The sequence below is a fragment of the Pinus tabuliformis genome, chromosome 3_1, assembly GCF_031772625.1.
Source record: "Pinus tabuliformis cultivar Carrire ecotype Pingquan chromosome 3_1, CPIR1, whole genome shotgun sequence".
NCBI classification, from domain to species: Eukaryota; Viridiplantae; Streptophyta; class Pinopsida; order Pinales; family Pinaceae; genus Pinus; species Pinus tabuliformis.
In genome coordinates this window covers 892881360-893169717 of record NC_142301.1, presented here as the reverse complement: position 1 = coordinate 893169717, position 288358 = coordinate 892881360, and the positions used below count along the sequence as shown (strand labels likewise).

Below are 288358 nucleotides of genomic sequence, written 5' to 3'. Positions count from 1 at the left end.
AGAGGAAAATCTGATGTCACTATTTGATGCAAAAATATGTAAAGAAAAATTAATCTACAATAAACTGGTTGAACACACTTACATGAATTAAAATTGCATGAATGGAAAATCTAATCTATCAAACTTGAAATCAATCAAATGAGATAATGAAATTAAAAAAAAATTACAAAATGAAATCTACTCTACCTTACATTCTAATATGCTCCATGACATCTACTTCACATCTCCTTCTATGTTGAGAACATCAAAGCTTTATTCAAAATCTTCAAAATTACAAAGTACAACAAAGCTGTCCAAAGCTTTCAAAGGCCATCAAGGAAAAACTACAAACTCCAAGCTAAGCTAAGACTCACAAGCTAAGCTCTAAACTCTAAGCTAACAAATGAAGGAGAAAGATATCCTATTTATACAAAAAGATGAGAATCCATCTCATTAATGAGAGTTCATGAATCTCTCCCTCTACCTCTAGAGTCCTAATCAAAATAGGAACTGATAAGACACATGTCTTTTTAGAGTTTCAATACAATTAGGAGATGTGACACATATCTTCATGATCCCATGATTCTTTCCACTCAAATTCAAATTTGGCCTTAGAGTGCCATATAAGGGTCTTCTAGAAGTCTGCTTTTGACCTACACATGTCAACAATCTCAACCCACTTGTTAGGTATAAGCATATGCACATTATTTTCTAATTTTTAACCACAAATTCACTTAAAAAGACTAAGAATTATTAAATTTTGGAAAAACATAAATGGGGCCCAATGATAATGAAAGTGGGATGAATGTAGTGACATAGTAGTGAAATGGAGGTGATATAATGGACATAATAGTGAAAGTGTAATGGAAATGAATGACATTTTCAAGACCCAACATCCGTAGCAATTATAATATTCCTGTAGCAATTGTGTTCGATCCTGTAGCACTTGCAAATCAACTTTGTATATCTTTTGTAGCACCCTAGGCAGCCCCTGGTATCATCTAGCTCAACCTTTGATGCCTTAATGCGCCTTTCTATCTGTTTTGGGAATGAACATCAGTACAACTGAAGTTGAGCCTTGTCCTTTTATTTATTTTTGTGGTTGTGAGATCGGTGCACTTGGTGATCTGGCCTCTACACGTATGTCCTTTTTTTCTTAGTTGTTGTCCCCTCTCCTTGTAATTATCACCTTCCCAACTTTGGCTTTTCCATATTGCATGGGTGCACTAGTTCAAAATGGCTAATTAGTTACTAAATAAATGACTTAATTTGCATATAAATGACCATTTTTCAATCGGTGACCAATAGTAGCTAATTTACAGTATCTTATAACGCAACCAAATTTTAGTCATTTTGAGCTTAGTCATTAATTTGTTGTCTCAATTTCATCGTCTAGTAATATATTTAGTCATAAATTTGGTGATTGATTTAGTCATTGATTTAATCATTAATTGCCACAATTAATGATTAAATATACAACAATATATATTACTATATGAACACCCAAGAAAACCAATTAATGACCAAAGAAATATGACCAAAAATGTTGTTCATGTTATAAGATATTGTAAATTAGCTAGTAATAGTCATATATGCAAATTCTAGTCATCGTTTGAAACCAATTAATGACCAAAGAAATATAACTAAATTTTGGTCGTGTTATAAGATACCATAAATTAGCTACTAATAGTCGTATATATGAAAACTTTAGTCATCATTTGTGATCATAAATTTATCATTTGCAGTGGTCATTTATATTTCTTTCATAGTTTCATATTCATTATATAAACGACTAATTTAGTAGTTTATATTCATTTCATTTACTTTCATTAATAATCATTATAAACAAATAATTTAGTCGTATATTCATTTTATTTGTGTTCATCATTAGTCAATATAAACTACTAATTTAGTAGTTTTAGATTGATTTTATGTGTTCATTATTAATCAACATAAATTAATTATTATGATTTTGCGACTAAATTTAAAAAAAAAATCATACAATGTGCATGTTTATGTAATATAAAAATGCAAAGTTATATATGTTAATTACAATACTAAACAATATCAAGTGCAACTATAAATAATTTCAACTACAAATTATATTATATGAAATGTCAAGTATTATAATATGAGTTTCCAACTTAATATTGGTTGGACTAAAATTTACACATGAAATGTTGTTTCATTACTTCAAAACATTATCATTGTGTTTCCAAAGCATTGCGGGTGAATTCACCAACTCTGAAAACTTGACCATCAGTCTCTATGTGTGTCTTATGTGGGATATTGGCTCTAAGGGTATCACTAAACTAATTCTCTTCTCTCTCTCTTTTTTCATTTGTCGCTCCAGTGTTATTGTTCTCCTCTTTCTTCAATTCTTGCTTCTTACCATCAATATTGAGTTCTTTTTCTGAAAACAAAAAAATATACAATGCAGAGTGTAAGCCATGAAATGCGATGAATACTAGAATATAGAATTAATTAGACTATAAAATATTTATACGACATATACCTCAACATCAGCAATGTCAAAGCCATTTTCCCCCATAAAATCAAGAAACTTGAACAAGTTTTCTTCAGTTGGGCAATAGTGGCAACTATGTGTCCAAATGACTTGTAAAAACAAAGCAAATAAAATGTCACGATAGAAAAGAACACCTTAGTAACTTAGTATTCAACCTTCAGGGAAAGCTTAGGCATAATCATGCCAACTAAGTTACATGCTAAAAAACTCAAGTTGTAGATAACTTGTGAAAACAAATAATCTGAGATGTGATATCTAATCCTTGTCATTTTATTCGAAACAAAATTTCATTCTCTAACACATGAACTTGGTCAAGTATATAAACAACATGTGCTCAAATAAAAACATGAAAGTAAACTTTTCTAATAGTTATGAAAATCTTTAACACAAAATAACTAAAAGTATTTCAACCAATATCGTGTAATAATAATTTCATATTCAAGATTTGGTTGTTGTTTAAATGGACATGATACCAAGTATTTTCAATTTCATAGTTAAAAGACAAAAAAACAAAAGAAATGTTCAAAATACAATCAAACAATAAAGAAAAGATATCATGGAATGGACATTGCAATTATAAAAAAAAATTACATGTCCATCGATGTCTTGTATGGCATTTCTATAACATTTGTTTGCCCGAAATAACCAATGAAGTGAAAGAATCACAATATTAAAAACCATAGACATCCCTACTAGAAACATTCCCAGAGTCGATGGCTCAGGTGCCTGAAGGATCTCCAATAACAAATGAATCATATCCAATTCATGTTTTGGACTGTCTCCCCATCCTTTTTCCAATCACATTTCATGTAACCTACCCACACGAGAGTCAAGTAACAATCAAACGAAGGCATTGACATTTATTTTTATCTTTTATATCTATAAACTTTGAATCTAAAAATCTTTTAACACAAAACAACTATAATACTAATATTATCTTCAAGTTTTGGATGTTGTTTAAATGGATATGATATCAAGTATGTTAAATTTTATAGTTAAAAGACAAAACAAAATCAAAGTAAAAGTTGAAAATACAATCAAACAATAAAGAGAAGATTTCATGGAATGGGTGTTGCAATTATAAAAAGTTTTTTTACCTATCCACCAGTGTCTAGCATTCCTAAAATTGCTTGCCCAAAATAACCACGAGGTGAAATAATCACAAAATTAAAAAACATAGGAATCCTTCCTAGAAACATTTCCAAAGTCAATGGATGAGGTGCCTGAAGGATCTCCAACAACAAATGAATCATATCCAAGACATTCTCTGCATTGTCTCCCCATCCTTTTTCCAATCCCATTTCTTGTAATCTTCCCACACCTGAGTCCGGTAACATTCAAACAAAAGATTTTATATTTTTGTAGAAAAAAATGGAGATTTGTCAAGCATGCTAACTACATGGTACAGATACTCATAAATATTTGCAAAAAATAATATTAAAAGATTTTATATTTTTGTAAAAAAAAATTGGAGATTTTTCAAGTAGGCTAATTACATGGTACAAAAATTATTTCTGCAAATGTATCCATAAATACGGTGGATTTTACTCGAATATTTGCAGAAGATTTGTCAAGCAGGAAACATGTACGGCTTTGGAGTCCTAGTTGTGTGAACGTTTAACATATTTGATGCAAATTTGGTTTTGTTCTTATTTATTTGAGCTTTGAAGGCCCTTAATTTGGTGAGCCTATAATAAGAGTACCTCTACCACCATAACCCTTACACGAAGTTGGTGCCTAACTGCTTCCAGTCCTGCAAGTTGCTACGAATGCAAAATAACAGAGGTCATACCCACAGAGTATAAATTTACAGACTTTGATTGTTAACCCAACCATTGTGAGTGTGAAAGGGAATTTTACTTCTTGGAGCATTTGGAGGGCCTAGAAGGTTTCCTAGAAGATCACCTCTCTACTCTCTAGAGTTGGCCTTCAAGGTTTTTAGATTTGATTGTGATTTTACTTCTGGTCTCTTTCTTTTATATAGGAGTCACTTTGGAAGTCCCACTTTGTATGGACATCATTGTACCTAAAACAGTCTCATTGACCTACTTTAGTAGTCATTTGTTGGACATTAATACATTTATCTTATATTTTCTTATTTTATCTTATCTATCAATCTAACATATCCAAAAATTGTTTTACAACCAAACAAAGATGCTCAATAGATACACTAATACAATCATCAATCATCCAAGTGAAGCTTAAGATATCAATTTAGGCATAGGCAGCAAAAGAAAACAATTTTTTATTGAATAATCAGCCTTGAATAATACTTTTGAAATATGATAACATAAACAGTCAGGAAGAAGGTCAACACACCTCTCTTTCAGCCCCTCAACAACTAGCATTAGCCCACTATAACAGTATAATATGATGCCCAACCAAGAAGGAATAAATCTGAAATGAAATGATGATGACCTTGGGTGCAAATCAGCCCTAAATATTTTTCCAGAATCAAGCTTCAAACCTGCAATTTTATCTTCAACCCCAAATACAAGTGTCTACGCAATTTCTCCATAATGAATTATTGCCAATGGATAGGAGGCCTCCTTTTATAGGCTTGCTTTACACTTTATATGGAATAAAATATAAATGAATAATCTAGAATTTCCTAGATGTGGGATGCTCCAGTAAGCAAGCCTTCATTATGACCTTGAGATAATCAAACCATCCAAGTGTCACCCTTCTATACCGAATGCTCCACTAAAATATTGTTTTTCCTTAACATTTGTGCCTTTCTAGAGGCTTCTCCATGCAACAACCCCTTAAAATAGGGTTGATTCATCATAAATAACATTATAATAATGCCAAACATATGCATACAATTTTGTAAGAAACAAAAACAATATTAAACTACAAATGTATGTGAAAAACGGTTCCATTAGTATAACAAAGATTAATTAAATTAGGTATGCACTTTAAGTTTCAACAAGAAAAAAAAAAAAAAAAAAAAAGATATTAAGGGCTCAGATGCATTTAAATAGGTATTAGAAAATGTTATAAAGTGTTACATGTTCTAGCCCTTACCATCCACCATGTTCAATAGCATCCTCTGCAGAAGCATCCAACATGCCAACCATTGAAGAGTGCACGAAGACTGTCTCCAGAAATATACCTTCTGTATATTTGGCCTAAGATACAAAAAAAAGGAGGTGCACTGCTTAGATTACCGTCTGATGGTACTCTAGCTTCCTCACTGATATCTTCAAAGTAGCCAACAATTGCACTAATCAAAGAAAAAATATAATAAAGAATTCTTACATGTCAGTACTATTTAGGCTGGGGAATTGCAAGTTTGTTGAGAACATCATAACCAATGAATGAGTTTTGCATGATAAATATTAGCAAGTATGAAAGCTATATAAATATGGAAGCTAAAACACACCCATGAAAAAATAGGAAAAACATGAAACAACTATGAGAAGTGGCCCTAAATATAAGAGAACCAAAAAGTACCAAAACAAGAATATAGACATAAAAATCAAGATCTTTCAAAGTTATGCATCAGCTATAATTTCATATTTCCCAAGAAGAAACAAAACCCAAATAATAAGATCCATCCAAGTTATAATGGTCACAAGCAGATCCAACTGCAAATTTCTTCCACTCATATAGGTAGGAAAACACTGTAAGACATGGATCATAGTGGGTTACATGGCTTCTCACTAATCAAGAGAGTGCAATAATATATTCCTGATATTTCCATTATGATTAGATAGGAAACTACCTTTATTTGATTCATTTCCTAAATTAGGAAGAAAGGTGTGTTATGAGCATAACCCTATTGCTTTCCATCCAAGCAAGGAGCTTTGACGGACCAAAGTATAGTCTTGTGCACTTTGCTATAAAGTGAAAAGGTGGAATGATATGGGAGCCACCGAGAAAGGCTTTGTCTTATGGTATTGTTGGGGTATGATTGATTATATAGTGCTAACCATTGGAGGAGGGCCCAAATGGGAGGAGGATTTGTTGGTAATACAATATTTCCTAGAAGTAGGACTACCCAATGCAAGCATAATATTGGATTCAATTATCACATAACTTAGGTGCTTGTGTAAGCTTACATCCATGCAAACTTAGGTGATCTCAATTGTACTTGTGTAATAAATGTGGGGAACTTCTCACTAACAAGAATTGTCAACCCAAACATGGTTGAACTAAAGGACTAAAGGCAATGATAAGATAACATAAGATAAGATAATTATGTTAATGTCAAATAAATGACCACACAAGTATGTCAATGGGACTGCTAAGTATAATGAACTCAATACAAAGGAGGAGTACTAAAAAATTCTCCTATATAAAGAACAAGAAGTAATGTAGAAACATGAAATCTATAAGAGAAAACATGAGAACACCCTCAAATTCAAGTGTAGGAAGCCACAACAGGAGGGAGATGTGTAGAGGGAAAGGATCTAGGGAGTAGGTCATGATACACTAGATCTACCTCTCCAAACATTATAGGCTGAATGAAGGAAACTCAAGATAGGATCATGCCCTAAAGAAGGCCTAGGGAAAGATTTTAAGCCTCTTCTATGCAGTTGTGTGGCTTTTATAACTTGTTATTGATGTCTAGGTGATTTGATCTGCCTGTTGGTAAACTCTTTGACATCTCTAGGGAGGGGGAGTCATCCCTATGATCTATGATGATCTGGAGCTAGAAGCAATGTTGTCATCATCCTATCTCTCTATTTATTTTTGTGTAGCTTGGAAGGTACTCCAAACCCTAGCGTTCAAGGGTTGGAGGTCAAAGGGCACAAGTAGACTTGTGGGCTTAGAACCCAAGTCTGTGATTTTTCACCCATCAGGATTTGGGTCAAAACCATGATGAATTTGAGCTTGAGAAAAATTGAGGTGATAGAGCTTGGAGAGCTGATTCTAATGCTCCAAAGATAACTCAAATCGGAGCTCTAGAAACGAAGTTATGAATTTTTGAAGTTGACAATTAATTATGGACATCCAAAGTCATGTAGGCTTGTTGAATTTGTCCAAGGGACATGTCTCTTCAAATGAATTCGTGGAACCCTCTTTATGTGTATATATAGAGCTAGAGAGGAGACATTCTAATCATCCATTTAGGTGCAACTTCCTCTCAATAAAGAGATCTGAGATTTCCCTAGCCACAACAAGAAGGAGAGGCCTAAACAGCGTGGAGGAGCAGGTTTGAAGTCTTCCATGGAGGCCGAGTGAGGAGGCTAGTGTGGAATTTCTTTGGGCTATCTGAGTCTGTTGTTTTGAGGGCCGAGAAGGAAGGGTGTTAGGCCGAGTTCCTTGTGAGCAAGACGTTGTCGGTTGTAGGATGTTTGAAGGCTAAAACTGTAGTGAGGAAGGATTGTCTTGGTGGGTTGTTGGAGGACCACAGCTAGTTGAGGTAGGCAGCAGGCCTAGCCTCCCAAAACAAGGCTACATGCATGAAGAGGAGCCTTCCTTTCCTAGGCCGCAACTAGAAGGAGGTTGTTTGGTGAATGTTGGAGGATTTAGGGCTACATCAAAGCGCCCTAACTAGGTGTCATGAACAACAAAGTACAACCATCATTACAAAAATGTTTTGGAGGGTCATTGGGTCCTTGATTTGTGGGCCAAAGTCTCGATCGGTTGATGGGTTGCTTGTACGAGGCCTTAGGAGTTGTTTGGACGAGCCCACATGGATTTTTGGGAGGCCTACCAAGCAGCCAAGTTGAAAGCAGGCACATCATATTGGAAGGCAAGAGGACAACAATAAGGAGTGTCACAGATGTTCCCTTGGTTGATGAGTTGACGGTGTCCTAGGAGAGGACATATTGATGTGCCCAGATTTGTGCAATAGCTCCTTTATTGCATAGCAAAGGGTGGATTAGTGTATTTTGTGGGTAGCCATGTGTAAGGGTCTCCTAAGTGTGGGGATGCCCTAAATAGGAGCAGATGCTATAGCACGGAATTGGTCTCTCGTGGACTGTTGGAGGGCAGCGTAAGAGAAGACCAAGTGTGGATGTGATTGGGCACTTATGGTCTACTAGAGGATAGCGTGATAGTGTCCAAATTGGAGCCCGGTGAGGAACACCTTGATGGACAAAGGTGGTTATGAGAAAGGCAGTTGATGAGCTCAAGGGTCTGATCAACAAGGAGCAGTTTGTGGAGCTTGAGACTTGTGTGTGGTGAAGGACTTCTACAGCATATGATAGGAAGTCCTAGCCATTGTTCATTGCGGGTAATGGACGTCTTGCAGTGATAGGTAGCAGCCATCCGTGCCCTATGTTGGTCTTCATCGCATCAGAGCAGGAAGACCATAGTGGGTTGAAGTCCCTGAGTAGCTGAGGAGTAGCAGTGGGAAGATTGAGAGTTGTTCACAAGTGGAGTTGTGAACAACTTGACAAGAGTCTCGATGTGTTGATGCATTGATGGATGAACGATCAACTAGTGAGCAGATTGGATAGTCAAGATTCAGTGGCCAGATGGACTTGGAGCATTGATAGAGGCAGGAACTACAGATCGAGGGCCGAAGGATCGGGCAAGTACAAGGTACGACCGAGAGGGACTGAGAGAGTGCACTACATCAGCCAGATGGTCATAGTATCTTGTTGAGGGCAGATTGGTCATCGATGGACTGAAACCAAGCCCCAGTTTTGTATCTTGTACTAGTGGATGTATGAGGGCCATTATCCCTGGTACGAGAGCTCTAGACTGTTGTATTTTATGTTTTTTTATATAACGAAGTTGGGTTGAAAACTGTAAAAAGTTGTATATATTTTGTGCATGTTTGATTTACTATTGTTTATATTCTGCCATGCAAAGTAGTATCGTTGAGACTCTTGGTTTAGTAGCATCAAAGATTTTAAGATTCTATCCTAGACCCAAGGTCATGGAAATTCAACACTCTTAGTGGCACCTCCTCATCTAAACATTCACACAAGGACAAGCAATACAGGGATTGTCCAATTCCTATTTAATTGCAAAGAACATGGGTAAAAAATTGTTTCCTAACAAAAATACGGTGTGGGTTAGTTGTGGTCCACACAGTGATGCTACAGTCCTAGCTTCCCATTTCTATTACATTATATGGTGATGAATCCTTTAGCACGTCCATGCATATATGAATTTGCTTGACTACCCAAAGGCCATACAGAATTAGAGATGTCTCAATGCATTAGATGTCACTGCACCATTGGCACGTACATGCATATATGAATTTTCTTGACTACCCAAAGGACATAGAAAATTAGAGATTCCCCAATGCATTAGATGTCACTACACCATTAGCACGTCCATTATTAATGACATTAACTTGTGATGTTTTCATTATTAGTATTAGATCTCTTAATTATCTTTTCTTATCATCAAGATTAATGCCATGAAACAAATAGAAGAACACATGATATAGGCGCAATGTCAGGGCAAAACCCCCCTTGAGGGGAAAACCCAGTCACAAATTCTTCCTTCATTTGATTCAAGATGAAACGACCAAGACCGTTACAATACAAACTAAATACTCCTTCCATCAAGTCATCCTTGTCACTATAATGCCACCGAGAGATCATCACTATAATAGCAATCAATATCGAGACCTCCTCAGTGTAGTGTCATCAAACCCTTCTCACTGATTTTCACCAAAATCTTCACTATTGTAGCACTGAGCCCTTACCACTGTAGTCATACCTTTAAACTTAGACTAAACCATGATTACTATAGTTATACCTTTCTTCATTGTTGTGGTATTGAAATAGATTTATTGAACCTATGGTAATTCGAGCTTCATGTCAGAGATATCCACACTTCATTTTAGAGAGATCCAAACTTGTCATTCTGTGATTTATGCTAGCTTCTTCTTCTGTGATGAATGAGCTTTTCTTCAAATATAAATGCGAGCTTCTTGTCTGAACTGTGGAGTGGTGCAGCCTCCTATTTATACTTGTTTGTCCATATATGTGCCAACATGATATTTGAGGAGCAGTGTCATTATTTTGACCCGACATGAGTTCTTTTGAGGGTAATGGACTTGATGAGGATTCTTTTGAAGCCAACAACAAGGAGACCTTGATGGAGGAGGAGTCTTCAAAAAAAAATTAACTTTGACAATTAACCTAAGGCCTTTAATGGAGGCTTGACCTAAGCTAAGTCACCAGGTTCGGCGAATTTAATCCAAGGGATTCGAATTTCGCCAAACTTCAACTGAATTTGAATTGTTCAATCAGGTTCACCGAACAAAATGACTCCATAAAATACAAAAGAGAAATCAATACAAGGGATTAGAACAAACCGAAGAAGGGTTAATAACTAAGCAATGTTAAAGAAATGTCATAATACAAATATGCATATGAAACACCTTATTATGATTTCAATTTTTTAAGTCACATATAAATTTAAATAACAAACAATTAAAAGATTAAATATCACTAACTAGTATATGTGACTAAACATAATTGAGATATTATTACTATCATTAAGAACTCATAAAAATGTGGAAACAGTGTCCACTAAAAGGGGGAAAGGGATATATGTTGGTGCACTAAGATGGCTTTATAAATCAATCTTAATCCTACATTAATATGTCAATCTGGGATTCATCTTTCTATTTCAAGGTTGTTAGCATTGTCTGTGCGATAACAATCAGAGATTGGAATGCAGGTAATTAATCCTAAATCCTAACTAATCGTTGCATAAATAAATAATTTCTCAGCATTTCATTAACTCTAGAAATTCAAATGCAAAACAGAAATTGTTCTATGGTTCAAAATTGGAAAGATGAATAAATTCCAAACTATTTTCGGACAAGGATCTCAAACTAACATTATAAATGCCAAAAAAAAAAAACCAAACTGAATAATCAATCCACACGTATTGAAGGAAACTGCTCAAATTATGTTAATCACAAGGAGCATCCAAAGCTAGAAATAATGAATTATGTAATCGCAGAAAGCATATGCGGAGAGAAAACGACAATCAAATACAAGACTTACTTCACTGTGAATTATAAAACGACATTAACTGAGATGTAAAACTTAATCTATCTCAATCTGTAGAAGGAACAACAACGTAAATCTTGACATAAAAGAGTAATTAACATAATACAAATGAGCAATAGATCTTCCAATGACCAGGCCCAAAGCCTCTAGAAGGAACTGCTATAGAAACTCAATGCACAGATTTAATGTGAAAACTCCAAGTTCTTCATTGACTGTAAAAAATAAATTACAAAATCACTACAACCTTTAAGGTTGAATTTGCATTCACCATCTTTTTGGCAATTCAAAATGATTAAAAGTTAAAATCCCTTTTCATCTACTAGCGTTATATATTCTCTATGAAATGCTAGCGAATCGGACCTTATCCTGAGGATCGGAAGATCCTCAAGATTGCTTGGCTGAATAATTGGATTTTACACGTCAATTCCATGTTTTGCCTCCTGTCTTTAGCTTGGCCTGCACAGCTGAAATAACGACATCTTCCTTTCTTGGCGCTATTGTCTTATCCAAAGGAACAACAGTTGTCCAATCCAGTTATCCTGCATAAACAAGTGAAAACTTAAGCTTTTAATGCTAAAAGTATGTAATTTGTAATCTTGTCCTGATGATGAACCACACTGGTTGGTTCGAAACACGTCGACCTAAACTTACAAATGTGACATAAATTAGTTTCAAATATTCCAAGTATGTAATTTGTTCAACTTCATTTTCATAGTATTTTCTTCAAGAATGTGTTCAAGACGAGAGAAAAATCATTAAAACCATATTATTAATCAAGTAAATGAGGAGTAAAAACATACATTTTCCACGACCCAATGATATATATTAATAATATTTAAAATTTGTTGTTTGTATGATTAAGGGAGTTGATTAAGGTAAATTATGACACAAAACATGAAAGTCGAGAAAGAAAAGTAAAATTTAAAACTTTTAATGAAAAAAATTCTCAAGAAAATTAGGATAATCTATGAAAATCATTAATTACTAAACAACATACCCTATATATTTTATTTTCCAAAGATCAACTTTATAACGTTGCATCAAAATTATTTGTGAAAAACCTTCTTTGTCAAAATAATTTTCATGTTGCATTAAAAGGACTAAAGGACAAAACATTTATTGAACCATAGGATCACATCGAAAACTATGCACAAGGCCCCACTCTTTCGTGTGAATGCCATTGGGTCAATGAAGGAGGTTAATTTACTTGTAGCTCACCATCCGATATAAATGGCATCCCTTCATTAAAAATAATATCAATGGATGAGATTTTATTAAGTGAGTAAGCACTCATTAAAGAACTCTCTATTTCTCATTTAATGTAATAAGAGAACCATTGATTTAATTTGACTCTAATCCCTAAGTTTTCTTTACCTTAAATTCAGTTTTGTGAAATTATTCTCGTTAATGTTCTGGTTGAGGGTTTATTGCAAGATTATCTTCACATGCCTGAATTCATATAGGTAAAATATATTTTAGAAACTGGAGTTTTATTTGCAGGTTGAGGAGGATTTACAGTGGTTTACTATGAGAGTCATCAAACAAACTTACATAACAAAAAATTATAGAATTTTGTTATAAAGGGTTTACCCAAATTTACCGCAAGAATTAGGTAAAAAAAAATCTATCTGAGAAAGAGCATAAGATATGAGGTTTCACCCAATTATTATCCTTATATTGTTTTGGGAAGTCATATCGGAAATAAAGGTGTGTGAAAAAGTTTTATAACTGAAAATGTTGGCGAAGTAAAGAAAGAACATTTGTTGCTTTTGTTTTTTTATTTATTTACGAGTTGTTATCTAATTATGTAAAGGATTACCTCTAAATTGTTTTATGTGGGAATTTTAGGATGGAAAATTTAATAATTGATTGATTGAATATTTGAGTTGGAGATTAATGGGAGAGATAAAATATACATTTCATTTACTTACAATAATAATTAGCGATATAATTTTATTTGGAAGTTATGAAAACTAAATGAAATGAACTTTCTGACATTTAAAAAAAGATGTAAAAGATTGTTCCATGGCATTTTGGGTAGGAGCTTTTTGGAAGGTTGGAGGATGGTAGCTCTTAGGAAGAAGACTTTAACTATTACAACCAGCTTGTACATGCTACAAATGGTTTCTTTCATGGTGGTTCTGAGGTTTTATAAATGATATTATAATTATTTTCTTTTATTTTCTTCCATTGTGTTCTATTTAATTTCCATTTTATGCACTAATTCGTTATGGTGGTTTAACTTGATTATGCATTATTCTTGAACACATTAAATGATTTTATATATTTTGGAATACTTGATATATGGGGTTTTAAAATCATATTTTGAGTTTATTGGTTGCACTTTTAATCCCATGAATATACGATATTTAGGGTTATGTGCACCATAAATTCAAAAGCCATAAAAAACATATTTTTAAATTTTATTTCCTTTTTTATTTATACTTGTTTTCACTACTTTCTCTCACTGGAAAATGTGAAATTATTAGCCATTATTTGATTTGTTCATATTTTTTAATGTTTCACACATTACATTTAATTTAATATTCCTCCAATATTTATTATTTGAAATTGTTAAATTAAATTATTCTAATTGTTATGTAGGTTAAATAAAAATAATACTTGATATTTAAGTATTGAGGGTCTTTCGCAGTGCATTATATTAGATATCATTCTTTTGGGATTCAAATGCGTTAATAAAGTCATTCATCTATGACCATTTCCATGAGAGGTAGTCGTAACTAACTAATTTGTCATGATTTTTGAATAGTCCACTTAGCACTTATTGCATCAGGTGATGCTCACTTAGCACTTAGCGCTAGTTTCAATCCCACTTCTTCACCCCTGTGAGCATCACCTGATGCAATCAGTGATAAGTGGACTATTCAAAAATCATGACAAATTAGTCAATTACAGCTATCTCTCATGGAAATGGTCATAGATGAATGACTTTCTTAACACAGTTGAATCCCAAAAAAAGTGATATATAATATAATGCACTGTGAAAGACCCTCAATACTTAAATAATAAGAGTGAAGGGAGCTCTACCTGAATGGTTCATGATGCACAATACTTGCTAAGGTTTTGCAAATGGGGTAGCAAGCTAAGTGGGCGCGATTGTGGGGAAAAATCCACAGTTAAGCGTGCTTGAGCCAGAGGTGATCTGGCCCATCCCAGGAAGTCCTAGTTACCGGGTGCAAGCACTAGAAGTGATGATTGACCTTATGTGATTCATTTCACTAGTTTCAATCCCACTTCTTCACCCCTGTGAGCATCACCTGATGCAATCAGTGCTAAATGGACTATTAAAAAATCATGACAAATTAATCAGTTGCGGCTACCTTACGTGGAAATGGTCATAGATGAATGACTTTCTTAACGCAGTTGAATCCCAAAAAAATGATCTCTAAAATAATACTTGATGTTATGTTATTTAAACCACATAGTTCAATTAGATGTGTTTAACCACTAGTGTGCTTTAATTTCTCTTTTTACTTTAATTTTATTTTTTTAATCTCTCACTAGCCCTTGTGAATCAGGATGTATATTAACTTACCTCATTTTTCATGAATGAAGTTTTGATTTAATAAGTTTTCATGAGTTATGTACCTACCATCTCTTTTTCCCAAAAAACATTATTTTATTTAAAACACTCTTTATTCAATAATCTGGCCTATTTATTTGTTTAATTAGAAAATCTATTTAATTCACACTATTTTACAATGACTATTCAATTTTTATTATCACCGGGAAATATCCCTTGTGGTGAAAGGAAGGTCAACCCTTGTCACCTAGAGTAGGATAATTTAGGATCCTCAGTGATGTGGTCTTAGATTGTCCTCAGTTACCGGCACAATTTGAGCACTAACACCTACCAAGCCCCATACGCCCACCATGTAACACAAACATATAAATTAATTTAATATTGTGGGCCCCTCCCCATGGCCCTTACACATTCATTGTGCCCAACTACAACATTCATAAAAATATTAAAACAAATTCATATATGAGCATGGGCCCTCAACTTACCCATGCGCCTATGCCTTATGTCATGCAACATAAAACATAATCAAATTAATGTGGGCCCCTCCATACACTCACCAATATATAATATGTGTGTGTGTGTGTGTGTGTGTGTGTAATATTCTAGCTCACCCCACGTGGGGTCTACCACATATCATCATATAACATTATAATTGTCTTCACTAAACTTCCAACAATTGACGACAACGATGGGATGAATGGATACAATTTAAATATGGTGGGAGGAGGGGGTGGCTATCATGGTTCTACCTCCCAATTCTAGGACCCAATTTGACAGTCGAGGATCATTTTCCCAAGTCGATGGAAAGCAGGGGGGTACCTTGTTTGGTGCACAGAGGGGGGGTCCGTTATCACGGTTCCACCCTGCCCTGGCATAGTTCTAAGTATTTTTAAAGGAATTTCTTGGGATTTACTAGGGTATAGTGTTTTTGAGGAATAATGTAAAGGTGAGGTTGGATTTAGATAGAACCCCTACATATTTTGTTTTCTTTGGATTTAGAAGACTTGGGAAATGTAGAAAAATTAATTTAGAAGACTTCAACTCATTACATAATGACCATTCTAATTGTCTCTCTGGAGCTATTAAAGTTCTAGAAGCTACCATAATTCAACTTCCAGTCACCATTGGTTTGAAGGTATGCATCTTCTCTTTGTCTAAGTATTTTGTTGGTTATTGTATATGTTGATTGGTAGGTTTTGGACATGTTTTTCTATTGTTCCTAATGAATGATTGATTTGGTTACCAATAGACAAGGAGTTTTACTAATATGCATCATGTATACATGTGAATGGAGCTCTAAATTCAACTAGTGATGTAATGCAATCAACATGATTTGCCATCTGTAGAGGGATAGATCCCCCATGTTACATAAACAACTTGGGTTTAAATGAGTGGTTCCTCCTTTGTAAGGACCCCTTCAGATACTTTATTAAAAGACCCCTATAATATATTAAGTAGTGTGTTTACTAGTATGATGCCATCATCATGTCATCTTATGGATGAAAGAGTTTCAGGGTAAATAAATATTAAGGTGCCACAACTTAGTAAAATAATGTTTTAACGAATGGCATATCTTATGGTTAGCCTATTATAATAATCGTTAATTTACCTCCACATATAAAATATGGTATTGGACTATTATGTCAAATGGGTTATCCCCATGTAGAGTATACCTATAAATTTTTTTACCATGAAAATATAAGTGGCATGGTCATAGTAGACCACATTAGAGCCAAAGTTAGTGAAAATTGACTATGATATAATATGAGTGTTAAGCTAGGTTAATTACCATAATACGAAAAAGCACCTCATATCCATTTACCATAACTTTCTAAATCCCAAATCCTCATCAACCAAGATGCCATTATGAAGAGAAAACCAAGACATGACAATCCACCACATAAGCCACTTCTCACCCACTGCCATAGTTTTCCTCTACAAATGTACCAATCTTTGGAGGGTTAGGATCATGATACCGATATGTAAAAATCTAGAACATGTGACTAAGCATAGATGATATTTCTAAGCATAGAGAGTGTGACTGGATCAATGCCTTGTATAAGGAATTGATGTTCATCATAAACTTCATTTCAGTGTATATTGTTGTCCACTATATTTACCAAATTCACTCTACTTGTAGCTACTTAAACTTGCAAGGACTATATTTGGTCGGTTTTGCTTGCCTTTAGGTGTCTATTGAATGTTGGATGAGCACTGTCTGATATGATAGTGAGTGCTTTATGGGAGAAACTAAGGATACATATTACATCAGATAGGGATGGTTCTTATACAATGCAAGACACTATTATTTATCGTTATTCTTGGGCATAGATTAAGTATATTTTGTTGTTCACCAAGCCAATTTATAATATGATTTTCTTTGCAAATTTAGATCAACCAATGATTGGGTTGGCTTATGAACAGATGGACACCATGCTAGGCCAACTTAAGGACATTATTCAATTTAGAGATCTAAAATTATGTGACTATATTCTACATAAAGGTGGAAGAATAGTTGGTGAAGCAAAATTTCCACTTGATTCCTTAACATATGTCTTTACACCAAAATGTTTTGTTGTGTCATAGTTGTAAACACCGTGTGGTGAAGAGAAAACCACACATGGATCCAAAGGTTGAAAGTGATCACATGTAAGAAGTAAACAAGCTTGTCCCTAATGAAGAGTGTGATATCATGAGCACAAGCATCAATATTGAAAGACTATTGTTTTGTCTATTAAACTAGAGATTTGAAGAAGATGAATTCTCTTTAATGGTGGAACATGTATGGTGGTTTTTCCCTACAATTGTAGTGTTTAGTGAAATTGGTGCTTTCATAGGTTGTGAACACTTGAAACAGTTTACCAGGTATAAAATCCCATTGCAGTAGAAGAGGTTGAGGTGAAGAATTAAGCTAAGAACAAGTAGCATTTGTTTAATGGACAACTTTTAAATCTCTACAGGTTTTATGTTTTGCAAATTTACATTTATATTGGGAAAACATGCAAGAATTTATGGTACAAGGGCTATATAGTTTTTGAGGGAGATTTTAAAGGCGAGGTGGGATTTAGATAGACACCTTGCATATTTTGTTTTCTTTGCATTTTCTAGACCCAGGCTCAAAAATTCATGATTTTATTAACAGCTCATGTCCAGTTTGGCGGCATCTTTCCTTTAATATAATCATTACTCATTTGGATTTAAAAGAAAATATTTATTCTAGTGACCCATTTAACGTTTGTGCATCTTATTTAACCCTAGTATGGGTGGAAAAAAGGCATTTCTACAACCAATGCAAATGAGATGGAGGGAAAACTAGGAAATGAAGTCTTTCAGGTAGTGATCTAAATACATGTGTAAGCAAATCTTTGAAATTCCATCTGATTGGCATGAGATTTCAAGTTTTTTTTTTCATCTTGGAGAGATACATATGCTTTTGGTTGCCTGACCTTCTGATTTCCCATTGGATGTCATAGGTGAGCTGGATGTAAATTAGGATTACTTAGAGAACTAGTTGTGCCACTGAAATATTTTTTTGCATAGTTAATAATACAAGTATTTTGAAAAATTCCAATTTGGGTCATTGTGTAATTGCTTTAATGATTCTATTTAATCATTTCAACATTTTTAATAAATACAAAAATCGCATTTTTCATTCGCACTAGATGAATGATTATGATTTTATAATTTATGTATAAATTTATTTTGTAAATGCACAGATGAAATTTGATGAAGAAGGTAAAGTGAATGGGGTGACATCAGAAGGTGAACCTACCAGATTTGTTTGTGGTTCATCATATCTACCTAATAAGGTAATTTTACTTGAATGATCTGAAATTTAAAATATGTTTTATTATAACATAGTTGTACAATACTCCTACGTTTGTATGTCATTATACCTAACATGTTTTCTTGAGTCAAGTTAAGAAGAAAGGTAAGTTTTCTCGAGCAATTTCTATCATGAGCCACCCCATTTACACTTGATCATTTTTTCATTTATTTTTATTATAGCATACTTGTAGAATATTCCTATGTCATGCTACCTGACATGTTTTTTTTTAGCTAGGTTAAGAATATAAGGGAAGTTTCTCAAGCAATTTTCATCATGAGACACCCCATTCCAAATACAAATGATTCATAATCACTGCAGATTATTTTTCCTCAAAAGAAACTTGGATGCAAATCTGATATGTATATCCTCTAATTTCATATTTTGTCTTTTCAAAAATCATATTTTTTGCCTTGTGTTTTTTTGTATGAATAGGAGGAATTCATATTTTTCCCTCATTACAGAGTATATTTTCTCAATAACAAGGGAAATTTATGCTTGAGATACATGTAAATGCATCAATGTAGATTTATGATTTCATATTATAGGTTTTTATTGTACCCTCTACTTTGTAGTTACATGAGTTTTCTTCACCTTCATTTTGTAGATATGTATTTTGTTGTTCCCATTAACATAATGTTGCTCCCAAAGGAAAATACATTGCATTTGTTTCAATAGAAGCATATATTGACCAACCCAAGAAATAATTACAACCAAGATTAAAAGAAAGAATTACAACTAGGATTAAATTTGCTTGGAGCAGTTGATGAGGATTTTTTTGACACTTAAGATATATATGAACTTGTTAATGAACCATCTCTTGAAAATGGCTTCATATCAAAAGTAAATGGTATTTTCATATTTTCTTTGACTTTTACATTTATGTGTGGATATCTTTTTATTATCAAGTCGAGGAAGGCACCATAATGTAGAGAATTTTTTCCTGCAGAGCTATGATGCAACTACACATTTTGAGACAATGGTTCAAGATGTGATTTCTATGTACACAAAAATCATAGGAAAGGTAGTGTTACTATTTATTTACACTTGAATATTTTTTCTTTTATTTTTCAATAGGTTTATTTCAACTACTACCCTTAACAATATTGATTTTTTTGCCTACCCTTAGTGCCTATTCTTTTATTTTTTCTTCCATCTCTTTTGTTTTTGAAAGCATTGGATATAAGTTTTCATCTCAGTGTTGCAACTATTGCATATGAGTAATTTCTATTGTTCCAGCCTTGATTGTCTTTGATGGTAATGCTAGGCTGCATCAAATGCCTATTCTTTGCTTTTTTCTTCTATCTATTTTTTTATATAGGTATTGGATCTAAGTGTTGATCTCAATGTTGCAAGTGTTACATACGAGTAATTTCTATTGTTCTGGGCTTCAATTTCTTCGACAGTAATGCCAGGCTACATCCATCTTCTAGATATGGTCAAAAGTGACCTCACATGTCACTGTAAGATTTATTTGAATTTGTGAAGCTTATTTATGTATCAAAATATTGACATGCATTCTAAATTAGTTACCTCAATGCCTAGTGAGTGTTACAATGAAGTCGAGTCTTTCTGCTAATATATGTCAATGGTCTCTTTTGAATATTTAATCTACGTGTTTTTCTTGCAATAATTTATAATGTAAAAGTAGTTTCAATTGTATGCAAAGTAAGAATTTTTGTGTACAGGTGCATATTGTATATACCTACAGACAAGTAACTATGCATGTCCAACAATATCAATGATTCGTAGAGCATTATTGTAGTCATTTGTATAAGATAACATGTTCTTATCATGTGCATATTCTGGATGTCACGTTATGATATAATATTACCTTTTTTTTATATAATATCTAATTGCCTAAACCATGTTTACACTTCATGAAATTCGAAACTTTATTGCCTCTTGATTTCTAATGTAATCATTCCCATACTGTCTATTCTTTGTCCGTCTTCCATTTTTTAGGCATGCGCTTTCTTGTTTCTTTCTATTCCATGTTTCAGTAGCTCCTAAAGCTTGAATACTAAGTTCCTAAAGTGCTCTTTTCTATGGTAACATTTTATTTTCTTTTTTTATATAGGTCATTTGGCCACATAGTGGCCACTATTGCCCAACTGAAGAAAACTTGTTTGAGTTTCTTGCTTTTCTGGGGAAAAATGGCATTGACATTACTGATGTTGAGATATATGGATTATAAATCCTTTATTGTCTACTTTAGTTTATATTCTAGTGTTCATTGTATTTCATGTTTTATACTTTGCATTGTATCTTCTTTCATTTTCAAAAGAGGAACTCACTATTGATGGTAAAAAACAGGAATTTAAGAATGAGAAGACAATAACACTAGAGAAATAAATGCAGAATGACAGAGAGGAGTATTGATCTAGTGATACCCTTAAATCCAATATCCCGCATGAGACATACACATATATACTGATGGTCAAGTCTTTAGAGTTGGTCAATTCACTTACAATGCCTTGGAAACACAATGATAATGTTTTGAAGTGATGAAACAATGTTTCATGTGTAAATTGTAGTCCAACCAATATTAAGTTGGAAACTCATATTGTAATACTTGATATTTCATATAATATAACTTATGTGGTTGAAATTATTTATAGTTGCACTTGATATTATTTAGTATTGTAATTAAATTATGTAATTTTTTGTTTTCATATTAGACGAGCATGCAGATTGTATAACATTTTTTTAATATAGTCACAAAATCATATTAATTAATTTATGTTGATTAATAATGAAAACATAAAATCAATCTAAAATTACTAATTTAGTAGTTTATATTAATTAATTATAAACTAGATAAAATGAATATATAACGACTAAATTAGTCATTTATAATGTTTATTAATGAAAGTAAATGAAATGAATGTAAACTACTAAATCAATCATTTGTATAATGAGTATGAAATTACCAGAAAAAAAGATAAATGGCTATTGTAAATGATAAATTTGTGATTGCAAATGACGACTAAATTTTGGGTATATATGACTATTAGTAACTTATTTATAAGTATATTATAACACGACCAAAGTCATATTTCTTTGGTCATTAATTGGTTTCAAACGATGACTAAAATTTGCATGTATATGACTATTAGTAATTAATTTATAGTATTTTATAATGTGACCAATATTTTAGTGATATTTCTTTGGTCATTAATTGGTTTTATTCGGTGATCATGTAGAACTATATTTTGTTGTGTAGTTAGTCATTAATTGTGGTAATTAATGACTAAATTAATGACCAAATGTATGACTAAATATACTACTAGACGATAAAATTGAGATAACTAATTAATGATTATGTTAAATATGACTAAAATTTGGTCGTGTTATAAAATACTATAAATTAGCCACTATTGGTCACCGATTGAAAAATGGTTTATATGCAAATTTTAGTTATTTTTTTAGTAACTAATTAGCCAATTTGTACTAACAAAATGAACTAGTACAAATGAGATATTAGTGACTACACAACTAAAAAATTTAGTCACCACAATTATTTCAAGTTAATTACTACTAAATTTGAGCAAATTTTAAATGCCTAAACCAAAAATAACTAACTTAAATGACTAATTTAGTCTAAGGATAAAATATACGAATAGATAATAAGTGACCCAACTAAAAGCGACTAACCTAAATGACTAAATTAGTCCAAGATTAAAATATATGACTAGATTAGAAGTGACAAAATTTAAAATGATTAATGTAAACGACTAGTATATTATAAGAATAAAAATATGACCAACTAACAAGTACAAAAAGTATATGAATTAGTCATTTATGCTAATTATTTTTAATTGTGTCACTCTCGAAATGGAAAATTGCAATTTTGATACTAAAGTGTTACATTTCACTAAATTTTAGCACTACAAATGGATTCAGAGACCCCCTTTTAACATTGTAGATGGATTCAAAGACACCCTTTAAGGGGGCCTCTGAATCCATCTGCAATGTTAAAATTTAGAGACAAAGAGGTATTTAAATCCATCTACAATGTTAAAATTTATATACAACTTAAGTTAAGGGGGTCTTTCAATCCATATAAAATGTTAAAATTCAGAGGCAAAAAGGTTTTTGAATCAATTTATTAACTTAAGATTGGAGAATTATTTTAATCCTTATAATATAGAGATGATTTAATAATTTGGGCAAATGGTGAGTTTGGGAGAGGGAAAATACTTCACTCATATACATTAAGAAATGAGAGGAATTTTGCATGTTCCAACCCATTTTTTTTAATTTATTCTTTCTTGCAGCAGTATAACAACAAGAAATTCAGTCTGATGCATTTTTCCGCCTAGCAGGATTGGCATTTAGTGTGTTTATTTTGGATCTTTTTGTTGTTTTATGCAAAACACAAACTATCATCATGTACCAGAGAACAATACAATGTATGAATCACGATTTTATATCATGACTATAGGAGAAGGAAGAAGTTACAACCCAAATTATCGTATTGAGAAGGATTGTGGCATTTCCAACGAATAGGTGATGGGTTTACGCTATATTTTAAGTTCCTTTTGAGTTGAATGTTTATGGTATTTCCTTATTTTGGATATTAGGTTTTGGGTAATTGGATTTATTTTTTATTACGATTAATGCAGTAATGTACAAGAACCGACTACAGGAGCTAGATCAGAGGAGTTGTTTTGATCAGCCTTCATATGTTTGCATATGGGAGGGGCCTGATCACGCCCCTCATTTCAAGGAAATAGTCACATTCAATAACAAAACTTTCGAAAGACAAAATTTTTATACCATTTTGCATCACGTGTATGCGGTTATGAAATTTTCTCTCAATACTCTCTCAAGAAGAGGCCCCTCATAGTCTCTTGTTGCAAGAATCCTGGTAAGTAGACCATTGCTTATTTCTTTTTCCTTGTTGGTTTTGATATTAGATTGAAATTAGTACACAAACATAAGTTTTATCCTTTAAATACCCTAGGCACTGTCGCATTAACATTGTCTCTTGTTGTACTTTTTAGTCCCATTGACCTATGAACAATAATGCAATTTCTTTTTGTTGTCATTCCTTTCCTTTGCCTATCCTGAACTAGTTTTATACCTGTTCAAACGTTTAAACCCTCTGGCATGGTACCTAAAGGCATGTGTAAATGAAATTTGTATTTTTAAATCAAGGAAGGTTTTCAAACTTGCCCGACCAAAAATGGGCAACACTGCACTGAAAATAATACATAGGTTTAACTTTTTTTGAAGCGTTGTTGATGCCTATACAACATATTACAAGTTTCACTAGATAGGCTAGGGGTTATAAGATGTAACCCTTGTTGCACCATGAAAACATCCATGTTTTGATCCTTGTAAAAGCATCACAAACTGGACAAACTATAAAAGGAGAAGGGAAGAGAGATGGTTTTTAACCCTCTGTTATAATATCAATCCACCATCCAAACTAGGTTGGCTATCACGAAACAGGTGGGCATAATCAGTGGCAGAGCAGTCAAATAGCTAGAGGCAGAAGTCCTTGATTTGATTCGTAGCTTGTCCATGTTTTAACACCTTCAGCCATTTTTGGCAGTTTTAAAGTGAGATCAAATAAATTGTATTGGAACCTTATCCACTTACCTAGAAGTAGTATGGTTATTTGTAGCATCCATAGAATTTTAAAAATGTTAAACACACATGGACAGCAAACAATATGAAAGATAAATCAGTGAATTCATTTTTTTATTAACATAAGATACACATTTATAGTACAATAGGTGACTCTTGGGATTCAGATCCCAAGGTCTCTTGGACTGCTTAGTCTTTCCGGCTTCCACACTAACCCTTTAGGATTAGGTGTCCAACATTCCCCCCCTTAATCCGAAGGGTTATGTATGAGTCCAAGAAGAGAGCTGTAATACAAAATGTGCAAAAAATACATGGCAGCACTAGGCTAAATGTGCTCTATGAAATGTTGGTAAAAAAGGGCAGTGGTTTAAGGATGACCACCAACACTGGAACGCTTAGTGCAGTTCCCGGAACTCTTCCAAAACTGGCAAGAAACTGGTGTCTTCTGCTAGAGGAAGTGTTCTCAATCTGTGATGGTTTAAGGATGACCAACAACTCTGGAATGCTTAATGCAATTCCTGGAACTCTTCCAAAGCTGGCAAGAAGCTGGAGTCTTCTGCTAGAGGAAGTGTTCTCAATCTGTGTTCACGGGCATCTTTGTCTCTGGCTGCAACTCTGAAACTGGTGTGGCAGGTTGTGGCTCAGGCTCGCTTGATGTGACTTTGAAGCTTGTAGATGACCATCATTTCCCCCCCTGTCAGATACAAGGTGAGAAGATGGAGAAAACTCAACTGCAAGACTATTCAATACTCTGGAACAAGTTCTGATATGTGTTTGGAATATCTTCTTGGTTGTTGATGCCCATTGCCAAGAAGCGATCCATCCTAGATGAATCTTTGTTCTTGCAGGATGTTTGTTTCTAAAGCATCTGTGTGAAGGATGACTGGTTTTATGACAGTGCTCACATGGATGAAGATCAAAACAGTGATCTTTCAGATGGCCAACTCGGTCACAGTGTTGGCATTTTATGGTCTGTTGTTGTTGTTGTTGTTGTTGTTGCTGTGGAAGAGGGGCACAATCTGGAACGGCTGAAGCTGAACTGTCATAAGGAGCAGGTGAACTGTCATTAATGAAACCAGCACTCTGAAATTGAATGGGCTTGGCATAGTCTGGAATATGAAAGGACAAGTCCTTGTCATATCCAAGACCAGTTCTGTGCTTGTTGTGGACAAGTTGTTCCCAAGGTCTGATGATGGGCTTGGGAAGTGCAGACTGAACCTCTGCATCTGCATGTAACTTTGCTGCTTTATCTGAATGAACTGTAACATTATTGACTTGCTGTTTATGGGAGTCTGCTTCATTGTTCTGAACAGAAACAGGTTCAGAATGATGACTCCACTGGTGTAATTCTTCCTGCTGTAGTTTTGTTTCAAGCTGCAAAAACTCAATATTCTCATGTGCAGTTTGCAGAGAGGTTTGGATGTCAAAGAGAGTTTCTTTGTTAACTTTGACCATCTCATCAACAGTGGAATGAATTAGGATATTCAATAACTTTAATGCATCTTCAAGTCTGGCCATTTTTCTTCAATGTCACTTAAAAAACACAACTGAGGCAACAGCAACAGAAAAATAATATTGTACTCTTACTACAAGATATTGTAAGGGCTTATCAAGTGGCAACAATGTCGCGAAAATGGTTGATGGAGCAGGACCTGAGTAAGCTGGATGTTACCAAGTTAAACTACAATAAACATTTCTCGTCAAGCTACAATAAACATTGGTACAATTGGGCACATGGTAAATCAACAGTCCACAGTTCGTTTCAAGAATGAACTGGAGCATAACATCACCAATGCAAAAAAAATATATAAATGTGAAGATGAGCGCTGTCCTCAACTTCAAACTTCAGAGCATCTAGCTGCTATGGAAATCATGCAAAATCTCTACAAGAAACTGCAAAAAAAAAATGACTTCCAAAAATGTCTTCAAAAATGCTTCAAATTCACTTCACAATGCTGATCACTTCTCCACGAATCACTTCACTCAGAGGTTGTTTCAAACAACACCAAATCTGCTTCGAGGTGGCTTCAATACTGCTCTTAAAATCTGCTTGAGCATGTGCCAAGTCATAAAAAATTTCACTTACAAATTATCTATCAGTGTTAACATTTTTGCAGGAGCAACTTCTAGAAAATAACTGAAAATGATCCCAACATAGATTCTCTAGTGAGCATAGAGATTGCCTGTTATGCCCAACACAATCCAAATCTGGAACTCAATAAACTTCTACTGTACCAACTGAGATTCAATAGCTACATCAGAACTGATAGTTTTTGGCTGCAGGAAAACCAGAGACAAAGGAAGCCACATCTGAAGTCGGAATTACAGAAAGCAAGAAATACCAATATATGCCGACGGACTCGTCAGAATTCTTCTTAAAGGCACACATTCCTTTGCTGGCTGGAGACTTGAAATCTCTTCATTAATTTGAAAGTCTTGGAAAATTTCAGTGTTTAGAAAAGACTGGGTTTCGTATAATGTCTCTAATCCACTTTCGTAGGTACCTGGGATTCCTTCTGTACAAGATCCATATAAATTTGATGATATTACTTGGGGAAGGTCAAGAGATCTACAAAACCTGCCGTATGAACTACCATTATGAGTTTTAGCGACGGCTGGATGAAAAGGATCAGAATGCAGAGAAAAAGCTTCTGGATCTAAGCCAGAGAGTGTTGTCGATTGAATACTGATACCTTCCTGTTGAGCAGTGGAAATGTGAACATTCGACAGAGACGAGCATTGGATTTCAGCGGGTGGAGATTGTCGTGACGGTGTCTGCTCAGGAGATTTTCAGATGCAAGAAATTAGAGAATCACCTCCGTCCTACGCTTGTTGGTTCCATAATCACTCTCATAACAATTCGTAAGAACAAGCGTTTCCAACTTCCTTCGGTAATCTATTACGCAGGTTTCACAAGCTATTGATGGTGGATCCGAACAAAACTTGACTTGAAACTCTTGCTTAGTTGGGTGGCTTATTACAATCACCGCTATTGACAGAAATAATAAGAAGAAGACATTTTGGCCCGAATATAATATGCTTTCCTCACCATCAATAGTTCAGCTTGCCGCAACAGTTGAGGATAAAAGTCAATGGCAACAACTTCATATGTGATTCCCAATTTCCTCCGTCAATTTTTGGTTCCAAGATGCCTTATTTTTCCTTTCCTGGCCACAAGTTCATCATTCACCTCAAATCCAAAACGTAAACATTACAAAACACGCTGATCATTCACCGCCTTGGGCAGACGAGAGGACCCCCTCTGTTTCAATAGACTGCTCCCTCGGCGACGATTGGTAAACGACAGTGTGAAAGAAATGCACAGTCGTTACAAAAATTTAAAATACATTTCAGATCGCCACGTTACAGTGATAAACCACGATTTAAAATCGATTCAATATCAATTAAAATTAAGTCGTAACACTTCCATCCTTGGTTCGCCCATGGAAATCTCCGTAGCCACTATATCCCATTACACTCACAACCTATTCCAAATGAACAGTTCAACTACAAGCAAAGCATTAATCCTGAAACGGACATATGCGCAGTGAAACAGATACAGTGATATTTGCTATACAAATGGAGGAATGAAATGCGCGGAAAAGTCTGAGAGCAGATGCGTTTCTCAGAAATTATAATGAGACAATGGCAGTCGAGCAGACCTGAGACAGGCGTTAGGGCGCAGTCTCTGGCAGTCAGAGAGCGCAGCGAATTCAGGTCAGAGGGGCAGCGAATTAAATGCAGGTGGAGCAGCGTTACCGTTTCAGCTCTGACATCATTTGGTATGCAGCTTCAGAAGAGCAGGGCGCAGGTACAGCGCAGGGATGGCAGAATTAATGGAGCGTTACAGAAGACTAGGCCAGCTCTAGTCAGCACTATTCAAGGCAACTCAGACCAGTTGCTCAGGGAAAACAGGCCACTCATCATGGCTCTGATACCATGTTAAACACACATGGACAGCAAACAATATGAAAGATAAATCAGTGAATTCATTTTTTTATTAACATAAGATACACATTTATAGTACAATAGGTGACTCTTGGGATTCAGATCCCAAGGTCTCTTGGACTGCTTAGTCTTTCTGGCTTCCACACTAACCCTTTAGGATTAGGTGTCCAACAAAAAACAATGTGTTCAACTCGGTTCTCTTAGCTAATAGAGTTATATGATATCTATTATTGGCTATATCTACATTTAGAGTTGAGCTTGAGTAATTCCATGGCACTTGAAGAATGCATGAGAGACTAGAGTCAATATTTGGCCATATCGTGTGTCCCAGTCAGTTGACTTGAGGGGATTTGAAATTTGGCCTATGGCACATGCAACTGAACCTAACCCAAGAATTTGGAATTGTGATCAATAGTTAATTAATGTCATTGGTAGCGGCAACCATGGGTGAACCTCATGTTGCTTTAAAACTTAAAAGTAGGCATGCTTCTTTTGGAGAAGGGAGAAAATTAACAAGTAACCTACCTGTGTTGCATGGACATCCTATGGAGGGAAATCGCTTAAGGAAGGTGGGACTTTGATTACTATTGGATTTACACTCAATGTAGGCTGGGAAATCTACTCCATAAAAGAGAATGCCAACAGAAAAGTTCATTATTGTTTTTTTTAAAGAGTGGAGGCCAGCAAAGTTGAAGATGACATTATTCCATGAAACTTTGTGAAAAACTGTGGAAATTTATAATTAAAATGTCAAAAGATGCTAAATGTAACACACTTATAAATGCTAGTCTAAATAAGTAATTTCTAAGATGTGTTTTGACTTATACGATGAAAATGGAGTGTGAAAAAATATATTACAAGAGATGGCCCAAAGGGCTAGGGTGCCATTACCAATATATACAACAACGAGGTCAGGACTGAGACATATGCTAGTGTTTACGTGTCCTATGGAAGTTGCTAGGATGACCTTTCAAGGTGAAGTTGCAAATACAAAGAAGAAGGATGAAAAGAATGCTACAATGGTTGTGTGGTCATCCTTAAAGGAACGTATATTTATGCATATCACGCATATGATTTTCATTGCAATGTCTCTAATTCTTGGGTTGCTAATGTTGTGACCAATTTTTATTCATTGTGTAGATACTAGATATTTATAGCATGCCCACTGCTACAATGAAACTGAATCAAACATTAATACCCATAGCTTTCAACTTAAAATTGAGAACATATGTGAAGCCCCTAGCCCACTTATAGTTTCAAAACAAATTCAGTGGATGAGGTTACTCTAATTTGTGTGTCTAATGGCCTCAAGAAAATACAAGGGAACCTCACCAATGGAGGTTATTAATATTATTTTCTAGTGAGGTGAACGTAAGTTTTGTCTATAAAGGAAATCAAAAAGTGAGTGCTAATTGTGAAATTAACTTTAGTGGCATGGCATCTATACTTGCCAATCAGGATGGGGCAAGGGATTTTGGGAGATAAGATTTATTCAATGTTAAGGATCCTTGAAGAAGAATTGTTGACAAGATAGACTAGAAAGCATTCAAAAGTTACTTTAAGTCTAGACATCATGGGACATGGCAGTGTGTGCAAGGCATAAATTCAAAGAACAAGGAAGCTAGTTGTAGAATTAATGTTTGTTAAGGAGAAATATTATCACAGTAATAGAATCTCATTATCACTTTTTTAACAAGAATAATGTAGTGCTCTAGGTAAATTTTATGTACTAGGGTTTCTAGAGATTAGGGTTTGAGGCTGAGACGTCCTTGTGTCAACTAACAACTAAATCAGATTCAAACAATATATATTCTGATGAACAACTCAATAATTAAAACACAATACTGAATAAAATGAACTTCCTTGAATAAATTGCTTCAGTCAATAGAATCAATGTGATTTTAGTTAAATCATACCATAGGAGTTCATACAGTTTTTCATTCAGATAAAGAACCAAGTTATACACATGAAGGTTTCATACCCTAATCAACATTCAACTAGAACCCTACATATGGACTAATCTGAGCAAATTCAAAAAATAAATCCTTCCTCTGCTACAAATCTCTTTGACTTCAGATCCATGTCCCTATTTTTCCTTCACTGTCTCTACCAACGCAGGATATTGGTTCTGATTCAACTCAACTTTGTTGTATTTGTTTTATCTAGACTCTGAGGTACTGAGTTAACCTTCTATCATAGTTCAAAACCCAGTGTCTTCCTTAGAGTACAATCTTTGTGTGTGTAGAACTTCTTGATGGCCCTCTAAACTTGTTCAGTGATCCATACTCTAAATCGGACTTAGGAGAGTTATATGCTATGAGAATTGGACTATACTATAGGAGGCCACCATGTGTTTTTTTATAGAAATCCATCTCCTTCATAAAGAGGCATCCATCCTGATCAAGAATTTTCACTGTGGTATGGGGAGGGCCCTCTCGGTCTTAGATTTTTGTTACAATTCATACTGCAACTTCAGTCCTCATATTTCCATAATTCTTGGTTTCTTAGAAATTCTACGAGCTTGGATTATCCTCCTAGAATGGACCTTGATGACTCATGATTCAACTCATATTTGCAGTTCAAATAGATGTTTTCCCTTACAATATAGAAACAACTTCAAAATAATTCATTTCCTAAATGAGAAGGTTCCTATAGCCAAATAGAACAAACAAAGAACTTCATTGCCCTCCTATTATTCCCAAAGCCAAGAGCCAAGAGCCAATGAAGTATTCTTGCTATTGGAAATACCGAGAGGGGGGGCAGATTAGTATTTCTTTTACAATTGTTACTTTTATGCCAATTAAGATCATTTAAAAACATAACACAAAATGAATAAAAAGTAAATAATTTTATTAATCAGAATAAAAGGACTCGAATCCTATTTTGCAATAATACAATTTGTAATCAGCACAATCACACCTATGATTCCTTCAGGGCTCTAGCCCTAGATGAAGACTCCAATCTTCAATTCATTAGGCTCCAACCAACACTACACCACCAAGCTCCAACTTGGTTTTGAGGACTCCAATCCTCTCAGGCTTTGTCCTAATCCAAGGATCCAACCTTGTGCTCTACCAAGCTCCAACTTTGTCTTCCTGAGGATTCCAATCCTCACTGCAACACAGGCTACAACTTGATCTTTTTTAAGGCTCCAACCTCTAGGGCTCCAATCCACTACTTCAAGACAACTTAGCAATTTCGCAAAACTTCCAAAACATCTTCAATGAGTTCTGAACATCATCTTCACATATTTCCAAGAATATCTTCAACCAAGAGTCTTCAATGATTCTTTAGCAAATTCTTCAATGACTACTGTAAGGGATCTTCTTTATGTGTGCTACAAAGTTCAACTTCAACATGCATCAAATGTATCTCGAAACCTCTTCATCTGCACAAAGAATCTTCTTTAGGATTACTCAATAAGAACTTCAATAATGTTGCTACAATTTAGGTGTGTTCCATCGATTTTAAAAAGACAAGTCTTTAGTGATGGCTCCAAACTTAGCATCCGCAAGATTCTTCAATAAATATTCAACAATGCTTGTCCTAAGATACTTCTTCCAAGGTAATATAGGTTTTTGGATGACTTTTAAGGACTAGCTTCAAAATGTTACAAGGCTACTCCAAATGAACCCTTTGGTCTATTTCAAAGATGTCAAACTCTTCTTTTTCATTGATATTTCAACAAAGACTAGTTCAACAAGTCTTACAAGGCCAATAATACTACTTTAATGATTTTTGCATTCTCCTACAAACAGAGTTCAATATGCATGTTCTTGTCCTAGGGTGGAGCTATGGTTTAGGTTTGTTTCAAAACAGCGAGAGGTCTATCACTATAGGTCGAAATAGTTCCCTTCAACTAGGCCAAAAGTTTTGTTCCGATGATAAAAAATTATGCCTTATCTCATGGCCAAAAACTTGCACCAAAAAGATCATGCTCACAAGACAAACATTGGTTTGATATTAGCAGATACTACAGGTCTACAATATATTTTATTTCTCTAGATGTAAGTTCTATCCACAAAGTAGATATAGGCTTGCATAGGATGAATATTACAGAAACACTACAGTTCAAAATTTCAACAGATATTCATTGGTCTGAAGATCTCGAAGAATAGTGCTCACGGGTACGAAAACCAAATCCTCCACAGGGTCTGAAACTGAAATTCCTTTCTGAGCAAGGATGATTTATAGAGGATTGTAAAAGCCCGAGGTTCAATTATATAAAAGGTTGAATTTTAGGGCTAATTATAGTTCTATGGTAGGGTTGAAAATGCAGACCACTTAGGCCAAAATTATAGTCGCCATAGGGCTGAAATTTTAGGCCTGAAACAGGCTAAAATTTTAGAGATTATCTTTACTCCAAAAGGCCGAAATCTGATCTCTTTCATAGGGCTGAATTTTACAGTCCAAAGTCTTTGTCCAAAACAAAAATATCACATACAATTGTTCCTTCAAAATTTCACAAAGAACTCAAAAAAGGTTGCTCCAGAATTCGATTAAAATAGGTCTGCTTATGCACTTGTTATCTCAGATCTAAATCGCTTGCCAAAATGAGGTGTATTGACATTTTATTTATACTTGTTTCAACCAATGAATAGACGGAACTATTGGGTGAAGAGGTCGACATGTGTAGGCTCAGATAGGCTTGAAACATTGGATTTTTACTTTAAAAAAATTATTTTTTCCACAATGATAAAGGGTTAGGGAATGAAAAAATATTTGTTGGAGAGAAGATGAAGCCCTTGATAAACTATTGCAACAATTTTCCCAAAATGTTTCTTATGGATATTAATATCAATTTTTATGCTTACAAGGGCTTTAATATCTATATATAGGACTTATTACCATCAACATATGCATTTAAATACATCTAGGACTTTATATATGGTGGCTAGGGTATTTGGGGCTTCATATTTAGCAGTTAGGGTTTATCATATACTTCAATCTCCATGCTTAGGGTATCATGCGAATCTCTGGGGTTTCATCATATGAAAAAACTAGGGTATGCTCCAACAAGGGTTAGCATTTGTTACAGCCTATATGTGATCTTTATTCATTAGGGTGTCTTCCATGTTAGGCCAAGCATACTTAGGGTTTGCCAACAATTCATTCATATATACATGTGCTTAGATCGTCTTAGGGTTTTCACTTAGGGATAGAGTTTTCTGCAAGGTTTTATTTCAATACAAATTAGGGTTTCAGTATGTTAGGGCATTAGGCCATCCTTCAACAATATAGGACAAGGGTATATTTTACATAGATCTAGGGCTTCTTGCATGTTAGGGTTTCATGCACCTAGGATGCACATTAGGGTTTCATTCCTAGGGTTTGCACATAGGATTTTATCTAGGGAAAGCTACCTATGATTCCATCTTATTAGCATCAATGAAAACTTTATCCAACACTTGTTTCCTTCAAAAATAATTTTCTATTTCATCAACCAATACCCCTAGAATTTCGCTACCCAACCAGAAAAACATGTGTGCCCAAACAAGGAGAAAAGAAAAGGAATGCCAACTAGGGTGGAATATTTCACCACAAAAATTGAAAAGAGAGAAGGCCTCTTAAAACACTCAAAGCCTCTGGCTAAAAAAAAAGCAAAGATAAAATCACCCACAATGATGCTCCAAAATCAGGGGTCTCTTCTTTGAAAATGATTGAGTAAACTTTACTCCAAGCCCCAATTTTTCATTTCTTTGCCCATCTGCCCCAAGACTTTCCCAAACAATGGGAATTTTGGTGTTTTCCCCCTCTATGGAGGACTATAGCCTACGGGGATTGATAGGCTATTTCGTCCTTTGGAAAACTGATTTCTCAGGAACATTGTTGTTCCCCCCTTCCTGACATTGCTTGTTCTCAAGCAATGAAAAATATTGTTGTTGCCCACTTTGTTCCCCTTCTTTGATGTACTGGAGGAATTTTCTGATATATTCCATATACTAGTATTTTGACTTCTACAATTTGATGACTTTTTGTTGATTTTTAATTCCTTCTCTAATGGATAAAGAAGGTGATTTTTTTCTTGCCCCTGCTGCCTTAATTTATGCAACTTCAGTTTCATCTTCATTCATGGGAAGAACATGAATCAAGGTTAGCAAAAAGGAATCAATAAGACTCTTTTGCCCCTCTACTAGTGTTTTTATAACATAAACTGCAAAGTTCCATTGAATTAGCTAAGCTAATCTCAAGTGAAATCTGATGAGCAGTAACCACTGCAAGATGTTTCTGAATCAGTTCCTCAACCTTGGGTTGCATTACTCTTATGTCTAGTATTGTATTCATAACATCTAATGGAAATGCATCAAAGACCATTTTTAACAAAGTACATAATTATTTCCCTATATTCAATAGCTTGTTGTTGAAACAAGGTTCTAGTAGTTGAGTTACCTGTTGAACATTGTTTCGAATAAACAGATGTGGCTTATTTTCTAAAAACTTACTCGTGACATCAAGGCCATGTAAAAGAACTATTAAAGGTGTTATCACAATTTTAGTCTATAATTTTTAAAGTGTTGACAACACGAGTGTCAGCGCCAATTTTTAGTAAACAAGATTAAAACACTGACAACGGGGCTATCAACGTTATTGTGTGTTTGAAAAATAAAAGTTGTGTTGACAACCAGAGTAGCAATGCGAATTTCTAGAGATTTTTTATTAAACATTGATAGTTAGAAAATCAGCATCAAATGAAAAATTCAAATTTTTAAATGCGCCGATGTAATAGCATGTTTAATCTCAAGTGTTTCTGAATGGTGTAAGTACTTATATTACCATGAGTTAAACTTTGTGCAGAGTTAATCCTTTGTATTGCTTTATCCACCGAAGTAAAACAATTGCTACACCACATTCTTGCAATCAAATCACACTCCCATCTTCATTGCCTTTGTTTCTGTATGGTGGAAATTATGACACAAACTCAACAATCAAAGGGAAAAGGTGCCAAAGCATGTTTTTTTTTACTTGAAAAAAACTTTGTTTTTTTAAGACTGTTTTTTCCTGTACAACATGATAATTCTGGGATTGGTTTCCAAACAAATGAGAACGATTTTTTCAATATCAAAATATTTTTTTGTTTGGAATGGATCCATTTAAAAAAACCTCTCTCAGTTTTCTACGGTTTTGGAGTTTTGAAGGGGTAATTGGACCCTAATTTTCATGAATTCGTAAGGAAAAAGCTCATGGACAGTTGTTCATCAATTCGACTTGAGTTGTGCAACAAAAGATATTTTTAGAAGGATGATGAGGCAAGAGTTCTAGCAAATCAGCAAGAGGATCAGTCATCATTTATGACCCAGTTTTCCAGCCATGTTTGTAGCACGTTGTTATGGTTTAGGTACAGATAGGCTTGGAAAAATATATTATATGCATGTATTTGAGAGATACGCTTTATCTCTTTTATTTTTAGCAATTTGTAATTAAGTATGAAGGAGAAACTTGTTTTAGTTTGTAATTTTCTTATAAAGATAGGGACTATGTAATGAAGAAGGGTTGAAAACTTCCTACAGAACCTTGGTACAGTGTATACTTTTGACATTTACAAATTACTGTGATCAATTTTTTTTGCTCCAAAAAATAGAGATTCATGTGTTATGGGTTTCTTGTCTGTTTTCTAGTGCATGTTATTTCATCTTGTTTCACAATATGATCCACATGTATTCTACATTTTGGAAATCAAGTTTGTAAAGTTGAACTCTATTTGTCAACTCGGATTTACTATTTCCAAGTTGTTATATGTTTTCCACTTAAATATCTTTAAAATAATTCATAAATTGCTCTATTTTTGGTATTTATCTTTATTTTTTCTACCACAAATAAATGATAAATTGTCTAAGAAAGTTATTGCCACCTTGCCTTTGTATTTTGTTCATACAACCTATTAGCTATAATTTGTTATCAAACGGACTCCATGCCCAATGGATTTTCCTATCCTTTTCCATACCAACATTGCTTAAATCTAATTAGATCTAGTCAATGTGTTGTATACATAACCAGTCATTTTGACTGAGTTACAAAAGGCATCCCCCTTTGGATTGAAAGGGATAGCTTTCAATTCAAGAGATTGGTTAGAGGTTACCATAGAGTTTTTCATGCAGCCAGGGTTTTCTCTAAGTGATAACATTTTGGAGTCATTGTCGGGGAGGTGAAAGCTTTAAGCAAATATACCTTAAGAACAAAAATGATCAGATTTTACTTTTCATGGTGAACAGAGGTCAAATACAAAGTATTTGTGCACCATTCACCTGGAAACTCCATTGTCAAATAGACTAGATTTCAAAACATCCATGGCGACTCCTCTATCCAAAGAATTTAGAGTTTAAAGTATAGATCCATTTTCCTAATCAATCAAGATGACAAGGTATGTGGAAAATCATGTTTCTATTGAAGGTTTTAAGGAATATTTGGACAATTTTGATGATGATCAGATTAATGAAGATTTTTCAAGCTTTTTATCTATTTATTTAAATTCATGCAAATGTTCTTCCATAGATAAAACTCATTTTCTTGGAAAATTTATTATAAAACTTGAGAAAGATGTTGAGGTCTTAGAGGCTCAAATATAGTCCCACAACTTCCAAGATCAGAGTCAATATTTTGAAATATTTTTCCAGCCAAAACAAAAGGAGGTAGTGTTTCCCTCGTTTCTCACGACTGAAGAATGTTTTGTTTTTGAACAAGAATTTGACAATTCACAGTTAGAACGATGGTTTGACATAAAGACGACACATGAACAAACCAACCATAATAGTCAATTTACAAATTACCTTGAATATCATCAAACAAAACATTACTTTATTGATCCCATAGCTGACTATATGGAAGGTGTTTTCAACTTTAATTCCAACCTTGTAACAACTGTGAGAAGCAAATTTATCAACAATTGTCATTGTCCTTATATTGTTCGGTTTTTATTCTGCTGGACCACTATCAAGCAGTCCATTTATTTGAGCATCTACTTGATTGGATTCACTGGAATTTTTATATTATTTGATTGAGCAATTATTTTGGCACTTTAGTGTAGGATGAGTGTGCAATAAGTTTTTTGGTGCAAGAATTTATTTCAACATTTAGTTTTAGTCTAAGTAGCCTATAACATGGTTTAATTTTGTGTTCAGTTGCAAAGGCTTGGTTGGACAGATCGGTTTACAAGTAGCAGTTGTTGATTTGACAAAATAGCCCAGTGGATCAGGCCTTTGGTCTATAGGTGGTCTTGCTACCATTTACAGTCAACAACATCCCCGTGAAGCCAGTTGTTATCACAATTTTAGTCTATAATTTTTAAAGCATTGAAAATGGAAGTGTTAGCACTAATTTGTAATAAACATGGTTAAAGAGCTAACAATGGGAGTGTTAGTATTATCGTGTGTTTGAAAAATAAAAATAAAATAATTGCATTGATAACCAGAGTAGCAACGCGAATTTCCGAAGATAGTTAATTAAACTCCGATAGCTGGGAAATCAGCACCAAATGAAAAATTCAATTTTTTCATGACCAAATAAATGTGTCAATGAAATATCACATTTAATATCAAGTGTTTCCAAATGGTGTAAGTCCTTATATTACCATGAGTTAAAATTTGTGTAGAGTTAATCCTTTGTATTGCTTTATCCGCCAAAGTAAAACCACTCCCATCTGTGTTGCCTATGTTTCTGGATAGTGGAAGTTATGACACAAACTCAATAGTTAAAGGGAAAAGGTGCCAAAGCATGTTGTGTTTTTTACTTGACAAAAACTCTGTTTTTTAATTAACAAAAACTTTGTATTTTTTAGACTGATAATTTATGTACAACACAATAATTTCAGGAAAGGTTTCCAAACAATTGAGAACAAGTTTTTTGTCTAAAATGGACCCATTTAAAACAAACTCTCTTAGTTTTCTAATAGCTAACATGGTTTTGTAGTTTTGAAGGGATCATTGGACCTTAATTTTCAGGAATTCTCCAGAAAAAATATCATGTTTTTCTCATCAATTTGACTTGAGTTGTGCAACAAAAGATATTTTTAGAAGGATGATGAGGTAGGAGTTCTATAAAATTAGCAAGAGTATCAGTCATTGTTTATGACCCAATATTCCATCCATGTTTGTAGCACATTATTATGATTTAGATACAGATAGGCTTGGAAAAATGATATTATATGCATGTATTTGAGAGATACATTTTAGTTTTTAATTTTATGATAAAGAGAGGGGTTGTGTAATGAAGAAGGCTTGGAAACTTCTTGCAAAATCTTGGTACATGTGAGGACCACAACTCTCCAGACTATATACATTTATTTTTTTAAACAGCAAATACAACCAGAAAAGAAACGCATTGAAATTCAAATTTATTTAGCACACACATTCCTGCCACTCATTTCAAGAAACATATCATAACATTTTCATAATTTAACTAAGATCAATAGTAATGAAATACATTTGTACCGTTCACCAGAAGGCGAGACTCCACTTGCCCTGTTGTTGCTGGTATTCCCTTGTAGCTGGTCACATCCGCGAGTGAATGATGACGCACTTGAACCGAATGCGAAGACCCACCGGTTAACCTCCCAGCCTACTCCTTGGGTACTCTTCTTCCCCGCGGACCCCCGAGCTGCAATGGGGTTGTACAATGGAGACAAGCACTAGCTAGTAGAGGAGAGCACACCTTGGCTCAAGAGTCCCCTCTCTAAATCCTCTACCTCACCAAACTCACTATAGCTTCGTAATCACTGCTCTCACAACATCTCATCCATCCAACAATAGGGTTCCCCAAAGTCCCTTCTTCCATGGCTTGCCCCTTCTTTTATAGGAATCCTCATAGGTGACACTTGTCATGTCATGCATAATTAATTATTTTTTTTATAATTCAATAGCTTGATTATTCACCCACCCATGTGTCATTCTCACATCAAGGGTCTCCCAAAATTATTTACTTAAATTTTTATTTAAAACTAATATTTTCCTCACCTCAACAAGATTCCTATTTCTTCTCCTAGTTGTCTCTTTATTCCCCCCTTTTATTCCTTAATTTGTGTTCATTACTTGAAGTCAATTAATGAGTCAAGATTTTATCCCCAATCTACTCCCTAATTTAACTCAGGTTATCTCCTAGATGGATATTCTTATGTTGGTTGTTGACACATGGAGCTTCTCTACATTTCTCTAAATTTAATTTATTATTCTCATTTTAATTCACCTTCCCCTTTTCTTAATTAGGTTTAAATTAGTTTAGGATTAATCTGTATCCTTACCATTAGGTTTGTCTTTCCCCTTTTTCCTAATTAAACCACATAATCTTCCTAGTATTTTCCAAAATGGGAAGGGTAGAGTTTTTAAGGTACTCTATTTTAATTCTTCCTATGATCCTCCTTATTTCAAGTTTTATTTTTGATTTAATTACATTTGTTTCTAATCATCATTTACCCTTGATGTAAATTTACCTAGTTTTCATTCCTTGCTTATATTTATTTATTATTATTTATTTTTAATGATTCCAAGGATGCCAAGTTTGGTTGTGCCCTTCAAGAACTTGCCTAGAAGTTCCAAGGGTGCCACACCTAATAGCTTATTTGTGATGTCAAGGGTGCCAGTTTGGTTGTGCCCTTCAAGAACTTCCCTAGAAGTTCCAAGGGTGCCACACCTAATAGTTTATTTGTGATGCCAAGGGTGCCAAGTTGGTCGTGCCCTTCAAGAAATTCCCCTGAAGTTCCAAGGGTGCCACACCACTTGCCCTTCAAGCATCCAGTGATTACGAGGGGAAAATATAGTGCAACATCATAGACCACTATCATCTTTTATGTTTCCTGCTATAGTGAGACTAATGGTGTCGGGGATCAAGGAATCCGCCTTGATGCGCGCCCCACGGTAAAGTCCTCATGAGCGACCCAACTTTGGAACCTGCCCTCATGGCATCTTGATCTTCAAGGCGAAGGTGCTTCAACCCTTCCAGCCCAAGTCATGGCGGGAGTGCTATTGGGTGAGATCAGGGACTCTGTCCCACCCCTCCCATGTAGTTCCATCCACTTGTACAACCCCATCACCCATATGTGAGTCATTCGGTCAAGCAACTAATCTGTGCCTGCAACCATTAATATATCATCAGAATATAGTTAAACATATATGCAGATTCCAAGATCGACTTAGACTTTCAAAGATAAAGTAATATAAATTTTCATCAAACCAGGTGTCATCGACATGTCATATGCGAGTGCCTCTGATGGTTTCCTGCCATACTCAATAATCATCAGTAACAAGGTTTCTCAATGTTAGTCAATTATCATAATAGCATCATTAACAATTCCTGGTCATTCACATCATTGTCCATTGTAAGTCTGAACTAAAGGAAGTAGGTAACATAGGGGACACATCCCTCATGGCTATCATCAATAATCATCAATGGAAACATACATATTCATTAAGCTATCAACATCGTAACATCGTAGAAATATACCTACCCATAAAATTTATCCTCATTATGCTTTTAGTAGAGCGCATACATATTCTTTACTACCCTCATCATAATTTCAAATAGAGACCAACTTAACTATTTAATATTGCAATCATCAGAATAATGATAGATAAGATACATAACCATTCATGCTACCATAATATCAATGGAAAGCATTCATAAACATCACAACCATGAATATCTCAATCGCTAATAATAGTGTCATGGGTCCAGATCCTCAATCTGAGGTCCTCGAAGAATAGAGTGTCTAAGATAATGTCGTATCAGGGTCAGGAGACTAGAGTGGGCACTACAGTACAGTGTATACTTTTGACATTTATAAATTACTGTGATCAGTGTTATTTGCTCAAATTTACAGAGATTCATGTGTAATGGGTTTCCTGTACGTTTTCTAGTGCATGCCATTTCATATTGTTTCATAATCTGATCCACATGTCTTCTAAATTTTGGAAATCAAGTTTGTAAATTTGAACTTTGTTTTTCAGCCCAGATTTACTATTGCCATGTTGTTATATGTTTCCACTTAAATTTCTTTAACATAATTCATTAATTGCTCTGTTTTTGGTATTTATCTCTATTTGCTTCTACCATAGCTAAATGATAAATTGTTTAAGAAAGTTGTTGCTACCTTGCCTTTGTATTTTGTTCATAACCTATTAGCAGTAATTTGTTGTCAAATAGACTCCATGCCCAATGGTTTTTCCTGTCCTTTTCCATACCAACATTGCTTAAATCCAATTAGATCTAGTCGATGTGTTGAATACATAACCAGTCATTTTTACTAGGATATTTGTTTTTCCCCAAAGGTTGTGAAATCCCAAGTAGTTTTTCCAAAGCCTATGATAGTAGTGTGAACATATCTCTGTATATTGCAGAATTGTATTTATCCTTGGGTTCTATAAGTAAGGAAACCTTTATAAGAAAGTTAATGATCATTTCCTACATTGCAGCATTTGGTTTGTACTCTTCATCATGTTGACCAACTGATACTGGTGTACTAATATTTTGTCTAAGAGTACCACCAGGAGACATCATACCAAAATTAGGAAGGCCCCTTTCTGTTTTAACTCTCTTGGTCAAGGAATCTGGAAAGCCTGAAGCATCAGATGGATGTTTTGCAGGTACTATTACTCTAATCATGTAACCTCCTACAACTAGAGTAAAAATTGGCTTATCCATAGACTGAACATGCCCCTTTGTATCTGATGCTTCCTTTGCTTCTGCTTGATGTTGTTTTTTTAACAAGCTCTATAGCTGGATGTCTATTATCTGTAGGAGTGTTTTGACGCAGTCCAAGGTGACACAAATAATTTAGCATCTGTGGCACAATTTGGGCTTGATAGCTATAAAACAAGTTTGAATGTTGTAAAATAAGTTGGAAAATGTGAACCAAATTAGCAACTAAATGCCACTCTTCAACCAATATTTCCTTCATATAATGGATCCTTAGAGGTATCCTTCTCTCTCCCAAGGGCAATCTTTGTGATAGTTCTAGTATGAGTATATCCAGAGCTCGGTTAACTATTTCCTTGCTCTCTAGCTAGGACATTCTTAAAAGCTCAAGAAATATGTGAAGTATGGTTTTCACAGGAACTTCATGAGCTTGAAGATATTGGAAAACAATAACAAAGACACATGACTTGCTTGCACTTTCCTCTTGAGTGAGATAGTTTACCACTAAATTTTCAAGTTATTTTTTTCGATCCACAAGATCATTGGGGAGATACTTCAACAAAAGTGTTGCTAGCTGGAAAAACTCTGTCCTTAAGTGCTCACTGTACTCTGCACTTACCTTTTTAGGTGGATCAAACATGTTTTTAGCGACATTTTTTTATAATAGAAGGACCAACAACATGCCCATTTTGACCATTTTGAAAGGCATGGACCAACATAGGAAGAATCAAAATTTGCATTGCAATGACTACTTCATCCTGTGTCAGTTCCTTGGACTGAAATAAATTCAAAAAGTGCACCAGAAGTGCCTTCTTCATTTCAGGATTGTATCCTTATGCAACCTTAGTCATGTAAAATTATTTTAAAAAGGTGTAGTTAATGTGAGTTTTGACCAAGGTGCCCCAATTATATCTATAGGTGTTGACTTGCTACCAAGAGACATACATTTGAGAAATCTTGTTATACCTCCTTAAAAGTCTTCCCTTTCCATTTGAGATTACCATTAGCAACAATTTTACTCTCTTTTTTTTACATAGATCAAATTCAAGAAAAAATCTCGGAAACAAGGATACAAAAAGTATTCAACACTTATTTTTGATAGTCACTGATCTTGAGTAAGTGAACACAAGACTTTATATTTCTTCATATGTGCATTTGTGTTCTATTGTAGTTGGATTTTAACTGGGATTTTTAGTACTGGTTTTCAAAATATTCATAACTCAGATGCTATCAAAGTCTAGGATCTATTCCCCATCTTAGATGCACTCAATAGTTGCCCATAGTTTTTCCAGATCTTTTCCGATGTTTCCTATTGATTCTTTCATGAGGATTGCTTGTTCGTATATGGCCCATTATATTTTTTCACTTTTTTCAGTTTCTTTTTAACTTCCATGATTGTTATTTTGCTGCCATGTGTTTCCTCTTTTGGGATGCTATTTGATTCTTCTTGTCACTGATCTTCTGCAAAACCCTCCTACTGGATCAAAATGCTGATCTTCTGCAAAACCCTCCTACTGGATCAAAATGCTTTATAAAAAATGAGGAGAGTTGTGGATACAAGGGAAGGAACGTGGAAGACTAGCATGCTGCATTAATTAAAAGAGAGGGTGTTGGATTAGTGAACCATATTTAGAAGGCCAAAAATTGCATATCTTTTAGTGATATAAGTATCATGTTATTTCAAATAATAATAATAATAATAATAATAATAATAATGAAATTAATGATGAACATGATGCAGATTTCCATATATATGAAGTGTGGCATCCCTTCCATAAGAGATGATTGAATGATCAATATCTAACTACAGTAAAATTAAATCTCATATAAATTATGGTGCAAACATTATACTATCATTAAGACGAGTTTCCAAACTGGATGTGATGCTTTGATTCCAATGAAATTGATAATCCATAAAAGGCTACTTTTTATGTTTGTTTATATGTGAGGATTTCTTTTTATAGTATAATTGAAATATTGGATCTTAAATTTGTGGAAATATGTGAATCCTTGACTATACCCTTGTCTCTTTCATTTATTTGGATTATGTTGGAGTTATAGCATAACCGGTCCTGATTCATTGTAGTTGTATCAGAGAAGATATTCTTACCAAATAGAGATATGCGGTTTTCATATGTTCATGAGTAGATTAAACTAATTGATCTATCAGTGGGAAATGTCATGGAGGCATATTGTGGGTGAGTGTAATTTTTTTGGCAATGAATAGATTTCCATTCAAGAAAATCTTTGTAAAATAAGTAGCTTGATGAACCAACATTGCTTTTCATTATCAAACTTATTTCTTTTTCTACTTAAATAGTTGTATCCATAATTATTTTGGAAAATGATTACATTGCAGACTAGTGTAAGAAATTAGATGAATGTTAATATCTTGTGGCATTCTTTAACTTATATAAACAGGTAACTCAACCATAAACTAGAATATGAACAGAAGAATATAACCAGCATTGGTACAATTGAGGAGTTCATTGTGGAAACCCTCCAAACTTTCCTTCTATATTGGTCAAAGCAGATTAATTGTCCCCCTTGATTTCCTCCACTTGGAGAATGCATCTTATATTTTATTACTGAATGAAAGAAATTGATATAGTACATGAATTAGAGAATGCTTTTTGAAGGGAAAATATTGTATGGTAAGTAGTATGTGGATTATTTTCATCCAGTTCACTAGGTTTTGGAAATCTTACCCATTGATTGACTTATCTTCCCTTATTTTCATTTGTTCTCTGTGTACATAATGCTTTCAGTGGTTCCTTTTTATTGCTTCATTCATGTGCTCACAATCCCACAGGTGTATATCCAATAGTGGAGCAATGGAAGGAAATTTCTTATCAATTTAAGGTATAGATGGGTGCCACTTTATGTGTTTTTCTTAGAACTGACTATATTCCACTTCTCCTTTAGCTTTATTATCAATGTATCTGTGTTACATGTGGACATATGAAAAATTACTATCCCTTCTTTGATATGGCTTATCAATGTTTTTCAAGTGGTGACATAGACAAAGATGTTAAGGCAATCAATATATTCTTGGAAGATGGTCACCATATTGTATGTGCACAATACTTGAAAAAATAATGAGCTTGTATGGACAAAGGGTAGGTTGTCTAAGTTGGGTTACAATAATTTGTTTTCTTTGTGAATGGAAGAAATTGATTTAGTACATGAATTAGGGAATGCTTTTTGAAGGGAAAATATTATATGGTATGTAGTATGTGGATTATTTTCATCTTAAATTTGGATTGTTAATAAGAGGACAAAATGAACATTTCGGATCCATCAATTGTAAATACAGGCATTTGGAGCTAAGTTTCTTTGTTTGATCTTCAATTTTTTTAGAAGGTTGTTTAGAACGAAAGGCTATGGCATCTTTGTATTCTCACAAACAAGCAAGAAGTTGATATTTATATTATTATGATTTATAACCATTACTACTTCACCATTTCGCGTTAGATATTATCACCTTCTGAATACAATTTGGAATCACTTGTATATTTGTATCACTTGTTGTTTGGCCCTTTTTGAGCTAAGACAAAATAGTTTTTTTCTCATACATTTATCTTTCTAATGCTTGGAAAAAAATTTCTCATGTGTTCATATGTTTATATATTAATAGTGGGTGTTATTTTTATACTTCCATTTCCACTTATTTCTACATTGTTAGTTGTTTGACATTGTTTTACTTGTAAGTCTACCACATTCCACCTTTTCAAATTCAAACCAATTATGAATGTTGACTATATTTTTTTCTTCATGTGGCAAAATTTCTAGTTGTCACAAAGTTTGGATAAGAAAATTTTCCACTATTCCCATTGCTTTTCGTCCTCCCTCCTTGTAAATCCCTCTTTAGTCCTTTTTATAGATACTTTATGGCCACAGTAAGTGTAATAATGATACAATAAAGTAAAATTTCTCCTTTCCCAATCAAATAGAACTATATTTTTTTCCAGGGAAACCAAAGGGATACTTCCCTACATTCCTATACAATAGCCCTAGTAAATCTGCTTGCATAGAGTAGTGTCCCTCATGCATGGTGGATTCGAACCATTCACATGTTGGCACAAAACTAGCCAATTCTCAACAACATTGGTGACAATCGGTTTATCTAACCACTTGGGCTCCAATAAAACAACTTATTTGCATTTGGTTTCTAAAACAATGTCTATCCTAAAAGATAAAAGTAAATTAATATCAGTTAATAATTGAAGCATAATACTCTAACACTTTTTGTTAAAATTACATCTTTTACATTCATCATTGAGTTGAGAACTAGAGTAAAATCATTTAAGTTCCTTCAGCACCAATAACCTCTAATCTCCACTCAATTTATTCGTAGATGAGAGTCACATTATTCTCCATGCCTTAAGTCAAATGTACTGAAACTATAATCAAGATGGAATTTACTTATGCATCTAAGTAAAGAATGGAAGCAAAGGTAATCTACCACTTAATTTCATTAAAGCCTAGCATGTTTTTGGAAAAATGCATTAGATACCCTATGTTTCATATAAAGTGATATTTTCACACTCAGGAGTCAGAAACTAATCACACAAGTTCCCCCTTTCACCATAAACAAGAATAGCATGTCTTCTTTCGTTCCAAGTTAAAGAGAATCTATATCATTTCTAAAGATGGAAATCCTAGCTGAAATTTGGATTGTCAGATCTGATGGAAATGTTGAAACTTCTCCCAGGTTGAACTAACAATTGCTTTCATGAAAATTTTCTTGGCAATTTTATCTCTGCAAGAAAGATTGTCTGTCAATCTGATCACCCTCCGCATAGAAAAACCTCTTGTTGGATCATCCATTTAATCCCTGAAAGAACATGTTTTCAGTGAAGGGGAGAAATAAAAGAAACACGAGCCCAAAATGTAAGTCCAAGTTTGCAATACCATGTTACATGCTTAACCAATTTATGTTGACAAGGCACACAACATCAATCAGTTAGTGTAGTAGGATGAAGTTGACCCTTTATCGTTGGGATTTTATGAATGGCCAACCACTTAAGTACTGTCTCCAAAGAAGAGGACTTCCAAAGACCTTGACACCTCCTTATATGTAGTATTTTTCAAAGCGTATGATCCCTTTTTCATTTCTTAAATGTCAGAGTGGAGAATTTTTGTTCAGCAACATTTTTTGAGTTGCAAAATGTGCATTTATAATTCATGCAATTTGGTTACTAGTTCGCGTTTAAGAAGACATGGGTTATTTTTCTTGAAATATTGAAGTGGATTGAAGTCTATGAACTATTTTCATTGGCATCTCTACTCATTGTAACAATCAATACAGTTATGTTGTTAATCTTTGTCTTTGTACAATCATGTGACTCAATCCTTATATGTGACTCAATCATTGGCACCTCTAATCATTGTAACAATCAATATAATTGTGTTGTTAATATTCGTATTTGTACAATCATTGATCACAAGTGTTGGAAGGGTCACGAAGAAGGCACATTATTTCTTGCGCATATGCATATAGTTGTAACATTTCTTCTGGGACTATGTGCTAGTACAAAGACCAAGACTGAGCAGTATTACTGGTGTGTAAAGGTTGAACCCAAGGAGAAAGATAAAGAATTGTTTAGTTGAACATATTACCAGGTTCTACCCACGCTATTTTCCTTGCACATATTTCTGCTATTAAATGCCAAGTAATTGTGTGCTTCCATGATTTATTACACTGTGAATTTGTGGGAGATTGTGGCTAAAATTTATATGTATTATTTGTATGTAATTTTTTTAAGTAATCAATAAATCTAATATGTTTCATTTCTAATATGTGCACAAATATGTTATTCTCATGTTCATTGGACTGCTTATGGTTATACCCAGAATTTTTAACTTTCCAAGGCTTGATGATTTAGGTGAACAAATGAAACTATTCCTCACAAGTTATTTAGAAATTACATGGAAAACTTATGGTATGCCTCTTACAGTATGTATTTGAAAATTGAATTAATAAATGATTCTACATGAAAATGTAATGATTTAGGTGATGTATTTCTTCACTGATTAAAATGCTAGTGTTTTCAAACTCAGCTGAATAATAAACTCTAGGATCTTGTTGGTGGCTCACCCTTTCATTGATTGCCTTACCTTCTATATCTTTCCATTCTTTAAAATTATTCAATGATACATATATTATTTCAAGTATCCCAAACAACTTTATCGTAGAACAAATTGCATAGGATTTTTTTTTATACTTGAAGTTTTCTAGAACCGCAACACAGTCTATGCTATCAAGTTTCATAGCATATAAACTTGTCATTATTAGCCACACTAGGAAGTAGGTTCAACTAGGTTGAGTTTACAGGGGCAGAGCATTTGAAGTTATGTGATGAATCCATATGATAAATCTACTCTTGTGACAAAATTAAAGACGTGTGATTGTTGCTAAATTATCCATGCTGTCAAGTTCTAGTCATTAGGAGTCAGTCTTTGTAGCCATTAGATATCAAAAAGAATGATGTACGTGCAACTTTTTCCAACATTTTTCCATAATATGTTTCTATATAAAGAACTTCCATGAATTATTGTATAATTGATATTATGAATTATGGGAACTGCTACTAAATATTGTGCAACTTTTTTAATTACAAATTTCATTGTAAAAAATGTCTTATTGTCAGTGTGTCTTACCCTAGGTAAGACAAGAGTTTACTGTGGTAGAGTATAGTTTCATGAAAGGGTTACAAAAGTGATGTCATTAACCTTCCTAAAGGTGTGCGTTGCCAATATCTCAATACAGGACATGATGCAATATGACCTAAAAATATGCAACCTTGTTCCCTTACTAGGCAAGATGTAATGATACAATAGAAGGTACTATATGTATTGTGGTTATGAAACTTGTGGTCAATATATATATATGTGTGTGTGTGTGTGTGCGTGTGTGTGTGTGTGTGTGTGTATTCATTATGTGTGCCTTGTAGCATGCACTAATGGTTAGATATCATTCTTAGTCAACAACAAGTCGAATATTTTGTCACCTACTACCCCAGTTACACAAAATAACAAAATTGGATAGTGCATTCGGAAGGTTAATAAATATTCATGAATCTATGCTTTCACATCTATTTTCATGCTAAGAACCTCATGATGGATTGTCATTTTCTTGGCATATTTAGAATTTAATTGAGGGTCATCATGTCAATGAATTTATGTTAGAATGTTAAGTATATTCTACACTCTTTTGATGGCAAGTAGAAGCTCGCAAGGTCCACACCATTCGGACAAGAGTAAGTGTAAGAATTAGTTTTTTCAACTTACTATTCTAACTGCTCTCAACTGATTGGTTATTGTCTTGTTAAATTATGCTAAGTGTCCCTTCTTGTCTAAGCATGAGTTTCCTTGTAATTACATCATGAGAATGAAAAAATTGAAGGGTGTTGTCAATATATGAAATCTGGACTTTGTTTCAATTAAAGAAGAGAAAATTAGTCTAGCATTTTAGTCCAAGCAAGATCCTTGAGGATGTGATGCATACATCATATAAAATTATGGAATAGTCCTACATTGCTCAATGCAAAGGTAAATAACTCTCATTTTTATTTAGGTGATGCTCTTGTCTGAGAGAGTTACCTGTGCATCTTATTTTTTCAGTAATCCGGTGTCACACTTCCCAAGCTACCGAATGATATATATATTTAAAATAATAATAATAACAATAATTTTCAACTTGACTCCTGATAGGTTATTGTTACACCACTCTATGTGATATATATCAGGTGGCCCAAGGATTCTATTTCCATTAATTACAGAGTCAGAGTTAATAGGCTCTCTTGTTAGATAGATGTAACATGCCTTACTTTTGTTCTTCTAAGTGGTTCAAACGATGCACATATATGTTTGTGGTACATTAATGCTCCTGCCTAAAACAAAGTTCTTGAAGCCCAACAAATATTTAAGGTGAGTTATTTTGACAGATGTTTTCAAAGTAACTTTTTGTCCGACTACAAATAAATCCACCCATCATAATGGCTTCTTATTATCATTAGGTTGGCATTTGAAGACAGTTCAGGAGTTGGATGATTTTCCCATATAATAGGATTTGTTCATATTTTGTTGTTTTTCAGTAGCAGCTTAGTAGAGGATTCTAAATGAAATTGAACACACATGTTTTCAGCTTCAAAAGTTCTTTTCTTTAGGTTTGTTAATGTGTCATGTAGTACAGGTTGTGTCAAAAAACATTTTCCTTCTAAATTTTATTGGTTTTACATGATGGTAGCATGGCATAAAAAATAAGGGTAAAGTCACTATTAGAACTGAGCTCTCACCCCCACAAATGTGACCATTAAAAGATGTACGGATTATTCTTAATGTTTACTAGCAGTTTTTTTCTATAGAAATTTAATGGGATATGTTGGTGATTTTCTATTCATTTGTATTGTTAACTTTATGCTGCCAATTTTGTTATCTTTGTTGAAAGTGTTTGATGACCTCATGTCAATGTAGGTCCATGAGGGTGTCATGGAAGATGTTGCAACACATTTAAGGCATGTGTACCTTTTTGGGACTGTTGGAGATTACTGTCATTTGTTAATATGTGACTTTTGTACATTTGAAACTAATAAACCATTGCATTCAGTAGCATCTTATCATGGTGACGTAATTCAATTGAGTAATAGCATATGCCAGTAATTATGAAATTTTGGTACTAGATTTAGATTCAATATTCCATTTCCCATATTTTCTCCTTCCTATGTTACAAATTTATCTTTTCATTTAATAAAAAAACAAATTGTCTAAGACTTACTCCTGCAAGTCCGATTTCCATTACAAATTGGTTGCCTAACTTTTTGTTTGGAAAAATGCCAGTTGCAATGATTCCTTATTTAATTTAATGTGTGTATAGTTTTTCAAAATATAGAATCCATGTTAGTTCTATGATGCATTTCTTAATATATCTAGTTTTGTATTCTTGTTGGTTCCCTTCACTAATCCTTATTTGTCAGCTCCAGTAGGGCTTGACGTCCTTTCTTCTCTTTCTCAGTACTAGATATTTAGAGCTTTAGTTTATAACATCTATGTTTGTAATGATATCTTAGCTTATACTCTCTTTGGCTAGACAATTAGAGTTGAGTATCTTAATGCCTTGTCACTCCCACTTTGTATTGACATTAAATGTGCTATAGTATTTGTTCCTTTGATATAATTTTGTTGTAATTTGGTGGACACAAATAAAATTATCTTATTTTGTACTTGGAACACAACCTGTATGAATATTTCTCCATATTTATTTTTGTTGTCCTATTGTTGGGTTAGCCCTCAAATGTTTTTGTCTCTATAATGTAATCGTCATAGAGTGAATGTCTCTTTCTTTCTTGTCAAGCACGGGGACATCATAGGACCCTTCTTGTGTATTATATGACTGAATATTTAAAATAAATGGGGTAAATGGAAATATTTAATACAACTAATAGTTTATCTATGGATAGTGCCACCAGATCGCATAAGTTTGAGAGGGTTCACCCCCATTTACCATCGCGAGTGGATGCTTGCAGCTCTATATGGGATTCAACTTGGTAACATTATCCCATAGGAAATCAATAGAGTCACATATTCACAAGAAACATTTTTATAAACATCACAAATGACATCTATCCTAACACTACTTGGTTTATGCTTAATATCATTGAGCATGTAAATGACAATATTTAGTGTGCATCCTTTTATTTTCAAACCATTCTAAGGACCATGACATCATGTCCTGATGTACCTTTCTACCTACAGATTTTGACTAGTATTCAAATAATGGATACGCATGGGTGAAAAACCTAGGGTGTAGAGAAAATACTAGATAAAAGGATAATATTGTTCATCAACTCATAAAACTCAACAAATTGTGTCTTTTAACCCTATTGTGCAAAATCACAACAAAAAACACACCATACATCATGGTTTAATGCCTAACAAAGACACAGGGTCTTCACTCAGTGAACCTATGATGTAACACATGTTTTTGGGCATTTAAAAAATATCTCTAATTTCGCTATATTTTTTATAAATACCTTCCAAAAGTCTTCTATTGAACCCCATTCCCAATACATCTTTCCAATTAAAAAACCCTATTTACTAGGTGTCCCCTATTTTTACTAGATACCTTTTTTAGAACCCCCAATACATATAAATTCCTCCCATATAACTGCAATATATTGACTCTATTTTTCAGAATTGTAAAACCCCTTTATGAATGAATGTTCTGAGATAATGGTCAACAAGGTGAAGTACTTGTGCACAAAGATTCAGATATGTTTGTTATAAAATCCAGTTTGTAAACTTCAAGGAATCCACAGAAAACAAGAAAATATATAACTAATAAGGTGTTGAATAAGATCGAACTAATTCATGCCATTTAGTTGATACTCCGATAATGGATGACATCTGGAATAATATTACATATTTTGTGCTTAACATCATGAAGATTGTTAGTAATGGGTAGTTAGTATGCATCAATTTCAATATTCAAGCATCATGAGGATCATGACATCATGTCCTACCATAGATTTTTGCCTACTAATTTCTATAGTTCTAATGTGATGGATATTCTATGTTAGAATGCTTGAACATGATGAATCCTAGTTGTAATGCTTACATTTTTTTTCTTTTATAATTCTTTTTCTGTATAAAACGATTCTTTTAACTATCAATAAAATATATTATATATTAGTAATGTCACACAAAATGGTACGCAATTGGGAAACCTCAACAATTGAAAAAAGTGGTGTGAAAAGCCCTAGTATCTATCAAAAACTGCCCAAAAACATAAAGCCTATCAAAATTGACACATGGACATACATTTTAGAAGAAAAATTTCTTAAAAGCCGCTTGACATAAACAAAACAAAAAAAACCAAAAGTCTTGCCATAAAGGCACAAAAGCAGTGTTCAAACATTTCCAAACAATTCACTAACTATCATGATGAAACCTGCAATTAAAGGGGTATCTTCTTTGTTATTAGGAATGGCCCCCAACCATCATTAGTTGCCTAAAAATTTGTGATAATGTAAATTCAACCATCATTAACTTGATAAACATCTTTGGTTGGATTCTTGTTCTTTGAAATAACAAGGGAAAGTGTTAGTAACTTATCAATCTGGGGCAGTGGTGGAGGGCTACATGGTCTAGCTATGGTGATGCTCACCTTTAGCAATCAACACAACTAGCTTTGTGCCTTGGCCTTCTACTAGAACTTTGTGATTCCCTAGAGCAAGCAGAGGGAGTATGAGAGCCAATAAAATGTTTCCTGCTCATAATGCAAAGAGACCCCCTAAATATTCTTGCAATTGCATAGATGTGGCACATCCCACTAACTTTTGCATTTGAAAAATAATTTGCATATAAATATTAAAGACAAGCATAAGTAAGTTCTTTGTTTGCCCAAGTAAAAATTTGAGCATCTTGGCCCTTGTTAAACTCTAAACAAGAATTATTTCTTTTCTTACACACAGGAAATAGAATTCCAACTCTAATAAGCTATTGAGCTCTAGGGAAGTTGACGGCATAAGATACTTTGTACCCTAAGAGAGAAACCTATTAGGAAATAGGTGTAGTGAGTATCACACACCCAAGTGGATAACCTCTAGGAGAAAAAAAATATCCCATTTTATTCGTTGGCATAACCTAGCGAGCATTATTCACTGGCATGTATTTTGTAAAGGCCTCGACCTTGTTCCAATTCAACTCCATCCACCAAGTTGTAGAGGATTGCAAGCATAATTTCATGAAGAGTAAGTTGGGGATGATCATCTTGACCTACTCGATGACATGTCTATGAAGATTGACTACCTTGAACTTTTTTCTGCTTAGGAAAAGAGACTTATTCCCATGTATGAGAATCAAAAATGTCTTTGATAGTGTTAATGCCTCTTTTGAAAAATGAAAGGACCAAGAACCATGTCATCTTGGCTTTTATTTCATAAATTAGGATGAGTCCACCATAAAGAGTGATCATTCAAAATAAACCAACTTAAAAGCCTTGTCATTTCTAGTTCAATCTTCTAGGAAACCTTTTAGGCCCTCCAAATGCTCCAACCAGTAAAATTCCCTTTGACACTCACAATGGTTGGGTTAACAGTCAAAGTTTGTAAATCTATCCTCTGTGGATGTGAACTCTATTGTTTCTCATCTATAACATCTTGCAGGACTAGAAGTAGTCAGGCACTAGCTTCGTGTAAGCATTATGGCGATAGAGGTACTCTTATTATAGTCTCACTAGATGAAGAATCTTCAAAGCTCAAATAAAGAAGAACAAAACTGAATTTGCAACAAATATGTCAAACGTTCACACAACAAGGACTCCAAAGTCATACCTATTTCCTACTTGAAAAATATTCTACAAATATTTATCAGTAAGATCCACAGTATTTATGGATACATACATACATATATATATATATATATATATATATATATATATATATATATATATATATATATATATATATATAATCTTTGATTTTACAGAAAGACATGGTCAAAAAGCGGCTTATACACCAGTCCAATTGAAGTCGTCTTAAGGCCAAAAGGTACAAATAGTCAACATGTAATGTAATAGTACAACTCAACATGTGGGAGCCTCTAGGGTATAAAGCCAAAAATATAGTGAAGAAGAAGGAGAATGAAGCTTCATCGCAAAAGTCATGGCGGGACTAAAGAGGACTCTCGAGCCTAATCAATATTTGCAGCATGGGAAACATATGCTACTGAGGATCTAACTAATAAGCCCATGTAAAGGATGGCTCTACTATCATGTCATGATTTTATAAGTCAACGAGTGAAAATGGTTTAAGAATCATAACACAATGGGGTCAACCCTATGGCAACATATCGCAGTATGGAGGCTAGAATGCATAATGCAACGGAAAAAGTGATCTTCCCTAACCTATATGCCAGTGACGAAAATGATACCTGCCATGACAGGTCAATGGTCATGGAATCAAAGTGGTAGAAAATGTCTCAAAGTCTCCAATTTAACCTGAAAAACAACCTATCCCAACACTCAAAGCCAAAAGGTCACAAAGTTTATAAAATTAAAAATAAAACATAAACTTTGCAAAAGTGGGTTTTCAAAAGTTTTTGAAATTACAACTTATAAATAGACCTTTTGACTTACCAAGCCTCATTTTTGTTTTGGACAATTGAGTGCAAGAGCTCTGGAGCAAAAACCAACAACCACAATCCACCAAATTTCTCAGCCAGAACAACCATCAAACTTCCAGGTAATCTCCTAATTCAATATTCCAAGTATTTTTTCAAGAATTTTACTGTAAAATATTTGTTTTTAGATTTTCACTCTACGGGTATGTGGGCTGGATACATCAAATTTGCATATTAGTAAGCCCTATACGCGACTGTGTATGAAGCAAACCCGCGTGTGCATAGCGAAAAAAAAAATTAAATCATGGATTTTAATGGATGAAAATGCTTGAAACTACAGGATGACAATCACATGGAAGGAAAGACAGCACAATGCAATAGATAACGAAGTAATGAATGATCCATTAGCACTGGATGAACTGAGAGGATGTGGATTGTTGAAAATTTTCAAAATGCCAAATATGAAAACCAACACAAGGTTGCTAGAAATGCTCGTGAATTACTGGGATCCAGAAGAAGATGCTTTTATGATTGATCAGATGCCCCTGTGAATCGAAGTAGAAGATATCTACTTCATTACTGGACTTTCCTGGAGAGGAGAGTCAGTCAATTTTCAAGGGAAGGCTCGAGGAAGCCTCAGTGTGGATGATTACTTTCACATCTATTTCCCCAAAAATAATGAGAAGGTAGGGACACAGATCCCAATCAAGAATGTGGAAATTCTACCCCTCAGAATTCTCCCTTTTACCATTATGAGGGTAGCAAGATCAACTTCAATGCACCAAGCTTCATGTGTGACAATGAGCTTAACAGTAGACTGCCACACCATAGTTTTTGATTGGTGCACAACACTCCTAACTAATTTGAAAAAACAACTTACTTCTATTAAAAAGAGTAATACCAAACACTTTGGGTATGGTACTATTCTTTGCAATTTATTTTTTGAGAGACTACCAAGACTTCGCCCCAAAGTAATATCCACCATCAGCAACCCAAGAGATCCACATATAGGTAGATGGGTTGATCTAATGAAAAGACTAGGGGGTGGTGAGGTCCCTAGAATGACATTTGATGACGAGATTTTCCTTTGGTGGGAAAAACAAGCCATTTCCATTGAGGACTACCCCTATGTAGGAATGGATTTCAGAGTGGATCTAGATCTAGTGCTTCCACCCGGCGCTGCATGGGGTGCCATTGTTAAAATTGTTTTTTAAGTTCTAAAGTTATTTGATTTTTTTTTTGAATTTCAAAAATTATGAATTGAAATTTTTTTTATGAGACAAAAATTCTTACAAAATTGTTTGATCATGGTACAGATGTGGGGCTAGTAGTACCTGAGGGTCTACCCAGGAATAGGCATCGTGGAAGAGATGCAGAGAGTGTCGCAGCTGAGACTGAGAGACTCCTCCATACCATACAAAGGAACTTGGAGAGATTGACTCACCAGGTACCTATGGCAGCGATAGAGGATCTACCAGAGGCTATGCAGAGACGCGTGGTAGGAGTACCATGAGATTGGGTGCAACTTTTCCGATGGGTGGCTACTGCCATTGTATTCTTCTGAGATGCACATCTAGGGCTGGACCCATAGATATAGATTAGATATGTCCAGATCTTTTTGATAGACATGATTGGGCTTAAGCCCTAATTTTGTAGGACATTTTGTCTCGATTTTGTATAATATTTTGAACATAAAACTTCTATCTATATACAGACAGTTTCATGATGTGACGACCATATATACAGATGAATTTTTATTATTTTTTATTTTTAATGTGATGAATGACTAATATGCCAATATAATGCTTGATTAGTTATGGAATCAACAAATAAGTTTTCTGATCGTGGAATATGAATAAATGTGATAAAATTAAATGATCTTTGTAATAAACGCACTCTCAGAAATTGGTGATATAAATAAGGATCTCTTACATGATATAAGTTGTTTAACTTAGAAACCACCATTGTGAATCCAAGTATACTACTAACGAGTCAATACCAATATATATTGCTTCAGATAGTAAGTTAACAACAATAGTATATTCGGAAACATTGTTTCAAGCAAGGCTAATACATATGTCTCATGAAACCAACAACTAACCAGATAGATAGTGAATCACCCAAACCTCAGAAGCCAAATTTCAGGTATGTTGACTAGCACCATCGGCGAACCCTAGATATACCAGATCATCCATCGATACCTGCCAAAGCAGATAAAAAATATTGATATCACTATGAAACCTATAGATAGATATGCACAAATATATACAATATCTACAACCAATAAAATGCTAGGCAAAATCCTAGGCATAATACTTCTTAAGATAGAGCCCATTTCTAGGCTCCACCAACTCGTTTCCATCAAAATCAACCAATTCGTAAGCTCCTTTTTTCAAGACCTTTTTAATGATAAAAGGATCATACCACATGGGTTTGAACTTGCCTACCCCCAAGGCATCTTTGTCTTGGTCATAGACTAGGACAAGGTCACCTTCAGAGAAAACCCTAGGACGCATAGCCTTATCATATTGGATCTTCACTCTCTTTTTATGAGCTTTGTTAATTGTGGCTGCATCTCGACGTTGCTCATCAAGATGTTCCAAATAAATGAGGTGTTCTTCAAGACTGGAAGTGTCTAGAAGAAGTTCTACAACTAGTTTAAGAGAAGGAATTTCACATTCCACAGGGAAGATCGATTCCAAACCATAAACTAGTTGAAAAGGAGTGAAACTCGTAGCAGTCTTAACTGACATCCGGTATGCCCAAAGCGCAGGATATAACATGATATGCCAATTGGATCAAGCTTTATTAATTGTCCTTTGCAGGATAACTTTCAAGGATTTATTCACAGCTTCCACCTGACCATTGGCCTGAGGATAGTAAGGAGATGAATGCTCCTGCCAGAAACCCAACTTGAGAGCCAATTCAGCCATCATCTTGTTCTGGAAATGACTGCCATGGTCAGTGACAATATCCTTTGGAATACCAAAACGAGAAATGACTTGGTTGAATAGAAACAGGGTTGTTGTTTCACCATCATTCCGAAAAGTGGGCATAGCTTCGGCCCACTTAGTAAAGTAGTCCACTGCTACAATAATATACTTATGACCCTTTTCTGAAGGCGGGTTACAAGTTGTAAAATCAATTCCCCACTTTTTGAATGGACCAACGGTAATAAAAGGAAAGAGCGGAGCTGGATGAGCGCACATTTTCCGAGTATAAACCTGACAAGGATGGCATTTTTTGACTGCTTCAACACAATATTTGAAAACTGAAGGCCAAAAGTACCCTGCATGCAAGATTTTTTGGGTTGTAGAAAGCCCAGATATATGACCACCACAAGCTCCACTATGGAAATCATTCATCATTGACTCAGTTTCTTCTAAGGTTAAGCAACATCTAAGGATTTAATCAACCACCAATGATATAAAGTGTCATAAATAATAACATAACTTTTAGCTAAATGACACAATTTTCTTCACTCATCCTTTGAAAAGGTGAGAGGAAACTTTGAAGTCTGAAGATATATTATAATATCTCCATACAAAGGACCTTGTGAATAAATAAGGAAAATATGTTCATCAGGAAATGATTCCTCATAAACTATTTCTTCTTCACAAGGCAACTCTGAGATTAATTCCGCAAATACTAAAGATTTCTTAGATTTGGCTAACAAGAACTCGAGATCGAATTCTTGTAAAATAACAATCCATTTGTTATATTTTCCCCCAATCACTCGCCTACTGAGAACAAACTAAAATGGGTTAACAACTGCACAGAATGAACAGCTGCCAAAGCTAATTTCTCTACAAGATAGTATCATAATTCAGGACCTACCAAGCCTCGGCTCAGATAATAAATCACGTGCTCACAGAGAGCATCATCTTCCTGAACTAGAACCATATTGATGGTTGATTTTGCCACAGTGAGATATAAGAGGAAATCCTTGCTATAATCGAGTGGACTCAGTAAAGGAGCAGAGGTCAATGCTTTTTTCAAGGCATCAAACTAGTGTTGAGTGAAATCATCCAATAGAATTGGAACTTCTTTTTTCAAAAATCTCATAAATCCCTTTGCGATCTCAGCATAATTGATGATAAATCTCCTCAAGAAATTAGCTTTTCCTTGCAGACTTTGAAGTTGACGGATGGTAGATGGGGGAGGCAATTGAAGTATTGCTTCAACCTTGAAAGGATCTATGTGAATCTCTTCAGTAAATACTATGAATCCCAATAACCGAACGAATGTGATAGAGAAAACACATTTATTCGAATTCAACCGGATTTTATAATGATGACATCGCTCAAAAACTAATCGAATATGATGATTATGATCAATTCTCTTGCAAGAACGAGAAGCTAGGTCATCCAAATAAGCTTTGATGATATGTTTGATATCATGGAAAGTGTAGGACATGGCCTGCTGAAAAGTTGCTCCAATATTTTTAAGGCCAAAAGGCATCTTTTTGTATGCAAAAGTACCCCAGGGGCAGATAAAAGTTATCTTATGTTGATCTTCAGGATAGATAGTAATTTGGTTGTAACCTGGGAAACCGTCCATGAAGGAGAAAATCTCATTTCCCACACATTCATCGATAATCTGATCAATAAAAGGTGCAGGGAAAATATCTTTTGAACAATCCTTATTTAAATCCCTAAAGTCTATGCATACGTAGATCATTCCTTGTTTTTTATCAACCGGGACTGGATTTGAGACCCACTCAATTAACAGAATGGGGTATATGAAACCTACCTTAAGCAGCTTCTGAACCTCGTCTTTGATAGCTGCCGCTTTCCTAGGGTTTACCGATCGAAGATTTTGTCGTATAGGCTTCACATTCATGTAAGTATTAATCTCATGTTGGACTATTGATGGATCAATTCTAGGCATTTCCTCATAAGACCAAGCAAACACATCACAAAACTCTTTGAAAAGATCGGTATAAATTCGAATTTCTTCAGGGAAGAATTCGGCTCTGATGAAAACATTCTCTATTATATTAGGATTCCTGGAGATGTTCACCATAATAGTTTATGAAATGATAGACATGTTACCTTCAGCAAAAAACTGTGTTGGAGCCAAATGGTTTAAAATTGTGTGAACACCACCAGTTGATGAAGGGCTAGACAAACTTGATTCTACTTCATGCAAGTCTGGGAGAAAATATGACTGATGATGAAAATCATTCCATGGTCTTTCTATACCCATCATTGCTTCCTTGGATGGTAAAACAGTATCAAGGCAGTCCATAGAAAAATTAGAGTCAAGAGTCCAAGATGGAGCCACATCTCCATCCAAATCCTTCGGTGAAAGAGGATTAGGATTAGAATTTGAAGTGTTAACTATAAAATGATAAGCAATTTCTACTGCAGACATAGGATATGACATTCCACCCACTTTCCCTTCTTCTAATGTGGTGGTAGAAGAGGGTAAGGGCCAAGGATCCGAAAAATAATGAGTTCTGAAGAACTCTCTTCGAGAAGGGGCCTTGGATGATGAAATGGAATTTATTCGAGCAATAGGAGAAGGAAGATCAAAAGTACCCATCAATGAGGAATACATTCTGACTCCTAAATTCTCAATAGGCTACTTGGGATTATTCACCAAGGGAACGGAAGAATCAGAGGATGCATTGGATTCTTTTGGAGAGTACTCCATCTTATCAACAATAACAATTCTTCCTTCATGGGGAAGCATAGGATGCGCAATAAAGATGATACAGTGGCATCCATTTCATAAATCCAATTTCATCCCAATAGAATATTATAATCCAAATTTGCATTTACTATTTCCACCTCGATATTGACCACCTTGCCCCCAACACATACGGGAAAGGCTGGAATAATTCCATGTGGCCTATGAGAATGACCATCAAATGAAGTCAAGAGAGTAGGTTAAGGAACAACTTGAGGAGATCTGATAGATTTCCAACATGCAATTGACATGACACATATGGAAGCTCCCTCATCAACTACAATTCTAAAGATATCGATCTTTCAATATGTAGATTTAATCTAGAAATCCATGTGATGAGTTAGTCTCTTCTTAATATTTGACATGTCAAATGTAACAATAAGATATTTTCTCGGATCTAAATCCCCGATCACAGTGATAAGTGCACTCCTTTGTGATGGACACAACTGGAGTACCTTTAACGTAGACATCACACAAGGACTTTGAGTCGGATCTTCAACAATGCAGTAGTTCTAGGCAGCCCTGTCATTAGGGTTAATCGTCGAACATTTTGCAGAGCCTTTCGGCATCTGAGGTATAGACTCAACTGTGGACCTCTCAATATGGAGCGGCTCTGGAACATTGGGAGAAGCCTTAGCCTTAAAGGATTATGGTTCACCATAATCATGTTATCTTGTAGCAACATCAACATGAGAACTCGTCATGTATACATTTGATGGATTTTTCCCTTCCTGGTTACCCCCTGTGGGGTTTCCAGTATTAGCATTTACGCCAACAAACATTTCTTTCCATTAGGGAAAATGGTTAGTTAGAACCACCTGGGAGCTAGAAGAACCCTTTTGTACTAACAAGCGTTGAGCATCCTAAATATTTGGGCAAATGTGAGTTAAATGGTCTCCATGCACAAAATTCAAGGAAACTTAACTTTCTTTTTGGACTCCTTTTCACCCTCCCCAATATTATTACCGGGTTTGTTCACACTATCCTTCCCATCCTTATCTTTCTTCTTATCACGTCCCTTTTTCTTCCCATCAAATTTTTGATTTCCTTTGGGGTTAGAAATTTGGACAACGTTAATAGCTGAAGGTTGAGAAGTCATGGGCATTGACGAAGATGCATTAATCAAAGAAGAAGTTTATAAAGACAATTGTTGCAATTGACTTAACAGGCTAGTCGTTTTGTTATCGATTGATCTAACTATCCTGTCGACATGGGGACCTGGCCTCGATTTGGCTAAATAGATCTTGGATTGAGGAGCATCAGACAAAATATTTTCAAGAATCCCAGACTAAGAATATATAAGTTCTAATTATTGGGCTCTAAAGATAACATGTCCTTCAGTGAATGTCGCAGAGAGTGATACATCCTTAGAAATTTCTAGTTTTAGAGATTTTAAAGACCATTCGAGCAGGAATTCATTAGGAATATAGGATTTGATGAGCCTCTTCCTTCTTCACCATTCCTGAATATGGTCGGAAATGTGAGTTGTCTTATCTTGTTGGAAACTAGCCAATATCTCAGTCACAACATCATATCAAACAGGCAACTGAAAATGGTTCAAAAACATAGTAGCCAATTCACCAAATGAAGCAAAGGTACCCCCATTAAGGTCTATATACCACTCGGTATCATTTCCAGTTAAGGTGTGTTGGAACAATCTAAACCTAATTGAATCGTCAATTAGGGAGTTAGATGAACACCATAAATGGAATGTTGTTATATGGTCAGTCGAATCCTCCCCATACTTTCCTTCGAATTTTGGAATATCTAATGGAAGTTTGGTGGGAACTGGAGGCCAAGCCAAATTATATCAGATCAGATGGTTTGTCAATTTTGAGAGATCTCGAAAATTTAAGGTTGTCGAGAATGGTAAGTGTAGAGTACCTTGATAATTCCACCCACTATGAGTAGGATTCCCAACATTTTGAAAATAATATCTTAGATTTGTAGAGGCACCAAGTTGCTAAGAATTGTTCGTATAAGAAACTTAACCGTAAGGAAAACCTTGTGGTCCAGAAAAATTTAGATTTTGACCACCTCTTGCTGAAAGGTTACCATAACCAGGGAAATTTCCCCTAGTCAAAGTATTAAAAGGAGAGGAAAGCCCTTGGTAACCACTAGCCATAGAAGTCATAGTTGTGGAAACAGTGGATTAGATGGTTAGAGGAACCGAGGGAATTGCACTGAAAGGCATCCCAAAGAGGAAGGAACTAGTGTGGGAAGCAAAAGCATGGGTGCCCCCACTCGAAGATGGAATGGAGGTAGAGCCAAATATTGTAATACTAGGAGTGATAGTAGATGTAGCAATAGTACCTCCTCCTTGAACTGAAAGAGGAATATGCTCACTAGTAGCACTCATATCCAGATTCATGCTCCCAGTAGTTGCCATCAATGGAAAAGGACAATAAAAACCAGGGCTTGCCGACCTGTGAGTCGAGGTGCCAACATATAATATAATGTCTGGATAATTGGAAGGAAGGGGTGAAGAAGGAGCCACAGGGGACTCAGGAATATCTTCAACCTCAACTTCGTGTTCCGACTAGAAGAGAACCCTAGAAAGGACGGGAGTATTCCTCTCCAAATCACGAATTACACTAGGTTTACCCTGTGAAATAGTAGCTTGAAGTAGAGGATCAATCTCTGATGTGTTTGTGGCTACTGATTGAAAATCACCAACATAATTACTTCTGCACCTTCTAGAAGAAGGCTCGGCACTCATAGGTGAGAGCCCCGAAGCCTCCTAGACCAATGAACTGGTCGATCAGCCACTTTTAATTATTAAGAGAACTTGTAAAGACTCAAAAAATTATAAATCTATGGCAATCTAGGAGCAAAGAGAACTCATTGAAATGTCCCTAAAGATACAATCAATCAAGAAACTTCTAGGTATTTCTACTCCGGGTGATTAGGACCGGACACCAAAATACAATAAAGCAAAGTAAAGGACCTTCCAAAGATAGTTTGGGATAATAATGGCCCAATCCTAGCAGTGAAGGTAATAGAAACAGTTACGCTGACCTCCAATCAAAAGCCTCTTCCGGTGCAAGTACCCGAGCTTTGCAAGGGCACCCTCCAAAAGTACTAATGAGAGTGATACAACATCTGCCTCAGGTACCACAGGTATTTCCCCCGCAGTCACCTATGTGGTCCATAGAAAAGGCAACTAAGGTCACCAGTTCGTATCGGAAGCCGAGAGGAACAGTCCTTAGTCAGGATCCAACAAGTAGGAGAGGGGGTATCTCTCTTCCCTGCCTTCACTCGGCCTCGTGCTTAACTCCCATAAGAGAAGAGATTTCCCAGTCAACTTCACGACACTAGATTTCACTCTTTTAATCAACTTCTATGTTTAAATTCAGAGTGGCCTTGGATATTTAACTCTCCACTCACCTATTCCAAGGCCCTAAATTACCTAGACTAGTTGATGCTACTATGACAAATCAAAAAATTGTAGTTCATTTTAATTTTAGCGCTTGATTTTAAGGGCTTTTCTTAAGTCAAGGGTAAAATGGAAGTGCAACTTTATGATGTTATGGACGTAAAAATAAATCAATAGAAAACCTGGCTACATGCACATGAAACCCTTTTTCTTTGATGAAATAGATTTCTACAAGGTTCTACGAAAAACTGTGAAAGAAAAAATTATTTTTTTCAAAACATATACTCACACACTCAAAATTTAACAAAAGACTAAAAATGCTTATAGTGCAACTATTCTAATGCAAACCAAAAATTCTTAATGCAAGATTCTAAGGGTTTCTCTTAAATCAAGAAAATGTGTTTCTCAAAGAGATCAATGGGCCAAAACTTTACACAAAGGAGAAACAAATTCAGTCGCAAATTTTTCCCAAAGTCCAGCAAAGTCAACCTAATGAAAATACTTCACACTTGCTCTAAATGATAAGAAAACCAAAAACAAAACCAAAAAGAAAAATAAAGGCAACAAAATATGTTTTTATCTTTTTTCTTTTTAAGGACACAAAGAGTTCTTGAGAAAACAAAGGCTACTAAAGGCTTCAAGATCATATTCAAGCATAAAGAACCTCAAATTTCACAAGCCATAGGAATCATAAACATGATAAGACTTAAACTAAAAAAGGCTAAAAACTAAAACAAAATGATTTGAACAGCAGCAGAAAAACTCCAACAAACAAGAAAGATTTCAGGAAGACCAAGAAAAATTTTCAAGATTGCAAAAAGGAATTTCTCAAAAACCAAGAAAAAACCAAAGATGCCAACTTTCAAAAAATAAAGACAAAACAATGTAAAGGCTGGGTTATAAGTGAATTGAGACCAATTCCCTATTCCAAAAACTCAGAACAGCCAATAATTTCACTCAGGAACCTTGACCCCAAACACAGAAACTAACACTTCACCAAAAAGCAAACCTTAGGTTCACTAGGATTTTCCACAAAGAGAGATAGGAAGCTGAAAATCTACAAGAAGCAAGACTCTCCTAGACAATCAATGACTAAATAGAGGCAAAACCCTTTACTAGACTCAACATTTGAAAAATTGATTCCAAACCAAGCATACATGATTGTGCAATGATAGAGTTATGTGTATACGCGACTGTTCTCAAGGAAACACACGTATACACTCGTTTCTTTGGACAAAAGAGTGTGTATATGTGATTGTGTGAATTAAAAAGCACATATAAAAATTCAGCAAAGAAAAATAAAAATTTAGGCTTGATCCAGAAGATCGGACTTTTTGCCCAAGTTTCAAACAAGTCAAAGATACTAGAAAAACAAGAAACCAAACAAAAAGGCCCAGATCAAGAGAGAAACAACCCAAACCAAGAAATACCAGATGTATTCCCCAATGGAGTCATGAGTTCTGTTATGGGAATAATACACTCTAGGGTCTGGGTTGAGAACCCCAACAGATCGAAGGGCATACACCAACAAGAAGCAAGCAATCCTAATGCTTAAACTACTAAAGTGGGATGAAGAGATAGTACCTAAAGGTCCTACGTTTGAGGTTGTTCCCGTAGGGTGAAAACCCTCGGCTTCCTCCATTGCTTCAAAACCTGCAACTCATTCAAGAAAAATCATATATACCAGCAGTAGTTCAAAGCATGTTCAAGATATAAATGTTAGATCATGTAAGCATGTATATATAAAACATGAAATCATACATCATTAGATCATAACATGAATTAAAGCATTAAGATCATAACATCAGGAACAAGACAAAGATTCTTTATTGATGAGTGCAAAATAATGTGGAAGAATACAACCTGATTCGTCTACAGCTCCAAGTGAAACCTTCCTTCGGATTCGTGCAGCCCAAGCCTTAACAATCCTCTTTCAAATGCATACACATAGGTGCCATATAAAGGAGATGGACACCTCTATGAGGAAACAAGGGTTTCCTATAACTGGGAGTGTAGGAGGCATAGGGATAAATCAGACATGATTAGGGACCAATTGGATATAATAAAAATATCCTATCTTTCTCTCCCCTTAGGCCTTCCCCATGAGGTGTATTTATATCACCTAAAAATAATTTTTTCAGTTGGGATACAGTTAGGCCACGGACTCCTATAGGTAGGCTTCCAGTGTAACCCGTAAACCTCACTAATAAATAGAGCTTTATATTTTTTTCATATTTTAAATCATATACGCAGGTTGGGTATAGTTGGACCCGTGTGTGCATGCGTTTTTTGAAGGGAAAAAGTCGTGTATGGAATTTAAAATAATGTTTTCTAGTAAATGGACCAAGTTTGAAGGGAAAGGGTTGCCCAAGTCCATGGCTCAGAGCATCAAATCTACCAGGGTGATTCTTTTTGTTTTTAATGTTGTGATTCTCTCACCTCATTAGTTATTTTGGGAAAGCAAATTTTTTAGGAATGCCATACAAGACATTGTTGGACAGGTAAACAATTTTTTTATAATTGCAATGTCCATTCCATGGTATCCTCTATTTATTGTTTGATTGTATTTTGAACATTTCTTTTGATTTTGTTTTGTCTTTTAACTATGAAAATGAAAATACTTGGTATCATGTCCATTTAAACAACAACCAAAACATGAAGATGAAATTAGTATTACACGATATTGATTGAAATCCTTTTAGTTTTTTTGTGTTAAAATATTTTCATGATTATTAGAAAAGTTTACTTTCATGTTGTTATTTGAGCACATGATGTTTATATACTTGACTAGGTTCATGTGTTAGAAAATGAAATGTTGTTACGAATAAAACGACAAGAATTAGACATCACACCTCATATTTTTTGTTTTCACAAGTTATCTACAACTTGAGCTTTTTAGCATGTAACTTAGTTGGAATGATTATGCCTTAAGCTTTCCTAAAGGTTGAATACTAAGTTACTAAGATGTTCTTTTCTATGGTGATGTTTTATTTGTTTTGTTTATATAAGTCATATAGCCACATAATGGCCACTATCGCCCTGGAAGTGAAGAAAACTTGTTCGAGTTTCTTTCTTTTATGAGTAAAAATGGCTTTGACATTGCTAATATTAAGGTATATGTCATATAAATCCTTTATAGTCTACTTTAGTTTATATTATAGTGTTCATCATCATTCGTGTCTTACACTTTGCACTGTATCTTCTTTTCTTTTCATAAAATGAACTTAATATTGATGGTAAGAATCAAGAATTGAAGAAAGAGGAGAACAATAACACGAGAGTGACAAATGCAAAAAGAGAGAGAAGAGAACCGATCTAGTGATATCCTTAGAGCAAGTATCCCGCATAAGACACACATAGAGACTAATGGTCAAGTTTTCAGAGTTGTTGAATTCACTTGCAATGCCTTGGAAACACAATGATAATGTTTTGAAGTGATGAAACAACATTTCATGTGTAAATTGTATTCCAACCAATATTAAGTTGGAAACTCATATTGTAATATTTGACATTTTATATAATATAATTTATGTGGTTTAAATTATTTATAGTTGCACTTGATATTGTTTAGTATTGTAATTAATATATGTAACTTTTTGTTTTTGTATTAGATGAACATGCACATTGTATGATTTTTTTTTAATTTAGTCTCAAAATCATACTAATTAATTTATGTTTATTAATAATGAACACATAAAATCAATCTAAAACTATTAAATTAGTAGTTTATATTGATTAATGATGAACACAAATAAAATGAATATACGACTAAACTAGTTGTTTATAGTAATTATTAATGAAAGTAAATAAAATGAATATAAACTACTAAATTAGTCATTTATATAATGAATATGAAACCACCCAAAAAAGATACATCACTACTGCAAATGATAAATTTGTGATTACCAATGACGACTAAATTTTGCATATATATGACAATTAGTAGCTAATTTACAGTATCTTATATCATGACCAAAATGTATTCATATTTCTTTGGTCATAAATTGGTTTCAAACAATAACTAAAATTTGCATATATGTGGCTATTAGTAACTAATTTACGGTGGTAGTTGTGAGCGATGAAGGAGCGCCGAAGTAGAGGTTTTGATCGCAGGCATCCTAGGCCTGATGGCCTGGGTTGAGGCAGCGCTGTTCGAGGTAGATCGGGGGGCAGTTTCTGTCGAGGTGCAGGTCGAGACAGATGGTGGAAGTTTCAAGGCGGATCGGGGCAGGTTTTTAAAATTTTTTACTATTGCATTGGTTTCCCTGTTTAAGCCGGAGATTCCAGGCAGGCAGTAGCAGGTAAAGGGTTGCATGCAGCATCGTTATTCGAATTCTTTATCTGTTTTTTACCATGGTAAAACCAAATGAAGCTGTTGACCTAAACCCGGCGCCTGAGGATATTTTGACGATGTGGGGGAAAGAGGTTACTGCCCAGAACGTAGTCAAGTTCTTCGGGTCAAATGGCTGCCATGCACCCGCTGATCTGGTTACAGAAGGCGTTTGGAGCATCCAAGGCACAAAAGAGCAGTCAGAGACAGAGGTTGGATGGGCAGGACCGAGAATCATAGGAAGGAAGGGTCTCCAGGCACCGGTGATATCAGGAAATGATCTGTCCCAGGATCCAGCGTTTCCTCATGGCTGCAAAAGAAGAACCATCGCTGGCACAGTTCGCATGCAAGGAGAGTTAGAAGATATCATTAACTTCCAACCAAAACAGGGCGTATGGAGGTCGGTTGGAGGGGAAGCAGGTGCCGGAAGGGTTTCGTTGGAAGGAAGGCTCCAGCCACCTGAGAATGGGCGATATCCCTTTAAGGAAACGCAGAAATCTGGTCCATGCAATGAAAAATGCTCCCTCGGATCAAATAAGGGTTTGAAGGCAGGGAAGGATGGCGGAACCCAAAGTGGTGGGAAGGAAGCAGAGGCATCCGGAACAGGAGCAAAGATAAAGAAAAGCTTGATTGAGGGCTGCAGGGGTTCTCTGGAGGACTCAGCACTTAAAGATCAAGTGGCAAGGCAGGGTGGTCAACAGGACCTGCAGAAGGTTGAGAACCAAGTCCTGATAGGAGAGGAGGAAGACCCTGCACAGAATAAGGCAGTTGGTAAAAGTAAGAAGGAAAAACTTCTAAAAAAGAGGAAGGGTGGAGGTAATTTGATCCTAGGTATGGATGTCCAGGTGGAAGATGCTCTAGCTGTGGCGGAATGTACACTGGTGGGTAAAATTAGAGGGATGGAACTGTCAGGTAAATCTCTGAACCAGTGGGCAGAGGCCCAATGGAAGGACTCCCCTGCAACCTCGTTTAGAGTCACGGGACTGGTTAAGGGATGGTTTATGGCCAGATTCAACAAGAAAGAAGACGCGGATTGGATAGCAGAGAGGAACTGGGCGTATGGGAAGCGCCCGATCCTGTTTAAGAGGTGGACGCCGCTTTTTGACGCAAAAAAGGAGAAGATGGACGAAATACCAGTATGGGTTAGAGCTCCTGGTCTTCCGCCATTTCTGTGGTTGGAATCGGTGTTCAAATCCATAGGGGATGTAGTGGGTACTTTCATAGAAGCTGATATGTCTTTTCTGCACACGCATGAAAGAGCGTTGGCCAGAATACTTGTCCGACTAAAACCCAAGGATGGCCTATTAGAATCAATAATCCTACAGTACAAAGATTATGTGTATGAGCAGCCTTTGGACTATGAACACCTTCCTTTCAGGTGTCATAGATGCCATCTTTATGGGCATTTGGCAAGGGACTGCCCCTTGGGAAACCGCAGAAGAAGGCCACAGAAGAAAGGTGAGCGAACATGCAAAAATTCGAGGAAGGAGAAAGAGCCTCTCCCTGAGAACACCCAGGAGGATCCTGATATGAGAGGAAATCAGATCAAAAAGGAACAGGCTATCAGCCAAACCACAAATCTCGAGCCAGTTCTTCATGCGAATCCAAGCCCGCTGGAGACGAAGACAGTGGATTTTTCATCTAATAGACCTAATGTTGAGTTGGAGAACTCAAACCTTTTGCAATGTGAGTCCGGTGAGCGCAAAAATAAAAATATGAAGAAGGAGAAAGCACCGGCTTCTGAGGTCATCCGGGTGGATCCTGATAAGGATTCTCAGAGCGAACAGGTTCTGGCAAACAGTCATGCTTCAAAGGTCGAGGGCGTTATAACTGCGCCACAATGCCACTTGGAGCCGAATGTTCTGAAGATTTCAGTCGAAGGATCTGAAGGTGTTTTGGAGGATCCAATCATGCAGGAGGTTCCTGATAAGGAGGCTGCTCAGAACGAAAAGGTTCAGGCAAGCTGTCAAGTTACAAGGGCCGAGGTCGATACACAGGTGCCTCAATGTCGCATGGAGCCGAAGGCGTTGGAGTTTTCAACCGAAGGATTTGAAGGCGGATTGGAGGAGCCAACCTGTTTGCATTGTGATTTGGGCAATCATCCGATTTCCACAACGCTGATTGATAACGCTTCAAATATTGAAAATCCGGTAAATAACAGCGTTTCAGTTGATCAGCCCTTCCGTATGGAGGCTATTCATCTGAGCAGCGAAAATGGTCCTCATCATGGTATGTCCTCGGCAGTGTCCACCCCGACGTGTCACTATAATCTTAGATCACTGGACAAAATATCGGGTAAAATTCTTGAATCTCCTGGGCCGGTTGGAGGATCAGGCTCTTCCACATATCAGGTTTCCAAAAGAAAAGGCAGGGGTAGAAAATCAAATTTGTCAAAAGCACAGGTTAAAGCAAAATTTGACGTAGCAGATGGGAAACAAATGTCCATTCCTGGGGCGCTTAGAGCAGCTATTTCCCCTGACCAGGTTGTCCAATGATCCTCTTGTCATGGAACTGTAGGGGTTTAGCCAATAAACCCAAAAAACTGGCCCTAAAGGAGTTAATCTCCCGTTATAATCCGGACATTCTCTTTCTTCAAGAAACACTCGGTAAAGGCCTAGAGGTGGAATCAGCTCTCAGAATTTCTTTCCCAGGATGGACTTTCCATGCTTTAGACGCGGAGGGGCACTCTGGGGGTTTGGCTATTGGTTTTCGAGAAGGTAGATTGCAGGCCTATAGCCTTTGGGGAATGGATCATGTTCTTGGGCTGGAGGCTTTTTTCGCAGAGATTGGGTTTCCTATATTGTTTCTAAATGTTTATGGGCCTTGCCAGGGAAGAGAATCTTTCTGGAACAGACTCTTATCCAAGTCCCTGCTGAAGAACAGAAGTCTGATTCTAGGAGGTGATCTAAATTTTTCAATGGGAAATGGGGAAGCATGGGGTCCTTCTGCCAGGGAAGACCCGCTCTCGGAATTTTTTGCAAATTCCATTCAAGCTCATAATCTTATAGATGTGAATCTTATTAAAGTAAAACCTACTTGGAGGAATAGAAGAGCGGGGGAAGGAAGAGTGGCAAAATGCCTGGACCGCTTCCTCATAAGCGAAGATATGACAGCCAACATTCCAATGTTCAGGCAATGGGTAGGAGAAGGAGGGAATTCTGATCATTTTCCTATCCTAATGGAGCTTCACAAGCCTCCCCTCAAGCCTTCTCCTCCTTTCAAATTTAATGCTACCTGGCTACAGGAGGAGTCTTACAACATCCTTTTCAATCAATATTGGAGACACCCGAACAGCTCTGTGATGCAAAACAAGGGAGCTCTATTCATGGATAACTTAAAGAAGCTGAAAAAAGCAACCATCGAATGGGCAAAAGCCAGGAAGAGCAGTCAACTTGAGGAGCTGTCCAAAATTGATGCTGATCTTAGAGCCATGGAGGATCCTGAAGCAGAGGGGTATATAAATCAGGAATCGAAGGACAAGATCTTGTTACTGGAAAAACAAAGGAACAAGATTCTTTTGGAAAAAGAAGAGGAGTTGAGGCTAAAAAGCAGGGCAGTTTGGCTGAAGGCAGGAGATGAGAATACAAAATTTTTCCATAACTACGCCAAGGGTAGGAAAAATGCAAATACTATCTGGAAATTAAAGGATCAGGGTGGAAGAGAAGCTACATCTTTTGAAGAACTCTCAAGCATGGGAAAGAATCATTTCCAGAGTCTGTTCGCTGACCAAGGAGGGATTACTCTGGCAGAGGTGATCAGGGTAGCCCAATGTTTTCCCAGGTTTGTTGAAGAGGAAGAAGCTGAGAATTTAGTGGAAGAGGTGACAAAAGAGGAAGTTGAAGCTGTTGTAAAATCAATGGCAAAAGATAAAAGTCCAGGCCCTGATGGGTGGACTATTGAGCTGTTCAACCATTTCTTTGATGAAATTGGTGATGAACTCACAGGGGTTGTGGAAGAAACAAGAAGGAAAGGGGAAATTTACTCTCCTTTCAATGCAACTTTTATAGCACTCATTCCAAAGAAGGAGGACCCGACTTCTTTTGAAGATTTTAGGCCTATCTCCCTATGTAATTGTGTTTATAAAATTATAGCAAAAGTCATTGCCGTGCGCCTGAAACCGGTTCTCTCAAGAAATATTTCAAGTGAACAATTTGGTTTTCTGGATGGGAGACAAATTCACGAAGCAATAGGGGTTGCACAGGAGACTATTCATAGCCTAAGACAGACTATCAAGAAAGGAGCTGTGATAAAGATAGATTTGTCCAAAGCTTATGATAGGATCAGCTGGATTTACCTCAGGATGCTGCTTACCCATCTGGGGTTCAAACTGGAATTTATAAATTGGGTAATGGGCTGTGTGTCCAGCGTAAGTTTTGCAGTCCTTATAAATGGGGCCTCATCTCAGTTTTTCAAAGGGCAAAGGGGACTGAGACAAGGATGTCCATTATCCCCGTTACTTTTTCTCCTAGTGGCAGAAGGGCTTAGTAGGTTGATCCTGGAGGCAAGGAGAACAGGTTTGATTAAAGGTTTGGAGGTAGCTGTAAATATGTTCATTTCTCACCTTCTTTTTGTAGATGACATCCTTCTTTTCACAAATGGAAATCAGAATGAATTGAGAGAACTAAAAAATATTCTCGACCTATTCATGAAAGCTACAGGAATGCAAATAAATTTCAACAAGTCTCAGCTAATAATGGAAGGTTTCAACAGATTGGAATGCGCTCAAATCTCTGCCATTCTTCCTTATGAGGTTTCAAACATGGAGACCCCTTTCAAGTACCTAGGTTTCTGGCTGAAACCAAATTCTTACAAAAAACAGGATTGGAACTGGTTGGTGGTAAAAATTGAAGCAAAGATCAACCATTGGAGCTTCAGGTGGTTATCTAGGGCAGGTAGATTGACTTTGGTCAACTCAGTGTTGCAAGCCATGCCAGTCTTCTGGGCAGCACTAACTTGGATTCCAAAAGGGACTCTCTATAAGATAAAAAAGCTATGTAACAGGTTTCTTTGGTCGGGCTCTAAGGAGGATTCTGTTCTTCCTTGGGTTGCTTGGGACAAGATAGCCAGACCTAAAGATTGGGGCGGCTGGGGGATAAAGAACCTAAATGATTTCAGCACCTCCCTGGCAGCCAAATCCGGTTGGAGGCTTATAACTTCTGAGAATTTGTGGACAAGGGTTGTGAAGCGCAAATACATAGATTCGGAGCCTATGGAAGAATGGATCCGTAAACATAACAAGAAAGGAAGGAATGTTTCAGTGATATGGAAAGCCACTACTGAAGCTTTTAAAGTCATTGAGCAAGGACTGGCCTGGCAGGTGGGGAATGGTGAAAATGTTAGGATAGGAAGAGACCCATGGGTAGGATGTAATGAACTTTTTGCTTTGTCCCCTGGGCTTCTTCGACATCTGGAATACAAAGGCATTGTGCATCTATCACAGGTGGAGAAAATAGGGCAATCTACAATTTGGGGGCAATCTTGGAAATCAGGTGCAGACCTTGAAATCAGCCCCCTGTGGTGGAACGAATGGCAGACTTACATTCAAGAATTAGAAAGATCCAATGTGAGAATAAGAGACAGACCGGACCAGCTGGTCTGGGCACATGCTGACTCAGGATCTTACGCCCCTAAAGCAGGATACTCTTTCTTAATGTCGAGAAAAGGATGGGAGGATCCAAGCTGGTGGGCAAAATCTCTGTGGAAATTAAAATGTCCTAAGAAAGCCAGGCTTTTTTTCTGGTGTGTGCTAAAACATAAGATACCAACTTGGGACGTTCTCCAAGCAAGATTCAAGCAAGGGCCTGGAAGATGCCCACTGTGCAAAGATGACTCGGAGACCATTCATCATCTCTTTTTGGGATGCCCTTTCACAAAGAGGGTGTGGAAGGAGGTTTCCAACCTATTAAAAAAACAGCTTAGATGGGAAGGGGATTCCATATTGGCTACTTGGGAACAGTGGTGGAACCATTCTTCAGAAGGAAATCTAAGAAATCTGCCTCCTATTGTCTGCTGGGGAGTATGGTTAGCCAGGAACAGAAGTCTGTTCAATGACAATATCCTTTCAGTAGAAGCAACAGCTATTCAAAGCATAGCAGTTTATTCCAGTATCCCTGAGCCGGAGAACACAAGGATCAAACCTCAGAGCAGGGAGGAAACTATCAGAGCAGGTGTCCCGTGGGCCTACTTCGACGGGGCCTCACAAATCAACTCAGCTGGGGCAGGTATAATTATACATTTAAACGATTCTCATTCCTTAATGGCTTCTGTGGGTCTGGGTACTGGATCAAATAACTATGCAGAACTTTCAGCCCTGAAACTTCTCCTCTGTTGGCTGGTCCATAGGCACATATGCGCAATCCAGATTTTTGGAGATTCTTTGAATGTAGTTAAGTGGGTAAACGGAAATAGCAGGTGTCAAAATTATATGTTGAGGCCCCTCCTTGAAGAGATCTTGTCTTTAAAACAGTCATTTAACCATTTCTCAATTGCTCACATCTACAGAGACAGAAATGAAGACGCGGACAGGTTATCAAAAGATGGTTTATTGCAGGCTGTGGGTATCTGGAAAGTGACTGAAAAAGAGCAGGAACAGACACGAGTTTCAGATCTGCCTCCTTATGCATAGCTGTGTTTGTTTCAATTCATGTTCTTTTTCGTTACAGGCTGTTGCGTTTTGGCTGATCTGCCTCCTCGTTCAGGCTGTAGCTATTTGTTTCAGTTCATGTTCATAATCGCAATTGCTGATTGATATGAACTTGATTTAACTTCCCAAAATCCTTGCGCACAATTTTATGTGAGCGCTGTTTTTTGCTGTTGGGCATTTTTATTTTAAGAAGGCACCCGGAGCTGTTTGTGTAGCGTTGATGGTGATTTGGTCTGTCCAAAAAGCCTGAAATTGCTCTTTGATCCCAAAAGGGAAGCAACCTGTAATTGTACAGGGAACTAAAGGCTATATTTATGTATTTGTGGCCGCTCAGAGATCCTCCTCTGGCATGCTGAGGGAGAACAACCTCACGTTTCTGAATGCTGCTTATGCATCTGCTTGTAACCTTTTATATTTTTTTATAAAAAGTTCGCTATTTTTTCTTTGGAAAAAAAAGTAACTAATTTACAGTATCTTATAACACAACCAACATTTTGGTCATATTTCTTTGGTCATTAATTGGTTTTTTTGAGTGACCATATAGTAATATATTTTGTTGTATATTTGGTCATTAACTGTGGTAACTAATGACTAAATTTATGACTAAATATACTACTAGACAATAAAATTGAGACAACAAATTAATGACTAAGCTAAAAATAACTAAAAGTTGGTCACATTATAAGATATTGTAAATTAGCTACTACTGGTCACCCACTGAAAAATGGTCATTTATATGGAAATTTTATCCATTTTGTACTAGTTTTCATGGGACTCGTAAAAACATAAACAACGTAGGACTCATCAAGAATGACGAGACCGAACCACCCGTTCTCAAGGTTTGTTAAAAATACACAGAAGGATTCATCTGAAGGATGAACTGGCATATCAAGCACATATTATCCTCCTCAAGCTTGTAAAAAAATAAAGAGGTACTTGCTAGAAATGGTGGGGAAATTGGGGAAACAATATATGAAACTTGTTTATGGCAGTGAGCTTCTCTTGAACATGACACTCTTTCACCTCCGTGGCTATTTTGGGTTTGGGAATCTTCTTGTCTCTCTATTGATCACACTTTATTGAAAGCCTTCATGATGGGTCTTTGAGCCAATGATGCCAACTCCATAAAAATGTCGTCAATATGTTCAATAGAAGTCCACCCTCAATTGATATTTTTTATAATACCTTAAGCCTTCTTTCATGCCTTTCACCCCTGAACCAAGTCTAAATCATCACATTCTATCTCAAATCTTGATACATGTTTCATGTCATTAATATGGGATACATTAAGTCCCTCCTGTGATGGGTCACTTCCTAATGACATCAACACATTATCTAGGAATTTGATGTATAAACTCTCTCCAATGCCTTGAAACTTGCATACATCAATGAAAATTTTCTTCACTTTCGGTGCTAGGTTCTTATTCTTGGCCTTCGACTAGAAGATTATGTGGGGTGTTCGACTTCAACTCACATTAGGGGAATTTTGAGGTCTAAAATGGGACTCATAAGGAAAATATAAAATAATACGTGGAAATAATAAAATAATATTATATTACATCATCAAATTTTAGAGGGAAAAAAGAAAATCTATTTTTTCAACTTGTATTTTCAACTTATCTCCCTATGGGTTTACTCAAATTTTGGGCAGAAACACTCATTGGATGCCAAATTTGACTCCTCAGCCAATGAGTACCCATGTTGCATACTTTTTATGGACCCTACTACACGAAAAATGAGAAATACATGAAAAATGTGATTACAATCACATTTTTTCTTGTATTTCTCATTTTTCGTGTAGCAGAGTCCATCGAAAATATGCAATGTGGGTACTCCTTGGCTGAGGAATTAATTGTTTCATCTATTGAGTACTTCCGCTCTAAATATGAGTAAAACCATAGGGAGATAAGTTGAAAATAGAAGTTGAAAAAGTAGTTTTATTATTTTATTATTTTTTAATCTTTTTGCTTTTTCTCCAAAAATGGTGAATCATCCCCCATGGTTGACATCATCATGTTGAATCCTATTGGTTATTATAAAGCTTATTTTGGTTGTACATTTTTCTTAGGAGACCCATTTTAGACCTCAAAATTCCCCTAATGTCTATTCACACCTCATATATTATGTCTAGTACCTTGAGGTCCATTGTCATTACTGGTGGCTCCTCTCACATCTGTTAACAACTTTCATCATTGGTTGGTAATCAGATGGTGTCTACCATGTTTGACTCCAGTACATCTATTCACATGGTTAGACTCATATTGTCGAGTGACAAGGTAGAAGACCCCCGATAGATTTTCATCCATTTGGGTTGTGATTTCAAGATTCATATAAGATCTATAAAGTATGATGGCTATGATCATACAGAAATTCATCCAAGCATGGTCCACTATATGTAATCAAAGGGCGTCAATTTGATCATTGTACATGTAAAATGACTTATATGTTTATTATGGGTATGCCTCCATCAGCAGTGATATCGTGTTGATAATGTATTGTAACAGTCAATTTATGATCTCAACTAGTTGATTCTTGATCCAAATTTTCACATGGTAAAGACCTTCAGCCCTCAGCCACAACTTCTGACTTGTTACTTTAGGGGGCATAGGTAATTTTTTCGCATCTAAACAAATGGCCTTGAACCTAGATCTATCATCATCCATTCACACTTTGCAATCATCCCCTACAAAGCCAAAAGCATTCAGTTTCCAAAAGTTACAAGGATCCTAGATTATATTGGCTAAAAACCCTAATTTTGTGTATCATCACACTTACCATTAAGACATACTACGCTGACGCAGGTTGCACACTTAAAAATTTGGAGTGACCAACACAGTTTTATTTCCCAAAAAGTGTGATGAACACCTGAAAAGGAGGGAAAATGAAAAATAATTTCAAAGTTTCTCTCTCTAGAAGATTCGGGAGTGGTTTTAAATATTTACTATTGGATCATATCTCAAACTCCTACTATTGAGGTATTATATCTTATCTCCTAGAAATTAACTCCCTCTAATGTGGATCTAAGCCCTAGAATGGTAAATCCAAAACCACCTCATTTACCCTATAAATCCATTGTCTCCCATAGAGTCTAGGTTGGATTTTGGAGACTTTGAATTATTCCCTTATGTTGCTCATTTGTGTTTAGAGGTCCATAATCCATCCATGTGCTTGAGATGTGATTGAAGGCTTACTATTGTGGCAAAGGAAGGAAAAGATAGCTGGGAGAGATTCACAAAGTTAAGGCCTATAAGGGTTGTAATATTTTCCTACCATTATTAATACAAAAGTGCATTGTTTCTCTTATACATTATGTCTTGTTTATGCATATGTAGAACATGAATCCTTGACTTCTTATTTAGATTTTTTGTATATTTTATTTTTCATATTTTTTTCTCTTGATTGTAATGGATGATTTCTAAGTTCCACTTTCAAAAATTGAAGTTGGAGTGGGAGCTAATAAGCTAGGAGAAGGAGGAAGCTTGCATTGGATTCCAAGTATATTTTCTTCCCATATTTCAAACATATCTAAGGAAAGCATTGTGGTTTTGCCTTGTTTGTTTCTAGAATAATCCACTAGGTCTAGGGAGATTGCTTATGTTTGCAAAAGGAATTTGTCCATAAAACACATACTTTCCACCATTGTTGGAAACCTCAAAAATCACAGAGCAACTAACACCAACAATGATCAACCTAGTTTGCACGGAACAAGACACAATTGATAAGATTGTGGATAAACAAATTAAGAGAAATCACCGATTCACCAGAATAATATCCAACTATATAAGGTTGTGAAAGTAAGCCATCTCCTACACCAAGGAAAGTGGCTCACCACGGGCCAAGTTTAGAAGAAGTTTCCCATCTAATAGAGGCACTCAACATAATGGATATAATTACTTCCTAAGGGGGGATGACTGATCCAAGTGGATAATGGTGTCCACCCACCTATTCCACTAGCTGGCAACACAATTTCCCTATTTTTGGAAGCTTTTAAGTCATAAACATCTGGAGTCATTTTGAGGCCATAAACGACATTTTTTAGGGAAATGGGCCAATGGTAGGCATATATGCCAAAGAAATCATAGATTCCATTGGTAGTTGCAAAATTTACTCCTCAAATAGACCTTTCCAATGGGTTATTTTGTGCATAAATAGATATCATATGCCATGGTTAAAACCTTGAGAAGTTGGCATTCCAACTTACACCATCAAGGCCCAAAATCCTTTGTTGCTTCATCTCCTAGGGTTAGCACTTCGGATTTTTATGGTTTCTCATTACTTATTTATGATAAAAATTATTCCCATCCTCATTGTAACACAGTTCAAGAACGTGTGTTACACAGTAATTTGTCACCATCCCTGTTACTCCTCTTGTCGTACCTTGGAGGACTCATCCCGGGAGTTATAAGAAGTGACAAAGTCTAAAAACACTTGCATTATGTTCCCCTGAGTATGTACTCCATGTTCCCTGAAGACACCTTCTGTAGATCATCCCTGAAAAGTGCTCTTTTTCCATTGGCGCAAGTCCACAGTATCCTACCCGCGCCAATGATGGAGATCCTCAAAAGAGGGCGCGACCTTTGGCGCTCTGTCTTAGAGCAACAGTGGCGCCAACCAAATTTAGTCGTGCTTTTTGCCTTAATGCACGTCCAACTGTTGTTTCCTTCATTACATGGAGCTTTTCTGAGGATAAAAAATCAGTCTTTTGTCGAGCTTTATCCATCTTTATGGCTTTTGAGGCTTTTTGCTAATCCTCGAAAGGTGTCCCGATTCATCGCATCCTCTTCCCTTCTTCATCTATATAAGCTTGTCATTATGCATTAGACAAGCTAGTTCCGAAGTGCTAGTGATTTAGTGATTGAGTGTTGGTAGTGATGATCGTTAGTCATGGAGTGTTAGATGTTGAGCTCTTGGAGGAATGCTAGTGAGTGCTAGAGAGGTTATGCTGCCGGAGAGGAGATGCATCGCAAGACACATATAGTTATTCGCCCAGCCAGGAGAAGGGTCGACGTCAGAACAATGGTTGTAACTTTTCCTGTTTATTATTAATTGATGAGCGACTGCTATTATAGTTCCAATCTCATTATCTATCATGGTGATGTGTTGATTTATTTCCTTTCTGACTGAAATATAGTTGTGCCTTGGTAGTTTTTATGTTGGTATTTCTCTCTTCCTTTTGCATGTGCAGGTGTTCGTTTATGATCTGTTGGAGCGAGGGAGCGGGGATATCAACTCTGCTTCAATCATAGCGTTGGACTCCAGGTTGGTCTTCTTGATTCACCTTTGATGCATAACTAGGAACTTGCGTAGCAGCGTGGTTTTTTTGTGGCTAGTTCTGTTATAGGCTAGTGGGATCGCCTCTGTCCGTAGAGGGGATTTACCTGACCAACAAATTGGCGACTCCGCTGGGGAGCGAACTATTTGATTTTTGTCTTGCATGTTAATTTTCTTCTGCTTGCTTGAGTGAATGAGCTTCCTGAGTCAGTTCTGAGTTTATTCTTTACTGTTTGCCCCATCTGAGCACTGTCAACCCGACCTGAGGTCGTATCATTTATTTTTTTTAGTTGGCAAGCTTAATTGGCGCGGTTATTTCTCTGACAGTCGCGCCAGTTGGCACAAGCTGCGTAAAATCCACTCGTGCCAATCCTGTAGTAGCGCAAGTTGCAGGCTTACAGTCGTGCCAGCTCTGTAAATTTTGCCTGTGTGTGGGTGGAAAGCTCTTTCAGTCTCTTTATATATCTCTCTCAGCCTCTGGAACTGTGTTGAACCTCTGCTTGACTGGTCTTAGGCTGTATCCCTCAGCTGTTTGCTCATTTCGATTGACTTTCGTCTCAGCCCTAGGATATCTAGTGACTTTGCATGTCTAGCCTTCTGTGGGAAGTTTCGATCTCTTGATTATCCAGTCAGCTTGTTGGTTGTGTTCTGCACCTATCCAGTACTTTGTTAAAGCTTGATCTTCTATACTCTGAATACTTCACTTCTAGCCTCTTTAAAGTTCACTAGTCTTCGTGTTTTTCCTTGCTTGCATGGTTCATTTTAGTGTTCTAGAATTGGTTCTATTTCATTAACTGAACTTGGATTGTGCATATCTCTTAGAATTTGTTTACATGCATCATGCCATCTTAAAGGAAAAAGAAAAACAAAAAAATCTCTTGCATCATAGTAGTTAGCATTTATTGTTATTTGTTGCTATTAAAAAGAAAAAGACAAAATTTCGTTTCTTGTTATTAGCTGCATTAGGATCTTTGTTGTTTGTTAAAGTGATCGTTTCGTTTGTGAAAAAGATCTCAACCCTCCTGTAGATAGAATTCATCGAATCAAATGATTTAATTTTGGCATATAGTTTGCATGTAAAAAGTTTTTGAGATATCACATACGGTAGGACCAAAAAACTGAAACATAATCAAAGATAAACTTTAAAATGAACCCAATGAACATAACAACGCATTGGAACATAACGCAAACACTCTAGAGGTCTAGGTTAGAGACGTGTTCCGGCGTCTTTAAACCTGGTAGTTTATCGTCGAGTGGTTGGGTGATTCCTCCACGGTGAAACGATAGGTGCCAATACGGACTGTGCTCCCACGTACCGTCGAGTATATATTGGGAGACCCCTATAGGAATAAAGCCTTTATCCATAGGAAGCCGTGTCAGCCGCCCTACGATTCACAATGCAGTGAACACAGCATTCACGAAGATCGACCACCCGTACCCTAAAAAGTATTCTGTGGTTTTGCGAAAAGTTTGGCACACCTTCTGCCTAGAACTCCAGAGCAGTCACTTTTGATCCTTTTCGGACTCCCTAAACGAAAAGGTGCCTGTGAGCATCTTGTCACTTCGTGCTCATTAAATATTCGAAGGAGACTAGATTCATCTTTTATCCTTTTCTCGACTCTTAAAAAATGAAAAGGTTAAGTTCAGTGTCTTAAAAAATTATTGGCCACGATAACATTACCCAATTAGATCTTGTTTGCGTTAGCTTGAGTAGGGTTATTTCTTGTTCAATGGTGGCCTTTCCGGTGCCCACTGGCCAAGGTGTTCCTCCTTATGGGAACCCTCGCCCATTTCCTTCTCTTGGAAATGTTGGTGTTCAGTATATCGCAACATTGTCTTTGCCTGGGTTGACCATTGGTTTACCCGTATGGTTGTTTTCAAACTCGGTGGTCTCAAGTGTGATGACTCCTGTCTCACCACCACCTCCTCCACCCGAACAACACCATGTTGATTCTAAGGTGGACCCCTTCCCTTCTTCGCCTATTGTTGCGTCCTCATCTTCTACTTCGCCTGGTGAAACCTTGGATTTCACTAACCAGGTGGCTAAGAAGAAGAAGAAGAAGACCAAAAATAAGAAGTCCCCTAAGGGAAAAGTCGTATCTACCACGAAACTATCAGAAGTGGAACCACCTTCTGCTCCTCCGCGGAAGCTTCGGTCTCCTTGTCGATTATGCAAAGGGGACCATTTTCTTTCTGATTGTCCTGGCATTCCCAGAATCCTAGATATATGGTCCCGTGACCCGACTCGCCCCTTGCTGTTGCAAATCGACGATACCTTACTAGTTGGTAACAGAAAAGGGAAGGTTTGTTTCCCTTGTCAACTTTGTGAAGGTAATTATCTCCTTCACCTTTGTCCATTTATGGATGAAGCTTCCCGTCTTCTGGCAAGTCTGTCGGATCCCTTACCCCAACTACCCGCTGGATATCAGCGTCTTTTTACAACTGCAGAGCATCTCTCCACTAACCAAGTGATCAAACATGATTCCTCTTTGGTCCAGCTTTCTCTTCCTGAACCTACCTGTGCTCCGCCTGCTCCAGACCAGTCCCTGGTCGGAAAGAGTGTTGATTTACAGCCTGTTCCAGACCAGTCCCTGGTCGGAAAGAGTGTTGGTTTACGGCCTGTTCCAGACCAGTCCCTGGTCAGAAAAAGTGTTGATTTTCAGCCTGTTCCAGACCAGTCCCTGGTCAGAAACGCTGTTGATTTACCCTCGTCGTCTACACACCACTTTGTTCCGGGAACGTTTGTCATCAGAGATGATCTTACACCTGAATCCAAACTAGACACAAGTCAAACGGTCCAGATTACAAGTGACCCGGTTTTGCCTTCAGAAGTTCCATCCTCCGATGATATTATCACCGCAAGAAATGTCTCCACCACCAGTCCTTCTTCCCGATGAGCGCGAGTAATTCGGAAAGATGTAACTGGGACCCAGGGGGCATGCATCCTGGTCTGCTTCGAGCAGAGAAAACTTTGGGTATAGAGTAGGTTTCCGTGCGAGAATATGACTAGTCTGTACCCCGCCCATGCTGGAAGAGGGTTATTCTAGAATAAGATTCTTTTGTCAAAGTTATGTGAGTTGACAGACGGAGTCTCTCACCCTTGTCTATTTCGGTAGACATTGCCGAAGAAGTGTTTTGTTTGCTGCGCAAATGACACCAATCTATGGGTAACCTGAAAGAGGTAGGCCTTTCCTGGTAAAACAAATGTTTTACCTGCAAATTGAGAGGTAACATTGAAATCGTACTTTATGCCTGGGGGCATGCAAACCTTTTTGAGTGCAAGCAAGGGGCGACTATTTATTTTTTTAAATTTTTAGGTCCTCCCTTTAAACCTGTAGGTCTAACCCTTTAAACTCGTAGGATTAGCCGTTTCCGAACTTGCATAAAGAAAGGATGCCGGAGCAATTCTTTGTAAGGTGCAAGCTCCATAAAAAATGGAATCTTACAGGAGACATTCTTATCCTATGACTGGATAATCGAGCAGTTTTAGCACACAGTTCATGCTCGTTAAAAAATAAACGCAAGATCCGAGCATAGTTCCTGATCTTGTGTCAAGCTCATTAAAAAATGAAACAAGGGTTATGAGGAAAGTTCTTTTACTGTGTCAACCTCATTAAAAAATGAAACAACTCCCTTTCCAAATCGAGTCTTTTGATTAAGATCTCGTAAAATACAAGTCGAGTCTTTCACAGATCTCGAGAGTGAACCTTCATTCCATCCACTCCGTGAATGCCATGAAGCTTGGGGGGCATGTACCTCGATTTGTATGATCATGCTGGGGGCATGCAACAAAATTTTTTTTACAAGCAAAGTTCTCCATGGTTCAAGCTTGTGTAAAAATGAACCCATACTTGACTTACATCCCGTGATTTCCTTTTATCCGCTAAATCCTGCCAGATGAGCCTTGGTTGTTTCATTCCATCGCCACCATCTTTTTGGCCGATCATATGCTTTCACTTGGTTGTTTCTCCTTTCCTGAGGAACCGCAGCGATGAGTGGTTTTATTAGCCAGCCTCTTAACCATTACGTGTTTCAAGTGAGTTCCACCATTACTGGAACCAGTTGCTATCCCTTATACCACTCGTTCCTTCAGGACGAGTCGCCTTTACGCTCTTTTCTGACTCGTAAAATATGAAAAGATTGCCGAGTATTTTTCCCTTTTTGACTCGTTAAAGAAAATAAAAATGGAGGTCCGCTTTCAGCTCTTTTCTGACCATTTAAAGAGGAAAAGATTGCCGAGTCGCTCCTCTTGACTCGTTAAATGGTGATAAGGGGCGGTCGTTTTAAGTTCTTTTTGTCGACCGTAAAAACATAAAAAGATTACCCGGTTTTTGTCGTTTCAAACTCGTTACTGGTTACGAAACGACGTGGTTTTGACCGTTTTTTTACTTTTTCAGGTCGAAGTCACTAATCATGAAAAGTACTCCTCGATCGTAATGATCGGGCGGTTATTTCGGGAATTATTTTATACTTTTTCGGGCCCGAGAGACACAACTTTATGAAAAAGGACATCCCTGGAGTTTCCTTTTCTGCTGTCTTTTCAAACTCTCTAAACATGAAAAGACGCCGAGTTCTTCCTTTGTCAGACTCGTTAAAACTTAATGACATCGGATTTTGTCACAACACAAGCATATGCTATCCCCATCAAGCTTGTTAAAAATAACTGGGGTACTCGCCAGAAATGGCGGGGGCAAAAGAAAATTTTTGAACCATAATTATTACCGTAACGGCAGTATGTCGCTCTTGAACATGGCACTTTTTGCTTTCGTGTCCGGGGTGGGGATATTTCATCTCATATCTTTCACTTGCTTCCATGGACTTGGGTACCCTATTTGACCTCTCATTCACTCATTGCCTCGTCATCATGACCTTTGATACATTGATGTCAAATACTGCCAATTCCGTTAATGTGCCGTCGATATGTTCAAGAGAAGTTGACCTCTGAAAAAACAACCTCCTACTGATAGTTCGCACAATCTTGATTCACAACATCATCTCTCTGTCTCGTGTCGATGATGTGGGAAACATTATGGCCCACCTTCGATCAAGGTCACTCCCTGTCGACTTCAACTCATTATCCAGGGAATTGATCTAGAGACTCCTTTCCGGTGCCTTGGAGCCTGCATGCCTCAATGGCAAGTTCTTCGTGTTCGACGTGAGGTTTTCATCATTGGCCTCCGATCGAATGATTCTACGGGTGTTCGACCTCAGATCATTGATTCACACGCCGTAGATTGTACCTATAGTACCTTGAGGGCCATTTTCATTATTGGTGGTACCTCTCGCGTCTGTTAACAGTTTCCATTATTGACTGGTAATCAGACGATGTTCATGCATGTTCGACTTCAGCTCATATATTCACATGCTTGGACTTGTACTCTTGTTCGGGTCGAGATGGAGCGCAAGACCCTGGATTGTGTCTGTTGTAATCCAGGCGTGATTCTTGATACTTGACTCATTCACTAGATGGCTGCGACCATACCTAAGTCATTTCATTGATCCTAACCAGATGGCTACGTCCATACTATGGATCTAGATTATTTATGTACTCTCTTATGGATGGCTGCGACCATACCACGTACATTATGTAATTGAACTATCAGTCATGTCTCTTAATGCAGATCCTCGGCGGCAGTAACTATATGTGCTCTTGTGTGCTCTTGTGTGTTCTTGTAAAGCATTTCACCCCTCTCCACCTCTCGGACTTCATGCTTTAGGGGGCATCTGTTACACAGTAATTTGTCACCATCCCTGTTACTCCTCTTGTCGTACCTTGGAGGACTCATCCCGGGAGTTATAAGAAGTGACAAAGTCTAAAAACACTTGCATTATGTTCCCCTGAGTATGTACTCCATGTTCCCTGAAGACACCTTCTGCAGATCATCCCTGAAAAGTGCTCTTTTTCCATTGGCGCAAGTCCACAGTATCCTACCTGCGCCAATGATGGAGATCCTCAAAAGAGGGCGCGACCATTGGCGCTCTGTCTTAGAGCAACAGTGGCGCCAACCAAATTTAGTCGTGCTTTTTGCCTTAATGCACGTCCGACTGTTGTTTCCTTCATTACATGGAGCTTTTCTGAGGATAAAAAATCAGTCTTTTGTCGAGCTTTATCCATCTTTATGGCTTTTGAGGCTTTTTGCTAATCCTCGAAAGGTGTCCCGATTCATCGCATCCTCTTCCCTTCTTCATCTATATAAGCTTGTCATTGTGCATTGGACAAGCTAGTTCCGAAGTGCTAGTGATTTAGTGATTGAGTGTTGGTAGTGATGATCGTTAGTCATGGAGTGTTAGATGTTGAGCTCTTGGAGGAATGCTAAGTGAGTGCTAGAGAGGTTATGCTGCCGGAGAGGAGATGCATCGCAAGATACATATAGTTATTCGCCCAGCCAGGAGAAGGGTCGACGTCAGAACAATGGTTGTAACTTTTCCTGTTTATTATTAATTGATGAGCGACTGCTATTATAGTTCCAATCTCATTGTCTATCATGGTGATGTGTTGATTTATTTCCTTTCTGACTGAAATATAGTTGTGCCTTGGTAGTTTTTATGTTGGTATTTCTCTCTTCCTTTTGCATGTGCAGGTGTTTGTTTATGATCTGTTGGAGCGAGGGAGCGGGGATATCAACTCTGCTTCAATCATAGCATTGGACTCCAGGTTGGTCTTCTTGATTCACCTTTGATGCATAACTAGGAACTTGCGTAGCAGCGTGGTTTGTTTGTGGCTAGTTCTGTTATAGGCTAGTGGGATCGCCTCTGTCCGCAGAGGGGATTTACCTGACCAACAACGTGTGTAGACGTCACATCTCTTCTTAGAGATAAGCTACTACTATTCAAGCTAGTTTTCTTTCATTCTACATGTATATAGTCTTAACATTTTCCATTTATTAATTGAAGTCAAGTTTCACAATATCTCTATGTTTTGGATATAAATATGTATTTCATTTCATTCTCTTCATAATTTCATACCAATTATGCATTATTATAGTACATTTCCTCCACCAAGTCTCCATAGGATTGAAGAACTGAATTTCGACAACCTTGGATTTGCTTTACAAATATGTCGCAAATATAAGGAAAAACTTTGAAGCACTAACCTACAATTAGAAGACTTAGGAAATTGTCAATATATCTTCTCTATACTTCAACTCATGAAACACATGACCAATCTTATGATTTCTTTCAAAAAGAGGATAACATCTCAACCCCATGCTAAAAGTTCAACTTTAGCCCTTACAAGGAATATTCCCCAAAATTTTCAGCCTAACACTATTCTTTCCCAATAATGGTGGAACTTTTATGAGTAACATGATGAAAAAACTTGTGAAGTTAAGAAGAATGCTCGAGAAAGTATTTGGGGTAAAATGCTAGACTCTACAATTGCAACCTTGGATTATGTTACATATTAAGATGTGACGCTGGTAGAAAAAAGGAGTTATTTTAAGGCTAGAAATGATAAAAAACAATCTTATAAAGAGCTAGACAATAGGAAATCCATAAATATTACCCAATTTCACACCAATCTAATTTCTACCTCTTCTCCCTCTCCATATTTATCTCATTTCAACATCTTGAAGTAGATGACCAAGTCACATTAAATTTGATGCTTCACAACTTAACACGGCCACCATAGCAACAACATTTGAGAAGTTTCCTGGAAGGGGAAATCCTATGCATGTTCAATGTTTTGCAAAGCCAGATATTTTGGGTTTGATCCCTAGTGTGCTTACCAAAAAACCATTTAGAAGCAAAGTTTTATATGCTTCACTAACAATTATTTTCAATCTCACGAGGCTAAGTGAGATAATGGGAACAGATCACGGTTGCGTAGAGCCTTAGTAGTTCTATCTAACTATGTACAAAGGTGTATATATACACAAACGAAAGAGACTAAATATATATAACAAGGAAAACAAACTTGCAGTAAAATAGCATACAATATAGACACTTAACACCTTAACAAAAATTGTGCTAACTTGGCACATGACCCAATCTTCAAGGAGATTTTCTTGGGCTTGATATGCAAATACACATGCTCTTCAACTTGAAACTCCTTGAATACTCTATTTTGATCCTCATAAATCTTTTACATGTCCTATGTTGCCTTCAAATTCCTCTTGATATTATGCATCTCCTACTCCATCTCTCTCAACATATCTGATCCAATCAATGCCCTGCTTACTGGATCACTCCAGTTGATAGAAGTATTACAAATCCTCCCATAGAGAACCTCAAATTGACTCATATTGAAGGATTCTTGATACCCATTATTATAATAAAACTCCACTAGTGGAAGATACTCCTCCCACTTCCTTTACTGATGCATGACATACATCCTCAACATATCCTCAAGGATCATTTTAATCCTCTTTGTTTACCCATCTTTTTGTAGATGACAAGTTGTATTGAAAGTTAGCTCTATCCCCAGGCCTGCAAATAACTCCTTCCAAAACTTGGAAGTGAACTTCACGTCTATATATAATATAATCTTCTTGGGAACTCCATGCAACCTCACTATCTCACTAATGAATATTTGAGCCACTTCACTATTGAATTAGTGAACTTCACTACAATAAAGTGAGCTACATTTCTCATCCTATCAACCACAACCATGATGGAGCCATTCTTCTTTGATGTCCTTGGAAATCCTATAATGAATCCATGGAAATGACCTCCCATTTCCATTGACCAACTGGATGTTTGCATTCAGCTTTCACCTACTGACAGTCTAAACATTTAGTAATAAACTCAGCCACCTCTTTCTTAAAATTAGGCTAATATTATAACTTCTTAGTGGTTTTCAATGTTTTATGGTATCCTGGGTGGCCTAAATATGGCTTGACATGAAAATCTCTCAAAATAAGCTTCTTCAACTCCCTACTATCAGGCACATAGGCCTTGCTCCTGAATCTAACCAAGCCATATACTATGAGGTGATACTCCTCATCCTTAATACCTTGTTTTTTCAATCTCTTCCTTAGCTACGGGTACCTCTCATCATGTTTTCATGCATGTAATATATCCTCCTTTAAATCTGTACCATAAGATCTCACAGCTAAGATATATGATTCACCAACACTCTCCTACTGAGAGCATCCACAACCCTATTCTATTTTCCCTTAATGTAACTAATCTAAAATTCAAACTCACTGAGAGTATACAACTATCTAGCTTGCCTTGAATTCAGATTGGGTTGGTCAAAAAAGTACCTCGGTCCACTGTGATCACTCATCAATATGAACCTCTTGCCAAGGAGATAATGTCTCCACATGATCTTCAATGCATGAATTATAACTACCAACTCAAGATCATGAGTCACATAATTTTTCTCATGCTCAATCAACTTCTATGATTCATAACAAACCACCTACCCTTCTTGCATCATGACTCAACCAAGTCATTCCTTGCAAGCATCAGTACAAACCACAAACTCCTTATCAGTATCTAGAATCTTCAAAACTAGAGCATTGGTAAGAAATTGCTTCAACTTATCAAATTTAGATGCACACTCACCAGTCCATTCAAACTTATTTCCCTTCCTCTATAATGATGTAATAGGATAGCCAATCTTGGAGAATTTCCTGATAAACCACTTGTAATAACCTACTAGTCCCATGAATGATTTGACCTCATCCACATTCTTTGGAGTTGGCCAATCCATGATAGCCTTAATATTTTATGGATCCACTATTATCCCTTCCTTAAAAATAGCATGTCCCAAGTAATGAATCTAAGACTGAAAGAAACTACACTTGTTGAGCTTGGCATACAACTTATCCTCTCTCAATAATCTCAATATTGTTGTCAGATGATCTGCATGCTCTTCCTCATTCTTTAAATATACCAATATATCATCAACAAATACTATCACAAACATATCTAGGTAAGGCCAGAATACATTGCTCATCAAACACATGAAGGTGGTTGGAGAATTCGTAAGACTAAAAGGAACAACCATAAACTCATAATTCTCATACCTTGTACATGTAGGTTTTAACCCCATACAGAAATTACCTGCATACGAATTCTAAAACACAGAAAATAAACAATGCGAGAGCATAACACAAAAAACACATATACACAGAGATCTCCCTGGATCCCAAAACCAGGACTACCAGCTTGATTTTTCATTATGTTCCTTTCAATGTTATAATACATATTTATACATGCCGAAGCATCCAATACCATGGACCGAAAACCATCGCATCCAATACCATGGACTGAAAACCATCGCGTCCAAAAAACATGTGTGAAAATCATGCACAAAACCATAAGTGGGTCCGCCCATCCTAACATAGGGTCCAAAACCAAAATTTTCTGGGGTGCTGCCCTGGACCCCATAAAGTGGGGTTACGGGTATGCCTCAAATCCCCTGTGACCCCCCCCCTGCTACACAATTGGCGCAACGAAGGGGGGCTCCACCCCCCCTCTAACCCCCCGGTTAACTACGTGGGCTAGTCATGGAAAGAATATAACACAACCCAACATTATCCCACTTGTTGTTTTCTTTCCACAGGGGGCCACAAGAGAGCTTAGTCATTTTTCCAGCCGTGAAACACCCATTGTCTCTCTACACCAAGAGAACTTCTCAGAGCTCACATATTTTGTCAATGCATCTGCAGTATTCTTGAAAGTGTCGACCTTTACGAGAAACACCTTTTTGTCTTCTATCATATCCCTCACAAAGTGATACTGAACATCAATGTGCTTTGTCTTTGAATGATATGCGGGGTTCTTTGCCAAGAAAATTGCACTTTCGCTGTCACAGTCTATCCTTATAGCTCCCTATACTAACCCCATACTTGAACACAATATTTGCAACCAAACTACTTCCTTGCTTGCATGAATGGCTGCCATGTATTCTGCCTTTGTAGTTGATAGTGCCACTATAGATTGTTTCTTACTCATCCAACTGACTGCACCTCCAAATAGGTTAAACACATACCCACTTTTAGATCTTCTCTGATCCAGATCTCCAGCCCAGTCTGCATCAACAAAGCCATGAATATCCAACATTCTATCCAATCCTGATCTTCCTTGGTAGCACAAACCATAATCACTAGTGCCACGCAAATACCTGAAAACCCGCTTCACTGTTGTCCAGTGCTCCTTCCCTGATTTTGATATAAACCTGCTCAATACTCCCACTGCATGTGCAATGTCTGGTCTAGTACAGACCATTGCATACATCAGGCTACAAATTGCACTTGCATATGGAACACGGGACATGTCCTCTTCCTCTTCTTGTGTCTTGGGACACTGTTCAGCAGATAATCTCACACCTAAAGGAATAGGAACCTTCATCAGTTTATTATCCTGCATATTAAACCTTTGCAGTATTGTCTCAACATACTTCCTTTGGTTTAACTAGAGCTTCCTCTTTGCCCGATCTCTTTTAATTTCCATGCCCAAAATATAGGTTGTAGCACCAAGATCTTTCATGTCAAATTTGGAGGACAATTGGGTCTTCAAATCCTAGATAATTTCTTTGTCATTTCCAACCAGCAACATATCATCCACATACAAGACCAGATAAATAACATGGTCACCAATTAATTTAAAATACATACAATGATCTTCTTTGCTTTTGGTGAAGCCAAGTCCCTGTATAAATGTATCAAATTTATGATACCACATCCTTGGTGACTATTTTAACCCATACAAAGACTTCTTTAACTTGCATACCAGTTCTTTCTTACCCTTCACCGCAAAGCCTTCAGGTTGCTTTATGTATATTTCCTCTTCCAGATCCCCGTGAAGAAATGTTGTCTTCACATCCATCTGTTCTACCTCAAAATCAAAAGCAGCAGAAACAGATAAAAGTAATCTAATAGAAGTTACCTTGGCAATAGGAGAAAAAATATCACCAAAATCAATTCCCGGCACCTGGGAATAACCTTTTGCTACCAACCAAGCTTTGCATTTCTCCACCTTTCCTTCTAAATTTGTCTTCTTCTTGAACACCCATTTGCTGCCAATGGGTTTCCTTCCATTCGGCAACTCCACCAGATCCCAAGCCTCATTTTTGTGCAAAGATGCCATTTCATCAACCATGGCCTCTTTCCAAAGTTTGCCATCCTCTGAATCTACTGCTTCTTTCACAATTCTGGGATCATCGTCAGTAATATATAAAGTAAAATTTGAATTGAAAGCAGATGGACTATACCTTTCTGGCTGCCTTCTTTCTCGAACTGATCTTCTCACACCCAGAGTTTGTGGCTCTTCATCTTCTGATTCCTCCTCTACTGTAGAGTCTGATTCTTCCTCCTTAAGCTCAAACTCTATCTTCTCAAGTTCCTTTTGTTGGACTTCATGTTTAATAACATCTTTTACCTCTCTGAACACCACATCTCGGTTGTACACAACCTTCTGTGTGACTGGGTTCCAAAGCTTATAACCCTTTAAACCATCCTTATACCCAATATAGATGCACTTTTCAGATTTACTATCCAACTTGGTTCTTTTCTCCTTTGGAACATGTACATATGCATCACATCCAAATACCCTTAGATGTGAAAGAGAGGGTTTCTTACCAGTCCATACTTCTTATGGAGTCTTATCCTCCAACGCTGATGAAGGTGACCTGTTGACCAGGTAACATGCAGTATCCACCGCCTCTGCCCAGAATTCTTGTCCTAACCCGACACCATTAAGCATGCTTCTTGCTCTTTCCATCAACGTCTTATTCATTCTTTCTGCAACTCCATTTTGCTGAGGTGTATATGGAGTAGTCTTTTGTCGTGATATACCACACTTCTTACAGAATTCTTCAAATTCCTTGCTGCAAAACTCTCCACCATTATCTGTCCTTAGCACCTTTATCATCTTCTGTATCTAATTTTCCATGAGAGCCTTAAATTCTTTAAACTTGTCAAAGGCTTCAGATTTCTTCTTAAGGAAATATATCCATGTATTCCTTGAGAAGTCATCTATAAATGATACATAGTACACAGACTTACCCAGTGATGGAACCTTCACAGGTCCAAACACATCACTGTGCACAAGCTCTAATATCTATTTCACCCTCTTACTACCAGAGGGGAAACTCACCCGATTTTGCTTCCCATATACACAATTTTCACAAAAATCAAAATCCAGAGAGCTATTATTCATACCTTTACCATGAAGTATTCGAAGGCCCTTCTCTCCAATATGTCCAAGCCTTTGATGCCACAACATGGTCTTCTCTCTAGAGACCACTAGATTTTCTGCTCCACTTTCAGGAACCACAAAACTGTTGCACCCATCAACAACAGTGCTACTTTGCAGCTTGTACAGAGTTCCAATTCGAACTCCCCGCATCAATACCAGTGCTCCCCGAACCATTTTTTAGGTATCCTTCTCGAACACTGTTTTTACACATGCATCATCCAGCTTGCTTACAGAAATCAGATTTCTGGCCAATGCAGGAATATGCAGAACACCCGGAAGTGTTCTAACCCTTCCACCTTGCAACTTCAACTTTACTTTTCCGCGACCAACGATTCTAGCCTTCCTATCATCCCCTAAGAAGACATCACCACCATCGTATTTCTCATACTCGCAGAACCACTCTCTATGGGGAGTGAAGTGAAAGGATGCACCTAAGTCAATCAACCATGCCTCATGATCTACATGTGTTCTTGAAGAAGCCAAGTACACATCCCCACCTTCATCTAAGGTAGTTTTCACCTCTACAGAAGGAGCATCATCAGATCCCTTTCCTTTATCAGGAGCTTTAGATTTACAGTCCCTTTTGAAGTGCCCTTCTTTTCCGCATTTCCAGCACACCACCTTTACAGGGTTTCCTGGAGATTTAGATCTCCCTCTAGATTTAGATCTCCCACTCGATGACTTATTTTTGTTTCTGTTCTGGGACCGTCCTCATATAGACAAGGCATCACCATTATGGCTCTCCATAATTTTCCGTCTCATCTCCTCCGTCAGCAAGGATGAGACTATTTCATCAAACTGGAAGGTAGTTTCATTGCTACCTATTGCAATAACCAGACTATCCCACGAATCTGGTAGAGAACACAACAAATTGATGCACTTATCTTCTTTTGAAATTTTAATATCAACAGATGCTAACTGACTTATCACAGTATTAAATGCGTTCAGATGCTCTGTCTCTGAGTCTCCATCTTTCATCCTCAGGTTATACAGCTTTTTTCGTAGGAACAGTTTATTCACCAAAGACTTAGATTGGTACAAAGTCCCTAACTTGTCCCACAAAGCCTTCGTTGTAGCTTCCCCTGATACATTCAACAATACTAAATCTAAGATACACAATCGTATTGTGCTCTTTGCCTTTCGATCCAACTTTTTCCATTCTTCATCGGATACTCCCGTTGGCTTAGTACCCAGATCTACTACAATCCATTGATCTTTATCTACCAACAGATCCTCCATATTGAGTTTCCACAACTCAAAACTCTGACCATTAAATTTCTCGATCTCTATATTTCCACTGCTCGCCATCTTCTTTCACTACCAGAATTGATCTCACAAATCTCCCACTGAACAGGGTCTACCACAAGCCCGAGCGAAACCCCTCAGTGACAAAGGCATCCTCTTGAAGCCAAAACTACTCTGATACCAAATGTAGGTTTTAACCCCGTACATAAATTACTTGCATACGTATTCTAAAACACAGAAAATAAACAATGCGAGAGCATAACACATATACATAGAGATTTCCTCTCGATCCCAAAATCGGGACTACCAGCTTGATTTTTCATTATGTTCCTTTCAATGTTATAATACATATTTATACATGCCGAAGCATCCAATACCATGGACCGAAAACCATCATGTCCAATACCATGGACTGAAAACCATCGCGTCTAAAAAAGATATGGGAAAATCATGCACAAAACCATAAATGGGTCCGCCCATCCTAACATAGGGTCCAAAACCAAAATTTTTGGGGGCGCTACACCGGACCCCATAAAGTGGGCTTACGGGTAGGCCTCAAACCCCCTGTGACCCCCCCCCGATACACAATCGGCGCAACGAAGGGGGGCTTTGCCCCCACTCTAACCCCCCAGTTAACTACATGGGCTAGTCGTGGAAAGAATATAACACAACCCAACAGTACAGAATGTCATCTTTTAGATGTCTTCTTCTTTGATGCGCACCTGGTGATCTTATGATCTCAAATTAATCTTTGAGAATACCATTGTTCCTCTTAACTGATAAAACAAATCATCAATACGAGGCAATGGATACTTTTTCTTGATAATCATCTTGTTCAACTTCCTATAATCAATGCAAAATTTCATAGTACCATCCTTCTTCTTTACAAACAAAATTTTTGCACCCCCAAGAGATACACTTGGCCTTATGCACCCCTTATCAAGCATCTCTTTAATCTACAACTTCAATTCCACCAATTCTGGAGTGCTCATCCTATACGGTGCCTTATATGTTAGTGTTGCTCTTGGAATCAACTCAATAGAGACATCCATCTCTCTATGAGGAGGCGGCTCTAGAATCTCTGCAAGAAACACATCCTGGCACTATCGTAAAATAGGATACCTCCTAGGATTTCACCATCCTCACCATCCAACACTTTTTCATTGGAAACATGAATTGAAAACAATAAACATATTTTTTGTGGTTGCACTTAGCTTGCATAGTTATAACCATCCTCACTGATGTAGGCTTCTTCTTTCCCTGCAAGACTATTTTTTCTCTAGCCTCATCTCGACACTCTATAGCCTTGTCATAGAAATCCAAGTTGGTCCTCTGAATAAACAACCAATCCATGCCCAAAAGCATACTATACGCACCCAAAGGAAGCAAATTCAGATGTGTTGTTCTAGGCATGCCATTAAACTCAAATGCACAAGATCTCACCCAATGATGAGCTCTTCTCTTGGTCCATGTAACCAATTGCACCAACAAATATTTTGCATGCATTTCCTTATTAAAATGGAATTTATCCACCAGGTAAGGACTAATCTAACTATAATTTGATCCTGGATCAATCAAAATGGAAACAACTTTATCAGAAAGCTTACCTTCCATCTCAATGATAGATGCTCGATGATCTATATGCCTGTTATAAACCACTACATATATCTGAGAAATGCTCTAAAATACATCCCCAACTCTCTGTGCCTCATGAGCACTATAGATTTGAGGCATGCCACCCCAATATAATGGACAATCCTTGTTGTGATGGTCTCTACCATAGATCCAGCACTTCAATTTCTCTTTGCCACTGCCTTTATTATGTTGTTCCACAGGTTGAGACCCATGTCCTTTCTCTTATGCATTGAGCTTCTCATAAGGGGCCACATTTTCCTTCTCACCTACATCTTGAGGTCTTCCTAGCTTCTTGGGCAATTTTCCTTTAGTCTTCTCACAACCCTTCCAATCATGCTTGAACTCAGGCTTGCACTTTGATTGTCATAGAAGTGCTTCAACATTTTGATGAGTTCCTCCAAAGAGTGAGTCTCGTCAAACTCAATGTGGTCTTTGAATGCTAATGGTAATCCGATGATGAACCTTTGGATATTTACTTTTGTTGGAATTTCTAAGTCTATCTGTTAGAAATCCTTCATGTACTTTCTTATTTATTTATTCCTACTTGTTATGTTAATTAACAAGTTATTTACCATGTAAATACTGAAAATAAATACAAGTACATGCTCAACCCATGCAGATCAACAACTGAAGGAAACAAGAACACAAGTGACACCATTTTTTTGGACTAATGTCCCCAGAAAAACCCAATGCGGGAAAACCGATGCAACTATCTAAGGGTTTTATTTTTAAGCAGTTTCATAATACAATCTGGGTGCCATAAATGGCTCACCCAACAGAGAATTCCCTCGAAAGTAGTACCTCTCAGTCAGAGACAAATATTCCGGCTAAAAACCCTGGATGAATTATCCCACGGCTCTTTGCTCCAATCTGCCCCACGAAATCTCTCAACGTGAGCCTCTAGGGTCTGCATCATCCTTTATGGGCCAGCGTCAACCCAACTAGCCCAGCATCAACCTCTGGAGGCTTTGTGTCAGCCTCTGGAGCCTCTGTGTCTCCCACTACGCAGCTCCTAGATGCCTCTACGTGGCCTCTGGCTGCTTCTGTGTGGCCTCTAGCCGGATCTATGTAAACCCTCTCCCCGCTTCTTCGTTTATGCTCCTAGTACCCTCTCTACCTCTCTTCTTATATATTCACTGCACCTCAACTGCAACTCTAATCACTCCTTTGATTTCCTCAGCAAGCCCTGCCCCAGAAAATTGAATTCTTGATCAACTCAGTGTGTTCTCCAAGTGAACCTCAAGCCTCCTCTTATACTTTTCTCGTTGACAATTCAACAACTGAGATTAACTCCCTAATCAACAGATAATATTATATCTGGCTTGATCCATGACTTTTGGACCATTCTAACTCAGTTTTATATTAATTCACATTAATATTTTATTTTCCCTAAGTTTATACTTAGGGACTCCATTAAAAATATTAATTATTTTAATATCTCCCAAACTAGTTAGATTTTGTGCAAACCCTTTCTGGGTATTGGAGATATCATGTGCTTTATTCTCTCCACCAATTTTCATGGCTAGATCACATCCGATGCTACCCCAAATTGACACTCCCTCTTAGTAAGGATTGTGCCCTCATAATACTCCTCACTGAGCATCACCCTGATCATCCAACAGTGGTCCCTATGATGATGCTAGGCCTATTGCCCATCATTTGCATTACTGCATCATGTACTGCTACCCATGGCCCTGCCACTACCACTGTTGCATCTGTAAGATATCTCTCTCTCATCAAGCTACATCATGTCGCCCATAGCACTACCACTGCTAATTGTTTCACTGCAACTTAGTTACTGAGAAGTGAGTAACTGATCTTCCAACTCTGACATCTCCGATATTGAAACTCCCTCTGTCACTGACAAGTGCTCCCTCTCTGACCTCTGCATTGCTGCAACAACTCCATGCATCTCGTAATGCTACCTCACGTTGTCCTGGGACTCTTGCACTATAGCTCCCTCTATCGCTCCATCCGCATCTGTCTCTAACGACATCTGACCGTCCTGCTACTCCTCTTCGAGGCTTTCGTAGCAAGGTATAATCCAAGAGTTTGGGTACCTCGAGGATCCTGCCCATCATCACTTGTAGTATGTCTGACTACAACTCGATTTCTCCCCACTTCCTCTCAAGTGGCGTATGATCACTCATGGCACAATCATCATCTGTCTCCACTTCTTTCTCCGCCCTTGCTAGCGCAACCTTGGTCTCAGAAGCCTCTCCCTTGCTCTTCTTCCTTGAACACTGGCTCGCATAGTGACCTTGTTCCCCACAGTGGAAGCATTTGACCTTGGAGAGGTCCTTCTTCTTTCATTTCTCCTACTTTCCCTCAGATGCTAAGGCAACATCCTCCTCCTCCTCCTTCTTGATTCTGACCCCCTTGTCGTTGCTTCCCGCCTTGGTTAGCCTTTTGATCTCTTCTTAACGAAGAGCGACCCATAGTTCCTCCCAATCTGGAAGGGTCGACCTGCCCAGTATGCTCTGGAAAAATACCTCCCAATCCTTTGATACTATGTTCAATGCGGTCCTCACCATCAATTCATGATTCGGCATGGCTCCTATGGAAGTTAGTTGGTCACAGATCTCCTTCAATCGACTGAGGAATACATCTATCTTCTCTCCCTTCTGCATCTGGTATAACTGAAGTTGATTTTATAGTATCATCTTCCTCTGCACGGAAGTATGCTGATATAATTTCGTCAGGGCCTCCCACATCACATTTGTCATTTACTTTTCGGAAATATGTGGTACTACATGGTCCTTGACCCTGTTAAGGATGATGCTCTTGGCCCTCGCCATTGCCTCCTTGTACTTGTCATTCTCAGCCGGGTCAACTGGGATAGCTACCATTTTCAAGGCGAAGTGCTTGAGACGATTCTTGTGTAGAAAAGACAAGATTCTGGCCTTCTAGACTAGAAGTTTGAGGCTCCGTCCAGTCTGTCCTGATCTCTTACCTCGTTCACTGCCATTTCACTACTCCTCTTTTAACGCTTTCGAGTCTCTCTACTTCCCTCCTGGAAGTTCTCGGTGTGACTCCCTCTGAGTCTTGATTTCCCTCCTGAAAACCCCTCTGCGAATGTCAAGATTCCCCCACTCCGATCATTAGTGCAGCTATACCATTGATCTAGATTTCTTGGCTAGAAATCCTCGGCAGCAACTCCCTCCTCCTTGGCCTTGCCCTAGTAGGTACTGTTCTAACCACAATACCCCACCAGCTTCACTCCACAACTTACCCACGGCCTCCTATTCTAGGCTCTGCGCAATCCCGGCACCAGCAAAAATCCGCACCTCCTCGCCACGGGCGTCAATCCTTCCTGACTAAAAAAGATGATCAGGCACTACGTAGGTCAGGTCTGCTCCTCTCTACCATTGTGTTGATCCTCCTCCCTGCTGAAACTTGATGATGTAGGCACTCTGTCACCCCTTCCTTACTGCTTTCCGCTAGGAACAACTTCTGTCACTCGAGACAACTATTTTTCTGCTACTGCTGCTCTGCTCAGCTGATGCCCTCAGTTATCCTGTGATCTGCACCCATGCTCTGATACCATCATAGAAAATTTTAGGGGCGAATGTTCGCCCTTTGGCGAAATTAAGGGGTTTTAAATTTTTAGTGGACGAATATTTTGTATCATAGCACATTTTTACAAATCACCTCAAATAGCCCACCTTATTTTAAGGGAGAGGGTAAAAAAGGTAAATTTAGCCCTTGAAACTAGGAGTTACAACCTTCCATTCGCCCTTTTTCAAGAATAGGTTTTATTTAAGTGAATCCATTCGCCCATTTTCAAGAATAGGTTTTATTTAAGTGAATCCTATGGGCCAAATACCATATTTATAAAAGAGGTATGGTAAATTAATAAAAATATAAATAAATGAGAGGTATGGTAAATAAATAAAACATTTTTTATATTTACTCCATAAGTCACCTTATATACATGCAAGGGTGTAAACAAATAAATATATAAGTAAAGTGGAGGTATGGTAAATAAATAAAACATATTTTTATAGTTACTCAAAAGGTATGGTAAATAAATAAAAATATAAATAAACTAGACGTATGGTAAATAAATAAAACCTCTTTTTATATTTAGTCCATAACCCTCGTTCTATTTATGAAGTCTCAAGAAAGAGGTTATATTTAAGTGAATCCTATGGGCCAAATACCATATTTGTAAAAGAGGTATGGTAAATTAATAAAAATATAAATAAACAAGAGGTATGGTAAACAAATAAAACATCTTTTTATATTTACTCCATAAGTCACCTTATATTTAGGAACACTCAAAAAATGCGTTATATTTAGGTGAAACATATGGGCAAAATACTATGGGACAAATACCATGGACTAGATTGTTATTAATACCATGCAAAAAAAAATTATTAACCCTAATATTAGTATTAATAAAAATCAAAATGGCACATGGTATTGACCCATGGTATTCACCAAAATGGCACATGGTATTGACCCATGGTATTCACCTGGAATGTAGCCTATTTAAATGGGGGAATTAAACCAGCATAGATCCATCTTTACTCTGGATCTACTAACCCCGAGAGGTATCAAATATCGTGATATGCAAACTAGCATAGAGTGAAAAAATATTTGATCCCTCTCGGGGCTCTTGGATCAAGAGTAAAAATGGATGTTGTAATTTAATTTATGTTAAAATTTTTAGCTTGGTTAAAATAAAAAATAAAATAAAATTCAACTATTAATTTTATTAATTTTTATAAATTACTAATAGTAATTTTTAAGCTCCAGGTTTATGATAACCCATGGTATTGACCCATGGTAATACCATGGTATGCATGTGAGCATAGACTATTTAAAGGGGAAATTCTATCATCTTAGATCCATCTTAATTCTAGGTCTACCAAGTGCTCAGAGGGATAAATAGATTTCATCCCCCTAAGAGTAGTAGATGTGGAGTTAAGATGGATATAGGTTAGTTTTTATGATAATGAAGATATTAAATAGACTTAGGAAATTATATTGTAAAAACATCTTAAGGTGAATGGTTAAAGCATAGACATTGGACAAGTATATTTGTATACTTCTGTTTTAAACTGAAACAAATCCAGGGCTAAAAGGAATGGATTGATTGCACTAGTCATCCTTCTATAACTTTCCAACATATGCTGGAGTAAACAGATTGTAATTTGGGTAATTTTTCTAACTGCAAACAGGAACATACTTATGTATTGGCAGGGTGGTTACGAGGTCCCTAGAAGTGATGAATTTGAATTTTTCTTGGTTTTATATATAGTATTAGTTTTTTTTTCATGCTTTCTGTGAATGACACGGGTGAATTTTATCCTACACCCACTAGGTTATCGATATGTAATTTAAGTAATTTGATTTCAAAAGGTATTTTAAAGAAATGCAATGATTTCATTTGTGTATTCAATAAACACAATATTCTGATGGAATTCTGCATTTGTGGTTTACCTATATAGATTCCATGGAGAAGTGTTAGTGGTGTGACATCAATTGTCCTCAAGCAGAGGCTTTAGTTTTACTCTTTTTGGAAGCAAATACTTTTTTCCAACATTTTTGAGTTCCATGAAAAATTTGAAAGTCCTAATAGTATTCAATTATGGGTAAGAGAGACATAGTATTCAATTATGGGCTAAAGATATCCACACTCAATGATCTGTCGGCCTTATCTTCACTTAGTTTAAGACTATTCGCTTGGAGAGCCTGCATGTGCCCCCACTTCAAGAGCATAGTAAAGTCATGTAGAACTTAGAGAAGCTATCTTTAAGCTTTTAGTGAAGAATGGAAAAATGTATGGGTTCAATAACAACCAGTCCAGCATTAAGCTTCCAATAATGCTATATTTTAACCTGGAGCACTTTTGTGATTTGGAAGAGATGCCCCCTCGTATTTGTGACACATCTTCAGTTGTGAATTGGACTATTACTAACTGTCATTTCCTTCGAAAGTTACCTGATGACTTGGGGAACCTCAACTCTTTAAGAATGTTAAGGAAGGAAAGAAAGTACATTATGCTAAGTTCTCTTATGCTTTTCAAGTTTTTCTTGGACATCTACAACGTTTCAGGTAGGAAAGTACATTTTGTTAATGAAAATTTGTCTTGATAGAAAGGCCTAATTTCAAATTCTAATGCTTTCAAAAAACATTGCATAACTGTAATGTTTCTAAAAGGAAAGCATATTTTTTCAATTTAAGTATGATGATCCCATATTCCAACTTATTTTTCAGTAACCCATTAGGTTTTGTAGCTTTGAATAATCCATGTATTTTGATAAGACCCTCTTCCAAATTAGAACGCAGTTTCCTTGTGGCAATAACCACATACAATGTCTTGATTTTGTTATTGAGAAAATAAAGGTTGTGAAACAAGCTTGTGCCATACAAGGACTTGATTCATTGATTATGTATCAATTATGGCTCTTGATGTAACAATGTCTTGATTTTGTTGCTTGAAAATAGAGGTTACGCTTTACTATTTCACAGAATTTCTTACGATCTTTCCATAAGTATTGATTTGTAATCTCAGTCACTGAGGGATGACAGTAATGAAAAAGTTAATATTCCATGGTTTAAAGTTACCCTCTTACTAAATATTTAAATATATCACCACAATTTAACTGTTAGTTGAAGGAATTGTATTTGATTTGTAAACAATTCATTGCTTGATTTCTAGATTTTGATTTTTTCCCTTTTTTATTTTTTTCTCAGATTTGGTATGAGATATCTTCCAATATTTGGGTTCCCTAGTTTCCCCACCATAGCTATGAGGTTCAGATGCTATCATTAAATATTCTCAGAACGTTACAACTTTTCTAGTAAGTGTACTTTGAAACATTGTTGTTGCTTTTCCATGGTGTTAATGCAAATAAGCACTACAACTAGTGCCATTATTTAGATTAAGTGTCGAAATCTAGGTGGTCTTGTAATGATGGAGTGATTGTTTTCTAGCTACTAAGGCCATATGAATTTTTATCTCTTATGTTGTCTTGGGATATTCAAATTCAGAATAAGAATTGAGGTCTCGTTTCCACTAAAGATTGCAGTTAGTTTCTTAAACATAATATATAGTAGATTATATTTTACTAATCAACTATGGATGTGATCCCTCGTAGGAAAGGAAATTCAAGGTGACTTTGATTTCACATTGATTTGTCAAAACATCCACACAGGAAAGGAGATTCAAAGTGACATTGATTTCACATTGATTTGTCAAAATGGAGGCAAGAGAAAAGGAAACTTTGTATTCAACAATGCTCTTAATTTCATATGTACATGCACAGACATATTAGTAGAAAATATTGAAGGGTTGCCTAAGTAATATTTTCCATTCCACTACATTCTTTACAGCTTGTAAATAAATAACTTGGAACAATTCATTACACTACTTGTTATTGCTTATTAATCAGTGGTTAAGATTTTGATAGTGAACTGGCTAAGATTTTTCTTCCTTCTGTGAAATTGTGTGTTCTATAATGCTTCTTTTCCATTCACTATGTATAGCATATAAAGTGTGTCTAATGGAGTAGGGAGATTGGAAAGTCTTGTGATCCTTGAACTATGTTACAAGGCAGAAACCCAACGGGGCAGGGTAGGTGCATCCCCACAAAGGGGTCACAAATACAAAAATTGTTATTGGCTAGTGCCTTGAGCTAGAAAATTTCCTTTACCCTTGTATTAACAGTGAATCCGGAGAGGATTCTAATATTATCTTTATAAGATTTATATTAGTTAAGATTGATGAATAAAATTCATGAGACATGAGCTAGGATGTCCTTGCAAGGTGGTTGTTGATTATTGGAAGCTATGATGGCCATTATTTCAGGCTAGGTGGTGCACTCCCTTGATCGTGAGCACGATTTTGATCAAGATGGAAGACTTCATAGTCTGGATTGATTGTTTAGCAGTGATAATTAGTGGGCTCATTCACAAAAGCTTCTATTTCAGTAATCCTTTTTATAGAGTTGTCAAATTCAATTTCCAAAGGTTTTAATTACACTATAGAGTTGAGTTCTGAGAGAGTTGTGATTCACAGTGTTAAGTATAGCAGCTATGACACTTGAATGAAGACAAGCATAGTAGATGTATAAGACTCTGTTATAAGCTTACTTGCATATTATAAGGGACTTGGTTGGCTTTTTTATAATTTTATAAACAAGTTCCATTTCGTGGAAATGTGAAAAAAACAGTGATATTGCCACCATGTGGCTCTTGTCATATATGGTTTTATACTTTTTCAAAAAATTCTCTAAGAGTTCAAAATGCTAAGATTCACTAGGATCTTACAAAGTTTTATTATTTAGTGAAAGACTTACCAAGATCTTACAAGATTTTATAATTGAGTAAAATATTCGCCATGCCTGGTGAGAGATTCGCCAAAAAATTATATATACATATTATATTATTGATAAAATCGCCTTCCATTTTTCCTATATACCATGGAGATTCGCCAATTTATTATACATATAAATTTAGGGGGGGTTCTTAAAATTTTCCCTGGATACCATGTTGGAATTTCTAAGTATATCTATTAGATATTCTTCATGTACTTTTTGATTTATTTCTTCCTACTTGTTTTGTTAATTAGTAAGTTATTTACCATGTAAATACTGAAAATAAATACAAGTACATGCTCAACACATATAGATCATCAACTGAAGGAAACAAGAACACAAGTGGCACTGTTGTTTTTGGACTAATGTCCCTGGAAAAACCCAATGTGGGAAAACCTGTGCAGATGTCTGAGGGTTTTATTATTAAGCAGTTTCATAATACAATTTGGGTGCCTAAAATGGCTCACCCAACGGAGAATGCCCTTGGCAGTAGTACCTCTCAGTTGAAGACAGATATTCTAGCTAAAAAGCCTAGATGAATGATCCCACAGCACTTAGCTCCAATCTGCACCACAAAATCTCCCAACGTCAGCCTCTAGGGTTTGTGTCAGCCTCTCTGGCCCAGCGTAAGCCTAGCATAAGCCCAACTATCCCAACATCAGCCTCTAGAGGCTCTGCGTTAGCCTCTGGAGCCTCTACCTCTCCCACGATGGCTCTCTCTGACACTGCGCAGGTCCTGGCTGCCTTTGCGTGGCCTTTGGCTGCTTCTGCATGGACTCTAGCCGGCTCTGCGTCAACCCTCTCCTGGCATCTGCGCTTATGCTCTCGATACCCTCTTTGCCTCTCTGCTCCTGTATTCACTACCCCTCAATTGCAACTCTGATCACTCCTTCGATTTCCTCAGCAAGCCCTGCCCCAGAAAATCGAGTTCTTGATCAACTCGGTGTGTTCTCCAAGTGACCTTCAAGCCTCCTCTTATACTTTTCTCATTGACAATTCAACGGCCGAAATTAAGTCCCTAATGAACGACTAAGATTAGACCTGGCTTGATCCATGACTTTTGGACCATTCTAACTCAGTTTTATATTAATTCACATTAATATTTTATTTCCCTAAGTTTATACTTAGGGACTCCATTAAAAATATTAATTATTTTAATATCTCCCAAACTGGTTAGATTCTGTCCAAAACCTTTATGGGTATTGGAGATCTCATGTGCTTTAGCCGTTACACCAATTTTCATGGCTAGAGCACATCCGATGCTACCCCAAATCAACAAATTTCTCATCCTTGAGATAGGGCACATATCTTAATAGACATATAAATCTGGTTGTATACTCTTTATCTGACATGGAACCCATCCCGACCTCACATAATTCCTTATCCTTCCCATCCTAATAGCTCTCGGACAGATACTTTTTCCTGAATATTCTTTCAAATTCTTCCCAAATCAACTTATCTTCCCTCATGCCTTTGGCATGCTCAACATATTCCCACCAGATATTTGTTTTTCCCTTAAGACTAAAAGTAGCTACCTTGGCCTTCATATTCTTTGAGTAATCGTGAAGTCTAAAAAATTTCTTGATCCCAAGCATCCATGCTTATGCATCCTTTGATTAAGTCATCTCACCATCAAAGTAGGAGGCTTGGATTTCTTGAATTCCTATGGAAAGTCCCCTTTCTCACTCCTCACATGATGCTGACAGTGATGTCGATGATCTCTCATGGAATCAGAGCTATAATAAAATCCATGCATACTAGCCTTCCTCACTAGTGTAATCAAGGATATTTCACCCTTTACTGTATCATCCCCATCCCTCCTATACATTTTTTGAGATTTGCTTCCATATGCCCCATTAGTCTTTTCTTCCTGTTTATCTCCATGATTGATCCCTAGTTTTCCCTGCTTGTATAATTCTAAAAGGCTTTGAAGAATAACTGCATTGACCTCAGCTTGCTTTTCTTGAGCTTTTGCAAGCCTTTCCTATGCTTCAATCAAAACATAGTTACCAAACAAATGAGAAAATTACATAGCACCCGTTTTTTGAGGTAGCAAAAAATCACTCGATTTTGAAAAGTGGTGATTCAGAATACACCTTTTTTTTAGCATTTTTTTGGCACTTCAATTTTTTTTTATTTTACAGGAACAGTTATGGGATTTCATTAACTGATTGGCTGAGAGCCACAAATTCGGTTACATAAGGAAAGGCAGATTTCTGCATACCTTTTCAACAAGAGGAATATAATGCCTACTCTCATCAGGCTCTTCTTTTTACATTTAATATAGTGTACTTTTGTTGCTGATTTCCCGAGGTGAAAAATACAAACAAACTGATGCAAAAGGATGCAATAGAACATGACTCTTTAGGAGATTGGATCCCAAAGGATTTCCTTATCTCTGAGAATAGAACCGGCAACTAAATGGACTGCCTTGTTTGCCTCAATATCTGCTTCTTTGTTATTTGTTCTCAAAACATGAAAATATTTCAGTTTCAGGGACTTTGCCATGCCTTTGATCCTTGAAATTATCCTTGCTAGATGCAATTCCGCTGGATTAGAGTTAGTCACCACTGCTTGGATGATAACCTGGGAATCCCCAAAGACATTTTCCTCCTTGTAGCCCAGCTCTTTGAGGAGTTTGATTCCTTGGAAAAGGGCCATCACTTCAGCTTGAATGCTTGAGGAATGGCCTAATCCCAAGCAAATCTGTGCGAAGTTGTTTCATCTGGGCTTATGATGAGTCCTCCAGGTCTAGCAATACCTGGATTCCCTTTGGCTGCCCCATCAAAGAAGAGAGAGGGAAGAGTTTGTTTGGACAACCAGTTTTGGAAATCTACTTCATTTTTCCTGACTTGCCATTCTTTGCGAGATGGAGGAGGGCTGAACGAGTTTGGAAATTTGAAATTGAGGGCAGTTCCCAGATCTATGTCTTGCTGGCTTAGATTTGAATCATCTCCTTTGTCTTCCAGCCACTCAACAAGCTGACTTTTAACTGAGTTGACAACTATTTTGAAGTCTTGTTCCTTATTTTGGAATATCCTTCTATTCCTTTCCAACCAGACTTACCAGCTGATGAATTTTGGCAGAACACTCCACGTTGTCCTGATTGTTTTATTTTTTGGAAATGAGCCTGGGTATCTAGCCATCCAGCCCACAAACAGTTCCGAAACTGATGAGGGAAAGGTGAATTTATGCTTCCAGGAAACAAGAATCTCCTGCCATATGGAAGCTGCGAAATTGAACTCGATCATGAGGTGGGAGGTGCATTCTGAGTTTTCCTTGCAAAGAGTGCATCTAGACGGCCCAAAGATGCCCCTTTTCTGAAGCTTGTCTTCAGTTAGAATTTTCTGATAGCAGAGAAGCCAACAGAAGTGGTCGACTTTAGGAATTGAAGGTATTTTCCAAATGCCAACCCAGGGGGCAGGATTGGGAGGCACGTGAGGCCTCTCTATACATTTAGCATAGCCCTGGGCTACCGTGTAACCTATCCGATTTGAGCCCTAGCCTCTCACGTCTTGCCTGCGTGCATGAATTGGAGCCAACCCATGCAATTGTGTGGTGAATGTTACCAGATCTAGTCGTAAGGCAGGTGGAACTGGGAGTTGTTTCCAACCCGTCAAAACATCGCCCTTCCAGATTGAGAGATCCCAAAAAGTGTTGATGCTAGCCTCTGACATCCAGTGCTGCAACTCTGTCATGCCTCTCAATTCTGCCAACGAGGGTCTATTCAGGATATTGTCGTTCCAAAGATGGATGCGTCTTCCATTGCCTGGAATCCAGAAGGAATGATTCCTTATCAACGAGCCAGTTCTGTTGATGAACCTGTTGAAAGGAGTTTTGAAATTATTCTTGGGTTGATCCAGGCATCTAAGTCTCAGTCCTCTGATGTACATCCTCCATAAAGCAACTTTCACCCAACCTACATTTGGAGCTATGATTTTCCAAATCAATTTGGCTCCCATGGCTAAGTTTTGAACGTTGAGATCTTTAAAGTTAAGTCCTCCCTCCTGAGTTGGTCTCGTGACTATTTCCCAATTGACTAGAGAAATTCTCTTCTCGTTTTGTTTGCCTCCTTTCCAAAAAAACTTTCTGATTAGTTCCTCCATCTTTTTTATGATTCCCACAGGCGCCAATAAAACCGAGAATTTGAATAACGGAAGGCTACTGAGCACAACTTTAATGAGCATTGATTTTCCAGCGAGGTTGAGCCAAGAGGATCCCCAGGCTTGCATTTTTGCTTTGAATTTGTCTAACTGGGGATACCAATCTTTACTCAATGCCCTCTTGTGGAAGATGGGCAGTCCCAGATATTTCAATGATGACCAAGAAGTTGAGGCTGCAAATCCGAGGCATCTAGCAATGGTGCTTGCAGTTGAAGCAGGAATATTCCAACAGTAGATATGGCATTTGCCATTGTTTAATACATTGCCCAAGACCTTACAATAATCTTCCAGAACTTCTTTGAATTTGACTGTTGAATGAGGAGATGCAACCCCCAGCAGTAATGTATCATCCGCGAAGAGGGCGTGATTGATTTTGGCACTTTAAATTTTGTTATGTATCAAGTATTAAAAAAAATAAAATTATATGTTACTAATTTTCGTGTTGATTTTGAATGATGCAACATCAACACATTCTTTTAGAGGACTTATTTTTGACACTTTGAATTTTTTTATGTATCAAATATGAACATTTTTTTTTGTTAGTGATTTTCATCTTGATTTTTAAAAATGTTGATGCAACATCACCCCTTTATGTTTAAAGGGCTTATTTTTTACACTTTAAATTTTCTAATGTATTAAGTGTGGATAATTTTTTTAAATGTTGGTGATTTTCATGTTGGTAATAAAACATAAAAATAAAAAATAAAAACATGACAAAAAAAACCATCACAATTTAAAAAAATAAAAAAATAAAAATTAACTTGTAAAAATAAAATAAAATAATAAGCCCACGGGGCTTTGGATTGACGGTGAATGGGTGCCTTGTTAAGACGCTCCTTGCGATAGGTCACCGGTTCAAATCCCCCGTGGGTACTTAGGTTAGTCTTAACATAGAAAAAAAATAAAATAATAAAAAAAATAAAAAATACCAAAAAATAAATAAATAAGGAAAATATTAAAAAAAAACATATACTTTAAGGGAAAATTAAAAAAAAAAAAACAAAAACAAAAAACCCTCATTAAAAAAAATAAGTACAAAAAAATAAAAAACAAAAAATAAAATAATTATATATATATATATATATAATAATAAAAATAAAATAAAAACACTGCGGCGAAACTGGCTTGGGGTGGCAGGGGCCGATGGATTGCGGGGTGGGACTTTTTTAATTTTATATATATATATATATATATATATATATATATATATATATATTAATTTTACAACTTAATTTTGGTTTCTTTTACATTTTATAGATTTTTTATGTTTTATTACTTGTTAAATTTTTTTTAAATTGTGTTTTTTTATTGTTTTTATTTTTTTCAATATTTGAATTTTTGTTTTCTTTTGTATTTTTCATTTTTAATTATTTATATAGTTATTTATTATTTTTTTATTTTTTGTTCTGTAGGGTCCGTGTTGATGCTTGTCTAGCAACACGATCACATTATGTGTAATTTGATCGTTGATTTAAATTTTTTTGTTATAATGAATCCAGTCTATCCCCACAATGTGTCAATTTCATGGTTGGTCTTTAAGTTTTCATTACAATGGGTCGAGTTCACCTCCACTACGTGTCAGTTTGATGGTTGATATTTAAATTTTTGTTGCAATGTATGAAGTTGTCTTATGCTAAGATTTTAAAATCGCTATACATTTAGCATTTAAAAAACAAATTGCCCTTGGTATAATAACTCTTTTATTCAAGTGTCCATTTTTAAAGTTTTTTAAGTCATAAAAAGTTTTCCTAATGTCATGCTTGAAATATTTTGAAAACTTAAGATTTTTTTTAGTCATAATCTTTGGTTTTAATTCCATGTTTGAAAAATTGTCAAGATTTTAATGTTTTTCTACGGCATGATATTTTTATCTTTAATGTTATGGTTGAAAATAGTTATAAGTATTTTTTCTTTAGCACAATGCCTGAAAATTATTGGAATTTTAAGGTTTCAAAGATGTGATATTTTAAATTTAATGTCATGCCTAAAAATCGTTGGAATTTTAAGGCTTTTCAAAGACGTGATATTTTATCTTTAATGTCATGCTTGAAAATTGTTGGAAATTTAAAGTTTTTGGAGTCATGATATTTTATTTTTAATGTCATTATTAAAAAAAATTGAAAATTTACCCTGAAAAAAAGACGTTATTCCAGCATCAACACTTCTCGTTTTCAGGGTGTTTTTTGCACAAAAAAAATTGGTTTTTACTGCCATTTTTAAAATGTTGAAAATGTACCCCAAAAAAAATTTTGTTATTCCAGCATCAACACTTTTCGTTTTCAATCTATTTTTCATGTTTTTTTAGGGTTTTTTTTCTAGAGTTCTTGTTTTGAGGTAATAGTGCTCGTTTGATCGGTAACTTTGTTTCAAACTCTAATTATCAAATTTACAACTTATGATTTTTACTTTTAGACTTCTTAATATATCTACTAGATCAAGAGAGTCTCCCTCTTCCTGTTACTCAACGAACTTCTCCTCTAGATTGAAAGAGGATTTATATGAACTATACGCCCTCACTTTCGCCAAAGCTGAGAGATTTCTTGATTACTCTCTTACCAAAAAAACCAAAAAACTTAATGCGCTAAGAAACATTGACTTCAAGAGTAACTCAGAAGATTCTCTCTTAAATCGGCAAAAACCTAACTGGTATTCCAACTCTAAGTCACTCCTGGCCACGCCCAGCCCCTCCCATCATCATTCTCCCACCACTGTGTACCCAGGCTGCGCTCTTCCCAATCCTCTAATCGGTGGTATTCAGAATACGCAGAACTTTATTGTTCCCCTCACGCAGTGGGACAGGAATACGTACCTGGGCAGCACTCTCTCCAACAACCCTACGCAAAAGGAATTCAACGATCCTCAAAAGTCAAACGATATCTCAAGTAATACGCCTGTCACCACGCAGCAGCAGCAGGATCCCAGGTATACGCCAAACAAGGGTCAGTTGGAGCCTCTTGGGACAGCACAGGCTGTATCAGCAGCACGCAGCTCCTCCTTCGTTGCTGCTTATAGTAATTCTAGCGCCCATCTAAATAGCTCAAAGCAGCGATCTAACGATGCTCCTCATGCGGCTACCTACGGCTATATCAAGAACTCGACGAATTCTTTCAACAATTTAATTAGTAAATCAACGGTAATTAATCTCTCACAGCTAGTATTAGATGATAACTTGAAACTGCTTCTAGAAAAAGGTTTAAATTTCGCGTTATCTCCAGCCAAAATTCCTATAAATGACATCATAAGCAACATTGAAGTAATTATCAAAAACACTGATCAAAATGCAGCAGAAGAAATAAGACAGGACGTTTCCAAAATTCTCAGAAATGCCAGACCTCCACCCAGCAATATATCCAAAGAAGAAGTCATAGCTTTAAAAAACATCAAGCATAACAATAACATTATAATCTTAAAAGATGACAAAGAAAATGCCACTGTTATCATGGATAGGACAGACTATGATCATAAAATGGAAGAACACCTAAACAAGAGTGGCTGTTATAGAGTTCTGAACAAGGATCCTAGCAGCAAAATCATGCGCCAAGTAAGTAACAAAATTAAAAACTCCTCTCTTGATGCTACTATTAAGAAGAGATTAATTCCTAATAATGCCATTATCCCTAGAATTTACGGAGTGCCTAAAATCCATAAAATTGGTGTTCCATTAAGACCTATAGTAAACACTATAGGATCACCCACCTATCGGTTAGCAAAATATCTTGCGGACAAGCTTAGACCTTTATCCGGTAACACTCCCTCTTACATCAACGATTCTGCTTCCTTCATAGAATGGATTAAAAACCTAGAAATTAGTGACAATGACCTAATGGTTAGCTTTGATGTAGTGTCTCTCTATACTATGATTCCGGTGGATGAAGCCTTAGAAGTATTGAAGAAAATCACAGACCTTGAAATGGTGCAATTGTCTTAAATCTTCATACTTCAGTTTCAAAGGTAAAATATATGAGCAAACACATGGTGTTGCAATGGGCTCTCCATTATCACCATTGATTGCCAACTTATAAATGGAACACTTTGAGCAAATGGCCCTTAGGTCTTTCCCCTTTACCCCTGAAGAATGGAAAAGAAATGTAGATGACATTTTTGCTAGATGGAGCCATGGTTTGGATAAACTTAAGGAATTTTTATCTCATATAAATAGCCTCTCTAAACACATAAAATTCACTATTGAAATTGAAAAAGACAACCAACTCCCCTTCTTAGATGTCCTCCTTACCAAGAAAAATGGCAAGCTAAGCCACCAGGTCTTCAGAAAGCAGACACACACTAACAGATATCTTCATTCAAACTCCAACCACCATCCGAAACAAAAAGTTGGTGTCATCAAAACCCTAGCCACCAGAGAATCTAGAATCTCTGACCCTGAACATCTAGAGGAAGAAATTAACCATCTCCACAAGGTCTTCTTAAACAATGGCTATCAAAAACACATTATCCAAAAAATAATTAAAGATTCCATAACCAATAAACAAAAAAGAAAAACTTTTGAAAACCCTAGAATCTCCTTACCCTATATTAAAGGAACCACTGATAAAATTGCCAGAGTTCTCGCCAAGCATAACATTATGGTTGCATTCACGCCCCCTAACACCCTAAAAAACATGCTTGAGTCTGCTAAGGACTTAATAGACCCAAAAAATCACAAAGGAGTATACTCGATTCCCTGCTCTTGCGGTAAAGTTTATATAGGTGAAACAGGGAGATCCTTTGGAATTAGATTAAAAGAACACATTAATGATATTACAAGAAACAGGTCGGAAAAATCAGGTCTAGCAGAGCACGCATGTTCCTCCTCACACTATATCTGTATGGAACAAGCAAAATTAATTCACAAGGAAGACCATTATTTAAAAAGAAGAGTGAAAGAGGCAATTGAAATTGAGAAATCCTCCAACAACATGAATAGGGATGACGGTCTAAAATTAAGTAGCACCTGGAAACCCTTATTAAATAAAATGAAAAAGCATTAAATTAATCCAATAATATAACAAATAAATCAATCTATTTAACTCCCTATTAATAAAATTTGATAAGTCATAAAAATAAAAAATAAAATTACTTCAATTCAAACTAATACATAACAAGTAACTTATTTATATAACATAGGATATAATTAACTAAAAATAAAAGAAAAAGAATATTTCATAATAATAATATGGATAATAATAATAATAATAGATAACTAACTAATAATAAGAATAATAAATAAATATATTAAATTAAAAAAATTATAATAATAATAGTAATAAATATTAATAATAAACATAATTAAATAAATAAATTGAAAATAAATTAATTAAATAAATAAATAATAAATAAAATAAATAAATAGATATATAAATAAATAAATATGAGAAAAAATAATATAAAATAAAAAATAAAAAAATAAAAAATATAAAAAATATAAAAATATAAATAAAAATATAAAAATTAAATATATATATATATATATATAAATTAATAAAATAAAATAATATAAGAGAAATAAATAAAGAAACGCATAAAATAAAATAATTAAATATATAACAAATAAACACATTCAGATATATTCAATTATTAAAACCTGTCACTCAAAATTTAAAATTATAATAACAATATTAATAATATTAAATAAATATTTAAATAAAATTAATTAAATAATTATATATATATATATATATATATATATATATATATATATATATATAATTAATTAATTAATAATTATGAATCAATTAGGCCGACATTAAAATAAAAATAAAAAAAATATCAAATATTTTTCTAAACAACTATTAATAGCTCCATAATTTTCACGAATCTCTCTTCTCAGATACAAATCTCATTGCCCTGATGATGGACTCACCTAGCTAGTCCGAAATGTTGGTTTCATAAATTGTTCACAGGTTTTTCCATTAGCATAAAAAAACATTATGCTCTTCATCTCTTAGCCTTCTATTTCCTACAACATATCATTGTTAGATAAAATAAAGGCATAATCAAAGGTATTACCTCAACTTACTACTGGTGAGGCTATTGCATATGCACAAGTCAATTCATATTAACATAATACATAATAATATCAAGAACATATCAGTACATGGATGAATCAAGATACTAAAACAACATTAACCATAACATATCTACCATGCATAAATAGCTTATGCACATGCATATGACCACACTAATTAACTAGCATTTATCATGCATGAATAACTAAGTAACAGACATGCATGCATATCAAACATATAAACCCGCATAACAACCTACATTTACCCCAAGGTCTAGCACTATGAAATTGCTCTGATACCACCCTCTAACACCCCACCCCACATTTTACCCTCTTTTACAAGCTCACCAAGTAAATGTGAGTTGAAAGTTACTATACATGACCCAACCTCCAAGATTTAGTTATGGAAATGGGGTCTAATTATCAAACCAAACTGCAACCTTTCAGGGACACATGATCACCCAGATATCATAGAACATCCACCGGTGACCCTTCCCTGAGCTGGAACTACCTTTTTGACCTACTTTACCTCCTAGTTGCATGTCTGCAGTCTTATGAATGCATCCATAGGCTTTCAGCTACATGCATTCGTCCTCCATGTGGCAACAACCAAGATTTTCTAGTTAAGAGGGTGTGGTCAGAAGCCCTGTCCTAGATTTTTAGGCTAGTCTTTAGGCCAACTGCCCAAAATTTCCGAGAACTTTCCAGAATTTTGTCAACAAGGTCTATGTGCTTAATTTTGGGTTCTACTCTTTCTCAAAACTTGTCCAACACATGTGAAACATTTAGACAAACACTTTGTAAACATAATACCTATAGGTCATGAATTCATAGTTGTTCAATGATTCATTAGTTTCATTAAAGGTTTATCAAGAAGGCTTATTTCCCTTTCTTACTAGCTACAACAACACATATTAGCTCATGCATTCATATAAATAACCAAGAGCATGTTAAACCATGCAATATAACCATAAGAAGAGCACATCATATAATGATATATATACCATGCATATAGCCAACATTTAACCAGAATGAAACCATGGCAAACTAATCATATAATCACACATCAAATCAGAACTTGTGCTCATTATTCTCAAAAACTAAATACACACAATAACATATGCATAATACCAACCAAGTCAGGGACTTCCACATACCACCCATCCATAGATTGGGATGAACCAAATCTCTCTTTCATCCAATCACCCATGTTCTATATTCCAAGCATGAATGTTGGATCTCATGGGTTAAACCAAAACATAACCAAACATGGACTCTAGAGGTCAAACCACCTCCACCCTCAAGCCATAATCTCACCTAAAGTGGTCCAAAGATCACTAAAACCAACGCAAGATTGGATGCCTCATAATTTCTTCACCATGCCAAGAGGAATTTTCCTGTCTCCACCCACTTGTCAAGGGCTTCCTAGAGAAAACCATCTCCATTCCCAAACCCTGGGATTTTTTTGAGACCACCTCAACCTGGTTCCAAAATATTTTGGCATTTCCAAATCTTAACCAAATAGGAAAGCCACTTCATCATGGCTATCCTGTCATAGGCAAGGTTGTACACCACTATCAATCCAAGCAAAATCCATGCCAATGACAGAAAATAACCAATACACCAAATGCTTGCACCATGTATTCAAATCCTAGCAATGAAAACACACATGCAACCTATTTCCTGCAAAATCATCCTTCTAGTTGCTCTTTCTTTGCTTGATTTATGCCCTTTCTTATTGTTGTCTAATTCCTCTCCTTGTGCTCCTTTCCTTGCCCATTCCTTACTTGTTTTCTTTCTTGAGCCTTTCCTGTGTCCAAGTGCTCTCTTCTCTTGTTGTAGTGTTCTCTCTCCTCTTTTCCTCCAAGTGAATGCTAGAATGTCCATCTGTGTCCAAAGAGTCCAAAGAGTCCAAGAGTTATATTAGAATGTTCTCTCCCCTCTTAGTTTATTTTCATTTTCCGTTTTGTCTTAAATTTCCTTTGCATGGATATTCCTTTCTCTTAATCTTCCTTTTTCTCTTATTTTCCTTTATTTCTTGAACTGATTTCCATTTATTCATCTTTGCCTTTTGCCAATGCCAAAGTCAATTTCCATAGCCAATAATTAACCACAAGTGATGCCTAATGTATGTTTTCCCTCCATTCTGCCTTAAATACGTGTCCCATGACCTTGGATTTATTTTTGCCTTTTATAATGCTCATTTATTACATGGAAACTTAACCTAGAGTTGTTACAATTAACTAACATATAACAATTTAAATATCAAACACGTAAGCAAAGATAACACCTTCAAATTTTAAGCATACTATAGGCATTTATTTTAATTCCAAAATTCATAAAATTACAATACATGTTTCAAGGAATTTTTACTCCAATGAATATATAAATGAGCTTAAAGTCCCTTTAATTTTTTTTACCGTAAAGCTTTTTGGTCTCAATATCAACCAAACATACAAATTTCACCAACCATTTATTAAAACAAACTAATTTTTGCTTATATCTATTGTTCATATTTTCTTCTTTTGAAATTGTATTCATCTATTCTTCATCCTCTCTCATCTTCTCATTTTTTTACTTAGGCAATTAGCATGACAAGAACTATGGGAAGAAAATTACAATTTTTAGAGAAGTTAGGCTGCTTCATAACAGTGATTACTTTTAAGGAATTTCTCCTTAAAGATTGATAAAAACTTTCTGAAATTTTGTCTTTCTTTGATTGATTTTATGTTTTATAAGTATTAACAATGAATTGAAATGTTAATTTTAACAACAACCTATAGTGCATTCCCTTAAATCTCCTTATTTTTGGTTTTTTAAATTGCATCATTTTCACTACTTTGTAACATTATTAATTGAGGTAACTTCTACCACATGCATGTACAAACCCACCTAAAATAATGGACTTATACACCACTCTATCCTTAACCATAATAATAATGCTTGTTACATTATTTTGGTATTTCTTATTTGTATTTGTATCCTAAATTGTTGGTCACATTTTTTATCGATAATGTTTATTTAAATTTGGTAGTTTTTTTTAATGTGACTTTCATTCGCACCCCTTATTGGAGTTCCACATTTCATGTCCCTTAGTTTTAAATGGGAAATATATTTACAGAGTTTGAAAGTGTGTTATGATAATGCAATTTTCATTAAATGGTTAGAAATGTTATATGAAAGTGTTATCCCATATGTTTCTTATTATCAAATAGTGAATCATAATTTGTTATAGCAGTATTTTTATTTTGTAAGTTGGTACAAATTTTTTCTATTAATAAAAGGATTTTACATTGATAACATGCTTATTCAAAAGGACTAATTTGGGAATGTAAACCTCTAATTAGATATGTTTGAATAACATCAAAGTTTCCAAAAATTAGAAATGAGTTTGATCAACATTGACCACTGGTTTTACAGAACATTAAAAAGGATGATAACTATATGTGTTCCAACACCAAAAGGAGGCACAATACTGAGTGCCAAAATGCAAAACTATGCCAGAAATTTTTACAATCATTACAGTAAGAAATGAGACCAATAAAAACTGTCACTCGTTATCCTGCTTCATGCGAAGAAGACAGTCAAAACCCCTAATGCGCAGTTCATATTATGGAAAAGTGCTAATAGGATCATTTTCATCCAAACATTGACACTATTGATGATGGAGTAGTACCATTCAGTCTTAGATGATGGTCAGAGAGAGGGGAGTTGCGTTGGATGGTGGAGAAGTGTTGACGGTTGAACATTGATAACAACAGGAGCATAAGTGACATATTTAGAGTCATAATCAAAATCCAACATCACATACTTTTCCACCCTTTGCAAATGTGTGAGTATATCATCCAAATAGAAGCGAACATTCCTTAGGAGGCGTTTTATTTCATCCTGGCCTACGAAAATCTTGTAATTATCCACCTTTTTGTATCAGAGCACTAAATGAAATAGAGTGTCCAACTATTGTTATACTGCAACAAAATGTAAGAAGTGCAGTCTCCCTCTAAATTTTCCTAGGTCGTTAATCCATTTAAAAACTCAAACGTCCACCTCTTATTCAAATAAGTAGGCCTTATCCCCAAACTCTTTCGATTCCAGGTGTCAAATCTCCTTTCTAATCCCCGGAGGAACCAAGTCGAACAAAGTTTCCACGAAATTCCATCCAACTAAGCATCTGTGATGAGAAATATAACTACTATTGGAACCTCCCTGTCAACTTGCCATAGTCACAAAGAGGTACATAATATTTACACTAACTTGGTTGACCCCAAGACTTGTAATTTGACTCTCAGAACAATGAAAAGGACAACACCCAAGAAAAACTATATTGTCCACAAAACTCACAGGAAATCCAATTATATAATTTGGTCACCTATTACGAAACACAGACCCAAGCAGAGTTATATCATCCCCAAAACACAAAGGAAAGTCGACTTAATGTTCTGGTGACCCTTGAAAGATCATGATTAGTTGTGACAGGAGAACGCTAAGGGAAATTACTATAGAGTTTGAATTATACACTCTTAGAAACTTGGATAACCAAAATTCCTTGAACTTACAAAGACAAATTGATACAATAGGACTACCCACAGAATACGATAGCAGAAAATAATTGACTATAGACTGAGTTTTGTTGCCAAACACCAACATCAAATAATGTAGCCCAAAACTAACAACAATAACTCAATAGAACAATTCCCAAGATATTATACCCCATAGACCAAAACAAGGCAATTGAATGAGATACCTAGAAAATCATAACCTTGGAGCCCCAATAAAGAAAGCACGACCATATTGTAATGGAAATTATCCATATTTTCATAAAAATTTAGGACTTTATCTATAGTAATATGGCAGTTACCAGTTCACAAACTATTGTCACTTCATGTGGAAAAACATTTTCTTGTTTGGGGTTTAGAATTATGATAGATTGTATAATTTACAAAAGATATGTATGATTATTGTTATTTGTGATTGATTCTTTCTTGAGCAGGGTTATCTTAAAATAAAATAAATTTAGAGCAATAACAACTTTACTATGTGAATGATGCTTCTCAAGAGTAAGTTCATATTGGTGGTTGAGAGTTTTTTATTATATATATATATATATATATATATATATATATATATATATATATATATATATATATAATTTTATTTTATTTTATTTTTTATGGCTCTTTTTTGGTTTTCAAAAGATTTTGGATTGAATAAACATGTTTTCACATTTTAATGTTCATCATTAGTGAAGTATAAGTGAAAAAGAATATAAAATCATTGTACGTATTAATTTTGTGGAATATTTCTATCATTGGGTTTAATTATTTCTTTAAGCTTATGATCAAAATTGGTAAGAGTCTTTGCTGGTTCGCAATACATGTTATGAGTTTACAAACGTTAATACCTTATTTAGATAAAAAAATTAATTTATATTTATTTTCTTAAAAAGTGGTTGGTGTAATTTGTAAGTGCTTTCATTTATGAAACATAACTTTTTTTAAATGTTTTTTAATGCCTTGTTAAAAGAGGTTTAAATAAGTTTTTTTTTTTTTGGTCAAGAGTGGAGCCTTCAATTAACCAATAAAAATATTACACATGGTACACATCTTTACAAGTGTAAAGACCAACAAAATACAAACCCGTTGATGATTAATAGTCAACAGGGTCAACAAAACCCAAAACCTTACACATAAAACCTCTGACCATTTTACAACCCGAGAGCCATTTGATAAGAACCCCAATGATTCAACGATCCTTAAAGAAATCGTATCAGAAACTTATGCGACCCTTACCCGCTTCACGGAGTCAACAAAGAAAATAAACTAATGGTGTATAAAACTTTAGGTCCGCTCTTGGACTTAACCTCCACCCATTTTGAAACCTGATATCCTTTCGATCAAGAACTCAAATGATCCGATGGTCCTCAATGATATCACACCGGAAACATGCACAACTCTTACCCACTTCACGGATCTGATAAGGATTATAAGCCATTGGTCTATGAAAATTCAGGTTCACTCCAAGAATTAACCTCCGATCACTTTTAAAACCTGATATCCATTCGATCAAGCCCCTTTTGATCCGACAGTCCACAATGATATCAGATCAGAAACTAGTGCGACATTTACCTGTTTTACGAAGCCGATAAAGATTATAAACCATTAATCTATAAATCTTCGGGTCCGCTTGTAGACTTAACCTCCGATCATTTTCAAACCCAATAGCCATTCAATAATGAAGGCCATCAAAACCTATGGTCTGTGGCCCTTCAACTAGCACAATGTTTACCAAATACTCATCCCCTATAGTTAGCTCTGACTTAAGCATTGACTGTGGGATCGACGGTTACGATTTACTGCGACACTCTCCTACTTCTGCTAGTCTTCCTCCTGCTCATTACTCATGGTCTGGAAGTACTCCATATCTTTGGCTGCCTGTTGTTGATAGTAATCACGTAGTCTACCAGAGGGTGTAGAATCCCAATCGTACCGAATATAGCTTTCCTTACATAGCACTCCTTCTTTCGCCATACGATCAACTAACATATTGGCTTTTCTTCACACATGAATGAAGCTGACAGTTCTCAGGGTTCGCAAGTGGGAATGAATATGCTGAAAGATTTGCGATAGCCTCCAATGTTTTGACACTTTTTCAGGTGTCGTTCCATTGCACATGTTCTTGGCCGCATTAATGACCAATTCAGAGTCAGCTCCAATTATCGCGTTGTGTAAATTTGACTCGATCAGGATTTCCAAGCACTACTCTAAGGCTATGAGCTCCACCATGTTATTAGTGTCAGTCCCCAAATGACTGTGAAAGATATCCTTTATGCGCCCCTTCTCATCTCTTATGACACCACCAAATCCAGCCATCCCTGGGTTGCCCTTAGAGGCTCTGTCTATATTGATTGTCAAAAAACCATGAGGAGGAGGCTGCCATATATCTTTACCACCAGTTGTTTTTCTCACACCTTTGTCAGTGCCTTGGGGAACCAGAGAATGGAGACCCAACTATAGCAGTATGCGAGCATCCTTAGGTGAAGGAGGGTTCTCAGGAATTTTCATTAGCCTGTCAAGTTCCTGGCGTCATTTGATCTTTTCATCGCCCTATCTTTTGTCATCTCATTAATTGTTTCATCTACACCTTTAGCACCTGGAAATTTCGGTTCGTTTCTTGTTTGGGTGGCGACTCCACTTCTTCCATTTATTATTTCTCAGACAAGAAGCCCCCCCATTATATCCGGTTGTTTTTTTCCTTTTGGATCCTAGAGTTAGATTCATGTTCAAGTGGCGACTCCACTTCTTTCATTTCTTACAAGAATTTCTACTAGAAGCTCTCTTCTTGTGGATCTCTTGATTTTCTTGAACATGGATCTCTCTCTATCATCCATTTGGTCCCTCATTATTCATCATGGATTATTTGTTTACCCCGTGTCATTTTACTGATGTTCTCCATGATATTTCGGAAGCGGCCATTCATAAATTGTCTTTGTTCTCAGGTGGTGATTCAAACGCTGTTAGAAAGCATTTATGCAGGGTTACTCATATAATGCTCATATATTGTAGTTCTCCCCAATATGATCATGAAGATGTCAAAATGCATCTATTTGCCTTTTCTTTAGAGGGTGATGCTTTGAATTGGTCTAATAATTGTCCTAAAGATTCTTTCGCTTCTTTACAAGACATCGTCAATGCTTTTAAAGATAGATATGGTTATCAAGATAGCTCGCCTTGTGCCCCTAAAATTATGCAACAGAATGAAAGTTATTTTGTGAAGGATTCAACTGTCGATGAAAGATTTAAAGACAATTCTCCATATCAGAATGTGCCATCTACTTGCACTATTGCAAATTAAATCCATGATAGTGAAAAAACATGGACAAGTTGTCAAATCAATGTCAACAATGAAAGGGAAAACGATAAGCAAATTATAGAAGAGCTAATGCGGCTGATAAAAAATATGGAGCTTAATCAAGAAAATTTTGTAAATGATTACGTCAAGGATATGAGAACTTTATACACCCACCTGGAAAAGCGACATAAGGAGATGGAAACCATGAAAGCTAATCATGACAGGGAAATTAATTCTATTGAAAACAAGTTATTAACTATGGATGAAGAAATGACCATCATGACATTTTATTATATTAATCAGTTGGCTACCATGCAAGCAAATCATAAGAAAGAGATAAACTATATGCAAGATTGTTTCATGGGCATGAAAGCAGAGAATGACAAAGCAAAAAAAGATATGGAAGCTAGTCAGATATGTTTTCAGAATAAGTTATTGAGCATGGAGGAAGACCATGCCAAGGAAGTCAGTGCTATGAAGGTTGAACACTCTAGCCAGATGGATGCCATAACAATACAGGTACAGAAATTTCAACAGCGGTCAGAGGATGAAAGAAACAAGGAGACATCGACAGATTAGAAGCCTCCTTATCTGCTACAACAAGCTCCATCTTATTATGAGGAGGTCATTTGTTCCATTGAAAAGTGGTTAATTGAAGGTGACCCGGATAAAATTGAAAACGATAAAAATCAGATGCAAAATTAAGAAAGACATGTCACGCATATCTTACATACTTCATCTAAGATTTTTGAAGCAGAATGTTCCACGTCATCAGTGATACAACCTGCCACAAAGAAAAAACGCAAGAGAAAGGTAATGAGAAAGTGATTTGATGCATCAGATGGCCGTAAGCAGCTTGATTTTCGGATACAAAAAAGTCCTACTATATGCAAGATTGGACATGGCACATTCGAGAAACAGCCGACAGGTCTGCCTGAAAGCAGGCAAATGCTCAATATACACTATATTGAATGCATCTGATGCCATGGGGCATCTTTGTATTATATTTCTAACCTTATGCCCTTTTATTTTAGTATTTCATTTTGTAGTTAGATTTGTGTTTTTCATGTTATTAAAATAGTTAATAAATGAAGAGCTTATATATTTCATGTGCTTAATGTTATATGATGATTTTTGGATGGACACTACTTATGTTTTGTTGTGTGTTGTATGGATGCAAATTCTAGATTCTCACATTCCTCTAGTGCAGCAACGTTTCCCCAAGTAGAGCTAGATGTTGACCACTACATGTCAACTACCCATAGCAGTACACCCGCTTTTTCGCAAAAGGGATAGCGCCTGATCGATGTGTTCATGTCGTGCAGCTATCATCATCATCTTATAATGTAAACCCAGTCTGCATGTGTATAATGTAAATAATCTCAGCAGATCTGTGTCGTGTATGTAATTGCCTAGGTAAACCTTTTTTCTGGTGACGATCTACATTCCGGTAGGTTTTTTGTCTCACCGATCCATTCTCAGATGGTCGGCAGAGTTTTCCTTCAGCCTTACACCAAAGCCGGAGTGGATTTTGTCACTGGGATCTTAGGGGAGTCCTAGTGTTCTAGATCGAGTCTATGTAAAAGTGATTTGAGAATAATCCTAACTATTTGGTTAGGTTATTTTATTACAAATTTCTTGATCTGCTAGATTATATTTGTGTCACAGAACTGGGTAGTATGTGATGGTATTTTTCAAATGGGTTTTTCCCCCTTAAGATGTAAAAAATGTAAAAATCATGATGTAAAGTGTCTTGAGGGTTAGAAAAATAATTTATCCCCTCATAGGTCCTAGGTCCTAGGTAAATTTAAATTTTCCAGAGGTAAAATTCATGGATCCTTTAAAAAATTAAATCTTAACAGGTCCAGGGACTAAGGTTAATTGATTATTTTGCTAAATTTTATGCCTTAGGTCCTTGGGGTTAAGTCAAAATCAAAATTTTGAGGAAATTAATGCAAAATTTTAATTTTTGAATTTATTAAAATGCATTTAATTGAAAAATTCAAAATTTCCTCAATATTTAAAATTTCGACAGATGAGTTTAAAAGAAATTTTGATCCTCATCAACGGTCGAGATCATTTTGACAAAGATCACTTGAACTAGCCATTGGAGAATTTATCTTTAAATAGGACGTCATTTGTTAGTCAGTGTCATCCGATCTTTTGATCGTGTACTAAGCGAAAAGCTCTCTCTTGTAATCTTTTATGAGCAATAAAGAAAGACGTTCGGGTTAATTTCTGCTGGTGTTACTCTTCATGGAAATGTTGTAAGATGTATTATTTTCGTGCGTAATTTTTATTTTTCCATTAATAATAGCTTCTGAAGAGCGATTTGAGTACATGTATCTTGCTCAGCTGATGGGGTTTGAATGATAATTTAAGTTTTGAATATAATAGAAGGTATCTCTATTAGATCTGAATTTTATTATTGTTCTCTCGCTCTATGATTAACGGATGAATTGAGTTTTGTAGGAAAATCCTTGATTATTAGATCATCGAGCGTTCGGGGAAGTTCTCAGCTGAACCAGCCAATTCCTGATCCGTGTTTTCTGAAGAGCCCGGTTTGAATTTGATCATAGGCTTATCATAAGATATTATTTTTATGGGTGATGCATGAAGGGTTTCAAGCTTAGTACCTCCTCTAAAATTTAAACTTTAAAATTTTCTTGTACTAAATTGATAAATCTGGCTTTTTTGAGACCCTCAGATTATCAGATCTGGGAGCTGAGTTGAACTCACACTCGCCAGATCTGGTAGATTTGCTACTTCTGTGCATAGATCTACAATTTTTTTTAGTTTTTCTGAGTTTCATTTTTGGTATATCAGGATTCTGGGTGTTTGTGTTTTCAGGAGCAGGTTGCAGATATGAAGGTGAATTTTTATTTTGAAGCCAGATCTAGGCCCTGGAGGGTAAGATCTGGCCTCAAAACCATCTCTTGCAAGGGCATTATTTCTGCAGTCCAAGGTTTTAAATTTTTTTTATCTGGAGACGATTCTGCAAGGGTTTCGTTAATAAATCTGAGACAAAATTTAATCTGGAAATTTTTTGGTTTCATTGTTTGTTGTCCAAAATTATTTTCGAATTTATTTCGCCTTGGGTTTTATCCCTCACCCTTGCTGTCTTCCATTTTCATTGTTTTCTCTCATCTCCTCAGTGCTGCAGCTCTATTCTCTCATCGCTGCCCAAACCTTGTTGCCACTGTCCAGAACCTACGTCCTCGCCTCGTCCACGCAGCTCCAAGGCTGTTGCCATATCTACGCAGCTCTTTTTCTCCCTACGCAGCCTAGCTGCTCTATTTCCACACATCTCCTTCACGCATTCCCCCAACCAGCCTGTCGAACCTCTCTGCCCATAGTGTATTACCTTACCCTCCTCACATAGTCTTCATTCCATCATCACTATCCTCGCAGTCTCACTCTCATCGTGCTAACCCTTTCACGTGATATCCACACCCTCATATCCGCAACCTCTCTCCCCTCCTTGACCTATGTTAAAGCCCTCAATCCGCTGCACCTTCCACTTGCAGCTAAATCGAAACCTGCATCCTCACACAGCTATCCCTTCCATTCTGCTCTCCGCCATTGGACTAACCTGTAAAACACAATACTCGACAGCAAAAACCCACTTTGACCTTATTTTTTTATTGCGTTAGTTTAGTTTTATATATTATTTAGGGTAGGGTTAGATATTTCTAGCGTTTTCCATTTGTTTTATGATTTTTTTTTTTTAGTTTATCTTTGGTTCTGATTCCATCTCATTTTTTAAATGTTGATTTTCGTATTTATTTTTATTTTTATTCACGACTCTATGACTTGTATTTCATTTTCACTTTAATTTTGTTTTGATTTTATTATTTGTTCTATTTCTTTATCTTGGTTTTGATTTCATTTAAAAATAAATAAATAAATAAAAATAAAAATAAAAAAAATCTTTAAAAATTTCTAAAATTAAAAAATCTAAAAATTCCTAAAACTCACAAAAACATTAAAAAAGTTTAAAAAATCCAAAAAACATTTTAAAACATTAAAAGTTTTTTTTAAATATTAAGAAAATCTAAAAAAGATTTTGACTGAGAATAAACAAAATTAAGGGGTTTATTCGCTTAAACTTTAGAATTTTTAATGTGGCCTATGGCCCATTAAAAATTTTAATTTTTTAACCCTTTAATTAATTTAAATTCCTAAGGAATAATTAAAAAACAAAAAAACAAAAACCTAAAGTTCCTTAGTGTCATTTGGTCATTAAATGCAATTTTTATGATTTTCCTATGGTCAAGATGCAATAAACATTTTTAATCATATTTGGCATGTTGAAGAAAATTTATTAAATCTAGATTTGGGCAATCAGCGAGAATAATTTTGAATCTGGAATCTTTTGCATGTGACAGTGTTGGGCGTTTTCGTGGATTATTTATGATTGTCACTTTTTGTCACATATTGAAAATATTTCTAGATAGCTTGTTTTATTGAGGGTTAATTCAAATATCAAAGGCACTGGTCTATAATTGTTTCTATCTTGTGGTCGTGTCTTGTTGGCATTTAATCTATCAATATGATTTAATCATTTAGATTCGTTAAGTTGTCCATCGATAAAATCTCCTAGAGCCCGTGATCCGCAGGCTTTCTCATCCATTTACCTTAGGGACTAACCCCCTTGACTTGCCTAGGAGAGAGTCTAAACGGAGTAAGGATCAAGAGTGACAGCCCTTACTCTGAGCGTTGTTGTGATGCCTAAACACTCTGCGCGACAACAGGGCTCCAACTGTATCTTTGAGTTGTCGTAATATTTGGCAATGATGTTCTGGGTCGAGCCTATTTTGTTCTTGAAAATCCTGTTATTGCGTTCTTTCTAGACATCCTAGATAATAAAGCCTAGAACTAGAGTCCAAGCTTTGTTAATGATTTCATTGCCTGAGAAGTCTTTCCTCCAATTCTTCAAAGTGTTGGTGATGTTGAGTCTGTACCTGTCAGTTTGCTTGAAGACAGAGGCCGCCTAATCCCACAAGGTAGAGGTGAATGGGCAGAGGTTGAGTAAAGGCTCCATCGTCTCCTCCTCTAAGCCACATAGATGGCATTTGGATGGCCCAACAAATCCCATTTTCAGAAGATTCTCCCATGTGAGAATTTTATTTTGGTGAACCAACCACATAAACAACTTAATTTTCATCCATTGCGAGTTCTGCCAAAGGTCATTCCAAACCTGATCAAGATTTTGATAATCAAAACCTAAGGCCATTCATTTAGCTTCTTTGACGTTAAAGGTGTGTTTGATGTTTCGTCCCCATCTCAGTTGGTCAGACGAGGATAACACCAAAATCTTCCTCTTTTCCAAGTCAAGAGCAAGAGGATCCGTCTGGGCCTTCAAAGGACTCTCTTCACTATAACCAAAATCCTTCCACATTCTCCATTTACCATTTTCCCTTACCCGATCTCAGAATTCACTTACCATAAGTAAACCTTTGTTGTCAGTGTCATTCTTGAGAGCGGTTAGTTCTTCTCTAAACAAATTTGGTACCTGCTGCCAGTTATCCTCCCAAAACCGTGCAAGGTTCCCAGCTCGAATCTCTCAGAAACTATACTGCTGGACAATGGCTTTATTCTCCCAAGCAAGGTTCCAAATGTGGGAGCCCTTGATGAGCCCTGACATTCGGATATGATCCCTCTCCTGCCAATTATTTGCATATTTCTGCTTCCAAAGCTTGGCCCAAGGGATTGCCGATTCCTTGAGCTACCTCCACCAAAGTTTGGTTCTCGAAACTCTGCTAAGGGTTTCAGGGTCATGAAGCCCCAAACCACCATGGGCCTTAGGTTTGCAGAGCTCGTCCCAAGCTACCAAAGCCCACTTCTTTTTCTCTTCCCCTTTGCCCCAAAGAAAATCTCGTTGAATACTCCTAATTTGTTTCATAACTCCTTTAGGAGCAGGCAGAGCTGAAAACATGAAAACGGGTATAGCCTGCAAGACAGCCTTTGTAAGCACAAGATGCCCCCCAAATTCAAAGACCTGCAGTTCCATTTCCCAAATTTATCCTAAAGTTTATTAGTTACCAGCTCCCACACTCCCTTGCTTAGAGGTTTGTCTGTAAGAGGCATTCCAAGGTACTTGGAAGGTAACTGATCCCTTTGAAACCCGAGAATTCTGGTGAGGTTCCTCTGAATAGAAATGTCAGTGTTAAAAAAGAAAACCTTTGATTTGTCAAGGCTTACCTCTGTACCAGCGGCCAAAGCAAAGTCGTTCAGGATTTGTTTGAAAGCTCTGGCTTCCTTGACCGTAGGAATGCCCTGCAGCATTGTGTCATCCACAAATTGTTGATGAGTAGAAGCAGCACCATCCGGGGTAAGTTTCAGACCCTGGATTCTTCCTTCAGCATTTTCCATTTTGATCGCTCTGCCTAGCCCTTCCATCATGAGAACAAAGAGGAAGGGGGAGAGTGGATCCCCTTGTTTGAGACCCCTAGAAGGCATAAAGGTTCTAGAGGGAGAGCCATTAAGCAGAATGGAGAAGCTAGCCATGGATACAAGGGCCATAACCCATCTTATGCAGTTGTGGTCGAAGCCATAATCTCTTCGCACTGCCCTGATGTAAGACCAGCTTAGCTTATCATAAGCTTTCACTAGGTCAATCTGCATGATCATACCAGCTTTCTTATTGCTCTTAACAGAGTGTACCACCTCGTGATCTTGTATGATGCTGTTGAGAATCTGTCTTCCTTCCACAAATCCAGTTTTCTCCTCTGAGATGAGAATAGGGAGAAGGGGCTTGAGTCTGTTAGCGATCACTTTGGGGATAATTTTGTACACCACATTACATAAGGCTATGGGTCTGAATCTGTCCAGTGTCATAGCTTTTTCCTGCTTTGGAATCAAAGCTATGAAAGAGGCATTAAGAGCCTTCAAAACAGTTTTGGATCTTCTAGAGTCTTCCACAACATCAAGGATATCTTGTTTGACTGTTCCAGCAAGCTTTGAAGAAATCCACATTAATATCATCAGGGTTAGGAGCTTTCCCATTTTTCATCTCATTGATAACTTCACTAACCTCCTCTTTAGACACTGGCCTGTTAAGAGTGTGGTTGTCTTCCCTGGTTACAAGCTTAGGAATGAACTTTGTGAATTTGTTAATGAACCAAGATCTGTCGATGAGAGGCTCCTTTGCTATGCTAAGGAAGTGTTGAACTAGGACAGGTTCCATTTCTTTGTGAGAGACGAGCTCTTTCCCTTAAGAATCTTTAAGTTTTGAAATTATGTTATGATATCTGTGATCCAAGGTTGATCTATGAAAAAACTTTGTGTTTCTTTCTCCTTCTCTAATCCACTACACCCTCGATTTCTGCCTCTAGAAAATTTCCTCTTGTATGCACCGATCTTCCCATTCGTTCTAAAGAGAGTCGGCCTGAATTTTTTGTTCCTTGGTAAAACCTTCTGTGATGATGATCTGATTAATCCCCTAGAGTTTCTGCTCAACTTCTCTTTTGGCTTTAAAAATATTACCAAACTCTTTTTTGTTCCAATCTTTAAGCCTAGATTTGATGTGTTTAAGTCTCTGTTGTAACATGAACATTTTAGTGCCTTGAACAGGCATATCTTTCGTCCACCATTTGTCAATATTGCTGGTGAAGTCAAGGTGAGAGAGCCAGACATTTTCAAACCTAAAAGGTCTGTTCCTTGGTGTACCCATAAAAGTAGCTTCAAGCTGGACATGCCAGTGGTCCGAGCCTTCGAAGGGAAGGATTAAAGCTGACATATCAAGGCCTGTGAGAAGGAGGTCTTCTAAGATTATGAATCTATCTAGTTTAGAGGTGACTTGAGAAGCCCCTATAGTCTTATTGTTCCAAGTAAAAGTGCCATTTACTGTTTCGGTGTCCACTAGCCCCATGTTATTCATGAAGTTCTGGAAGGAAATGGAGTCTCTGCCTAGTTTTCTGGTACCACCTTTTTTCTCTGTAAAAGATCTGATCATATTGAAATCCCCTGCCAGAATCCAGGGCATATCAGGATATCTCTCTCTCATCTCCTCAAGGGAGGTGAGAAGCTTAAGTTTGTCTTCTAGTTTTTGAGGACCATAGACGTTAGTGATCAAGTAGATCTCCTTATCACCCAAAGGTTGAATCACCATCGATAGATAGTTACTAGAAGCTTCAGCATCCAGGATTCCAAGTTTTTGAGGATCCCATAGCATAAGAATCCCACCCGCCGAGTTGTCTGCTTTAACCTCTAGATACTCATACTTGATTAACCATTTGTTGTGTATCTCTCTAATCTTGTCCATCGAACATTTTGTTTCCTGAATAAAAACCATATCTGGTTTTTCTTCTTTTATTCTACTGCTAAGATTTCTTTGTTTCCTTTTACTTCCTAGACCCCTAATGTTCCAGGTTGTAAGCTTCATTAAGAAAGGTTTGTAAAGGAGTAACTGGTAAGATCCATCATCTTACCTGAGTTAATCATAAGTTTCCCACATTCGGTCAGCAGCTCATTCTGTTTTTTTCTTCCTCTTTTCCTACCCAGGTTCTTGGAAGAATGCATCGGTGTATCCTCCATCGTTTTCACCCCTCTATTCTCCTGGCTATCATGGTTTCTTTTGACTCCAAAACACTTCGTTTGTGATCTCCAGAGGAAGAGTTGTTGAACCCTGTCAAACTCCTCTTTTGGCAGAGAGTCTACCCCTTTGGTGATTCCCTGCTCCAGAAACTTTTCTAGATCTAAATTCTCTCTCTCTAGAATCACCTGCATTTCATGGTCTTCCATTCCAGCCTCACTTGGGGTCATCTCATGGTCCCTACTGAGCTCCATAATGCTTGGCATATCATCCTTTTGTTTGTTGTTTTCTGGTATATCCTCCATATTATCATCCCTTTCCTTATCAGTGGGAATATTCTCTGATTCTTGGTTTGTCCTGTTGTTTCCAACTTCTTCTTCTAAGATCTTGAAACTATTGTGTCTCGGTTGTCCATCTTCATTAATTTTCTTTTGGTACCGCTTGCCTCCTTTCCCTTTACCCCCAACCTTAGTAAAACCCTCGAGATCTTTGCCTGTAGTGGCTTTCGTATTGCTCTCCAGCTTGTTCAATGGGAAGTCCCTATACAGGTGCCCGTGTTCATGGCACTTATGGCACCTAAATGGGATGTGTTCATAGTCCACCGCTTGCACCCATTCCTCGTCATACACTTCTAAAATGATTATATCCAGAAGTTCCCAAGATAAGTCCATTTCCACACATATCCGAGTGAAGGAAGTGTATTTGCCTCTTAGAGTAGCATCTAAGATCTTTATAAAATGCCCTAGCTTGTTGCCGATAGCCTTTAGAGACTCCAGCAGCTAATAATCTAAAGGAAGGGAGTAGATTCTTATCCATATCGGCACCGATGTGGAAGTTTCTCGTTCTGGGACAAAGTTCATTACCCATGGTCGCATATAAAGGCCTACAGAAGCGTAAAAATAGGTCCCTCCCTCGAACACTCTATCTTTATCCTCTAAGCTTGTGAACACCACTGTGAAGAAGCCCTTGGACCCAAGGTGAAGGTTGATTTCCCCCTTTGGTTTCCAGTGGTTCCTTATCCATGCTTGCAAAGCCTTCTTCGTCGGTCAAATCCCCATAAATTTGCAGATAATCGCATATTTCGCCATGTGATCTCTGTGCACCTGTAGCGCTGGGTCACTTAAAATGACCCGAGGAATATTGGTCGACTTGGGTTTATAGACCCCTGTTGTACTCATAGGAGAAAATTTCTAACTGCTAACCTCTGTCCTCTTCTCCTTACTAGCTTCCTCATGATTCTCTTCCTATCCATGAGGTCTGATATTTTCTGATTTTTCTGTATTCGTAGCCTTTGTTGCCACCTCCGTTGGTTTCTTGAAGCGATGTGAACTAGGTCCCTTGCTTCTGTCCGCAACCACTTGACTGTAGGAGGGCGTTGAACTCCCTCCTCCACGCCCTGCCATGGTGACCAACAACAAAACCCTAACGCAAAACCCTAGTTCAGATTGCAAAGCCCCCCTTAAATAAGTTTTCATCATTATCATGTTTCTTCTATCATTTAAGTAGATGATGTAAGGAGGGATGTGAAAGACATTAATATTATTGAGTCTTGGCATTATTCAATTTTTAAAGCTAAATCTCATGCAAGGGAATGTGATACTAGTAAATTGTAATTTTTTTAACAGCGATTATGAATTCAAGTGTAAGAATAGGAGAGAAGAGTCTTTAACACCAATGGAACATTGTATTTGAAAGCATGATTAGACAAGTGGAAGATGCATTCAGTATTATCTTTTTATTGTTGATGGCTCACTCAATTTAAGATTATAAACGCCGGGAACAAAATGCACTCTGATAGCGAGTTGTCTTTAGTGTAATTTCTGTAAAATACAGTAGGAATTTATTGAAATCACAAGCTTGATGGGTAACCCCTACACAATGGAAGTGCCCTAGGAGTTTTTCAGGGTGTTGAATCCACATATACAGTAAAAAAATCAGTTTAAAAGATTTCACCTCAGATTTTTCCACCAGATTCCAGCACCAAAAAATCGCACTAAAATCAACTCCCTCAAATAATAGTAAAAACCACTAAAATTTACCATACCAATATAAATATTTTTAGTATACATCATAATTTAAAAAACATAATTAAAATTAACAATAATATAATCTTCCTGAATATATTTAAATTATTACAATATTTTAATATACAAAATATAACTAAATATAATCTTATTGAATATATTTAAATCATTAAAATATTTTAATATACATGAAATAACTAAAACACAGACATAAATAAATACCTTTCCTTCGGAAATAAAATTCAAATACATCACTAATTATAAAATGCAGAAACCAATTAAATACACAAGACACATATGTGATTAGCAAAGATCTTATCGTGTACTCTAACTAATTAAAATATAACACCAAGCTTTCACCGTATTAACTTTTCCTTTATTTTCACAACCTCTAAATACACGATCAACATCATAGTGGTGATGCCATTATTTGGCTTCTAAATATTCAGTAGATGACACTTAACACGTGGTAGGGTAGATATAAATTTAAAAGGTTTATATAAACTTTACATTTATATATATATTAAATTTTATTAAAATTGAGATATATAAAAATATTTTTATTTTAAATTTTATTAAAATTTAGACTATATGTTTGATATTTTTTCATGTGATTTAATTTAATATATATAACATTAATTATATATTTAACAAAAATAGTTTATCGTAAATATTAAATTTGTATATGTATATTAAGTAAATTTAAATATGAAGTTCTACAACATAATAGTTATTAGGGTAATCATATAACTTAAATTTTTGATAAACATTTATAAGCATCAATTTATAATAAGCATCAAATCACTTCAATATGTATTTCACATTAATAAAATTAAAAAATCATAAAAACTAATTAAATGATAACTTTATTTTAAATTATTATTATTACTACTTTTTTTGTTGGCTTGACCCACTAGGATTTGAACCTTAAATTTTATGATTTACATGATACTTCATAACATGTCAATCTCCAATTAAACTGTCTCTTGTGAACAATTTTTTATCATTTTGTTTTGCTAAGGCAAGAGCGGATCCTTCTATTCAATTAAAGAAAAGGGAAATAGTGTACAAAAGGTGACCTTGGCGATGAGGCCCACCAATATGACAGGCCTACCCCAAATCAAGGTCTCAAGATGACAAAGCCAACCCAAGGACTCGGGCCCGACAAATCAAACAAGCAGTCCAAAACTGACCGTTGGATCTTGTGTTGAAGATCCAGCGGATGAAAAACATATCGGGTGGCCAACAAGCACACCTGTTAACAAATAAATCGGACCCGATGAACCCAATAGACCATAATCTATAATCCAATCGGGTCTGTTTTTGACTTATCCTTCGATCACTTTAACCACCCGAAATCCACCGTTTGCGCGTGATCCCGGAGAAGTCATGCGAACAGCTCAAAACATAACCACTGTTGCGGACCCACCAACATGCACGTAAAATCCTGGTCGTAGATTAGCCTCGCTAGATCCAACAGTTAAGGATCATATCGCACGGACTAAAAGCGTCGATAGTTAGTGCGCGATGAAGGCGGTAATTCCTCCCTGCCCTTAGCCACGTGTCGCGTGGTGAGTGGAATTGCTCCCGATTGAGAAAAACTGCTTCCGACTTGATGAGCATGCGATATACTAGAAACCACTTCAAGGGCCATAAAGCTGTTTACAGGAATAAAAGCTGGGGTTTTGCGTTCACCGAGAAAATCTGGGCTCCGGCGCAAGGGCCAAAGGGAGATGAAGATCCCTCCATCCAGTCGTCCCCCTGAGACATCTGGTTTGCCATTACCTGAGTTAATGAGGCCGACATAGACCTGCATCCTAAAAAGGATCTCACTTATGTCAAAACACTTCATAAAGAAACCAGATCAACTAGACCCCGTCTCTGTGGCTCTGTGTCAGCAAATATTGTCTCTTGATTTTTCCTGATGCTACTGTCAGTTGTTGAGGGCCCTGGATGAGCATCCCTCCTTCAACCTGTCATCCGTTACCTCCTCCCACTAGCAACATAAATTGATATGCTTGTTTCACACCCCCTCACTGGCCAGCCAGTTCGCAACTTTGTTGGCTTCCCTACGAACATGCACCAACCTGAGGGTTCTCAACATTCTTAGGTGCGCTTGGATTCTTTGGTATACTTGTAGAAGCCTCTAGTGTTCTGAGATTTTCTCAGGAGCAGTGCCAACATTTATCCTCTTCACTGAGTTAATGAGTAATTCTGAATCTGCCTCAATGATGACATTTTGAATGTTGTACTTGAGCAGTATTCCAAGCATAATTCCATCGCCATGAGCTCAACCATATTGTTGGTTGCTTTGCCTAGATAGTTGTGGAAGATGACTTGTATGTTTCCTTCCTCATCCCTCAAGACCCCTCCCTAACCAGCTTCTCCCGGATTCCCTTTTGAAGCCCCGTCTATGTTGAATTTTAAAAAGCCATGAGAAGGGGGTTGCCAAGAAGACTTTTCTACTGAGATTTTCTTAATAATCTACATAGAACCTTGAGGGTGAATAACCTTGAGCTCTAACTTCTCCAAAATTCTGACCTCTCTTTGTCCAATGGGTTTACCTATAGCTACACCTCCCAAGATAAGAACAATTTCTTTGATTTGTTTAAGGACTAGCTTGAGGATGTTTCTCATCGGACTCGCTTTCTCCTTGAAAATCCTGTTGTTGCACTCCTTCCAGATATTCCATATTAGGAATCCTGGGGTCAGCATCTAGGCGGAGTTTATGATCTCATTATCCGAGAAATTTTTCCTCCAATTATTCAAAGTAGTGATGATGTCATTAACATCTCTGTCTGTCTGCTCAAAGACTTCTCCAACCCAATTCCAAAGTGTTGTGGTGAAAGTGCATCTATTCAGGAGATGATTTGTAGTTTCTTCCTGTTGGCTACATAAGTGACATCTTGAGGGGCCAACAAAGCCTCTTTTTCTAAGATTATCCCATGTCAGAATCTTGCCCTGGTGAACCAGCCACTTGAACAATTTGACTTTCATCCAATGAGGATTTTCCCAGATTTCTTTCCACGTCTTATCTGTGTTTGAAAGGTTCAACCCTGCATCTATCCTTTTGGCCTCCTTGAGGTTGAAGAGACCTGCCTTGTTCTTTCCCCATCTTAGTTGATCATTCAAGTTTGAGTTTAAGATTTGTCTCTTGTCTAAAAGACCTTTAAGGGCTATAACTTGAGTATGCAGCATGCCCATTCCTCTGTAATCTGGAAGTTTCCATGTTCTCCATTTCCCATTGTTCCTTGATTGGTCCCAGTAGTCACTTACCCACCTTAATCCTTTGTTGATGGTATCAGTGTGAATGTCTGCTAATTCTTCACTACAAAGATTGTCCTCCTGTTGCCAATTATCCTCCCAGAACCAAGCCAGGTTTCCATTTCTAATCTCCCAGAAACTGTGGTTTTGGACTAGGGCCCTATTCTCCCATGCCCTATTCCAAATTGTAGAACCTTTTACTTGTCCTCTCATTTTGATTAGATTCTTCTCCTGCCATTCGCTAGCATATTTTTTCTTCCAAAGTTTTTCCCAAGGGCTTGTATTTCTTTTAGCCATCTCCACCAGATTTTGGCACCAAGAACTCTATTAAGAATTCCTGGGTCATGAAGACCCAAGCCACCATGGGACTTAGGTTTGCACACTCTGTCCCATGCCACTAGGGCCCATTTCTTCTTTTCTTCACCTTTCCCCCAGAGAAAGTCTCTCTGAATGTTTCTTATATTAGTAACTACACAAGTTGGTGCTGGAATGGCAGATAGCATATAGATAGGGATACTTTGGAGGACAAACTTAGTGAGAATCAGTCTCCCTACTAGATTTAGTGCTCTATTTGTCCATTTGTTGATCTTGTCTTTTAGCTTATTAAGCACAGGCTCCCAGATATCTTTGTGAAGCGATTTGTCAGTGAGAGGAACTCCCAGGTACTTCGTAGGCAGTGACTCCCTTTGAAAGCCCAAAATTCTGGAAATATTTCTTTGTATTGAAATATCCGTATTGAAAAAGAAAATCTTAGATTTAGTAAGACTTACCTCTGAGCTTGCTACCCTAGCAAACTCACTCAGAATCTATTTGAATGCTTTGGCTTCCTTGACAGTGGGTGTGCCTTGAAGCATGGTATCATCCACAAATTGCTGATATGTCACCATGTCCCCACCTTGAGTGAGTCTCAGACCCTAAATTCTCCCTTCCTCCTTAGCAGCTCTGATAGCTCTCCCTAACCCTTCCATCGTTAGAATGAAAAGGAAAGGAGAAAGAGCATCTCCTTGCCTGAGACCCCTAGAAGTCTTGAAAGTTCTTGAAGGAGAGCCATTGAGAAGAATTGAACAACTGGCGGTGGTAACTAGTGCCATGACCCATTTAATCCAATTGTGATCAAAGCCATAGGATTTTAATATTGCTCTTATGTATGACCAACTGAGCTTGTCATAGGCCTTTGCTATGTCCAGCTGCATAATCATTCCTGCCTGTTTGTTGGTAATGAGTGAATGAACCATTTCATGAGCTTGAATTATATTATCTAAAATTTGTCTTCCTTCCACATAGCTCGTTTGCTCCTCTAACACTAGGGTTGGGACGAGAGGTTTGAGACGGTTGGTAATGACTTTGGATATAATTTTGTATATCACATTGCATAATGCTATAGGTCTAAATCTATCTGGAGAGGTGGCCTTTTCCTGTTTGGGGATTTAGGCTATGAAAGATTCATTGAGTGCCTTTAAGACTGTCTTAAATCTTTGAGAGTCTTCCACTACCTCCAGGATATCCTGTTTCACTATCCTCCAACAAGCTTTGAAAAAATCTACATTAAAGCCATTCGGGCCTGGTGCTTTCCCATTTTGCATCTCTTTCACGGCTTCCTCTATTTCTTCCTCTGTTACTGGTCTGTTTAGGTTGAAATTATCTTCTCTAGTAACCAATTAAGGGATTTACTGATTAAATATTTTCATGGACTGGTATCTATCTTCCGAGGTTTCCTCAGCAATTTTCTGAAAATGCTGGAGTAGAACCTTCTCCATCTCTTCATGAGTGTTTCTCTCTATTCCATGTTGGTCTATAAGTTTCACAATTCTATTGTTGTTTCTGTGAGCTATGGTGGATCTGTGGAAGAATTTAGTGTTTCTCTCCCCTTCTTTAATCCATTGTACTCTGGATTTCTGTCTCCAGAATATTTCCTCTTGAAGACATCTGTTGTCCCACTCCTGCTGGAGTGACTCTACCATCTCTTTCCTTTCTTCTGTATAGCCTTCAGTGATAAGAATCTGGTTTATTTCCTTTAGTTTCTTTTCCACATCTTCCTTAGATTTGAAGATGTTACCAAATTCTTTTTTATTCCACTCTTTGAGTCTACCTTTAATGTGTTTGAGCCTGTTGTGTAGAAGGAACATTTTTGTACCTTGAAGGTGAAGCTCTTCCTTCCACCATTCTTCAATGTTTTTGAGGAAATCTGAATGTGTGAGCCAAGCATTCTCAAATCTGAAGGGGGTGTTCCTTGGTTTGCCAAGGAAGCTTCCAATTGGATAGGCCAGTGATCTGAACCGCCAAAAGATAGAATGAGTGTAGTAAAGTTGCCTCCCCTGAGAAGAAGTTCCTCTGAAACAATAAATCTGTCTATTTTTTAGGCTACTTGGGTAGGTCCCCCTCTTTTGTTATTCCAAGTGAAGATTCCATTGCTTGTTTCCATATCAACCAATTTCATATTGGTGATGAAGTTCTGGAAGGCAACTGAGTCTCTACCAAGTGTTCTAGTTCCTCCTTTCTTCTCCATGAGTGATTTTGTTATGTTAAAATCACCTCCAAGTATCCAGGGTAGAGCTGGGTATCTCTTCTTCATATCCTCCAGTGTTGTGAGGAGTCGAAGTTTGTCCTCCATTGGCTGTGGACCATAGACATTGGTGATCATGTAACATTGTCTGTCACCCACCGGTTGGAAAATCAGTGAAAGGTGATGTCTGGATGCCTCCGCATCAATCACACCAAATTTCTGTGGATCCCATAGAGTGAGAATTCCACCAGCAGATTTATTTGCCTTAACTTCAAGGTATTCATATCTATTTAACCATTTGCTATGTTTTTCATGGATCCTCTCCACAGAGCATTTTGTTTCTTGTATGAATACTATGTCAGGTTTTTCCTCTTTGATCCTTTTACCTAGATTTCTCTGTTTTCTTCTGCTCCCTAGTCCTCTAATGTTCCAGGTTGTGATTTTCATTGAGGTGGGGTTTTAAAGGAGTAACTAGAAAGGTATTTCATCCTTCCTGAGTCAATCATGAGTTTTCCACACTCCAGTAGTAGTTCTTTCTGTCTTTTTCTTCCCCTCCTCTTGCCTGGATTCTTTGTTAGTTTTCCTGTTATTAATCCTATTGAGGAAGACCCTTTGTTTTCCTGGTTGTCATGTCCTCTTTTGACTCCTGCAACTGTTTGGTGTGACTTGTTAAGGAATATCTATTGGACCTTGTCCACATCCTCCTAAGGGATGGAGTTTATTCCCAGGTTCCCTCCCTGTTCTAGAAACTTTTCCAGCTCTAGGTTTTCCCTTTCTAGGATCTCCTGTAAGTCTTGATCCTCTGTGCCACTTTCACTTTGAGACATTTCCTGGTCTTTTTCTATTTCCATGGTACTCAAAGGATCCATTGTGTGTTCGTTCTGTTCCTAAGTGAACTCCATGCTGGTCCCTCTTGCTGTCTTCTTCTCTGTACTCTCTTGATCCCCTCCATCTACCTCTTTTTCTCCTAAGATCTCAAACTTGTTGTTACTTTTTGTTTTATCATTCCCAATAGGGTTCTTTTGTGTTTTCCTTCCCCCTCCTTTTCCTCTTCCTTCTACTTTGGTAAAACCTGTCTGGTCTTTCCCTTTGCTAGTATTTAGGTTTTCCTCCCTTCTATTAAGAGGACAGTCTCTGGATAGGTGCCCATGCTCATGACACTTGTGACATCTGAACGAGATATGTTCATAGTCAATTGTTTGAACCCATTCCTCGTCATAGACTTCTAGGATGACCTCATCTGGAAGGGCTCCTGATAGGTCCATCTCCACACATATATGGGCATAGGATGTATATTTTCCCCGTAGAGTTGCCTCTGAGATTTTTAAGAAATGACCTAATTTATTACCAATATCTTTTAAAGACTCTGGCATCTAATAATATAAAGGTAAGGAGTATAGTCTAATCCATACCGGTACCGAAGTGAAGGTTTCTCATTTTGGCACGAAGTTCATTGTCCATGGCCGCATATAGAGACCAACAACTGCAAAGAAGTATGGCCCTCCTTCAAAAATCCTGTCTCTGTCTTCCATGTTCGTAAAAACCACAGTAAAAAAACCTTTGGATCCAAGATGTATATTTAACTCCCCCTTTGGTTTCCAGTTGTATTTTATCTAGGTGTACAACGCTTTCTCTGATGGCCAGATTCCCATAAATTTGCATATGATGGCATAGTTTGCCATGTGATCCCTGTGCGCTTGCAGAGCTGGATCATTCAGAATAACTCGAGGTTTAGTTATGGTTTTAGGTTTACAGGGCCCCATCTTGGCTCTATTCTCTGATCCCTGACCTCTGTCTTCCTCTTTTTTCTCTTGACATTCTTCTTCGTGGACCCCTTGATCTGCATGGGTTTTACTGCCTTCCACCTTCTGAATTTCAGTGTTTTTTGTCTTACTCTCCAGGGGTTTTGTAGGTTTGTTCTTTTTCTCTCCTCTTCATCTATTTGCTACCATATTACTGTAGGAGGGAGCAGAGCTCCCTCCTCCCTGTGTCTCCATGGGTGCATGTTGCCCTCCTTCCTTCGCTTAATGAAACCCTAGCACCAGAGTTTCGTCGTCCCTTCACAACTCTCGTGCACACTGATCATTAAACCATTATGTATCTGATGAATAAACCCATCGAGCACTCCTTTGAAACAAACAAATTATTATCATTACTATTAATTATAAAAAGAAATAATATATAAGTTAAACATATATACATTTAGAATAGGGAACACAATTCTTAACCAGGGAGATTTACCCATATTTTACCATGTAGATTCTTAATCTAAAAATAGGCTTTATTACAATACTATGGACCAATATCATGACTTATCAATACCCATGCCCAAAAAAACCATAATTCATTTCAAATGACACTTGTTCAAATGACCTTTTCTTTGTAATTAATCAATTTAGTTAAAACAACAAAAAGAGCATAACTACTTTGGAGATGAATCTTAACCTTTAAATTGTGTATATTAATATGAATATTCTAAAATAGTTTATGAAGGTTAAATTCCTACCATCCACCTAATAATTATTGATTAATTAAATTAAAATTCTACAATCTCTATCCAAAATAGACATACCCATGGGCATGATTATTTTGAATCATTATTTAATATATGCGTATAAGAATTTAAAAACATTAATTGTTTGTAATTTTATTAATAAAAAAAATCAGCAATATAACAATAATTACTACTTCTCTAACTAAAATGTATAGTCTCTCTCAATACAATTATTTATTTCTAAAAATATGAATCAATTAAAAATATATATAATTTTGAATTTAAAATCTAATATATAAATATTTCCTAAATATCATATTTAATTATTTATTTTAAATATAACTCATTTTAAAAATATATAAAAGCAATTTAAAATATATTTATTTATTTTTGTGTTTAAATTATGTTTAGGATTGGGCTAAAAATTTTATAAGATGAAAGAAGAAAGATTAATTCATAATGGAATATTATCACCAAAATTATGTGAGATTGGGTGACATCTTTTAAGATAGTTTAATTTCCCAATATAACTTCCATCATAAACCCATCATAGACCTTGTTTGATGACCCCCAAGATAGTTTGATTCCCCAAAATGACTTCCATCATCAACTCTCACTATAAAATGTAAACCCAAAAAATAATAACAACTAAACCCCGCTCAAATTATTTAAATATATTTATATTATATCACTAAAAATATCATAAATAAATTTTTATTATTTTTTTAACCATATAAATCAATTAAAAATAAATAAAATTTAAAATTCAATACGGAAATGTTTCTCTTTTTAATATAAATAATATAAAAACAATTTCTGATATCTAACATAAAGCACATAACAAAATAAAAAAATTTGGTTCACTTCATCGTAAATTTCATATGCTATGTTAACGAGATTCCCTCATTACTCACGTAAATTGGAAACATTTCAAGTATCCTATATGAGCTTACAATTTTGACGTTATATTGTTTTACTAAATAATAATTCAGTTAAGAAATAATTTTTAATCGATTTATCAATTCCATTAGGTTGTTATTGGTCTTACCATATTCTCTATCAACATACATACAATTTGAAAGTTACAATTTTAAATATTATATTTTTTCTATTATCAAAATTCAATAATATAAATAGCAAAATTATAGAAAAAAATTATCTTAAAATATAAAATTACATATAAATTAATTATTATTAAAAAATCTTAATCTATATAAATTGTTTATCTTCAATAATTAATAATTATAGTTTAAATATTTTTTTAATTAAAAAAAATCGTAATTTAAAAATTAAACATTTGAATTTAGAAAAAATTAGCATTCCATAATTTATAGGGTATAAATGACATAATTTTGTTTTGAGATAAATCTCAATTTTTTATTTCTAACTATTATTAACGAATAAATAGGCTTTAAGCAAATCCTTTTGGTAGAAATCATATAAGAGAATTTTTTGGTCGACGCGTTTCTAACCAACAAGTGAGGTTGATCATCAACACCAAATGAAGAGGCAGACCATGACAAAGGCTTAAATAGGGTGCAATGTAAAGACCATAATTTTGTTGCTAAAAAAATTAAAACTAAAATGATAAAAGTGTATCATGGCTTCATACAAAAAATAACTATCATAAAATGCAAAAGATGGCCATCACATTATATTAGCATGTGGGTAAAAGAAAAACATGACCTCAACCCCTTTATTATGGCCATCAACCTAGTTCCTAGGGAACCATGAGTGCCCCCTCCATCATTAAAGAACCCATGCATGCCCCAACCCCTGGTGGGCATTGAACTGCCCCACCTTCAAGGGGTAATCATTGCATACATCATACACAACATGAACTCATCTCATGAAGCCCCTAGCCATCTTAGCAATGTACACATGGTTTGGTAGTTGATTCAATGCCCATAGGAAGTTTGGATCACCCTTGAGACATGGGATGGAAAGAACCATTGTCAATGTCCTCATTTGAGTATTCTATAGGTTTATCTTTCACCAGGAGATTAATGAGACCAATATTTGTGCCCCATAGCCAGTTTGGAGCACCACATGACGACTTACATGGCCATCAACATGCCATACCCTTGTGCATCATTTGTGGAGCCATATCTCTCATTTTGGGACTTTGAGGACTCACCTTGGCCTTTCAATGGCCTCATTTCATCATGACGTCATCATTTCGGCCTATTATTGGATGGTTTATTCATAATTTTTTGAGCTACTTGGTGGGTTTTTCACTAAGGCCTTTTTTTGCACATTAAATAATGTTAGGGGCTTTAGAATAGGAATTCGACCTCTAAAGGTATCATGTAAATACAACTTGCTCTCATTGTGAGATAGCATAATCATCACTTGGATTCTTCTATTGTAAAGGAACTCATGCTTTTTCTTTGGAGACCACTGGAGATTCTTAGATGCATTTTTACATTTGGAGCTGAAATTTTCAATCTTCTTTGGGGCTATCTCATGGTTTGTGGATGGATATATCATATTGCCATATTGTAATTGTTGCTTATTGAATTCTTTCTTTGAATTATATCTAATGTATGGAATTGTTGCAACTAGGTTAATGTTATTGTGCCCTAATTGTTGAAAATCACTTTTGGATAGTTTCTTGGTTGGAAATTGCATATCTTACTCATTGTATAGCAAATGATGAATGTTCCTATTGGATGAAATTTTGTCCTTCTTCCATAAAACTCCATAAATATTGAGTGGGTAAATGTTAAAGTATGGTTGTTATGGCATCGATCTCTAGCCTCCTTAATGATGGTTTTGGCCAATTTTAAATCATCTAAGACTCCATAGCCCCAAGGACTAGGCACTAATCCAAGAAGTTTGGTGATAAACTTTTCTCTTCTCATAAATTTTGGTGCCCTAATGGTAGGGTGGAAATCTTCGACTTGCAGCAAAATTCTAAGGAGGTGATTCTTTGGGAATCTGAGGGTCCACACATCAAGTTTATGGTCTAGGATACCTATGCTCCAACTTTGGCAAGCGTCAACTTGAGTTTCATCCATAAAATCTCTTGCCCTATGTGCCACTCCAAGGGGTAAAACCTAGGTCTTTCTCTCTCACCTTAGGGACTTCTTCGAGGGTTGTATGAGCTTAGTATTCATTGGAATAAATCATAATAAGCCCTTTCTCCTCCCTTGCCTTGACCTAGTGAGTACCTTAGAAGTATTTCTTCGCATGATTATTCATAAAACCATAGGTATATCACAAACCTTCGTTAGGTATTTCAAAGAGAGTGAAGAGCCTTTTAGAAGTGTTAAATAATTACATAGAGCTCATTTGAGAGTTCCTACATCATCCCCTAATGTATTGAGGTTAGCAATACATATTAACATTGCATATATCAAATCCTAGGTTTTAATCTTCTCTCTCCAAGGTCTTTCTTGGAGAGCGTGTTAGCATCTTTGAAGCATTGAGCCTTTATTGTGTCTCTCCTTGAATGGGCTTTGTGAAATCACTTAGTCCCTAGTTATTGACATATCCATTCTAAATTATTTCCTACCTACCATGACTCCTCCCATTAGTGAAATTTTATAAAGAGCAAGGGACATTGATTGAGGTGATAGTGTACCACTTTCCCACTATTTTCACTTAGTCTAGTAGTTTTCCCTAAGGTTTCCCCTCTTAAGGCCCTGCTAGATTGTGTTGTAACATTTTGGTACCATGTATGGGTAGGAAGTAGGTCTACCTCCTTAGTCAACTATTTGAAGAGGTGTTTCCTTTGACGAAAAAATAGATCCTTTTTGGCAACTCCATTGGAAGAACAAAGCCCTTGTTCTTCATTGAGCTCCAAAGGTAAATGCTTGTAGGGTGAAGCAATCATTCTTCAAGTCACCTTGAAGTCACTCTGGTGACTCCATAATCAGTTATTATACAAAGATCAAAGAAATGGCTCATTATAGTATCCTAGTGAAGGAGGAGGAACCCAATTGTTATACAGTAATTTGTCACCGTTGGTCACCGTCCCTATCGCCCCGTCTCCATACATTGGAGGACGCATTCCGGGACCTGTGAGCAGTGACATAACCCAAAAACACTTGCATTATGTTCCCCTGAGTATGTACTTCATGTTCTCTGAAGACACCTTCTGCAAATTATCCCTGGAAAGTGCTCTTTTTCCATTGGCGCAGGTCCACAGTATCTTACCCGCGCCAATCACTGAGATCCTCAAAAGAGGGCGCGACCACTGGCGCTCTGTCACAGAACAACACCCGCGCCAGCCCAGTTTAGTAATGATTTTTGCCAAAAGCACGCCCATATGATTTTTCCCTTCAGATCACGAAGCCTTTTGAGGGAAAAATTCAGTGGATAGAGGTCGAGAGTCATCATCTATCCTTGACAACTATCCACAGTAGCTTTTCCAAGATAATGCCAATCCACAATGGGTGTCCTGGTTCATCGAATCTTTCTACCTTCTCCATCTATAAATATTTATCCTCATGCATTAGACAAGCTAGTGCTAGTTGTTGAGTTTTTGAGTTCTTGGAGGAATGCTAGTTGTAATTATCATGAGTGATAGTGAAGCATAGAGAGGTTATGCTGCCGGAGAGGAGGTACATTGCAAGACACATATAGTTGCTCGCCCAGCCAGAGGAGAGGTTCAACGTCAAAACCTTGGTTGTAACTTTTCTTGTCTATTATTCATTAATGAACGACTGTTATTAACTAGGAACTTGCGTGGCAGCGTGGTTTGATTGTGGCTAGTTCTGTTTTAGACTAGTGGGATCGCCTCTGTCCGCAGAGGGGATTTACCTATCCAACAATTTGGCGACTCCGCTGGGGAGAAGCTATTTGGAGTTTGTCTTGCATGTTAATTTTCTCTTGCTTGCTTGAGTGAATGAGCTTCCTGGGTCAGTTTTGAGTTTATTCTTTACTGTTTGATCCATCTGAGCACTGTCAACCCGACCTGGGGTCGTGCTATTTATTTTTTAGCCGGCAAGCTTAGTTGGCGCGCTTTTTACTCTGACAGTCGCGCCAGTTGGCGCATGTTGCTCAAAAGCAACTCGCGCCAATCCTTTGGTAGCGCAAGTTGCAGGCTGACAGTCGCGCCAGCCCTGTAAATTTTGCCTGTGTGTGGGTGGAAAGCTCTTTCAACCTCTTTTTATATCTCTTACAGCCTCTGGAAGTGTGTTGAACCTCTGTTTGACTGGTTTTAGCCTTTATCCTTCAGTTGTTTGCTTATTTCTATTGATTTTCGTCTCAGCCCTAGAACATCTAGTGACTTTGCATGTCTAGCCTTCTGTGGGAAGTTTCGGTCTCTTGATTATCCAGTCAACTTGTTGGTTGTGTTCCGCACCTATCCAGTGATTTGTTAAAGCTTGATCTTCTATGCTCTGAGTGATTCACTTCTAGCCTCTTTGGATTTTTACTCGACTTCATTTGAACTTAGATTACATGGTTCATTGAAAGTCTTTGTGTTTTTCCTTGCTTGCATAGTTCATTTTGGTGTTTCAGAATTGGTTCTATTTCATTGAGTAAACTTGGATTGTGTATACTTGTGCATATCTCTTAAGATTTGTTTAAATGCATCATGCCATCTTAAAGGAAAGAAAAACAAAATATCTTTTGCATCATATTAGTTAGCGTTTATTGTTATTTGTTGCTATTAAAAAGAAAAAGAAAAAATTTCATTTCTTGTTATTAGCTGCATTAGGATCTTTGTTGTTTGCTGAGTGATCGTTTCGTTTGTGTAAAGATCTCAACCCTCCTGTAGATAGAATTCATCGAATGAAATGATATAGTTTTGGCATATAGTTCGCATTTAAGAAATTGAGGTATCACATACGGTAGGACCAAAAAACTGAAACATAATTGAAGATAAACTTTAAAATATACTCAATGAACATAACAACGCATTGGAACATAACGCAAATACTCTAGAGGTCTAGGTTAGAGACGTGTTCCGGCGTCTTTAAACCTGGTAGTTTATCGTCGAGTGGTTGGGTGATTCCTCCACGGTGAAATGATAGGTGCCAATACGGACTGAGCTCCCACGTACCGTCGCGTATATACGGGAGACCCCACTAGGCTATTATCCTTTATCCATAGGAAACCGAGTCTGCTGCCTTACAAGCCGTAATGCACTGAACACAGCATTCGGGAAGATTGACTGCAGTACGGGAAGTCCTTGGTTTTCATCTGATTGCCGAGGTGTATAAGCAGTTTTACAGATTGTTTGGTAAACCTTTTACCTAGAGTCTCCAGAGTAGTCACTTTTGATCCTTTTAGGACTCCCTAAAAGAAAAGGTGCCTGTGAGCGTCTTGTCACTTCGTGCTCATTAAACATTCGAAGGAGACTAGAGTCATCTTTTATCCTTTTCTCGACTCTTAAAATATGAAAAGGTCAAGTTCAGTGTCTTAAAATTTATTGGCCACGATAACATCTACCCAATTAGATTTTGTTTGCGTTAGCTTGAGTAGGATTCTTTCTCGCTCAATGGCGTCCTTCCCTGCGTCCACCGGCCAAGGTGTTCCCCCTGATGGAAACCCTAGTCCATTTCCTTCTGTTGGAAATGTCGGTGTTCAGTATATCGCAACTTTGTCTTTGCCTGGGTTAACCATCGGTTTGCCCGTATGGTTGTTTTCAAACTCGGTGGTCTCGAGTGTGATAACTTCTGCTCCGAATGAACCCACCTCCCAGGTAATACCCACTTCGAATGTTACTTCCGAGGTCAATGTCGTCCAAACCACCACGGCAGACAAAGCCTCGAAAGCAAAGAAGAAAGGGAAACCGAAGAATAAGCCAGATCAACCCAAGCAGGAAGCCCCTAACCCTCCGCCCGATGAGGGTGCCAAACGCAAACCCAAGTATCCTTGTCTTATCTGTGATGAGGATCACTATACAAAGGACTGCCCCAGGCGGTCCGAAGTTAGTCGTTTGTTGAAAGGCACTCCCGGGACTCCTGCGGTGCTTAAAGAACCCTTTCCCTCACAGCAAACTCAAAAAACTGAAATGGTGGCTGGCCCATCTCAGCCTCCCTCTTCCTTTGGTTCTCAAGTGTTTATGGCTGGAACGATACCCATCAATATCAGTACTCGAACAAAAGATTACCCGCCATCTACCAGGAAGGAGCCTGAGATACCCTCTAGTGCTCCTCCGTTCAGTTCGGGTCCACCACCACCTCCTCCACCCGAACAACGTCTTGCTGATTCCAAGGTGGACCCTTCCCCTTCTTCGCCTACTGCTGCATCCTCATCTTCTACTTTGCCTGGTGAACCTCTGGATTCAAGTAACTAGGTGGGTAAGAAGAAAAAGAAGAAGAAGACCCCTAAACCAGAGGTTAAAGGTATAACCCAAGTCGAGCCACCTTGTGCTCCTCCGCGGAAGGTCAAATTTCCTTGTAAGTTGTGCAAGGAAGACCACCTTCTCCGCGATTGTCCTGGCATTCCCAAGGTTTTAGAAGTATGGTCTCATGATCCGGACCACCCTACATCGTCCTCGGTAGATCATGGCGATGTTACCTTATCACCTGGAAACGGTAAGGGAAAAGAGAAGATTCGAATCCCTTGTAAACTTTTTGAAGGCAATCATCCCCTTCACCTTTGTCCATTCATGGATAGAGCCTCTATTGTATTGGAAAGTCTTACAGCTCCCTCAACCCAACTTCCTACTGGTTATCAATGTCTTTCTACAATTGCAGAACGTTCCCCTGCTGACAAAGAAATCAACCAAGATTCCTCTCTTGTCCAGCCTCCTCTTCCTGAATCTGGCTCTACCAAGCCTGTTCCAGACCAACCATTGGTCGGAAAGAGTGTCGACTCGAGTTCACCACCCGCCGACCACTCTATTTCGGAAGAGCATCATTCTCATGTTCTTCTCGTCTCCTCAGATTCTCCTACATCTGAGAGTCCTACTGCGCTCTCTCCCGAGCAGGGGGGCAATCATACGATTCCCCCACCAAGTAGTTCAGTCGCTTCCTTCGACTGGAGACATTTGACTACCTTCCGCCTCCCATCTCATGTGCCTTTTTGGGTCACGGTACACGCCTATGACAAGGCCATACCTGGCACTGTTTTGGATGAGGGTGCATCTGTTAGTCTTATGTTTGCCACTACTTGGCAAGCTTTGGGTTCCCCACAGCTTGTGCCTGTAGCATCAAATCTGACAGCTTTTGACGGAGGAACTAGCCAACCATTAGGGATCCTTCCAAAGTTCCCTATTACTTTGGGAGGTAAGACCGTCTATATCGACGTATCGGTTACCCAAGGTGCTTTAGATTTCAATCTTCTCCTTGGTCGTGACTATGTTTATGCCATGGGGGCCCTTATTTCTTCACTTTTCCGTGTGGTTTGCTTTCCACACGATGGAAGAATTGTGACTATCGATCAATTATCGTTCGTTCGTCCACGGATCCCCCTTGCGCAGTCGTCATCCCCTCCTGGTTTTCATCCACCAGTTGCATCTGCCCCATCGCAGGTCAACTACGTGGCAACCTATCCCGTGCCTATGTCCAGTGATGCCGCCGTTGTGCATAGTGTCCTGGGGGCATTGGGCCCTGACTTCCAAGATGTTTCCCTTCCATCGGGACTGACACTCTCGGAAGCCTCGACTTCCTATTCGTTATGATGAAGTTCGGGCGGAGCATAGTTCCTTTCCTATGTCAAGCTCCCTAAAAAATGAAATTGGGTCTGGTCAGAGCATAGTTCCTTTCCTGTGTCAAGCTCCTTAAAAAATGAAACTGGTACCAGTCAGAGCATAGTTCCTTGTCTTGTGTCAAGCTCGTTAAAAAATGAAACAAGGGTTATGAGGATAGTTCTTTTACTACGTCAACCTCATTAAAAAATGAAACAAATCCCTTTCCAAATCGAGTCTTTTGATTAAGATCTCGTAAAATACAAGTCGAGTCTTTCACAGATCTCGAGAGTAAACCTTCATTCCATCCACTCCGTGAATGCCATGAAGCTTGGGGGGCATGTACCTCGATTTGCATTATCATGCTGGGGGCATGCAAATTTATAGCAAGCATAGTTTTTCGTTTCAAGCTTGTGTAAACATGAAACCGAATCCAAGAAAAGTTCTCCATGGTTCAAGCTTGTGTAAAAATGAACCCATACATGATTTACATCCCGTGATTGCCTTTTATCTGCTAAATTCTGCTAGATGAGCCTTGGTTGTTTCATTCCATCGCCACCATCTCTTTGGCCGATCATATGCTTTCACTTGGTTGTTTATCCTTTCCTAAGGAACCACAGCGATGAGTGGTTTTTATTAGCCAGCCTCTTGACCATTACATGTTTTGAGCAGTTCCACCATTACCGGAACCAGTTTCTACCCTTTATACCACTCGTTCCTCTAGGACGAGTCACGTTTAAGCTCTTTTCTGACTCGTAAAATATGAAAAGATTGCCGAGTATTTTTTCCTTTTTGACTCGTTAAAGAGAATAAAAATGGAGGTCTGCTTTTAGCTCTTTTTCTGACCATTTAAAGAGGAAAAGATTGCCGAGTCGCTCCTCTTGACTCGTTAAACGTTAATAAGGGGCAGTCGTTTTAAGTTTTTTCTCTCGACCGTTAAAACATAAAAAGATTACCGGGTTTTTGTCGTTTCAAACTCGTTAATGGTTACGAAACGACATGGTTTTGACCGCTTTTTTACTTTTTCAGGTCGAAATCACTAATTATGAAAAGTACTCCTCGATCGTAATGATCGGGCGGTTCTTTCGGGCATTATTTTATACTTTTTCGGGCCCGAGAGACACAACTTTACGAAAAAGGACACCCCTAGAGTTTCCTTTTCTGCTGTTTTTTCGAACTCTCTAAACATGAAAAGACGCCGAGTTCTTCCTTTGTCAGACTCGTTAAAACCTGATGACATCGAATTTTGTCGAAATGACACACCACAAGCATATGTTATCCCCATCAAGCTTGTTAAAAATAACTGGGGTACTCGCCAGAAATGGCGGAGGGAAAAGAAAATTTTTGAACCCTAATTATTATCGTGTCGGCAGTATGTCGCTCTTGAACATGGCACTTTTCTGCTTTCGTGTCCAGGGTGGGGATATCTCATCTCATATCTTTCACTTGCTTCCATGGACTTGGGTACCTTATTTGACCTCTCATCCACTCATTGCCTCGTCATCATGACCTTTGATACATTGATGTCAAATACTGCCAATTCCATTAATGTGTCGCCGATATGTTCAAGAGAAGTTGACCTCTGCAAAGAAACAACCTCCCTCTGATAGTTCGTACAATCTTGATTCACAACATTATCTCTCTGTCTCGTGTCGATGATGTGGGAAACATTATGGCCCACCTTCGATCAAGGTCACTTCCTGTCGACTTCAACTCATTATCCAGGAAGTTGATCTAGAGACTCCCTTCCGGTGCCTTGGAGCCTGCATGCCTCAATGGCAGGTTCTTCGTGTTCGACGTGAGGTTTTCATCATTGGCCTCCGATCGAATGATTCTACGGGTGTTCGACTTCAGATCATTAATTCACACGCCGTAGATTGTACCTATAGTACCTTGAGGGCCATTGTCATTATTGGTGGTACCTCTCGCGTCTGTTAACAATTTCCACTATTGACTGGTAATCAGACGATGTTCATGCATGTTCGACTTCAACTCATATATTCACATGCTTGAACTTGTACTCTTGTTCGGGTCGAGATGGAGCGCAAGACCCTGGATTGTGTCTGTTGTAATCCAGGCGTGATTCTTGATACTTGACTCATTCACTGGATGGTTGCGACCATACCTAAGTCAATTCATTGATCCTAACCAGATGGATGCGTCCATACAATGGATCTAGATTATTTATGTACTCTCTTATGGATGGCTGCGACCATACCACGTACATCATGTAATTGAACTATCAGTCGTGTCTCTTAACGCAGATCCTCGGCGGCAGCTCTATATGTGTGTTCTTGTGTGTTCTTGTAAAGCATTTCACCCCTCTCTCTACCTCTCGGACTTCATGCTTTAGGGGGCATCTGTTATACAGTAATTTGTCACCGTTGGTCACCGTCCCTATCGCCCCGTCTCCATACATTGGAGGACGCATTCCGGGACCTGTGAGCAGTGACATAACCCAAAAACACTTGCATTATGTTCCCCTGAGTATGTACTTCATGTTCTCTGAAGACACCTTCTGCAAATTATCCCTGGAAAGTGCTCTTTTTCCATTGGCGCAGGTCCACAGTATCTTACCCGCGCCAATCACTGAGATCCTCAAAAGAGGGCGCGACCACTGGCGCTCTGTCACAGAACAACACCCGTGCCAGCCCAGTTTAGTAATGATTTTTGCCAAAAGCACGCCCATATGATTTTTCCCTTCAGATCACGAAGCCTTTTGAGGGAAAAATCCAGTGGATAGAGGTCGAGAGTCATCATCTATCCTTGACAACTATCCACAGTAGCTTTTCCGAGATAATGCCAATCCACAATGGGTGTCCTGGTTCATCGAATCTTTCTACCTTCTCCATCTATAAATATTTGTCCTCATGCATTAGACAAGCTAGTGCTAGTTGTTGAGTTTTTGAGTTCTTGGAGGAATGCTAGTTGTAATTATCATGAGTGATAGTGAAGCATAGAGAGGTTATGCTGCCGGAGAGGAGGTACATTGCAAGACACATATAGTTGCTCGCCCAGCCAGAGGAGAGGTTCAACGTCAGAACCTTGGTTGTAACTTTTCCTGTCTATTATTCATTAATGAACGACTGTTATTATAGTTCCAATCTCATTGTCTATTATAGTGATGTGTGATTTATTTCCTTTCTGACTGAAATATAGTTGTGCCTTGGTGGATTTTATGCTGGTATCTGTTTCTTCCTTTGCATGTGCAGGTGTCCGTTTATGATCTGCTGGAGCGAGGGAGCGGGAATATCAACTCTGCTTCGACTATAGCGTTGGATTCCAGGTTGGTCTTTTTAATTCACCTTTAATGTACAACTAGGAACTTGCGTGGCAGCGTGGTTTGATTGTGGCTAGTTCTGTTTTAGACTAGTGGGATCGCCTTTGTCCGCAGAGGGGATTTACCTATCCAACACCAATCTCATACATAAACATCTTGATGAGTATAGGGAATGTTGCAGGAATTTTGTTGAAGGGTGGATAAATAAAACTTACCTGCATAATTTATGCAATGAGAAAAGGAATGAGATATGTGAGATGAAGCTCCAATACGAGAATAATTCTTCACCTAAGCTATATTGTCACATCATACGAAGCTACTGGAGGGTCAACATATTGAGTGAACTAATACAAGAGATACATGTTGATTCTCATAAGGACAAAGAAGATGGCTTTGACCTGAACCACCAAGATGAAAGTATCAATGAGGATCTTGATAAATCCACAAGTATTAAAGATCATGATGCCCAAATAAATCCATCAAACAATGAGTGTATGAAAGAACATGATAGTAGTGAAGATGAAGGGACCATAAAAGTCCAATTCCACGACAAAGAACCTAACAAAGCTAATCCTTTGATCCAGGAAGAAATGTCGAATGATGTGCTTTATGAAGATATAGAAAATGTGGATGTCATTTCTTCCCCTAACATTGATGTTAGTGATTTCTTGCACATTGAAGAGGGGAAATGGGAGATTGATGGTCATCCTTTTGATGGGGACCCGATCTATGATATTGATGAAGAATATGATGCTAAGTTTAGCCTTCCCTTTCTTTAGGATGTTATTTCTAATCCACCTATCAATAACCTCGAAAGGGAGGGTGACCACACTCCCCTCTTAGAAGATAGCCTTAAATATTACCTGTGCATTGAAGAAGAATGGTGGGAGGTGGTTAACTGTTTTTTTTACAGTGACCCTATTTGTAATTCAGAACATGAAACTGATAGGATCTTTTCTCGCTTTGTTTCTCATATCATCAAAATGAGATGATAATTTCCTAGGCATGATTTGGGAGTAAAGATCCCATGGAGGTTTTTCCTTTTCAATATGATCCTCATAGTTCGTTCTATCCCTCTGTCTCAAAACCCCATTTTCCTTCCTATCGTGAACTTAAGGCAACCATGAAACATGACACCACTAAGGAGGCTCTTAATATGGAATTCATGAGCTTTTTCATTCAATCCTCCATTCTTTGTTTATAGCAAAGTATTTGATGGTGGAAGTTGGATTCATTCCCTTCATCCATGTCTCTAGTTTTCTTATTTCCCCACTTCCCACCCTTGTACTGCATATGATTATTGTTATGATTTCCCTTAGATTCATCCCATGATTGATCACGAGGACAAGAGGAATGGCATTGATTTTATGATATGTTGGTTACATTGGCTATATGATTATACTTAGCATTTTCATAGGGTACCATGCATATTAGAGTAGGTTGCATTGCATATTGATTTTTACATAGCTAACATCAACATATCATGTTCTCATGTAAATTCATTTGGATTAAACTTACATCTTAGAATATATTTATTTTTCTTTATGGTTTTATTATTTGATGAAAACATGGGTGATAAAAGTACACCCAGGACACATGCTTCCAACATTAGCATTGATGTGCAAGATACATGTCTACACTCCCAAAAGATTGTTGGTGCTTTGATGACCTCTCCATTCGAGTACATGGTTCGTGCACTCTACACAGAGCTCATGTCCCGGTTGGAGCCAAATGTTACAAACCACTAGTGGTTGACCCCAAAGGAGAAATTTTCTCCTAGATTTGTATTCACTTGGTAGCCAAAAAACCATGGAAACCACCGGTGTAGCCAATATATTGGGCCAATTGATCTCTTCTCCCTGACCCAGTCATATATCCCCTCACCCATTTGTCAAGAGCATATGTTTGTAGGTGGTCCATCCAATTCTAAGGTATGGTTTTTCATTGTGAAATGGCATGCTTATGCTTGTTTTTCCTTGGGCACATTGGATACGGATTATTGGGTGACTAGAAAAAAAGGAATGGTTTTTATTGTAGTCTTATTCCCTTACCTTAAATGGTGGGGCAGGATTAATCCTCAACCCTAGTCCCATGGGATATCCCCTATTGTCTTATAGCTTTAGGATGTGCACTAATTTGGAAACCCTAGTTTTGGCAGGACGGTCTTATTTTCATGTTTCATATTTTTCACTCCTCTTTGCACATTACATGCCCTATTTCATCAGCTTACCTCTTTGGGTCCAAATGACCACTCAATCCACAAGGCTCTAGCACACACCCCTCCCCTTATAAATGTTTAGTTTGAGCCTGGAAATGTTGCCCCAGAGGTTGATGCAGCTAAAAAAAATATAAAAGTGTATATTTGCAACATACAAAAGAAAATTATATTACGAAAAGAAAAATATGACAAGGACATTATATTATCTCATGGGAAAAATCCAAACATGATCTCTTCCCCTTTATTATGGCCATCACCCTTGTTCCTAGGGCCCCATGAGTGCCCCCCACATCATTAAGGAACCCATGCATGTCCCAACCCCCGGTGGGTGATGAACTACCCACCTTCTAGGGGTAATCACTGCTTAAACATACATAGCATGCACTCATCGTCTAGAGCCCCAAGCAGTATAATAAAACAAAATTCAAGAAAAGGCAAAAGGAAAATGAATAAGGGTGGAAAAATAAAGTTTGGGTTAACTCATGTACCACAATTTCTCCCTCCTACATCTATACACTCAAATATATGGACATCCCTCATCATTACCACCCTTGAACCCATGGAATTTTCCCTTGATATCCTTATTTCCCTATCCATCTCATCATTATTCACATGATCCCTACGACTTGAAGGATGTACCTTGGACACGAATTTCCCTTTAGGGGTTGCAAAAACCTAATAGGGTTGTTTATTATCCACTCCTACCTAGGAAGGTAACACTATTACATGCTCAAGGCCCAAAATTTGGAAGAGAAACCCATTATGAAGTCCCATTTGTGCCCTTGACTAACAATCTTGGTTCAGTTATATGCATTAATGAATTATTGTACCTGATGGTGAGGAGACACACTAGCTATTATATGTAATTGGCAGGTGGTTTCATTATAGGTAGGGTAACTTAACTGAGGCTCAAGCCCACTAGAGGATCATATTAACACTTGTAGGGGATGCGTTGAGAGCCATGGGACTTCGTCATGTGATAGAGAATTATTTCTCCTCATGGGAACCCTTAGCACCTTCAACAACTTATTCATTCCCCACTTTATTCGTGAGATGATGCACTTTGAACAACATTTCCCCAACCGATTTAGCAGTGTACACATGGTTTGACAGTTGATCCAAGTCCCATAGAAGGTTTTTCTCACCCTTGAGACATGGGATGGAAAGCACCATTCTCATTGTCCTCATTTGGAGTAGTCTACAGGCTTATCATTCACAAGGAGACCCATGGGACCAATATTTGTGCCCCATATCCACTTTGAAGCACCACATGATGACTTACATGGACATCAACGAGACATCTCCTTATGCATAATTTATGGATCCCGCTCTCTCAGTTTGGAGCTTTTAGGACTCAACTTGGCCCTCTAATAGCCTCATTTCATTTGACATCATCATTTCGGCCTATTATTGGATGTTTTATTCATAATTTTTTGAGCTACTTGGTGGGCTTGTCACCAAGGCCTTATTTTTTCATATTAAAATAACGTTTGGGGCTTTAGAATAGGAATTCAACCTCTAAAGGTCTAATATAAATAAAACCTTCTCTCATTGTGAGACAACATCATCATCACTTAGATTATTCTATTGTAAAAGAACTCACACTTTTTCTTTGGAGACTATTACAGATTCTTAGATGCATTTTAACATTTGGAGCTGAAATTTTCGATCTTATTTGGACCTATCTCATGATTTTTGGATGGATATATCATATTGTCATCTTTTAAGTGTTTCTCGTTAAACATTTTCTTAGAATTATGTCTAATGTATGGAATTGTTGGAACCAATTTAATGCTATTTTTCCCTAATTTTTTAATATTGTTTTTGGAAAGCTTCTTGGTTGGCAATTGCATATGTTACTCATTGTATGGAAAATGATGAATGTTCCTCGTGGATTAAATCTTGTATTTCTTCCATAAAACTCCATAAATCTTGAGTGGGTAAATGTTGAAGGTTGGTTACTAGCGAATAAATGTTTAGCATCCTCAAGGATAATTTTGGCTAATTTTAAATCATCTAAGACTCCATAGCCCAAAGGAATAGGCACTAGTACAAGAATTTTGATGACCAACTCTTCTCTTCTCCATATTTTCTCCTCCTAAATTTTGGTGCCCTAAAGGTAGGGCAGATATCTAGCACTTGCAACGAAATTTTAGGGGGATGATTCTTCAAGAATATGAGGGTCCACATATCAATATTCGGGTATAGGGTATCGATGCTTCAAGTTTGGTGGGCATCTGCTCAAATTTCAGCCATAAAAACTATTTCCCTATGTGCCACTCCAAGAGGGAAAACTTAGGCCATTCTCTCTAGCCTTAGGGACTTCTTTGAGGGTTGTATGAGCTTAGTATTAATTGGAACAAATCATAAGAAGTCATTTATTCTCCCTTTCCTTGACCTAGCAAGTACCTTGGAATTACTTCTTCCCACGCTTATTCATAAAACCCTAGGTCAAGTGCAAACATTCCTTAGGTATTTCAAAGAGAGTGAAGAGCCTTTTAGAAGTGTTAAATAATTACATAGAGCTCCTTTGGTAGATCATACTTCATCCCCAAAAGTCTTGACCTTAGGAATACATATTACCATTGCATATCTCAAACCCTAAGTCTTGATCTTCTCTCCCCAAGGTCTTTCTTAGAGAGCGTGTTAGCTTCTTTGAAGCATTGCACCTTCATAGTGTCCCTCCTTGAATGGGCTTTTCAAAATCACTTAGTCCCTAGTTATTGACGTATTCATTCCAAGTGATTTCCTACCTACCAGGACTCCTCCCATCAGTGAAATTCCATAAAAATAAGTGGACATTAACATAGGTGATAGTGGGTCATTTTCCCATTGTTGTCACTTAGTTTAGTAGTTTCCCTTAGGTTTATTCTCCTAGGGCCCTGCTAGATTGCGTGGTAACATTTTAGCATCGTTGTTTTCGAGGAAGTAGGTCTACCTCCTTAGTCAACTCTTTGAAGAGGTTTTTTATTTTATAATAATATAGATCCTCTTTTGATGACTCCATTGGAACAATGAAGCCCTTGTTCTTCATTGAGTTACAAAGGTAAATGCTTGTAGGGTGAAGCAAGCATTTTTCAAGGCACCTTGAATTAACCTTAGTGACTTTGAAATCAATTGCTATACAAAGGTCAAAGAAATGGCTCGTTATGGTAGCCAAGCGAACGAGGAACTTAATCTTGTACACAAACATCTCAATGCATATAGGGAACATTGCAATCATTTTGTTGAAGGATACACAAATAAAACTTACCTACTTAATTTATGCAATGAGAAAAGGAATGAGATATGTGAGATGAAGCTCCTTACACAAAGTATTCTTCATCTGAGCTATATTATGACATCATATCGATCTACTGGGGGGTCAAAACATTGAGTGATATAACACAATATATACATGGTGACTCTCATCAGGACCAAGAAGAGGACTCTCACCTAAACCACCAAGATGAAAGTATCAATGAGGATCCTGATAAAGCCACAAGTATTGAAGATCATGATCCCCAAAGCAATCCAACAAACATGGAGTGCATGGAAGAACATGACAGTAGTGAGTATGAAGGGACCATGAAAGTCCAAGTCCATGATAAAGAACCTAATGAAGCTAGTACTTTGATCTAGGAAGAAATGTCAAATGATTTTATTGATGAAGTTCTAGAAAATGTGGACGACGTTGCTTCCCCTAACATTAACATTAGTGATTTCTTGCACATTGAAGAGGGGAAGTGGGAGTTTGATGGACATCCTTTTGATGGGGACCCCATCTATGATACTTATGAAGAATATGGGGTTGAGGTTAGCATGCCATTTCTTTAGGATGTTACTTCTAACCCACCTATTGATAACCTCAAAAGGGAGGGTGACCACACTCCCCTCTTTGAAGATGGAATTAGAGATTACCTATGAATTGAAGAAGAATGGTGGGAGGTGATTAACCATTGTTTTGAAAATGATCCTATTTGTAATATCAATAATAATACTATTAAGACCTTTGTCTCACCTTGTTCCTCATATCATCCAAATGAGATGGTTATTTCCCAACCATGCTTTGGGAGTAAACAACCCATGGAGGTTTTTACCTTTCAATATGATTCTCACAGTTTATCTAGTCCTTCACCTTAGAGCCCCCCTTTTCCTTCATACCATGACCTTAAGGCAACCATGAAGCATGACACCACTAAGGAGGCTCTTGACAGGGAATTCATGAGTTTGGTCATTCGATCCTCCATTCTTTGTTTACAAGAAAGGATTCGATGGTGCAAGCTGGATTCATTCCCTTCATCCATGACTCACTTCCATGATGTATTGTAGTTATGGTTGAATAATTTTTATGTGCTTACATTGAGAGGGAGTGTGTATGTTTTGGGGGTGGGAAGGAGACACAAGGGGAGATAGAGATATAGATGGGGGGGGGAGGGAAGAAGAGAGAGGCAAAGACAGGAAGGGAGGAAGAGATAGAAATATGGAGATGAAATTTTAGAGAGAGAGAAGGGGAAGAGAGAGAGAGAGAGGGAGGGGAAAGGGAAGGAGGGAGAGAGAGATAGATAGATATGGAGAGAGAGTGTGTATGTTTAGGGGCTGAGATAAAGAGATAGAGAAGGAGAGAAAATGGGAGATAGAGATATAGATGGATGAGGTAGAGACGTGCTTATACTGAAATCAATGCACACTATTAATCTAGTTACTTTGAAATTAATGTACATCATACATCTTGTTGCATCAAATCGGAAATCAACATCTACAGTAAAATCAATCCATCTAGTGCAAACAATAAAATAGGATTAGAAATCAACATTTATATTGAAATCAATGCATCTAGTGCAAGAAATCAATATCTACACTGAAACCAATGCATCTAATGCAAGCAATCAAATATGAGTAGAAAGCAACATCTACGCTGAAATCAATGTATCTAGTGTAAGGTATTAAAGATGATTAGAAATTGACATCTACACTGAAATCAATGCATATAGTACAAGTGATCAAATAGGATTAGAAATCAATATCTACACTGAAACTAATGCATCCTGTGCAAGCAATCAAATAGGAGTAGAAATCAACATTGACACTGAAATCAATGCGTCTAGTGTAAGGTATTAAATAGAGTTATAAATCAGCATCTACACCGAAATCAATGCATATAGTACATGTGATCAAATAGGATTAGAAATCCAACAACTACATTGAAATCAATACATCTATTTTAATGAAAATCTAAAATATTCATGACTTTCTAGATCTAATTTCTATGTATGTATTTTTCTCTATGAGACTCTTTCTTCTTCCCTCTCTCTCCACCTTCCATTCTATGTTTATCTCCCCCGCCTTCTCCTTCTCTCTCTTCCCCTCCCTGTCTCCCCCATCTCACTCTATCTGCCTCTCCCTAACTTTCTCTATCTTTCTCTTCTTTCCTCTCTCCCCTGCCATCTATATTTATACCTCTCTCCATCTCTCCTTATTTTTCTCTCTATCTCAACCCCCTAAACATATGTCACACACTCTCTCTCTCCCCCCATATCTCTCTCTCTCTCTCTCTCTCTCTCTCTCTCTCTCTATATATATATATATATATATATATCTCCCATCTATCCCTCTTCCTCCCTCCCTCTCTTTGCCTCTCTCTTCTACCCCTTCCCCTGCCCCATCTATATCTATATCTCCCCTTGTCTCTCCTTCTCACCCCCAAAACATACACACTCTCTCTCCATATCTATCTATCTCTCTCCCTCCTTCTTCCTCTCCCTCTCTCTCTCCACCTTCTCTCTCTCTCTCTCTCTTTGACTCTCCATCTCTCCCTTGCCACTCCCTCTCCACCTTTCTCTCTCTATGTCTTTCTTCCCCTTCCAACTCCATCTCTCTCCCCCCTCTATCTCTCCTCTCTCTCAAGTCCTCTCTCTTTTTCCTTCCTCTCTCTCCCCTTCTCTCCCACCTCCCTCTATCTCTCCCCCCATCATACACACACTCTCTCTCCACCCTGGTTGGATATGATTTCTCCTTGTCATACTATATCCATTGGAGTACCATACTAGTCATCAATTATAAAATTTGAAGGACTACTCTTAATTTTAAGTTGAAGGGTATATAATTTTCTTCTCTCACGTCATAACAAGTTGCAAAACTACTTATACTTCAATTAACAACATTAAACTAGGTATAAATTTCATAAAATATTTAATCTAAAAAGATATTTCCCCTCCCAATTTTGAACACATTAAAAACTAGTCAATCATGAAATAAATACACCTTAATTTCAAAGAAACTAATAACAAAAATCCTTTGCAATTTCAAATGTGACCTTATGATGGGTATATGGACATTATAAGTAAATAAATTTCAGAAAAACCTAGTGATCATTGTTGCTTTAGAAAAATTTCAAATTGTTAAAAATGACAATATAAAGCATGATAGACAATGTTAGAATCATTTTTTTTTTTGTATACACCCATATAAGAGAATTTTGTATGTGTAAACATGTGATACTTTAGAACAACATCTTGAATCCATGTCTTGAGTGTCTCACAATCATGTTTAACCATGAGAGTTAATTCCTTCAAATTCCCAAGTAGATTTGGTATGCTCATTTTATATCCATTAGAAATAAGAAACTGTAGTAAACCTTGAGGCCTTTGTTGAAGGGTAGTAATTCTATGAAAACATTGTCAAAGCAGTTAAGTGAGTCTAATTTCTTTATAGGCCTCTAGGAACATGTAAATTAACATGATTGCATTCATTGCTTATTACTTAGGCTAAAATGTCATGCTTTGGAACTTCTAAGATCCATACAAGCATAGAGCTAGAGGACATTACCCATCAAGATCAATAGGGATGCTATTGTTATTAAAGATACTAATTGATTAATATATCTATAAAACCATACAAAAATGAATGCCAAAGTAGAAGTTAGAGTATGATTCCTAATATGTATATTTGCTCGTAACAAAAATTATGTTACATATTTCTCCATAGCTTGCTTAATAATCCCACCGAAAGATAAAATATGCAGCTACATTCATTAATTTTGCAAATTATATATACCATAAGGCTTGAGGCACAAGGAAAGAGAGCTATTGGACATTCTCAAAATATTTGATGGGTAAAGCATTGTCAAAATTGATATCAGTGGCTACAAAACAAGAATAGATTGAAAGAGTGTGATAGATAAAGATACCTAAAATCAAGAAAATGAGAATATGCAAAGATTATAGAAATTGAATGAATAGAATCATGTTTTGTGATGTTGAAAAAGTTAATTTTGTGTAGGTTCATATTCAAACTTAATCAAGAACATACAAATTGGAAAATTTCAGCAAGCTTAACAAAGTATTTTTATATCAAACAAAATCATTGACACACTTACTTTTGAAATGAAGAACTATACATTATCTTTACAATTAGATTACAAATGTGTAAAAGATAGATGGACTGGCTTAAGAGGTTATAAAGAAAGAGAGACAACATCATTTAACCACATCATTGATCACAAAGTGACACATAGCATTACTAATGAGAAAAAATAATTGTCTATTATTTATTCTTCAAAACTATCATAAACCACATATTTACCACTAATCCAACTAATGTGTTTCTTATACAATTATAATATACTTATGGATTATAAATAATTATTTGGATATTTTCCAAAGCAAAAAAACTAACAAATAATATAATATTATAGAAATGATGGAATACAAAGATTTAGAAAGATAAAATTTCTAATAAATAAAAGTTAAAAAAAAAAAATCCACCAAGTAATAACCCTGGACTTTTAATTTGTATCCATTCTCATTTATTTTTATCTAATATTAAAACATAATAATTATTCAATATTTTTTTTTTTTTTTTTTTTTAAATTAAAAATTAAAAATCAAACCCCTAAAAGACTTTGAAAGGAATCAATCTCGATTCCAATCCATCGTCATTATGATTAAATTCAAATCTTGTAAACCTCTATGAACGATGATCATTCATTCAAAATGACATGATGATGATGCGATGTAGTGGAGCGTGACGGTTGTCCATCACCATCATCCACCCTGAATAAAACCAAGAAAGCTACTTTTTAAGAAAAAAAACATTTAATCTAAAGCAAAAAGCAGCGTCTCCAACGGTCATTCAGGTCGATGAATTTAAAACCAGGCTTCAATCAAATTTATCACTTCTATATATATATCATCGCATCTCGATCTCGCATTGATCTGCTTAATTTTCATGTGCTTGCCTCTCTGGACCAATATTTTTTCAATTTGCTTCTATGAAAATTTTGTTATTTTCGTCCTTTCTTTATTTTCATGCTATCTCTTTGTTTTGGTTTGGTTTTGATTTCCAGAACCATGGTTGCATTGCCCATTTCTGTGTTTTGTTTTGGTTTGGTTTTGATTTCCAGAACCATGGTTGCATTGCCTATTTCTGTGTTTTTTCGGTGCACCTAATTTGGCTTTTCAATTTGTTTTTTTAGGTATATTGATGGGTTTCAACTGCATGACATCTCTTGACCAGAAAAATTAATGGGAATGCACTAAATCGACATAATGACACGGTAAGATAAATCATTCCATTGCCATTGCCATGTGTAGTTTGAGAAAATTTATTGTATATTTATTGTATATTTTGCAGTGATGGAAATCACGATTCTATTACAAAGTCATTGGAATTATATGTTTTGTTTTGGCAATTAACTGATCTGTGTGGTACTACTGTGCAGGATTACACATATGATTAGCACGGCTTTGAGAAAAGTTTCAGAAGAGTTATGAGGCACTGGTTTTCTAGTCCACATGCCAACATATTTATGCTTACCAGGATCTTCGAACTCGGCCACATCGCATCGTATCTTATGGAGGTGAGTCTCTTAAAGTAATTCTAAATACTTATTTATGGATGACAAATGAAAATTCATATCAGAATAAGAACATACGTAAGTCATGGAACTTTTATTTCTTTTCTTCTCGCTTCCTGTTACCATAAAGAAAACCCAATTTCTTTTTCGCATTTCAATTTCTTTTTCGCATCTATGTTGAAATTAGTCATGACTTTTATTTCTTTTATTCTCGCTTCCTGTTACCATAAAGAAAACCCAATTTCTTTTTTGCATCTATGTTGAAACTAGTCTTTTATGAAATCTGTAAGGAACGGCACGATTTATTTTATCTATAGACAGATCATTGCCATTTTTTCAGTTTGGGGATAAAATTGATTTGGAGAATCTGCTATATTGATTTTGAAATTTTACTTACACAGAATTTATCATATTAAATTTTAAAGAATGATAATGTTCCTACATACTGGGAGATGTTTTTTTAAATTCATGCTGCCTCACTAATTTTCTTCATTTTAACTCGTGCACACATATGGAGATGAGCTTTTAAATTACTTAAGGTTATGCAAACTGGCATTGGAACAGGAAAAAGTCCATGAATTTTTTTACTGCACCTGAATACCAAGGTACGCGGTTGAGGTTAGTTTAGGTTATAAAACTAGCGTTGGAATAGGAAAGAGTTTATGGGATATTAATTGAAATTTTTTACTGCACCTGAATACCAAGTCACGCGGTTGAGGATAGTTTAGGTTATAATACTAGCGTTGGACTAGGAAAGAGTTTATGGAAATTTAATTAATAATTATCGCGTCATTTTTTTTTCCAAAATGCGAACCGTCTTCACGATTTAGGTTTTTTCCTTTTTGCTAATGCAAGATACTTTTATTCTTTGTTGGATGTTGTTTTTAAGAAAATAAATTTCCCTTTTACGATATAAATTATTTAAACAGATTAGATTTTTCTACATACTGAAAAATCGTAGTTATTTTTAAGAAAAATGGAGCTAGTTCAGTATCTATAATAGAGAATTTATCATAAAATATTATGCTATTAGGTTTTAAATGTTTCCATAAATAATTATAATATTTTAGATTAATTATAAATTAAATTTAAAAAGTATATATCAAATTTGTAATATAAATTTTATAAATTGATATTGTTTTTCATGCATATTTAGTTATCTCTCAAATTGGATGGTAGTGGTTTAAAGATATATAAAAATATTTTAGATTAATTATAATTTAAATTTAAAAAGTATATATCAAATTTGTAATATAAATTCTATAAATTGATATTGTTTTTCATGCATATTTAGTTATCTCTCAAATTGGATGGTAGTGGTTTAAAGATATATAAAAATAGGTAGAAATAGTTTACAGATTTATTAGATAAATTTTTAAATTTTGCATAAATTTTTTAATATATTAATTTGAATTTTACATAATATTTTTAATAAAAAATTTAATATATTGATTTTAATTTTATATTATTTTCTAATTTTTTAATATTAATATGTTAAATATATATATATATTTTGTTGGTTAAGTTGTGTGAGTTTTGAGATGATTGTATGTTGAATCTTTAGTTTGAGAAAGTGTGATGAAAGGATATCTGAAACTACTATGCAAAAACATCTAAGATGTCAAAATATCTCGTGTGGGCCACACTAACCTTTAACATGGCCACACTAGCCTTTAACATGGTTAGATTTTTACCCACTAAATTTTGAACTAGTGAGCTTCACATCACAAAGTGTCGTAACAGTACACCCAATCAGAGTTTATTCTAAGCTCTATAGGCTATATATAATTTATTTTATATGTAAAAACAAATTAAAATATTTTGAAAAACTAATTGGAATTAATAAAATATAAATATTATAGTATTTGTTTAAAATACAAGATTTTAAATTTTGTGTATTTTATAATATTTTAATATTAATATTAATATTATAATTAAATATTATTTCAAAAAGCCAACCCTCTTCACGGTTTAGGTTTTTCCCTTTTTTGCTAATTCTACTAGATATTTTGATCATTTGTTGGAGGTTGTTTTTAAGAAAATAAATTTGTTTTTTACGAGATAAATTATTTAAATAGAATTGATTTTTCTACATATGGAAAAAATGTAGCTATCTTTAAAAAAATAATCGGTAGGTGATACTATAATAAAGAATGAAACTATAATAAAGAATTTATCATAAAATATCAATATCATGATATTAGGTTTTAAATGTTTCCATAAATAATTTATAAGTTTTTAGATTAATTGTAAATTAAGTTAAAAAAAATTATATATCAAATTTGTAATATAAATTCTATAAATGGACATTGTTTTTTAGGTATCTAGAAATAAATTGTAGTTATCTCTAAAATTGGATTGTAGTGGTTTAAAAATACATAAAAGTAGGCCGGAATAGTTTAAAAATCTATAAATAAATTTTTAAAATTTACATGATTTTCAAATATATTTATTTGAATTTTATATAATAGTTTTTAATAAAAAAATTGATATATTTATTTTACTTTTATATTATTTTTTAATTTTTAAATATTAATACTATAAATATATATAGTTTTTTTGTTTGCTAAGTTCTATGTTTTGAGATGATTATATGTTGAATTTCTAGTTTGAGACACTGTGATGTAAGGATATCTGAAACTCCTATGCAAAGACATCTAAGACGTCAAAATGCCTTGTTTGGGTCACACTAGTCTTTAATATGGCTAGATTTTTACCCATGGAATTTTGAATTAATGACTTTCATGGCTAGATTTTTGCCCATGGAATTTTGAATTAATGACCTACATATCACAAAGTGCCTTAATAGTACACCCATCACAATGTCTTATAACTCCATGAGCTATATATAGTTTATTTTATATGTAAAAACAAATTAAATTATTTTTAGAAATTGATTAGAATTAACAAAACATAAATATTATAATATTGGTTTAAAATATAAGATTTTAAATTTTGTATATTTTTAATAATATTTTAATATTAATATTATAAGTAAATATGATTTATTTTAATGCAGAAATAAATCAGAACTATTTCTAGAAATGAGTTGATACTAGTTAATAATAAATAATATAGTGTTTTTTAAGAAAATAAAATTTTAAATATAGTGTTCTTTAGAAAATAAATTTTTAAATTTTGCATAAATTTTTTAATCCAGTAATTGTTTATAAACGGTTTTAAGTTACTGATAAATTTCAATTTTAAATTACTAATTATTTTGATGTGACTTGTAGTTTTATCTAAAATAAGACAGGTAGAGAAAAAACACCAAAGATACTTAAAAAAAATACTCAAATATAGATTTTCGAAGATTATTCTTTGGTTTTTCTTGATTCTTTCCCTTAAATTTGTTATCTCAGCAAAATTTTATCCAATCAATCAAATTATAATTATGAATGATGTTGCATAACTAAAAAATCTATACAATTCTATCATAGTTATGTGAAATAATTATTCAAGAGTGCGTTGATCGTGAGTGTTGCGACTTCTGCTCGACTGTTTTGTAAAGTATTTCTTTTAATATAATTTTTTACTATAATTGGACTATTGACTATGCATTCTTAGATGCTGAGGATAGAGAAACAACTCGCATTACCAGAAATCTAAAAGCTTGAGCTCCCTACCTCTGCACATGATGGTGAAAAGCACGCTCTGAGCGCGGGCTTTGCCAAAATTCTTTGGTTCAGCAATAGCCCAGTGAACCCGCTGTGAGGTTAGGCAACTTACCAAAGTTACCTTTAAACCATAAGAATTTAGCATTTTCCCAACTTTTGTTAATTATTGTCTTCCCCTGTTGGATACGCTCTTAGTACATCTCTGTCCAGTGTTACACATCAAAGAGCCATTCAAGTGCTTCTTTTCCAAACGTTGAACTGATTAAACCCTACTTCTGTGTGGTTTTACTGCAGCATCCTGACAAACTGTCTATACAAAAACTGAAAACTTCCCACATTTCCTGTATATTTTCTCTAAATACATCCCACTAAACCTGGTGGGGCATGATCATGATGTTGCTGCCATCTTGACTTGCCACTATGCTTGTCTGAGTCTTTTCGGACAATAAGATTCCAGAAATAAAATTTTCCAGGTTGACATTGGGTTTTCAGAGATAAAATTTCTTAGGATCAGTTTTCCGACGTCCTTGGGATTGCCCCTTCCAAACAGAGGTTTTCCCCACAATCCTTGGCAATGGGAAAGTGTAGGGGGTATGTTCAGTGAGGGGACGAGTTTATCTGCCATATTCATATTCTTTTGTGAAATATATTAACGACTGGTTTTCCATTAGATTTAGTCTGTTTAGATAAGGGTTTTATAGAACTGGAAAATGTACTTGTATGTTATTTATATCAAACTTGCTATTCATATTTTCCTATAGATACGTTTAAACTCAGTTCCTATGCCGAGGTAGAATAAACAAGAGCAACAAAAAAAAGTTTTTTGATATTTATTAAATTACCTAGTAAAAAAATAAGATTCAATTCCAGAACCACCCTCCTCTGCAGGGGTAAGGCGGCATCCAAACCTATCCTTCACTATCTTTCTGGAACCTATTCCCACAAATCTATACTCCAGGAACAGAGATAGCCAACGCAGGGTACCAGCAGAAATAGAGACAAAGGCAAGCCTAGGCACAACAAGAACAACGGCATAAATAAGTTAAGCACACCCAATCCATCCCAATAAGAGTTTTCCTTCTTTCTTTCAGTTTTTCCCTTCACCCTGTAAGACGTAGAACACCTGAATGAATGAAATAATGGACAGCTCACTGGAAGTTTTCCCTGCCCTTTCTTTATTGCCTCTCATACCAATACAGGACTAAATATAGTTTAATCGGTCGAATTTATCAATGTTTAATTGATAAATCAATTAAAGAATCACCAACAAACAACCAAATAGAGGAAAAAAAATGGTAAAACAAGGATCCTATTAAACAAAGTAAAACTACACATTTATGCATTACAAAATTTAGGACAGAGATTGTTTATAAGACTTCAACGAAAAAATGGAATATCCTTTCCAAATTTCCCTTGAGAAAAGTAAACCTCGGTCCATAAGAAATGTCCTTACGTAACCATATGAAGATCAGTGAAGAACATTTCACACATTGTAATAGGTTTTGTCAGACAATAAGATCACGGGTGTACTGGGGATCAATAATATGAGCCCCTTTTTTGTTTAGTATGATGCAAATTATCTATTCATATGCACAGTAAAATATTTACACGCAAACTCAGAATTCAGAGAAGAAACCTTCGGGTAAATTCCCAGATAACATTTTGTCAATACAATTGAAAATGTTTGAACTTTGAGTATGTGTCTACAAAACAGAAAAACCTAGACATCTTTATAGCAATGGAGATAACTTGGCCTGGTCACTATATGCTACGCTATCATAATTTCAGAGAGAAACATATAGACTATAGTCTCAAAGTTAGAAGTGAACCAAAGAGTCTTTGAACTAATCTCTTCATTCTCTGCAAAGGAGATGGGACACTAGGAATTCTTTCATGTCGCATTATCTTTGGTGTCTTCCTCATCTCCTAGTTCGTCATGACTTATGGTCCTCTAGTACTTGTTTTGAACCCTGGATGGCATTTTGCTGGCAGTAATTTTTGTCATTGAGTTGATGTAACTCTTTCAGGATAGTGCTCAGGCAAGGATTGTTGTTCTTTGTGACCAACTCCATATGGAAAGCTATCAGTACCTGGATGTGCTTGTAAAGGTCTAGGGTAAGTGAATATCTAGTGGTTCTTTTCTATGATAACCCTATGTCTGGGACAATGGTTGCCAATTCCTTATCAATTTGCTTGTTGCTGGTGGCAGCTCTTGGGGCTCAGCCAAATTTTCGAGTTTTGAACTATGGTGGTCTTGTGCCCATGATCTCCATGGAATGCCTCAGCATTATGGCCCCTTGTGCTAGTATTTTGGGTGTAGTGTTTTCATGAGCTTTGTGCTTGGGAAACTCCCTCTGCCTCTGTATTGAGTAAGTTGTTGTTGCCCTTCTCATTATTATTCTTCTAGTAATCCATCTTTGTTTTTTGCTTCAAGGACCAAGACAGGTGCCCGGTTTTTCATTCCTTCCTTTTTATCCCTAATTCCCTTCAATTATTGCTTCCACAGAGCCCCTTGAAATTGCCTTGTTCCTTTGGTGGATGCTACGGAGATGGAGTGCAATAGGGAGGTTCACATTATGCATCATGGGGTGACCATGAGAATGATATTGGCTTGGAAGCAGAGAGCCATAATCTCCCATAACCCCTACTTTGTCCTGAATCAGATTTTCTCCATCATTCCATGGTGAGCTTTTGTTTAGATACAAATCCTTCTTCGTGTAGAGTGATGTTCTCTCCTGTATCATCTCCTACTATCCATGGATGTTATACGTGCCTGTCGCCAAGGATAGTCATGTGTTTATACCGTCACCCCTCATAATGAACGGTGTGACATCTCCCCTCTTAACATCCCATCTAGGAATTGGGCCAAAGTTGATTTTAATTAATTTTGGGATAAGTAATAAATAAATGAAACTAACATTTTAAAAAGATTGAATCAATTTTGTTATTTCTTGTTTACTTTTCTTGCTTACTAAGAGTGCTTATTATTTCTTGAATGGATTGGACATTTTTTAACTAGTAAGATTTCTATAACATTCTTGACCAAAGGAAGTTTATCTTCATTTTCCACTCTTTTTTTTGTTTTGTTTACTTGACTCAGAGGGATTTGAACTTTGAATCTCATAGTTTTACACAACACTTCATAACAAGGCCATCGCCAATTGAGTTGCCCCTGTGGGCTATTTTCATTTTCCACTTACCTTTGCTAACAAAACAAAATAATACTCTTGCACATTATCTCACTTCACATTAATTAATATTTTGTGTCAAGGGTATTTAAGATCCCAAACTTTGAGATGTGGCGAAATGTTTGAGCATTTGCCCACAATGTATTAAGTGTACCAGATTTTGCACGAATTACATTTAATTTCACAATTCTTTAGTCTAAGACCAAATAAAATTCAATTATATGCACCTTTGAATAATCATTATGTATCCTTGAAGACAATTTTATACAATATACTTTAGATGATGAGCCATCCATAGTGTTAAAGAGTTTTTTGATGCATTGTATGCAACTTTTGAAGCACACAAGATGTTAGTGATGGGTCATTGTTTTTTTTTTAAATGATTTATAGCTTCCTGAGAAGCGTTGAAAAAAGCATAAACATATAAATACCAGGTTAACCATTGTATATTTTATTACAACCCATTGATGAGAGATCTAGTCAATTGGGAGTGATGTGTTTTCACGAACTTTCCTTTATTAATTTTTCTAGGATATGATTTTTATTTTTTTCCAAAGAAAACGTCATGTGGAAACCCAAGGGATGTTTTCCCCACATTTATGGATGGCATCCTAAGTAAACCCATCAACATAGAGTAGTGTACCCTACCTAAGGGGTTGAAATTGGGCACTTTTTAGCATAGAACTAGCCTAATTCCCAACAACATTGATGACAACTGGTTGGGCTAATCCTTTGGGCTGCTAGGATACCATATATGCATAGAGCATGAATAATTTTATTGAAAGTAAAATTTCTGGCAGGTATTTACCTCATCCCCAATATCTATCTATCTGCATGGATTTGCTGCTACAGATGGATATAGTTTGGTTTCAGGGAATCATTTCCTAAATGATATGAGAGGTTGTAACTCAATTGTCCATAAGTTTGAGCATTTAAGCAACATCATAGATCCTTCTAGCCTAAATGTATGCCTTGCAGAACATATTAAATACTCTAGGGATTCAAATTTGATATATTTGAACCTTCTAAAATATCATCCCTTAATCTTGTTGTAGGTGTCCAAAACAAGAGTGTAAGTTCAGAAAAAGGGCCATTGAATCAAAAAGTATTCTGGATTAGAAACAAAGACTTCATTTTTCTAAGCATTGCAATTTAAGCTTGGGTCCAAGATCACAACCAGAACTATTATTAGTAGTCAAACACTTTGAAAAATAACCATGGCTTCCCAAGCCAAACCTAATAGTTCCTCTTATACACTTTGAACTATTGATGGGTCTTGGTATCAACAAATTATCCTTTAGGAATAGTCTAACTATTAGATAGTTTTTCCTTTTCCAATGGAATCTGACGATACAATTTTTGGAAAATCACGAATTTAAGTTGTTTAAAATATGTTTTTGAGTGTATAAATGGATTCAGTGCCCTGACAAACTCATGGGCACTTGATATCTACAGATTACACCACTTAAACTTAATATTCCAATAAATTCCTGCCATATTTTAGTCAAAATTGACAGGAAAAGTTGCCCGGAAAAGGGAAAAAACATCTAACAGTTAGACTATAGCTATCCTTTATATTATGTGCAGTTATAAAGTACATAAATGATGTCACTGTTATCCTCTTCAAAAACATCAATAAGCGAATTGACATCAAAGTATTGAGCTGACCATTATGTCTCTTTTTACAACCTATTGATGAGAGATCGAGTCTATTGGGAGTGAAATTTTTGACAAACTTCGCTTAAAATTTTTTTAGGCTACCATATATGCATAGAGCATGTATAATGTTATTGGAAGTAAAAGCTTTGGGAAGTATTTTTCTCACATCCATATCTGTCTGCAAGGGCTTTTTGATACATATAAGTGTAGTTGGGTTTCACTAAATCATCTAGGAAATGATATGCTGGACCAACTCAATTCTCTGTAAGTTTGAACATATGCATAACATCATAGACATATGGCTTAAAAGTAGGCCTTGATCATCATATTAAATGCCATAGGATTTAAATTTGATATATTTGAACCTTGTAACAAATCATATCTTAATCCCATTGCAGGCCTATGAACTATTGTAAATCCACAGAAAGGACCACTGCATTAAAAAATTGTCTAGTTTACAAGTGAAAACTTCATTTTCTAGACATTGCACTTTAAAACTAGGTACCAGAACAAAACTAAAACTAACCTCAGTTGCTAGACAACTTGCAAAATGACCAAGGCTTCCCAATCCAAAGCTAATGTGTCCTATAGTACAGTTTGTAGTATCGACGGGTCTCAACATGAGCAGATTATCCTTCATATCATGTATAGTTAGAAAGTACAACAACTTTATCATTGTTGTGCCCTTTAAAAACTATTGGAAACTTGGATGTAACATGCTCTTAGAAAAACCTATTCTTAACTTAAAGATCCAAGTGGAAAAATTAGGAGCAAGAATCTAATATTTCTAAATCTTTCCTAGAAGTTATAGTTGCTACCAATTTTCCCAACATTTTTGCAAGTTTTACAAACAGGCTTGTTTTTCAACTGCAATTTAAAGCTAGAAATCAATTGTCAAAGTCACCATGTTTCTTTAAGAGGACAAAATTTTATGATCATTGCTTGATCTATATTCCATTAATGGGAATCATACACCAAAATGTTGTCATCTATGATATGTTATTCACTCTCCCAGCCATATCTTCCTTGAGAAACTTGAATAGTTTTATGAAGTCAACACATGTTGAGCTTTATTATTTTGCAAACCTTCCTTCATTTTCTCTAGGTTGTTAGCCTTATTGAAGTTCCATAGGAGTAGTACGATGGATGTAATGAGATCAATTTAGGTGGATTCTATGGAAATTAGTGATATATGTATTTCAGCTTATCACAATATAGAGATGCGTTAAAATTGAGTTTGGCATTGTAAACCTCTTTCTTTGTTTTTATCCCTTGAATGTTAGCCTTATTTTATTTGCTAAAAGAGTAATCACTCGGAAATTTATATTCATTAAATGCATAGATGGTGCACCTTTTTCACTTACAAAGGACCTCTATGTCTGTCATCATTGTGATCCGTAAATTTCTTTGGATATTCCAATGGAACAATTCATATAATAGATCTGATAAAATAACTGAATCTATAGATCTTAGATTCTTTAATAGTTTTTTTTGTTTGAATGAATGAAATAGTTGAAATATGAGAAATAGAGACTAGAAAGAAACACACACACACACCATCCATAATAGACAGAAGTTTCAACCTGAGAAACACTTACAAGAGAAACCCTAGCTAGAATGTGAGGCTACTCTATTTTCTTTTCTCTAATATGGAAATATGCAAGTACAAAGGAGGCACTCTCTATGGAGTTACTTGAGACTTGTGGCCTGTATAGTTTCTACAGGAATTCACCTCCTTTTGTTTTGCTCTCTAACTTCCAATTCCTATTTTCTTTGATCAGTGATGGAACATAATACAACAACATAGAATGGAACCCCTACTCCATCTAACAACTTGGTATTTAACACAACCCGACAACCAACTAGGGTCAAGGCTTTACTCCCTCAACCCTCAACTAAAGTTATAGTTTTGGACCTTGTAGAGTCTTATTTAATGTCCACTTATATCTAGCACCACATATGTGAGTAATAAGGCTAACATGTCACCCGTTCATACCATGGTGATCAACTAGGTAAGTCAACTTGCAGGAGGTATAACTTTCTCATACAAGCTTCGATTGAGGAGATTCTTGCGCCATTGGAAAGGTGTCGATATGTAGAATATTGTTTGGTCCATATTAAGTTTGGGACCATAAAAAGTTGTCATTTGATGCCTCAAAATGGATCTGGAATATTTTAGGCAGTTTTGGACCCCAAATTTTCCAATGGGACTTGTTGCCAAAATGACTTTGTAAGCTGATTCCTCAAGTTTTCCCACCTAGAAATTATTGTGATAGATGACAAATAGTATGATGATCGAATCCATATCACATGGTTACACAGAATACAATTTGCTAAAACTTGTGGAACACATCAAACCCTTGTATAGGTTTGAGTTCAACTTCTCTTACAATAAAAAAATAATTGTTTTACCTTCATTCCTCAAGGAATACACTAAAATATTACATTTCCATCCTTTTAAACAAACTCCTTACTAAAATTAAAAGTGATTTGTTGGGAACCAATGTCCTCTCTTAGAGAAAACAATATAATAGTCATCTTCTACAAGGAAAACAATATAGTAATGTTCTCGTCCTAACTATTTCCACGAGACAATTTCAACAACAACAAAATAATGACTTAGCTAGGATCCTTCTCCAAAAATAACCGAGATGTTAGCGACCTCCTTCATGTGGTTGTTTGTCTTTGATAGGTGCTCCAATGACCTCCATAAAGCATAAGAGAAATAGCTTCATTGATAGACTTCAATCAAAATCAATCCACTAGAATGCATGAATATATGATAAGAAGGTCGCCCACCATAGCATGCGTGCACCAAGTGTAGAGTTAGCTTCATAAAGCGGCTCCATGTGCTATAACTTGAATAATATTTGAGCATTTCTAGCTGGGAACCACAACTAAATGTGCATGTCCCATGAGTAATGGAATATCAACCTCTATATAATAATGTGACATCTCCAATACTAAATTTATCAAATGGCATAAGAAGGACGACTCTCTCCACACAAATTGGCCAATTCAATTGCATTGTCAAAGTGGATCATGTAGTGGAGGAAACAACTTCACAAAACATAACTTTTGTGGGCCCAAAGTTATGCTTTATGAAGTCATTTCCTCCACTACCTTAGTCTCTTTGATCATGTAGCCGGGTTAGTTGATTTGTGTAGAGATTTGTCCTACTTCTTATGGCATTTGTTAAATTTAATATTGGAGGGGTCACATTACTATATGGATGTGGATACTCCATTACTCATGGGACATGTACATTCAACCATTTGTTGTAACTAGCATAGCTCATATATTATTCAAGATATATCACATGGAACCGCTTTACAAAGCCAAGCCTACACTTAGTCCACACATGTTATGTTGGGCCACCTTCTTATCATATATTCATGCATGTTGAAAATAAAACTGTAATGCTTCTAAGTAGGAATATGAGTGATATTAAGCAAACAAATAGTGCAACAACATATAAAATAAAAAAACATGCATTAGACATCCATGAAAACACTGCAAATCTGGAACTGTTGAGCCATATATTATAAAATCAGAGAGCTAGATACAATATGAAATGGAAAGGTGCACCTGGGCTTGTCTCAAGGACAAGCTTGACAAAACCCAGGTGAGAAATAGCTGAGCTGAAGACTGCCCAGCTGCTGCACCACTTTGCACTGCGTTGTCCTAGTAAACTATTGCCCTTCTGAACTTCGACCTGCTGGAATGTGCCCAAAAATTTCCCAAAAAATTATATCCTTTTAGTCCCAGACTCCTTGGACAAAACCCAGAAAAACCCAGAATGGAATTTATCTGGTTTTGACTTTGGATTTTCGACCTCCTTGGAGCCTCTCCCCAGCCGTTGCTGCCAAATTCGACTTGCAGGAAACAACCTGCAGATCCCTCTGGAAACACCAATGGAATTCTGGATTCACCTGTGCTAACTAACTCCTTGTTCCCCGGATGGCTCTTGGCCAAGATGATTGCTCTCCCAAGCCCCACGAAATTGCTGCCAGAGGCCTCGCGTAATCCCTCTGCCTAGAAAGTCATATAGCTAATACACTGGTCTAGTTGGTTGCAAAGCCCAGCAAAAATGCCCTCAACAAACAACCTCTTCAACTCCCGGAACTCCCACCAAGCAATGGACCTCCCTACTGGCTCTAACTCCACCTGCGTGTTTCTAGCTACCTAAGAAATACGCAGTCCCCTTCTCCGCATTGCTGGTTGAAGTGTGTGATTGAGCTGAACTCTCTGAAATACCTGTGGAACAGCCTCCTTAGAGCAGGCATGGATGGTCCCCCGAAGAAGAGGTTGAATCTCTCGCTTGAGAGATTCGTGGCTAACCAACCGGTAGATTCACTAAGCAACCAGAGCGTACTAAGTGTGTTTGTTTGCAAATGTTCAAGATGGTCGAAAATGAGAGCTCCTCCTCCTTTTATCACCTTGGGCCCCCCTTAGCCTCATGTGGGCCCCTCCATCCACCCATTCGATTCCCTCAAAGCTCATTGAATGGCCAAGTTCGAATTACTCATGTGGGTGGCCCCCACATTCCACTACCTGCAAAAATAAAATCGAATTCACCTGTAGTTCCCAAGTTTAAGTGTGGGGTCCTCCTCCTAAGCCAAAAATGTGTAGCTGCACCTTGTGACTAATATGTTTGAGAAGGGACATGACAGTCCTCCCCTCCCAAATGTTGCTTGCCCTCAAGCAACTTCAAAGTTGGGTGCTCCAGTATGTGCTCACCTTCCCAGATGGCATCCTCATCCAGCAAGTTCTTCTAGCATACCAAGAACTCCCTGATGGTCCTGCTCCTCAATCTCCTCGCCCTTCTCTCCAAAATGGCCTCTGGTTCCAACATCAAGTGGCCCTCATCATCCAGCGGGGGTAGATCAGCTGTTGTTGTCACTTGTTGTCCCAACACCTTCTTCAGGCATGAGACATGAAACACATTATGGATTCTACTCCTTGGAGGCAGCTCCAGCTCATAAGCCACCTCCCCAACTCGCCTAATCACCTGCTAGGCCCCATAGAAGTGTGGTTGTAGCTTCTCGGCCCCCTTCTATTTCAGCGTAGACTGTCTGTAAAGCTGCAACCGGAGGTATACTAAGTCCCCCTCCTCAAAGTGCCTCTCTGTCCTGTGTTGGTCTGCATACAGCTTTTGCTGATTTTGGGCTGTCACTAAATTATCCTTAAGAGCCTTGAGGATATCTTGGCTCTCTTGGACCCAGTCTTTGGCCTTTGGGGCCCAGCTGTCTTCAAAAACAATATCAACGAAAGTCAGTGCATCATATCCATAGAGGGCAAGAAAAGGAGTCATACTGATAGATATGTAGTGCGTGGTGTTGTAGCAGTACTCACCTAGGTGCAACCACCGAATCCACGTCCTCTACGGACCTGTCACATAGTTCCCAGGTACCCCTCCAACCACTGGTTGACTCTCTCCGTCTAGCCGTCCATCTGAGGGTGATAATTGGTGCTAGGAGTGAGCTCCATCCAAACCAACTTGAAGAGCTCCTGCCAAAAGCCACCCATGAATCTGTTGTCTTTGTTGCTCACTATGTTCTTGGGGAGCCCATGTAGCCTGGAAACCTCCCAGAAGAACAACTCGGCAAGCTGTGCAGCCGTGTACCTAGTGGGGATGGGAAAAAGTGGGAAAATTTGGTCAACTTGTCGACCACTACGTATATGCATATCCTTCCCCTGTACTGTGGGGAGCCCAGTGATGAAATCCATCGAAATACTTTCCTATTTCCCCTCCGGAATGGGAAGTGGCTGTAGTAGTCCCGCAGGGTGAGTCAGCTCCCCTTTGTTCTGCTGGCAGGCCTCACACTCCCGTACGTGTTGCAGCACGTCTTCCTTGAGGCCCTTCCATGTGAACCTCTCTCAAACAGCCATGTAAGTCTTTTGGAACCCCTAGTGTCCTAACAGTGGTGAATCGTGAGCTGCTTGGAGTATCCTTTCCCTCAACTACGAGTTGGGCACCAAGTAAATGCGCCCCATGTAATAGATGACCTCATCCATCATGTGGTAACGCTCATCTGCATGTGTCCCTCCAGTACCTCGCATGCCCTCCTGTCCTTGGAGTATTCCACCAACAACTGAGCCCTCCAATCCTGGCAGGATGCTCATGAGAGATAACCCAGTGCGCTTCCTAGATAGAGCATTAGCCACCACATTGTGCTTCCCTTGCACATACTCAATGTCAAAATCATAGGCCTGCACCTTGCTGACCCATCTCTATTGCTTGTCGTTGAGGCCTCGCTGCCCCATGAAATGTCGAAGACTGTTGTGATCAGTGTTCACTTGGAACTGGTTGCCCACCAAGTATTGGCGGAACTTGGCCAATGGATGCATAATGGCCATCTCCTTGTCATATATGGAATATGACAACTCATGCGGTAGGAGTTTCCGACTCTCGAAAGCTATGGGATGCCCCTCCTGTGACAATATGGCTCCAACTCCTACCCCGGTTTCATCACACCGCACCGTGAATGGCTGGGAAAAGTACAGGATTGCCAAAATAGGGCAACTGCTCCTCACCTCCTTGAGGCAATCAAAGGCGGCTTGTGCTCCATCAGTCCATGCGAAGGCCCCCTTCTTGGTCAAGTCGGTCAAAGGTGTTGCCAGCTGTGAGAACCCTTTGACAAAATTCCTATAATAAGTACAAATACCCAAGAAGCCTCTCAACATAGTCACATCTCGGGGTACTGGCCAATCCCGGATGGCCTGAATCTTCTCCTCGTGAATTTTCACCCCATCTGCTCCAATGATATGCCCGAGATAAAGCATCTCTGTCAATCCAAACTCGCACTTGGAGAGCTTGGCATAAAACTGTTGCTCCTCCAGAATGCGCAATACCTCCTCCAACTGTTGGAGGTGCTCCTCCCACGTCTGACTATAGATCAGGATGCCATCGAAGAACACTGGCACGAACCTCCTCAGCTATCCCCAAAACATATGGTTCATGCAAGACTGGAATGTGTCTGGAGCGTTGGTCAGCCCAAATGGCATGACCAGGAACTCAAAGTGCCCATAGTGGTACCAGAAATCTGTCTTCGAGATGTACTGATCCCGCACTCTGATCTGGTGGTACCCTGAACGCAGATCAATCTTAGAGAAGTACTTGGCTCCTCTAAGCTCATCCATCAGCTCATCAATGCGGGGAATAGGGTACCGGTTCTTAATAGTCTTCTGGTTGAGGGCTTGGTAGTCGATACACAACCGGAGGGTTCCATCCTTCTTCTTCACCAGCATTACTAAAGAAGCGAAAGGACTGGAACTTGGCCTGATATGACCCAATGCCAACAACTCCTGGATGGCCTTCTCTATCTCGTCCTTACAGGCTTTGGGGTGCCTGTAAGGAGTAGTGATAACTGCTTGAATACCCGGCTCCAGCGCAATGGTGTGCTCAAATACTCTATTTGGTGGTTGTCCTGGTGGAATATCCCCAAACACTACCGCATACCTGTCCAGTAAACCCTGTATATCTGCGGGTGGTGGCTGCGCCTGTCCCCCAACCTTTGAGATCCTCAACTCGACTGCCCATGCAATGTCCCCATGCCGAAGATCTGCCTCCATCCTGTGGGCCGAAACTGCCTAAGGCGGATAACACTGCATGCCTCTCAAGACCACCAGTCTGCCATTTGGCCCAATGAATGCCATCTCAAGTTTCCTCCAATCCGTCGTGACTCGCCCAAGGGAATACAACCATTGGACACCCATCACCAAGTTGGTGTCTGACACATCAACCACAAAGAAGTGGTCCATCATCGAGTAGTTCCCCATAACTACTGTCAAGGAGGGCACGTATCTGGTAGACTGGATAGTACGGTCACTTGGCACTAGGACTAAGAACCCCTCAAACTCTGTTGTGGTGAGGCCCCTCCTTTGGACCAACTATGCATCTATGAAATTGTGGGTAGCTCCACTGTCCTCCAGCACCGATACCCTCTGTCCCTGTATAGTGCCTCTGATCCTGAGTGCTATGGGGTAAAATGCACGGGATGAAAACTACCCTCGAAAGTCTTCCCGGGACTTCCAACAGACCGTAAGGTTATTTGCAAAAGGTACCTGTTACACACATGTTCATCTATCTGACATATATTGACAGGATATGGAGAAAGGATCACCTTTGGTTCTTTCTAGATTCGCTTGGGGATCTTCGTGCGGTAAGAAGAACTCCTCCTGACCGGCTCCAAGACGATTCCTGCACAAAAGAACGAAGCAAACCAATCACAGCATATACTTCTGACAATTAATGAAAGAATCCGTAACAAACATGTATAAATGTGTAACTTATCTACTCAACACAACAAGCATCAGAATGGACAAATAAATGCACAATATCACCGACACTTCGAGTAGTGGAACACAACTGCAGTCCTATATTCAGAACAGAAGAGTGATTACAACAACCCTGTTGCATCAGCCTTCCTTATCCCTTCTTCCTCTCTCTCTCTCTCCTTCTTTCAGCTAGCTCCTTCAAGAATATGACAATATCACAATAGCACCATGTACTATCCTTCTAAATGCTCTAACCATTGTGCAATGGCCCTCTCGTTGCTTAAATAGCAATCGAATTAGGGCTTCCCAACTCCACCTGTAGTTCATTTGGGTAAAAACCATGAACCTGCCTCTTTTACCAGCTTTTTCCCATTTGCCTCTGTTTCCGGAATAGAATTTCTCCAAATATCTTGATTTTTGGAGTTTCCCTGCTTTTCTTGCACAAATTTAGGGAAATGATATCTAGATATTTTATGGCAGATTCGTTGGCATAACCACTTGAGCATCACTAAAGTTCACTAATGCTCCCTCTGGTCTAACAACATGAGTTAGCAGCTTGACTAACGCTCCTTTATGCTTGTAAACAAGCTTTATAAAGCAGGTTATCAATGTACAGAGAGCGTTAGTGTGGATTCTGGGCCTGCAACTGTGGTCAATCTTTCAGTCATCTTGTCCTTCTCCTCTGAGTTGATTAGGTTGTCAATTTGTCTTATAACAGATGCCCCCTAAAGTATGAGATCAGAGGCAGAGACGATGGCCAAAATACTTTATGAAAATACTGTAGTTTCCTGTCAAAATCTTTGTAGAGAGAGAGAAAAGTTCCAAGCGAGAAGGAAAACCTGATACAACAAAAGTACATATATATGAACTGCTAAAATCATGTCCTGAGTCGGGCATTCCCATGCTCAGTAGCTATGTCAGAGTAACTTTCTCTTCAGAGATATAACAATGCTGGCCGCCAATATGGCATAGGGTGGATCCAGTGTAATAATAGATTATCCTGAAATGGTTGTCTTCAAAGAACAATATTGTACCTTGGGAGAGGAAACAAGGCTGAATGATGTAAGCCTCTACCCAAGGTCTTGATTCCTGCTTCATCGAACAGCATAGATCGGTACATGTGATAAAATGAGTTGACGTCGAACATGATTACCAGCCAATAATGGAGACTGTTAACAGATGCAAGGAAGGCCACCGATAATGGTGATGGTCTCCAAGATGCACAGTGCAAACTAGTGAGTGTGAAAGATTTTTTTTGTCGTCGAACACTCGTAGAATCACTTAACCAGGAGCCAATGATGAAAACACATGAGCACAAGGTAACTTGCCACTAATGTCTGCAAGCACCAAGGCACTGAATGTGTTTCTGGGTTATCTTCCTAGATAGAGTGTTAAAGTCGATAGGAAGTAACCTGTCGAAAGGTAGGCAATGACGTGTCCTACATTAGTCGACACGAAATCGGACAAGGATGATTTTGTTTTCTGAAAAACTTTTGAGCTTTTGGGTCTAAACAATGGAGGGCATGATGAAAGGATATGTAGGGTCAGTTGATCGAGGAAACAAGTAGGGACCCTTGAACAATAGAAGGCACGACAACTGCGTTAACCAGATAGCACTAGACTCATGAACACTACAGAGTGTTTAAGATACGAAGATGCAATGGCATCAGGGTATATAGGCTAAAAACTCATAGGTTGGTAGGGTTCATATTGAGAGGCTATCAAAATGACGGTTTATCTGAGGGAGTGCCATGTTCAAGGGAACTTTTGCTGCCAAACCACGCTTCAAAATACGATTGTATTTCCACTTTTCCCCATCTGATTTTTAATGAGTCCAGATGGGTAAACTCATTGATCTTTTCATGTTTAGAGAGTCTGAAAAGGATCGCAAAAAGAATGACTCTTTGCCCTATCTGATTAGTTTAATGAGTCCAGATAGGCAAACTCGTCGATTTTTTCATCTTTTAAGAGTCTGAAAAGTATTGTAAAAAGAATGACTCTATATCTTGTCTGTGTATTTAAAGAGTCCAGACTAGACAACTTGGTGATCTTTTCATCTTTAGAGAGTCTGAAAAGATCGTAAAGAGAGACTCCATGGTGGTCCCTTTGTCATAGTTGTTAAACGGGTGCGACAAAAGGTTAATAGTATACCCGTATCGGTTACTTTTCCGTATTTAATCTACTAGACCCGGATAAAGAGAAACCTTTTTCCAATAGATGTCGACCTCATTTTGTTACGAGTATGAGGCGGCGGACTAAACTCGTGTTTTGTCGTGACACTTTAACAAGCTTAGTAACAAAAACTCGGGATTTTTCATTTTTTAACGAGCTTGAAAAAAGTACCTGAAAGAATGCTCAGGTCATCTTTAGCATGTTTAACGAGCAGCAAGACACAGCTCGGGATTTTTTCAGTTTAAAGAGCGAGAAAAAAGTGCCTAAAAAGGATGCTCCATTTGGTCTTTTTCAGTTTATGAGCTGGAACTAGATCAAAAAAGAGGTGCTCAGAGCATCGTTTGCATATGTTTAACGAGTGCAAAGGATGAAAAACTCGGGGATGTTTGTATTGTTTAAAGAGCGATAAAATATCCCAAAAAAGTGCTTTATGGGTTGTGGTATATATGTTTAACGAGTTCTACCACAAAAACTCGGAGGTGTTTATATTTTTTAAAGAGCGATAAAATGTCTCCAAAAGTGCTCTATTTATCGTTGCATAGATTTAACGAGCACAAGGAGAAAAGCTCGGGGATGTTTATATTTTTTAAAGAGCAATAAAATATCCCTAACAATGCTCTACAGGTTGTGGTATATATGTTTAACGAGTTCTACCACAAAAACTCGGAGGTGTTTATATTTTTTAAAGAGCAATAAAATGTCTCCAAAAGTGCTCTACCATAGTTAGAAAGTTTTTAACGAGCTTAACGATGAAAACTCAGGGATGTTTGTATTTTTAAAGAGCAATAAAATATCCCTAACAGTGCTCTACCATAGTTAGAAAGTTTTTAACGAGCTTAACGATGAAAACTCGGGGATGTTTGTATTTTTTAAAGAGCAATAAAATATCCCTAACAGTGCTCTATTATCTTCTTTGTAGTTTAACGAGCCCAAGGAAGAAGACTCGAGGTTTTTCGGATTAATGAGCAAGAAAAATACCATAAAAAGAACGCTCGATCTTTCTCGATCTCATGCTTGACATTAGAAGGGTCTATGCCATGCATTTCCTCATAAGACCAAGGAAAAACATCGCGGAAGTCCCTAAACGGGTAGGTGAAGCTCACAATTTCCTCGGGATTGTGATTGGCTCTACTCTGTATGTTTTCCACGATGCCTGTCATGACAGAAATATCGGGGAGCAATGTTTGTGAAATATTGCCCCTATTTCCTTCCGAGTCCAAAAGTTCGATAGTCGTATACGGTGAGGAAACGATTTCATGCACGTCAAGTGACAAGATTTGAAGAGGCATCATGTCCGAATCAGATATCGAAACATGATGGTGCGAATCCTCCCAAGGTCGCTCTTCTAACCTCGTGATCTCTCTAATAGCTTCATCCATCGATAGGACTTGATTGAGTGGATCGAAAGGAGCGGTTATGGGAGGGGCAGTGGTACTGTTGGCCGAAACCAAAGTGACTGGAGATTCGGGTGCAATTTGAATGGCTTCGTAGGCCAATTCAGCTGGTGATAGCGGCATTTGTTCTCCGTAAGTGTCAATGTCTGAAGGAGCCGGTAGGATCCATGGATCGGTCTGTTCATGAGGAAAAGATGAAAGCATGTTGACCGATTGTGAAACCTTCGGCGGCTGAAGAGGGAAACAACCCATGAGGGAAGAAGCCTTCAGTAGACCGGTACCTAAACTGATGTAACTGTCAGTTCCACCTCCTACTAGGGGTACAGAGCCACTTGGTAATGGTGAATAATCAGGGGTGCAAAAAGACAATTGATCTACTGTAATAACCTTTCCATCCAATGGAAATTGGATGATGCGAAAGACAGTAGATATGACGGCCGTCATGGCATATGTCCAACTGCGACCCAACAAGAGATTATAGTCGAGTTTTCTGTCTACGACTTCTACGTCCACCGTTACGGTTTTCCCAGCCAAAGTGATGGGAAAACTGGCTAAGTATCCTTTTGGGACAAAGGTGTGGCTGTCGAAAGCTTTAAGGGAGTTCGACGGCGGGGATAGGGTTGGGGAACCCAAGGCAAGCCAACATGAAGCCGACATGATGCAGGTTGAAGCACCTTCGTCGATGACAGTTTTGTGTATACCTTTACCTTTCAAAGTGATATGCACCTGAAATGCAAGCTGGTGGGAAAGGGGAGGTTTACACTTGTCCATGTCGAAAATGGCAAGCATGGAATCTGCAGGGTCAATACCCCCGATAGCCGAAAGCAAAGCTTTCCTTTGGTTGGGGCATGTTTGTAATACTTCGAGCGCCGACATGGCCGACGGTGCTTGCGCCAAATCCTCTACGATGTTGTAGTGTTGGGCGGCACGTGCAGATGTGTTTTGCGTTGTTCATCGAAGTGCCCCTTTGGGGGGTCGAATTACAAAGTCCTCAACCGACCTTTCGATTCGCAAATTGTTGGGCAACGATGGGTTTTGACCTACGGATGGTTTTGTTGCCGGAGCGACAGGAGCTCCATAAGATTTGGCTCTTGTGGTGAGATCTACCGTTCCAAATGTGTAAACGGCAGAAGATCCTTCTCCAGCTGAAGGATGTTGCGAACCGTCACTACCCCCTGACGTGGGTTGCGGTTGGTTGGCAACGAGATTTTGCTGCGGTTGAGTAGGAAAAGGATTTCTAAGGACAACAGGTGCCTTACCAGAATCTCTTTTGGCAAGGTAATCTGTGCACTCTTGAAGACGCGGACAACACCAGGTTTCGTGACCTTCAAGACAGAGTTTGCACGAATAGTTGGTGCCTTTATCCTTTTCCGTATCAGTAGGTGCAGCGGCCTTCTGTTTCGGGTTGGGCTGCTTAGATGACTGCTCCTCAGAAGGAGCGGTCTTGTTCTGTTTCTTCTTGTTCTTGCTACTGGATTTCTGTGTAGACTGCACAGAGTTAATCGCAGTGGCAGGAAGAGTAGTCGTTTTGGTAGAGGGGTCTACTGCCAACTTGGCAACGAACCCACTGAGTTGTTTTACAGCGCCCGTGGAGGTTGCGCCGACGATCCCGTCAGCATGCGCTCCAAGGCGCTGAGTGGTGGGGGGATTGGGGTTACCGAGAGCATAGGGGATAATGTCATAGAGAGTGCCAGACTGTGAATAAATTAAATCCAAGTGCTGGGCACGACGTATGGATTGGTCCTCCGTGACCGCACCACCTAGAGCGACATCTCTAGCGATTTGCGGGAGCAACGACTTACAGAACCAGTCTGTTAAGAGAAAGTCAGGGATGGGAGCTTTGACTAACCTCCGCCTACGTCTCCATTCATGGATATGATTGGAGATGTGGGTGGCGGTATCCTGACGAAATGAAGTAAGGAGCTCCGTCCTTGTCTCATAACGGATAGGTAACTAAAAGTGCTTTAGGAACTCCATCGCTAAAGCGTCAAAGGTATTCACTGATGCACGTGGTAACTCAATATACCACTTTGCAGCATTGCCAGTGAAGGTGCGGGGAAATAGACGCAACTGGACACTGTCATCCATCATGGAGTTAGAAACACACCATAGATGGTAGGTGGTGACGTGAGTGCCTGGATCCTCCCCTTGTTTTCCGTCGAACTTAGGAATATCCGCCGGTATTTTATGCGGGATCGGCGGCCACTGTAGGTTATGGTAGATGGGGTCGTTAGTCAACTTGTATAAGTTGGGGATATCCAATGTTGCCAAAAAAGGCAAATTGTTGGGTGCCCCGACTCGGACCATTGTGATGACAGATGACCTGAGGAGCTCTGCGCTCCACCCATCGTTTGGTTCCCTATGTTGTACATGGGCTGCGAGGTGTAGCAGTTGCTTTGCGGTACGGTGTTGTAAAGTGGATTACCATGAGGATTTTGATACTGGGGTATGAAGTTGCCCCCAGTATAAGTGGTGCCCCCTTGACTCATCTGAGCTTGTGAGTAGGGTGCCCCCATGGATTGGGTGGGGATCCCTTGTGGATTCCCAACCGACACTGAACTGACCATATGGCTTTGATTGATAGAGGGAAAACTCATGTCAATCAGCGACTGTCCATGCATGCCTGAGAACGGTGGGGGAACTGTGACATTCCCCGCCGCCATGTGCATATTGGGGACTGCCCCAGATATCTGAATCTGGGGGTTATAACCATACATTGGCGGTTGTCCTTGGTTTTGGTAAACTGGAACCGCACCCATAGTGCCACATTGAGTGTTATATGGAGCACTATATGTGGCACTAGTTGAAGGTATGCTTTGGTGCACCATAGGAGTGGAACCTGGCATCTGTTGGGTTCCGCTGATAGAGGGTGTGATGTGAGTTGCAGTACCTGGGACAAACGGGATTGTGGGGTTCCACATTGTCGGTGTTGTGATGACCGTCGACTGGGGAAGTGGTAGAGGACTCACAGTGTCTCTATAATTCCACAACCCTTGAGGTGCTGACTGAATAGATGGGAGAGTTCCTCCCAGTGAAGACTGAAGTACTGGTATGACGGGATCAATAACAGGATCCGACAGATTTGTAAGCGGAGTGTTAAAATGAGGAAGAAATCCTTTCGTGAAGAAATCCTCCGGCAAATCAGAATCGTCGGTCGTCCAGAACGATCCCGTGTGTGATTTAGGAGACTGATTCCTCGAAGATGAGGAATCCGAGTCAGTGGATCTCGGTAGATCCTCCACAGTGAGTGGAGGAAGTCCTAACAACCGTCTGGATTGACGGTGAGGGCCGGATGTAGCCACAATGACTGGTAAATTTTATCAAATAAATTTTTAAGGTGATATTCTTTAAGTCTCAAAAACGATAGCACTCAGGTACCTAAAAAGAAAAAATACACTAAAAATGACAATCAACAAACAAAGTGAAATTACCTTGTTTGATAAACACCGATTACTGGAGATGAAACCTAGTCTCTCAATGAGTAACAGAGAAGGATGGCCAAATGTACGGTTACAATTACTTTTGAGCTTCGCCCGAACCTCAGATTAAGGGGCCAAGTACTCTCGTGAAGACGAGCACCCTCCCAAAAAATGAAGACAAAGTAGGTCCGTCCATTTGAGGTACCAGGACAGCCCGTCCCAGTCACCTTAGGTAAGTACCTAGAAGTATTGGCCACTAGAGATACCTCAAATCACAGACATTACCGGGGGGGACATAGTCGCAGACAGCACGCTGTGTGGGCAGGATACCTGAGTCCCCGACTCAGTTCCGAAATCCCCGAAGGGACCCCCGTTACACAGAATGCCCAAAGGAGTTGTAAAAGAAGGTGGGCTACCTTCGATTACAATCCAATGTTGTCTCGTATTTAGCTCCGTTGTGAGTGGAGTGGTCCCGGTAATATGAGTGCAGAAGGATTTTTCACTCTTTAACGACACTAGTTTGATTTTCAACCTTGGGTAGTTGACTCACTCTCTTATCCCAAGGTTCTAATCTATCTAATGTTGGTTTGCTCTAAAAAAGAGTATCTGATTGATTTTAGTGTAAATTTTAGTGTACTTTTTTATTTGTCTTCGGAGGGGGTGTTGACATATGAATATTATGAGACTCTCGACTCGATAAACCAATGCTTTGAATTTTTTTTTTCAATTTCTTATGCAAGCAAGTTTTATTCTACACATGTATTATTTCACATATTCATGTATTCGTCAGTGCATCTAAAAATCATTCAACACTTTGCATAACCGAAAGTTCCTTTTCTCAATATTCCCTAACAACTATTGAACCAAAACAAAGCAGCCTACAACTAATTTGACAGAAGGAGATGTACAGTCTATTAGCGATTCTTTCAATAAAAATTTCTTTAAAAAAGAGAAAAACTAAAGCATTTTCTTAAAAAATAAATTTTAAGCCACCAAATTTGTTAGCATGATACTGTTGTAGATCTTGATTCAGCCCTTGGGACAAGTTCCCCCCCTTTTGGTCCACAAAATCTCTTGAAAAACATGGAAATGGGTCACTAACGCTCTGTCTATGTGTAAACAGAGCTTTAGTTTGGCCACTAACGCTCCCTGTGCACAGTCAAAGAGCTTTATAAAGCTCTGTGTAGACCAGCAACCTGCGTTAGTGAGGGAAAGAGCTCAAAAAGTGGGCTTTTGGGATCAGTTTCTGAAGAGAAAGCAACTTTGCAGGATGCAACAAACTAGATGGTGGATCAGAGAAGGATATGAAGAAGCGGGAAGCTCATAGAAGAGAGAAGAGATCTGAGAGGAGTCCGGATAACCGGGAACTAAAGTATAGTCCCCAGCGGAGTCGCTAGTTCTGCTATGGGGTAAAATGCACGAGATGAAAACTACCCTCAAAAGTCTTCTTGGGACTTCCGACAGACCGTAAGGTTATCTGCAAAAGGTACCTGTTACACACATGTTCATCTATCTGACATATATTGACAGGATATGGAGAAAGGATCACCTTTGGTTCTTTCTAGATTCGCTTGGGGATCTCCGTGCGGTAAGAAGAACTCCTGACCGGCTCCAAGACGATTCCTGCACAAAAGAACGAAGCAAACCAATCACAGCATATACTTCTGACAATTAATGAAAGAATTTGTAACAAACATGTATAAATGTGTAACTTATCTACTCAACACAACAAGCATCAGAATGGACAAATAAATGCACAATATCACTGACACTTCGAGTAGTGGAACACAACCGCAGTCCTATATTCAGAACAGAAGAGTGATTACAACAACCCTGTTGCATCAGCCTTCCTTATCCCTTCTTCCTCTCTCTCTCCTTTCAGCTAGCTCCTTCAAGAATATGACAATATCACAACAACACCATGTACTATCCTTCTAAATGCTCTGACCATTGTGCAATGGCCTTTTCGTTGCTTAAATAGCAATCGAATTAGGGCTTCCCAACTCCACCTGTAGTTCATTTGGGTAAAAACCATGAACCTGCCTCTTTTACCAGCTTTTTCCCATTTGCCTCTATTTCCGGAATAGAATTTCTCCAAATATCTTGATTTTTGGAGTTTCCTTGCTTTTCTTGCACAAATTTAGGGAAATGATATCTAGATATTTTATGGCAGATTCGTTGACATAACCACTTGAGCATCACTAAAGTTCACTAACCCTCCCTCTAGTCTAGCAACATGAGTTAGCAGCTTGAATAACGCTCCTTTATGCTTGTAAACAAGCTTTATAAAGCAGGTTATCAATGTACAGAGAGCGTTAGTGTGGATTCTGGGCCTGCAACTGTGGTCAATATTTCAGTCATCTTGTCCTTCTCCTCTGAGTTGATTAGGAGGTCAATTTGTCCTATAACACTGAGTGTCAAAAACTTAGGAATCCCGCATAAAGAAGCAAGGACTCCTCCTGATGGTGCAAGAGATGCCCCTCCATGTGGAGGTAGTGGTGGTGGCCCTCTGTCTGCCGGACTCTCTCCATATGTCCCACCACAATCCTGCTCCACCTCATCCTCTTGGTCACTGTCAAAAAAGACCTCAATGTAATGTGCTCTACATGCAGTGCACCTATGGCCAAGTGCCCAGGCTCTCTGCATGTGAAGCACAGCTTCCTCCTCCGGAGTGTTGATTTGGGGTAGCATCGGATGTGCTCTAGCGACGTAATTTAGTGGAGAGGTTGGGGCACATGAGATCTCCAATACCTAGAAAGGGTTTGGGCAGATTCTAAACAGATCAGGAGATATTAAAATAATTAATATTTTTAATGGAGTCCCTAAGTCTAAACTTAGGGAAAATAAAACATTAATGTGTATTAATATGAATCTGTGTTAGAGTGGTCCAAAAGACATAGATCAAGCCAGATCTAATCTTAGCCATTGACTAGGGACTTAATCTCGACCGTTGAGATGTCAACAGGAAAAGTATAAGAGGAGGCTTGAGGGTCACTTGGAGAGTACACCAGAGAGTGATCAATCATTCTATTCTCTAGAGCGGGGTTTGTTAAGAGAGATAGAATCAGTGATCGGGAGAGCAGCTGAGGGGCATTGAGTACAGAGAGACAGAGAGGCAGAGATAGTGTCAAGGTAGCAGCAGAGTAGCCAGTGAGAGAGATGCAGGAGCAGCCAGGGCTCACGCAGGGCCACACAGAGGCAGCTAAGTGCTGCGCAGAGCACTAGAGGGGCCAACATAGCTGACGCAGAGGCTCAGAGAGCTGACGCAGGGCCTCCTGGGGCTGACGCAGGCCAAGATAGGTTGACGCAGGGCCAACGCTGGGCTAGGAGAGGCTGACGCAGTCCAGATTGGGCAGACGCTGGGGTTTCTAGGGCAGATTGGTGCAGAGTAGCTGCCGGAAGGATTATCCGGGGTTTCAACTAGTAGATTTATCAGAAACTGAGAGGTATTACTGCTAAGGAAATTCTATGTTGGGTAGGCCAGTTTCAGCACCCAGATTGTACTCTGATATTGCTTAATAAGAAAACCCTCAGATAGCTGCACCGATTTTCCCACATTGGGTTTTTCCAGGGACATTAGTCCAAAAATAATGGTGTCATGTGGTGTGTTGTTCTTGTTTCTTTTAGTTGCTAATCTGTAATATGTTGAGCATGCACTAGTGTTTATTTTAGTATTTACATTGTAAATAACTTGTTAAGGAAAATAGCAAGTAGGTAGGAATAAATCAGATAAAGTGCATGGAGGGTTTCTAACTAAGTAAACTTAGAAACTTCAACACGGAGGTCCTTTCATGTCTCCACATCTAACTCCCCCCTCCCCTGCGTGGTCCTCGGTGGTGGGGGTCTAGTCTCATGCCCCTTCTATGGGAAAGGGGTCCGTGCAGGAAATGGTGCTCTAGTCTTGGGGATGGCCCTCTGTAAATATCTGGCACACACGACCGCTTCCTAGAGCGTGGAGGGTCTGCGTGACTTCACCAGTCCACACAAGGGCTCAAGCAAGCGCTTAATGAAGGTGTACACCCTCCTTGCCTCGGACAGATCCAGGACCATCTCTGACACAGAAAATCTGAGAAGTAATGCTCTCGGTTGCTTGTTTGGTGCAGTTGTATCAGCTCCCTAAGAGAAGCCTTTGGATCCCTCTAATGAAATCACTTTACCACCCTCTGGGTGAAGTCCTCATAGGAAACTATCTGGGCATGCCCCAAAGTGGTGAGACTGTGAAACCACCAATCATGGGCTTCCCCCTCCAAGTGTAGCGTTTCCATGTTAATGGCTTCCTACTTCGTCATCCGGTTGAGTTGAAAGTATGTGTCAATCTTTTCAACCCAAGCTCTGGCTATGCACTTGGCAGTGCCATCAAATGTAGGGAAATACATCCTCCCTATAGTTCTCAGCAGCTCATAGTTTTGGGTCCCCTATCCTTCGTACCCCTTGTTCCTCTCACTTTGCTTGAGTTTGCAGTAATCTCTGAAGGAGAGGGCTTCTTTGAAGTCTTCATCCATAGCCTGCCACTCTCTGAAGTAATCCCCCATCTGAGGAGTGTCTTCCTACCTTGTTGGCTCGATTTGTGCCACTGGCACGGAAGAAGGTAGTGTAGCCCGAGTCGGTACACTAATTGAAGGGTGTTTTGCTGCTGGTGAGGGGTGATCGAAAGGCTGAGAGGCCCCAGAAGTTTCTCCACATAGAAACCCTCTAGCCGTGTCCCTGTCGCTGTTATGTGACTTGATCTCCTCCAGCATGTCTTTTTGCCCCTTGGCCAAGTCACTCAAGGCCCTCAGGAGGCTATTGAAATCCATCTCCTCCTTGGTCTTGGGCTCTATCATTTCCTCCTCTCCGGCCACTGCTTTCCCTCTTTCCTCTGTATTTGGTGTAATTTCTAATTCCCTTTCTCTGCTCCTGTACCTTTGCCTACGGTAGGTGATGTTCTGCTGGTCCCCTTCTCTCATACGAAACAAACCCCACAACTGACCCAAGAACTAGGCTTTGATACCACTGCAATGTTCCTAAGTAGGAATATGAGTGATATTAAGCAAATAAATAGTGCAGCATCATATAAAATAAAAAAACATGCATTAGGCATCCATGAAAATGTTGCAAATCTAGAACTGCTGAGCCATATATTATAAAATCACAGAGCTAGATAGAATATGAAATGGAATGGTGTGCCTGGGCTTGTCTCAAGGACAAGCCTGACAAAACCCAGGTGAGAAATAACTGAGCTGAAGACTGCCCAGCTGTTGCACCACTCTGCACTGCGCTGCCCTAGTAAACTATCACCCTTATGAACTTCGACCTGCTGGAATGTGCCAAAAAACTGCCCAAAAAATTATGTCCTTTCAACCTTGGACTCCTTGGACGAAACCTAGAAAAACCCAGAAGGGAATTTCTTTGGTTTTGACTTTGTCTTTTCGGCCTCCTTGGAGTCTCTCCCCAGCTGCTGCTGCCAAATTCGACTTGCAGGAAGCATCCTACAAATCCCTCTGAAAACATCACTGGAATGCTGGATTCACCTGTGCTAACTAACTCCTTGCTCCCTGGATGGCTCTTGGCCAAGATGACTGCTCTCCCAAGCCCCACGAAATTGCTGCCAGAGGCCTCTGTGCAATCCCTCTGCCCAGAAAGTCATATAGCTGATACACTGGTCTAGCTGGCTGCAAATCCCAGCAAAAATGCCCTCAACAAACAACCTCCTCAGCTCCCGGAACTCCCAGCAAGCAATGGACCTCCCTGCTAGCTCTAACTCCACCTGTGTGTTTCTGGCTGCCCAAGAAATACGCAGTCCCCTTCTCTGCGTTGCTGGCTGAAGTGTGTGACTGAGCTGAACTCTCTGAAATCCCTGTGGAACAACCTCCCTAGGGCGGGCACGGATGGTCCCCCGAAGAAGAGGTTGAATCTCCCGCTTGAGAGATTCGTGGCTAAACAACCGGTAGACTCGCTAAGCAGCAGAGCGTACTAAGTGTGTTTGTTTGCAAATGTTCAAGATGGTCGAAAATGAGAGCTCCTCCTCCTTTTATCACCTTGGGCCCCCTTAGCCTCATGTGGGCCCCTCCATCCACCCATTCGATTCCCTCCAAGCTCATCGAATGGCCAAGTTCGAATTACTCATGTGGGTGGCCCCCACATTCCACTAGCTGCAAAAATAAAGTCGAATTCCCCTATAGTTCCTAAGTCTAAGTGTGGGGTCCTCCTCCTAAGCCAAAAATGGAGCCAAAATTGTGTAGCTGCACCCTGTGACTAATATGTTTGAGAAGGGACATGACAAAAACCCTCATCAAGGAGTTGGAGGGGACCTTAAAGGTGCCACACTCAAACAACACTATAACGTTGCATTCTACAATGAAGTGTTAACCTGAAAACAATTCTTAAAAGATGGTAGATGTAAGATAACACATTCAACAATAAAACGTCAAATGAGATTAAAAGGGGAAGAATTCTCACATTAAACCCTTCCAAAATGGTAATATATCCTTACCTTTTGGCCTTTCAAGCATGTTCTTTGCAAGTAACTTCGAAATCAACAACAACAATTAAGAAATGACAACTAGCTTCACACGTGAATAGAGGGAAACCCTGAACTTTCCATTATGTCTTCCAAAAGATATACAATGAGGCTGAAAGAGGAGATACTCCCCACAAATCCAACCATGACTACAAATGGAGAGATCTACTTTTAAAATATAGTTGAACTTCATCTCTCCTTACAATAAAATAATAATTGCTTTCCTAGACCCTTTAGTTCTCCAAGAAATACAGTAAAATATCTTCCGTAAAAACTTTAGCAATAATTTGTTGAGATCCACTCTCTTTTCCAAGATGAAATAATAAAATACGCTAAATACATCCTTCTCTGTAAAGAAAACAATATAGAATTGGCTCTCACATAACCAACACATGTGACAAGCCAAACAATAATAATTAATGAGTGATTATCTCACATGTAACAACCTCCAATAAGCTCAAAAGGGTGGGATGAATTAGGGTTTTGACCATGTCAAGACTGTTTGAAATAATAAACAAGTGCCTCCATCATGTTTGATGTCTCCTCAAATTTTTTAATGGTGTCGTCTCCAAGGCATGACCACCCTCTTAAATGTCAAACTATTACATCCAAGAGTAACAAGTGTTAATTTATGGTATGTTCTATGCTTAAGAGCAATTTACTTCAAATTTTCTTATTAGCCCAATATCAATTTCCAGAATAGCAATCACATCAGCATGATAGTAAAATGTAGATAGAACATAAATATAAACAGTGGAAGACAAGCCAAGACTAGAGGACACAAGATGTGGCACCAACCAGGGACAAACCCCAATGCGAGGAAACCCTTGATCAATTCTTCTTATATTCTTCAATAATTCAGGAGAGAAAGAGATAGTACAATTATACAAATGTGTAATTTTATGACAGCAGCAGCAAAACCCTAACCAGCAAAGTCAAAGTTGGTCAAACAGGTCAGATTTGACCTCCAACTAATTCCGGTCAACGCTCAGTCAACTCGGCCTACAACAACAAGAATAGGCAGCCCACAACACTCTGAAATATCCAGTCAAACTGCAGTCAACACTGGGACAAATCTGCGGTCAACCTTTGACAGTGAACGCTGTTCAAAGTGTGGTCAAAACAGGTCAACAGAAATGCGGCCTGCCTAGGAGAGGCTGCCCAATCCAATCCGCAGTCAAGGGAGACTCCACGTTGGTCAACGCTGCCAAAACTGTCCACCTGCACCTCGGTCAACCCATGTCAACGCTGCCCTAACCAAATCTGCGTCCTCCTCCTTCCCACGTGTGAGAGACCTGCTCCTATGCATACCCAATCAAGCTAGGAGAGAGAAGAATGAGATGATGAGATGAGTGAGTTTATGCCACAAGGTCTCCTTTTATATGCCACATTGAGGATAAGCTGGGGGTGTCAAACACTGTTTTGCTTGCTAGCCGACCTTGACAAGTTGTCAAGAATACAAATAAATTCATATCTCCATGAATACATGTCGGAATTGGATGATTGTTAGATCAATCCTACACCTCTTGGAGAGAGGAATCCAAGAAAAATATCAGCTGCCATAAATAAGGTGACCCACATGGAGTTTGGCCCTAGTTGCCAATTTTAACAACAAGTCAACAAACACTATAATAATGCCATAAATCCATGTGCCAAATCAATAAAGATTGAATCAGCCCGAAGGAAGGAGGGGATGGCTTCCTTAAGATATGCTATGTGTAGTGGAACTATCAAACCCTACTCAGGAAGTGCTCTTCTCCTTTGAGATTTTTATCCCTTCATCTTCTAGTGAAAGCACTTTTAACTTCCATGCTGTGTATTATTTCTTGGGATTCGGGAAGTGTCTTGAACTTTATCCAAGCTACTTTCTCCATTCATTACTGTTGGTTTTATTTGGCTTGTGAATAGTGTCAAAGTAAGGCTAAAACCCTACCTTAGTTCTCTTGAAGTTATCCATTTAACAGTTGCCATGAATTGCTGCATCTTATCTCAAGTTGGCTGCCATAAAAACAAATTGAATTGCCATCAGATTCTTGTCAAAGGGGATGCCAAATGCCCTAATTTTCAGCTGGGATCCTCCTTAAAGTAAGATATGAGCATACTGATTATCCATTTTCTCTATGGTGTTCTGCATGTTAGTGTTTCCCTTGAAAAATCTCAAGGTGAGGACCATTTATTCATCAAGGTAACCCAAAAAAATAAGGATATCAATGCATTGGAAGGAAATGATCACATTTGTTGTTTATACTGCTTTCTTACTGCAAACAGAACAGACTAATAACAATGAATTCATTGTTGGTTTCTTGTGCCTTGAGGATCAATCCTCAAACCATTTGAAAGATATGCATAGATCTATTGAGAAGGCTTAAAAATATGGAAAGCCAAAAAAGAATATGTCAAATACATGATAGACAAATGATAATAGGTGTAGGAACTTCATTTTCATAAAATCACAGCAAGAGGCTGACAAATCTGAACCCCTTTTACTTCTCCCTCAGCATGGGCACATACGTCCATTCTTGTTACATCATGAGTAAGGCACAAAAGATGTATTAATATGTAAATTCTTTTCCTTAACCACCAAAACAACCAAAAAAGGGTGTGGATTCTACCATAAATCAGCCCCATCTAACTCTATATTTATATACTCAAGTCAGGCCCATCTACCACAATACAATGATACATTAATATAAAGTGTAAGCTTGCCATATCATGTGTGCCCTTAACACATACTAAGATAAATGTTCTTCAACCACTTTCCAACCAACTGCTTATAAAGTCGGTCTATATGATTTATATATGCTGCTTGTCATCACCTGGGGCAGAGCATTCTATTTATAGGTCATCCCTGTGTGCTGCAGATCTTATAGCTCTAGGTTGAAATAACGTTTCCAGCTATTTTAATTGAAGAATAATGATCCAGCATCCATATTGAAACAAGAATTTTCTTCCTGAATATTGCTGCCTACATGGCTCAAGGTGCTCATGTGACCAAACATAACTCTACAAGTAAAGATCCAAATGATCTAGGGTGCTCTCGACCAAACCGAAAGATATCCATCAAAACATCAACTAAGAGGCCTTTCCATCAAAATCATTAGGGTACTCCACACAAGAGCCATATCACTATCATATGACACCGATATAAGTTCTAGATCTCTGTATAAACGTGCAGTGAATACTACCACGATGCCAAGATAAATCATGTTAGGAAAACATCCATCAAACAGATACCGAGAGGATAATCTATCAATCAAAGGTATGCAAATATGAGAGGAGCCACAAAAACATAAGCCAACTAGCATGATCATCTCAGAAGGAGAAGTGAATCTCCTTTGACCCAAAACACCAACTCAACCAAGAAAAGCATCATGTTCAAACAAAAAAGGAAGTGTGTACCCTTGATCCATCAAAAAATCCATGGGTTCAATGCTACAAATCATATCTTGTGATGAAATCACAAGAATTACCCTCATGAAATATGAGGGGTAATATGTATGAGGAAGGGTTCTATGCTACAAATCATATCTTGTGATGAAATCACAAGAGTTACCCTCATGAAATATGAGGGGTAACGTGTATGAGGGACTTTCTCCTTCCTCTCTCTATATGTGGAAGGTAAGGGAGGTTATTGTGAAAATTCTTGAATCTAACACATCAGAAACCCCTATCGCAATTACTGGTTTACAATCTCCTACTTGTTATTTACATTAACAAGTTATTTAATTGCATAAACATCGAAGTAAACTCTATTGGAGCCTTCACAAATATACAAATCATGCACTGAAATAAACTGAGACAATAACACAATGGACACCATTATTTTTGGACAATCGTCCCCGGAAAAACCCAATTCAGGAAAACCGGTGCAACATATAGAGGGTTTGTATTATTAAACAGATTCGTGAATACAACTAGGGTGCCAGAAATGGCTCACCCAACAGAGAATATCCTTGGCAGTAGTACCTCTATTCGGAGACAGATATTTCGGCATATCAGCAAGCGGATGATCAAACCCCACAGCGACTCTGGCTATTCCCTATGCTGGACAATGAAAGCTGCTCCAAGCACTACTCCGGAACTGTGTCACTCCTCCAAGAGTTGCGTCACCCTCTCTCAGCTAAGAATCTGCTGATCTGCTCCCAGTCTGCCCCACAAAATCTCCCCAGCGCTGCCTCTGAGGCCCAACGTCAGCCTCTACGGCTTTTGCGTCATCTACATCAGCCTTCTGCGTCAGCTCTTCGGCCTCTGTGTCAACCCTTCTAGGGCCTGCGCCGTCTCTCCGACACTGCGCTGCCTCTCTGCTATGTATTCTTCAGTCTCAGATGAAAATCCCTTGTTGAACTGACCCTCACTGCAACTCTGATCACAAACTCGATTTCGTCAGCAAACCTCGCCCTAGAAAATCGAATTCTTTGATCACTTGGTGTGTCTCTAACTAACCCTCAAGCCTCCTCTTATACTTTTCCTGTTGATGAATCAACAACCAAGATTAAATCCCCAATCAACGGCTAATATTAGAACTGGCTTGATCCCAATTTAGAACTTTCTCACCCATATTTTATTAATACACATTAATATTTTTATTTTCCTAAGTTTAGACTTAGGAACTCATTAAAAATATTAATTATTTTAATAACTCCTTACTTGGGTGGAATTTCTCCAAACGATTTCTAGGTCTTGGAGATCTCATGTGTCTTAGCCTCTCCACCAATTTTCAAGGCTAGAGAACATCCGATGCTACCCAAAATCAATAGTTAACAACACAATGTGGGTCCATGCCTTTACAAGCGACCTATAATAAACACATGTAGGCTCATACAAGTGAAGATCTCGACTTGGAGGGTATACATGGCAAGCTTCATGGTGTTGTCATACACAATAAGGGGTCCAAGATGATGTAGCTACATAAGGTGCATCCACACCCCTCCATCACAAGCCCATATAGAGTCCATCACTCCTCTTATGCCATGCACATCATCGGTTCCACTCCCACTACATGATATTGTCGCAACCCAAGTGTTTTTGAGCCAAATCCAAGCCTTCATATAGGGATCCAAACTACCCAATGATGTCTACGACTTGGTGCCCTCCACCAAGATGCACAATGCTCCCCTTTCTAAGTAGGGTGTTCTTTAATCAAGTGAAACTCTTCATATGGCCATCATGAAGGACATCCCCAAACTAAAAAGAGAACTCAAATTCCTTAGGGGAGAGTCTCAAGAAACATCCAACTGAGTTGAAGAAAACATTGGGCAAGTTATCTACAATGTGCAAAACCATCATGAACTATCTCCCATGTGCCAACCCATCTCAGACCATCCAGGGGATATATATACACTGTGTATCTTGGGATATCAGGAAGTACCCTCAAACATGGTGTAAACACCTTAGAAGTAACTTGAAAGATAACATTCTCTCTTTTGGAGAGAGTATTATTTATACCTACTACCTATAAATCTATACCTAATGGGTGTCTCGAAATCAACCACTGTTCTTGGAATCACGAGTTGTCTAAGACATCCTATAAAGAAATACACAATTCCATACAAGATCAAAACAAGTGGATCACATCTATGAATGCCACAAAGATACAAATCTTACTAAAGCCAAGTAATTAATCCTAAAATACCAAGCTCATAATATAGGTAACAATCTATACAAGGCCATCAACAACCTTTCAACTTGAGAATCCCTCTCATGCACTGCAAATCCCACGATAATGGAAACAACCTAAACTAGGTTAACTCCCTTATCTCGAGAGAATCCTAAAGCAAGAGTAACATCATTGGAAACTCCCTTTGTTTGAGAGAATCCAACATGCCTATCCTTATACTCTATAATGCTTTAGTTAACTACAAACTTGGAATCAATCTCAACATCATCCTCCATCAAGGTATAACACCTCTCCTCCTTTAGATAAATGGAAAGCTCATGGACGGAAAAAATGAATGCAACATGACTAGCATATCTCCTGGGACGTATACTCTAAATAACTAAAGATATAAACATTTATATATTCTCTCAAGCCTCCTCAAAACTAGAAAGCTCATCTAGCTTCTCACAAGAATGTAAAAATTCCATTGGATTGGCAAGTAACCTATAAATGCTACCTTCTCTCACCTTTCTCGCCAAAGTCCATAGACTAGCTAGACTAAAATCACTAATGGTGCATTGTTGTCCCTCAAAAGAAACTCTATACTATACATAGGCCATTCAAGAAACTTAAAGAAGCTTCTTCCTTAACCCAAGAATAAACATTATCCAACTCAAGAACATCACCTAAAGACATTTGAAAATAAATAGAGCCAGCTCCTCAAATAGGATAAGTGGCATCATCACCAAACTCCACGTCATGCTTCCCTCTTGCTCTTGAAGCCTACTCAATAAAGACATGCCGTATGTTATGTGTCTCAAAGCTCCACTTCCCACATATCATCCAACACTAGGCATTGTATTAGATAATAAACAAGATGTCATGGAAAAGGTAGTCTCAAATTAAAGGTTAATATCATCTACACTTGCTACAATCCCAACTATAACCTATTTCATACCATTTTCCTTCTTCAATGGACATTTCTTGGCATAATATCCCATCTCGTGACATTGGAAACTGTGAAAATTTCATCTATTGCAGTAATTGGAAATTATTCTCCTAACTGTAAATTTAATTATGCAGTTTATTTGCTACGACAAACAATGAATAAATCACTACTGTAATTTTCACCATAAAAATATTGTGGAAAATAAGAATGTTGGAAACTGAGAAATTCTAGCACACACACAAAAATTAACACTATTATTTTTGGACAATTGTCCCTGGAAAAATCCAATGTGGGAAAACCGGTGCAGCAGATGAAGATTTTATTATTATTCTTCAACAGCAAATCTGAGTACAATAATCTGGATGTCAAACTGGTCTGAGAGAATCACTGGCAAAATTATTATGATTGCATAGGCCTTGCTGTCACTGGCTCCGGAAACTTCTAAAATCTATAACTCTTCTTCTCTTTGGCTCTGGAACTGATTCACTGGTCCTCTTGATCAAAACTCCGATCACCAACTATTGAATCAACTGCTCCCCCAACTAGATCGAATTGTTCTCCTGCTGCTCCCTACGCAGTCCCTCTGGGCAAACTCACACTCCCTAAATCTGACTCTTCCGACACTATAAACTTCCATTAGAATACTGCCTCACTCCTCTCCCACCTACTACTCGATCTATGGCTCGAATTCTCTTGCTGAATCACTCTGCTACTCAAAAATCGATCTGCCTAGATCACTGAGTGTCTTCTCTGGTATTTCTTCTCCAAGTGCCCATCGACTTCCTCTTATAATACACTGTTGGAGCACCAATGGCCAAGATTAAAACTTAATCAATGGCTAGGATCATCCTGGAGTCGATCCGTGTGAGTTTCTAGATGATTCCCACCTTATCTCAATTAATACTAATTAATTAACCATATTCCCCAAGTTTAGACTTAGGAAATATTTAAAAAACGACTAATATTCTAATTGAGACATTTCTAGGTGGAATTTCCAGAAATGATTTCTAGGTTTTGGAGAACTCATGTATTCTAGCCTCTCCACCAAATTTCATGGCTAGAACACATCCGATGCTACAAAAACTAACAGAAACACATCACATTACTCAAAGCCTTTTTTCTTGCGTTTGTACCTTTCTTGCTACCCTTATTCGTCTTCCCAACAAGACCAATAATGTCTACTTCTACTTTCTGCAAACATTAAAATTGTAATTTGATTTCTTTTTGTACAAGATCAACCCAAAGCGTTGAAAACTTTGGTAAGGATTCTCAAGCAAAAATACCCTAAAAAAGGCATTGAGGAAGGATCAAATTCCTTTAAGGCAATGGACACGAGTTCCTCATCCTCCATCATTGTTCCAATGGTGGTCAATTGATCTTTCAACTTAGTGAGGTGAGTTAAGTAGCTCACCATAATATCCATCTTGCTCATGCCAATAGCTAAAAATTGGTTTCACAAAAGCATTTAATAAGAAGCACAAGAGTTTTAAAATAGCTCAAATAAAACATCAAATGCTTTCTTACTTGTCTTCTTATTTGAAACGTGTGAGATGAAATGATCCTTTATAATTTCAAGAATGATTCCCTTCACTTTGGATTCCTTCTTCTGATGAGTGGCTAATTGTTTTTGATCAATAGGTTCTAGAATCTCCTTCTTACTATGCTCTCAAAGATCAACATCTTCCATAAGTATATAAAGCTTGAGCTTCCATGGAACAATATTGGAAACTCCATCCAACTCGTAACACTCTCTAACGCTTAGAGTCACCTTACACATCCTGAAAAAGTCTCAAGTGCACAAAATCAATAGTATATGAAATAGAAAAAAATGTTTGTGTCTCTCATAGACAAGTTAGGGTATCACACCCAATGACCTCAGCAAGGTCAAGTACCTCTCCTAGGTGATCTCTAGTTGAAATACAAAACCCCTCTTGCTTCTAGAGTGATCTTAGATAGAAAAGCTCCAATAACACTAAAATTTCATGGAATTTAGTATTCAAAAATTTCACCTCTTATTAGAGGTTTCTTAACCTCAGGGATTTAGTTTTAGGGATTTTTGCCTCAAAATCTAGCAGGTATTGTAAGAGGCCTCACAAGATGAGAGCTAGACCAATATACAACAATCAGGTGTAGGTCACTATCACCTCAACATTCGACCTGCTATGTTTTAGTGGAATTTCACCACAAGGGAGGCTTCCTAGTATAAGTCACCTCAAGGATATTCTAAGTTAGTAGCACAAGGTGATAGTTGCAACAGGCTCGGATAGGGTACTCACACTAAGAACAAGGCTCAATTCTATGTAATAAGAAGTGTACCCTCAAAAGAACTTGTAAAGGAGAGCTTATAGCCTAGGGTTTGAATGATATGATGCAAAATAACACAATTAGGCATATAAGATAAAGAAAAGGCTTGCTATAAAGGTATGATCAACAATACTTCAATTAGGCCCAAATTGAAGCCTTAATGCAATATTATGGTTACTTAGCCTAGAATTACCTAGGGTTTGTGACGTCATCCCTAAAGAGGTTATTCCAACCATGCAAAATGCAATATTTTGGTGAGATAAGGTCCAACAAGCAGGAGCAATACCAAAATAGCCTAATGCTTCAACCCTAGTTGAATTCAACCTCAAGCCCTAACCCTAGCAGCTTGCCTTAAAGGGCCGAATTAGGTGAGGAAAGAGAAAAGGATAATTTTATTATAGTTTTGACCACCGTTGTGGATGTTATTGCCTTTTAAATACTTGGGTGATGGAGTCTAAAGGAAATTTACCATGGAGATATCAAACCCTAGAAGGGAGTAAGGGGGAAAACCTTAAGTTTTCACTTTAGAAACTCTAGCTATCAATCAATACGGGGACAAAAACAAGAGAAAAACTCTCTAGGAGGTTTTCAATATATTCACCAAAATTTCTATATAAAGATAAGAATTTAGACATGGAATATAGAAACCCTAGTAAGATACATTGCATACAATAACCATAAAATATATTCAACAAGAAAAGTACTCACAAGATATCAATGAACAATCCTTATTTATCCCAAAATGACATCTCCACAACAAGGACTAGTCTCCAATAGAAAAAATCCACAAAGATCGCATCTCCACAAGAGCAGTCAGGTACAAGAGCTACGCTGAAACTTTAAAAGAGGTTGAATTAATCCAAAAGTGATGATAAATGAAAGAGTGAGGTGACCTTTTATATATATGAGGTCTACCTCACCTAATTTATAACTAAGAAGCCCCTACACAAGTTTTATTTTGAGTGGAAAAAAGTAAATTAGGGTTACAAGCCAACCCACTAGCTTTTACAACATAATTTTCCATTATAATCCCAAGCGTGTGAGCTGAGGGCTAAAAATGTGATGACATGATGCCCTTTTTGGGCTCCAAATGCTCCATCAAGGCAAAGTCAAGGCTCAAAATGTCTCTGAGCATCACAATCATCCTCCATTTGAGGAAAATCCCCAAATCATGCCTCAAGATATCTTCCAAGGATCCAAAATCCAACTGTGGGTGCCACACGTCATCTCCATGGGTGTTAAGTGAACAACATGTTGCCTCCTCTCTCTAGCATTAGGGTTCCATAGGTGCAACAAGCCCTTATCAATTATCCCAAGGATGAACATCCTCATCTGGGCTCGGGCTCATGGCACACCCATCAAATAGTGTCAACGCTACCCTGGGGGCATGCTAGGTCCACAGTACATCAACAAGGATCCTCCATGCTAGGCAAGATAATCCTATAATTTTGGCTTTTGGGGGTGCTTTGGTATATATCTCAACTACTCAAGTCATCAAAAGGTCCAATTCTCTACTCAAAATGTGCAATACTGCATCTACAATTTCACCATGCTTTCTGGAATGTAATGCATGTCCTAGGAAATCATGTGGACTAGGGTGCTCTCCAGGCCTGTCCCACTTTCAACCACCTCACAAAACTAACTTAAACTCAAGTGAAAGAAACCATTCATATAGACCAAGATCATAAATGCATCTAAGTGGACTATACTTAAGTGTTAAGTGCATATTAATACTTCAAATTGGGATCACCTTCAAATATCCAACTAGACCGTGTCTCGTAAAGGTATTCCCTACTTTTGTAGGGATGGCTAAGTAGTAAACCCTATTAGGTGCTTCCAACCCCCAAGGGGAGGTGGAATTTCCAAGGTTAGCCCTTCAATCAATAGGTGTTGGTGAGAGTAAGTGGCAACGAAGGGGACAGAGTTCATGGACAAGTGCCATGGTTAGGGGACTAGCTAATGGGAGTCCTCATCATGAGTGTATAAATGTAATAGAGAGAGCAATCGTGGATGCATGAGTAACCTTACCCTGGTTTTTCCACTTCTCTAGCGTGGCTTTTACTTCTTGATAATGCTTTTTATTATGGTGCATAGCTCAAGGATCAAAGCTTGCTCTTTATGATATAGAATTTAATTTACCCCTTAAGATGAGGTAGTTTATCGCTTATCAGGGTTGGGACATGCAAAGGTTCCTTTTGATGAGATGGAGGATCAAGTGCTCAAGAACTCGATGATGGCTAATGAGGAGGGTAGAGCTCATGTTAGGTTTTTTCTGACATGCTAACTTATGTCCTGACCATCTTTTGCATTATGATCTTCTTTTTCTTTCATTGTGGCCATATTATGCTTTTACATTCTTTTCACTGCATCAATCTCCAGGGAAATGTTTTTCGGTCCTACTCGAGGATGTGGATAAGAGGGTGCCAAATCCCAATGAACCAATGATAAGTTAGACCCAAAGAATGGAAGTGGTATCAATGGCTTATAATGTGACATGGAAAGTGTTAAGTATGGTAAAAGGGAGAATGAGCATGCTACTTCAATCCGGATTTTCCAAGTAGTGCCCTTCCCATAACCCTAAGGCCTTAAAGGAGGTTTGAATGGACTAGGGCTAAAGATTAACCTCCTTGGTAAGATGAGAGAACATATTTATAGTCAAGATTGGTCAATCATCCATATCACCCATTTATCTACACTAAATTCCCAAAACATTAAGTAAAAGCACCTAATTGCAAAGTGATCAAATTACTTGTTGACTGGTAGCCCACCTTCATCCAAGACTATCCAAAATAGGAGAAAAGTTTTCTCCTAGGGGGTTATCCATTTTGGTGGGTAGCAGGGATATTACGAAATATTAAACTAAACAACAACATATGTTGAAAATATATCAATCCTTAACAACCCAAACTTTAGGAAATTGAAGAGGAAAAGATACCAAAGTGTGTTGATAAGTTTCGGTACTCTACGTAAATATTATTGTACATGAACTAGATCTACAAACACTTATTTACAATAGTAAAATAACCCTTGTCTTCTACAACTACAATGTTAAATCACTTAACATAATTTCCCTTTAGTTATGTCAAATCATTAAGACATATAGTTGTAAATTACATATCATGAATAACATAAACAAGTGAAAATCAAATTTGCTATTTACACAAGTATTAGATAGAAGGAAACTTCATTAATATTAATAAGATGAAGTTGTTGTACATACCATAGCATTATCATTAGGCTAGACCAATCCAATAACTCTCTAAAACCCTAGCTAGGGAAAGCATTGAAAAACGTAGCTCACCCAAGGAGCTCAAACATGCGTGATTCACTCAAACTTAAGTCTTCCAAGGTAAAATGTTCATCCCCCTCTTCATCAAATACACCCTAAGGTTTCATTTCGAAATCCTAATCTCAATTCTCCAAGGAATGAAACCCTAATCCTAGACTTCAAGATGTTCAACAAAGATGAAGAATCCTTGGTGACTCCAAGTTGTCATCCCTAATTAATGGCTGGAAAATGCACATAAAATGTAACTTTTACTTATACAATGCATTACAAAAAATTCCTAACCCTAGGACATTAACATCCAAATCAACAAATGTTAAAAATATATAATTTTTTTGTAATAAACCCTAATTTTCCGTAAAACATTAAAATTAAAGTTTTAAGAGTGTAGTTTATTATCACAAGAGAGAGAGGGAAAGTTCCTTCTCAATATAGGCCATTGGAGTTTAGGAACAAACAAACTTAGGGAAATTTGACGTAGATACAAGACTCAAAAGGATTATGGTAAGTTAAACAACTTTTGAATCAAGGCTCTTAGTTCCAAAAGATGAATTAAGGGAAGGAGCTAACATGCTACTTCCTCAAAGACTTGAAACAAAAGTTTGTTTAAGTAGGATAATGAAACAAATACCATGGTAATATGCTTAATAATTGATTACATTCATCCAATAAAAATTAACCACGAGAAAATAAGTTAACTTATTATGTTTACCATGCATTCATCCAAGCTTCACCATAGCCATTCATGAATAGAGATCAAAGAGACACCAATAAATATCCCCACAAAGTTGCTCAACTAGTGCTCCATAGCAAACTAGAGAAAAGAGTAGTAATCCAAGAGATGAATGTCTCTCAATTTGTTTAATGATCAAAATGAGCTTATTTCTTCCCTTTATATATGATGGAAACCAAGCATTGTAGCCTAAATTAGAGGCTAAAATCCCGTGAAGGTAAGAAATCCATGATACAAGGTGGATATATCATCAGGCTGGTCCTCAAAAATGCCTCAAATATGAAAATACAATGATAAAACATGAAATATTTTCTCAAAAAGGGAAACATGTGGATGTAGAGGCCTCAAAAGGGTGACATCATCCTCCAAAGATATGTGCCTCCATGAAAAGCTGCAATGAATAGTCCAAGGGGCATGTCTCTTTGTCAAAGCGAATGTCTAATCACCAAAAATTGCCCTCTCAATCCTAACATCATCTTTCTCAAGCCCCATGTCATGTAATAGGGCATGTAATCATGTGGGAGAAATGTCCTAGCTCCAATAGGTAGTGTCCCAGATGCCATTGGTGGAGGACGGTCTTTGGAGGTGTGTCAAATCATCATCAAATCTAGTGCTCTCCATCAAATGTGCAATGTCCATCATGAAGTGGAAGGACCTCCAAAGGGTGTGTAATCATCATCCAAAAAGTGTAGGAGAAGCATCATCAATGTCCTCCAAAGGACCATGAGCATGTCTGAATTGTCATCAAGTACAAGCTCAAGGAATCAAGTAAGATCAACTAGCATGGATACAAGAGTCATTGAAGCATAAAAGTGGACCATCTTTAATGTTAAAGTCTTGTAAGTATATCACACAAAGTATCTTCTTCAAGCTTCACACTAGCTTAAGACCTCATACAAGTTATTAGATTTAGGTATGAAAGGATCATCACATGCCCTTGTTAGGTCCTCCCAACCCTAGGGGAAGGAACAGTTCCTAGGATAACCCTTCAATCAATAGGTGCGAGTGAAGTTATATGGTCTAGGGTGTACTTTACTTTATGAGAGGTGTCATAGTCTTATACATGGACTATGCAAGCCCATCATCTATGAGTGACTTGGCATAGGGAGAACTTGCATTACTTGAGTTACCTTTTTCTTCGCATTGCTTTTCCCCCCTTCACTTAATCTTTTTCTTTTCTTTGATTGGCTTGCTTGGCAATTTTCATTGATTTCATTTAAATCCCCTTTTAAGATGGGAAATTCATTGCTCATATGGGTAGGGATGTTTTCTTTATGTCCCTTTTAATTGGATAGGCGTGATATGCACGTGGCTAGGGTGATGGCCTCACATGAGGGGGAAAAGCTCAATCTATTCTTGGATTTTGATTTTATATTCATCCCTTGCCATTTTTTTTGCATTTTAACAATTGGCACATGCCTTTTATTTTTTTTTGCAATTGTATCAACCTCTAGGAATTTCCAAGGCCCGCTTCTCATATGATGAGGCAAACAGGGAACCATTATGAGTACCCAACAACAAATAAACAAAATAAAGGATAATGAATAAGGGACATATGGAAGTGTTAAGTATGGAAGAATGTGGAGACTCTCCCTCTATCAAGGCCTCATATTTGTGTCCCTCCTAGATAGTGAAAGAAAAGCCCCAAGGTGTTTACACTTTAGTGGAAGGAAGAGATGGCCACCAAGGTGAAATTAGACAACAAGTATAACTTCCAAGCATCATTATACATTATATGATTTCAACCCATGTTCCTTACTTAAATGCCATGAATATTAAATGTAAGCACTTTGTATGAAAGAATGGCTAATGTGCAACAAGGTTGCTGACTTACCTTCATTGTATCATGCTAATCAAGTGGATGAGCTGATCAATGGGTGGGTGAGAAGCATCTAACTTGTTGTATGAGGATCATGTGAGCTTGCTAGATGGACAGTTGCATCATGGGAGAAAATTTTTCTCCAATGGTTAGCCTTGTATATACATGAGTAAGAGGACCCAGATAATGATGTATGAACCTCCATATAATAATGTGGCCTCTCCAATATTAAATTTATGAAATGTCATAAGAAGTATGACTCTCTCGACACAAATTGGCCAACTCAACTGCATGGTCAAAGTGGCTCATGTAGTGGAGGAAATGACTTCATAAACCATAACGTTTGTGGGCCCAAGGTTATGGTTTATTAAGCCATTTCCTCCACTACATGAGCTGCTTTGACCATGTAGCTGAGCTGGCTGATTTTGGGTAGAGAGTGTTGTCCTTCTTATGGCATCTGATAAATTTAATATTGAAGGGGGTCACATTAGTATATGGTGGTGGATACTCCATTACTTATTGGACATGCACATTATTAAACTCACCTCCATATACATTTGGAGCTATTTTATCATTTGGATTTCTACACAAGTATACTTTTTTGGGTGGACAACAAGATAAGATTCTAAAAGGTTCTTTATTCAAGCTACATAATCACTTAAGAATGATGCCTTCCTATTGTTACCCTTCGACTCCACTTGCCCAATGGACTTGTCACTAGTTTTGATCCTTCTATTGTCTTTTTAAACTTATTATATGACACTTGTTTTGCTAAAGCAACTTTTCGTTTGACCTTGAGCCATCATTGTCTAAGCTTTAGCAATCTTACTTTAGGGAATCCCCCCCTTGAGTCGGAGGAGAGCCAGCCTAAATTGTAGAAGAGGCTTGGTGAAGTGACAATGGCCTCCCTCTTAGATTCTTTGAGGTTGCATTTTGTGGTTAGGACTTTGTACAAATTGGATGCAGGTTCAAGAGGTAACACCATAACACACTACATTTTCAGCCAAGGAGATACTCTTGGTCAAAGATCCAAAGCACACTGATAGGAATTATCCCACAAAATAGCAAGCTCCAAACTCACTTTGAATTGTCTATGAGATGAATGGATGGAATGAATTTATTCTATTGTAACAATGTACTCTAGAATGGTAAACACTCTATGATTGTAAATAGGATGATGTGCATATAGTAGCATGTCAATAACAATATTCACTGGTCAAAAGTATTGATTCCATAGAGATTGTTGAAGAGGGCATCTCTACATATTTATAGAATGATTTTGTCAGTCTTATATGGCTGGAATTTTCTGCATGATATAACAAACTGAAAAACCTTGTTTCACTGTGTAATTTATTGCCACAAAACTATTTACTTCAACTAGATTTTCATGCATCAAATGGGTAAGATATGAAAGCACATATGGATGGAAAAAATATACACATCTATGACCAAAAATTTGTTCCACATGCTGCCTAAAATCTGCACTATTAGTCATCATATATGACTGGAAAATACTTTTCAATTTTTCTATGAAAAATTTCATCCTGTATGGCTGCCAAAGAGGCCCAAAATCTGCAATATCATTCCCTTCTCTTTGTTTTCTTTTCATCGTTACATTGGGAAATGATCACATTTAATATTTCTTCAACTTTAAGCATTTATTTACTAAAACAACCATCTTAATTTCATTAACAAGTGCCTCATTAACCACAAAAAATTGAGAAGGAAAAATGTTTATTGTTACCCACCCAAGTGGATAACCCCTAGGAGAAAATCTTCTCCTATTGTTCAGCTACCCAGGCAACAGCCCTATGATAGTCCACAAATAGCTAGCCTCTAATGCCTCCCATCCATGCTTTGGTTAGTGCTTTATGACATCTAGCCTACTTCTATGATGAAGGTGGATCATCAAATATGAGGTACATTAACCATAATTGTAATCAAGTGCTTTCATTAATGTTTAAGGTCATTTTAGTGTGAATCACAAGTTGAATTGGATGATAGACCACTTTTGGTTGTATTCTTGTTCCCATGCTTCACCTTGGGGGTTATCACTTTTCCCTAGTCCATCGTGACCCTCCTTGCCTTCTTTTCCATTGTCTTGGAGGGGCACATATAGGAGGCTCTAATTGATGTTGCATTTCCATGCTAACCCATGCTTAATTGTTACCACAAAATCTAGCGGTCCTTGAAGAGGGAAACCCTATAAGACAAAAAGTTGGACTAGGTGCTAACAATGGGGTAGAGTCCCGATGTCACCTCAGCTAAAACCCCCTACTCTTTATGGGATTTCGCTGATGGGAGGAGTCCTGGTAAGATAGAGATCACCTAGAATAGATATGCTAGGTATAGGGCACAAAGTGATCAAGCTATAGCTCATTTGAATGAGAGGCTCAAAGAAGCTAACAACTCTCTAAGAAAAGTCCTAGAAAAGAAGGCACAAGACCTAGGGTTTTGAGTTTTTTCAATGGTAAAAGGTATTCATAAGGTCAAGGCCTAGGAGAAAAGGCTTCTTATGATCTACTTCAACAAGTACTAAGCTCATAAAGCCTTCAAGGAATTCCTCAAGTTGAGGGGAAAAGAACTAGGGTTTCCCTCTTGGAGCAACACCTAGGGCAAGAGATTTAATGGGTGAAATTTGAGTGGATGCTCACCAAACTTGGAGAATAGGTAGCCTAGACCCTAAGCTTGATGTTTAGGCTCTCAAATCACCAAAAAGCTTCCTCCCTAAATTTTTGTTGCAAGCACTAGATTTTCGCCCTAGCCTTTAAAGGACCTAATTTGGGGGAGAGAATTATGGAGAAAATTTAGGATTGGTCACCAATTACTTGGATTAGTGCCTTGTCCTTTAGGCATATGGAGTCAAGGATGAAATAGATAAGATAGAAAGGATCTAAGGAGGCTAAAAATTGATGCCCTAGGTATCAACTTTTAACATTTACCCACTTCAAAAGAAAATGGAGTTTGATGGAGAGATTAAAGATACATATGCAATACTGAACTAGATAGCCTTTCAATTTTTCTTTTAACACTTAGGGCACAAAATAACATAGCCTAGAAGTAACAATTCCATACATTAGACAATTTCAAGATAGAAAATATTCAACAATAAGCACTTACAAGACAACATGTAGTATATCCATCCATCATCCAAAGAAATACCTTCAAAGACACTAAAAATTAACTTCAAAATATCGAAATGCATCCAATAGATCTTCATTAGCCAAGAAGGAACAAGTGCGAAATTCCTCTAAGAGATCGAATTCCAAGTGTGACGATGATGAGAGACTAAATGTGGTCTCTCATATTTATACATGTCCAATCAAGTCTAATTTTAGCCTAAAGCCCTTCTTAGTTGTCAAATGATAGGCTAAAACTAATTGTGTTTACAAGGCAACCACATATCCAATTTGAAATAAAAATTAACCCACAAGAGAGCCGAAATGTTGATATCATCACTGTGTGGGCCTCTTAGAGGCATGTGTTGAGCTCCCTTGGTGCCAAATTGAGTCAAAAGGGCTCCAAAAATCATCCTCTAGGGGTTGGCCCCTAGATATCCACACAAATCATCATGTGGACCCTAGTTTTTTGTTTGAGGCACACAATGGGTCTCATGGGTGTCCTGGTGATAAAATAGCCTAGTTTTGCTCCAACATTAAGGGCTCAAAGTATGGTGCTAGCCCTCCCACATCTCAAGGGGTGAGACAACCTCATCTGGGCCTGGGATCAATTGCCAAACCATGTGATCATTGCTAATCCAGCTAGGGCATTGTAGTCCAAGTGCGTATCTCATGAATAATGTGGGGCAAAGCGCAAACTGTAGGTGCCCATGGAGTGGATGATGCTCTGCAAGTGACAGGAGTCCCATGGTTCTCAACGCTTCACCTGTGGGGTGTCGTATGCTCCTTTAGTGGACTTAGTCCCCAATTAAGTTGCCTAGCCCATGATGAAACTACCTTCCAATCACACATAATGTCTAGTGCTACATCTTCACCATCAAGTACAATTAATCATTAGTGCATCTAAGTGAACCAGGCTTGTTAGTCAACGACAAGTTGAGACTTCATATGGGGCTTCTCTTCCAAATTTGGGGCTTTTATCACATGATAGTGTTACCTCCCTAGATAGGGGTGGTAAATAAATGATCCTATTAGGTGTTCCCAATCCCTAAAGGGAAAGACATGTCCCCGGTACATCCTTCAATTAATAGGTGGCATATGAATGATGACGAAATGGATGGGGACAAAGGGGTATCAAGACCAAATGCCATGGGTACAAGGGTAGAAATAATGAGGAAAGTCCACATATTGGGTATATAGATGTATGGAGGGAGAAATCGTGGATACATGAGTTACCCCAACCTTTGTTTTTCCGCCCATATTTATTTGCTTTTTCCTTTTCTTGATTTTTCTTTTTATTACTACTCGGGGCTCTGGGAAATGAGAGCACGTTGTGAATGATGTATAACAGTTATTACCCCCTTATGATGGGGAAATTCATAGCCCAATAGGAGTTGGGACATGCATGGGTTCCTTCTATGACATGAGGGGCACTCGCGGGCCCTAGAAACTAGGATGATGGCCATACTGATAAGAGGTAAAGCTCATGTCTGGATTTTTCCCACGTGATATATTAAATGTCCTGACCATCTTTTGCATTTTATGATTTTCTTTTTCTTTTGTTTATGTCTTGTGGCCGTGATATGCTTTTAACTTTCTTTTAGTTTCATCAACCTCTGGGGCAACGTTTGCAGGCCCGACCCAGATCTGTGGACAAGGGGAGGGAGGGGGTTGTACTAGTGCCTTGTGAACTTGGTGGTCATGTGAACCTAGAGAAAGAAAAATGTGATCTAGGGCTCATAATGTGCAGAGGGGAGTAAAATATGTGAAACGGGAAAACGAGACTACACTTCCAAAATCAGGGTTTCCCAAGTAGTGCCCTTCCTAAAGCCATAGGCCAATAGGGGAGATCCCATGGGACTAGGATTGAATATTAAACCCCCATTTAACAAAACCATGGTCAAATTCCTTCCTTCTTCCAAGTCACCCAATAATCCATGCCCAAAATACCGAAATGAAAAACAAGCATAAGCACCAGATTGCATAATGGAAAACATACCTTTTAGGTAAGATTTTCCACCTTCTAACATATGTTCTTGACAAATAGGTGAGAAAACATACAACTGATGCAGGGAGCAGATATAAAGTAACACATCACATCGGCTACAAGGTGGCTCTCAGGGGTTGTTGGCTGGAAGAAGATGAATAGGAGAAACAACTCTCCTAGGGGTCCCCACTTTTGGTGGGTAACACTTAACATTTTCATCCTTGAGTAGGGGCCTAAAAATTTTTCCCTAAGATGTTGACACAACAAAAATAAAGTAAAAATCATGTTCCATAATGATAAAATGCAAAAGATTGGCAGGGATAAATGAAAGTGCATGGAAAAAATCCCTATCTGTGCTCTACCCCCCTCATTATCCCTCACCCAGTTCCTAGATAATGCATGAGCCATCTAAATAAAAGGAAGTTTGATTATCCTAGCTCGGATGAGCAATGAAACACTTCATTTTTAAGGGGTCAATGATGAATTAGTTAAAGCTTGTAACCCAAGCTAAATTTGCAAAAGAAGAAAATCAATGAAGAAAAAGGTGCACAAGAGGGATGGTAAAAATAGGCCAAGTAAATGGGTAACTCAGGGCCCATGATTGCTCTCTATTCACATCATAACACTCAAGGATGATGGAATTCTATAACTGGTACAAAGACTAGAGTATTCTCCATGACGTAAACCCTACCATGTCATTGACCACTTGCAGCTATTGATTGACGGGTCAACCTAGGAATTGTTCCTCTATTTAGGGTTAGAAGCTCCTAATAGGACCTTGTGATAACTATCCCATATTTAAGCGTGGTAACTTGTTACAAATCATAAGCTAGAAATCCATTTGAAGATGATGATGCTTGTGTGAAATAATTTGATGTCTTTCACATTAAATATGGCCCACTCTGATATTGTTCTGGTTCTTGTACCCATGATGGTGATCTCATTTGATTCCATGAGTATGTTTTAGATGCTTGCTCTCAGGTACAACTTCCATCCCTTGAAGGATTGTATGGTATTTCTCCAATACCTTAGATAGGACGTCCCTCCCCATTTGATGACATCACTAGGAACCAAAGCTAGGACATTGACCACCTTTTGAGGAGTGTTGACCATGGGATGATTCTAGCACTATTGATTAAACTCTCCTCTCCCTCTAGAACCTAAAATGCTATTCATCTGAGATAGGGAATTGTATAGAGAGTTGATGTACCTTAGAGGTGATAGGAATCCCCTATGCTACCATTGTACCTTCTTGATGGATATTTCCCTGTTCTTGGGATGTTTTTGATGATGGTGATGACTTGAGACCCTTTTCGAAGTAATGGTACACTTCTCTAGATGATGACATCATGCCCTAGCCTCATAACGCCTCCTTTATATGGCTAGGATTGATGATGTGGGCCTTATTTTATGATGATGTCTTGTTGAGGTGACCTTTGATTGATGATGAAACACCTTTTGACAAGGAAACGTGACTTTTGAGTGGGGAACACCTTATTGAGTCATCCACAATGTATTTTGATGACATACTCACATTTGGAGGATGATATCACCTTTGGAGGCCTTCGATTGCTTGTGTGGGCTCAAAGAGGCTTGTTTTTATGTTTATTCATTGATATAGTTGGCTTTTGAAGTCGGCTTTGCTGCCTCAAAATCTAGCAGGTCTTGTAAGGGGTAACCCACAAGGCAAAATTTAGACTAAGGGACAACAATGAGGTGTGGCCTGTTACCACTTAATTTAGCAGTGGTCCTAGGAGGGGTTCCAAAGGGACTACTACTAGATCAAGTGGAAACAATGGGACAAGGACCCACTGTCACCTCAGTCAATGTCCCTGCTCTTTACGGACTTTCACCGATGGGAGGAGTCCCGATATAGGGAAATCACTAGAATGATGAGGTCAATAACGATGCACAATGTGATTTCCAATGTCCATTCAAAGGAGAGGCTCAGATAATAGGTTTTAGAAGCAAAAAAAGGGGTCTCCAAGAAAGGCTTGAGGGAAGGATGACCTCGGGTTTAGGAATATTAAAAAATGATGAATGCCTAAGATCAAAACTTCCAAAATCCCTCACTTGTGATTGATGTGTTTATACTAGGGTTCAAAGTGAGGCAAGGATGGATCATTCAATGGAAAGATTCAATTAAAGTGTGAGCTTTGGGAGAAGCTAGGGTGACTTTCCACGAAAAACCCCTTGAGAGAAATACTATAAGAGACTAAGGGTTGAGAGATATACGTGGTAAAGGCTCATCCAATGATTACCTATAGTTAAGAGAAAAGGTTTTGAATAATGAACTACAAAGTGAAAACCTTCAAGAAATCCCCAAGTCAAGGGAGCTTCAAGGGTTCCCTCTTAGTGCGATAACTAGGGCATCAATTTATTTGAAATTCCACAGTCGGAATTCGTTCAAAACTAGAGGATGCCTAGAGGAGACATAAATGAAGAAACTTGTCTAGACAGAATCCTAAAATTCCTCCTCCCTAAAATTTCACACCAAGCCCTAAAAAATCTCCTTATCCTTAGGGGATGAAGGAAAGAGGAAGAAAATAGGTGAAAGAATGATATTTCATTAATTTAATGTGATCACCAAGCATCTAGGACCAGTGCCTAGTCTATTGGGAGAACGGATTCAAGAATAGATTGAGTTAGGGTTTTGTTCTATCAAAGGAGCCTAATTGCAGCTTTGCATGCCCTAATGGAGCAACTAGCCAGCTAGAACAAGGATTTATACTTTGACTTGTAAAATAATGGAGTTTTAAGGTGAGGTTTTGAAAGACAACCCTTAGGAACATTCACTTTTTCTTGCCCAATGAATAACGCATGCAATAGATCAAGACTACCAAAGTGATTCAATATTTTCACATAATTTAGAGCAAAAGCAACATCATGAGGTAGTATTCCATACATAAATATATAATGAAAATTTTGCATAAAAGAAAAACTTACATGGTAGAAAAAGTATATCCATCCATCACATTTGCAAGAGAGAAGCTCCAAAATAGAATAGCATTAATCCAAACATCAAAATGCATTAAAGAATCTCCAATTCGTCCTTCACTTGTATTAAATGAGGCCTCACTTGTATTTATATGAGCCTCTAATAGTTCAATGGGTCGAATTAGGCTTACAAGCCCCTAAAAGTGTCTCTAATGTGCAAAATAACACCCTAATTGGTGACAAGTCCACCAAATAGCTCCATAACATGAAAAATAATCCTCTCAGGAGGGCCAAAATGATAATACAATAGCTAGGACGATTGTTGGAAGGCCTAGTGAAGTCCAACACGTGCCAAAATGTATGGAAGGGCTCCAAAAAATAGTGATGAAGGGAGTGGCCCCTTGATCTCCAAGCAAATGACTTGTGCTCCCAAGTGGATGTTGGGGCACAAAAACATCCTCATGGGTCTCCAAGTCGATCAAACAAGCATGTATCCCATTTGCAAGGGCTGCAACAATAATGCAAACCCTCCCTTTCTCTCTCATGGTCAGACAAATCCTCATCTGGGACTTGGAGCAACTGCCAAGTGTGTGGTGCAAGTGTGTAGTCGGCTGGGAAAGGTGGTCCAGGTACATCATCATCCTCAAATAAATGGAACACGAGCGAGCATTGAGTGGAGCTACAAGATCCCATGATGTGGCTATCTTCTCTCTACTATAGTGGAGGCCCATGGCTCTCAACGCACACCCTACAAATGCCAATATGACCCTTTGGAGGGCTTGGACCCCGTATAGGGAGACCAAACGCCATGATGAATACCCACTTGCAATCTTGTAGAAGATTGAATGTGTCTCCTTTCCTTTTCGTACAACAATTCATCAATATAATTGAGCAAACGAGCTTACAAGTCATAGAACCAAGTGGACACTTTATAGTGGCATGCCCTTCCATAATGAGCTTTAGAATATATTGTTGAAATTTCTAAGTATTACCCGTTAGAAATTTTATCTGTATTCTCTGGTTTATTTGCCTACTTGTTTAATTACTAACAAGTTATTTAACCATATAAACACTGAAATAAACACAATATAGTCTCAACCATCTACAGATCAATAACTGAAAGAAATAGACAAACACACAAGTGACACTGTTATTTTTGGACCATCGTCCCCAGAAAAACCCAACTTGGGAAAACCGGTGCAGCAGTTCTGAGGGTTTTATTATTAAGCAGCTTTTCTTGAGTACAACTGGGTACCAAACTGGCTCACCCGACAGAGAAATCAACCTGGCAGTAATACCTCTCTTTGGAAGCAGATATTTTGAAAGTTTGCCCCACGAAACCCTCTCCAACACATTCTCAAGCTCTGTGTCAGCCCTCTTGGCCTCTACGTCAGCCCTCTGAGGCTCTGCGCAGCCTCTTTGGCTCTCTGCGTCACTCCTACAACCTCTGTATAGATGACGCAAGCCCTTTTGGCCTCTACGTGGCTCCCTCTAGCTCTACATCTTCCTCTCTACTTCTGCGTTGGTCTCTCAGCACTATCTTTGCCTCTCTACCTCATACTCATTGCCCCTAACTGCAACTCTGATCACTGATTCGATTTCTCTTAGCAAACCCCGCTCTAGAAAATCGAATGACTGATCACTCTGGTGTATCTCCAACTAACCCACAAGCCTCCTCTTATACTTTTTCTGTTGAGTCTTCAACGGCCAAGATTACATCTCTAATCAATGGTTAAGATTAGATTTGGCTTGATCCATGTCCTTTAGAACCTTCTAACCTAGTTTTATATTAATATCTCCCAAACCGGGTACAATCTGTCCAAACCATTTCTGGGTCTTGGAGATCTCATGTGCTTTAACCTCTGAACCAATTTTCATGGCTAAAGCACATCCGATGCTACCCCAAATCAACACTCCCTCTTAGCGAGGACTATGCTCTAGTAATACTCACTGAGCATTACTTTGATCATCCGGCATCGGTACCTATGCTGATGCTAGGCCTCCCCGCCCAACATCCTCTGTGTTGTTGCATCTAGCACTGCTACCCACAGCCCTGCCACTACCACTGCTGCATCCATACGATAGCTCCCTCTGCATCTGTGTTACTACTGGTCCATCCTCCCAGCACTGCATCTGTACTGCATCCCCCTCTCATCATGTTGCATCGTGCTACTACATACTGCTACTACACTGCATCTCAGTTACTGAGAAGTAAGTAACTGATCTACCCAACTACTGACATCCTTGTTAGGCTAGAAACACTCTCGAGGCTGAATCTCCCTCTGCCACTATCGCATGCTCCCTCTGCTATCTCTGCACTGCTGCAACATCTTTGTGCCTCTCGCACTGCTGCAAACCCCTATGTGCCTTCCTGCATCGCTGTAACGTCTTTTGTGCCTCTCGCACTGCTGCAAACCCCACTGCGCTTCCAGGGACTACTACACTATAGCATTCTTTGCCGCTTCATCCGCATCTGTTTCTACCGACATCCGCCATCCTGCTACTGTCTCTTTGGGGCTCCCGTAGCTGGATCTAATCCAAGAGTTTGGGTACCTCAAGGATCCTACCCCTCATTGCCTGTAGTCTTCCTAACTACAGCTCGATGTCTCCCCACCTCTTCTCTAGAGGTACATGAGCACTCATGGCACAATCGTCATCATCCTCTACCTCCTTTTTTGCCTTCGTTGGCGCTGCCTTGGAGTCAGACGCCTCTCCCTTATTTTTTTCCTAGGACACTGGTTTGCATAATGGCCCAACTCCCCACAGTTAAAGCACTTACTCTTGGAGAGGTCCTTTTTCTTCCTCTTCCCATGCTCTCTCGCAGATGCCAGAGTGGCATCCTCTTCCTCCTCTTTCTTGACCCGGGCCCCTTTGTTGCTGCTTCCCGTCTTAGTTAGCCATCTGATCTCTTCTTGGTGAAGAGATGCCCACAATTCTTCCCATCCTGGAAGATTTTCTCTGCCAAAAATGCTTTGGAGGAATGTCTCCTACTCCTCGGAGACTGCGTTCAGGCCAGTCCTCGCCATCAATTCCTGATCCGGTGTGACCCCTATAGAAGTCAGCTGGTCCCGGATCTCCTCCAACCTGCTGAGGAAGTGATTTATCTGCTCCCCCTTCTGCATCTGGTACGACTGCAATTGATTCTCCAGCAGCATCTTCCTCTACACGTTAATGCTTTGATACAATGTCTTCAAGGTATCCCACATTTCCTTTGTCGTCTCCTTCTCGGCAATATGCTGAACCACATGATCCTTGACCCCATCAAGGATTATGCATTTTGCCTTGGCCATCGCATCCTCATACCTTTCATTATCAGCCGGGTCGACAGGGATAGCCACGGTTCTCAAGACGAAGGCCTTGATGCGATGTCTATCTAGAACGGACAAGATCCTAGCCTTCCAGATGACAAAGTTGGACGCCCTGTCCAGCCTGTCCTGATCCCTCAGTCCATTCATGGCCATCTCTCTGCCCTTCTTTTCAACTCCTCCGAGTCTCTACTTCCCTCTGGAAGTTCTCTCTTCGACTCCGTCTGAGTCTCTACTTCTCATCTGGAAGTTCTCTGCTAGACTCCCTTTGAGTCTCGATTTCCCTCATGGAAATCCTCCTGCCAACAGTTGAATCGCACCTCTCCGATCTCCTATGCTCCTGCAACACTGATCTGGATTTCATGGCTAGAAATCCACCTAGGTAGTGACTCCTACCTCGGTTTTGTCTCGTTAGGTACTGTTTTGTCTCGGCAGCAACAACACCCAACCAGCTTCACTCTCTCCGATCCGCCCACAACTTCCTATGCCCCAGTAACTGAAGAACTGAGCCTCTAGGCTTTGTGCAATCCCGACACTAGCTGAATTGCTCCACTAGCCAACTGTGTCACTCCTACTTGGCTGAGCAGGATGACGTGGCTTTCGTGAGCCTCTTCTGCTTCTCACTGCTTCTGCGCTGGCCCATACTCTAGCTCGAATTGATGACGCAAGCCCTCTTCGTCAACCCTTCTCTGCTGCTTTATGCCTAGGAACAACTTCTGTCAATCGGGACAGCTGATTCTGCTGCAAATTCTCTGATTCAGTTAGTGCCTTCAGCTCTCCTGTGATCTACAATCCTCTAATACCATGTTGAAATTTCTAAGTATTACCCGTTAGAAATTTTATTTGTATTCTCTGGTTTATTTCGCCTACTTGTTTAATTACTAACAAGTTATTTAACCATATAAACACTTAAATAAACACAATACAGTCTCAACCATCTACAAATCAACAACTGAAAGAAATAGACAAACACATAAGTGACACCGTTATTTTTGGACAATCGTCCTCGGAAAAACCCAACTTGGGAAAACCGGTGCAACAGTTCTGAGAGTTTTATTATTAAGCAGTTTTTCTTGAGTACAACTGGGTGCCAAACTGGCTCACTTGGCAGAGAAATCAACTTGGTAGTAATACCTCTCTTCGGAAGCAAATATTCTGAGAGTCTGCCCCACGAAACCCTCTCCAGCACAATGTGAAGCTCCGCGTTAGCCCTCTAAGGTTTTGCGCAGCCTCTCTAGCTCTCTGTGTCACTCCTGCAACCTTTATGTGGATGACGTAGGCCCTTCAGGCCTCTATGTAGTCACTTCTGGCCTCTGCGTGGCTCCCTCTGGCTCTGCGTCTGCCTCTCTGCTTCTGCGCTGATCTCTCGGCACTATCTCTGCATCTCTGCCTTGTACTCATTGCCCCTCGCTGCAACTCTGATCACTGATTCGATTTCCCTTAGCAAACCCCGCTCTAGAAAAACGAATGACTGATCACTTTGGTGTATCTCCAACTAACCCTCAAGCCTCCTCTTATATTTTTTCCGTTGAGTCTTCAATGGCCGAGATTACATCTCTAATCAACGGCTAAGATTAGATTTGGCTTGATCCATGTCCTTTAGAACCTTCTAACCCAATTTTATATTAATACCCATTAATATTTTATTTTTCCTAAGTTTAGACTTAGGAACTCCATTAAAAATATTAATTATTTTAATATCTCCCAAACTGGGTATAATCTGTCTAAACCATTTCTGGGTCTTGGAGATCTCATGTGCTTTAGCCTCTCCACCAATTTTCATTGCTAGAGCACATCCGATGCTAACCCAAATCAACACTCCCTCTTAGCGAGGACTATGCTCTAGTAATACTCCTCACTGAGCATTACTTTGATCATCCGACATTGGTACCTATGTTGATGCTAGGCCTCCCCGCCCAACATCCTCTACGTTGCTGCATCTAGTACTGCTACCCACGGCCTTGCCACTACCACTGCTGCATCCGTATGGCAAATCCCTCTGCATCCCGTGCTACTGCTGGTCCATCCTCCCAGCACTGCATCCCCCTCATGATGTTGCATCGTGCTACTACATACTGCTACTACACTGCAACTCAGTTACTCAGAAGTACGTAACTGATCCACCCAACTACTGACATCCTTGTCAGGCTAGAAATACTCCTGATGCTGAAGCTCCCTCTGCCACTATCGCGTGCTCCCTCTGCTATCTCTGCGATGCTACAACATCTTTGTGCCTCTTACACCGCTGCAAACCCCTCTGTGCCTTCCTGCACTGCTGTAATGTCTTATGTACCTCTCTCACTGCTGCAAACCCCACTGCACTGCCAGGGACTACTTCACTATAGCATTCTCTTCCGCTTCATCCGCATCCGTTTCATCAGCCATCCTGCTACTACCTCTTCAGGGCTCCCGTAGTTGGATTTGATCCAAGAGTTTGGGTACCTCAAGGATCCTTCCCCTCATCGCCTGTAGTCTTCCTGACTACAACTCGATGTCTCCCCACCTCTTCTCTAGAGGTACATGAGCACTCATGGCACAATCATCATCATCCTCTACCTCCTTTTCTACCTTCGCTAGCGCTGCCTTGGAGTCAGACGCCTCTCCCTTATTCTTCTTCCTAGGACACTGGTTTGCATAATGGCCCAGGTCCCCACAGTTGAAGCACTTACTCTTGGAGAGGTCCTTTTTCTTCCTCTTCCCATGCTCTCTCGCAGATGCCAAAGCGACATCCTCTTCCTCCTCTTTCTTGACCCAGGTCCCTTTGTTGCTGCTTCCCATCTTGGTCAGTCGTCTGATTTCTTCTTGGCGAAGAGCTTCCCACAGTTCTTCCCATCCTGGAAGATTCGCTCTGCCCAAAATGCTTTGGACGAATGTCTCCCACTCCTCGGAGACTGCATTCAGGGCAATCCTCACCATCAATTCCTGATCCAGCGTGGCCCCTATAGAAGTCAGCTGGTCCCCGATCTCCTGCAACCTGCTGAGGAAGTGATTTATTTACTCCACCTTCTGCATCTAGTACGACCGCAGTTGATTCTCCAGTAGCATCTTCCTCTGCACGTCAATGCCTTGATACAATGTCTTCAAGGTATCCCACATTTCCTTTGTCGTCTCCTTCTCGGCAATATGCTGGACCACATGATCTTTGACCCCATCAAGGATTATGCATTTCGCCTTGGCCATCGCATCCTCATACCTTTCATTATCAGTCGGGTCGACAAGGATAGTCGCGGTTCTCAAGGTGAAGGCCTTGATGCAACGTCTATCTAGAACGGACAGGATCCTAGCCTTCCAGATGACAAAGTTGGATGCCCCATCTAGCCTGTCTTGATCCCTCAGTCCATTCATGGCCATCTCTCTGTCCTTCTTTGCAACTCCTCTGAGTCTCTACTTCCCTCTGGAAGTTCTCTCTTCGACTCCCTCTGAGTTTCTACTTCCCGTCTGGAAGTTCTCTGCTAGACTCCCTCTGAGTCCCAATTTCCCTCATGGAAATCCTCTTGCCAACAGTCGAATCGCACCTCTCTGATCTCCTATGCTCCTGCAACATTGATCTGGATTTCTTGGCTAGAAATCCGCCTAGGTAGCGACTCCTACCTTGGTTTTGTCCTGTTAGGTACTGTTTTGTCTCGACAACGACACCCCACCAGCTTCACTTTCTCCGTTCTGCCCACAACTTCCTATGCCCCAGGAACTTAAGAACTGAGCCTCTAGGCTCTGCGCAATCCCGACACTGGTTTAATTGCTCCACCAGCCAACTGTGTCACTCCTACTTGGCTGAGCAGGATAACGTGGCTTTCGTGAGCCTCTTCTGCTTCTACGCTGGCCCCTACTCTGGCTCGAACTGATGACGCAGGCCCTCTTCGTCAACCCTTCTCTGTTGTTTTATGCCTAGGAACAACTTCTGTCACTCAGGACAGCTGATTCTACTGCAAATTCTCTGATTCAGCTAGTGCCTTCAGCTCTCCTGTGATTTGCAATCCTCTGATACAATGTTGAAATTTCTAAGTATTACCTGTTAGAAATTTTATTTGTATTCTTTGGTTTATTTCGCTTACTTTTTTAATTACTACCAAGCAATGTTGCACAAAGCGCGATCGGGATTTAATCGGCGCCGGGAAAAAAGCGGAAAAAATCGACAAAAGCGGGAAAAAAGCGGAAAAAAGCGGGAAAAAAGCGTTTGGCACAAAAATATTCATTTTTTTTCATTTTTTTTCAATTTTTTTAATATCTAAACCATCTACAACATAAAATAAATACATTGACACATAAATATGATAAAAAAACTAATATATAAGATGTTTAATATCATTTCTAGCGCTAAAATCACACATAACATTGAATCATGTCCTGAATAGTAAGTCCTGAGTCCCAAGTCCAACTCAGCCTCAAAATATCAACAAAAAATATGATAATGTATCTCATCATGTCATAATGTCATATACAATAAAATGAAAGTCTAATCCTATTGATTTCCTCTGCCCCTCTTGCGAGAAAATGGCACAGCTTTCTCTTTCCCTCTAGATGTAGAAGCTGGTGCCTGTGCTGGTGGAAATGGCAGTGGAGTCTGACGTGCTCTAGAAGCTGAAGAACTAGTAGTAGCAGCTACAGGAGGCTGAGGTGGACGGAGACCACGTCCTCTACTGGTGGTAGTGGTAGCCCGGGTAGGCGGTGTCACCTCCTCCTCCTGCTCCTCCAACTCCTCCTCCTGCTCCTGCTCCTCCTCCTCCTCCTCCTCCCCCTCCTCCTCCCCCTCATCCTGCACTAACCAATCCTCAGTGGGATCCATGAGAGGCCTCTCGGTCTCAACCCTCCATTCAGCAGTGGTGTCAATCCCATCCAATGAGATGGCTTCCGTATCAGGTGTCTTCTCTAGTTGTTTCACCCACAATCGAAGATTGTAGTAGACATAGACCATGTCATTAAGTCTATGGGACTCCAACCTGTACAAAGTTCATGAAATAATAAATTAATAATTAATAATTAATATTATAAAAAAAATATTGTTTAAAACTTTAATGAATTCAAAAATTTATTTGGAAATTTGCAATATTTTAAATGTTTAAGTGTTAACCTATTGCGCTTCTTTTTGTGTATTTTTTCAAATACACTCCAATTGCGCTCACATCCCGAGGAGCTGCATGTTTGGCTGAGGATGCGTACGGCAAGATTTTGCAAAAGGGGTACTCTGCCACCATACATCTTCCACCATGCGTCTACAACAAAATTACAAATAAAATTTTAAATAAACATAAGAAAAAAATGGAATTTGAAGAAACAATGAAATTTGAAACAAAGTTACAAAGTACATACTACAAACTAAAAAATACCTGGCATTTTAATCGTCCTATCAATGACAGCCATCTCAAAGCCAAATGTGCCACCTGACAACTTATATTGCTCAATTTGTCTAGAGATCTCCATACGTTCTTCTGGAGATCTCACCATCTTCTGGACACAGGTTAATAATCCTTCCACGACCTCAACATCAAAATTAAACCCACATGCATAAGAAAATGCAGGGTTCAGGAAAAGCCCAGCAGCATGAATGGGACGATGGAGTGTGTTGTTCCATCGCTCATCAATGACTTCCCATAGAAGGAGTTGTCTCTGAAACCCATCATCTCCCTTATCATCATAGTAGGACCAAATGGCTTCTTTGGCCCTGTCCATGGCTTCATACAAATAGCCCATTGCGGGCTTCTCACCATCAACCAACCGAAGAACCTTTACCAAAGGTTTTGTAACAGCGCACACCTCCTGCACTCCCGCCCAGAAGTCTTCCTGGTATGAAACTAGTCTGCAGACGGCCTCTCCTTCTGGTTTGCGGCTCATTGACGAAGCACGCCACTCCTCTGAAAGAAACATTCTCTTCAAATCCCACATAAAATTCAAGAGGGATTGAAGAGATATGAAACTCGTCGCAAACCGTGTAATGGCGGGGCGCACCAACTCTTTGTTGTTGGTGCATTTTCTCATCAAGCTAAGCACAGATGTGTGATTGTAAATAAATTTTGTGATGCTTTTGATGAGTCAACAACCTCTTTGACAAAGGGAATTTTCCCTATGTCCTCTAACATCAAATCAATACAATGGGCAGCACAAGGTGTCCAAAATAAAGCAGGATGCCTGTCCATAAGCATTCTACCAGCAGCAACATAATTTGCAGCATTGTCCGTTATGACTTGGACAACATTTTCTGCACCCACCTCCAAAATAAACACATCCAACAAATCACATAAAATTTTTGCATCTTTGATTTGATGAGTTGCATCAACAGATTTGATAAACATAGTCCCCTTGGGACAACTAACCAAGAAGTTTATAAGGGTTCTCCCCTTTTGGTCAGTCCAACCATCTGACATAACAGTGCATCCTGTTTGTGCCCATGATGCCCTAAAATCCTCCAATCTTTGGGTGCAGTCACGCTTTTCATCTTGAAGAAGCCGGCCTCTGAAATCATGAAGAGAAGGGATTTTGTACCCCGGGCCAACACTGGCAATAGCATCAACAGTAGGTTGGAAAAATGGATTATTCCTTATAATGCTGAAAGGAATATCACTCCAGAGGAGAAATTTTGTCATCAACTTGTTAGCTTGTTCTTTTTCAGTTCTTTTTAGCATTGAACCAATAGTTGGTTGTGAACCAGGTGTGGTTCGAGGAACAAAATATGATGATGCAGCTACCGGATTGACTGACGCTGCAGTAGAACCAGTGCCACTTGGCCCACTTCCTTCAACTGACCTTTTTAGTTGCCTTTTGAGTTCTTCTTTGGCCTCTCTAGTGTGCTCTAATTCTCCCAATGCTCTCATGGCTTTTTGGATAATTTCAGCATTTGTATTTAGACAGGGCCCCACATCATGTCCAAGGATTTGTGCAAGGTGGAACTTCAACCTGTACACCCCCCCGAATATTTCCTTTCCACACAACTTGCAATACAAGTTTTGTCTATCATTCGGAGTTTTAGGGTCACCATATTCCCAGAAAGGATCCAATTTCCTTGGCATGTTTGTTTTTGAATTTTGAATTTGCAAACCTATGGAAAAATTCAAAAATAAGGATTAGGAAATAGGAATTTAGGATTACATAATACAAATTACAATTTAGCATTTACAAAATTACAAGTTAATTATTTCCAAAATCCCAATTTCTAAACCCAAGTTACCCAACCAAATGCCAATGGCAAATGCCAAAAAACAATGAAAATTCAAAAAAAATAAACAATGTTTAAAAAAAATGAGAAAATAAAAATAAAAAATTGGTTCTCATAGTCATAACAAATTACCCATCCCAAATCAATGAAAAATTTCAAAAAATTCTTTAAAAACAATGAAAACCAAAGTTTTTATAGAAGCAAAACCAAAAAAAATTAATCTACATACCTCTTTTATGGACAAATTGGTGATCTTGGCTTGGATTCCTCCTAAAAATGCTTGGATTCGCTCCCAAATCCGACGGAAACCCTTCAGCTCCTCTCCCTCACCTCTTCTCCTCCTCCTCCGCACGGACAGCACAATGAATAAAAAAAAAAATCGATTTTGCATATAAAAAGCCCGCTGCCCGCGCCTCTGCCGATTTTTTCATTAAAAATCGCGATTTTTTCGAAAAAATCGCGATTTTTTCGATAAAAATCGGTATAAAAAAAAAGTGGCGATTTTTACGGATAAAAATCGCGATTTGATAGGGCAGAGGAAAAAATCGCGATTTTCCGATAAAATCGCGATTTTATCGCGATTTTAACAACACTGCTACCAAGTTATTTAACCATATAAACACTTAAATAAACACAATACAGTCTCAACTATCTATAAATGAACCACTGAAAGAAATAGACAAACACACAAGTGACACCATTATTTTTGGACAATCGTCCCTTGAAAAACCCAACTTGGTAAAACGGGTGCAACAGTTCTGAGGGTTTTATTATTAAGCAACTTTTCTTGAGTACAACTGGGTGCAAAACTGGCTCACCCGACAAAGAAATCAACTTGGCAGTAATACCTCTCTTCAGAAGCAGATATTCTGAAAGTCTGCCCCACGAAACCCTCTCCAGCACAATCTGAAGTTCTATGTCAGCCCTCTGAGGCTTTGTGTAGCCTCTCTGGCTCTTTGCGTCACTTGTGCAGCCTCTACATGGATGACGCATGCCCTTTTGGCTTCTGCGTAGTCACTGCTGGCCTCTGCGTGGCTCCCTCTGGCTCTGCGTCTACCTCTCTGCTTCTGCGCTGGTCTTTCGGCACTATCTCTGCCTCTCTGCCTCGTACTCACTGCCCCTCGCTGCAACTCTGATCACTGATTCAATTTCTCTTAGCAAACCCCGCTCTAGAAAATCGAATGACTAATCACTCTGGTGTATCTCCAACTGACCCTCAAGCCTCCTCTTATACTTTTTCTATCGAGTCTTCAACGATCAAGATTACATCTCTGATCAATGACTAAGATTAGATTTGGTTTGATCCATGTCTTTTAGAACCTTCTAACCCAGTTTTATATTAATATGCATTAATGTTTTATTTTTCTAAGTTTGGACTTAGGAACTCCATTAAAAATATTAATTATTTTAATATCTCCCAAACTGGGTACAATCTGTCCAAACCATTTTTGGGTGTTGGAGATCTCATGTGCTTTAGCCTCTCCACCACTTTTCATAGCTAGAGCACATTCGATGCTACCCCAAATCAACATATACAGGTGTCTCCAGCCACAATAAAGAGGTTAATCAAGGACCTCATTAGCTGGTTTCAGCCTCCACGAGAGTGACAGGTCTGTGGTACATCCCTCAAATGTTAGGTGTCATATGATATAATGATGGAACAGATTGGGGCATCAGAGGAAGGCTCTAGGCCACATGCCATGGTACAAGGGTAGCAATAATGAGGGGAAACCCACACATGGGTGTATAGATGGAGAGAGTAATCGTGGTACATGAGTTACCCCGGCCTTTGTTTTTCCACCTTTCTTCATTTTTCTTTTGCCTTTTCTTATTTTTTCTTTCTTTTAACTGCTCGGGGCTCCAGGGAATGAGGGCATGGTACGTAAGATACAACAATGATTACCCCCTTAAGGCTGGTCAGTTCATTGCCGACTAGGGGTTAGGACAATCATGGGTTACTTAATGATGCAAGGGGCTCATAAAAGGGGCCCTAGGAACCAGGGTGATGGCCATAATGATAGGGGTAGAGTTCATGCTTTGCTTTTTCCCACGTGCTAAATTTGGATGTCCTGGACATCTTTTGCATTTTATGGTACATTTCCTGTTGTAAGTGGCCAAATATTTCTTTTACTTTTCTTTTAGCTGCATCAACCTCCGGGGCATCATTCTAGGCCCGACCCAAAGTGTGGACAAGGGGAGGGGGAAGCTAACTCCTTGTGGACCCAATGGAAAAATGTGAACTCGGATGGGAAAATATGAAAATGGGGTTATAATGAACAGAGGGGAGTGATATATGTGGTGTTGGGAAATGGGACCACGCAACCAAAATCGAGGTTTCCCATGTAGTGCCACCTCTAAAGCTAGTAGCCAATAGAGGAGATCCCACACGACTAGGATACAAGACTAACCACCAAATTGGACAAGGGGACAAGAGTATAGACCAAGCCCATTATTTCCTCTGAATCCCCCCCACTAATCCATGTCCAAATGTGTCCATGATAAGTAAGCAAAATTCCCAATTACATAATGAAAAGCCATACCTTTGGGTTTGGATTGGAAGGACCACCTTCAAACGTATGATCATAACAGATGGGAGAGGGCACATAATGGTTGGCTCAGGTGGTGGAGATGGCGGCACATCGAGCTATCTGGTGGATTCAAGGGGTTGCTGGCTGCCGGCTGAAGACAATATAGGAGAACAAATTCTCTTATGGGTGTCACCCACAGGTGGTGGGTAACATCTCGCTCCAATTGGATATGGTCTCTCAGTTAGAGTGAACGAACGTACTTGAAATTTAAGATCATGAGAACACTAGCAATCTCTTGGGACCGTAGACCTGTTACCTACACATCAAAGACTAAGCACACAGGGCAGCATGTTTTTTTGGCGTCTTATGATCACCCATGCTTTTGTTAGGCCATAACATTCAACAAGAAGCAAAATTTAATTCTAAATGCAATTCCAAACTAAATGCACTTAATCTAGCATGAGAACATAATATGATGATGTTAACTATGCAAAAATCAATATGCAATGCATACACTAACAGGCATGGCTACATTGTGCAAATGCTAAGTATAGTCATACAATCAATGCAACCAACATATGATTAAGTCAATATAAAAGCACTTTCCCTTATGAACCATTATGAGGGAGGGTACCCAAACATTATGTTTCCCATTGCAATATTTGCTCGATGAATGGTAAGGGTGGGGGGCAGGAACATTTGAGGACCATGCATCAAGGGTCATTGATGAAGAGGGGAAAGAGGAATTCAACTCATGCAACCTTTATTGCAATGAGAATATGGACAACTCAACAACCAAGCTCATAAACTTTCGATGAATAGATATCTCAGATAAATGCTCCTCATGGCATGAAGAGATAGAAGGCTCATACACATCCACAATCATATCACCTTTGATTATCGAGGAAAGAAAAAGGTGGACTAGAATCATCATATCTTGGAAAGAACCACACCCCCCTTTTAGGGCATTGGGAAAGCTCCTCAATTTCATGGCTCCCAAGAGATTCATTAAGAGGGGTATCAAACTCCTCTTGGCTACTAATGACATCATGATCATTGGGTCACGGATCATCATCTCGAAAAATATAAAATAGGCCTCTCCAATGATCCATTTATTGCCATGCAATTTTTTATAAGATTTTAGATATGGAGTCACCAATGTGAACTTGAAATACTTAGAGGGATGTTTGCTTCACCCTACAATAATCCGGATTTAAACAGGAGCGCAACAAATTACAGATATAACTATAAATACAGAGATGTAGCAAAAATAACACTTCATTTTATTAATATCAAATACTGAAATATGCTTATAAACATAATGGAAATAAGACTAGCTCGGGCGATGGTAGTTTATCTCTGAGAAGGGATGTGTCGACTACATGCCTCTAAACTATGTTACAATGAGGCTTGAAGACCTATTTATTATTCAGAAACAATGGAAAACCATAACCATTCAAAAACCTAGCCCTACGAGATGAAATGCCAAACTATGGGCCCCGTAGGGGTAAGTTGGTACATCAACTTCCTGGGGTCGTAACTTTGACATACGATCTCCATTTGACGCACACAGTACTTCGTTAGAAATATATATTTGAGGATTACAACTGCTGACAGCGAATACCAAGTTGAAAAATCATATTCGCCACCCAGTGGTTTTCCCAAAAAGCATTGTTTAGGGCCTCAAAATGGCTCTAGAAGTTCAGGACCCTAAAAATTGCCAGAAGTAGTAAACTATGCTACAATTAAGGAAACTGAAAAACTGAAAGAAACAATGGTGGGGGTCTAAGTGGAATAGGTGGGTGGCCACCAATATCCACCTGGATCATTCCTCCCCTCTTAAGAAGCAATGGTCCCCATTGCGTTGAGTTCCTCCATGAGATGAGGAAACTTCTGTTGAACTTGGTCCTCATGAGCCACTTTCCCTGGTGAAGGAGTTGGCCTGCTTTGACAACTCGATATAGTTGGATCCTTTGCTGTCGGGTGTTCTTGATCTGTGTGTCCATGATCTGATCAGTTGTGGCTTGTTCCATGCAGTCTGGGTTTAACTTTGTTGGTGTGAGTTGTTCTGCAATGTTAGATGTGTCCAACAATGGTGGAAAGTAGGGCTGAAGGCGGTCCACATTGAACACTGGGTGTAGACCAAGGAATGGTGGAATATTGAGCTCGAAGGCATTGTCCCCTACTGCCTTGGTGATGGTGTATGGCCCATATCGGAGCGGGTGAAGCTTGCGGTGGGGCCCAGCGAGGTGCTCCTTCTGCAAATGTAGCCAAACTTTGTTGCCCACCTGGAACTTGTGTGGCACCTGATGTTGATCATGTCGCTGCTTGTACTTAGCATTGGCTCTATCCAAGATGTCATGGACCTATTGGTGGATGTGCTGAATGTGCTCAATGAAGTTGTTTGCCTTGTCAACTTCGGACTCGACATGATCTGAATCTGCCAAGTAGTTGCAAATGGTATGGTTACATCAATGGGACATAGTGGCTGGAATCCCAAGCCCACCCAAAAAGGGTTGTGGCCAGTCAAGCTGTGGAGAGCCCGGTTATAGTTGTGCTAGACATAGGGGAGGCTCTCATCCCATGTGTGTGGATGCTTTGAGTTGTACATCTGTAGAATGGGTACGATCATCCTGTTGATGACCTCTGTTTGGCCATCAGTTTGAGGATGGAAAGCTATGGACTTAGTGAGCTTGGTGTCCAGCATCGACCAGAGACTGGACCAAAATGTACTGATGAACCTGCTGTCCCGATCTAAGATGATAGACTGTGGGATCCCAAAGTGTACCCACACTCATTTAAAGAAGATTTTAGTAGTGGCTTCTGTTGTGATATTCTTCTTGCAGGCGGCCATAATGGCCATCTTCGAGAATCCATTGACGACCACAAAAACACAGTCATTGCCATGCTTAGTAAAAGGAAGACCCGATATGTAATCCATGGAGATGGATTCCCAAGGTCGATTAGGGGTAGGTAACGGAGTATAGAGGCTTTGCTTCTTGATGGTCAGTTTGGAAATGGCGCAAAGAGTGTAGGATCTGATCTATTTCCCAACATCCTGTCGAAGATTCGGCCGTTAGAAATACTTCTGCAGTACTGCCACTGTTTTCTCGACCCCAAAATGTCTAGCGAACCAACTATAGTGTGCTTCCCAAATCATCTTGGCATGCTCGCTTGAAGGAACACAAAGGTGTCCCAGGTGGCATAACAGTGCATCCTGGAGGTGAAATTCTGGCACTTGCTGACCCTCCAAGAGCGTCTGGTATGTGTGGCCGAATTCTGGGTCACTTTTGTAGAGAAGTGGCCAATCAGAAGTCTCGTGCCCACAAGAGTTGAGCACGGTGGTTAACGCCATGATCGGGGGTCGGCTGAGGTATGTTGAAATTTGGTACCGGAGGACAGGTGGTTCCCTTAGGCTTTGATCTTTGGCCTAGGGAAAAGTGTCCAAAAGAATTTAATTTTTCTCCTAAAGTGACTTTATAATTTTATAAAGTTAAATCTAATTTAAAAGTGACTTTAAGTGATAAAGTTACTAAGTCTAATTTTAAAGTGACTTTGGAAATAAATGACTAAGTGGGTCTTTATTAAAGTGGGGTGAATTAAAAAATAGAAAGTGAGATTTAAATGAGCATTTAATCTCAGCCATTGATTTAAATCTATTTCAGCTATTGGATTTAGAGATCACCCAAAAGTCACTTGGAGTTATATTAAAGGAGGAAAAGGAGGAAAATGTCATTCATTCTTTCATGAGCAGATTGGGAGAAGAAGAGCAAGAGAGCAAGAGAGATTTCTGAGCAGGGAGGAGAAGGAGACAGCAACTTGGCACACATTCCAAGGCAGCAGTTGAGCAGATTTGTACAGCTGATTCAGCACATAGTGAAAGGCAGATTTTTGCACAAAAATCGAGGAGCAGTTTTCTGATTTTTCTGCACACAAAACGGAGGCCGTACAACATTTATTGATGTCCTGTTTGCTGTAATTTCCAGATCGCTGTGAGGCACGGGAAAGGAGATAAGTTGTAAATTTGCTTGCTGATTTTTTGCTGAATAATTCTCACTGTAAAAAGGCAATTTTCAGAAATAAAGAAGAGCTCTCAAACTGGTTTTCCCCAAGAGTTGTAGGGGGTTTTTCCAGGGTCAAGTTGACCAAAAATATAAGTGTTTTAATGTGTTTTAATGGCTGTTTTTGATTGCTGATTTTTAATTCTGCAATTTCCAGCATTCTGAAAAATTTCCAGAATTTGTGTTTTCAGCAATATTTATTTTTTTTAGTCTGTTAAATGTATGGTTATGGGAATGGGCATTTAACTACATGGAAGAAATAAGGAGAAACTGAAAACCGGGGTGGGAAAATAGAAATTTCTACATGGTATCAGAGCTTGAGTGCTAAAGGGCAGTTTGGGACAGCAAAAAAGAAAAATTACAGTTGCTGATTTTTCACTCAGAAAATTCCAGCAAGCTGATTTTTTCATAAACAGCAGTTTTATCTTTACTACAGCAGTGCTATTTTTCAGTTTTAGGATAGCAGGATGTCATTGGGATTGAGGGTGGAGGATAGGTTGGATGGGCATACAAATTACAGTGTTTGGAATGAGAGAATGCAGAGTATCTTTGAGGAGGCAGAAGTCTGGGATATCATGGTGCATATCGCACAGAACCCTGTTGTTGTGCCCACTGATGTTACTCAGTTGGCTGAGTATAAAAAGAAGAACAATAAGGGTAAGAGCCTGATTCTAGACGGAATCAAAGACCATTGCATTCCTCATGTGAGAGGAAAGAGCAATGCCCATGAGATGTGGACAGCATTGTTCAATTTCTACCAGAGTACCAATGAGAACCGGAAGATGGTCCTGAAGGAGAAGCTGAAGAACATTAAGATGGGGAATGATAGTGCAGCTGGATATCTCACAAAGATTACCAATGTGAGAGATGAGTTGGCAGCGATTGGAGAGGCCATTCCATCCACTGAGTTGGTGCGTATTGCAGTGAATGGCCTCCCCCGTTCATCGTTGAACTTTGCTGATGGGGTTTGTGCACGTGAGACCCTTCCCACATGGGAGAGGTTTTGGGATGATTGCATTCAGACAGAGATCAAGAAAGGTCAGCTTGGGGTAGCCAAGCTAGTTGAGCAGGATGAGGATGTAGCACTGGTGGCAGGAGGCAAGAAAGGCAAAGGGAAGAAGCAGGCTTCCACAAGCAGTGGTGGGGGCAAAGGCAAAGGTAAAGGTAAACAGGGGAACACACAGAAGGACTATTCCAAGGTGAAGTGTTGGAATTGTCAAAAGATGGGACACTATGCAGTTGTGTGTCCGGAGAAGAAGAAGAAGAAGGGGAAGAACCAGGTTGTGGCAGCTTCAGCTGAGATTGAGGACTTTGCAGGTCGTTTTGATCGGGAGTTTGCGTTCACTACGTGTGAGTCCTCTAGTGCAGGATCACCTACCACACAGGTTCAGAGGGAGCATGCTTTTCCCTTGATTAGCGGAGCATCTACAGGTATCTGGTATGTGGACAGTGGGGCTTCACGTCACATGACAGGAGTTCGTGAGTACTTCTCAGAGCTTTCAGAGAGTGGCACTGATATTGAGGTAGTACTCGGTGATGACAGAGTTGTTAGAGCAGTCGGGGTGGGGACAGTGACATTTCAGAGGGAGTCCAAACCTCCCTTGAAGGTGTCAGAGGTTCTTTATGTGTCAGGGATGAGGAAGAACCTCATATCCGTCTCAACTTTGGAGGACAGAGGATATGAGGTACTGTTCAGGGGAGGACAGGTGTTGATGTATTCTAGGGGCACTCCAGCTAATTCAGCTAGAGTGATAGGTGTACGCCATGCAAAGGTGTACAAGTTTGCATTCCAACCCCTTTTGGCATTGAGCAGTAGTACCGACAGCAGAGCTAGCAGTTCTGAGCTGTGTGAGATTTGGCACCGCAGGATGGGACATATGTATCATGGAGCCTTGAGGACATTGCGGGAGATCACTACAGGTGTGCCAGATTTCAGTACTGATCACTTTGATACTTGCAGAGGTTGTGCGATGGGCAAGTTTGCCAAATCCCCTTTTCCCAGCAGTGACAGCAGAGCGACGGGGATACTTGATTTGATTCATTCCAATGTGAGCGGTCGGATGTCTCATGTTTCCTTGAGTGGATATGAGTACTATGTGTTATTCATTGATGATCACTCCAGGAGGACCTGGATTTATTTTTTGAAGACCAAGAGTGAGGTCTTCAAGCGGTTTCAGGAGTTCAGAGCTCTTGTGGAGACTCAGACAGGTCGAAAGATCAAGTCCTTGAGGTCGGACAATGGAGGAGAGTACACCCTTGGAGAGTTTGTTGACTATTGTGCAGAGGCAGGCATTAGGAGGGAGTTCACTGTTCCTTACAACCCCCAGCAGAACGGAGTTGCAGAGAGGAAGAACAGATCCATCATAGGGGCTGCCAAAGCCATGTTACATGATCAGGGGTTGCCATTGTTCTTGTGGGCAGAAGCCTGCAACACAGCTGTTTACTTGCAGAACAGGAGTCCGCATCGTGCCTTGGGGCACATGACTCCGGAGGAGGCTTTCTCTGGGAAGAAGCCTGATCTTGGTCATCTTCATATCTTTGGATGCATTACATACTCCTATATACCCAAGGAGAAGAGGACCAAACTAGAGCCCACCGCAGAGAAGGGTATCTTTGTGGGCTACAGTGAGACCTCAAAGGCCTTTCGGATTTACATTCCTGCACAGAGGAGAGTTGTTGTCAGACGGGATGTGAAGTTCGAGGAGGACAGGGCCTTTAGGAGGTCACGGGAGTTAGAGTATCTGGATCAGCCAGACCCTCAGCAGCAGTTGAGTCAGTCGCAGGGATCTAGTGGGCAGGGATCAGGAGGATCCGCAGGTACATCTATGAGGATGTCAGGTCCGTCAGTGAGCAGTGGCTCATCGAGCCAGAGGGGTGGTGCTCCGGGCAGCATGCAGAGCAGTTCACAGAGCAGTTCACTAGGGAGTCCACTGATGGACAGTTCACACGGTACCTCAGCTTCTACAGGTTCAGGTGCAGGCAGGAGGACAGTAGACAGACAGTCAGGAGTTCAGGCTACTGATGATGATGAGGAGGAGGAGTTTCATTCTCCTGTGGGAGAAGTGCACTCAGGGAAGAGGAAGCCCAAGTGGCTTCAGGACACCTTGAGATATGCCACATCTGTTGCTGAGCCGAAGAGGCCGGTCAGAGAGAGTAGACCACCTGAGAGGTTTTGTAGCTATATGGCGATGGTTACCAGCATCCTTGACTTTGAGCCTTCTAGCTATGAGGAGGCAGCTAGCCAGCAGGTCTGGAGAGAGGCCATGCAGGAGGAGTATTCTTCTATCATGAAGAATGATGTTTGGGAGGTGGTGCCGAGGCCTGAGGGCAAATCCGTGGTTACTTCCAGATGGCTTTACAAGGTAAAGCATGCTGCAGATGGCAGCATTGAGAAATTCAAAGCGAGGTTTGTGGCTAGAGGGTTCTCCCAGGTAGAGGGAGTTGATTATGAGGAGACCTTCGCTCCCGTGGCTCGATATACTTCGATCCGCTCCATTATATCGATAGCAGCAGAGATGGGTTGGAAGATCCACCAGATGGATGTGAAGACCGCATTTCTCAATGGCTTCATACAGGAGGAGGTGTACATTGAGCAGCCACAGGGCTTTGAGGTGCATGGGAAGGAGTCCCATGTGTGCAGACTGAAGAAGGCCCTTTATGGCCTGAAGCAAGCTCCCAGAGCTTGGTACTCCAGAATAGATACATACTTGTAGGGGATGGGTTTCACAAAGAGTGAGGCAGATCCGAACCTTTACTTTATTGTGATTGGTGAGGAGCCTCTCATTCTGGTGTTGTATGTGGATGACTTGATCATTACAGGTGCAGAGAGACTCATAGAGCACTGCAAGAGAGATCTTGCGGCGGAGTTTGAGATGAAGGACATCGACCTGATGCATTACTTTTTGGGTTTGGAGGTGTGGCAGGAGGAGGGGCATTTATTCCTGGGGCAGGGGAAGTATATTGTGGACATCCTTAGCAGATTCCACATGGAGGATTGTAGACCCATGTCAACACCGATGATCACCAACTGGAAGAAGCTTCATGCTTCGGATTCCGAGTTGGTGGATCCCACATTGTACAGGCAGCTGATTGGTTCCTTGATGTATTTGGTCAACACTAGACCAGATATCTGTTTTGCAGTCAACACGATGAGTCAGTTTATGTGTGAGCCTAGGAAGGTTCACTGGGTGGCTGCAAAACACATTTTGCGGTACTTGCAGGGGACAGTGGATTATGGTCTGGACTACAGGCAGGGAGATGGAGTGAGATTGGCAAGATACATTGATTCTGATTGGGCAGGTTGTGCTTCTGATAGGAAGAGCACTTCAAGGTGCTGTTTTGGGTTGGGTTCAGCAGTAGTGTCATGGTTCAGCCGGAAGCAGCAGTCAGTAGCACTGAGTTCAGCGGAAGCAAAGTATATGGCAGCCAGTCTAGCTAGTTGTGAGGCTATCTGGCTTCGCAATATGTTGTTTGGCTTATTTGTTCAGCCGTTGAGACCTTCAGTGATTTACTGTGATAATCAGAGTTGCATTAAACTCACGGAGAATCCAGTATTTCATGACAGGTCAAAGCATATCGGGATCAGATATTATTTCATCAGAGACTATGTTCAGAAGGGAGCTGTGAAGCTTGAGTATATTTCCACTGATGAGCAGGTTGCAGATATCCTTACCAAAGCCTTACCACGGGGCAAGCATGTCTACTTCAGAGACAAGATGGGTGTGGTGAGGAACACCTTCCTCGATAAGAGGGAGTGTTGAAATTTGGTACCGGAGGACAGGCGGTTCCCTTAGGCTTTGATATTTGGCCTAGGGAAAAGTGTCCAAAAGAATTTAATTTTTCTCCTAAAGTGACTTTATAATTTTATAAAGTTAAATCTAATTTAAAAGTGACTTTAAGTGATAAAGTTACTAAGTCTAATTTTAAAGTGACTTTTATAAAGTCAATGAAAAATTAGAAAGGAAAAGTGACTTTGGAAATAAATAACTAAGTGGGTCTTTATTAAAGTGGGGTGAATTAAAAAATAGAAAGTGAGATTTAAATGAGCATTTAATCTCAGCCATTGATTTAAATCTATTTCAGCCATTGGATTTATAGATCACCCAAAAGTCACTTGGATCACCCAAAAGTCACTTGGAGTTATATTAAGGGAGGAAAAGGAGGAAAAGGTCATTCATTCTTTCATGAGCAGATTGGGAGAAGGAGAGCAAGAGAGATTTCTGAGCAGGGAGGAGAAGGAGACAGCAGCTTGGCACACATTCCAAGGTAGCAGTTGAGCAGATTTGTACAGCTGATTCAACACATAGTGAAAGGCAGATTTTTGCACAAAAATCGAGAAGCAGTTTGCTGATTTTTCTGCACACAAAACGGAGGCCGTACATCATTTATTGTTGTCCTGTTTGCTGTAATTTCCAGATTGCTGTGAGGCACGGGAAAGGAGATAAGTTGTAAATTTGCTCGCTGATTTTTCGCTGAATAATTCTCACTGTAAAAAGGCAATTTTCAGAAATAAAGAAGAGCTCTCAAACTGGTTTTCCCCAAGAGTTGTAGGGGGTTTTTCCAGGGTCAAGTTGACCAAAAATATCAGTGTTTTAATGTGTTTTAATGGCTGTTTTTGATTGCTGATTTTTAATTCTGCAATTTCCAGCGTTCTGAAAAAATTCTAGAATTTGTGTTTTCAGCAATATTTTTTTTTTCAGTTTGTTAAATGTATGGTTATGGGAATGGGCATTTAACTACATGGGAGAAATATGGAGAAACTGAAAACCGGGGTGGGAAAACAGAAATTTTTACAAGGTAGTCTGCAACATTATTGGTGCTGCCCTTCTTGTACTTGATATTCAAATGGAACTGTTGCAGGTATGTGGACCACTTCTGATGGCGATCATTCTGCAACTTCTCTTGTGTCTATATGAACTGCAAGGGTCGGTGGTTTGTGTGGATTACCATTTCCTTCCCCAAAATGTAATGCTTCCATTATCGGCAAGCCTGCACAATGGAATACATCTCTTTGTCATAAGTGGGATACTTCCGACTGTGTCTGAAAGTGTCTCACTGTGATATGCCACTGGATGCCCCTGTTGAGTAAGGACTGCCCCAATAGCATAGTCAGAGGCATCTCTCTCGATCTCAAATGGTTGTTGCAAGTCTGGTAATGTGAGCACTGGTGCAGAGCAGAGATGATGTTTCAACTCTGCGAATGCCTTCTGTTGAGATTTAGACCAAAATAATTTTGCTTTCTCTCCTCCCTTGGTGACTTGACTTAAGGGCGAAGTGATATGAGAAAACCCCAACACGAACCTGCGGTAAAAATTGGCAAGACCCAAAAAGCTATAGAGCTCTGTCAGAGTGGTTGGGGCTGGCCAATCCCGAATGACTTGGATCTTAGCTGGATCCATGTGCACCCTCCGTTCATCAATAATGTATCCCAAATACTGAACCTGGGTTATGCCAAAAGTGCATTTCTCCAAATTGGCACAAGCTTGTGTTGCTGCAGTGTTTGGAGAACCTATCGGATGTGATGGGGGTGCTCTTCCCAACTCTGGCTGAAGATCAAGATGTCATCCAAGTATACCACTACAAATGAGTTGGTGAATGGCCGCAAAATGTCATCCATCAGCCTCATGAAGGTTGCAGGAGCATTTGTGAAATCGAAAGGCATAACCAGCCATTCAAAAAGGCCCTCAGTGGATTTGAAGGCAGTCTTCCACACATCGGAGGGTTCGATTGGTACCTGGTGATATCCGGACTTCAAGTTGATCTTTCTGAAATATTTTGCCCCCTTGAGTTGGTCCAGAGGGTCATCAGTCTATGGGACCAGGTACCTATTCCGGACAGTGATCTTTTTTAGCGTCCGATAGTCAATACAGAGTCTCCAAGTCCCATCCTTCTTCTGTACCAACATGATCGGGCTCCCATAAGGCGATAAACTCAGCCGGATGTGACCTTTCTGTAGCAGCTCTTGAATCTTCCTCTTGATTTCGTCGTTATCCAGAACAGAGCGTCGATAGATGGGTCCATTGGGCAACGATGCACCTAGGGTCAGAACGATGGAGTGCTTGACCTGACAGTGCAAAGGCACCCCTGCGGGGGAGGTAAAGATGTCCTCGTACTCCTCCATGACCTTGTCTATCTGTTCTTGTCGTGCAGAGGGGCCCTGTCTGGAGGTCATGGCCGCCGTCTTCTTCTTTCCCTGAGGGCATATCATCAGAAAAATAAATTTCCCTCTTTTGGAAATGAGCTTACCGCATTGTTTTGCATTAACCAAAGAGATGGCAGTAGGCAGTGCTACCTCCGGTATCTTGTAAATTTATTTCCCAAAGTAACAATAACAACGCGAGGCCTTGACTCATACACAGCATGTCGCTTCCACAAGTATGGTTGACTTAATAATACATCACAAACATCAAGAGGAGCAACGTCACATAATAGCTCATCCGTGAAGGGCTTGATGTTGTATGGAAGGTGATATTGCTGGCTGACGTGAAGATCCCGTCCTTGGTGAAGCCACCTGATGGTGTATGGTTTGGGTGTGTTGTGGTCAATAAGCCTAGTCGCTTCACAACCTCTGCTGAAATGAGGTTCTTTTGGCTCCTGCTGTCGATAATGAACTGTAGCGGGCAACCCTTTACCCACATCTGGGAGTGGAAGAGGCGCTCCTCCTCCTCTGGATCTTCAGGTTCTTCCTTCTGGATCTTTGTGGTGGCAACAGTGGCGTTGGGCTCTGCAACAATAATCTGCTTCCCTTTGTCATTCCCCTTGTCGGATTCTGACTTAGAGTTGGAACATACATCTGATTCAGAAGCCTTCAGCTCGGCCACTAGTGACTGCTTGGCTCGACACTCACTTGTGTTGTGAGTGGAGCTTTTATGGAACTCACACCACATTCTTGTGTCCTTCTTTAGCTTCACGGTGTTGTTCTTTGTTTGCGGCTTTGGCGGGTTGTCTTGGGTCGCCCCGCCTTGGCTTTGTCCTTTGTTCTGCGGTTTGGGGGCACCTTTCCCTTGCTTCGGATTTGCAGAGCCAAAGTATCGCTTTTTCTATTTAAGCTTCTGCTTGATCTTGACAACGTATCGGTATGCCGTGCCGAGCGAGGAGATTTCCAGGAACTCCATCTCATTCGAGATGTACCTCTGTAGGCAGCTGCGGTACTTGAGTACCAAATGTTTCTCAAAATCCTTGATACCCAACTTCGTGCGAAGGGTATGAAAAACATTGATAAACTCCAGCACGTCTTGCTATCTTCCCTGTCGTAGCATTGTCCACTTTATGTATTTATCCTCAAAGCTCTCGATAGGGTAGTACCGCTCCTTGATGGCGTCCCTGAATGAATTCCAAGTGGGTGCGGCTGAAAAAAGTGAGGGCGCACTTTCATCCTTCTGCTCACAGTAGGTTTCCACCAGTGCTTGGCGTGGGGGGCGGCTTTGAGAAGAGCAAAAGTAATCTTTTCCTAGTTGGAAAAATCATGAACAAAAAAATATCCTTCTAGCAGATTTAACCATTTATCTACGACGTCTGCATCTATTTGGCCCTCAAATATGGGAATGTCAAATTTTACTTGTACCTTAAAAGGAGTGCGCCTCTAGAGTGGCTGCTGGATGTGGATGCGTCGTCGGTGGGCAATCGTTGAAGGATCTGAACAAATTTATCCATCATCGCGTTCCTTTGTTTCTCAAGGGCCTCCTCGAACAATATTTTGATAGGATCTCCTTCTCCCTCATATTTCTTTTCTTCCCCCACGGGCGACCGTTAGGGTTTGCGAGGCTGATCTTGCAAAGGTTCAATCAGATCAAGCCCTAACTCCTTATACCCCAACCTCGTTGGGGACATGCAAAGAAAAACAAAGAAAGAGTAGACCGCTCTGATACCACTGATCCAGATTTAAACAGGAGTGCAACAAATTACAGATATAACCATAAATACAGAGATGCAACAGAAATAACACTTCATTTCATTAATATCAAATATTGAAATATCCTTACAAACATAATGGAAATAAGACTAACTTGGGCAATGGTAACTTATCTTTGAGAAGAGATGTGGCAGTTACATGCCTCTGAACTGTGTTACAATGAGGCTTGAAGGCCTATTATTATTGAGAGACAATATAAAACCCTAAACATCCAAAAACCTAACCCTAGGAGATGAAATGACAAACTATGGGCCCCGTTGGGGTAAGTTGGTACATCAACTTCCTGGGGTTGTAACGTTGGCATATAATCTCCGTTTGATGCACACAGTACCTCATTAGAAAGATATATCTGAGGATTACAGCTGCTGACAACGAATACTTAGTTAATAACTTGTATTCGCAGTTTTCCCCAAAAACGTCGTTTAGGGCCTCAAAACGACTTCGGAAGTTTAGGACCCGAAAAACTACCAAAAATAATAAACGGTGCTACAATTAAGGAAATTGAAAAACTGAAAGAAACAATGGTGTGGCTCCGAGTGGAATAGGCGGGTGGCCACCAATATCCACTTGGATCATATAAGCATTGACCTTAAATTTCAATGAAGAACTAGGGCTTCGTTCTTCCAATAGAGTTTCCAAAAGATATATCAATGATGTTGTAAGGGAACAAGGCACACGTCTTGTGTCCCACGGCAATGGCGCCAAAAATGTTACTGCTTAATTTAGCAGGGGTCCTAGGAGGGGTTCCAAATGGAATACTACTAGTACTAGATCAAGTGGCAACAATGGGACAAGGACCCACTGTCACCTTGGTCAATGTCGCCTGCTCTTTACGGACTTTCATCGATGGGAGGAGTCCCGGTATAAGGAAATAACCAGAATGATGAGGTCAATAATGATGCACAATGTGATTTCCAATGCCCATTTAAAGGAGAGGCTCATATAATTAGTTGCTTGTTTTAGAAGCAAAAGAAGGGATCTCCAAGAAAGGCTTGAGGGAAGGATGACCTCGGGTTTAAAAATATTCAAAAATGATAAATGCCTAAGATCAAAACTTCCAAAATCCCTCACTTGTGATTAATGTGTTTATGCTAGGGTTCAAAGTGAGGCAAGGATGGATCATTCAATGGAAAGATTCAATTAAAGAGTGAGCTTTGGGAGAAGCTAGGGTGACTTCCACGAAAAACCCCTTTAGAGAAATACTATAAGAGACTAAGGGTTGAGAGATATACCATGGTAAAGGCTTATCTAATGGTCACCTAGAGTTAAGAGAAAAGGTTTTGAATGATGAACTACAAAGTGCAAACCTTCAAGAAATCCCCAAGTCAAAGGAGATTGAAGGGTTCCCTCTTGGTGTGATAGCTAGGGCATCAATATATTTAAAATTCTACCGTCGAAATTCATTCAAACTAGAGGATGCCTAGAGGAGACATAAATGAACAAACTTGTCCAGACAAAATCCTAAAATTCCCCCTCCCTAAAATTTCGCACCAAGCCCTAGAAATTCTCCTTATCCCTAAGGGACAAAGAAAAGAGGTGAAAGAATGATGTTTCATTAAGTTAATGTGATCACCAAGGATCTAAGACCGGTGCCAAGTCTATTGGGAGAATGAAGTCAAGAATGAGATAGATTTAGGGTTTTGTTCTATCAAGGAGCCTAATTGCAACTTCACATGCCCTAATGGAGCAACGACCCAACTACAACAAGGATTTAAACTTTGAGTTGTCAAATAATGGAGTTTTAGGGTTAGGTTTTCAAAGACAACCCCTAGGAACATTCACTTTTTCTTTCCTAATGAATAACACATGTAATAGATCAAGACTACCAAAGTGATTCAAGATTTTCACATAATTTAGAGCATAAGCAGCATCATGATGCAATATTCCATACGTTAAACATATGATGAAAATTTCGCATAAAAGAGAAACTTACATGGCATAAAAAGTGTATCCATCCATCACATTTGCAAGAGAGAAGCTCCAAAATAGAATAGCATTAACCCAAACATCAAATTGCATTAAAGAATATCCAATTCATCCTTCAATAGCTATAGCGAAATTCCAGAAGAAACAATGATCCAAATCCAAGTGAGTATCAGTTACAAATGAGGCCTCACTTATACTTATATGAGCCTCTAATAGTTTAGTGGATCTAATTAGCCTAAGAAACCCCTAAAAGTGTCTCTAATGTGCAAAATAACACCCTAATTGGTGACAAACCCACCAAATATCTCCATAACATGAAAAAGAAGCCTTTCAGGGGGGCTGAAATGATAATACAATAGTTAGGAGGGCCATTGGAAGGCCTGGTGAAGTCCAACATGTGCCAAAATGGATGGAAGGGATCCAAAAAATAGTGATGAAGGGGGTGACCCTTTGATCTCCAAGCAAATGACATGTGGTGCTCTCAAGTGGTTGTGGGGGCACAAAAACATCCTCATGGGTCTCCAAGTCGATCGAACAAGCCTGTACCCCATGTGTAAGGGATGGAACAGTGATGCAAGCCCCCCCTATGTCTTGCATGGTGAGACACATCCTCATCTGGGCCCTGGAGAAACTGCCAAGTGTGTAGTCAACTGGGCAAGGTGGTCTAGGTACATCATCATCGTCAAAGAAATGGAACACGAGCGAGCATTGTGTGAAAATTCCAAAATTGAAATCCTATTGCAGCAAATGGAATTTATTTTTCTAATTGTTAATTATTTTAACAATTTATCTACTACGACAAATATCAAATAAATCACACTGCAACCTTCACAAATAAAATGTGGAAGAAAAAATAGTGTTGGAAACTGAGAAAATAGTAGCACACACACATAATAAATAACACAATTACTTTTGGACAATTGTCCTCAGAAAAACCCAACTTTGGAAAATTGGTGTAGTAGCTGAAGGTTTTATTATTATGCGGCAGTGAGAAATTCAAAGTACAATAATTTGGATGTTGAATCTGGAAATACTACAGAGAAAATACTGGAAAATTCTAGTGAGGAATTTTCCTCATCCCACAAGCAAATATGGGCTCTAATTGCAACTCCAAGTGAGCCGTCCGGACTACCTCTGTGCTCGCCCGCGTCACCCTAGCGCAGTGTCTACCATACTCAGCTGCTCTTGTAGCCGTCTTGTATGCCACTAGCTGAGAAACTATCTTCGGCCTTTGGGAATTCTTTCTTGGCCTCTGGAACTGAAAATAAGCTTCCCCCGCTAAATCGAACTGCCCTCTAGAGGCTTTTGTGTAGCCCCTGCGTCAGCCTCACTGTGGTACTTCTGCCTCTTTGAAAATGCACTTGCTGGATCTCGAAATCTTCCTCCAACCTCACTGTCCCTGCCCCTCACTCCCTGCTTCGATCTCTGGCTCTCCGGTAGCTTACTGTTGCTACTCTGTAAATCGATCTACCAAAGAAATCGAATTTTTGGTGTTCTAGTAGATCTTATCAAAGTGCCCATTGACTAAATCTTATAATCCACTATTGGAGCACCAACGACCAAGATTAAATCTTAATAAATGGCTAGGATCATTTTGAAGTCGATCCATGTGAGTTTCTAGATGATTCTCACCTTATCTCAATTAATATTGATTAATTAACTATATTCCCTAAGTTTAGACTTAGGAAATATTTAAAAACCCACTAATAATCTAATTGAGGCACCTGTAGGTGGAATTTCCATAAACGATTTCTGGGTTTTGGAGATCTCATGTATTCTATCCCCTCCACCATATTTAGTGGCAAGAACACATCTGATGCTACAAAAACTAACACTCCCTCTTAGCGATGACTGTGTTCTCTCCAACTAGTGCTCAACAACTCATGCTGCATCCTGCTGCTACAACACCCTGTTTCTGTATCACCTATGTCATGATGCTAACATCTGGCTATACTACCCTCCAACCACTGCGCAACTTTGATGCTGCATTTGTGCTGCGGTTGACACTGTCATACTGCTGCCAACTCTACATCTGCAACTGCAACTATTACAACTAAAAAGCATCCAAAATACTGAATCAACTGTGTTCAGTATGATGCATCTATCTCCCAAAATCTGACTGCTACTAGCCTCTGGACTGTCACTAAAGTATATGCATTGCTGCTGACTCTGCATTGCTGCCAACTCTGAATTGCGTGCATCAGTATCTCACTGCTACTAGTCTGCAACAGTCACTCTGGTTTTGACTGCATCAACTGCCACTAATCCATCCTGCCACTGAATATTGTGGGCCCCCCTGTATTGAGGTAATGATCTATGAGGTGGAATCCTCAAGAATCCTGCCCAAATTTGTAGCTCTCTAGGGCTACAACTCCAAGTCACCCCACCTCACTCCTGGAGGTATGGCTGCCAAAATCGCAAAGTCTTTCTCCAACCTGGAGGACAACTTGTCGATCTTACTTGATGTTGCCTGCTGGTCCTGCTTCTACGACTTGTCCTTCTTCCTAAGAGGACATTGCGTGCTGTAGTGACTAATCTCACCACATTTGAAGTATTTGACCTTAGACAAGTCCTTCTTCTTTCTCTGCTCCCCCTACCCCTAACTGGGACCCTTAAATGCTAGGGCTACATTCTCCTCCTCCTTCACCACCTTCTGTCCACTGCCACTGATGGAGCTCTTCAATAAAGCTCGTCTCAATTCCTCCTACTGCAAATTGGCTCACATTTTGTCCCACCTTGATAGCATGTCTCTGCCCAATATGCTTTGGACGAAGACCTACCAATCCTCTGAGACACTTTTGAGTGCCAATCGCACTAGCTCTGAAGGTTGACGCGTTGTCCCAACAACTAAAAGCTGGTCTTGGACCTCCTGAATCCTGGTGAGGAAGGGATCTATGCCTTCCCCCTTCTGCATCTTGATGCATCTTAGCTTCTCCTCCAGGAACATCTTCAGTTGCTTGGAAGTACCTTGGTATAGTGTGGAGAGAGCATTCCACATATTTTTGGCCATTCCCTTGGCCGCTATATGTGAGACAATATGGTCCTGAACTCCATCCAAGATCAAACACTTTGCTTGCACCATCTCCTTCCTATATTCCTTGAGCTGGTCTACATCCTGAGGAATTTCCGCTACATTATCAATGTAGGCTTTCAGGCCATATTCATCTAGAAGTAAAGACATCCTGGCCTTCCAGATGAGATAGTTGGATGATCCATCCAACCTATATTGATCTCTAAGCCCTGCAATGGCCATCTCGAAAATTGTCGAAAATCCCCTCTTTCCTTTTGCTTGGCAACTACTCTACTACTCACACTCCCTTCTAGAGTGAGAAGATCTACTTACAACTACTGCCAATTTGCAAGGAAAAATCAAACTTCTGAGACTTGAAGTTCCCTAAGAGAAATTTTCCCTTTGCTGTGTTTGCTTTTCTCTTCCACCCGATGCTAGTTCTGCTGCTGCAAAAACTCTCTGCATCCAACTAGAAATCTGCTCAACGAAAATCTGAGTTGCAGTTACTCCCTATGACTGCTGGAATCACTCTCCTGGGAAAATCAAATTTTCTACACCCTTGCAACTGAAAATCAAACTGTTGGCCCAACAATTCGACTTGCCTGTCTAAGCACTATGCTGCCTCATGAATTTCAGCTTTCTACTCCCTCTGAACAATGAAATTCCTTCTCTGCTTCTGAGCTTCTCGGCTGATCAATCACGCCCTGATACCATGTGAAAATTCCAAAACTGAAATCCAATTGCAACAACTAGAATTTATTTTTCTAATTGTTAATTATTTTAACAATTTATCTGCTACAACAAATATCAAAGAAATAACACTGCAACCTTCACAAATAAACTACAGAAGAAAAATAGCATTGGAAATTGAGAAAGTACTAGCACACACACAATAATTAACACTGTTATTTTTGGACAGTTGTCTTTGGAAAAACCCAACTTGGGAAAGCCAGTGTAGCAACTGAGGATTTCATTATTATGCAGCAGTGTGAAATTCTGAGTACAAGAATCTGGATGTCGAATTTGAAAATCCTACAGAGAAAAACACTGTCAAATTCTAGTGAGGAATTTTCCTCACCCCATAAGCAAATCCAGGCTCTGAATTCAGCTCCAAGCTATGCTGGCTTGCGTCACCCTAGCGTAGTACCTACCACGCTCAGCATAAATCAGCTGCTCCTGTAGCTGTCCTATCTGCCACTAGCTGAGAAACTGTCTCTCCAGCCTTTTGGAACCCTTTCCCGACCTCTGGAACTGAAACTCAGCTTCTCTCCAGCTAAATCGAATTGCACTCTAGAGGCTTCTGCACAGCCGCTGCGTCAGCCTCACTGTGGTACTTCTGCCTCTCTGCAAATATTCCTCCAGCCTCATTGTCCTTGCACCTCACTACTGCTACTCTGGAATTCAATCTGCCAAAGAAATGGAATTTTTGGTGTTTTGGTATATCTTCTCCAAGTGCCCATCAAATTCATCTTATAATCCATAGTTGGAGCTCCAACGGCCAAGATTAAATCTTAATCAATGGCTAATATCATATTGAAGTCGATCCATGTGAGTTTTTAGATGATTCTCACCTTATCTCAATTAATACTGATTAATTAACCATATTCCCTAAGTTTAGACTTAGGAAATATTTTAAAAACGGCTAATAATCTAATTGAGACACTTCTAGGTGGAATTTCTAGAAATGATTCATGGGTTTTGGAGATTTCATGTATTCTAGCCTCTCCGCCAAATTTCGTGGCTAGAACACATCCGATGCTATAGAAACTAATACATTGAGTGGAGCTGAAGGATCCGATTGTGTGGTTATCTCCTCTCTGCTATAGTGGAGGTCCATGGTTCTCAATGCACACCCTACAAATGCCAATATGACCCTCTGGAGGGCTTGGACCCCGTATAGGGAGACCAAACCCCAAGATGAAGACTCACCTACAATCCTATATAAGATCCAATGTGTCTCCTTGCCTTCCACTACAACAATTCATCAATATAATTGAGCAAATGAGCTTACAATTCATGGAACCAAGTGGACACTTTATAGTGGCATTCCCTTCCATAATAAGCTTTAGAATGTATAGGTGTCTCCAGACACAATAAAGAAGTTAAGGACCCTATTATGTGGTTTTAGCCTCCAAGGGAGTGATAGGTCTGTGGTACATCCCTCAAATGGCAGGTGTCATGTGATATAATGATGGAACGGATTGGGGAATCAAGGGAAGGTGCCAAGCCACATGCCATGGTACAACTTACAAGGGTAGAAATAATGAGGGGAAGCCCACACATAGGTGTATAGATGAAGGGGGGAGAAATCGTGGTACGAGTTACCCCGACCTTTGTTTTTCCACCCTTCTTCATATGCCTTTTTCCTTTTCTTGATTTTTCTTTCTTTTAACTACTCGGGGCTCCAGGGAATGAGGGCATGCTACGTAAGATATAGTAATGATTACCCCCTTAAGGTTGGGCAGGTCATTGCCACCAGAGGTTGGGACAATCATGTGGGTTCCTTAATAATGCACGAGGCTCACAAAAGGGGCCCTAGGAACCAGGGTGATGGCCATAATGATAGGGGTAGAGCTCATGCTTGGCTTTTTCCCATGTGCTAAATTTGTATGCCCCAACCATATTTTGCATTTTATGGTATATTTCTTGTTGTAATTGGCCAAATATTGCTTTTTCTTTTCTTTTAGTTGCATCAACCTCCGAGGCATCATTCCAGGCCCACCCAAAGTGTGGACAAGGGGCAGGGGAAGGTAACTCCTTGTGGACCCAATGGACAACTGTGGAGCCAGATGGGAAAATATGAAAATGGGGCTTTATTGAGCAGAGGGGAGTGATATACGTGGTGTCGGGAAACGGAACCACGCAACTAAAATCGGGGTTTCCCATGTAGTGCCACTCTTAACGCTAGTAGCCAATAGAGGAGATCCCACGAGACTAGGATATGAGACTAACCACCAAATTGGACAAGGGGACAAGAGTAAAGACCAAGCCCATTATTTCTGCTGAATCCCCCCACTAATCCATGTCTAGATGTGTCCATGATAAACAAGCAAAAATACTCAATTACATAATGAAAAGCCCAACCTTTGCGTTTGGAAGGCCCACCTTCAAACATACAATCATAATAGATGGGCGAGAGCACATAATGGTTGGTTCAGGTGGCGGAGATGGTGGCACATCGAGCTATTTGGTGGCTTGAAGGGGTTGTTGGCTGTCGGCTAAAGACAATATAGGAGAAAAATTTCTCCAATGGGTGTCATCCATAGGTGGTGGGTAACATGGCCCACTATCACTACAACCACTACCTCCTACTCTTTATGGACTTTCACCAATGGGAGGCTTCCCTTTGGATGAGTCACCTAAGGATATCTCAACTACAAGGATTAAGATGGCAAGAGAGTCTTATTGAGGATAACTCTTCTTAAGGACAAGGCTCAATAAGTTAGGAAAGGTAATTCACATCCTCTAATAAGGCCTATTTAGGGCACAATTGATCTAGGGGTTGAGAGAAAGCATGCCAAATGGATTACCCTAGAATCAATGGGCCAAGAAAAGGTTTCTAACAATGATTAATAGGAATCAAATGACCCAAGAAACCTTCAACAAGCCCCCAAGTTAAAGCCTAGGGAAAAATCTACCTAGGGCAAGAGAATTTAGCCTTAGAATGGATATATTGGCCACTAAAGGGAGTATGTTTTGAGGAAATCAAGGCTCCTTTCAATGTTGAATCCTTCCATAAGGTCAAACTCCCACTCTAGGTCAATTCGTGCCTTATCCCTAGCTAGCGACTTTACCTTAAGAGGGCTGAAAATCAGAAAAAAGAGTGTAAATGAGATTTATGCTTAATTTTGTGTGAGATAAACCAAGTGACAAGGCCAATGCCTAATCCTTGGGATGATGGAGCCTATGGAGGTGAAAAATTGGCTAAATCTTGGTAAGGAATAAGGGAATTTTGAAGCCCTAGTTCAAACCTTAGTTATCACTTTTGTGAGGGGTCAAGGTCACTCGAGAGAGCTATTCCAAAGGGACACCAAGGGGATTTCCATTCACATTTCATACATGAGTAATGCATACAATGTTATTATTTAAGTTCTATACAATTGAACTTCAATGATAAATGGCATAATAGAAAAACCCTAGATAACAATTCATTCCATACATTAGACACAAGGTCAAAGATTTATCAAATACAAGGCTTACTTACAAGACAAAATGCATGAACAATCCTTTATTGATCCAAAGTAACATCTCCAATGCCAAGAAATAGCTCCAATATGCCAAAATACATTGTAGAGTCACATCTCCACAAGAATCCAAGAAGGTTGAAATCTCTAAAATGACCAAAATATGTCACAATTGATGATGATGAGATGCAATGATCCTCTCCTCTATTTATATGAGTATGCATACTAGTTAGCCTAATAACACCCCTAAAACAAGTTTAATGCGACATTGTACTTGGGTTACAAGCCAACCCACTAAATTTATGAAAATATGCCCTAATTAGTCCACACATGTGAGTCATAAGCTCTCTAGGGCTAACATCATATAATGTATGAGGTCCAAATCGCGTGTCCAAGGGTGATGAGGTGTCCAAGGTGGTGTAGAAGCATGTTAAGGCCATGATTTGAGGGTTGGCCTTCAAAGCCACCTCATTTCCTCTTCTAGGGTCCCAAGATCCAGTTGGGGCACCATAAAGTGGTCCCCATGGGTCTCTAACTGCTAAAAGTGGCCTTGTATACATTAGCATTGAGGGTTTCCTAGGTGCAACTAGCCCTCCCTAGTCTCTCAATATGAGACCATCCTCATCTAGGCTTTGAATTTGATGCCATCCGTCAATTGGTGTAAAGGCTGGCCTGGGGCATGCTGGGTCTAGCTGTGTCATCCTGAAGAATCATCAAATATGGGGTAAAGCCAACCAATGTCCTAGGTACTGAAGTTGTTTTGGGGCGTGTCATTCGATGCTGCTACTAAGAGTCTCAATTCTTCATAGTGTTGCAGGAAACGTCCCCCCCCGGATCAAAACCCCAATCCGCGATCCGTACGGATGCGTGGGGGAAACGTCGTACGAAGCGCGTTTCGGAAAAACCGACATGTGTTTCGGGCTGATAAACACGCTTCCTGGAAATTTCAGAAGTGTGTGACCGAAATGCGTTTCGGTTTTTCCAAAACGCACTTCGTACGACGCTTCGGTCGTACAAAGTGTCATGCTTCAGAGTACGAAGCGTACGGATCGCGAGCGATTCTGTACAGCTTCCTGCGTTTCCACCGCGCGACCAAAAAAGCGCTTTTTTTTATTTTTATTTTTTTATTTTTGGCATTTTGCTTTGTTGGGGGTGGTTCCACCTTGGGTTAGGGTGAGGAATGAAGGGATTTAACCCCCCATTCATCTCTCATTTTCTCACTTTGAGTTTATGAGAGCTTGGATAAGAGAAGAGAGGAGAAGAGAAGAGAAGAGAGGAGAGGAGAGGAGAAGAGAGGAGAACTTGTAGGAGTGAAGGAGGAGCTAGGAGAAGGAGGAGAAGCTTGGAGTAGGAGCTTGGAGGACTTCCATCTACAAGAGATAAAGAGGTAAGTGCAAACCCTGAACTCCCTTGTTTTTTTGACACCTTTTTTTGTATTTTTCTCCTCCCTCTCCTACTCTTTCCCATTGTTTCTACTTACTCATTTAATCGCAGGTTGTCCACCACCTATATCCATATTCCAAGATGGTGTTCTTTTGGCTTCTATGTATCATTCCACTTTTGGTTTTAATGATGGCAAGGGGGAGTAGGAATAGAAGGGAAGAAGCACAAGAGGATAGTGGTCCCAATATGAGTGACCCAATGTATGATGAGGAGGAAGGGTTTGAAGAGGAAGGGGATGAAGTTGAACCTGAAGGGGAAACACTAGAGGGGAAAGCTGCATTAACACCCTTGTGGAACTATGTGACCAAACTTGAAGGGGGAAAGGGTGGTGGAAGCTACAAATTTTTGTGCCCTCATGGTTGTCATGGAAGAAAACCATTTAGTGGTTCATATACCCGTGTGAGAAGGCATCTTTGTGGGGTGATGGACAGTGATGATAAAAAGGGTGTTGTGGGGATACAAATTTGCCCAAACATTTCAGCTGAACAAAGAAGAAAATACATCCAAATAGAGGAGGTTGCACAACAAAAAAGCAAGAAACAAAAAACTCATTCGGAATCAAGTGCAACCTCTAGATTTGGTAGCTGATCTCTTCATGGTACTTCTGGAAGCTCTGGAGGTAAAAGAACAATAGGGGATTTCCTTAATGTTGCTAGGAGGGATGATGTGGATGGAAAGATAGTCCGATTTCTTTGTGCTTGCGGTGTACCATTCAATGTGCTTCACTCTCCCTATTGGCATGAAATGGTAAAGGCCATCAATGAAGCCCCAAAAGGGTACAAGTCCCCCAACTATGAGAAAGCTAGAACAATGTTATTAGAAAGAGAAAAAGCAAAGGTTCAAAGAGCTTTGACACGTTTTACAAATGAGTGGGTAGATTGTGGGGTATCCATTGTATAAGATGGGTGGACAAATATTAGAAACCAACATTTGATAAATGTTCTTGGTGTTTCTGCTAGTGGTGCAGTATTTATTACATGTCATGACTCCTGCATCTACCCAAAACATCGCAGATCTCCTATTGCAATCAAGCAAAGATGTTGGTCCTAATAATGTGGTTCAAGTGATCACAGATAATGCAACAAATTGTAAGGCAACAGGAAAAATTATTGAGCATACTCATCCACACATCTTTTGGTCTGGGTGCCTGGTTCACACATTGAACCTTTTGATGCATGATATTGTGAAGCATAAAGAATGTGGGTGGATTCATGAGCTTTATAGGAGAGGGAAGAAACTCATTAAATTCATCACAGGGCATACAAGGGTAAACTACTTCTATGGCACTTACTCCAAGTTGAAGTTGCTTAAACTTGCAAAGACAAGATTTGCCAGTTATTACCTCACCTTTAGGCGGCTAGTGAAGGTGAGACAAGCTTTAACTAATATGGTGTGTGCTGAAACATGGGATGAAATTACTGATAGAAATGGTGCTAATGCAGCCAAGGACACTATTCTTAACATGTACTTTTGGTCACAGGTTAAATATGTTTTGCAATTCACCAAACCAATTTATTACATGATCAAGTTTGGAGATTCAGATCGACCAATAATTAGGGAGGTGTATGAGCAAATGGATAGCATGTTGGGGCAGATTAAAGACATTGTTGAGCCTAGAGATATCACCTTGTACAATTATATTCGTGCAAAGGTGGAAAACCGATAGGAAATGCTAAATGTTCCATTGCATGCATTAGCATATGTTTTGACACCTAAATACTATCATCCATCATGGCTTTCAACACCAGCACCTAGGGGGGAAGCAGGAGAAAACCACACCAAGATCAAGAGGTTCACAAAAAATATATGATTGCATTGAGTAAATTAGTCCCTAATGAGGAGGCTGCCATGGTACAGAGACAGTTGAGCAACTATACGCTTAACACTGGTCCATTTGGGAGCATGCATGCAATTAGAGATCGAGAGACTTTTTCTTCTCTTGAGTGGTGGAACATGCATGGAAGGGCTACTCCACTTCTACAGACTTTGGCCTTGCGGGTGCTATCACAGGTGGTAAACACTTCTTCTGCAGAGAGGTGTTGGAGCTTTTATTCTGTCATCCACAATGTTAAAAGGAACAGATTGAGTTTAGATAGGGCAGAGAGCTTGGTTTATGTTCATTACAACTTGCGATTGTTGTCCCATTACTGTGATGATGCAAAGACAAATAAAGACCTTAAGATTTGGTATGGGAATCCAGAGGAGCCCAATTTGGAGGATGGAGTGTTGCGATGAGAGCAATTAGAGGATGCTCTTATCCAGGTATGTCCATTGTGGTATGAATTTTGCTTATAAAGCATTTCTCTAATTCATGTTTTTAATTTTTTTTGTTAACTAGTGTTTTTTTTGTATGAATTTTTTGAGCGATTCCAGGATGATGATGATCGTGTTGAGATGCCACCTCCATCTGGTCCCTTGGTTCCTAGGTTCCATGGTTCAACACCAACAGCGGGGGGTTCGTCTTCATCAGTTTCAGTGCCACAACTTCCACAGGCACCATCTTTTTCATTGCGACCACCTTCTCTTCATGGTGGAGGGAGGAGAGATTAGTAGATATATTCACAATTTACTACTTTTGTCATAGATTAATCATTAGACTTGTAGGCTTGTGAATTTGAACCTTTCTGTCTTGGCGGTGACCAAGTGACCTACTTTGTAAACATTATTATTTGAATTTTGGACATGACAAATGTTGACAATTGCTCACTTGTAAGATAAATCATAATATGCTCTATGTTTTATAATATGCTTAAAAATTTGATGTATGTTTGTAATTGCTAGAATATAGATGGTTGATGTTCGAATAATTAATCATTGATGTACATACTAATAACTACAATGGAATCATGGATGCCATATCTATCTTGATTTATGAAAAAATATGCATGTTTTCATGTCTTCTACAACTAATTTGGTATTTGGGATGTTTCTTTTGAGTATAAATGCAAAAAAAATATATAGAGCAGACGCTTCGCTTCCTAGATTTTTGAAAAATGACGCTTCTGCGTCCTCGCTTCCAAAAAACATCCCTGTTTTGTCCCCGCTTCGTGCAACATTGATGCTTCACCTATTTGTGCCAATATACTTCTCTAGATGGTTTGGGTACTTGTGGAGAAGATGCCCAAGGCTTGGGATGTTGAACCACCTAAGAAGAGCAACATAGATTCTAGTGAAAGCAACCAGTCGTCAGGGAAAAAGATCATTAGTGCATCCAAGTGAACCAAACTTGAATGTTAAGGGAAATTTAATACTTCAAACAAGGATCTCCTTCCAAAATCAGGACCTTAATCTTGCAATGGTGTTTTCTCCCTAGGTAGGGGTGGCTAAAGGTCAACCCTATTAGGTGTTTATAGTCCCTAAGGGGAAGTGACATTTCCTTGGTCGACCCCTCAATCAATAGGTGTTAGTTAACAGTAATGATGGTAATGGAGGGGATAAGAACTCATGGCCATGTGCCACGGACAAATAGACCAACTAGTGGGGGTGTCCACATCCTGAGTGTATAGATGTGAGGAGGGAGCATTCATGGATGCATGAGTTACCTTCTCAGTCTTTGTTTTTCCACCCCTCTTGCGCTTTTTACTTTTTCTTGTTTTTTTTTTGTACTATAGCTCAAGGGTTTGAATGATGTAGGGTGTCCACATCCTGAGTGTATAGATGTGAGGAGGGAGCATTCATGGATGCATGAGTTACCTTCTCAGTCTTTGTTTTTCCACCCCTCTTGCGCTTTTTACTTTTTCTTGTTTTTTTTTTGTACTATAGCTCAAGGGTTTGAATGATGTAGCAATTGTATTACCCCCTTAGGATGAGTCAGTTTATTGCTCATCGGGAGTGGGACATCCAAGGGTTCCTTCCTTTGATGTAATGGAGCAATAAATGCTTAGGATTTGGGTGATGGCCATATGAGTGAGGTAGAGCTCATTCTAGGCTTTTTCCCACATGTTAATCTTTATGTCCCTAACCATCTTTTGCATTTTGATTTTTTTCTTTAATTTTATTATGGCCATGATTTGCTCTTTCTATTTTTTTAGCTGCATCAACCTTCGAGGGCAATGTTTCCTGGCCATACCCAGATATGTGGATATATGAGTGCCAAATTGCAAATAACCCATGACAAGTTGAACTCAAAGAATGGAGGTGAGATATGGGCTTGTAATGTAAGATGGAAGGTGTTAGGTATGGCATATATGAAGATAGAACTATGCTATCTCAATCAAGGCTTCCCAAGTAGTGCCCTTCCTATACCCAAAGGGCCTTAAGGGAGGTCCCACTGGAGTAGAATCAAAGATTAACCCCCCAAGTGAGGTGAGAGAACAAGATCATGGTCAGAGTCTTTCTAGATCACACCATAATCCATACTAAATGCCCAAAGTACCTTTGTCCATGTGCTGATGTCAGATGGGTGAAAAGCAAATAGCTAACGCAAGTGATAGAGATAAATGGCACATCATCAACTAATGGTGGCTGTCAAGGGTTGTTGGCCGAGCGGTTCGCTGTCAAAACATAGGAGAAAAGTTTTCTCTTATGGAGTTTACCCATTTTGGTTAGTAACATTTGGCTCCAATTCAGGGACATGAGCTCACCGTAGAGCGGATGATCTAATAGATCGAACAGGGAGTTCATGAGAACTCCAACAATCCATGGGCTCACAAATTGTAACTTGCACATTCCAATCAACTTGTTTGGGAGCATGTGCACTAGGTGTAGGTATCATCCATGTTTTGTATATGAAGGTATATATTTGTAAAGAAATGAAATCTGTGTTAAATGCAATCCAATCTACAATGAAACATGCTATGAAATGTAGGTTGTTAGAATGCTCACACAATATGCAATGCAACTAACTACTATGCCTCATATAAGCCAGTTTCCATAAAACAAAGTGAGGCGATTCCCTTTCACCGGTGAAGGTAAAAGTTCGCCATCAAGCTTAGCAATATAAAAGTATCCCACACCTACTTTGCCATGGATCTTGATAGGAATAGGGTCTTTATCAACCAAAAAGAGGTCACCTACTTGGTACTCCCCCTTTTGGTTTTTGGATCCTGTTACCACAAAAACCAATAGGGGACATAAAAGGGGTTCCTAAGATGACAACTGCTAGGTTAAGGAAAACGGTGGAGGCTTAGCCCACTGTCACCACAGGTAAGTCTCCCTGTTCTTTACAAAATTTCATCGATGGGAGGAGTCCCAGTAGTGTAGGGATCATTTGTAAAGTATATGTCAATGGATAGGTGGGAAGTGACCTTGGAAACCCTTTCCCACGGATGGAGTGAAGAATGGAACTTGTTTTCTCTTTAAGCAAGGGACTTGTTCCTCCAGGGGTAAGGGGTGAGGATTGGAGGGTTGAGGAAGAAGGAATATGGTTATAGACGAGGTTCTCAATCCCTATAATCCTTGGGAAACTTGGATTCCCAAATGGTCCTTGACAAGTAATATTTATTGGGAAGTGGGACCACACGGGGCCAAACAGACCCAGTCCAGGTTTGGGATGGAATGTAGCAACCAATGATGCTCATATCCTGGACAAGGTGAAAGGAAAGGACCAAACCAGAATATTTACCTCAAAAGGTTGAATTGATCCTGTTGAGGTCTAGCCTTGGGGATGCCTAGGAAAAATTCGATCCTAGAGCTAGGGCTTGGGATTCCCGAAGTTTCCACCATTAGAATTGCCTCAAATTTGGAGGAGAGACAAGGCACCCACCCGCGCAGTAGCATGTAGGGAATCAAAAATTTTCCTTGGGTAAATTCCTGGGAAATTGATGCCCTAGGTAACCTTTGAGGATTAGACTTGGGAAAAAGTGGTAAAAGGTGAAAAACGTGAAGGAGATGACCACCCTTTTTAGGGATCAATTCCTAATTCACTTGGGGATATGGAGTCAAAGATGATGATGAGTAAGAACTTGGTTTCTTGATCAAGGAGACTCATAAAGTCAGCTTCATCCAATGTTGAGAGAAACAAAAGAAAAGTGACCTTCAAACATTTATACTTTAAATAAAATGATGCAAGCTTATCGAGACAAATAATCTCTAGGACATTTCATTCATATAACATTGACCCATACATTAAATTAGCTAAAACATGCTTAATTCCACATTTCAATTATGCAACAACTAGCTCTAATTTTAACAGTATGCAGCAACAAGAATAACAACGTCAAAATTTACTTACAATGTTACAGAATATATCCAAATAGCATTTCATTTGCAAGACAAAGCTCCAACACAAGGAAAATAGCCCAAATCCATACGTCAAAATTCATCCATCTTCAAAAAATATCCTCCAAGGAAAAAATGCGAAGTTCCCTATGATTAAAGAGATCCCAAGTCAATTGATGATCCTAATGAATGTATCCAACATCAATATATAGCCTCCTATGGAGTTCAAATTAGCGAATGGGCCTACATTATCCCCTAATGATAAAATAATGTGCAAATAAAACCCCTATTAGTGACAAGTCCACTGAACTAGGTCACAAGTGTAAAATAAAGCTTCACAAGGGGCCAAATAATAATAAGTACATGTTGTGGGGCCCTCCAAAGGCCAAATAATGTCCTGAAGTGCCATACTGAGGAATAAATTCCTCAGAATATGATGGACAAGGGGGTGGTCCCTTGTTCTCCAAGTAGTAGACCTGTGGTGCTCCTAGTGGGTCTAAGGGCACATAAATGACCCCATGGGTCTCCATATGAATCGGAGATGCCTGTAGATCCTCTGCAAGGGTCCGAGTGGTGGAATGAATGTTGCCATGACATCGTACAAGTCCTGGGACACCTGCCAAGAGTGTGGGCTCCTATGGGGGCCTGCTGGGCATAATGTACCAAGCATATCACCATCATCCCAAAAATGGATCGCTAGTAGTCCCTGAGCATCGATGAAGATCCATGGTGTGTGGTTTGCTGCTGTGGAGGCCAATGGATCTTTATGCACACCCTATATGTGCCAATGTAGACCTCTGGGTGTTAGGATCCCGTATAGAGAGACCAAGCCCAAATGGAAACCACCTGTAATCTTGCATAAGATCCAATGCATCCCCTAGGCTTCCAGTCAACTAGTCATTAAAATAATCGAGTAAAAGAGTTTATGAATCATGGGTAACGAAGTGGGCACTTCATAATGGCATACCCTTCCATGGTGGGGGCTTTGGCATGTGCTAGTGTCTCCAAGCTCCAAAGAGGGTTAACCAAGAACCTTATTAGGTGGTTTAAGCCCTTAAAGGGGATATTGTGTCCAAGGTACATCCCTCTAATGGGAGTGGCAAGTGATAAATAAGTTGAATGGAGTAGAGAATGAGAAGGGCAATTCTGGGCCACATATTGGGGCATAGGGGTAGGTAGCTAGATAAGGGGAAGCCCACACCTGGTATGTAATGTGTAGAAGGGAGCAATCGTGGTGCCTGAGGTGCCCCGGTCTTGATTTTTCCACCCTTCTTTATATGCCTTTTGTCTTTTATGAATTTTCTTTAATTAATTGCTCGAGGCTCGAAGGACAAGAGCATGATGTGTAAGATATAGCAATAATTACCCCCTTTGAGGTAGGGCTATTCATTGCCCTCCAGGGGTTGGGACAATCATGGGTTCCTAATTGATAAAGGAGGCTCATCTAGGGCCTATGGAACCAAGGTGATGACCATGGAATGGGGTAGAGCTCATGTATTAGCTTTTGCCCACGTGCTAATTATTTTGTCCCGGACATCTTTTGCATTTTGTAGTACAATTTCCTGTTAAATGTGGTCATTTATGCTTTTTTTCTTTTTCTTTTACCTGCTTCAACCTCTAAGGCATCATTCTAGGCCTAACCCAAGGTGGGGCAAGGGGATAAGGAGGCTGGCCCTATGTGGACCCGGAATGGAAATTTGGACCCAGGTGGGAGAAATGATGAATGGGTATAGTGAGTGGAAAGGGAGTAATATATGCCGATAAAGGAGAGGGACCATGCACCCAAAGTTGGGGTTTCCGAAGTAGTATCACCTAGAACCAAATGGTCAATAAAGGAGATCCCACGGGACTAAGATCCAAGGGTAACAACCAAAAGCGATCAAGGGGACAAGAGCACAAACTAAGCCCACCCTTTCCGCCAAATCCCCCCATCAATCCATACCTAGAAGTATCCATGATAAATAAACCCAATACTCAATTACCAAATGACAAGACATACCTTTCGATTCGGGAGTCCCACCTTCAAGCATACGATCAATATAGCTAGGTGAGGGACCACATGGCTAGCTCAGATGGCAGATTAGTGGCACAAAGAGCTAGTAGGAGGTTGCAAGGGGTTGTTGGCTGCCGGTTGAGGCTCATCATGGAGAAAAATTTCTCCTAGGGATATCACCCACGAAGTGGTGGGTAACAAACCCTATATTTCTTTGGAATGGCCAACCTTGAGTTAGGCTTCTTAATGTGGCAGATCTCTTGTGAAGCGGGAGGCTTAATTGACTTTGAGGGCACACTAGAAGGTTTTTGACTCACAACCTTTTGGTTTTTGCTGGGTATGGTCTTATTTTTATTAGGGGTAGGAAAAGGGAAAGGAAAAAATGTTTTCAACATGATCAGGAAGTTGAGGTTCCCTATATAGTAGAAATGGTGTCTCATCAAAAGTTGGTAGTGGCATAAGATAGATCCATTTGTAATTGGCCACCAATTGAAGCACACCATGTTCTTGATAGTAACATGTCCTAGGTATCTGGCACATTAATGAATACAATATCCATAAATACAGAAATTTCGTTTTTAGCTGCCAGAGATACCTTCACATGCTTGATGAGACTATGTACAAGAATGGACTTGGAATTAAAGCCACAAACAATTGGGAATTGTCCTTCTCTTGGGATGGATTACTTGAACTATAGCTTTCTTGGGCTTGATTATTGTTTCTCCTAGAATATTGGAGACCTTTAAATCGTTCGCCATTTTCAACTGCCATAATTGGCTCAACTTCATTATTGTTAGTTGAAACGTGAACTAGACTAGGTTCTAGGAGGAAATAGGGGTCCCCAAGCAAGATATTGAAGGGGGCACTCTCATTCACTATGTTGAAGTGCTAAGGATATTCTTCCTCCTCTTCTTGATTTTAAAGGCAGTCCTCTGTGGAGTGTGGTTCTTCACAAGGTTGGCACTAAGGGAACTCTTCTTGTCCCACCAGGTTGGTTGGGGCAAGAGTGTTAAGAACTTTGCTGAGTGGCATAGTCTCCCTAAAGGGAATTTCTTTGAAGGACTTGTCCTTATTGAATTCGGATTTAGGATGGAAATTAGATCAAGGTCCCTTTTCTCTTTCTATCATAGACATTTTGTTCATTAATGTCTTTTGACCTTGAATCAACTCATTTGTAAGGTTGCCAAATTTTTTAGCAAAGGATTGCACGAAGGGATCCACCTGGGAAATAGGTTTGATTTTGGGCTCACTTCTATCCCTTAGGTAGTTGAATAGATCAATCCCAACAACATTTATATTTTGCTCCACTTCAGCGACGATGAGCTTGGCTTCTTCTAGGTCTTTAGGGCCTTTGTCTCTAAAGGCATAGGTCAAATGTCCATGAAGAGACCTAATGTATCTGTCAAGAATAGCATCATCAGTAGGTCTAAATCTATCATGGATCTCGAAGGAGGTTGTTAAACATTTGAGTGTATTCCTTCATAGTTTCTCAATTTTAGTTGTTGAAAGGAATTTGTCAAGGAGAATACCTCCATCCAAGGTTGGGGCCCATATTTTCTTGAATGCATCATGAAAGGTATACCAATCATGAATACTACCTTGGGGTAAGATAAGATACCAATCTCTAGCATTTCCATCAAATGCAGCTATACGCCATGGCCTATCCATAGTGATGGTGGTGGTATTATCAACAAAGCATTCCCTGACCACCAGACTATTTCCTGACCAACCTCTCGACTAGATCATAAGCAGAAAGTGAGACCATCTGCGCTCTCCTCCAAATAGACAACAATCGAGACTGCAACTCTCGATAGATGGCATCACGACCTCTCATACATGAGGACAAGATGGACTGCATGTGTGTTATGACTCTGTCAGGATAATGTTTCCTAATGATGAAAAAGCATTGGAACATCTGCAAGATCAAACCATTGTAGTCTAGATCAAACATGACTTCATAAGTCCTAGTCACAACCATAACTTTTAAAATCTCAAGCTTCTTTCCAAATGTAGGACCTGCACTGTTGTCTAAGTCCTGAAAAGTTTCTATCATCAGTTTGAAAACTCTCCTCTTAACATGATCATCGTAAGGAGCTATAGGTGCGGTTAGTCTCATGATGCTACTATAAGTCTAACCCCTTCACAAGGTTCCTCCAAGAACTTGGGTTGTATGAGAGCAAGCATAGCTGGTCTTAGAGCCCAAATTAGTTTCTTCACTTCTAACTAGCTCACTTTGGAAAGGAGGGAATCTAGTTCATCAAGTTTGAAGAGAACTTTCCATGTCACCCTCATGTGCTTCAAATCTATTCCAAGAGCAAAAATCTTGTGTCCTATTTCCTGCCCCTTCAGCACATCCTTTGGCTGTTCTCTCTGAAAAATGGCATAGACCCCCTTTGAGAAAGGTCTGTTGTTTTGCATGGTTTTCTGTTCTATAGAAACATTGTGACTTACAACATCAAATTTTGTATTGTTGTGTTGGTTTATGAGGTGTCTTAGAATCTCCATCAGATAGTAGCTCTACTAGCACCCTATATACAGTGTTACAACAGCTATAAACTCAAACTCACACAACAATGATAATACATCTCTGTCTTTTCAAGCATCAGCCCCAACTAACTTATAGATCAAGACATAGTCAGGCATCAATATGGATCTTTGCAATATAAGACTCAGTCATATAACACTCTACTTAGCAAATTCATATCATCTAGAGCACTCAGCTGTACATATCCCTCTCCCTCTTCTTACAACAACAATAGCAATAACATAATCAAGACTCAAACTCATCATCAGACATGAGATTCTAAATGACAACAGCCTCGCCATGCTAGCAGCTATGCCAACAAACTGACATCCTCACACTCACTCTCAAAACATCACACGGCTTAAGCCACTATACAGGACATCAATATGAGCTCACTGTAGCATACAATCAATCTCTATCAGCAACAATATCTGATCTCAGGAAGTTAATAGTAAATACAGCCACTCATAAACCTTGCATCAATGATATTTTGAACAAGACATTGCATTTCGCCTTATCATGTTAAGAAAGATATACAACAGGAAATATAAAATGGAACCTGGTGTTGGATAGTAGCCATGAGTGTCTTCAAAATTGTGAAAAGATCGTAAGTTGCTACAGGTATGCAAGTAAATCCGACCTCACCTTTTGCTGCAAATACCCAATGCAAATCATATGAGCCTCCGTCACATCCAGCAACTATAATTCTCTCCAAGCTCAAACAAATTTCCCACAATACGCGAAGGCTAGTCTGGCTGGCATTTACGCAGAGGAGACAATGGAAACGGTTGGCATATCCAATCAACACAGCCCTGTTATGAGTGAGGTTAGGTTCCAACAAGGTATATATTCAGTCCAACAACCAATACGCTACCCAGAAAGGTGGAAGACTTTGTCCAGTGGTGGAATGTGAAGATTGGTCTTGACTGGAAGCTGAAGCTGCTCATTTACAATACCTCCATGCACACAACACTCAGACCAATAGGAAGCCACGCCTCCGCTTGAGAATGTCCCATCTTTGAACCGTTGCAGGCTGCAGCCAAGAGTCAGCGATGGCTTGTGTGCACAGATCACCACCTATAGAGCTACCAATGAATGCTCACGGCCTCAGGATTCCGCCTACGAAAATGGTTATGGCGGCTCATGAACCCGACATTACAAACTCTGTCGCTGCTTTACCGTTTCGGCTCAGCGATTTGTTAAAGTCGGTCTCCCGATCAATGAATGTGCATAGGGTGAATTCGGTCCCTTTCTTATGCAGTCTGTGGGAGTGAATATTTGGTCCCACCGAATTTCTGATCAGTCGACCCACGGCGCCAGACCAATCGCTCGCATTTCCAGACCAGTCTATCTCTGACCAATCTAAAATTGGAGACTCTGTTTGATTACGATTTCTGCCCGCGATTCATAGATCAAATCTCAATCCCGTCCTGCTCCAGAGAAACGATGCTCGTCTTGGGTTTCCGCAGACAATCGGGCCACCCGATCGCGGCCCAAAATTCAATCTTGGCTGCCTGGCGTATAGCAATTACGTGCTGGTGCCAACTCGACTGAGACTCCAGTGATCCCAACTCCGACACCCACAGCAACCGTCACCTAGTGCGCTTTTCTTATGGCGTCACTTCCACGTTCGCAGATCTCCACGAGAATTTGTGGGCAAGGTCTAACGGAAAGTGCCATGGCCACCTATGAGATGGGCCCTCGATCCTTCATACGCAACCCTTTAATCTGCAGCCTTTTCACGAAATTTTGGACTACCCATCTTGGCAATTACACCAGCTATGCAGGAATTATGCCCAAACTCTACAAAATGGGTTTCGTCCTCCTAAAATTAAAGCCGCTGACTTGATCATTCACTTTCGAACTTCGAAGTTGTCAATCTGGTCAATCTTATTAAGATAATCAAACTAAACAGTGAGCTCACAAAACAAAACAATGTCAATCTTCCATCTCAGATCCTTTCCTGGGAGACAGACTAGGTCCTCTAGCATTCAGCAGCGTGTGAACCCCCCAGGACACGATTTAGTGGACAGTCTGCGCTTGCCATCAACTCTTCATCAGGCCAACAAACATTGTTGAGTTTCTTTAGCGTTATTCATTCAGCCTCAGATGTTAGTAGAGATGGGTCTGATCCTCAGACCTATTAGGTCCTGGATCTTCTGCACTAGGGCCAGATGTTGATTTACTTCATGCATTGTATCTTTTATAGGAGACCGTTTGGTTCTCCCGCTTTGTATATACATCAGTGTACTCAACAGTCCCTTTGACCTACTTTGTGGTCATTAGTTGGACATAAATATAATTATCCTTATCCTTATCCCAGTACCAATTTACCACCCACACTGGTCATTCCCTGTATTTTTTATCCGAGTATGCCAGCAGGAGTATCATCGATTCTCGTAAGGTAATACGTCCGCATTCCAGAAATTGAGGGGCGACGACGAACCAGAAGGAAGGAGAAGGTGGGGTGTTTTGCCTTAGACTCAAATTGATGCCACAACAAACTGGAGACAACATTGCCTTTGGAATTTAATCAAAGTGCAGTATATGCTTGTCCATCAAGAAAAACAGAGGTACGCAGAAGAAAGAGGTAATGAGAAGCCCAACAATTCTGTAAGGCATGAGGCTTCGGTTTCACCAATTCTGTAGTTTCTAACTGCGCGAAACACCATCAAACACCTGAGCACAGTGGGCAGGCAGCAACATCTCAGGCAGGCGTGAACAAGTAACAAGCAGCGTGAACAGGCGGACAAGTAAAGGACAAGGTTTTGTGAGCACAGTGGACAGGCGTGAATAGGGTTTCGTGAGCATAGAGCAATGAGGCAGTTAACTTCTAAATAGGTAAACATTCAGAACATGGAAAACACTCAAAAGAGCCAAGGCGTAAAGAGCAAGGAAATTTTAGATTTTGTGGAAACAAATCATTTGGGTCAAGTCAAAATTTGCTTCAACAGACAAAATAGGAAGGTGGATTTGCGTAAACGCAAAGCAATATGAGGGCATTTTAAGGTGTAGGATTGCTTGCCCTAAATGGGGACTGTTGTCGCGCGGATTGACACGACAACGCTCAGACCGGGGGCTGTCACCTTGATCCCCGATCCCTCCGTTTAAGCCTGTCTCCCGCGGCTAAGGGGGGTAGTCCCTATGAGATGATGAGACCAACTGTCGACCAGTTGGTTGGGAGACACGAGATGCGATATAAAAAGCACTCGATGGATTTGATTAATTTAGCAGACCAGTGCCTTAAGAGATTGTGGTTAAAACGATTACTTGTTAAATGATATAAAAATATGGACCATGAACAACAATCATCTATCATCAGCTAAATCACAATGCTCTTAGAATGACCAAAACGATATCCAGCAATTGAGAATTTTCAAAAAAATGAATGCTTTAAACCACCACGAATCATAAACCATTAACCAGATATCAATTTCGCATCTCGACTTGAAAATTTAGATCTCAGCATGAAAGATATGACAATTCCCGAAAATAACTGGATCTAAATATTTCCACAATATTTTTTATATTTTTTTTCGAAAATTTAAAAGAATTTTTTTTTTTTTTTAAACAAAAATAAAATTTAAAAATAAAAATATCTAAAAAAAAAAATTATTTTTTATATTTAAAAAAAAAAAAAACTTAAATCTAAAATTTAAAAAGAAAAATCTAAACTAAACTAAAACATAAATCAAAATCTAATTAAAACATTATAATCTAAAATCTAACTATAAAATAAAACTAACGCTAACACATTAAAAATTAATTAAAACAAAACTAAATAAAACAAAATAAAATCTAATTAAAACAAAAATCTAAAACATAAAGCTAAATCTAAACATTAATTGAAATATAAAACAAACTATATGAAATTTACATCTAAATCTATCTAAGACAGAAATAAAACTACGCTGTTAAAATAAAAGAAATCAAAACGCATTCAAAATCGGGAATGAGAGCCAACGATACCGAGAAACCCTAGCCGCTTACGATTTGACCAGACGATGAATCGAATCACCGAAAGTTAACCTGCCGTGATTTACCTGAATGTTTTCCACGCATGCCTTCAGAACTTCGGCCAGCACAAGCGGAATAGAAATGAGCGAAATTTACCTGGTTTCAAATCGGTTTAGGCACGGGATTGCGGTTTTGAAAAGCCGCAACAATGGAGATGGCGGCAGACGGTATTCACGCGGAAAAATGCCACTGTTGAACGCTTTTTTCTCTTTAATTCAGTCGATGCACAACACGTAATGCTGACTCTTCACGCACCAAAACACATTATCATACCGCATGCCAACAGTGCTCTCACGATCGAACTGGCAAGAAGAGATGCATCGGGAATTGATTGAAAAGCATTATCTTACTGCATGCAGAACATGACTTCCATCTTCGTGCTCAGGCTGGTTATACAGTTTCAGTTTGCAATACCATTGGTATGTGGTACGCAGCCAACCAGGAGAGCTAAATCAATGAATGGGATAGAGTGTTGATCTGACTCCTATTGACGCAACAGCTTTGTAGACAGCAATAGATGTTATCACCATACTGTATACACATAAGATCAAAAAACATGATCCAAAAAGTCCTGTCGCCCGCGCGGAATGGTTTCAACCCACAGTGACTTATTCACACTGAAGACTGAGCTACGCTGTTTGAAATCTGACTGATGTGATGGAATGCTGGGCACGGATTAAACGTTTTGCTGCTGGGCTCGGATTGGTGTTTATCATTACAGGTGCAGTGGGCGGGAAAATTGACGGTGGTCCTGCAATTGCAAAAAGACAAAACCCTATACCTGCAAACACAAAGGAAAACAAAACCCAAATGAAAAATCTGTGTAAAGCAGAAATTTAAAACCCTAGAACAGCTAATTTAATTTACAAATTTGGCCCCTTAACAGCCAGATTTAGCAATAAGCACGAAAATATTTTAAAGAACAGAAATTTTAGGTTTTCACTGTGAAGAACTTCAGAAAATCTCTCATGCAACTTAGAAAAATAAGCCGAATGATAGACCCAGGATCAAATCCAACTGGGCTCAGCAAAAAATGCTTGCGGGAGTTGGCTGGTTCAGCCGAGAACTTCCCCGAACGCCCACAAAATTCCTTCAGAAAATGTTTTCTGCACAGCTCAAAACAACCGTCAATAAAGAGGGCAAAAATGCTTCTAGATCTCAAACAGTAATGGAGATACCTGCCATTACTTCAGAAACCCTAACAACACTCAAACCCTAGCAAGTGAACAAGATACCTGTGCCCACAATACTCTACAAAAAGCTATTATTAATGGCTGAAAATAACATATGCAGAAAATTAAACAATCTCACAGCATTTCAAGAGAGTAACACCAGCAAGATATGGACCCCAAAGTCTTCTTTTATTAACCAGAAACAGATTTACAAGAGAGCTTCTTCAGTATCAGACTCCAGATCGAATGATCTCAAAAGACCCCTAACACCCTATTTAAAGGAAATGATCCCAACGGCTAGTTCGAGTGATCCATGTAGAAATGATCTCGACCGTTGATGAGGATCAAGACATTTCTTGATCTCATCCGTCGATTTATTCACTTAAAATATTATTTTATTTTATTTTTTAAATTTTTTATTATTTTTTATTTATTTCATTTTTAAAATTTTTAATTTTTTTAAATTTTTTATTATTTTTTTATTTATTTCATTTTTTAAATTTTTAAATTTTTAAATTTTTTTATTATTTATTATTTATTTCATTTTTTAAATTTTTAAATTTTTTAAATTTTTTTATTATTTTTTTATTTATTTCATTTTTTAAATTTTTAAATTTTTAAATTTTTTGATTATTTATTATTTTATTTCATTTTTTAAATGGATCATCGAACTAAGCCTTCGGAAACATCACCTAGGACCTAGGACTTAGGACTCACGAGGGGATTTAAAACATTTTCAACCCTGAAGACACATTTCATGATGACTCTTTACAATTTACATCTCAAGGGGACAAACCCTCTTAATACAGACCCTCATAAACTACCCAGTTCTGCGACACAACTATAATCTAGCAGATTAACACACTAGGATTCTCATAAAGTTCTAATGACAAAATCCATCCCGGCTTTGGGGTCAGGTTTGAAGGAAAACTCTGTCGATCCATGGATCGGTGAGACAAAAAACCTTCCGGGACGTAGATTACCACTAGAAAGTTAGGTCCACCTAGGCAACTTTACATACATGACTCTGATCTGCTAAGATTATTTACATTTCATACATGCAGATTGGGTTTACAATCAAAATGATCAAGTTGCTGATGATGGCAGGATGGCACGGACATGCTGATCAGGTGCTGCCCCTTTCTTGGCAAAAAGGGGGTGCACTGCATGGGTAGTTGACCAGTAGAGGTCAACATCTGGCTCTACTTGGGGACACTTTGCTGCTTGCAGGAATGTGAGAATCCAGAATCTGCATCCATACAACACAAAAAATAAGTAGCGTCCATCCAAAAATCAGCATATACGTTAAGCACAATAAAGATAAAAGCTCTTCATTTATTAACTGTCTAAAGCAGAAACGAAAATGCGGAAAAAACAAGGAGTAGGGTTAGAAATACGATACAAAGGATGCCCTACGGCATCAGATGTGTTCAATATAGTGCATACTGAGCATTTGCCTGCTTTCAGGCAAATCTGTCGGCTGCTTGTCGGATGTGCCATGTCCAATTTTGCATATGGTAGGACTCTTTCCTATCCGAAAATCAAGCTGCTCGCGGCCGTCTGATGCGTCAAATCTTCTTCTTATTTTCTTTCTCTTACGTTTTTTCTTTCTGGCAGGTTGAATTACTGATGACCTGGAACTTTCTGTTTCAAAACTATCAGATGAAGTATGTGTGATATGTCTTTCTCTAGCCCGCATCTGATCTTTATCATTCTTAAGTCTATCCGGATCACCTTCAATTAACCATCTTTCAATCGAATCAATAACCTCCTCATAATAAGATGGAGCTTGTTGCAGCAAATGAGAAGACTCCTGATCTGTTGATGTTACCTGGTTTCTTTCATCTTCCAATTGCTGAAACCTTTGAACCTGTATTCTAATGGCATCCATCTGTCTAGAGTGTTCAACCTTTATATCACCGATTTGTCTGGCATGATGTTCTTCCATGTCTTTTATCATTTTATTGTTCTTTTCCTTTATGTCCATCAAGTAATGCTGCATGAAATTTATTTCTTCTTTATGATTTGCTTGTATGTCAGCCAACTGATTATTATGATTGAACGTCATGATAGTCATTTCCTCTTCCATAGTTAGTAACTTGTTTTGCATAGAGTCAATTTCCCTATCATGATCAGCTTTCATGGTCACCATATTTTCCTCCAAGACTGACATCTTGCTATGCATGTTTCCAATTTCTGTTTCATATTTAGTTTTCATGGCCTCAATTTCTTTAGCATGCTGATTTTGCGTGACCTCAATCTCCCTATTACGTTTTTCCAGGTGGGTGCATAAAGTTTTCACATCATTGACATAATTGGTTTGATTGATTTCCATATTTCTCACCATCATTAGATCTCGTAAAATTTGCTTTTGCTCTTCCCTTTCATTGTCATTTGTCCATGATTTTTCACTATCATGAACTTGATCTGCAATATTTCCGGTGGATGACACATTCTGACATGATGAATCGTCTTGGGATCTTTCAGCTGGACTGCTTATCAAATTACTTTCATTCTATTGCACAATTTTAGAGGCAGAAGGCAAGCTGTTTGGATAACCATATCTATTTTTAAAAGCATCGACAATGTCTTCTAAAGAAGTGAAAGATTCCTTTGGAAAATTGTTAAACCAATTCAAAGCATCATCTTCTAAAGAAAGGACAAATAGGCGCATTTTGATATCTTCATGATTAAACTGAGGGGATCTACAGTATATGATCATGATGCGAGTAAACAAGACTAGATGCCTTCTAACATCGATTGGATCACCACCCGAGAAAATAGGTAACTTAGGAATGGCATTTTCCGGAAAATCATGGAGACGTTCAGTAAAACGACATGGCTTAAATGAATAATCCATGATGAATGATAAGGGATTAGATGAATGATAGAACTAGATCTCTGCTCAAGAAAATCAAAAGATGAAAGAAGTGGAGTCGCCACTTGAACAATAAATCTGATTCCAAGATCCAAGAAGTAATCAACAAACAGATATGCGGGAGGCTTCTTGTATGGGAAAAATAAGAAAATGGAGTCGCCACCCAAACAAGAAACACACCGAAGAGACACTGATAAGGCAATGAAAGATCCAAATGATAACCCCCAAAGGTCGAATCTGCCAGCTCAAATGAGAGATGAGAAAGATGAGAAGATGAATGTCGATGAAACTCCAGGAACAGAAAAACTCTTTCCCCGGCAACGGCGCCAAAAAATGTTGGCGTTGCCGGGCCAGATGAAGAGATAAGAAATGAGAAAAGTGATTTGTCGTTTGAAACACCGAGAACAAAGTGTCCCCGGCAACGGCGCCAAAAGATGTCGTTGCCGGCTCAAACGAATGATAGAAAGATGAACGATGAATGATAAAAAGTCGTTGAAACACCGAGAATAAAGTATCCCCGGCAACGGCGCCAAAAAATGTTGTCGCGCGGATTGACACGACAACGCTCAGACCGGGGGCTGTCACCTTGATCCCCGATCCCTTCGTTTAAGCCTGTCTCCCGCGGCTAAGGGGGGTAGTCCCTGTGAGATGATGAAACCAACTGTCGACCAGTTGGTTGGGAGACACGAGATACGATATAAAAAGCACTCGATGGATTTGATTAATTTAGCAGACCAGTGCCTTAAGAGATTGTGGTTAAAACGATTACTTGTTAAATGATATAAAAATATGGACCATGAACAGCAATCATCTATCATCAGCTAAATCACAATGCTCTTAGAATGACCAAAACGATATCCAGCAATTGAGAATTTTCAAAAAAATGAATGCTTTAAACCACCACGAATCATAAACCATTAACCAGATATCAATTTCGCATCTCGACTTGAAAATTTAGATCTCAGCATGAAAGATATGACAATTCCCGAAAATAACTGGATCTAAATATTTCCACAATATTTTTTATATTTTTTTTCGAAAATTTAAAAGAAATTTATTTTTTTTTTAACAAAAATAAAATTTAAAACTAAAATTATCTAAAAAAAAAAATTATTTTTTATATTTAAAAAAAAAAAAAACTTAAATCTAAAGTTAAAAAAAAAAAAAAATCTAAACTAAACTAAAACATAAATCAAAATCTAATTAAAACATTATAATCTAAATTCTAACTATAAAATAAAACTAACGCTAACACATTAAAAATTAATTAAAACAAAACTAAGTAGAACAAAATAAAATCTAATTAAAAAAAAAAAAATCTAAAACATAAAGCTAAATCTAAACATTAATTGAAATATAAAACAAACTATATGAAATTTACATCTAAATCTATCTAAGACAGAAATAAAACTACGTTGTTAAAATAAAAGAAATCAAAACGCACATCTAAAATCGGGAAAGAGAGCCAACGATACGGAGAAACCTAGCCGCTTACGATTTGACCAGACGATGAATCGAATCACCGAAAGTTAACCTGGCGTGATTTACCTGAACGTTTTCCACGCATGCCTTCAGAACTTCGGCCAGCACAAGCGGAATAGAAATGAGCGAAATTTACCTGGTTTTCAAATCGGTTTAGGCACGGGATTTCGGTTTGAAAAGCCGCAACAATGGAGATGGCGGCAGACGGTATTCACGCGGAGAAATGCCACTGTTGAACGCTTTTTTTTCTTTAATTCAGTCGATGCACAGCACTTCACGCACCAAAACACATACCGCATACCAACAGTGCTCTCACGATCGAACTGGCAAGAAGAGATGCATCGGGAATTGATTGAAAAGCATTATCTGACTGCATGCAGAACATGACTTCTGTCTTCGTGCTCAGGCTGGCTATACAGTTTCAGTTTGCAATACTATTGGTATGTGGTACGCAGCCAACCAGGAGAGCTAAATCAATGAATGGGATAGAGTGTTGATCTGACTCCTATTGATGCAACAGGCTTTGTAGACAGCAATAGATGTTATCACCATACTGTATACGCATAAGATCAAAAAACATGATCCAAAAAGTCCTGTCGCCTGCGCGGAATGGTTTCAACCCACAGTGACTTATTCACACTGAAGACTGAGCTACGCTGTTTGAAATCTGACTGATGTGATGGAATGCTGGGCACGGATTAAACGTTTTGCTGCTGGGCTCGGATTGGCGTTTATCATTACAGGTGCAGTGGGAGGGAAAATTGACGGTGGTCCTGCAATTGCAAAAAGACAAAACCCTATACCTGCAAACACAAAGGAAAACAAAACCCAAATGAAAAATCTGTGTAAAGCAGAAATTTAAAACCCTAGAACAGCGAATTTAATTTACAAATTTGGCCCCTTAACAGCCAGATTTAGCAATAAGCACGAAAATATTTTAAAGAACAGAAATTTTAGGTTTTCACTGTGAAGAACTTCAGAAAATCTCTCATGCAACTTAAAAAAATAAGCCGAATGATAGACCCAGGATCAAATCCAACTAGGTTCAGCAAAAAATGCTTGCGGGAGTTGGCTGGTTCAGCCGAGAACTTCCCGGAACGCCCACAAAATTCCTTCAGAAAATGTTTTCTGCACAGCTCAAAACAACCGTCAATAAAGAGGGCAAAAATGCTGCTAGATCTCAAACAGTAATGGAGATACCTGCCATTACTTCAGAAACCCTAACAACACTCAAACCCTAGCAAGTGAACAAGATACCTGTGCCCACAATACTCTACAAAAAGCTATTATTAATGGCTGAAAATAACATATGCAGAAAATTAAACAATCTCACAGCGTTTCAAGAGAGTAACACCAGCAAGATATGGACCCCAAAGTCTTCTTTTATTAACCAGAAACAGATTTACAAGAGAGCTTCTTCAGTATCAGACTCACAGATCGAATGATCTGAAAAGACCCCTAGCACCCTATTTAAAGGAAATGATCCCAACGGCTAGTTCGAGTGATCCATGTAGAAATGATCTCGACCGTTGATGAGGATCAAGACATCTCTTGATCTCATCCGTCGATTTATTCACTTAAAATATTATTTTATTTTATTTTTTAAATTTTTTAATTTTTTAATTTTTTATTATTTTTTATTTATTTCATTTTTTAAATTTTTAAATTTTTAAATTATTTTATTATTTATTTCATTTTTTAAATTTTTAAATTTTTAAATTTTTTTATTATTTGTTATTTATTTCATTTTTAAAATTTTTTATTATTATTTTTATTTATTTCATTTTTTAAATTTTTTTATTATTTATTATTTTATTTCATTTTTAAATGGATCATCGAACTAAGCCTTCGGAAACATCACCTAGGACCTAGGACTTAGGACTCACGAGGGGATTTAAAACATTTTCAACCCTCAAGACACATTTCATGATGACTCTTTACAATTTACATCTCAAGGGGACAAACCCTCTTAATACAGACCCTCATAAACTACCCAGTTCTGCGACACAACTGTAATCTAGCAGATTAACACACTAGGATTCTCATAAAGTTCTAATGACAAAATCCATCCCGGTTTTGGGGTCAGGTTTGAAGGAAAACTCTGCCGATCTATGGATCAGTGAGACAAAAAACCTTCCGGGACGTAGATTACCACTAGAAAGTTAGGTCCACCTAGGCAACTTTACATACATGACTCTGATCTGCTAAGATTATTTACATTTCATACATGCAGATTGGGTTTACAATCAAAATTATCAAGTTGCTGATGATGGCAGGATGGCACGGACATGCTGATTAGGTGCTGCCCCTTTCTTGGCAAAAAGGGGGTGCACTGCATGGGTAGTTGACCAGTAGAGGTCAACAGGGACAAATGAGAAGAAAACCAATCAAGATCAAGAAAAATAAAAAGAAAATAAATAAGAGAAACAAAAATAAAGAAGAATCAATCATTTATAGTCCCACATCTACACCTCTTATTTGGTCATCAGATCTATATGTCCAAGAACTGAGGAAGGTCAGGACAAGGCTGGAGATTTTGGAAGCCAGAGAATAGGAAAGGGACCGCAAAATTTCAGAGATCACAGTTGCAAACCAATGTCTAATGGAAGGTAATAGAATTTTAAAAGAACAGGTAACAATGTTACAAGAGGCTCTAAAGACAGGAAAACAAGAATGGCAAAACATGAAAGAAGTAATAATAGCAAACAGAGATGTGATAATTTCTAAACAAACTCAGGTAGATACATAGGTATCTCAGCGAACAAACATTTCCAAAGAGAAGGCAAAAATGAACAGTGGGAAAGATAGTCCAAAAGAAATCAAAGCTAGCGCTGAAGACGCTAATGGTTACATAAGGATAGAGGAAGAAGAAGATGCAAGTGATCGCAGAGCACAGGAAATAGAACAAAAAGAAAGACGGGACAGGAAAACAAACTTTATTATCAGGGGAATAAGAGATTATGGGAAGAATGAAAGTACTCTCAATTTGACAAGAGACTTTCTGAAAGAGAAACTACATTGGAAAGGGAAAATTTGCCAAGCAATAAGGGTTGGGAGGATATGTGAACAGAGACCTCGACCCATAAAAGTCACCATGGCAAGCGTACAAGAAAAACGATAGCTTTTGGGCATAAAGAAACTCTTGAAAGGCTCATACTTCTTCCTCGATGAAGATTTAACCAAAAAAACAACAAGAGGAGAGAAGGGATGAAGTGGAGAAAATTAGAACAGCAAGAAATGAAGGGAAAAGGGCATGGTTGTACAATGGGAAAGTTGTTATTGCAGTGTTTGGGCCTCCGGGCAAATTAGGGCAGCTAGCTGATAGTAAAGAAAAAACAGAGAATTCAATAATAGAGACGAAAACAACAACAATAGCATAGACAAAAAGGGTTGAAGACTCAAATTTGAGTCTTATGTGCCAAACTGCGTGGCAGTCAAATCCTACCCAGGTTTACCTAAGTTTAGTTTGTTGGAATTGTAGAGGTTACCCTTGGAGGAGGGGACGTGGGTTAGGGCCTATTGCAGAAGGTAGAGACATAATTTGTCTCACGGAAACTCATGAGCGTGATGGTTGCAAAACTCCTATGTTTGATGGTTATTTGAAGTTGGCAGTTTGGAACAAGGTAGCAGAAAATGGCAAAGGGTATGGGGAATACTAGTTTTAGTGAAAGAAAAAGAAGGTTGTCACATTCGGTTAATTAAAGAAGATGCAAATAAAAAATATTTATGGTTGAAAATATTAGAGAATGAGAATCACATAAGAATTGCAGCATGCTATTTTTCCCCTCAAGTCTCAAAAACTTACAAAAATAAGGGGCTTAACAGCAAGGATCCATATGCAGCTTTAAAACAAGATATTGCCGTGTATTCTCAGCAGGGAGAAGTTCTTTTAGTGGGAGATTTCAATGCTAGAACAACAAATAATCAAGCTAGCATCGTTTGTTGCAAAGAGGATAACAATCCTATTTGGCTCACTGAAGAGGAGAATCCCCAATGGGTGAGGTGTTCAGAAGATGACAAAGTTAGCAATCATTTTGGAGATGAGTTGCTTACATTGTATGGGGCTTTCAACTTAATTATTTGCAATGGTCTAAATAGATGGAAAATGTCTGGGAACTTCACTTGCAATACATACAATGGGGCAAGTGTCGTTGACTATGTGATGTGTTCACAAATCTTAATAGAAAAGTTAGATGAAGTTAGTATTGGAGAGCATATTTGGGACTTAAAATCAGAGCATAACCCATTTTTTATAAGGTTATCATGGTTAGAAGAAAGACATCATAGGAGGAAAACCCAATGCTCTTGACAATCACTATCAAGGGGCAAAATTATTCTAACACAAGAAAATGGTACTATCTTCAAGACAATGTTAGAGAGATTAATTAAGAAGGAGAAAACTGGTTTCAAATGCTTCAACAGCCATGAGTTAACAAATATAATTCAAAGTGCACTTGAGAAGTGCAAAAGAGCAAAAGATAAGAAATCAGAATCAAATTTCTTTCCTGTAAATGCTTGGTTTGATGAGAAATGCAAAATGGTAAGGAGAACCTAGAAAAATGCAGGAAAAGAGAAGATGAATGTAAAGTTATATAAGAAGATACTAAAAAGGAAAAAAGATGAGTTCATGCAAACAAGGAGAGAAGAGTTAATATATTTAAGCAAGAATAATCCAAAGCTTTTCTGGCAGGAACTGCAACCAAGGAAGAAGCAAATTGAAAATAATATTACAACCAATCAATGGTTTGAATATGCAAGGCAACTCTATGAGAAAGAATCTGAGGCAGAGTCCCCCCCAGGATCAACACAAATTCAAAGCTCTTCACATTACAGGAGGTGGAGAATGGAATTAAGAAGTTGAAAACAGGAAAGGCAAAGGACTTGGTTGAACTTCAAGCAGAGTATCTAAAATGGGGAATGAACGCTCTTGCATCGCACATCATGAAAATATTCAACAACATCATTCAGCAAGGATTCCCAAGAGACTGGACAACTAGCCTAGCAATACCCCTTTTTAAAAGTGGAGACATTAATAATCCATCCAACTATAGAACAATTATGATCAATCCTTTGTTTGCAAAGCTTTTCGGTAGCATGGTAGAAGACAGAATTAGCAAGTGGGCAGAAGTAAAAGAAAAGAGGGCAAGAGGACAAGCGGGTTTTAGGCCGAAACATTCTACAGTGGATCATGGCATCACGTTGAGACACATTGTTGAAAAGGTTTGGGAGGACAAAAAATAAGTATTTAGCTGCTTTGTTGACTTCAAAAAAGCATTTGACACAGTCCCTAGGGATAAGTTGTGGCGTAGAATGGAAGAACTTGAAATTCCTGTGCATTATAGAGCTGTTGTCCATAGACTTTATGAAGAAGTGAGAGTCAAAATTAGAACCTCAGTGGGTATTTCAGAAAGCTTTAGAAGTAACATTGGAGTCAAGCAAGGTTGCCCTCTATCCCCCACTTTTTTTGGTCTATATATTGATAAATTAGAAGAGTGGCTAAATTTGCAAGGTGGCAATGGTGTTTAGTTGGGGGAGTTTGTGATAAAAGCTTCTTTTATATGCTGATGATATTGTATTGATTTCTAAATCGGCCCATGGATTGCAAATGCACTTATATGCCCTTGAGCATTTTTGTAGAGCAGTGGGGATGCAAGGAAGCAAGACCAAAATAATGATTTTTCCTAATAAAAGGAAGCAGAGCCAACATACTTTCTTCTTTGAAGACAACATTCTTGAAGAAGTAAATGAGTACAAGTACCTTGGGATTGATTTCAACAACAAACTCAATTGGGAGGACTATAAGTGCTTTTTGGACTCCTAGTTTGTCCAGTGATGCTATATGGGTGTGAATTGTGGGCTAGCAGCACTCTCGTCTCAAAATGGAAACAAATTGAGAAAATCCAAAAATGTTTGATCATGAGCAAGTTCAAAATAAAAAGTTCGGTACCTTATGAGATAATGTTGAGTGAAACAGGAGCAACTTCCATTGAAGCAATTACTACGGTGTGGCTCATAAGATACCTAAAAAGAATTGAACAAATGAGAGTAGGCAGATGGCCTAATGTCCTCTTCAATGAAGGCATGAGTGAAAGAAAGAAAACATGGATGAAACAAAACTACACATGGATGCAAAAATGGAATATCTACCTCAATGCATGTCCCACAAATAGCAAGGAGCTAAAGGATTTTGTTATGGAGAATTTTCGTAAAAAGGTATGGGGAAAGAGTTGGGTAGAAAGAAGAAATATTACATTGAGGAATTCAACCCTATGTGTGATTTACAACAAAAAGAGTTCATTGGAGCTAGCATTTCGTGGAGGGCAACGGTTCTTATTGCTCAATTAAGGACCAACTCACATCAACTTCGGTGTGAAATAGGATGGTGGAAAAGGGCTAAAGAAGCTTGGGAAGAACGGGTGTGTACATTTTGCACGTCTGGGGCTATGGAATCGGAAAAAACATTTCATTTTGGAATCTGATGCATTCAAATACATCAGAGAAAGTTATGAGAACATGTTAGTATCAGTTTCTTGGCATTGTCTTTTTAGCGAGGGGATTGTTAGAAGGTTGGGTCAGCTCATCATCAATTTGAGTTGGAAAAGGATTAAATTGCAAAGAGCGAAAAACAGGGAACTAATGGTCTCATAGACTATTTTAGTCTCGTGGACCTTAAAATATCATTTCATTTCATTTCACTTCGGATTTCTAAGATGGCGGCTCAGTTGAATAATCGACTCCCAAAAATAATTTTAGCTCCTTACAAATCTTGACTAGTAATGCCGCTCCAATTTGAATTAATTGTCCATGCTAACTGTAAATAATTCGAAACCCTTGCAATTGAAAACCTGCAGGCTGAGCCAAGAACTTGGCTCTGATACCACTGTGATGTCCCAAATGAGGTAAATTGGAAACAAGCAAAAATTCTCTTCAAAATCTAACTCAAAATTTATTCAGATAAAAATCCTATTCATAAGCAGAAGATTGCCATGTAAAATATAACTTATAAAATACTTGCAATTTCTGTAACATGATAATCAGGAACAATCTCAGCTTTATTATAATATATGAACTAGGGTTTTACATAACAAAATTGCTGAGATAGCTAGCCTCAATAGATCTACAATAATTTCACAATGGGCCTCCCAAAATAAATTGAAAATCAAATCTCTGCAACCTGTGAACCTTGAATAGATCCACCAAGGGAAGAGATGGGCGCTCGCCCACTCTCACTGAATCACCTGAGGGTTTCCGTCCTGGAGTAGAGAACCATGTTCTCAAACCTCTCCACAAGAAAAAATATCCAATCCAAGATGTCCCAAATGATCTTCTCCTCTTTTTATAGATCTGATGGGTAGATCTCCAAGCCTCTAGAAGCATCTTATTTTATTATTTTATTATTATTCTAGAAGCTCCTCGTTTGACTTTATCTTAAGTGACCCCTTTTTATTTTATTTTACTTAAGTCACTTTTGGCCCATTTCCTCTAATTAATTATTTTTCCTTAATTAAATGACTATTTTAAGTCATTTTTAACTAAGGAAAATGGTAAATCGCCCAACATACTTTCTTCAGCCACTGAAGTCATTTCTCAACATCCCATCCTGTAGATCTTTTCATTCCGGTTCCAATGAGCTATTACACTAAAGTGTTCTATCAATTAATCTCCCTGGAATGCCACCTCGAGCATAATTAATTAAGTCATGCCGATAATAACCCTGTTTTACGGAAATTATCAGAAAGTCACGGAACCAAAAACAAGATGTGCGGAACTGCTCATAATGATGAATATGCTTAGCGAATGCCATCGGACCCCATGAAAACTCCTCAAATCTCCATTGGAACCCCTGATGACATAAACATGCTCCACTGACCTAGCCATCCCATGCCCTGGAAATCCACCTTGGTTGTACTATGAAGAAGAACAAAAATTGGGACATGACATAAAAGGAGTCTAGAAGGATGGAGAGAAAATATAAAAGGAGGAGGGACTCATTTTGTGGATCATCTTTTTAATATTACACTTAACACTTCATCTTCTCTTGGAGTTGTTTAGCACAAGGGTAGAGTGTTGTTTAGCACAGGAATTCCAGGCGGGATTCCACCCCATCTTTAGAGGACTTTGAGTGCCTCCCTAGTTGGGAATTCAGAGAGTCCATTGCTGGGCTTTCATAGAGCTTCATTGACAACAGTATTTCCAGCTCTACGTGTTTTTTGGGCGTAGAGGCAATTCGAGTTATTCATTATGGTCCAGCATACAACGAGTTGGAATTAGGGTTATTTGTAGGAGGATTTTCCTAGTTGGAGCCAGGAATTTTGTGGTAATTTTGCAGGGACAAAATTTGTGGGACAAAATTATCTTCATTTGGAAGTGCATAGGGGTTTCTGGCTTATCTTGTGCAAGGGAAGAAGGGAGAAGAAATGTGGAGAGATAAGGGTCGGAGATTGGAGGTAAATCTCAAGGGAGAATTTAGCTAGTATTAGATTTGGGCATAATTCCGTAATATCAAACTGTGGGGCGTTTTCTGGCCAGATGTGGCGGTTTGCACTTGTTTGGGGTCACCGAGGGTCAGTGGGTTTAGCCCAAACCCTTTCTGGGTTTTTGTGGGTTTGATGAGAGGAGTCTAGGGTTAATTTCGTAGAATTTTCTGGGCAATATTTCTGGCAAAAACTAGTGTTCTAGTTAGCGGTCAGTAACAAAAATTATTGGAGAAGGGTGCAGTTCTCTCTGGGACCATGATATTTTTCTGCGTTATTCTGGGTTCCTTGTGAGGAGGCTCCAGTTAATTTCCTAGAATTTTCAGAGCAGTTTAGAGGGCCGAAACACCAATTCGATTCCATCCAGTAGTAGCAGAATTTATTGGGCCAATACAGAGACTTGAGGAGAGCAGTTTCCAGCACTTGGGCAACTCCATTTTCACTTGGGATGTGACTAACTTGTTGTAGTAAGCCCAGGTTCCTCTTCTTCATTTATATGTACCTTGTTTTCTCAGTTAATAAAATGGCTTAGCTCTTGGTACAATTTCTAGTGCAATTTGTCATTATGCTGGTGTGTTAGTTTTATGATTACATGTTTATGCTTTATTTGTTGTTATCACTTAATATTTCCCAGTAGGAATATTATAGTGGCATCAGAGCCATGATCTTGGCCAACTGTGGGCCTTAAGCCAAGGGATGACAAGACCAGAATAAAAAACTAAGAAATTATAGGATCCAAAGAAAGGTTAAAATCAAACCACATAGCAGTAACCTCGAATGAGGTGATTAGGGTGCAACAAATGATGATTGATGTGGGGGAGTAGCTGATTCATAGCAAAATTGGGAAACATGACCATAATCAACTATATAACAAATCCACTATACCCAAAACTATGGATAATGCATCAAGATGGCAAGACATTATTGCAATTGATGTGGAGTTATTGACAACAAATTGGAGGGTATACCAATCATTGGGACATGACATTTAGGCATCCCTCTCCTTTTGGGAGTTCTGTGAACAAAGAGACATGCACTAATCAGTGGGAATTTAGTGTAATTATGTAGGGATGATGAGGAGGATCAAGGCAGAAGATGAAAAAGTTGTTGAAGGGGCCATGGTTGGCAAGGAGACGGTTGAGCATACACTTGTTGATGAGATGTTGACATTTGATGAGGTACCCAGTGTTGTGACCGCATTTTCAGGTGATAGCAGTGCACCACAGGTTGATGAGATACCGGGAGATATCTCCATCGTTGATGAGGAGACGATAGGTAGAGAGGCATCCAGATATATGACAGAGTTTTCAGACGACAGTCAACTACAGCTGACCGGTGAGGATGTTTTATATGATGGGTTATTGGTGGAGGAGAAGTTGGAGGCTCAAGTTGAGGCCGTGATGGAGGACGATGCACAACCGTCCTTGGGGCTAGACATTGATGAGGGGTAGCGCGAAGAGCACACGTTAGGATTTCAGCACTGTTTGCTTCAGAGGCACGATGATAGGGTCCACAACGTTATTATCTCACCCTTATGCATTGGGTGGTGAGAGGCAGAGTTGTCTAGACTAGTGAAGCACCGCCCGTATAAGACCTGCGAGTACCTGTGGGTCTTGGCAGGTTCTATAGCGAGCCGGGTCACTCACATAGAACCCGCGCTTAAGACCCTTACTCGACCAAACTCGCATTAAACCCGTGTACTCGTATAAGACCCGCGAGTTTGGCATAAGACCCGCATCAGACCCCTATAAGACCCGTCGAACCTCAGATTGCAATTTTATTTTATTTTTTTTATTTATTTTTTTTCTTTTCTTTTTTGGAAATGAGGTGGAGGAAAAGGGAAATTGGAGGCAAGAAAATGCTTTATAAGCACCTCTCTCCCTTCCATTTGTCATTCACTTGTCATTTGAGTGTTTGGCTCATTTCTATGAGTGTTGAGTGACTCCATTGCACAGTGAAGGAGCTCTTGGAGGAGGCTAAAGGAGGCTTCATCAGATCAGACCCAGTTTCAGGTAGGCTTCATGAACCTTGTTTGAATGTTTTCCATGTAAATTTTTTTAAATTTTTTGTATTCAATTTAATTCTTTTTTGGTTTTCAATTTTTTTGGGCTGAGGAGGACTGCCTCCTCAGCCTGCAGGGCCTTGTGGCTGAGTTTGTCAACCACACAGGGCCATTGTGTGGCTAAGAAACTCAGCCACAAGGCCCTGCGGGCTGAGGAGGGCTCACAAAACAAGTGCAACCAAAGGATACATGTCCAATTTTATTGGATACTATTGATTTAGAGTCTGATTGGATTGTGGAGGAGTCGTCCCCTGATTTGAGTTGTCTTGATGAAGAGACTGAGGATATCTTTAGTTTTCATCTCAAATGGAGACTCCAAATACACCCGCCTCACAGTTTCTTCAGCCTTCCGATGTTAGCATTAGCTCCACGAGGGCTTATTGTAGGCGTGGTCTTTCATGAGTGATGAAACTCAAGATTGTTAAGAGACAATCATTTATCATTTATGACATGTATTTGAATTTTGAACTTGCTCAAATTTTTTATTTTAATTATGGAATCATGATTCCTTTTCTTATTCAATATCTAAATGTTTTGCTTACAAAAATTGAATACGTTATGTTGTACTTTTATAGATATGATATGATATTATGAATTATTGCATATATTGTGGTTTTTATAATTTATAAGGATTGGAATTGTCATTAGTTTCTTTTTGTGCTTAAAATTTACCATATTTTAAGTTTTTTTTTTGCATTTTAACTGTAGGAATTTACAGGGTAAGTTCCTCAGAAAGAACACCAAAAGGACACCGCTCACAACCAGATCACAGATCAATACACCAGTATTTTTGACGTGGTTAAAACCCTCAAAGAGGGAAACAGTCCACGGCCTGCGCCAACGTGGCTACTACAGGCAATTTATTAATCAAAGAATGAAAATTTACATCAGCTTCTCTCATGCACGGATTACCCGAACAATGACCCTCCATGCGCTTTAAATAGAACTCATGGACCAATCGGGTGTCAAGCCACGGATCAAGTGTCGGTAATACCGAGGAGAGAATGAACCGTCGGATCACTACATATCGTGATTGTCGGATTGTAAGTTACAATATGTACAACGGTAAAGAAACACACTTTACCTAACTCTATACCTAACTCTAAACTAGACCAAGTTGTACTTAACTATTTCCTATGTGTCGGAATATCCTAACATCCCCCCTTAAGAACAACTTGGGATAGGATTGAAGGATTTACAAATATGACACAATAGGAGAAGGAAGGAGGCACTAGAGCCTATCCCCCCTTAGTGACAACTTCCTGAACTCCAAGCATATATCGAAGTTTAGTGAACTTCGCCTCTGTGAGAGCCTTTGTGAAGATGTCTGCAACCTGATCATCTGTTGAACAATATTGCACTTCAAGAACATGGTCATGAATGAGCTTTCTGATGAAGTGCATGTGTAGTTCAATGTGTTTGCTGCGCTGATGCTGGACTGGATCTTTGCATAGCTGAATGGCACTTTGATTATCACACCAAAGTGTGGTTGGATGCTGCTGCTCAAAGCCAAACTCTGATAGGATCTGACGAAGCCACAAGGCTTCCTTACTAGCTTCCACGGCACCACGATACTCTGCTTCTGCTGACGAAAGAGAAATGGCAGCCTGTTTCTTACAAGCCCATGTAATAGGTCCTGAACCAAGAGTGAAGACATAACCGGCAGTAGACTTCGATCATCAGGGTCACCAGCCCAATCAGAATCAGTGAAACCAACTAATAGAGGAGCTGCTTTGGCACTGTAATGAATCCCAAACTGTACTGTACCTCGAACATAACGAAGTATTCTTTTAGCTGCTTTCCAATGACTTTCACGGGGGTTTTGCATAAAACGAGCAACAAGGCCAACAGCAAAGGAAAGGTCAGGACGAGTATGGGTTAAATACAAGAGTTTTCCTACAAGTTGACGGTATAAGGTAGCATCAACTTCAGGAGAAGTACAAGAGACTGAAAGTTTGACTCCAGACTGAAAGGGAGAAGGGGCTGGCTTACAGTCTTCCATGTGAAAATGACGAAGAATATCACAAGCATACTTGGACTGGGAAAGGAAAATACCCTCCTTGGATTGCAAGACTTGAAGACCGAGAAAATAGTGTAAGTGTCCTAAGTCTGTCATTTCAAATTTCTTTTTAAGGCTGGACTTCACATGGTTTATAAGGTTGGGATCACTACCAGTAAGAATAAGATCATCAACATAAAGAACAAGGATGATAAGAGAGTTGCCCACTTTCTTGGTGTAGACAGTATTGTCAGAATAACACCTAGAAAAGCCAGATTCTAAAAGAAAGCTATCCATTTTGGCATACCAAGCCCGAGGAGCTTGCTTGAGACCATAAAGGGATTTCTTAAGTCGACAAACAAGGCTGGAGTCTGTTTGTATGAAGCCAATGGGTTGTTCCATATAGATTTCTTCCTGCAAGTCCCCATGCAAGAAGGCAGATTTAACATCCATCTGATGGACTTCCCATTTTAAAGAGGCAGCAAGGGAAAGAACAAGGCGGATAGAGTTCATTTTGGCAACAGGGGAGAAGGTTTCAGTGTAGTCAATGCCTTCAACCTGTGAAAAGCCCTTAGCAACAAGACGAGCTTTATGTTTATCAACTTTCCCATCTGGTCCATACTTGGTTCTGTAAACCCATTTACATCTAACAAGTTTGCGTCCCTTTGGTAGAGGAACAAGATCCCATGTATCATTTGCCAACAATGAATGATATTCTTCATTCATAGCTGCTTCCCAATGTGGATGGCCTGAAGCTTCTGCAAAAGTGTCAGGATCATGATTTACTGGAGCTTGAGCCAGTAAAGAAGAGGCTCTTTCAAACTGAGAACGTGTACGTCGCTGATCTGTAGGATCACCGGCAAGATCACCTGCTGCATCCCGAGTAGCACGGACCCATCTTGGAAGTTGAGGATCCTGAGAAGGTGGGGAAGGATTATCATCCTCACTTTCATCATCTGAAGAAGAAATGTTTTCAAAAGTAGAAGAGATAGGAAGAGGTGGCACATCCGCCGGACTAGGCTCGCAGGCCGATTTATTTTCATCAAATTTTACATCTCTTCTAATGATAACATTTTTGGACTTAAATGGAATAAGTCTATAACCTTTTACATCTTCAGAATATCCAACAAAAGTACATTTCTCACTCTTAGGTTCTAAAGCTTTATGCTTTTCATCTGGAATATGGGCCCATGCTTCACTTCCAAAAACACGAAAGTGACTTACATCTGGTTTAATGGAACTCCAAGCTTCTTCTGGAGTGATATTCTCTAGAACCTTAGTAGGAGTGCGATTGATTATATAATTTGCACAATTAATTGCTTCGGCCCAAAAACTAAGACTGAGTCCTTTAGATTGCAGCATACAATTAGCCATTTCCTTTAAGGTGCGATTTTTTCTTTCAGCTACACCATTTTGTTGTGGAGTGTATGGAACAGTATGTTGCATTTGAATTCCATTTTCGGTGCAAAAGTTGATGAATGTGTTTTTAACATATTCTCCACCATTATCAGTTCTTAGCTTAAGAATTTGATGTCCAGATTGTTTTTCAACAAAGGCTTTGAAGGCCAAAAATGTGTTAAATACTTCGCTCTTGA

General features: G+C 38.5%; 1 pseudogene; it reads left to right on the top strand.

Annotated features, from left to right (window-relative positions):
- LOC149190501 (guanosine nucleotide diphosphate dissociation inhibitor 1-like) overlaps positions 1-20187 on the top strand; it is a 23281-nt pseudogene extending 3094 nt beyond the window's left edge.
- Positions 20188-288358: the final 268171 nt, after the last annotated feature.